The sequence below is a fragment of the Heloderma suspectum genome, chromosome 3 (assembly GCF_057233095.1).
Source record: "Heloderma suspectum isolate Gila_16-S chromosome 3, 16-S_ref, whole genome shotgun sequence".
Lineage (NCBI taxonomy): Eukaryota > Metazoa > Chordata > Lepidosauria > Squamata > Helodermatidae > Heloderma > Heloderma suspectum.
The window spans coordinates 69836901-70125258 of NC_139460.1; the positions used below are offsets into that span (position 1 = coordinate 69836901).

General features: G+C 42.6%; 1 protein-coding gene across 11 annotated transcripts; it reads left to right on the plus strand.

Moving 5' to 3' along the window:
- The first annotated feature begins 6720 nt into the window (after nucleotides 1–6720).
- GBE1 (1,4-alpha-glucan branching enzyme 1) lies at nucleotides 6721–212802 on the plus strand. Of its 11 annotated transcripts, none has more exons than XM_084843494.1 (18): nucleotides 6721–7092; nucleotides 46684–46767; nucleotides 67047–67180; nucleotides 68286–68401; nucleotides 93482–93607; nucleotides 95991–96126; nucleotides 97977–98067; nucleotides 101442–101651; nucleotides 122326–122441; nucleotides 122588–122715; nucleotides 128658–128756; nucleotides 131617–131727; nucleotides 133914–134085; nucleotides 180006–180190; nucleotides 186042–186170; nucleotides 199289–199408; nucleotides 201306–201438; nucleotides 210727–212802. In XM_084843494.1, exons 1-18 carry the CDS (start codon nucleotides 7001–7003, stop codon nucleotides 210942–210944), a joined length of 2400 nt encoding a protein of 799 aa, XP_084699620.1. In that variant the 5' UTR covers nucleotides 6721–7000; the 3' UTR covers nucleotides 210945–212802. The 11 variants fall into 11 exon arrangements, with proteins under 11 accessions (XP_084699620.1, XP_084699621.1, XP_084699629.1 ...); XM_084843495.1 differs by having other exon boundaries at nucleotides 67047–67168; XM_084843497.1 differs by lacking the exon at nucleotides 6721–7092 and adding an exon at nucleotides 41748–41836.
- The last annotated feature ends 75556 nt before the right edge of the window (nucleotides 212803–288358 follow it).

Sequence of the window (288358 nt, forward strand, 5' to 3'; positions counted from 1 at the left end):
TCTCTAGCCAATTTATGAAATACACGATGCCTTCTGGAACTGCACAACTCCTAATAAAAATAACTTGGGTAGAGAGAAGAGATTCTTCAAAAGCTCTTGATTCTATTTCTAGACACATTTCATTCATTTCATAGAATCATAGAATAGTAGGGTTGGAAGGGGCCTATAAGACCATTGACTCCAACCCCCTGAATCTAAGTCAAAGCATCCCTGACAGATGGCTGTCCAGCTTCATCTTGATTGGTTCCATTGTCCAGGTAATTGGTTCCATTTATTTATTATATTTCCATACCACCCCATAGCCGAAGATCTCTCAATGTCCTGTTTTTTCTTAGTCAAATTAACTCCTGAGCATGAAGTTTGATTTTGTTGCTGTATCAACTTCCCTGCACATCTGAGGCAAATCATCACAGGATACTACTTTGGGTTTCTGTTTCTATGTGTCATCTTTGTAAAGTTATGCAGTTACAGCTTGTGTTTAATGTATATGTGTGAAACAGGAAAGGGAATTTGAATTTTTCATACCCCCCAAACATCGATTTGCTGAAAACATAAGCTTTCTTTGTGTTAAAATTGCGTAAGTTAAGAGCTAAAGGTATCACTGCCAAATGGAAGAGAGGTAGCTGTTATCTATTAGCAAAAACAAAAATAGAGTCTTATGGCACCTTAAAGACTAACAGATTTAGTCTTTAAGGTGCCATAAGACTCCTTAAAGTCTACCTTGACTTGGCTATCCTTGACTTGATCCTAACCAACAGAGATGACTTAGTGGATAAAGTAGCAGTTACAGGAACTGTGGGGGAAAGCGACCAAGTTGTACTTGAGTTCTTGGTTCTAAGGGAAGCAAAAGCCGAGGGTAGTCAAATGCATACCCTGGATTTTAGGAAAGCTGATTTTAATAAACTCAGAACAATGATCAGTAAGGTCCCATGGCAAGTGACTCTTACGAGAAAAGGAGTCCAAGATGGGTGGGAGCTTTTAAAAAAGGAAATTCTCAAGGCACAATTACAAACAATTCCAACAAGAAGAAAAGGTGGAAGACAACAGAAGAAGCCAATGTGGCTTCACAAAAAGCTTAGGGATGACCTGAAAACAAAAAAAGGACACATACAGGAAGTGGAAAGAAGGCAAAGTAACAAAGGGAGAGTACAGGCAGGTAGCACAGAATTGCAGGGGTGGTGTCAGGAAGGCTAAAGCTGAGAACGAGCTGAAGTTAGCGAGGGATGCTAAAAACAACAAAGAGGGTTTCTTCAGCTACGTGCATAGAAAAAGGCAGAGGAAAGAAATGGTTGTTCAGCTATTAAATAAGGATGCCAAAACGATAACAGATGACAAAGAAAAGGCAGAGGTGCTCAATTCCTACTTTGGCTCAGTCTTCTCCCAAAAGAGGGTCTATGACCCACGCTGGCAAAGGCGAAGTACAGGCTGAAGGGGCAGGATTGCAGCTTGAGATCGATAGGCAGATGGTCAAGGAACACCTCATTACTTTGAATGAGTTCAAATCTCCAGGGCCAGATGAACTGCACCCTAGAGTAATAAAGGAACTGGCAGAAGAACTCTCAGCACGACTGTCTATTATCTTTGAGAGATCATGGAGGATGAGGGAAGTGCCAGATGACTGGAGAAGGGCTCATGTTGTCCCTATCTTCCAAAAGGGTAAAAAGGAGAAACCTGGGAACTACAGACCAGTCAGTCTGACATCAATCCCTGGGAAAATTCTGGAGCAGATGATAAAGCAATCCATCTGGAAGCACCTTGAAAACAATGCATTGATTACTCGAAGCCAACATGGATTTGTCAAAAACACGTTCTGTCAGACGATTCTGATCTCATTTTTTGATCAAGTAACCTCCCTTGTGGACCGTGGGAATGCTGTACACATCATATACCTTGACTTCAGCAAAGCTTTCGACAAAGTGCCCCATGATATCCTGATGAGCAAGCTAGCTCAAAGTGGGCTAGATAAAACAATGATCCGGTGGATCCACAGTTGGCTACAAAATTGGACTCAAAGGGTGCTTATCAATGGGATCTTCTCAAACTAGGGAGAGGTTACGAGTGGGGTACCGAAGGGCTCAGTCCTGAGCCCAGTGCTCTTCAACATGTTTATTAATGACTTGGAGGAGGAGGTGCAGGGAATGCTGATCAAATTTGCAGATGACACCAAATTGGGCGGGATAGCTAATACTTTGGAAGACAGAAACAAAATTCAAAGTGATCTTCCTAGACTGGAGAAAACAACAGAATGACATTTAATAGGGATAAATGCCAAGTTCTGCACCTAGGAAAAAGAAACCAAATGCACAGTTACAAGATGGGGGATACGTGGCTCAACAACACCACAAGCGAGAAGGATCTTGGAATTGTTGTCGATCACAAGCTGAAGATGAGTCAACAATGTGATGTGGCTGTAAAAAAGGCAAATGCTCTTTTGGGCTGCATTAATAGAAGCATAGCTTCCAAATCCCGGGAAATACTAGTTCCCCTCTACTCAGCACTGGTTAGGCCTCAGCTGGAGTACTGTGTCCAGTTCTGGGCACCACACTTTAAGAAGGATTCAGACAAACTGGAGAGGGTTCAAAGGAGGGCAACAAAGATGATCAGGGGACTGGAAACAAAGCCCTATGAACAGAGACTGAAAGAACTGGGCATGTTTAGCCTTGAGAAGACTGAGGGGAGATATGATAGCGCTCTTCAAGTACTTGAAAGGTTGTCCCAGAGAGGAAGGCCAGGATCTCTTCTCGATCATCCCAGAGTGCAGGACACGGAATAATGGGCTCAAGTGACAGGAAGCCAGATTCCGGCTGAACATCAGGAAAAACTTCCTGACTGTTAGAGCAATATGACCATGGAACCAATTACCTAGGGAGGTGGAGGGCTCTCCCACACTGGAGGCATTCAAGACGAGGCTGGACAGCCATCTGTCAGGGATGCTCTGACTTGGATTCCTGCATTGAGCAGGGGGTTGGACCTGATGGCCTTGTAGGCCCCTTCCAACCCTACTATTCTATGATTCTATGAGATTTATTGTGACATAAATCTAGCTTTTGTGGAGATAAGATAAATGGAGGGCACAAGCCTGGATATGAGATATGAAGTGGATCTGGGAGAGAGGACAGGGTACAGCAGTAAGAAGACAGAAAATACTGAAATTGAGGGGGTGCGTACACTGGAAGGGAAATTCACAGTGCAATGCTATACATGTCAACTTAGAAGAAAGCCCCACTGACCTCAACTGGACTTTCTCCCAGGTAGGTTTGTATAAGATTTGTATAAGATCCCCCTAAAGCAGTGGGGGGAGCGGTGTTTGTGAAGATTTTAAATCATATTTAACTTTATTTAGTTATAGGTAATACTCTGGACATTTTTCATAAGTTATCCTGAGCCTTCAAGATAGGACATAATAAAATCCCATTTTATAAGAGGAAAACCACTCCATCCAAAACTGGAAGCCACTTTGGGAACTTTGGATGGAAACCACTTATTACCGCAACTAGCACTGGATGCGCCTGATCTCGTAAGCTAAGCAAGGTCAGCCCTGGTTAGTACTTGGATGGGAGACCACCTGGGAATCAGGCTTCCTGCACTGAGCAGGGGGTTGGACTTGATGGTCTTGTAGACCCCTTCCAAGCGTACGATTCTATGATAATGTTATGCAAGTCTACTCAAAGTAAGTCTTACTGAGTTCAATGGGACTTACTCCCTGTGTTTATGATTGCAACCTAAGTTGCGTTTTCAAACTGCAGGTGATGTTTCTCTGATGCAAAGGGCAGACGTAAAGGTGCTTAACTCTTTCTCTGCACCCCACTCAAAACTTGCAATGCGAACTACCTGCCTTCCAGACTCATTGCTGCCCAACAGTCACCAGCCTTCCTCACAACTTTGGAGCTGGTGGAAATCACCTTTGCAGCTTCAAAGTTGAGAGGAAGGCTGAGTGCTTGTTACAATTGCCAGAGGGTAGCATGGCATTTACCATGGAGGGTGGAAGCTAACTCTATATTAGTTTATACACAGCAACTGAGGTCCAGCAGGCCTTGCCAGTACATGAATAGATTCTAGAACGCTTCCCACAATTCTCTGCAATACATTAGAATTTTCTGAGATGCATAGCCCAACTGATATATCAATGTAGAATGGGTTTCCTCGGTGATAAAGTTTGAAAATAATTGCTTTAGGGCAGAGGGTCTCAAACTGTGATCCATTCAGGTAATCTGATTGCAGAACAGTTGACAATATCTATTCTTGGCCTTGCACTTCATATATTTTTTTTTATCATGAAGATCAAGGACATTTTGACCAGGCCCAGATTATTGGAGAGGCTAGCAAGTCATTGACCTAAGGCATGCAGTTTTCATAACCCAGTGCTGGTGTTAATGATGTCTGTGCTTTTGATTTGTAGAACAAGAGAATTTACATGGTCACCTGGATTCCTAGCAATTTTCAAGTGGCCAATGGGAAATAAAACTATGGGAAAAGCTGCTCTAGATAATTCACTACATTGCTTTGACACCTGGGTATTTGTCAACCCCTGTATAGCTATTGAATTGAAATTGGATTAGTTTCAAATCATACCTGAGCGATTACCCCTGGTCTCTCCACCTCCTGAAAGGCATTCAAATTTATCGAGACCTCAGCTTGTGCAAGTTCAAACTACCGTACAATTGCACTTATTTCACATGCCAGCAAGGTTATGCTCAAAATCCTACAAGCTAGGCTTCAGCAGTATGTGAACCAAGAACTACCGGAAGTACAAGCTGGGTTTCGAAGAGGCAGAGGAAGTAGAGATCAAATCGCCAACATTCGCTGCATCATGGAGAAAGCAAGAGAATTCCAGAAAAACGTCTATTTCTGCTTCATTGACTACGCTAAAGCCTTTGATTGTGTGGATCACAACAAACTGTGGCAAATTCTTAAAGAGATGGGAGTACCAGACCACCTTACCTGTCTCCTGAGAAACCTGTATGAGGGTCAAGAAGCAACAGTAAGAACCAGACACGGAACAACCAATTGGTTCAAAATTGGGAAAGGAGTACAACAAGGCTGCATATTGTCGCCCTGCTTATTTAATTTATATGCAGAGTATATCATGAGGAACACCGGGTTGGATGAATCACAGGTCGGAATTAAGATTGCCAAGAGAATTATCAACAACCTGAGATACGCAGACAATACCACCCTAATGGCAGAAAGCGAAGAGGATCTAAAGAGCCTCTTGTTGAGGGTGAAAGTAGAGAGTGCAAAAGCTGGTTTGAAACTCAACATTAAAAAAAACTAAGATCATGGCATCTGGTCCCATCACATCCTGGCATATAGAAGGGGAAGAAATGGAAGCAGTGACAGATTTTACTTTCTTGGGCTCCAAGATCACCGCAGATGGTGACTGATGCCATGAAATTAAAAGACGCTTGCTCCTGGGGAGGAAAGCTATGGCAAACATAGACAGCATAGTAAGAAGCAGAGACAGCACCTTGCCGACAAAGGTCCGTCTAATCAAAGCTATGGTTTTCCCAGTAGTAATGTATGGCTGTGAGAGCTGGACTATAAGGAAGGCTGAGCGCCGAAGAATTGATGCTTTCGAACTGTGGTGCTGGAGAAGACTCTTACGAGTCCCCTGGACTGCAAGGAGGTCAAATCAGGCAATCCTAATGGAAATCAACCCTGAGTGCTCATTAGAAGGACAGATACTGAAGCAGAAGCTCAAATATTTTGGCCACCTAATGCGAAGAGAAAACTCACTGGAAAAGACCCTGATGCTGCCTGGGAAAGATTGAAGGCAAAAGGAGAAGGGGCAGCAAAGGATGAGATGGCTAGATAGCATCACCGATGCAATGAATATGAACTTGAGCACACTCCGGGAGAGAGCGGAGGACAGGAAGGCCTGGCGTGCTATAATCCATGGGGTCACGAAGAGTCGGACACGATTTAACGACTGAACAACAACAGCTTGTGCAAAGACGATTCTGTTATAAAGCTAATTATTAAACTGTTGTACAAGTATGCCTGGACAATTTGCTATTTCAGTGAACGAGGTTCCCATTTTGAACTTACTCCCAAGAAACATTAAGATTGCGCTGTAATCCTTATGGAGCGTCATCCACTGTGCTAGGACAGGGAAATTATATTTTGTTTGGGCTTTGTGCCGGGCTGTGCCTGAGTGTTGGGACACGGCTGTTGAGATGGACAAGCCTACCAGAACAGAAAGGGGAAGTCCAGCTCCCCTTCATACCAAATTTCTGACAGCCACACAACCGCTTTACTCTGGCCACGCCAAGTCGTCAATCAAGTGCAGCCCAATCATATCCCTGTTTACTCAGCAGAAAGCGCTCTTATGAAGTTACTCCCAACTAAAGGTAGATAGGGCTGCCCTGTTAGCCCCTGCCTTGGATTGCGGATGGGGGCGATTTTCTGACATCTCCTGCTCATCCGTTTTGTGAATTCCAAATACTTTCTTTAACAATAATTAAAAAAAAACAAAACTAAATCCACGCTTTAGTTTTGCCCACCACTCCCTCTCCTTCCTGCCTGCTCGAGCAAACAAAAAACAACAAACCCCGACCTTTGTGAATTCGCCACGCGGGTTGCAACCTCTTGTAAAGGCAATAGGCAAGGGCGGCTCCGACCAGAGGGAAGGTACGCAGCAGCAGCTTCAGAGAACCTACTGCGCTTGCTCCCGAGCATGCCCAGTTCGGATGAAGCCGCACATCCTGCGCGCTAGCAGGTTTTGAAGTTGGCCGACTGTAAAGGCCCGAATGGCTTCCAATCAGCGCCCGTCCCTTTCTCAGCGGATCACCCCCCGCCCCATCCCGGCCTGGGTGGGCGGCACCCGGCTTGGCCCTATCCAGGCGGGGGAGAGAGAAGAGGGGAGGCTGAAGGCAGAGTTTGGGACGCGCTCCCAGCCCAGCCCACCCCCCTCTTACCGAAGTGTATATAGACCAGGGAGGGCGCCGCCGCTGGTCATATCCTGGCACGGCGGTCGGGTCCCGCTAGCGCAGCTGCAAAGATGGCTGGGTTAAGTCCGACCGTGCCGGAACTGGGGCGACTGCTGGAGAAAGACCCCTACTTGACTCCTTTTGAGCAAGACTTCCAGCGCAGGTAATAACCTAGGCAAGCGCGCACCTGGAGCCGTCCGTCAGCGTTCCGGCGGAGCCCGTAACCGCCGCCCCCCGCCCTCCCACACCGTGAATGCCGCTGCCTCCCCGTCTCCTCACGGTTGCTTTCAGCAGAGGGAAAGAGGAAGCCGCCGCCTGCGACCCTCGGGAGCTCCTCCGCTATACCATTTATTAGTTTATCTGTTACGTTTCTGTACCGCCCAGCAGCCGACGCTCTCTAGACCTCGTCTGCAGCCCGCTCCTAGCTAGGCTGACTCGAGAGTAAGCGCCCCCATACGTGACGTGCATCACCCTGTGCAATGTCGCCGCAGAAATAAGCCCCACTACGTGCAACGGGGCATCCCGTCGGTAAACGTGTCCTTGCCTTTTACTCAGTTGGCTTGGCCGCCCAAGCTGTTTAGGGTGCAGCCTCGCAATTCGGGGCTCTGCTTTGTTTTTATTTCCTTGTTTTTACCCCCCCCCCACGGGGGGGGGGCTGCTGCAAGAGCCATGTCGCCAAGAGCTGGGCTTTTGCCCGACCGGAGCGGCGAGGGAAAGCCGCCCGGGGGTGATAATTGTATCAGAGCGGCTGCGGCCTCTCGGCGTCCAGCGTCGCACCCCTCTGTGTCGCCGCGGCCGCAAAATCAGGCCCGCGCGCCTTTGTGACTCTCCCCCTGCGTGAGGGCCGGGCGCGCGGCGGCTCGCGACGAGCGGACGCTTCTGATTGGCGGAGGAGAGCTTGACCGCCCCTGCCGTCGCGAGCCCGCCCCGACGTAATGTGGCCTCACGTGCGCCCGGGAATTGGAGCAGGCTCCGAAGGGTGCGCTGAAGCCGGGGGGGTGCCCTCGCTCGCGATCTTGCCCTCAGTGGGAGGAGAATTGCGGGTTTTACGCAGTAAAAACTGCTCTGAGGGGCGTTTTATTTTCATGCGGAGGGGCGAGGGAGGCTATCACCTGTGTTCTAAGCATCCAGCTTTTAAAGCATGAATAATTAAAGAGGGGAGGAGTGCACAGGCTAAATGATCTATAAACACAATGCCTAAATATTGTTGTTCAGTCGTTAAGTCGTGTCCGACTCTTCGTGACCCCATGGACCATAGCACGCCAGGCCTTCCTGTCCTCTGCTCTCTCCCAGAGTGTGCTCAGTTTCATATTCATTGCATCGGTGATGCTATCTAGCCATCTCATCCTCTGCCGTCCCTTTCTCCTTTTGCCTTCAGTCTTTCCCAGCATCAGGGTCTTTTCCAGAGAGTTTTCTCTTCGCATTAGGTGGCCAAAATATTTGAGCTTCAGTATCTGTCCTTCCAATGAGCACTCAGGGTTGATTTCCTTTAGGATGGACTGATTTGACCTCCTTGCAGTCCAGGGGACTTGTAAGAGTCTTCTCTAGCACCACAGTTCGAAAGCATCAATTCTTCAGTGCTCAGCCTTCCTTATAGTCCAGCTCTCACAGAGTGGGGAGCTGCTACTACTTATGATGATGATGATGATGATGTTATGATGATGACGCCACTTGTATCAGGGCTACAGTCCTATAGTTGCTTACTTAGGAGTCAGTCACATTGAACTCAGTGGAGCCTACTTTTGCGTAGACATGTATAGGGTGTTCATTTTCCAAAGGCGCCATCCCATGCATCTTTGGGCAGAAAAACGACCTACAACTCCCAGCATTCCCTACAACTCCCAGGCCTACAACTCCCAGCATCCCCCTGTCAGCCATGTTGGTTGGGGAATGCTGGGAATTGTAGGACTTTTTTCTATCTAAATCTGCATAGGATTGAGCCCCAACAGTTCAATCCTATATGTACCTACTCAGAAATAAGCCCCATGGAGTTAAATGGGACTTACTCCCAGGTAAGTGTGTATAGGATTGCAGCATACGTGCTTGACAGTGCAATCCTATACACACTTTCCTGTGAGTAAGTCTTGTTGAACTCAATGGGACTTCTGAGTAGATATGTATAGGATTGAACTGTTATACCCTTTGGCGTGGGATGTTGGATACGAAGATAAGTTAACTTGAGACTATAAAAAGAAAGTTTCCTATCTTCTTTTCCCTGCTGCAGCCACCTGAGCACCTCCCTGCAAAAGCCTTTCTGGAGCTAGGGAGGGATCCCTGAACAACAGGGGATAGACAGCTTGTGGGAGGAGGGATGGGAAATACTCCTTTTGTGATCTTCCTTAAGTTAACTTACCATTCTGCAAGAAGGAGACCATTAAAACTACCATTTTATAAGTAGAGATCTTAGGCTAGGGAACTATGAGTTACCAAAGGCCACCCTATTGCTGCAGCTGGAGTAGAATTTGAACATTGATCTCCCAAATTAATAGCAAATTATCTGTTTACTGGACCACGCTGTTTGCCAGAGCAGATCAGAGCATGGCCCAATGTTGGGGAGCAGGTTTAGAGTCTACCCCAATAGTGTTATCAAGTGCTTCCCTTTTTTCTGGGAGAAATACAGATAAAAGGAAAGACTTCTTCACAGAGTGCATAGTTAAACTATGGAATTCGCTACCACAGGATGTAGTGATGGCCACCAATTTGGATGGCTTTAAAGGGCGTTGGACAAATTCCAGAAGGAAAAGGCGATCAATGGCTACTAGTCTTGATGGCTGTTTGCTACCTCACAGTACCAGAGGCAGTGAGCCTGTGTACATCAGTTGTTGGGGAACAAGGGTGGGAGGGTGCTGTTGCTCTCATGCCCTGCTTGTGGCTTCCTGCTCGACAGCTGGTTGGCCACTGTGTGAACAGAATGCTGGACTAGATGGACCCTTGGCCTGATCCAGCATGGCTCTTCTTGTGTTGTTAAGTGCAGCACCACACTTGGGAACTCTGATGGCAGTGAAACCTCCAGTGTTACAATACTGGCATGGATCCCACAGTGGGTTGCAATTGTCTAATGACGAACATTTTTGCTAGCACATAATAGTCTTTTCATTGATAGGAGATAAAACAAGAAGGAAGCAGAGTGCTGTGCCATAAAGAGGAGTATCCTCCATGTTAGTCTGTATTTTTTGTTTTAAAAAGAACAGAGTCTTGTAGTGCCTTAAATACGAACACATTTTTATGGCATAAGCTTTTGAGGGGCAGTATCCTATGCTGCTGCAGTGCCTTTGCTGTTTGTGTTGTGCCAGTGGAACCCACTGCTAGCACAACAGGAAGTCGCACTTCCTAGAGCAACCCGGAAGGAAGCTGACATACACATTTCTGGAACGGGACAGGTCAGTGAAGCTCCTCCCTTCTGCTAATTCTCCCGACCTGTTCCACTCTGGAAATGAGTGTTTTGGCTCGTTTCCGGTTCTTTTAGGAAGTGCTAGTGGTGGGTTGTGTTAGTGGTGGGTCTTGCTAGTGCATGGACAGTATTGGATACTGCTCATGGGCTAGAGTCAGCTTTATCAGATGACTATATCGTTCCTTTTGAACTGTTGTCATACATGAGAACATCACTGAAGAAGTGCTCTTTTCTTTTCTAGTGTGGCATTATTTTTTAGGCACAATTGGCTAGAATTTTCTAGTGTCACTACCAGAGAAGATTTTAATAGTGTATTATGAAATGTTCAGGGGTTTGTTTTTTTGCCAGAATAAGGTGGTGGCACATTTTAACACAATCAGTGTTAAAAGTGCTATTGGCCATACTTTAACAGAACACTTTTTATTTAGTGTTAAATTTTATATATGTAGCAACAATTAAAATAGAACTCTCCAACTGTTTGTGAAATGAGAAAGGTTTGAAGACCTTTCAAAGTGGAGTTGTATATTATGGGTTTTGGAGGGATGAAAGGCTGATACGAAACTGTCTCCATTCAGTGATAGGATTACAGTATATACTTGAAAAATCCATTATTTTCATATTAATAGTCAAAGATGATGCTAACACCATTAATTAAAGGGATGTGAAGATTTACACTGCATAGGTTTGAAGCCACTGAGACTTACCAGCAGTGGGCAGGGATGGTGAGAGAGAGGCTATAGGACCCTGCAGATCCTGATCTCCCCCTTCCCTTCTTGCCTACCATCCCACTGTCTTTTTGGCCTCGGAGGAACAGCTACTGCAGTGCTTGCTGTGGCAGCTGCAAGGGAATGAGGCCAGGGGAGGTGGAATAGCCCAATGTCAGATTTCCCCTCCAGAGGTTTTAGGAATGCCTGTGGCCTTGGAAGGGGGAATCCCTATGGTTCCTGAGACCCTCTCCCAGGGATCATAGGGTTGCTCTGTTAGTGACATTTTATTCTGAATAAGTATGAGTAGGATTGCCCAAGATGTCTGTTGCAGCAAAAGGAGCGTGGTCTTAAGGCACCTTAAAGACACATATTTATTGTAGGATAAGCCTTTATGGACTAGAGCCCACTTCATCTTATGCCTGAGGTCTATCTTCACTTGACAGATTTTTATTTATATAGTGACAAATTCCAGAGGAGAAACCTGATAGTCTGTTGCATATGATGACATGGACTCTGGCCCAGGAAACCCTATGCCACTATAGCTTTGGTAGTTTAAAATATGCCATCAGACTTAAAAAAAAAATAAAAATCAATATATACAAACACCCAGGTATAAAAATGTTAAAAGAGTAGGATCCAAAGGTCATGAAATGCAAGAGGTTCAGGAGTTGACATTTCTATGCAAAGCTATCTCTTCGTGTTTTTTCTGTCAGACATGATAGTATTTATTACAAAACTCAGAGTTAAAAGTGGTATTTAGGACAACTGCCTAGACATTTTATAAGGTTAAAGTCCTATCTAGAAAAATGACTCACACTAAAGTGCATGTATTTAATTGAATTGTATCATCATGCCTTCCAAAATTGTAGCAAATAATATCAAATCAGAATGTACCCATCCTTTGAATGTAATCCTTGTTTAAATCAGTGATTCTAAGTAAAGATAGCTGCTTACTTTAAAGATGTCTGCACTCAAGTACCTCTGGTGTTGGGCACAGTTGTAAAGCAAGACAAAATGGACTAAAGGCTGTTCCTCTTCACTCTTCATAATGCAGTAATGGGGGTAAGGAGAGAAGCAGTCACCTCTCCATAGCTGTTGAATGTGCTTTGAGTACTGCTAAGAGATACATGTCCTGAATGATGTTTATTTTTTAGCTATAACAACAAAGAGTCTTGTGGCACCTTTGAGGGTAACACATTTATTACAGTATAAGCTTTTGTGGACTAGAATCCACTTCATCAGATCAGATGCGTGAAGAGGTATTTGGAGTTGGTGGTATATGCACGCACGCACGCGCGCACAGACACACACACGTAAAGGGAAGAAATATAAGCAGTGAGAAGATCAGAGGGAAATGAAAAAGTGATGCTGGGCTCTGGTCCTGTTGTCTTCGGGTAGTAATTTGTTTTAAATATACAATAATGGTTTTACATGCATTATTGTGTGACTTTGGTGGTGATGCTGTATCAGTTGCTTGTTAAAAAATAAAATAAAAGCAACAGTTCTTATCCAAGGACCAACTGCGTAACTCCCATGGCTGAAACCACCAAGACACACACACACACATCCCTTGCCAACATAGTTCAAAGTCTTCTGTTCAAGTGATCCCTGCTTCTAATCTCTTTCATCCTCTGCCTTTTGTATGACACAGTATTTGTGGCCTTGTGAATTAGTAACATGTCACCAATCTCTGGTTTGAATTGGAGAATTTGAGTAGAAGGGTAAAAAAAATGGTCTTATTGCTTGTATTGAGAGATTTGGGTACTGTGTTAGTACACATCAATGTAATGCCTAGATTAAAGTTGTATTGCTGTAAACTGCTCAGGAAACTAAATGCCAGAATGAATCCTTGCATTCTGTACTATCTTTGTTGTTGTTCAGTCATTCAGTCGTGTCCGACTCTTCGTCACCCCATGGACCATAGCACGCCAGGCCTTCCTGTCCTGAGCACTCTCCCGGAGTGTGCTCAGGTTCATATTCATTGCATCGGTGATGCTATCTAGCCATCTCATCCTCAGCCGTCCCCTTCGCCTTTTCCCTTCAATCTTTCAGGGTCTTTTCCAGAGGGTTTTCTCTTCGCATTTGGTGGCCAAAATATTTGAGCTTCAGCTTCAGGATCTCTCCTTCCAATGAGCACTCAGGGTTGATTTCCTTTAGGATTGACTGATTTGACCTCCTTGCAGTCCAGGGGACTCGTAAGAGTCTTCTCCAGCACCACAGTTCGAAAGCATCAATTCTTCGGCGCTCAGCCTTCCTTATAGTCCAGCTCTTACAGCCATACGTTACTACTGGGAAAACCATAGCTTTGATTATACGGATCTTTGTCGGCAAGGTGCTGTCTCTGCTTCTTACTATGCTGTCTAGGTTTGCCATAGCTTTCCTCCCCAGGAGCAAGCGTCTTTTAATTTCATGGCTACAGTCACCGTCTGCGGTGATCTTGGAGCCCAAGAAAGTAAAATCTGTCACTGCTTCCATTTCTTCCCCTTCTATATGCCAGGAAGTGATGGGGCCAGATGCCATGATCTTAGTTTTTTTAATGTTGAGTTTCAAAGCAGCTTTTGCACTCTTCACTTTCACCCTCAACAAGGGGCTCTTTAGATCTTCTTCGCTTTCTGCCATTAGGGTGGTATCATCTGCGTATCTGAGGTTGTTGATAATTCTCCTGGCAATCTTAATTCCGAGTTGTGATTCATCCAACCCAGCATTTCTCATGATGTACTCTGCATATAAGTTAAATAAGCAGGGCGACAATATACTGTACTGTCTAGATGCCTTTTATCATTGGCTTAACTGTTTCAGAGACATTGATCTCCATACGCGGAAGTAGGTACAATGGGAAATAATGGAGACTCGCTTCAAAGTAAATGTGCTTAGGATTGGGTGCATATTGCTGAACTGAAGAGCATTTATGTGCATGTCAGAAATGAGGACTGCTGTTGCTGGTTCAGAAGCAGAATTGAGCAGTTATCTTTTGCCAACACCGTTCTGCCAAAAGGAAAACACAGTTGCAAAAGGGAGATGGAAAGGAAATACGTCTCCTTTCCTGTTACTTTCCTTCCCTGTCATTTCTATTCATTTTATTTTGTTTTATTTTATTTTATTTTATTTATTTTATTAAATTTATTAACTGCACATCTGGCTGGGCGATGCACAAAGCATATAATAAAACAGTTTAAAACAATAAAATTCTACAATAAAAACATTTTCTAAAATACCCTAACCCACCCCAAATGCCTTCCTGAACAACCATGTTTTTAATGCATGGCAGAAGCTCATTAAAGAGGGGGCATGGCGGAGTTCCCTAGGGAGGGAGTTCCACAGAGTGGGGGCCACCACAGAAAAGGCCCTCTCCCTCATCCCCACCAGTCTGATGGGACAGAGAGAAGGCCATCCGAGGCTGATCTTGTTAAGCGGCCTGTCTGGTGTTGCTGGAGGCACTCCTTAAGATAGGCTGGGCCGGAACCATATATGGTTTTAAAGGTCAGAACCAACACCTTGAATTTGGCCCGGAAAACAATTGGTAACCAATGCAACTCCTTCAGCACTGGAGTGATGTGATCTCGCCGGTGGCTGCCTTTAATCAGGCGAGCTGCTGCATTCTGTACCAGCTGCAGCTTCCAAACTGTCTTCAAGGGTAACCCCACGTAGAGCACATTACAGGAGTATAAAAGAGAGGAGACCAGGGCATGTACTACTGATGGGAGCAGATGGTCGGGAAGGAATGGGCGCAGCCGCCGTATCAGATGGAGTTGATACAGCGCTGTCTGGCTCACAGCTGACATCTGAGCCTCCATGGACAGCTGGGAGTCCAAAATGACCCCCAGGCTGCAGACCTGGTCTTTCATGGGTAGCCGTACCCCATTCAACACCAGGTCAACATCCCCCAGCCTCCTCTTGTCTCCCACCAAAAGTACCTCGGTCTTGTCAGGGTTCAGCGTATTCCTCCCCATCCAGCCACTCACCATCTCCCACTCACCATCTCCAGACATTTGGACAGGGATTCTATGGCCAACCTTGGTGAAGATTTGAACGAGAGGTAGAGCTGCGTGTCATCCGCATATTGATGACACCACACCCCAAACCTCCTGATGATAGCCCCCAGCGGCTTCACATAGATATTAAATAGCATCAGGGAGAGGATGGAACCCTGTGGCACCCCACAAGTGAGCGGCCATGAGTCCGAGACCTCCTCTCCCAGTGCCACCCTCTAGTACCTGCCGGAGAGGAAGGACCGGAACCACCGCAATATGGTGTCTCCAATGCCCAACCCCTCCAGGTGGTCCAGGAGGATACCGTGGTCAACGGTATCAAAAGCTGCTGAGAGGTCGAGGAGAACAAGGAAGGAGCATTCGCCCCTATCCAAATTTCTAGAGTTTAAATTAGCTGCAGTGGTCGATGGAAATCTTATTGGCACTTCTTATGGCTCTGATTCCAACCTGGTGCTCACCAGGTGTTTTGGATTGCAATATCCATCAGTCCCAGTGAGCATGATCAGTGGTCAGGGATTGCGGGAGCTGTAGCCCAAAATATCTGGTGGGCATCAGTTTAGGGAATGCTGGGCTATTATATCATAGGTTATTTCCCAAAATATGTTTGCTGTAGTCCTTTCAGTGATGCAAAACGTGTTCTGTACTGATTCTCCACCCTCTATTGCTAGATAGAAGTTGTCATCTCTTACACTCAGATAGGTATTGCAGTCCAAAACCGGGGGGAGGGGGGATCTTCACAACAACGGAATGAGAAGTGCATTGGAAAATTACCTGAATTTTCATGGAATCAACTTTGTTCCATCAGGGACACATGAAGCAAGATAAGCCAAATATAGCATACCTTTAAAATCTGGTTTTCAGGGGTTACACAGTGCTTAAATGGAACATACTTCCAGGGGCGGGGGGAGTAGAACTGGCAGGGTCTGCCCAACCAATGAAAGAGGTTTGTTTCCCACCCCTGTCCGGGCTCCCCACTGCTACTACATTACTATGAGTGGAGAGCAACTAATTTTCCCCATGTGTGCAGATTTCCCTGAAGAAGCCAAATTCCCCAGTTCTCCAGTGCAGCCGCTGAAGGCTCCCCCTGAGAGCTTTCCCCACCCCAATTTCACCACATTCCAGCAATCTGCCACAGAGTTATTGCTCCCATTCCATTTTTTCCCCATGTGCACACTTTTGCCTATTGCTTCCAACCCCCTTTCTCCTTCTCCCTGCTCACAATCTGCAATAAAGCGGAAAAGGGACTTTACATAACAGTGGAGGAACGACTTTACATCAGAGAAACTACAGGACAACAAAGAAGCACAACAGCGTAATAGGGATTTAAGAGAGCGATGGAGAAGTACTTTAGGGCAAGTTACTAAAGTTAGCCTTTAATCCTTTCACTGCAGGGGAGTAAGTATTTCTTACTTCTGACTAAACATGCACAGAAAGAAGGTGGGATATGTTAAAGATTAAAAGCAGTCTAGCTAAGGTGAATTAGTGTTCCCACTACTGTGGTAATGTAATGGGTCATTGCTGCACTCACTTCTGAGGATTTTCTCAAAGGGAAAAACTACTTCCATTGGGGAAACAAGAGGGAATGGGGCATCCCACCCCCTTGACCATGTCACTGCCCAGGATTTAATGTGGGGCGAGGACATGGCACACTGTGGTAAAACCGCCAGGGAGCCACTTTCAGTAAAAAGAGAAAAGAAAAGAAAAGTCAAAGTAAAAGGCGTTTCAGAAAATGAGGCTTTTCATGAGGGAAGTGGCTGGTTGGCATTGGATTGGTGATGATGTCATCTGTTGCAAAGGAATTCAGACTGCTCTAACTTCTTACTAAATCGCTTGTGAAGACAGCCCCCTGGAGAGAGGTTCTTGCCTATCAAGAGAAAATTTCTTTTCACTTGCTTCCATTTATTAAAATAAACCAATAGCCATGGACAATTAGGCAGATATCAGCCTGACAAAAGATAGTCCCCTGACATCTGTAACAAGCATCTATGTTGTCATAACTGGAGGAGAATGTTCAAATTTATTTGTAAGCTGTTATTGCGTGTGTGTGTGTGTGTGTGTGTGTGTGGTTGTGTGTGTGTGTGTTTTGGACAAAGGAAAAAAACAACAACCAACAACCCTATTCCTACTATATGCATTCATGTAGTGTCAGTTACATTCATTAGAGAATGAAGTTAGAAGCAGTCTAATAAATGTGTTGATCACCACTAATCATTTCCTCCAAATCTTTTACTTTCACTATATTTAAATCCATATTAATATCTCTGTGGTTGGAATTTTTCTTTAAGGCTAAACATGGTTTGAATCTTCACATTTACATTAGCTTTCTAAAATTTTAATGAGTAATTAGTTTAACTTTCACTGTATTGACTTTTTGCTGGTATCTTTAACCTTCTCTCTAACAAGTAGATGTTTAATATCAATAATGTAAAGCATGGCTATAAATCCTAGTGTGTTACTAGAAGTCAATATTAATAGTGGTTGTGGATTCAGCTAGTTTTTAAAAAAATGGAGTTCAGTTACATTAGTCAAATTTTCTATTTCTATACTCAGCCTGTTTCTAGAAAAAAATACTCTGACACCCTTTAAAACTTGGATTTCATTGGGCTACTAATGCCTTAATATAACAGCATTTTATGATGTTGCAAACTACAGTAAATGCAGTCTAGAGACTTTCCTGTACACCCCCCCCCCCCGTCACACACATAATATTTTGTCATCTCCTGCAGGTGCCAGACTAATCTGTTAACTATGAACTTTATAACTTGAATGTTCCAGTTGTCTGTTTTATATAGGGAAAAGCTACTTATGAAGTTAGTTTAAATATTTTAGAGTGCAATTTTATGCAATTGCTACTCTTTAGATGGAGGGCTTTGAGATCTGCCCATCCAGAGCCCTGCCAGCAAGAGCCAGGCAGGGCGCGTGTATTGATGGAGATGAAAATACCTTGTGTTGCACTGTCTATCTGACTCTTGGGGGGCAGGATGGAGAGGTTCTTGGATCAAGCAGATCCAGGCCTCTCCCCATCAGTACACCCCCTTTTCCATCCTCCCTGTTCTTTTCTGAGGTCGCTGTTGTCTTCCTGTGATTGCAAAGCCCCCTTTGGATATAATTTTGATGTATTTGCCTTATCAAGTCCAGCCTGGTCTTTTAAGCTGCCCTGCACGCAACCTCACCTAATAGCACAGCCTCGTGTAATAATTCATACTGCAGAGGCATCCTAAGGAATATGCTCTCTTTCACACACCATTTCCTAGAACTCTAGTCCTCCAAGTGTCTAAAAAGTTTCAGACTGCCACTAAATGCCCCTCTTTATCCAAAGCAGGTGTCAATTTTTTTTTTCTTGCCTTCAGTAACATCCACTTGAAGAGCTACCTTCAAAGCTAGTAAGTTTCAGCAAGGCCAGCCCGTCTGACATGATTGGTCAAGGGTTCCCAAATGAAAAGTCAACCCACAATCCTGGCATTTGGGGGGAAAAAGCCATCTTGATATTTAGAAGTTTGCCAGAGTTCTTTCTTGTGTTTGATGCCTGTGAGGTGAATTCCTGTGTGTGTTTTGCCTCCTTCTAATGTCTGTCTTTTGAGTGTTTATTAATAAACAAATCCTTTCTTGTTTTGAAATGTTCTGACTGGTGGGTTTGCAAGTTTAAACCAAGTCACAAGCCTCACTGTGCTCTACAAATTATTGATTCTTGTGTGGTTAGTTGGGAAAAGGCGTAAGCTCATATAAGACCCTCCTAAATTAGCTTTTCAGGGGGAATCCTACTTTGGCGTAGCAATAAGTACATCTTGTTAGCTGTAAATGCATGTATCAGAACACCCATGATCCTGGATGAAGAACCACCATTCCATGGCAACCATTTTAAAAGTGTTTCAGTTGGCTAGATGAGCTTTTCTGATTGTAATCACAAACTGGCTGTTATACTGCTGCTGGCTGGTGTGTGTGTGTGTGTGTGTGTGTGTGTGTGTCTCCCCCCCCCCCCCATTGGCTGTTTTTGAAATGGTGTTCTGATATTGCAAACTGCCTTTAACCAGTCCTGGTCAACAATATTCCATGTTAAAGAACTTAACATTCTTCACCAATAATTCTTTGACCAATACAAATCATGGATATTTGCATAACTTTATTTTGCATAACTTCTGCTATTGGCTGTAATTCTAGTTTTACTAGTCATGGGAGGGTTAAGAAAACTGAACTTATTCAGCCATCCCTTCATGTTCTGAGACTTCAGTAGGCCATACACTTTCAATTAAACCTGTACAGCCATAAGGGCTAGAAACCTGTTTGAAAGAAAGCTGCGAGTCTCTTGAAACTGAATTCTGCACCTTCTACCACTTTTGTGTGTTTTTTCTGTGTTCTTGAGAAATCATAGCACATACAGCCTTGCTGATAAATATGTGTAACTGCAGTAAAGCAGAAAGCAACATCCTAGGTCTTAGAATGTTTCTCCGCCTTTACATCAGTTAAATCCTTCCTCCCTTCCACCCCTCTTCCCCCTTTAAGCCCCTTGTTGTTCAGTCCTTAAGTCGTGTCCGACCCTTTGTGACCCCATGGACCATAGCATGCCAGGCCTTCCTGTCCTCCATTCGCTCCCGGAGTATGCTCAAGTTCATATTCATTGCATCAGTGATGCTATCTAGCCATCTCATCCTCTGCCATCCCCTTCTCCTTTTGCCTTCAATCTTCCCCAGCATCAGGGTCTTTTCCAGTGAGTTTCTCTTCGCATTAGGTGGCCAAAATATTTGAGCTTCAGCTTCAGTATCTGTCCTTCCATTGAGCAGTCAGGGTTGATTTCCTTTAGGATGGACTGATTTGACCTCCTTGCAGTCCAGGGGACTCGTAAGAGTCTTCTCCAGCACCACAGTTTGAAAGCATCAATTCTTCGGCGCTCAGCCTTCCTTATAGTCCAGCTCTCACAGCCATACGTTGTTGTTGTTGTTGTTCAGTCGTTCAGTCGTGTCCGACTCTTCGTGACCCCATGGACCATAGTACGCCAGGCCTTCCTGTCCTGAGCACTCTCCCGGAGTGTGCTCAGGTTCATATTCATTGCATCGGTGATGCTATCTAGCCATCTCATCCTCTGCCATCCCCTTCTCCTTTTGCCTTCAGTCTTTCCCAGCATCAGGGTCTTTTCCAGAGAGTTTTCTCTTCGCATTAGGTGGCCAAAATATTTGAGCTTCAGCTTCAGTATCTGTCCTTCCAATGAGCAGTCAGGGTTGATTTCCTTTAGGATTGACTGATTTGACCTCCTTGCAGTCCAGGGGACTCGTAAGAGTCTTCTCCAGCACCACAGTTCGAAAGCATCAATTCTTCGGCGCTCAGCCTTCCTTATAGTCCAGCTCTCACAGCCATACATTACTACTGGGAAAACCATAGCTTTGATTAGACAGACCTTTGTTGGCAAGGTGATGTCTCTGCTTCTTACTATGCTGTCTAGGTTTGCCATAGCTTTCCTCCCAAGGAGCAAGCGTCTTTTAATTTCATGGCTATAGTCACCATCTGTGGTGATCTTGGAGCCCAAGAAAGTAAAATCTGTCACTGCTTCCATTTCTTCCCCTTCTATATGCCAGGAAGTGATGGGGCCAGATGCCATGATCTTAGTTTTTTTAATGATGAGTTTCAAACCAGCTTTTGCACTCTCCACTTTCACCATCAACAAGAGGCTCTTGAGATCCTCTTCGCTTTCTGCCAATATGGTAGTATTGTCTGCGTATCTGAGATTGTTGATAATTCTCCTGGCAATCTTAATTCCGACCTGTGATTCACCCAACCTGGAGTTTTTCATGATGTACTCTGCCTAAGTTAAATAATCGGGGTGACAATATGCAGCCTTGTCGTACTCCTTTCCCAATTTTGAACCACTCGGTTGTTCCATGTCTGATTCTTCCTGTTGCTTCTTGACCCTCGTACAGGTTTCTCAGGAGACAGGTCTGGTACTCCCATCTCTTTAAGAATTTACCACAGTTTGTTGTGATCCACACAATCAAAGGCTTTCGCGTAGTCAATGAAGCAGAAATAGACGTTTTTCTGGAATTTTCTTGCTTTCTCCATGATCCAGTGAATGTTGGCGATTTGATCTCTACTTCCTCTGCCTCTTCGGAACCCAGCTTGTACTTCCGGTAGTTCTCGGTTCACATACTGCTGAAGCCTAGCTTGTAGGATTTTGAGCATAACCTTGCTGGCATGTGAAATGAGCGCAATTGTACGGTAGTTTGAACATGGCATTGCCCTTCTTTGGAATTGGAATGTAAACTGACCTTTTCCAGTCTTGTGGCCACTGTTGAGTGTTCCAAATTTGTTGGCATATTGAGTGCAGCACTTTGACAACAGCATCTTTTAGGATTTTAAATAGCTCAGCTGGAATACTGTCATCTCCGCTAACTTTGTTGTTAGTAATGCTTCCTAAGGTCCACTTGACTTCACTCTCGAGGATGTCCGGCTCAAGTTCAGTGACCGCACTATCATGGCTATCAGGGACATTCAGATCTTTCCTGTATAGTTCTTCTGCGTATTCTTTCCACCTCTTCTTAATCTCATCTGCATCTGTTAGGTCCCTGCCTTCTTTGTCCTTTATCATGACCGTCTTTGCACAAAACGTTCCCTTGAGATCTCCGATTTTCTTGAAGCGGTCTCTAGTCTTTCCCATTCTATTGTTTTCCTCGATTTCTTTGCATTGTTCATTTCAGAAGGCCTTCTTGTCTCTCCTTGCTATTGTCTGGAACTCTACATTCAGTTGGATATATCCTCCCCTTTTTCCTTTGCTTTTCGCTTCCCTTCTTTCCTCAGCTACTTGTAAAGCCTCCTCAGACAGCCACTTTGCTTTCTTGCATTTCTTTTTCTTTGGGATGGATTTCGTTGCTGCCTCCTGAAAAATGTTACGGACCTCCGTCCATAGTTCCTCAGGCACTCTGTCTATCAGGTCTAATCCCTGAAATCTATTTGTCACCTCCACTGTATATTCATAAGGGATATGACTGAGGTCATACCTGAATGGTTTAGTGGTTTTCCCTTCATTCTTCAATTTAAGCCGAAATTTTGCAAGAAGCAGCTCATGATCTAAGCCACAGTCAGCTCCAGGTCTTGTTTTTACTGACTGTATAGAGCTTCTCCATCTTTGGCTGCAAAGTACATAATCAATCTGATTTCAATATTGACCATCTGGTGATGTCCATGTGTAGAGTTGCCTCTTGTGCTGTTAGAATAGAGTGTTTGCTATGATCAGCGTGTTCTCTTGACAAAACTCTATTAGCCTTTGTCCTGCTTCATTTTGTATACCAAGGCTATGCTTGCCTGTTATGCCGGTGATTTCTTGACTTCCTACTCTAGCATTCCAATCCCCTATGATGAAGAGGACATCTTTTTTTGGTGTTTGTTCTAGAAGGTGTTGTAGTTCTTCATAGAACCGATCAACCTCAGCTTCTTTGGCCTCAGTGGTTGGGGCATAGACTTGAATTACTGCGATGTTGAATGGTTTGCCTTGAATTTGTACCGAGATCATTCTGTCGTTTTTGAGATTGTACCCCAGTACTGCTTTTCCCACCCTTTTATTGACTATGAGTGCTACTCCATTTCTTCTAAGAGATTCTTGCCAACAGTAGTAGATATAATGGTCACCTTAATTAAATTCACCCATGCTTGTCCATTTTAGTTCGCTGATTCCCAAGATGTCGATGTTCAGTCTTGCCATCTCATGTTTGACCACCTCCAGCTTACCTTGATTCATTGATCTGACATTCCAGGTTCCTAAACAATATTGTTCTTTACAGTATCGGACATTCTTTTCACCACCAGACACTTCCACAGCTGAGTGTCCTTTCGGCTTTGGCCCAGCCGCTTCACTCTTTCTGGTGCTACTTGGAAATACCCTCTGCTGTTCCCCAGTAGTATATTGGACACCTTCCGACCTGAGGGGCTCATCTTCCGGCGTCATATCTTTTAGCCTTGTGATACTCTCCATGGGGTTTTCTTGGCAAGAATACTGGAGTGGGTTGCCATTTCCTTCTCCAGTGGACCACATTTTGTCAGAACTCTCCACCATGATCTGTCCATCTTGGGTGGCCCTGCACGGCATAGCTTATGGCTTCACTGAGTTACTCAAGCCCCTTCGCCACAACAAGGCAGTGATCCATGAAGGGGCTTTAAGCCCCTACTTGATAGTATTAGCTGTCACATGACCCTAAATGGTAGTGTTCTCCATGACTGCTATTACAGGATAGCACCCTTTGCCTGGTAGCTGCTAGTAGATATTCTAGGAGTTGGAACCTTGATCTAAAGCAGAAGGTCTTCAGGTTTAAAGAGAAATCAGGAGCTGAAATCAGCAATCTTTTTCCCTCCATCTTTTTCCACTTTGAAAAATAAACCTTTTACTAAACCTATATTTGATTAAACGCCTTAAATCCAACAACTGTGGAAACTTAATGAGGAAAAAAATGCAACAGGTGGCACACAAAGCTAATCTAAGTTGGGGAGCTTTGGAAATTGACCAGGGAAGAAGTTAAAAAAAAAAAAAAACTCTGGAAAATCGAGTGTGTTTGGAGCAGATTGAGGACGGGCACATAAACAATATGCAGAGTGATGTGGCCCTTGGTAAATCTGCCACAGACTACTTAGTCATTTCCAGTATCAATTAGGCTGATGCACAGGGTTTCTTAAGAGATCCTTCTTTCTCTGAGGGCTGAAAGAGGCCTCAGGAAATTTAGAGATCAACCAACTTTGACAACTAGATGTTGGGCCAGATTCACCATTAGCTGTTTAAAGGGTTGGGATTCAGACAGCCCTCTCCTTTATTATTTATGTATAATACTTTCATACTGCTTAATAAGTTAAAATCCTTAATATATTAAAATCTCATTAAAACACAACATAACAATATAGATATAGAGAAATAATAGATGAAAACATTAAAACATTTAAAAATATTACAGTACCAAAACAATAAAAAAGGTCGTAACAAAGTCCTTTACAGGTCAAGGAAAGGCTGCGTGAACAAGTTGTTTTCAAGAGTCTTTTCGGCACCCTCACTTTCTTTTTCCATGTGTTTCAAGGCTGCCTAGTCATACTTTTTCCTTCTCACAATTGCTTTGAGATACTTCCTCCTCAGCTTTGAGGCCTTCATCAGGCTTTAGCCTGTTGTTGGGTTCTGCCTGAAAGTTGGTTTTATTCTCCTCTTTCTCTGTCAGCATGTGGAAACTTTGAAGGCTTGCTTTCATTTGTGCATGCTTAGAACTTGCACACAGTTACTTTGAAAAATGTTTTAGGAGCTTTCGGTCTTTTTGTGGATGTATACAAGATGAAAGGGGGAGAGGGAACATGTTTTGCCTAGCTCTTTTATTTTTCTGTGTATCTAGAATACACAGTTTCATTTAGGTCCCGAGCAAAGTTTGTGTAGACTTGGAGCTCTGTCATGTCCACACAAAACCTGGCAGCTCAATGTTAATATATAAAACAGAGTACTGATACTTACTGCATTAAGCAGTTACACATCAAAACTGTAAAAGTAGTGAAAAAATGGTAAACCTTCCCCCCTTCTGTGAAATCTAACAACTTGTCAAATGTTAGTTTGCTTTGAATAATTTTAATACTCGGGTGTATGTTAATGAAGCGTAAACTGCATAACAAGCAGCTACCTTACATGTGCAATGAATGCCATTGTAGCTGAAATTCTATGTGTTGTAGCATGTGTGTATGTTTTGCTTGAGATGTGGGAACAGAAGGGTAACACCTCTCTCACAATTTTACCCATGTTAAAATCAAAGCTCAAGGAGGAAATGCAGTGTTTGTGTTTTGTGACCAGTATACATGACCACAACTGACTAGGAAACTCGTGAATTCCATATTGAGTGGTGAAATGTACAATTATTTTATTGCATTTTTTCTACACTGCCCTTTATCTACAAGGGATGCCTTAAAAAAAATAAGCACATTACAAAAATAATAACAATCAAATCAATACAGTAAACTTGAAATGTATAACTAGCCCAGCAAATGGGTTAATTTGCCTGGGCAAATAAAAACATCTTGACCTGGTGCTAAAAAGAATACAGAGTTGACCTCAGTTATACCTCCTTCAGGTGCACATTCCACACCTGGGATGACACCACACACAGAGCCCTCTTTTTTTTTGGTAAATTCATAATGCACTTCGCTCAATGATAGAACTCAATAGAACTCCTCTAGGTAGGATGGCATGGGAGGAGGCACTTTTTTTTAGATATTTGGGCCCCAAGCCATTTAGGGCTTTAAAGGTAAGCACCAGCACCTTGAATGGGGTTCAGTTGCAAATCAGGAGTCAGTATAATTCCTTCAGAATTGGTGTAATGTGGCTTCACTTAGATAAACCAGCCCTGTCAATGTGGAATCATTGGCTTAATACTATTGAGCATGGCTTCTCAGTTAAGGTAAGTTATAGCTGTGCTTAACACATAATGCCATTTGTTCCTTCTAGTGAAATCCATACGTATGCACAGTGGTATGAAGAAATTGTTACATATGTTGGCCATGCATGTTTGCCATGCTCCTGCTCATTTTTACATGTAATCATACAGAACTGCCAAGATGGCATCAATTATAAGGCAACGTGCATAGGGCTGCAATGAGACGCATACCAACAAACAGTGTAAAAAATGTGAAAAAGAATTCTGATTGCTATGGGCAGTATCCAACAGAGTCATTTCGCAAACTCCAACAGCGCTAGCGGAGCTCCGCCAAATCTTTCTGTTGTGCAAGCAGTTTCCCATTATTGTACCACAACCTGTTGTGCAAGCGGAATGTGCAACAGGTTGCACAGTGGGTGGGCAAATGCAATGCACAACTACTTGTGCAACCACACTTGTGCAAACATAATTTTAGTTGGCTTCTCCTCTTGCACATAGTTTGGAACCAAGTTTTCACTAGCACAACATCATTTCTGCTAACGAAATGACACAGTTGGATACTGCCCTATGTCTTTACAGCTGCTGATCACACTTGTTTGGGAGGGGCAGGGTGGATCAGGGATGTTTAAAAAAAACACCTGTTTTATTAATTATGTTGTACAGGATATGGCAGGGACATTTCCCACCAAGGGTTGGAAAAAAAGTCTTCCTGTGTTTGGTTCCACTGGCTAGTTTAGTAGTGGCAGAACAGGGGACATTTTGTATGGCTAAGATAATGCTGTAAGATGTTGTTGAAACCCTGCTTGGTCTCAACCTCTGGCTATGAGAGCAGTCCTGTTAGTTTTAACTGTGCTTAGTGATGATATATGCTTAACACTACATCATTGTTAAAGTGATTTATGGAAGGAACATGGGAATTCATGTGCAAGAAAAGAGGATCGAGGAGGAGGGAATGTACAGGACCTCAGCACCCATAATTAGAAGTATGGTTCCATTGCCTTATTTTTTAGTAACATAAGCAAAGATACTGAAAAATAGCTGGCAACCTAAAAGCAGAATAATGTCAGGAGTGCTATTTCTGTGTGTATTTAAAAGAAAATGCATTTAGGGCTACTGTAACTTACTATTCCGGCCTTCCTATGTTGTTGTAGCGTGGCTCCAATAAACTGGCTTTCATTTCATTCCATTCTTATTGTACAGAAGTGATAAAATGACTTTTTAAAAATCTGAATCCTTATACTGTAATCCTATAATATAAATCCATAGGGAGTCTACATTTTCCAATCAGTATGCACAAACCCTCCCATTGATGATGCTCTGTTGCTTGAAAGCATGTCAGTGAACTTAGATTTATTAAAGTATATCGATGAATGCACTAATATAAACATTTTGAACTTCTGTCACACTGGCTCTTAGGATTTTAATACAGCTAATCTCCTAAATACAGCAAAGATCATGTTAATGTGACATTGGAAATTATGTGTTAAGAAATGTATGAAAACGCTTGGGATACTGCCTGTATCGAGAATATTAGTTTTGCATCTAGAATGAAGAGTGTCCTGACAGACTAATTTTGACAAATGGGCAAAATATAGAAACTATAACAGTGTAAATTTTATTTTCAAATGATGTATTAATACCATAACTAATCCATAAAAAAGGTACCTTAAAATTGCTTAGGAGCAGTGTAATATGGGTGTCACTTGGACTTAAAGCATTTGTGTGTGATTTATTGAGTACTTTAAAAAAAAAAGTAATTATGATGATTTGGATCCTAAGTTAACTTGCCTTAAAAGAAAGAACTTTTCAAAGTGAACTTATCTGAGGAAGCCAAATGGCCATGTGTATAGAGGAATTTATTTTGGAAAATGGGGAGGCAACAATCCCACACAGGTCTGCAAATCAATAAAGTCAATCTAACTTGGTTAGTAATATATTACCTGTTTGATTAGAATTTTGGGCTTCAGAGCACATGCAAAGTTTCTTGTAGGTAATATGATCTGGGTGAGTGTGAAATTGCAGAAATTGTCTTTTGCTCTGTTTGGAATATAGGAATTTGTCATAAGGTATATCTCTTCCAATGTTGTTTTGGGCCAGAGTTACTGTCTCCTATCTTGGTTTCATGTAAATGTCTCCTCCTTTTACTCTATAGGGTGCACAGGGGGCAGTTCTTAGCATAAAATGTGTACTACAGTTGGTAGACCCATTACAGAAGACACAAATCTCTCAGGAACAGCCAAATCACTCAATCTGATCTATCCTATAAATGCTGAAAAGAAATCTGTTTGTTTTTACAAAATGAAAGGCTGGGTGCCATGCATGAATATTTCATCACTATCATGAACTTACTTTGCACGCTTTGATTTCCCATGATTGGATCCTTGAATGAATTTATTAACACTATACCATTATAGGAAACCTCCTTATACAGGTTCAGATTGTTGGTTCATTTATCCCATCTGGCATTGGTTGGGTCATCCAGGGTTTCAAGCAGGGGTCTTCCTCGGTGTAGTATTGATACCCTTCTAGTTGGTGATGCAAGGAGTTGAACCTGACAGTTTCGGTATGCTAAGTATGCATTCCGCTATTGCATTACATTTCCCTCCCTGATGTCGACCCCTCCCAATGGCCAGTACTTTTATTGGTGTCATGATCACCTCTTTGTCATGGAAAGTTAGCATCAAATTGATACCAGTGTTACTAGGTACCTTAACAAGGCCATTTAAGTGGCAATTACAGAAAGCTTCACAGCTGGACAAGGTGCAACTGCCTCACAAATATATCTAAGTGTTCTTGGAAGGCTGACAACCTGAACCAACCATTTGCAGAAGTGTTCTATTAGATGCTGATGTGTCTGAATCTTTACTGACAAATTATCTTGTGCACTGGGGATGATTAATATATCCAGCGACTTCTTACTGTAAATTTTCTTTCTCATTCCTAATGATGACTTAAGCTTTTGTTCATTTGGCTTCTGGAGTATTAGGAAGGCTTTTTAAAAGACCCTGGCAGGGTCCACTGTGCTACACTTACTCTGATTTATACTTTGGGGGAGCGGGAATGCATAGTAATGAATCTTTGTAGACTTGGATCAATTTGTAAGACAACATTTTGTCTGTTCCATTAACAAAATCAAACTGCATGTAGGATAGTGTGTAGCATTAAAAAAAACCCTCTGTTTTTGATTTGTCATGATAGCTTACCATTTTTAAAAGTTAGTACTTGACAGTGTAATTAAACATGGCATGGGATTTAGACCTTCTACGAATCCTCTGAGGAGAGTTTATTGAGTCCTTGGGATGAGCTTGGGTTCCATACAAATGTAGGGTAGAAATTGGAAACAACATGTGAATGTTTGCCTTCAACTCCCTTAGCTTAATATTCCTATTTTGAGCCCCACCCTATACTTTGCAAATCACAATCATATCTAAAGCTTCTGCATGATAAATGTGTGGACACTGCTTCCTCAGGGGATGATAAGGAATTTTTCAGCCATGTTCTAGAATATTGAAGTTGGACATAATGGATGCACTTAGAAACTAAACCCAATGCCCTCTTCCTGATGTCTCCCCCCCCCCCCCCGACCTATTAGATTCTATATATAATAAAGGCTTCAGTTAGTCTGATGAGACTGGTGAGAAAAGGGATTAAATATACAGGCAACATTGCAGGGATGATTAAGAAAAAGGATTACAATAATGTATTGTACTGTTCAGTTGCAGATGTAGTGAAAACATTTAAAAGGTGAAAATTCTGATTTCATTGGTTGAAAACTAATAAAAACTGGCTTAAATTCAAAATATGTTAAAAAGACGAAGAAAGATTGTGCCTGACATTGATGTGACCTTATTCTAATGCACATGGTGATTTAAGTGATGCTTAATAGATCTCTCCTTGACATACCTGGCAACTTAGGATATAAATCTAAAATCAATGTTTCCGTTAGCTTTTTATAGAACTCCAGAGATAGTAGCTCTGACAAGCCCTTCCTAAGGACAGAACAGTTTGAAACCACAAGCTACCATAATGCAATAGATTAATAGGCTTCTGGGTCTTGCCTTTAGAAATGTTAAGTGGGCATGATGAATTTTGGCAATATAGGACTTGATTCATGGGAACAGCAGAAGACTACCTAGACACAGTGATGTGCCTGTGTGGTGAAAGTGCCTTGTGCATTATTTCAAAGCTACATGAGGATTCCTATAGGTTCCACATACATTATCCCAGTGCTGGATGTCTGTCTGTCTGTCTGCCCTCCCTTCCTTCCTTCCTTCCTTCCTTCCTTCCTTCCTTCCTTCCTTCCCCCCCTTCTCCAATCTAGTAGGTTTTTGTTCACCTTGTGCATGAAATCAGAAACCTGTAGAAAGCTCAGTACTGTAAACTGGCACTTGCGTATATGGTGCAGTAGATCCAACTGCTTAAATATAGATCCAGCCAATGGAGGTGATAAGACTGGTATCTTCCTATGGGTCTGAATCACGAGACCAGGAAATTCTACTACAGCTTCTTCAGGAACAGTGTTAATAATGAGACAAATGATGCCCCTGTGCTTTTTAAACAAAGGGAGGAAAATATCCAAAACTACTTTGCCAAAGAATCCAGCCTGTAAATTTCAGAGTGACTTGGTAGAAGATGGATATAAGAAAAATAACCTCTTGTTGGAGACAGTTTGCCCCATTTCGTCTTGGCAGTGAAGTGGAATTTTTGCAAGAACAATTAAGATGGTAAGAACATGGTTTGAAATATTACAGGTTGCAACTGCCATCCCTCTATTTAATGCTAACACTAGTTATTGTGGTGACATGGTAATAACCGTTCATCACAAACCTAGTCTGCTTAGGCAAGAAATGCCAGATGCTGGCTTATTCCGCAACCATTCTTCACTTTTAGCATAAAAAAGCATGTTGGAGAAGAACATACGACTATAGTATTACTTGTCACCAACGAACAGGGAACAGATAACCGGTTATTCTGTCGAAGGCCATGCAGAATTAAATGTGCTAATGGTGATAGAGATTTATTTGGGAGGTAGTAATAGGATAAGATTTGCTTTTGTCACCTGTTCTACATGAAAATATATACACTGGTCATTTTGCCTTAATAACAAACACTCACTGGAAAGCTGCTTGACATAACTTTATTAACAAAGTGCATAATTCCTGTTTTCGCAGTTTGCCTCCATCCCCACAATTCAATAGAATACAATGTGGATTTGAATAATTACTCTTCTCTCCTAGCCACCAATTCCGCATCTCTTATCCTTGTTTAAAAGAAATTGGACGCAATCATTTCTGTGGGTCAGGGTTGCAGTTCAACCCTGAGCAGATTCATACCTTGAGAGTGGGCTCTGATATACATACATCAGTGTTCATGTGAGTGATCTTGCCCATCTCAGGCTGATACACCAGTTGCACCAATTTCTGGGGAGATTGGACTTAGCCACAGAGACACATGCCTTGGTTACATTGATTACTGTAATGCACTCTATATGGAGCTGCCTTTGGAAGAGTTTTTGGAAGCTTCGGTTCGTCCAGAATGCAATTTCTCATGGGAGCATGGCTGTGTAAATGAATTATGCTCGTTTTAGAACATCTGCTCTGGTTACCAGTATGCTGTTAGGCACAATTCAAAGGGCTACTTATTTCCTATGAAGCCATAAATGGCTTGGGTCCAGGGTATCTGAAGGACTGCCTCCTCCTATATCAGCGTGCGTGTAACCTAAGAGCTGATGGGGAGGCCCTTTTCACTTCTCACCGGGGGGGGGCGGGGGGGCGGTCCAATCAGATAGCTCAGTCTCTGCAGACAGTGACAAGCTTCCCTCAGACTTGTGGCAGACTCCAGTGGCCATTACAATCACAAATGGTGTACCAAGGAGACCTGCCAACCTCCTCGGAAGTTGCACAGTGGAGTTGGAGCTCAGAGCAGGGTCATTTAAAGCTGGAGGACACGCACGCACCCCCCCCCCCCCGTGGAGTGACAGGATTGAGATGCTGAATAGAAGTTTATTTTTAAATTCTGTAATTGGACTGGGCTATTTCATTGAAAGATGAGATGGGGAGTGAGTGTTCTGATGAGTCCTAGCTGCCCCACCCCCCAATCATGTCCCAGCATGGATGAGAGGGCCTTTTCTGTGGTGGCACCCCAGTTGTGGAATTCCTCCTGAGAGAAGTTCATTTGACCTCTTCTCTCTCTTAGCTTCTTGCTTCCAGTGTATACAATTTTGTCCAGGCAGGCAGTTAAAACTTAGGTATTTTAAGCAGTATATATGCACATAATATACTGATTATTAACATACGATTTGGCTCTTTCTCCAACACAGTGTGAAGGAGAGGAACTCTCTAAAGCCTCACCATTCTCTCTCCAAATGATACATCTTTGGCACTTGGATGCAGTGTCTGTCAGATTGATCATAAGTGGAAAAATGTAATGAAATAATCTGAATTAGCAGATTAGAGAAGGCTTTGCATCTTTTAACTTCATATGATCGTTGTCATTTTCATTAGTGGTACGTAAGCATAAAGGGCTTGAAATGTAAGGGTAAAACTTGCAGTGTCTAAAAATTCAACTATTTTAGTCTGATTTTTGATTCAGACTCCATAGCTGCCAGCACAGCTGCTATGGGACTCATTGAGTCTGTATTTTTCCACACTTGACCTTGATATACAAAATAGCTGACAGTGATATCAAATGGGAATTGACATGCTGTTACTAACGCATCCATTTTAAAATAACTTCCAGTAAACAAAACACTTAAGAGGGATGTTTCCAACTTTTATTTCTCTCTCTCTCTCTCTCTCTCTCTCAAAAAAAATCCTCTTTAATGCGATTAATAAAGTCTGAGTGGAAGATGCTAGCAATACGGAGAGATAAGTAAGCAGCTTATTTTAATACAGAAAGGGTCTTATGATGCAGTCCTTAGTTTAAAATGCTATTGAATTACAGAAGGAGACTGCGTGTTTATTTTACCACGCACATTAGTCAAGCAGCCGAATTAATTGTAATGAATGCCTTGTTTTCATCGTTGCAAACAATTTAATAAGCTATACTGATTCTCTTGTAGTTCACCTATGGATGTGATTAATGGTCAGCGTTAAAGATTCTGGTATCTTTTGGCAGTACGAAAACCTGAATGTTTAACAAGAACACAGTTTCAAATTAAAGTAATAAATCAGAATTACTCAAGTAAGTCCTGTAGCATGCCACACTCTTCAGCTGGCATTGGGAATATAGTATTTTGTCCCATGTAGTTTTGGCAGTGAGCCTCTTTATCAGCTACTGTCTTTCCAGTCACGCTTGTGTTCACGTCTTTGCTACATGCTCTGCTGATTACCTTGGAAAAGGGCAATGCTGTAACTGTTCGACTGACCTTTCAGTTTATTTTCTCTTGTGTAATATGAAACATGAGCTAACAAAGTCTTAGTCTACTGATTTCTAGAAAGAAATCTGTCTCTTTGTATTTCAACAGCTTTCTTCTCAAATTAAGGTGTCTCCCCCCCCCCCCCCGCATTAATTTAAAATAAGAAAATAAGACACGCTCCTGCATGGGAATGATTTGACATGCCAAGAAGGAAAGAGAATCCTGGCTCCTATAAACAAGTGTGTCTGTGGTGACAACAGGGAGACAACTCACCTGCTGTACCTACAGCCTCTTTTACATGAACTGAATTACTGAATGATGTACCGAGTCTTTCAGATTTCACAACATGATTGTCTATGAAGCCTTTTACCAAGAAGGTGGCAAAAGCTTTCAATTAACTTACATATTTTTTTAAAAAATGTTACTCTTGTAATATGGAAATACATAGTACAGTGGAGTTGATAGGCTGTTTAGAATGAACGCTTAGAAAAAAATGTGCTTTGCACCTTCCTAGATTTCTTTGTCAGAGGATCAGTCATATGTATTTTGACTTTGGTCCCATGGGCTCTAAGAAAGATTACAAAATCATTAGTTTTATATAATGAAGTACACCCCCCCCACACGATTAAGGATGCAATCCTATGCATATTTAGACAGAAAAATGTCCTAAACTCCACCATGGTCCAGCCATGTTTCTTTCTAAACATGGGTAGGATTGCGTCCTAGAACTGCTTACAGAATCCAACCTAATATTAGTGTACAGAAGAAGAGCCTTGCTGGAACAGACGATACATCTATCTAGAATGGTATTCTATTTCTGACATGAGCAGCCAGATATATCTGAGAATTCTGCAAGCATGGCATCAAATTAAATGCTTTTCCCTGCCTCTAATCCCAGGTAGCAGAGGCACACTGACTTTAAATCTGGAGGGTCTCTTTAGCTTTAACCTTTATTTTCATTGTTCTCCCATTTCTAGTCCCCCCAGCTTTCTCTTTTTCTTTATTCCTTGACTCTTTCCAAGCTCATGGCTAGCCAGCCATTCTCACACTTCATGAGTGCAACTCTTCCTCTAGTCTCTGAAACCCAACATTCCACCAGGAAAAAAATAACTGGCAAAAGTAATCTTAAAACTCTGCCCATGAACTTCTGCCTTTCCTACAGGAGAGCTGCAGTAACCTTCCACTCAGGTTACTGCGTCCCACTCAGGTTACTGCGTCCCACTCCGGTGGTTAAGAAAGGAGGCAGGGAGGGATTGGGCCCAAACACCTGAATGGGATACATTTCCAACTCAAGTATCATATTGCTATATATATATATAAAGTGTCCTGTATATCTGGACTTTTTCACTGATACTGCCTGCATCTGAACTATCATGTATGGGACTGCTTTGGGCACAGTTGTATGGTACAACATGTGTTGGACATGAGTTAATGGCAGGTTGTTTCCAGTTACTTCATGGGATACTTTTAAATGCCAGGTTAAGATTGTCCTCTTTAAGCAGGTTGTTGTTGTTGTTGTTGTTGTTGTTCAGTCATTCAGTTGTGTCCGACTCTTTGTGACCCCATGAACCATAGCACGCCAGGCCTTCCTGTCCTGCGCTCTCTCCCGGAGTGTGCTCAAGTCCATATTCATTTCATCAGTGATACTATCTAGTCATCTCATCCTCTGCCGTCCCCTTCCCCTTTTGCCTTCAGTCTTTCCCAGCATCAGGGTCTTTTCCAGAGAGTTTTCTCTTCGCATTAGGTGGCCAAAATATTTGAGCTTCAGCTTCAGGATCTGTCCTTCCAATGAGCAGTCAGGGTTGATTTCCTTTAGGATTGACTGATTTGACCTCCTTGCAGTCCAGGGGACTTGTAAGAGTCTTCTCCAGCACCACAGTTCGAAAGCATCAGTTCTTTGGCGCTCAGCCTTCCTTATAGTCCAGCTCTCACAGCCATATGTTGCTACTGGGAAAACCATAGCTTTGATTAGACGGACCTTTGTTGGCAAGGTGATGTCTCTGCTTCTTACTATGCTGTCTAGGTTTGCCTTAGCTTTCCTCCCAAGGAGCAAGCGTCTTTTAATTTTGGCTACAGTCTTTAATCTGTTACTTGATTATTAATTTTACTGCTGGCTTCTCGATGTTTTAAATATCTTTTAATGTTTTTAATTTTAATATTGTATTATTTTGATACTTTTATTCTTATATTTTTTGTTGCTTTGTTTGGTTTTATGTTTGTAGAATGCCCTGAGGGCATTTGGCTGTTGGCCAGTATACAGATTCTAATACATACATACTGTCAGGAGCGCCCTAGCGGCCTCTTTCAGTAGACTCCAATAGCCAACTCAAGACACAGATGAAAGGATTCTTTTCAAGGCTTTAATCCTTTTACAACTTAATGAGTCTTTCAGATGCTAATCACCAGCAACTAAGCAAGGAACAGCAGAGTAGCCTATGCTCCGAGTAGGCAGTTGATCCCAGTTTGAAGGAGAATCACTTGAAGACCCTGAACTTATGGACTAGGGAGAGATCCTCCCTCTTTCCCTTGGGTCCACGGGAGGTGGCCGTTGCTTGCGCGCCAAATGAGGGCTACGCCTCCTTTCCGGGCCCTCCATCGCTCGTCGCTCCCTGCGTCTGCGTCAAGCGTCTAGCAAGCCCCCCTCCTGCATTTTCTCACTGCTAGGATCACTGTCTATCTCAGGAATGCTGGCAGGAGGAATCTCTGCTAGCTGCTGTGCCTGTGAGGGATGAGCTGGCTCCTCTCCCATGGATTGCTGATCCTCCTCAGAATCAGAACTGCTCTGGGGTTCTATCGGCTCAGTTTCCACCCTGACACGTACATACATAGGCCTAGTATGGGTTATGAAAATCTCATGGATTTTACCCACATATATCACTGATTCCTTCTCAGCTACATCACATGCTGCAGGAAGTCCACTACTACAGCATCCCTGATAGGTGTCCATCCAGCCTTTCCTTAAAAACCTCTTATGAAAGAGACTCCACCATCCAAAGTGATCTGTTCCACTGTTGAACAGGACATAGCCAGCTTTCCTGGGACCCTGAGAGAGGCAGCTTCAGGACTGGTAGGCCCCGCCACTGCTGGAACCAAGAGAATGAGGCGGTGTCATCTCTGCACTTGACTCAATGGCAGACAATTTCAGAATGTTGTGCTTCATGTAACTGTTTTGTCTGTCCTATTCATGCAGTAGTGAAATGTGGTTGTGCATTAAGTGGTGTATGCTACAGTTGCTCTGGAAATTTTTATTTGTAAATATATTGCTGTGAAGGACACTCAGGAATCTATAGGCAGAGCTTTGACTAATAGGCAAAGCTGTGCCAATATATTCCTGTGTAGCCTTCACAGCAATATGGGAAAGAGTCATGTACTAAATTTCTTACCTGTCATGCATTAATTCAAGGCACAGGTGCCCTGCCAGAGAAAACGGATAGCAAGCCTAGACCTACATGGCACATGGTAGGTGCTGACACATAATTTGAAACAATTATTCAATCTGTAAATCACAGTACTAGTTCTCTGCTGATGACTATAAAGTCCCAATAGCGATTTTATTTCATCTTAAGTGAAATTAACTAAACTTTATCATGTGATCTTTAGAAATACATATGGAAATGCCTTTGGCTCCATATAATTTTAAGAAAATATTTATTGACTTTTTAAGGCTGCTAAATAGGTTTCTTGAGTCGAAAAAAAAATTAATATGCTGCTCACTTACTACATTTTAATTACTTATTAGTATTTACATCTCTACCAGAATTAACAGCTGCTGACTGGAAATGTCAAGGAAATACTTCATTATTGCTGTTTAATCTTTTCAAATATTCTTGTGTCTCACTTTGTTTTTGGCTGTGGATCGGAACATGTTTTGTATGGTGACTTGCTCGTAAACGCTGGGACTCAAACATGCACAGACCGCTGCATGTACAGTAGAGCTTTGGGGGCCTCTTTGCCACTGGACTGCCTTCTGTTTCTGAAAACTAGCTCCTGAGGGTCAAGGGACCTTTTGAAATAGAATGTAGCTGTGATGGAATCAGTCACACGTGCACACATGGAAGTTCCTTCTGCTCATGTACAGGATTCTTTGGTCTCTAGCCACTGGCTTCAACCCAGCATTTCTTCCCACCAGTGGGAGCACTCCCTGGACCAGCTCGCACAATCGAACAGCCTACTGTGGCTTATCAAATTGCCCGTGCTGACAGCCAATTTGAATATCCAGTGTCCAGCCACAGCTTGTCATGTTGTGTGAACTGAGGTGGCGGGATTTGTGTGAGGGTTAAACAATCTATAATTGCATTTTTCCTTCGGCAGTGAAGTCTCTGACACTAGTTGGCTGAGTTAGCCGGAACACAGCAACTCCTAAAGTTTCCAAACTCTCCAGGAAACAAAGCTATCAGTGTTCGCAGACAAGGCAAGAAGCTGAAACATGGAAGGCTCTGACAAAAGCTCCTAGTGCTTAATGAAGTGATGTATCCCATGAGAATAGGAGAAGAGAGCAACAGATTCTGTATGGGTACTACGGCCAAGATACAGGTAGGATCAAGGACAAAGTAGGTAGTGGGATGAAAAACAGAGTTCTGAGGAAACCATTGGTGTTTGAAGAAAGGAGTCATGGAGAAAAGTAAGACTGAGGCAAAGCTATTTGTAGGAGGGAAGCAAGCAGGGAAGGTAGGACTAGAAGGCTGGAACTCTGGGATAGGGAACCATAAATCTACAGTCTAAATTCTTACAGAGCTGCACCTCCTCTAAGAGTTGGTTAGATGATATTCTTTGTCATTTGTAGTTTCTGCTATTACCCTCTTAGGATTACCAGGTCACAATGGAAAGTAACAAAGGCCAAGAAGCTCTTCAGCTTCAGGTGGGACAGAAGTAGGATTTCAAATACTAGGCCAGTTTGTACGTCACAATAAGCCACTGCGGGTTAATTCACTCCATGGTGCTTAGAGATGTATGCTAGCCACCATTCTGAATATGCAGGCCACAGCGGAGACGCATTGCAGTTTGTCATGTCATGTGAACCCGGGTGTTGTGGGTTATTTGAGGGTTAAACAACCCATTGGTTGTTCTAGGGTTATCTGAGGGCTATAACTCTCAAACAACCCACAATGCCCAGGTTTGCAGGACACGACAAGCCATGGCACATGCCTACCGCAGCTTGCATATTCAAAATGGTGGCGGCATGCATCTCGGAGCACTGCGGGTGAATTAACCCATGGTGGCTTACCATGACATATGAACCAGGTCACTGATTAGTTCAGTCAACTGATTCCTTGGCTGCAGGCTTCTATCCTACAGTTGGAGGATTTATTTAAGACTTGCAACTAAAATTCAGTTCACTTTATTTCACGCAATCCTCTGCTGTTTACTTATTACCAAAATGAATTTATGTGGGCAGCTCGCAAAGTGCTATATGCCATACAAGTAATCAAAAATGAAAATTTAAGTGAACAGTCTAGACAACAAAAGTGAACCAGAATCTGAAAGTAAATAGATTTGTGTTGCTATATACTCCCTCTACAATTCAACAGTTATTTAGAACAAATGGTATTATAGTAACTGAACTGAACACATATCACATGGCCCCCTTATTGACTGATGTAGTTCTAATTTTGTCCTGTGCATAAATGGTGAAGGGGAAAGATGAGTTTAATGCTAGAAGTCCTGTAGGCCACAAGGGATCACAATATGTAATACTAGCTGCAAATGGATCTTTCTCATGTCGAGGGAGAAGTTGCTTCCAAGTTCATTTGCTCCTTTAGCAGGAAAACAGAGGTAGCTTCCTGCAATCATTTCACTGGGCAGTTCATGTCAGAAATGTGTGCCTCTTCCCTCCCGCCAACCTTTTCAACAGCAAGATAGGCACTTTCAGTTGATTTGAGTTGCTGCTTCAGCACTTTTTCCAGCATTCTAATTGTGTGTCTCCTACCCTTCTTTCTAAAAGCTCGTATGAGATTCTGCCTTTCTTATCTTCACAAGAAGCCTGTGAAGTCAGGAGGAGAGAGAGTAACTGGCCCATGGCCATTCAGTGGGCTGTGTGGCTGAGCAGGGTTGATTCTAGATCTCCTTGGCCAAGGGACCAGCAGCGTTCACTTCTCCCCTTTAGGGCACAATCCTATGTTGATAGTCCGCAGCCTCCAACTAAGTTGGAGGCTGCTAAATATCCTAATGGAGGGTGGCCGGAGCACAGAAGTGATCCTCGCCTCCATGGTCCAGCTGCCCTGCATTTTTACTAGACAGGCGATTTTGCCCACCTAGCTGTGGCACATTGGAGCAGGAGGGAAGGTGGCTGAGGCGAGCATAGGAGGCTGCATAATGCAGCTTCCTGGGTGTCCTTCCCCCTGCCCCCAGGACGGCTTCCTTTTCCCTGTCTGCACACTCAGGTTTCCAAGCGTGAAGAGGTAGCTGCCGTGATTCCATACTGGCTACAAGAGGGAGGGGGCAGGGAGTGCGGTTTACTGGCTCCGAAGTCAAAGCCCTGTCTCCGACCTCCAAGCCAGTAAACCAAACAACCCTACCCCCCCCCCCCAATACTGTTTAGGGGTCATAGCATTGCTCTGTCTGTTGTATTGGGACCAGTATTTTTGTAGGTACTGTTCCACTCTAGTGTCATATCCGATTAGAGTCTCAGCATCCCTTGTGATGTGATGCTTAAACCCACAGGTAGCTCCTGATGTTTTTGAATGTAATGAGAGCTTTGGCTATTGGGTGGTATAGAAATGAAGGAAGGAAGGAAGGAAGGACAATTTTAATATAGTGGAAGTAGATCTGTTTTGTAAGAAGCCCACAAAGATTGGTATCCCAGGTGGAAATGGAAACATTCTGAACTGTACATTAGTTAATACATCCATAAATTATTATTGCATTGCTTCTTCTCTCTTCCCCTCCCCACCATAGGATAGCATTGCAGTTGCTACTGTGTACAGATGCCCCCCTCCCCCTTGAATGGGTAAGCACTCCTTGTGGCAGGCACCTGGGGTTTTCTGGTCGATAAGAGTTTGACTGAGCCCAGCAGCTGCCGGGCAACAGATAAATATACAAAACGATATACCAAAGAAGTCCTCATGTGTAAGGCATCTGGCCTTGGCCACAGCTCTCATAGTCACTTCCTCTTCCGCATCCCAGCATAAAAATGCATTGTGGTGACTTGCATGAGCTTTGGCAAGGCAAGAATATAGGAAGAGTATACATGTGACTGTAGACTGGAGGACTGTGTCTTAAATGGTTAACATAATATTCGAGGTTTCTGCAAGGAAGTCCTGATAACTTCAGTTCTGTACACTGGTATTTATATTTGTATTCGTATACACATATATTCATACCCAGAAACCACATTCAAATCCATGAGGAAGCTGATCTTAATATCTCTGATATTAGGTTGCTGGTTTGTAGATCTGCTTGGACAATACTTGCTCTTCTTAGGGTCATGCTTGATAGTAGCTGCTGTTGTTTATAGCTGAGGCTTACTCATTAGCTAAATGTGGGACCCAAAGAGACTTGAAGGGTGTTTGTACTGCAGCAGTTTCTGCTTCACTACCTGTTTTTTACTGATACTTCAAATACAATGCAAGCACTGTGTACCTTTTCTAGGAGTGGGGAGGGAAATGCAATGCAGATGAGTAATTAACTAAGGGTGCAATCCTATGCATATTTAGAGGGGAAAAAGTCATCAAATTCCCAGCGTTCTCCAGCTAGAATTGCTGCGCTTTAACTATGTTTTGGGACGTAAGTGCTGGTGAGAGAGCCGGTATTCTTTTTTCCCTACAAAAAACCTGAATTCTTTCCTTCTTGAGAGAGAGACCAGGTGGCTGTGTATTCCAGTGACTTATTCTGTTGCTGTGTTTTGACCTTTCCCCCTCCAAAATGTGTAAGTCGTCTTTTCCCACCTTTTCTGTTTGACTTATATTTTATGCATTCAAATTAAATTGCAACAAGCTTTAAAATTCCATCACCTGTCACACATGTTTGTTGAGAAGGCAACTTTATATTTAGAGGCTCTTGGAAGAGAAAGAGTCTGCTGTGCACTGAATAATAAGCAAACTGTCTATAGAGGTTACAGAAATCATTACACTGTTTTGATGCATGATGCCCATGAGCAAATTTTCCAGATATAATGTTGGGGCTTCTCTGTGTGGAACAAGAGGATTATATGAACATGCCCACTATCCTCAGGCTTTACTTCTTCTGAGATTTTTATTGGCTGTGAGGTAAATATCATTCTCTTCAACAAAAGCTGTTGGGAAGGCTTAACCTTGCGAGTAAAAAGTTAATATAATCAACTGGAATAACCAATAAATGAGACCTAAGGAGCCTCTTAATATGATGTCTCTAAAGTGACTCTCTACCACAGCTTTAAATAAACCTGAGACTGTTTCCCAGCAGTGGCATTTTTCCCCAAGGTGTAATATCTTAGTTGTCACTATGATTGATGTTTCCTTTGAACAAATGACCCTTTTAAACTAGATAAAACTGAGTATCTTACAATAGAGGTGCCATGCTCTAGCTTTTGTTTTATGAAGAAAAACTGTTCCTCAAGGAAAGTGTAGGATGTTTTCACTGCTGTTGGCTTTAGCATAATTCTCGTATTCTGAAAAATTAGTGTTTTAATAGTTGGATTCAGTGGAATGCCACATAGCAGACAAAGTGAAGAACAATTCACTCCATGGATTTTAAGCTTCTAGTTACAGAATAGATAGCACTCTATTGATAGAAAGTGCCCCAAATAACTAACTCCTAACACATTTTTAATTTTATTTTGAAACATGTTGGTAAACCTATCACATATGATGATGATACTTAAGGGAGGGTTAACTAGGATGCCTAGAGTGTAATACACTTGATTGAACAAGAATTAAAATGTGACTATCACTAGAAGTTTTGTATATATCTACTTAGTAACCCTTTCCTAACATTCTTCTATTGAAAGGTACGGTGTCTTTCATCACATCTTGAAGAACATTGAAGAAAATGAAGGTGGCCTTGACAAATTCACAAGAAGTTACCAAACATTTGGAGTCCACAGATTTGTAGATGGAGGGCTGTGCTGTAAGGAATGGGCTCCTGGGGCAGAAGCGGTGTTTCTTACCGGTGACTTCAGTATGTATTTTCAAGCACGTGCATTATCTCTTACTCTTGTGATACATCTAAAAGTTAATTCTGTTTCCATGGCTCTGTTTTATGCACTTGAGTTCTTTTAAACAAAGGATTGTCAGCTTCAGAGCTAAGTGCAAAATTCTGAGTTGCTAGGTTATTGCTAAGATCTTAAAAGTATGTTGGAAAATGCAGGTCTGTGTTGACAGGGAAAACTTGAGTAAATAATGTCTTTAAATGTTGTCATGATATACAAAACATACTTGTATGCTGCCTAGATCATGACTGTAGAAAGATTAAATTTAGTGTGGTAGGGTGGTTAGAGTCCTGGACTGTGGTTCAAATCTCAACCAGCGTGAATTTTACTGTGTAACTCTATGCCTGTCATGATCTCTCAGCCTAACTTACCTCACAGGTAGGCTGAAACCAAGGGCATCTCTACACCAACCTAAAATCCTGCATTTAAAACGGGGCTTTCTGCTTTTGTTTTAAATGCAGGATCACAGCAACTCCCTTTTTCACCTGCTTCCTTTTCCCCCTCCTTCTCCCCGTACCTGAGTCTTCCATGATCTTTCATTGATCTCACTCCTCTTCTTGCCGCTTTTCCTCTTTTCATGGAGGGAACTCAAGCGGAACACAACAGGGTAATTTGATAGCTCATGATATGAGATCTATTTAAAAACAGAGCAAAGGGCATTTAATGCAGGAGATGCCTTGAAGGTTCATGGCGTCATGTAAAGAGCCTGCAAACTTCCGTGAAGGAGCAATCTCAATCACAGGATAAAAGCTCCGTGTGAAGATAGCCCAAGAGTGTTGTGAGGATGAAATCAGGGGTGGGAAGGTGTGGTGAACCATGTATGCCACCTTGAGATTCTCAGAGAAGAGACAGGATATAAATGTAATACATTTAATAAATCTAGGCACATTTAATTTGAAGTTCCTTTTCTAATTTTTTTCTGCATGCATGGGTGTGGCTATTTGAAAAAGGGGATGCAATTGCAGAGTTGCCCTTTTCTTTTGAATTATATCATCCCCCCCTGCCCCCGCCATTGTCCTTCTCCTACAAGATTACTGTGGTGAGACTATTTTAAAAGATTCAAAGGGCTCATGATTGACTTGATAGTCCGTAGCTTCCTTTCTCAAGTCTTTAATGGAAACTCTTATTTCTCTCCCCCCCCGCCCCCCGCCCTCCTTTTTTTTAATGGAATGTCCCTGATAGTTCTTGGTGAGCCTAGTCTCACTTCTTAGCAGGTGGCTGCAAGAAACAGCAAGCCCCACTGAACTCAGTGGGACTTACTTCTGAGTAGGCATGTATGGAATAGGGCTGTTAGTGACTCTGCATGCTGTCTGGCCAAACCTGTTTTTTCTGTTTCTCCATAAACTGGAGAAATGAAAGCAGAGCCCAGCTGACTAGTAGGTCCTTCACACTTTTGGAGCAAAGTGATACACTGGCAGCAGTAAGAACCAATATGGAAGCAAGTACAAGAATCTCCATAGCTTTTTGGAAATGTTCCTGTTTCATCTGGACAGATGAGATGAGATCCCCTAGGTTCCCCAGAGCAAAAGGGGTTTGTTTGAATGAAAGAATGAGAATTTGAACAAACAGGGGGTTGGCTCAAATAATCACTGGAGCCAGTTTTGTATGATGGTTAAAAAATAGGTAAAGCAGCATGTTCTGACATGTACCTTGTACATTTTTAGTAAATCTCAGAATTATTATGGTAACTGTTATTCTTAGTTGTGTAGTACTTAAAACATACTATAGCCTAAAACCAGCTAAAGTTAGTCATAATTCCGTCTCATTGACAACAGTGGGACAAGTTGGTTGTGACATGGTCACGGACTGGGTTGGCACATGTCTATTTCACATTTTGGTAAAATATTTATGTTCCTTCTGACCTTAGAACATTAGAATAGGCAAGAAAAAAAAGTTACTAGAAAATGAAGGAAATAAGGACCAGATAATCATATCAGTAGATTTAAGGTGGCAAAACACATATACAGCTTCAGGTTATGTAATGTATTTTTATTAGTGAAGTTTAAAGGGTGTTTTTAAAAATCAGGAGCAGAAGAGGCTAGATTTATGGGAGAAAAGCAGATGGGTAAAATAAAGTTTGAGAACCTTAAAAAGCAGAGAGAAAAGACACAATGGTGAATATACACTGGAAGAACATTGCAGGCATAGGAAAGGGGAGAGAAAGATAGATTTGATGGAACAGGAGAATTTAGGATTAACAAGAGGAAGATTGAACAAAGTGTCCAGACTGGAACATGATGTGAAACCAAGGAGAAAAGATAAACAAAGCTCAGACCTATTTAGAATACTAAGGCTGTAATCCTACATGCACTTAGTGAGTCTAATTGAACCTAGTGAGTCTAAGTGAACCGAGCTGGGCTTACTTCTGAGTAGACATGTATAGGACTGAACTGTGAAAGTTCATTAAAGCAAGCAATTCATCCCCCTGTAAAAGCCTGTCCCTATAGTCAGGTTACCTCTGTAATAAAACGTGAGGAGGTGTAGTGCGCTAGTCCTATCCCACCCTCTGGTGCCATTTTCATTGCCGTCTGCATGTGGAGGTGACTTTCTGGACACTCCAGTATGATTTTGAATGTTGGAAAATGTACTAGCGGGCTCCCACCCCTCTTGCATTTAATATATACATATTCCTACACCTGGGCAGGGCTATAGTCATGGGTGAAATGTAAGGTACAGAAAACCCTGCCAGCAAGCCACACCTTCCTGTATAATTCCTTTGAAATTGCAGTTTACTTCCTCATTTCCCCAGGGTTGCTCCAGCAGCAAGTGAAAGGGGAAAACTTGACTTATTGATGCTTAAAGAAGAAAGCTCATGCTTATTAAGAACTCTAAAAGTGTGGGAATAAAAGTTCCCAAAGATATTTCACAGTTGATTAAGAAGAATTTGTCTTCCCTGTTAGCTGACTGGTGGGCCTTGCTCATCCTTAGCCTTTGGGGAAAGATCAATACCTTAAAACTAATGCCAGATAATATACGTCTTCTAAGAGATCCCTTTATTTATCCCCAAATCCTATTTTCAAAAATTTGATGCACTATTTAGAAAATTAATTTAGGGAGTATTCCCCCTGAGACTCTCTCAAGAAATTGCAATTGCCCATTGATGAGGGAGGCTTCGATTTTCCAGATCTAAATTTGTACCACAGCACATACCTCCTCCTATGCACTCATAAATGGCAATCCACCCTCTCCTCCTTGGCACCCCCTTGGGTAGGTTTTGTGTCTGCTCATCTGTAACCCCATTGCTGAATGGATGGCGCTGGGCTCCACACATCCAAATAAAAAGGGACCATTCCACCTATACTTTTAAGAGCCAGAAAAGTATGGCAAGTGATGGCCTGCCAATTTCACTTTGACCCCATCTCACATGCCAAATTGATAATATGGCGTAACCCTCACCTGAACATTGCTGGGCACCCTTTTTCTCTGGAGGGAAAGGGCTGAGAAATGCATTTTCACCCTAGATCACCTGTTGGGAGAGAATAGTGAGTTTCTTTCATTCATTGCCCTGAAAAATAACTATCAGTCACCTGATATTGCAAAATGTTAGTATCTCCAAATAAGGTATGTATTGGTTACTCTGTATGGCCCATTTGCACTACGTGCTTCAGAATCGCCAACAGTATTAGCAGACCTAATTGAATCTAAACAGATGGCCAAGCCAACAATTACCATATATAGTCAGGGCCAGAAATATTGGAACAAGGATAACTGTTTTGGCAGTTGGCCTCTGTACACCACCACAGAGCCAGTGGCATACACACGCCCCCATTGTTGGTGGCTCATAAGTAATGGAACAAACCAACATCATTTCAAACTTAAGGATCGCCTTTAATACCTGGATGAAAATCCTTTGCAGTCAATGACTGCATGAAGTCTGGAACCCATGGCCATGACCAAATGCTGAGTGTCCTCCCTCAGGATGCTTTGCCAGGCCTTTACTGCAGCTGCCTTCAGCTGCTGCTTGTTTGTGGGTCTTTCTGCCTTCAGTCTTGTCTTCAGTAAGTGCGAAGCATGCTCTATTGGGTTGAGATCAGGTGACTGACTTGGCCATTGAAGAACATCCCACTTCTTTGCCTTGAGAAACTCTTGGGTAGCTTTTGCTGTATGTTTTGGGTCATTATCCATCTGCAATATGAAGCGGCATCCTATGAGTTTGGCAGCATTCGGCTGAATATGAGCAGAAAGTATAGCCCTATATACTTCAGAATTCATCCTGCTGCTTTTATCAGCAGTCAGGCCAGCAATAAACACTAGTGACCTGGCTTCATTGGCAGCCATACATGCCCATGCCATAACACTGCCTCCACCGTGTTTGACAGATGATGTGGTATGCTCTGGATCATGAGCTGTTCCTTTCCTTCTCCATACTTTTCTCTTCCCATCATTCTGGTACAAGTTAATCTGGGTTTCATCAGTCCAAAGAATCTTATTCCAGAACTGGGCAGGCCTTTTTAGGTGTTTGCTGGCAAAGGCTAATCTGGCCTTTCTGTTCTTGAGCGTTACCAGCGGTTTGCGCCTTGTTGTGAAGCCTCTGTATTTACATTCATAAAGCCGTCTCTTGACTGTAGATGTTGACAATGACATGCCTATCTCCGCAAGAGCGTTTTTGACCTGCCTAGATGTTGTGAAAGAATTCCTCTTCACCATGAGCAGAATTCTGCAGTCATCCACTTTAGTTGTCTTCTGTGGTCTGTGGTCTTTTGCTGTTGCTGAGCTTGCCAGTTAATTCCTTCTTTTTCAGGATGTTCCAAACTGTTGTATTGGCCACTCCCAATGTTTTTGCTATCTCTCTCATGGGTTTATTTTGTTTCCTCAGCCTAATGATGGCCTCCTTCACTCGCATGGACACCTCTTTGGACTTCATGTTGGGAGTTCCAGTGAACAGCTACCAAATGCAAATGTAACACTCAGAACCACCTCCAGGCCTTTTATCTGCTTGATTGGTCATGGGGTACCCAGGAAACAGGCCATACCTGGCCATGCAGCTGCTTGTCAGCCATTCGTTCCATTACTTATGAGCCACCAATGATGGGTGTGTGTGTATGCCACTGGCTGTACTTCCTGAATGGTTAGTGCCCCACTTTTGTCCAACCCCTTGAATTACAGCTGAGAGTCCTGACTTCGCTCCCATCTGGGTCTGTTTCCTTTCAACTTCAATGTGGTGGTGTACAGAGGCCAACTGCCAAAACAGTTATCCTCGTTCCAATATTTCTGGCCCTGACTGTGTAAAAATCTACTGACATATAGCAAGTTGGATATCCAGGAGTTTAGACAGGAATGAAACAGGAAACTGGATTAGGGATGTCCGTTGCTTGAAATCCGGCTCTTTTGGGGCTCCATGGGGTGCCGGACTCCACTTGCATTTGCAAGCTGAGCGATGGGTTTTCCCCAAACTCCAGGGACTCCTTGCATATTTCTTTGGGGGGTACAGCCAAAGAAATTTCGGGCGCAATTCGTGCAAATAGAGATTTGTGCAAATAGCATTCGAAATGTGCACCAATGTGTGTAATTTGTGCAGATTGTGGCCATACTTTGTGCAAATTATGCAAATTTGAGTAAAATTCAGCCGTAATTTCCATAAATAAAAAAACATGGAAAATCCATTAATCAACCCGACTCGCTGCAGACCAAGTCGGGCCACTTAGTGGAAAACGGACTGAAGTCTGGGGGGGCCCAACCGATGAAAACAGGTCGAACTCCACCCCCAAAATGGATTCCTCTGACATCCCTAAACAGGAGTGCCACATCCAACTGTGTCAGTGGAAACTGGCTGTGGCTTCCATCTGCATAATTTCCCCTGATCTTAAACTATGTTTAATCCAGCAGAAATTGGTGTTTGGGTATATTAGACACCACAGTGCTTATTAAGAAAAAAAATGTATCATCCTCGAATAGATGGTGGCATGGTAGCGTTTGGGATGTATCACTGGGTCACATGATGTGGTGGTGTGCTCTGGTGGCTCCTGGGTGGTAGTCATTGTACATATCAATATTGTTTTGGATACCTCATTGACTATCCAAGATGTTCATGCACTCTTCTATTACATCCCCATCATCTGGAAACTCTCCAGTGGCCATTGATTATAGATTTTATGATACAGCATGATTGCCAAAAGATTAATACTTCAGATCTGGAAAGACTGGTCACCTCCTTCCATTGTACAGTGGACTGATGATCGTACAGTCTTACAGCTTTTGAAAAAAAAATGTTGTCAGCTTTGCCCTGACAGATACTGTTGACATCTGGTCAGCATATTTTAGCTTATATGGTTAAGAAGCACCAAGAATGGTGTTATTATTAGTTTAAGGGTGCAATCCTATGGGGATAGTCAGCTGCCTCTGAGCGCAGAGGTTACCAACTATCCAGTTCAGGGCAGGTGGAGTGCGGAGGGGATCTTCTCATCTGTGTTCCATCCGCCCTGCATTTGCGGCTACATGGCCGATTTTGGCTGTCTAGCCAGAGCAGCTCAGGGCGGGGGGGAGGCTGGACAGCACAAAGGAAGCGTCATACCGGCGCTTCCTCTGTCCCCACCTTCAGGAAATCCCCTTTCCCCCCGCTCTGCGCTGCTCTTAGGTGCACCGAGCCAGGGACAAACTGTGCCATCCATGAGGTGGCGGGTGGGGGGGGGCAAGGAGGCAGTTTTCTGGGAACCGACCTTGGAGCACTGTCTCCGAGGTTGGTTCTCAGAAACTGACAAACCCTATAGCCATCTAGCAGCTGTCTAGCGGCCATAGGATTGTGCCCTAAGATGCATAATATAACTATTGTAACTTGTAGTGATTTTAGTATTATTTGTATTGGTATTTTTGGCCATGTCTTTATCTTGTTTTATCTTGTTATTTTACTCTGTGCATTTTTATTGTAATATATTATCTGCATCTGCTCAAATATTTTGGCCACCTAATGCAAAGAGAAAACTCCCTGTAAAAGACCCTGATGATGGGAAAGATTGAAGGCAAAAGGAGAAGGGGACAGCAGAGGATGAGATGGCTAGATAGCATCACCGATGCAATGAATCTGAACTTGAGCACATTCCGGGAGAGAGCGGAGGAAAGGAAGGCCTGGCGTGCTATGGTCCATGGGGTCACAAAGAGTCGGACACGACTTAACGACTGAACAACAACAATTATCTGCATATAATTTTTGTTGACAGTGAAGAAGTTCAGTAAAAATATCAATAACAGGAACAACCCCCCCGCCCAAACCATGGACCAAAATTTTAAATTGAATGAGATAAACTAAGAACCATTGACGACAGTGGTAGAAAGGAATGCCTTGATTACAAAAGTCAGCAAGTGACATAATGTGGGCAACAGAGTTTTTAGACAGACCAATACTCGAAGCATTACAGTAATCAAGATGAGAAATATTAAAGGTCAAACATGAATTTTTGTAGTAGAAATGGAAAAAGAGAAGTATGAACTTGAGCAGCACTGGTAAAGATAAAATGACAAGATCTGACAACAGAATCAATCTGGTGGGAAGAAAAAGTCAGGGATTCTACTAAGACACTACATGCATTCAAGAGAGTGCAACATAATTTTCAACACAGAATAAGAGAAAGAAAAAAATTTTTTGCTCCTAAATAATCAGCTGTCCAATCCATACTGATCTTCAGGTAGCACTGAGATATCAAGACAGAAGTAGCTGAAGGACAGCCAGAAATTCAGTAATGATTAACATGAGAAAATGATAGAGTAGAAAGTAATGGTGAGAAGTGCCATCATAAAAATAAAACTATATTGGAAAATAAAAGAGTGGATAATTTGTAGCATCTGAAATGAGATGGACCGAAAACAATGTATGTGAGGGTCCCCCACAGACTAAATAAAAGAGAGAACCACCAGCAAACACTAAAAGAACAAGCAAATATAAAACAAACCCAATTGAAAACTTCGAAGAGAGACTGAAAAGATAAATGCATAGAAGAGACATAAAAACAGCATCAATATTTACAACTATCAATGAGCACCGAATAAAGCCTTGATTCTTTGTTGAGGGAAGATAATTCATGAAAAAGCTCTTACTGATGTTTGTAGAGTGATGAGGCCAAAAGCCAAATTGAAATAGGGCAAAGAAATGATTCAGGGTGTGTAGAATTAAAAACCTACTAAAATATAGAAGACTCGGAGAAAAAGACAAGTAGGGGGCAGGAGCCAGACTTGCAGAAGGAAGCAAATACGTATGCAACAATTTCTGATCATGAGGGGTCGACATGTAAAGCACTGCCAGAGCAAAGTGAAGTTAAAATGTTGATAGCAAAAATTAGATGCATTTCTTTTACAGATGGCACACTTATCAATTACTATAAGAGCCTGATGTGGTTATTTTCATTCAATATCTGGCTGACATATTCTAATTTAGGTGATTGTATTTAGCATCTTAATTGCTTTGTGTTGCAAAAAGAGCATAGTGTTTTCAAAGATGTCCTAGTGCCAGAAAATACCTCTCAGATGGAACTCACTGCTGTGTCTGTTTGTGATTTAAAATGACAAACCTTATTGGTTGCATGCAGTCATGCTGGTGTTCACTGAACAGATGTTTAGTGAAGTGCTAGCTTCATTTAAACTGTGAGGTATGTACCTGCTGCTGTTGGTAATATATGTGGCAGGATGGGGTGGGGAAGGCAACTAGAAATGGAAGATATTCACCACTTGTCATTTTGTCAGTACAAAGAAGTACTACTTCTTTGGCAATACTGATTTGAAGATAAGATCTGATTTGAGGTGGCTTGGACCCTAATCCCAATTTGTAGCCCTGCATCCATATAAAATTTTATTATGTATGTCAGTCTTCTTCCTTCTCCTCCTAGGGTGACCAGAGGCAAAGAATGCAGCTTCTGTATCTTTGAATAGCAGTGTAGAAAAGGACATTTTGTCATATTCTAGTTGTCATGCAAAAACCTCCTATGTTCTTTGTAAAGATATTGAATGTATCTCTTTATAAAGTGAAAATAGCTATTTTCCGATTCTAATACAACTAATCAGTAAGGTGTCTGGAGTGAATCTTCTTTTAGTCTTTAAATGAAAAAGTGTGTCAGTTGCCCAATACATCTTATTCATCATCAGTCAAAGGAGAAGATTCATTCCCATGGGGGCAGTTGATGGAATCAAAAGGCCTAAGGAATGGCAAGTTGTCATTAAATGCAGATGGGTATTAGTAATATTCCCATGAGGATTTTGGCTACAAAACCCTTAAGATTTAGAATCAGATTGCTGTGGATGTGTTTTAATATTAGATTATTTTCACCTTCCTTTACATTTCAATCAGGTTGAAATACCTCAAATTTAGATAGTCTACTATTTTCATATTTTGTATAGTGCGTAGTAGATATTAGGGGCTTTAGAAATAAATTAAATACAGAATCCATTATTAACTTGAGAGCCACTTTATAATTCATATTAAAGTTTAGTTCCATTTAGGGTCTAGAATTGAGACATATGTGCTAGATTCCTTTAAACCTATTTTACTGCAAGGGGCCATGCCATGATATTTCAGTATGGGCAGGGAAATCAATATGCAGTAATTCTTGCAGTAGTCTATGAAAAATAAGGCTTTGTGAAATCACTTTCTTCAAGACTGAGGTGGAAAGGATATAGTCATATACTATCTGGGGCAAGGTTAGTATGACCAAGTAGGACTCGTTTCTGTGCACAGAGAAGAGCTGTGCTGGATCAGACCAAAGGCCTGTTTAGTCCAGTATGCTGTTTCCACAGCAACCAAACAAAAGCCCACCCAGTCAGGACATGGGTGCAGTGGCACCCTGAAGCACATGTTCCACAGCGACTGGTATTGACGTGCATACTGCCTCTGATGCTGGAGGTAATATATACAGTAGTCTTCATGATTAGTAGCCACTGATAGCCTAATCCTCTATGAATTTATCTAATTCCCTTTTGAAGTCATCCAAGTTTGAGCAAGCTTTCAGTCGCCCAGCCATCTGTCATGCCTCCCTTGGACTCCTCCGAGGATGAAGGGGAATGACAGGCTCCAGACCCAGGGGAAGGGACCAGTACAGAACGCACCCAAGCCCCTTCACCTCCTGTGGATGTCCCATGCCCAGCTGCAGCCCCCCTCCAAGGGTTTGGAGGGCAAAATGCCACCAACCCCCACAGAGCATAAACAGCTGCATGTAAGGGAACAATGTGGGTGAGCCTCTGTCTGTTTAAGACAGAAAGGCTCTCAGAGGACTGATTGGATACAGCTGCTTTGGCAGTTAAAGGCAGGAAGCTGGCTGAAGCAAGGCTGCTGGAGGACAATGTTGGATCTCAAGCCAGAGCGCAGCCTTGACTGTGGATTTGACCCACTGCCTTTCTCGTGTTCCCCTGTGTTTTCGACTGGAAAACGGACTTCTCTTTGCCACAGTGAGTTGGATTTGACTGCCCTGGTAAACTACCCAGCCCCAGCTGCTGTTTCCCTCTTGTAGCCCTGGGCAGGTTTACGGCCCTGTTATCAGCCAGTGATTTATCGCTGGCAGGAGCTGACACCATCTTTTCCCCAGAATGCCTCTGGGCCCCATGTGAGCTCAGGGGCCTTGTTAGAAAAGGAAAATAAGAGGGCTGGGGAGCTGGAACCAGTGCTTTGTTTTCCAGCATGCCTGGCCAAATGGCTTTCTTTATTTTTTTTAAAGAAAGAAAGAGGGTACTAATGCTTCATGGTAAGCTGGAGGAGGGCTAGGGAGAGCAGTGGGGAGCATCCTAGGGCTGGGGATTGGGAAGGTGATGGCAAGAATCCAGGAGAGGGTTTTTTCAACTTTTGGGGTCTGCCTTGCCTGTGTTTTTGGGTGAGGTGAGGGTTGGTTGCTTTTGTAGGGGTTTTGTAGGGATGCATGGGTGCTTTTGTAAGGATTTTGTGGGGATGAGTTGCTGCCTGAGTTTTGTATTTATTTTTTTTTTGTCTGGGGGGTTCTGGGGTTGCCACTTGGACATATGATTTTGCAGAAGAGTTCTGTGGGGTAGTGTTGCCTTGTATTGAGCCTGTTCAGAGGTCACACTAAGCCATGATGGTTAGCATTTTTGAGCTAACCATGGTGGCTTAGTGTGACATCTGAATGGGATCCAACCATGGTGGTTTATTAACCATGCACAAACCATGTTCACTAACCACCTGCTGCAAGATGGTTAGCAGCACTAACCATGGCTTAGTGTGACATCTGAACAGGCCCTGTGATTAACAGAGAGCTTCCATAGAGCTCCATGGCAAGAGTGGCTGAAAATGGCCATTACAGGAGCAGGCTGCTGATGGTGGCCATTTTCTTCCTCCTTTCTGATTCCTTTACAAAAATAAGTAAAAAATAAATAAAAACATTGGAAAACTACACAGAATCGCCATATATCTCTAAAATGTGCATTACCCCTGTATATTGCTAAAATGTGCATGTACGCAAAATCACTATATATAGCAATTTTGCGCACATGTGCAAATCTGCGATATCCGGGGATAATGCATGTCTTAGTGATATATGGTGATTTTGTGCAAATGCACATATGTGCAAATGTGCATTTTAGTGATATGGCGGTTTTGTGCAATTTTTCAGTGTATTTATTTTTTACTTATTTGAAGAAAATGGCTGCCAACAGCCATCAGCAGCCCCACTCCTGTAACAGCCATGTGAGCTGTTGAGGCTGCTGGGATGCATGAGGGAGTGGTGTGAGGACTGTAGGAGGAAGGGTGGTTAGAGAGTGCATAGGCATGATTAGCTGCACATGTGGCAGGGGCTCTCACAGTGGTTAGTGCTAACTGCCCTGTACCATGGTTAGCCAAACCACCCAGCCCCAATGTGTGTCTGAACAGGGTCACTGTGTGTGTTTGTGTTGTGGGGTGGGGGGGTTGCTGCCCATTTGAGTGGTTGTGTGCGTGAGAATTCACCAGTTCTCCTTGTATTTTGGTATTTTGTTGTATAGGGTCAAATATGGGGTTTGGCATTTGGGGCTTGGAACCAACCTCTTATTGGTTTCCTAGGCAAATAATGGGCCTTTTCTTTGCCAGTTATTTTGTTTGCCAGGTCTGTGAAGCGGACATGTTAATTCAACATGGCTGCTGCTATTATTATTATTATTGTTATTCCATCAGTGTGCATGTCACTTTACAGCATACGAAAGAATAGGACCCTCTCCCAAGGAGCTTACAATCTAAATTTTGACACTGAGGAAATGGCAGAGGAATGCATAGTGAAGTGGAAGCAGGGATTAACGGTGAAAGAATATGTGGTTACTTCAGTTACATGTTCTTAGCTTTGAGTATAGACTTAGTAGTACCAGTGATAGGAATAGGGGATTGGGCCAAATGTTTCATGGAAAAGGTGGAGTTTGAAGAGGAATTTGAGGTGGTATCACACAGCTGTTCTGGGAGGCATTCCCAAATGTACAGATCTGACTTGGGATTGCCATGCCTCCTCCTTCCCCAAACCTTAGAGGGAGGGGGGAAAAAGGAAATTTTGTGGTTAACTTCCATCCTGCTAGGACACAGCAAAAGGAAGAAATCAGTGTTTAGTATAAGGCACAGCAGGATTGGAGCTAAAACCTCTCTCTCTCTCTCTCTCTCTCTCTGTCTGTCTCAGAACAGGAGGGAGAGGGAAGTTCCCATTCTGTTGTAGATATTAGGATGGAAGCGCAGTCTTGGATTTTGTTTTCGTTTTGCTCTTTTTTGGATGGAAAGTTGTTTAGCTTCCATCTGCTCATGATACAACAGGATGGGAGGAAAGCACCCACACCCTTCCCTTGATTTTTAGTTTAGGCATCCCCTTGTTTTGTAGTCAAACATCCCTTTGCTCACCCAAAAAGATACTCAGACTGTCAAGTGAATGTTCAAAATGCTACAATTTGTCAATTAGTTGTTTTAAAAGCTTAGTAAATCATCTCAATGAGGCAATTAGTAAGGTGAAACACTGATACAGGAGGCGGTATTGACATTATCATTTCCTGAAAAGCTTCTGGTAAATGACACTGAATATTATATTTACATACATTATTGCTTAGTAACTAAGGGACTGTAAGCAAAATATCAGTGTCTTAGAATTTTCCACTTCACAATAAAAGCTTTGATAAAAGTTGATAGATGTTTTAATATTTCAGTGTGGAAGCTGTCAAATAATGCTTTTGCTTGGCTGTATTGTACAAGGGAAGCCATAATGTTTGTCACTTTCCATATATTTTGGTCCGTATGCATAGAGTTTCTTCTGCTACTGCTAGGAACATGTGGCATTGGCATGGAGAGGCTTTACGGAATTGGCCAAACCACATAGTAAACTACATTATGGCCAGTCAAGTGGCCTGCTGCCATGGAGAAGCAGCAATTTTTTCAGCAAGCTCTTGCTGTGAGCTCATGCCAAACTAAACTATGTGCACAAGCAAGACAAGCATGCGTGCTTCGTCCCCTCTCTTCCTCATGGGAAGCTTTCACAGTTTTAAACAAATTGTAGTTTAACTAGTTATGGTCAGTTTCAAACAAACTGTGTTTTCTGAAACTGGCTTAATGAAACTATCCAGGTTTAAAGACACACACAGAAATCAAAATCTAGAGGGTTATGCAGGTGTTCACCAGCAACATGAGTAGGGGTAAGTGGGGAAAGGATGTGTGTGAGCATACAAGCCCCACCCCTAAGCAACTCATTCACACCAGTTTCATCATAGACCTTGGTGCGTTCAACGCAAAGTCCTGAAAAGGGCCTTGCAAGCGCATTGAGCTTATGAGGATTCCCGATCACAGGAGCTTTGTAAGCCAAATGCATGTACAAGCCCCTTTTCCGAACTTCACACTGAATGTGCAAATATCTGTGATGCATCCTGTGCTGCTTTGGGGGGTTGTGTCTGTGTACGTTCTATCCCTACTTTAGCCCTAGTCATGCTGAAGTCAAACGCCTGCATAGGGCTAATGTAAAACTAGAGATGTAAAATTTCTGGAAATGTTGAAGTCGTAGGGAAAACATTTGTACCACCAAGTAAAGAACTGAAATTTGGGAAAATACATACAATATTTTCTTCTCAAACATAAACTTATTTTTGTGCTTAAATAGTAGTTATGAATACGTTATGTATAACTTACCATACAAAACTGTACGGTTTGGCATATTTATGAATTTTACAGATCCATTTTCATTTAGGGAAAAAACCTTCCCAAGGTTACATAAAATAATACTATGCATGTTTACTCAGAAGAAATATTCACTCTGTTTCATGGAGCTGACTTCCACATAGTTTTGCAGCCTCAGAAGTATGCAAGCCTCAGAAGCAAGCCCCTTTGAGTTAGAAACATAGGAAGCTACCTTATACTGAGTCAGACAGTCCATCTAGCCCAGTATTGTTGACACTGACTGGCAGCAGCATTCCAAGGATCCTGCCCTACCTGGAGATGATAGGGGTTGAACCACGGACCTTCTGCACTCAAAGCATGTGCTCTGCCTCTGAGCTATGGCGTTCTTCCCTCAATGAGACTTACTCCCAAGTATCAAAGCTTTAGTTTTGTACAAACAAAATTGTATATATACCCAGTGCGAGAGAGATAGATAGAGAGAAAGAGGGAGCTGCAAAATTCTGCACTTTGTGGTATCTTAATCTTTGTCATTAAGAAAAAAAAGAACTTTGTAAATAAAAACCGCAAGGTTTGTAGTAAATTTAAAAAAAAATTTAGACAGAAATAGTCTCTCATGATCATAGTATTATATTAAGCACTAGCAGCGTATTTGGATATTGGGCTAAACTTTGTAACAACATTGAAGTCTTCAGTAGTGTATTATCATTATCAGGCTGGAGTGTGGGGTGGGACCTCCTATGAAAGCCAGCTTGCTGAGGCCTCTGCCACTGGCTAATGCTATCAGCTGACGAGCCACTCTTCTACCCCACAGCTATTTAAGAGCGGGGGCTGCCAGAGGCAGTGCCTCTGCACACGCCCCTGCGTTGCACAAAATGCAACGCCAAGTGTGCACTTAGTGTCGCATGTGGAGATGCACTGAGGAGCACACGCAAGACCCGCTCACCACTTTTCCAGAGATACCTGCAACCAGCAAATAGCAGAAGCAGAGGGCAGCAGCTTCATAGAACAAGAAGAAAGAGGCAAATGCAGATCTTCACTTGCTCCTTCTTAGCTGTTGCTATCTCTTTTATACTGTTTTATATTTTAACATTTTTAATATGTGCCTGAGAAATACATTGAGTAACTCAGGGGGTTGGGGGGTGCCACTATAACTGTGGTCACAGGTAGGGGGATGTATGGTGTTGGGGGATTAACAGGCCAACTGAGGAGAAGAGGGGCTAAACACCTTATGGCTATCCCCTCTTCTGGTTCTTCCCCCAACCAGATGGTTTCTGGTGGCCTTACCAGCTTGCCCTTTGGTCTGGTGCTGCTGCACTGAATGCCAGATCGGTCCAAACTGAAATCTCCCTCATCCATGATTTGATTGTGGATGAGGGGGCTGAACTGGTATGTATTACAGGGAACTGGGAGGAGTTACTCTCTCCCAGCTGTGCCCTCCTGGGTACTCGGTACAGCACCAACACCGACTCGAGAGTCTATAGGAATTCTATCTCCCTCTCTAGGCTTCCTGTTCATTCAAGTGCAGATCTTGTGTGTCTGTACCTTGTGTTGGGTACCCGGGACAGATTAAGGATTCTGCTGGTGTACCACCTACCTCGCTGCCCATCAGACTTGCTGATGGAGGTGGTCTTGGACTTGGTGTTGAGGACCCCTAGGATGATGGTCCTGGGGGTTCTCAACTTCTATGCTGAGGCTGCTGTATCCAGTGTGGCTCAGGACTTCATGACTGCCATGACAACCATGAGGCTGTCCCAACATGTCATTGGCCCAACACATGTAAAAGGTCACACACTTGATCTGGTTTTCTCGACTGAGCAGGAGGGTGGTGATCTGAAAGTGGGGGAATCAACATCTGTCCCCTTGTCATGGTCAGATCACTTTCTGCTGAGGTTTATACTCTTGGCAGCCTTCCCCCTCTGCAAGGGTGGGGGACCTATTAAAATGGTCCACCCCCGGGGGCTAATGGATTCTGATGGATTCTAGAGGGCTCTGGGGGATTTTCCTGCTGGTATGGCTGGTGCACCTGTCGAAGCCCAGGTCGCTCTGTGGAATGCAGAGATGACTCGGGCAGTTGACATGATCACGCCCAAGCACCCTCTCCCTCTGAGCAGAGCCCGGCCAGTTCCTTGGTATACACCTGAGCTGAGGGCAATGAAGCAGGAGGGGAGATGGCTAGAAAGCAGGTGGAGGAAAACTCATGCTGAGTCTGACTGAACACAGGTTAGAGCTCATTATAGAAGCTACTCTGTGGCGTTGAGGGTGGCAAAGAGACAGTGCTTTTTCACCAGCATTGCATCTTATCAGTGTCGTCCTGCAGAGCCTTTCTGAGTGGTTTCCAGCCTGTTACATTCTGGGCCAGGGATTGAGACTAGAACCCTCGGTAGCATGCTGTGATGAGTTTGCACGGCACTCTGAAGATAAAGTCGCTCAGATTGGTCATGAATTGGACACCATGATTAATGCAGTTCCATTGGTAGAGGTGTCCAGACCACTGTCTGGTCCAGTTTTATTGGATGAGTTTCAGTTATTGAGGCCTGAGGATGCGGACAAGATGCTTGGCAGAGTCCGGTCGACCACATGTGTGCTTGTCCTGTGCCCTTCATGGCTTATTAAATCAAACAAGGAGGGGATGTCTGGCTGGGTCCAGGAGGTTGTGAATTCCTCTTTGAGAGAGGGAGTGGTGCTGGCCTCTTTAAAAGCCTCTTTAATCAAGCCACTCCTGAAAAATCCTTCCCTGGACTCAGAGGATGTTAACAACTATAGGCCAGTGGCCAATCTCCCCTTCCTGGACAAGGTGCTTGAGCGGGTGGTTGCAGGACAACTCCAGGCAGTCTTGAATGAAACAGATTATCTAGATCCATTTCAGTTGATCTTCAGGCCTGGTTTTGCAACGGCAAGTGCCTTGGTCACCCTGTGGGATGACCTCTGCCAGGAGAAGGATAGGGGGAGTGAGACCCTGTTGATTCTCCTGGACCTCTCAGCGCTTTTGGTACCACAGACCATGGTATCCTTCTGGATAGGTTGTCTGGGAGCTGGAGGCACTGCACTGCAGTGGTTCTGCGACTACTTGGATGGCCAATTCTAGAAGGTGGCGCTGGGGGGTTATTGTTCTGTGACATGGCAGTTATGCCATGGGGTTCCATAGGGCTCTATTTTATCCCCTATGCTGTTCAATATCTACATGAAACTACTGGGGGAGGTTATCCGGAGGTGTGGGGTGAGGTGCCATCAATATGTGGATGACACCCAGCTCTACCTCTCTTTCTCATCAAAACCAGGTGAGGCAGTGGCTGTTCTGAATCAGTGCCTGGGCACAGTAATGGACTGGATGAGGGCCAATAAACTGAAACTCAATCCAGACAAGACGGAGGTACTGTTAGTGGGTGGTTCATCTGCCCGGCTAGGTGATATTGAACATGTTCTGGAGGGGGTTGCACTCCCCCTAAAGGATCAGGTTCATAGTTTGAGGTGCTGTTGGACCCATAACTGTCACGTGAGACACAGGTGAACCGAATGGCATGGAGCACTTTTTATCAGCTTAGGCTGGTATGCCAAATACACCCTTATCTAGAAATAGCCAGCTACAGTTATCCGTGCTCTGATAACCTCTCGTCTGGATTACTGCAATGTGTTTATATGTGGGGCTGCCTTTGAAAATGGTCCAGAAACTTCAGCTGGCCCAAAATAGGGTAGCAAGATGGTTAACAGGGACTGGCCAACGAGATCACATTATGCCATTACTTCTCCAGCTGAACTGGCTGCCAGTCCATTTCTGGGCCCGATTCAAAGTGCTGGTATTAACATTCAGAGCCCTAAACAGCTTGCGGCCAGGTTATTTGAAGGATTGCCTCCTCCCATATGTGCCTGCCCGGACCGTAAGATCATCCTCAGCAGTCCTTGTCCCTGAGCCCCTGCCAAAGGAAGTGAGGTGGGTGGCTGCTAGAAAGAAGGCCTTGTCTGCTGTGGCACCCTGGCTGTGGAATGAGCTCCCTAGAGTGGTTCGCCTGGCACATACGTTGTACTCTTTCCAGTACCAGGTGAAGACCTTTTTATTCTCCCAGTATTTTAGCATTTTAGCTTCCTCGTCTTTTAGCTTTGGAATTTTAAATCTGTATTTTAAGTCTCTGCATTGCTGCTAGATTTTATTTTGGTTGTATTGTTATATTGTGGTTTTAATGCTTTTATATTTTATATTGTTTCATCCTGCATTTTTGTTTTAATTTTTGTGAACTGCCCATAGACCTTTGGCTGTCAGGCAGTATAGAAATTAAATAAATAAATAAATAAATAAATCTCTAATGCTCTAGACTGCGTCACAAAAAAAGATTTGTACTACATACTTTGAGTGACTAAAACTGACTTAAATCTCAGTTCACTCATTCCAAATGAGAAAATACTTCATAGGAGGGTTTTTGCCCTACTTTCCCCCCAAGTTTCCATTTTATTTTTTTCTTACTGGAGAAATTCGGGGATATTTCGGGGCGGGGGGAACTCAAGTGTTTCTCCAAAGTTTGCTCCCCCAGCCCCAGGCTTTCACATCTCTACATAATACTATGTTACATTCTTTTCTCTTTTTAAAACCATATTTCTTCTTTTCCAAATGCTATCATTTCTCCAAGCAATGTAAAACCTAACCTACGTAGTCCCCAATATACTTTATATTGGTGAAAATATATTTTCATCAAGTGAATCGGGTACAGATCTTCCACCCATGTCTGCTGCTAACCCCTCAAAACTGGCAGAAATGTTGGCAGAAGAATAGGGAGAAAGGTCAGGAACAGAAAAGTAAGGCTGCAAATTGTCTGTGTTGTCAGGGCAGCTGGGTTCTAATTAATCAATAGTGGAGTTATATTGGAAGAGCCTAAGAAGCAAAGGAACTATTTAAAGAAATATTAAGAAATAATATAGAGAGAAGTTTGCAATTGGATAGGATGGTGTCCTGGAAACAGAGGGTGCAAGGAAGAAGAATAGCGTGATCAGCTGTATCAATAGCAGAAGAAACCTCTAAGAGAAGTACAGAGAAAAGCTGTGCGCAGAAAGTTGGTTGTCAGAAATATATATGAAGGCAGATAAGAGCATAAGAAGAGCCATGCTGGATCAGACAAAGGTCCATCTAGTCCAGCATTCTGTTCACACAATGACCAACCAGTTGCCTGTGGGAAACCCACAAGTAGGATAAGTAGCCCCCCACCCCATGTTCCCCAGCAACTGGTACACATAGGCATACTGACTGTGATACCTGAGCTAGCATATAGCCATCAGGACTAATAACCTTTGATAGCGTTCTCCTCCAGTGGGAGCAAATATTTAGTCAAATCTAGATTGAAAGGATTCCAGCAGGAACTTGACAAGTAGGAAATCAAAACACAGAAAGTGTGACAAATTCTAGGTTTGGACAGGAAGGGCAGGGAAAAATGGATTAATAGTGCTTTCCATCCAGCCGGGGTCAAGAAAGAGCTTCTTAATGATGTAAGGGGGTAACAGCAGAACCACAGGCTATCCTCAGGAACAGCCAGGAGATAGTGAATGCTAAAACAAAGTTGTTGTTCAGTCGTTCAGTCGTGTCCGACTCTTCGTGACCCCATGGACCATAGCACGCCAGGCCTTCCTGTCCTGCGCTCTCTCCCGGACTGTGCTCAAGTTCATATTCATTGCATCGGTGATGCTATCTAGCCATCTCATCAATAGGCAAATTGCAGGAATGATAGACTTACATTGCAGTCCTACAAATTAACAAAAAACCTTTCAGTTTAACATTCTGTGTTACCAGTTTTCTATATTCACTCCAGCTCCAAAATGCTGGGAAATTACAGCTGTTGAGGGCCATACCCTTAACAGACTTGTTATTTAGGCCAGTTGTATAAGGTATGGTATTCTATGTTGTAGTTTGCTCCAACTTCACCACCGCCTTGGATCCAGATGGCTGTCGGTGACAGAGTGGTGGACCTAAATCCCAGATTTGTCTGTTCACTGGATTAGACTCACAGAGTCCGCAGCCGCCATGCAACTGTAGCTACTATTCCATGTTACAAGTACCCAGTTTGATTTCTTTGTAGCAGGGAGTTCATAATTCGGTGTTCCGCAAGTTGACTACAGACATTGGCTCTGGACGTTTCATGACAATATTTCTTGGGGTGGTGTTGATGTTCTAACCTTACTATAAAATAGGTTCTATCTGAAAAGCAGTGCCCTTCTGGACTTTTCTGAAGAACAGGAATAGAGTTCCTTCTCTGTGGACTCACACATATGGGGGTGTTATGCACCTGCGCAGAACAGTCATTCCGAACATTCTAGAGCTAAACAAAGTTTTAGGCAGGAGTCTCATCCACCTCCTCTGCGCATGCTCCGGGCATGGCTCCCACCTGTACCAGTTACTTTTCGTCTGCTGCAGTGAGTAGAAGCATTTGGAATGTGTTCTTGTTCAGTCGTTAAGTTGTGTTCGACTCTTCATGACCCCATGGACCATAGCACGCCAGGCCTTCCTGTCCTCCGCTCTCTTCTGGAGTGTGCTCAAGTTCATATTCATTGCATCAGTGATGCTATCTAGCCATGTCATCCTCCGCCGTTCCCTTCTCCTTTTGCCTTCAATCGTTGCCAGCATCAGGGTCTTTTCCAGAGAGTTTTCTCTTCGCCTTAGTTGGCCAAAATATTTGAGCTTCAGCTTCAGTATCGGCCCTTCCATTGAGCAGTCAGGGTTGATTTCCTTTAGGATTGACTGATTTGACCTCCTTGCAGTCCAGGGGACTCGTAAGAGTCTTCTCCAGCACCACAGTTCGAAAGCATCAATTCTTCGGCGCTCAGCCTTCCTTATAGTCCAGCTCTCACAGCCATACATTGCTACTGGGAAAACCATAGCTTTCATTATGAGGACTTTGGTTGGCAAGGTGATGTCTCTGCTTCTTACTATGCTGTCTAGGTTTGCCATAGCTTTCCTTCCAAGGAGCAAGCATCTTTTAATTTCATGGCTACAGTCACCGTCTGCGGTGAACTTGGAGCCCAAGAAAATAAAATCTGTCACTGCTTCCATTTCTTCCCCTTCTATATGCCAGGAAGTGATGGAGCCAGATGCCATGATCTTAGTTTTTTTAATGTTGAGTTTCAAACCAGCTTTTGCACTCTCCTCTTTCACCCTCAACAAGAGGCCCTTGAGATTCTCTTCGCTTTCTGCAGTTAGGGTGGTATCATCTGCATATCTGAGGTTGTTGATAATTCACCCGGCAAACTTAATTCCAACCTGTGATTCATCCAACCCGGCATTTCTCATGATGTACTCTGCATGTAAGTTAAATAAGCAGGGCGACAATATGCAGCCTTGTCGTACTTCTTTCCCAATTTTGAACCAATCGGTTGTTCCGTGTCTGGTTCTTACTGTTGCTTCTTGACCCTAGTACAGGTTTCTCAGGAGACAGGTAAGGTGGTCTGGTACTCCTATCTCTTTAAGAATTTGCCAGAGTTTGTTGTGATCCACACAATCAAAGGCTTTAGTGTAGTCAATGAAGCAGAAATAGACGTTTTTCTGGAATTCCCTTGCTTTCTCCATGATCCAGTGAATGTTGGCGATTTGATCTCTAGTTCCTCTGCCTCTTCGAAACCCAGCTTGTACTTCCGGTAGTTCTCGGTTCACATACTGCTGAAGCCTAGCTTGTAGGATTTTGAGCATCACCTTGCTGGCATGTGAAATGAGCGCAATTGTGCGGTAGTTTGAACACTCTTTGGCATTGCCCTTCTTTGGAATTGGAATGTAAACTGACCTTTTCCAGTCTTGTGGCCACTGTTGAGTGTTCCAAATTTGTTGGCATATTGAGTGCAGCACTTTAACAGCATCATCTTTTAGGATTTTAAATAGCTCAGCTGGAAGACTGTCAACTCGCTAACTTTGTTGTTACTAATGCTTCCTAAGGCCCACTTGACTTCACTCTCTAGGATGTCCAGCTCAAGTTCAGTGACCGCACTATCATGGCTATCAGGGACATTCAGATCTTTCCTGTTTAGTTCTTCTGTGTATTCTTTCCACCTCTTCTTAAACTCATCTGCTTCTGTTAGGTCCCTGCCTTCTTTGTCCTTTATCATGCTCGTCCTTGCACAAAATGTTCCCTTGAGATCTCCGACTTTCTTGAAAAGATCTCTAGTCTTTCCCATTCTATTGTTTTCCTCGATTTCTTTGCATTGTTCATTTAAGAAGGCCTTCTTGTCTCTCCTTGCTATTCTCTGGAACTGCATTCAGTTGGATATATCTTCCCCTTTCTCCCTTACTTTTCGCTTCCCTTCTTTCCTCAGCTACTTGTAAAGCCTCATCAGACAGCCACTTTGCTTTCTTGCATTTCTTTTTCTTTGGGATGGATTTCGTTGCTGCCTCCTGAACAATGTTATGGACCTCCGTCCATAGTTCCTCAGGCAGTCTGTCTATCAGGTCTAATCCCTTAACTCTATTCCTCACCTCCACTGTATATTCATAAGGGATATGATTGAGGTCATACCTGAATGGTTTAGTGGTTTTCCCTACGTTCTTCAATTTAAGCCGAAATTTTGCAACAAGAAGCTCATGATCTAAGCCACAGTCAGCTCCAGGTCTTGTTTTTACTGACTGTATGGAGCTTCTCCTCCATCTTTGGCTGCAAAGGACATAATCAATCTGATTTTGATATTGACCATCTGGTGATGTCCACATGTAGGGTCGCCTCTTGTGCTGTTGGAAAAGAGTGTTTGCTATGATGAGCGTGTTCTCTTGGCAAAACTCTATTAGCTTTTGTCCTGCTTCATTTTGTACACCAAGGCCATGCTTGCCTGTTATCCTGGTGATTTCTTGACTTCCTACTTCAACATTCCAGTCCCCTATGACGAAAGGGACATCTTTTTTTTGGTGTTAGTTCTAGAAGGTGTTGTAGGTCTTCATAGAACCAATCAATCTCAGCTTCTTTGGCCTCAGTGGTTGGGGCACGGACTTGAATTACTGTGATGTTGAATGGTTTGCCTTGGATTCGTACTGAGATCATTCTACCGTTTTTGAGATTGTACCCCAGTATTGCTTTACCTACCCTTTAATTGACTATGAGTGCTACTCCATTTCTTCTAAGGGATTCTTGCCCACAGTAGTAGATATGATGGTCACCTGAATTAAATTCGCCCATGCTTGTCCATTTTAGTTCGCTGATTCCCAAGATGTCAATGTTCAATCTTGCCATCTCATGTTTGACCTCCTCCAGCATACCTTGATTCATTGATCTTACATTCCAGGTTGCTGAACAATATTGTTCTTTACAGTATCGGATTTTCTTTTCACCACCAGACATATCCATAGCTGAGTGTCCTTTCGGCTTTGGCCCAGCTGCTTCACTCTTTCTGGTGCTACTTGGAAATACCCTCTGCTGTTCCCCAGTAGTATATCGGACACCTTCCGACCTGAGGGGCTCATCTTCCGGCGTCATCTCTTTTAGCCTTGTGATACGTTCCATGGGGTTTTCTCGGCAAGAATAGCTGCACGGCATAGCTTATGGCTTCACTGAGTTACGCAAGCCCCTTTGCCACAACAAGGCAGTGATCCATGAAGGGGAATGTTTTCTTGCCTCATGGCAAAAATCCCTAAGAATTCTACTGTTCCCTCCTGGGATGCTGAACTGTTCTCCTTTCTTCTTTCTCTTTACTTTCTCTCCCTTCCCTATTTTCTCTGACTCTCTCCTTCTCTATATCTCATTTGGGTATATGGCCTTCAAGGCCTTCTTCAAAAATTGTACTTGCTGTGGCAGGAAGGTACCATTGACTGTAGGACGCTCCAACTGCCATCTTTGGTTTGGAGAGGCACACAGGGTAGAGTCTTCTGCCCACTGCCAGCTATTTACTAAGCAGACCAGGAGAAATAGAACAATACGCCTTCGTGCTCTGCTGTGGGAAGAAGCTCTCAAGGCAGCAGATACAGCCGCGTGAAACCGACTTCTGCATACTACCTTGGCATCCATGTGTAAGAAGCTGCCACCTTGGACCAACAATTTGAAACTGGCCTGTCCATACTGACAGTTGAGACTGCACAGGTCAAATCAACCAAGTCCCAAAATAAAAGCCCCACTAACTCCATGCTCTGGTGCCAAAAAACAAAAACACTATTCATAGGATAGAATCTGACGTCGAACCTGAACCTGCGCTGGCCCCCAAAAGCCACCCTTGGTACAGACAGTGCTTCAAACTCTCATGTGATTTCTGACACCGATCCTAGAGGAACTACAACTCCCATGAGACACCCCGGATGATATCCAGTGTCTGGGATCAGTATCAGAGAGAGAAACCACGGAATGTTTCCTCCCGGAACTGTACTATCACCTCCCTCGAGACCGTTCTCCAAGGATCCCTGAGATACCGATAAAGATACCTGTATAGATCCCCGAGGAAGATAGATCCCTGAGATACCTGTAACTGTGGTTCTTTGAGTGTTCATCTGTGAACTCACACAACTCAACCTCCTCCCTGATTCAATGCCTTCTTTTGTTCCCCCACTCTGGCAGACTAAAAACTGAGAAGCAGGTGGGAACCAAGCCCAGCATGTGTGCAGAGGAGGTGGGTGGGACTTCTGTCTAAAACTTTGTTTTGATCTAGAATGTTCCAAATGACTGTTCTGTACAGGCACATAACCCCCTCCCCCCTCATGTGTGAATTCACAGATGACCACTTTGAGCACAATAGTTACAGGTAAGTAACCTGTCCTTATTTTATATTTGGCCTTTAATTTCAAGGAATTTCTCCTTTGGGGCACAGGGGCCATTTCAGATTTCTTCTGAAATCTTCTGTTTTGGGCAGAGTAGGTAGATTGGGCCTACCTACTCTACATACTCTCTCCCATCGCCCTGTTAGCCAACAACACTCACTACCATTCTATACTGCTCTGACTTGGCTAACAGAAACTGGGCTTTGGGCACAGGTGAAAAAAGACTTTATTTATTTACAAGATTTAGATACCATTCTACATCAAATAAAACATCGGAGAGGTGAACAATAAAAAGGGGAATCATCATCACCAACAACTACAGAATTAAAACCTTTACAGTCAAATTGTGCCAATAAAACTGTGGCGGGTTAGAGAGGAAAGGCTTGTTGAAATACAAATGTTCTCAGCAGGTGCTGGAAATGAAATATTGTTCATGTCTGCCTGATATCAATAGACAGGGAGTCCCACAGAGAGGAATCCAAGGCACGAAAGACACTACTCCAAGTGGTTTCCAAACAGACTGCAGGTTTCCAAACGGACCAACAGGAGTGCCTCATCTGAGGACTGGGCAGGCTGGTAAGAGAGAAGGTATTCTCTTATGAGCTCCCATACAATAAGATGGGCTGAAAATTGCATTTTAAAGAGAAACTAGAAACCTATTGCACTACTACTAGGGCAAAGCACGTATTAGACTTTCCCCCTGACCTGAAACAAATGGTTTCCCAAAAGGCGAATGGAGGAATCAGCCAACAAATGTAAACCCAGCAAATTCTATGGGAAAAAACCTTGATATTACCTGTCAAACTCACATTACCTATCAAACTTTAAACTATAAACCATTTCTTACCCTTTCTACATCAAAATCTGAAGTGCATGAGAAGTCAGTTCAAAGATGGTCTGTGCCAAATTTCAGATTCATCCTCTCAGCTATTTTATGAGTATAGGCTGTAGAATCTATCCTCCCTCCCCAATTTCTGGTTATAATGGAAGAATGCAATTTGTCTGATTCACCCTTATCCTAGGCCTATCATAAATGTATACTCAAAAGTAAGTCCTGTTGAGTTCAGTGGAGCTTATTGCCAGGTACTAACTTACAGGGCTTACTCCCAGGTGTAGGATTGCAACCTTAAAGGCAGAGCTTGCATATGCTTGTCGATAGAGCAAGGAGGGGTATGGTTTTATGTTTATACTCTGTACCACTCTGGCTATGTTTAGTACAAGGGTGGGATATGAATAATAAAATTGTTGTTGTTGTTTTAAAAACCAGATAAGTAGGTTGAAACACAGGAGGAACCACTAGAAGAAAAAAGAAAGAAAGAAGAAGGGGTTAAAAGGAAAGATGAGGAAGAGGCATATTAAGCATTACGTCTAAAATCTTGTCAGCGAAGAAGTGAGCAAAGGGAAGGATGTGAAAGGAGGAAGGAGTTTTAATTTTAAAATACTTTATCTTCCAGATAACAATTAAGGAGGAGTAGGGAGAACATATTTGCACATTTTATTCATAATTTTAAGTTTAGGAGTTAGAACTCATTCTGCCTTAGAATTTCACTAGTAATATTAAAATAAGCCCCCAAATATACTTAAAGATCCCAAATCAATAAGATTTGTTGTATAGAATGAAGCTTGCTGTTCAAACATATGAACTGTGCATTTTAATGCATGCTCTGTATTTAATATTTCTCTTTTATTGCAGATAACTGGGATCCATTTTCCCATCCATATAAGAAAACAGATTTTGGGAAATGGGAGTTGTTCATCCCACCTGGACCGAATGGATTTAAACCAGTGTCTCATGGATCAAAACTGAAGGTGCTAGTTTCAAAATTGTACTTTTGCTCGATTCAGTCATTCTCAAAGCTGATTGAAGTTTTCCTGGTGTTCTGTGATGTGCCAATTTATATTTTAAAGTTCAAAGGAGACTTGCAGATCCTTCTCGTCACCTACATGGCTTCCTATCAAAATAGTATAAAACAAAGGTATCATGACAATGCAGTGAACAAAAGGGATTATGATGAATAAGGAAGGTGTCTTTACAGCAAACCTAAAATGACTGAATATAAATACGGGTTTAAGAAATGTTAAGCGAAACCCAGGGCTAGAGTGTATGGCTTATGAATTAGGGAAATGGAGACTAGTGAGGAGAGGTTGCCTTCGTTCAAGTTATGTGGCTAAAGGAAACTTATGCAAATTCAATAATAAATAAGGATTAGATTGGATCCTGGGAACTGTGGGTGGAAGGAAGCGCAAATAAGGGAAATTTCTCCCCTCTTCTTCCCCTTCATGCCAAATAGGTTGGAGGGGAGGATCTAAAGAACCATGAGTAGAAGGAGAGCAGCTACCAGATCTGTTCTTCAAGAGCTTAGAAGAGAAGTCATGTACTGGTATAGTGTGTTATACTGCAGTGTTCATGCTTCTGTTTTTAAAGAGGATGCATGACTGGAAGAACATAGTTGGATATAGTTTTACTTGTGCAATACTTTTGCCGTTATTTGAGCAGAAGACATCTTCTGGATGAGGAAGGGCACCTTTTGGATCCCATTATTTTTAAGAGTTTTGCCATACTTTCCAAGACAAGCATCAGAGACAGGCAACTAGATAATTATAGCATAGGGAAGACATTTATGCATCCAGAATTATTGAGATAGGAGAATGGTTAAGGATGTATAACCAGAACTCATGGAGGATATACCATGGCAGAATCAGCGACGTTGCTGAATGCTGACCTCCTGAATAACAGGAGATTGTGTAGTAGCTATGCCTACTAGTTTTCACTTTAACAAATTAACAAATATATTGCAGTAAGGATTCCTAGAAGAGTAGTTTGCAATTAAGTAGAAGTGAAAGGAAACATGAAATGTGAATTTGCTGATGAAACATGCAACTTGTCAAGGAACAGATTATGGTCAGAGACTGCAGGTATATTATTTCTCAATATATGTTGCAAATAATATATTTGGAGTTTACTTTCTAAACGCTATTTACAATTGTGTACTATGTAAATCGTGCTGAGTCTGACCGAACACAGGTAAGAGCCCACTATCGAGCCTACTCTGTGGCGGTGAGGGTGGCAAAGAGGCAGTTCTTTTCCACCAGCATTGCATCTTCTCAGTGTCATCCAGCGGAGCTTTTCCGAGTGGTTCGCGGCCTGTTACATTCTGGGCCAGGGAGAGAGACGGTGGAACCCTCGGTAGCATGCTGTGACAAGTTTGCGCGGCACTTTGAGGATAAAGTCGCTCAGATTCGTCATGAATTGGACACCACCATTACTGCAGTTCCATTGGTAGAGGCGTTCAGAGCACCGTCTGGTCCAGTTTTATTGGATGAGTTTCAGTTACTGAGGCCTGAGGATGCGGACAAGGTGCTTGGCCAAGTCCGATCGACCACTTGTGTGCTTGACCCTTGCCCTTCATGGCTTATTAAATCAAACAAGGAGGGGTTGTCCGGCTGGGTCCAGGAGGTTGTAAATTCCTCCTTGAGAGAGGGAGTGGTGCCTGCTGCTTTAAAAGAGGCAGTAATTAGACCATTCCTGAAAAAGCCTAACCTGGACCCAGAGGATGTTAACAATTATAGGCCAGTGGCCAACATCCCCTTCCTGGGCAAGGTGCTTGAGCGGGTGGTTGTAGGACAGCTCCAGGTACTCTTGAATGAAACGGATTATCTAGATCCATTTCAATCGGGCTTCAGGCCTGGTTTTGGAACGGAAACTGCCTTGGTCGCCCTGTGGGATGACCTCTGCCGGGAGAGGGACAGGGGGAGTGCGACCCTGTTGATTCTCCTGGACCTCTCAGCGGCTTTCGATACCATCGACCATGGTATCCTTCTGGATAGGTTGTCTGGGTTGGGAGTTGGAGGCACTGCACTACAGTGGTTCCGCTCCTACTTGGATGGCTGATTCCAGAAGGTGGTGCTGGGGGATTATTGCTCTGTGCCATGGCAATTGTGCCATGGGGTTCCACAGGGCTCTATTTTATCCCCCATGCTGTTTAACATCTACATGAAACCGCTGGGGGAGGTTATCCGGGGGTGTGGGCTGAGGTGCCATCAATATGCGGATGACACCCAGCTCTACCTCTCTTTCTCATCAAAACCAGGTGAGGCAGTGGCTGTTCTGAACCAGTGCCTGGGCACGGTACTGGACTGGATGAGGGCTAATAAACTGAAACTCAATCCAGACAAGCTGGAGGTACTGTTAGTGGGTGGTTCGTCTGCCTGGCTAGGTGATATTCAACCTGTTCTGGAGGGGGTTGCACTCCCCCTAAAGGATCAGGTTCGTAGTTTGGGGGTGCTCTTGGATCCAGAACTGTCACTTGAGGCACAGGTGAACTCAGTGGCACGGAGCACTTTTTTTCAGCTTAGGCTGGTATACCAACTACGCCCTGATCTGGACAGAGATAGCCTAGCTACAGTTATCCATGCTCTGATAACTTCTCGTCTGGATTACTGCAATGCGTTATACGTGGGGCTGCCTTTGAAAACGGTCCGGAAACTTCAGCTAGTCCAAAATAGGGCAGCAAGATTGTTAACAGGGACTGGCCTGTGAGCTCATATTACGCCAGTACTTTTCCAGCTGCACTGGCTGCCAGTCCATTTCCGGGCCCGATTCAAAGTGCTGGTGTTAACATTCAAAGCCCTTAACGGCTTGGGGCCAGGTTACCTGAAGGATCGCCTCCTCCCATATGTGCCTGCCCGGACCTTAAGGTCATCATCAGAGGCCCTTCTCCGTGAGCCCCTGCCAAAGGAAGTGAGGCGGGTGGCTACTAGGAGGAGGGCGTTTTCTGTTGTGGCACCCCGGCTCTGGAATGAGCTCCCTAGTGAGGTTCGCCTGGCGCCTACATTGTACTCCTTTCGGCGCCAGGTGAAGACCTTTTTATTTTCCCAGGCATTTTAGCTTTCTAAATTTTTATCTTTGTTGTTTTAAATCTGTATTTTAAACTCTTGCACTGCTGCTAGGTTTTATTGTGGTTGTATTGTTATGTTGTGGTTTTAATGTTCTATATATTTTAAATTGTTTTATTGTGTGTTGTTTGGTTTTAGTTTTTGTGAACCGCCCAGAGAGCTTCGGCTATTGGGCGGTATAAAAATGAAATAACTAACTAACTAAATAAATAAATAAATGTTGCCGCTCCTGAAACACTGCCAGTACAGTCTTGTATATGTCTATACAGAGGAAAGCCCCATTGAGTTTCATGGGGTTTATTCCCAGTAAGTAAGCCATTTGCTGTTTAGTTCTTTGGTGTAAACATTTTGTCTTATACCTAACAGTATGGCTCATTAACAGAAGGAACTCCTGTTTGTGGAAAGAGAGTTGCGCTCATAGAAAGGCTCCTTCTGTGAGCGTTTTTCCTTCCCTGAATAGAAGCTTCTTCTGGAAACAGAGCAATAACCTTTGGATGTATTCCTGTATCAAAACTATGGTTTACTATCTCTTCATTTGGATGCTAAGTTCAATGGCTTTTATGCCCTTAGATAACATCTTTATCTACAACCTGAATGGGGAACCGCTGGCCCTCAGGCCAGATGCATCCCACAGAACTTTGGTTCTGATCCACAGCCTTCCCTCTTCATGTCCCTCCCCCTGCACAGCAATTAAGCATTTTTTTAAAGCTCCTATTGGAGACAAAGCTTTTTTTCAAGCCTAATGGTTGCACCAGTGGGGAAAATCTTTGTGGAGATTGCAGCTAAAGAGGAAGGGTTAACCGTCCACTCCACTCATAGTGTGATCTCCATGAAGAATGGCTCCTCACCCAGCAGTTAGGCTTGATAACAACTTTCCATTTGGTTCCAGTGGGAGACTTTTTCCTCCTTTTTTCCTTCCATTTGTCTCCAATCGGAGGCTTTCCCCCTTATTTAGCTCCCTCCAGTGGGAGGCCTTTTTCACTCGTAGTGCGATTTCCACGAAGAGTGGCTTCTCAACCAGTAATTAGGCTTGAAAGAAATCTTCCATTTGCTCCAATGGGAGGCTTGTTTTCAAGTCTAGTTGCTACATGTGTATACCTTTCTGTGCAAAATCTTGGTTACTTCTTTGGGTATCGCTCACTGGCTCTTCCCTCATCATGTTCCCTCATCTTTTTTTCCCTCCCAAATATGTGGTTATGAATCAAGTTTAATCTTTGGTGGGGAGGGGTAAACTCTTGTCAGGGCAAGGGGAAACCGCTTTTTGGGATACCTTTCTGCTGGTTTATATAGCCCTAACTGTAACTTCTCTCATTTTTCATCGTCGTCTTATCTCTGCATGAGTTTCTTAATTATGCTTGGACAGGTCTGAATGCCATTTTGTTTTAGAGAGGCTCACCATGAACAATAATAGAACTTATACAATTATGATGGGTTTTGTGCTCCAGAAGTTATTTTTTGTTCAGTGATGTAATAGATTAATTCAAAATCATTGCCATCCCAACCTGAAACACATTAATCTGGACATTTGTTGCATTCACTTCAGGGTAGGATTTTAATTGCTAAGAACTGTGGAAGTAATGTAGAAATAACATTTCACTGTAGCTCAGAGTTGCTGGGACTTGTATTTAGGGATGTTCTCTTGCATCCCAGGAAATATATCAGCTAGGCATGAAGAACTGGAGCTGTGGTTTTGTTTATTCATGTATATATCTAGATCCAGAAACTCTGATCTATCTAACACATCTTGGACTAATTCCAGCCCAGACACTATTAGGGGCAAATGACTGTCCTCAGTTAGCCAGAATGTTTTGTTTATACAGTACTGTGAAATGTACAGCCTTAGATCCTATGGAATTGGGTTTTCCCATCTCACCCTTTCCTGAACAGCCCCCTATGTCCTCCCCGAAGATTTTTGGGGGTGGGTTTGGTAATTCTCCAGAACTGGATGATATATAGCACAGGATACTGTAGCAGGAAGGGGAAACTGGTGAAAATTGTGCCTCAGCATAAGCATAAAGTACCTTCCACTCATGCAAGAGAACCTTAAGATCCAAACCATACCTTTTTTTTTTACCTTACAGATTTTTTTAAAAGGATAAAATTGTTCACAAATGCATATTAATCTAGAAAACTTTGTTGGTGTAGTAGATGTAAACATAAGCCCATAAGAAACAAAGTGAGCTAATTTGGGAAAAGTCAGCACGTTCTTAATGCTCAAGAAATGTATCCAACGTTAATGTGAACTATTTAGAATTTTGATGATTGTTGCAATCCAGTGTCATGATAGTAGCCCAACTAATTCTTGGATTTCATTATAGGCCTGAGGGTAAATGGGAGCAATATGCTGGTCTCCTTCTATTTAGAGTGAGCTGGGAAAATGCAAGTTATCTTAAATGAGCTGTAAACCATTTTTACTGCCTTTCAAATTGTGCACAGTCTAATATTTGATAATTTTGAAATGTAGTCAGTCATAGGGTTAATTATCAAAGGGAACATTACCAAACACTGAAATTAGGAATACTTGAAATATGTTAATTTCTGTTTAAGAACTGAAAAAAAGCAAATAGCCTGTGCTAGAATAGGAAGCTAGAATAGTAGTGAGGACCTTTAATTTAGAATAGGGCACTGGTCACAGCATTTTCCACATGAAAATAAATGAGGAACAGAGGTCACAAACATAGAGTTAGTTTATTAAAAGTAGTGCCTCTGCCTATTTCAAGTTCTCTATACAGCGTTCCCATTTTTAAGCTTAATGGCTAGAGAAAATAGGTTGTTAAAACCCTTGTTGAAGATGAATCTGATATTTCTGTCCAGTGGGATTAACCTTTATAAATCAGCTGAGGTTTATTCCCCATAGACTGTTAGCCGTTTTTCAGAATTAGTTTGTCAGCTGCTGAAGGCAACATATTTCTGTCACAAGATGTGTATCTGGATTAGTGAATAATTGAAAATAGATCTCAGTTTGGTTTAACAAAACCATATCTTAATCATATATATTAACAGCAAACTCAATTCTCTGACATCCCGTATGTAGTCAAAATGGCATCATCCACGTCCAAGAGCAGAGGGATCAGCAGGCTTGGAGAAACCCTAAGGTTTGTAGGAGTACACAATCCTTAGGGGGGAAAAATAACCCTAAGGATGGAGATGACTTCCATATAGTTTAGTCAGGACTTGAGCAACATGTCTCACTTGTTATGAATGGAGTTCATATACTTTCACTATAATTATCTTAAAACTTCAGTCATTAGAATTAGTGTCAACCACGTTTACAACTTAAAAAACTAAGGACACAGTCTTTTAACATTATCTAAAGTGCAACTTTTTCCTATTTAGGCTGCAATCCTATACTCTTACCTGGGAATCAGCCCTACTGAACTCCGTGGGACTTGCTTCTCAGTAGATATGCATTGGCTTGCACTGTTAATCTATTCCCATAAATGTAAATTTTGCAGATATTCTTACTACATACTTTAGGTAGCTATTAAATAATGGATTTAGGGTTCTCTAACTTCCAATTATGTGTGTAAACTACTCCTGAGGGTCGTTCATTTTCCTTGATTCTGATCTTGTTACGCATGAACTAAGTTGTTGTTGGTCAGTCGTTCAGTCGTGTCCGACTCTTCGTGACCCCATGGACCATAGCACGCCAGGCCTTCCTGTCCTGCGCTCTCTCCCGGAGCGTGCTCAAGTTCATATTCATTGCATCGGTGATGCTATCTAGCCATCTCATCCTCTGCCGTCCCCTTCTCCTTTTGCCTTCAGTCTTTCCCAGCATCCGGGTCTTTTCCAGGGAGTTTTCTCTTCGCGTTAGGTGGCCAAAATATTGGAGCTTCAGCTTCAGTATCTGTCCTTCCAATGAGCACTCAGGGTTGATTTCCTTTAGGATTGACTGATTTGACCTCCTTGCAGTATCATGGATTAAAACAAACTCTACTCAACTGTTAAATAAGCCAACAACAAACCTCAGAAGTTGTTCTTCTGGTTTGTTTAAGACGACTGCAGAAAAAGGAGAAAATATGCTAATTAAAGTACTGTTGTGTGTTGATCTAGGTGTGTGTGTGTGCATGTGTGCACACAGTTACACTTGGATGAGACAGAAAAAGAAAATGAAATGATGAGGGACGCTCACACTTTTTTCTTGTTTATACAGTTCCTCTACCTGGTGCCCTCCAGATGTTTTAGACTACCACTGCTAGGTTTTCTAGCCATGGGCCATGCTTGCTGGGGCTGATGGGAGTTAATGCCCAGAATATCTAGAGTGCAACAAGTTGTGGAAGGCTGCAGTACCTAATGTTACTGTAGATTACTTGGTTGTGCCCTGTGTATGTGTAACATATCCCAGCCAAAGTACTGGGCTTTTTGTGTGTATGTGGCTGGGGGTGGGGGGACAAACATTTTACTATGTTTCCTGGGATTATTTAAACTTTACCCATTACCACCATTGTCTTCATAATCCCCTCTTGCTGCTTCTACTTGAAGAAGTCCTGCTTCATATATGAGACTGTCATAAGACATTACAAATCTTATTCCTTACTTTTTATGCATACATCAAATGATCAGTACTGTTTTTAATTATGATAGTTAAGGCCTTGATTAGAAGTAATTTCGCCCCAAACCTGTAGTGACTGAGGTTGCCTGTTAAATATCAACCGTAGCTTCTGAATTGTCTTCCGAAGTTATCATGAATAAACTACTAATGGGAGCTTCCTTTTGATAGCTTGTTTTATAATTGAGTTCTGATGAAAATCAAACAGAAGGGAAAGTGAATTTTACCATTAATTTCAGCTTTGTTTAACTGACACTGCAGAAGCCTTCCTAATTTGTGTGTGATGAGGGATTGGGGAACCAAAGAATATGCAGCTTAGTTCTTTTCTCTGCTATGTTCAACTTCAGTCTACATGAAAACCTGTACCCCTTATCCTTTTTTAAATTTTGGATACCACCCTTTCCTCTTTCACTCTGTGTCTTTTATTTTCCAATTCCCAATACTTCTAGGTTGATCTAGAAAAATAATCCATGATGGTGCTATGGACTCAGGAATAGTCTTGATTCTCATTGACTGGGTCACTAGGAATCACCAGGGGCAGGAAGCAGGATTTAGCCCCACCCCAACAGTATTGTTAAATACCCCCTCCCCCTTGACTTTCACCCATAGCAGTTATTCACTTCTGTAGAGAAAAAGTAAAATGTTTGCCCTGTATTCCTATTCACTGAGATGAAAGGCCTTGTACCCAGTCTCCCAGAATTTAAAATATACCAGGTCTTTCCCTGAATGCATCCCACCTATGATAATGGTGGGCATTCTGCTAGTGTGTGTAGTAATCATACCTTTAAAAGCCAGTGTGCATTCCTATATCATTCCTAAATATTAGCTGTCAACGTGGTAGAAAATCTCATCACACCAGCTTTACTTTTATAGATTGCTATTGCTGTGTCATGTGGAGTGATGTCATGTCATGAAACTTTCCAATGTTCAGGGTTCTCTGTCACAATATGGCTGTGTGAAACAGCTCTTATTAAAGTCACTTTGGCAATGTCCACATTTTCCCTTACTTTGAACAATACATGGACTACCGCTGCACATACTTGGTACATAATAAGTTAGTAGTGTTAAGGCATGATACCTTTATACCAGCTTCTTCTGAACCTGGTGCCCTCCAGATGATCTAGACTACAGCTCCCACTAGCCCAGGCAATATGACCAGTGGTCAGGAATCCTGGGAGTTGTAGTCCAAACCATCTGGAGGGCACCAGGGGAAGGCTGCTCTAGATTATTCTTCAGTATGAGACTCAAGGTAATGCAGCACCATCTTATGCATGTTTATTCAGAAGTACATCTTGCTGTGTTCAATAGGGCTTATTACCAAGTAAATGTACATTATAATACGCCTTAGGTATATATACTTTAAGTCTTGCCAGCTTACATTAGCTTTAGCTTTCCAGAATAGTGCTTGCTTACACCTTTCAATAACTTCAACCTCTCCACACTTAGACAGCAGGTGGGACTTTTGCCAAGAGTCTCAGAAAGGAAGTCTGTCAGTAATAAATAGTTGCCATTGTCACAACTGTGGCATAATTTACTAAATGGATCTAGATAATGCCCTTTGCTTGCTTGGACAGTTATCACAAGAGTAATATCAAAGGTATTTACTGTGAGGCTGATAATAATGTCTGACCTCTTAGGGGGTTGTTATGAAAATGAATGGTATAGTACTGGAACAAGCTTTTTACACCGACAGCCTTACTCGCTGTTCAGTTAAGCCAAGGTACTTGGAGTCTAGCCAATTTAGTCCCATTTGAAGTAAGTGGATTTAAGTGGTAGCATCTAATTAGGTTTCAGATCATGCTGCAGAGGTAGTGGTATATTCATAAAGTGATTGGACTTCAGCATTTTATGTGCTAATTATGATAATAAATTTTGGATTGTAATCTTGAAAATCCAGGAAACAAAGACACTGTAATGTTAGTTATAAAATCTTATTTCTGGCTTATTTTGCATTTATTTACCAGTGAGTTAGTAGTCTTGTTCTTATATATTATATAAGGGTACAATCCTATGGCCACTAGAACAGCGGCTAAACGGCCATTTGGTTTTTCGAGTTTTGGGACCCGACTTCAGAACCCGCTCTCTGAGGTCGGTTGCCAGAAAAAACCCTCCTCCACCACCTCGTAGGTGGTGTGGATTGTCCTGGGCTCTGTGTTTGGAAGAACAGTGTGGAGTGGGAGAAAAAGAGGGCTTTCCAGGGGGCATTCCCGGGGGCGGGGAGGGGTGGGGATGGCTGAAGCATCATTATGACGCTTCTGATGCATCGTCTGATCAGAATATTAACGCCCAAGTGTTGCAGAACAAATTCTCTGACCAGCCTTGTAACTTTCAAGGACATAGATGTTTGGGAATGAATGACTTATATAGTGGTGCTATAATTGCACCAGAAATGCACAGTAGAACTGGCCCAAGTAATCTGCATAGATGTGCATGCTCATTACTTACTGGGAAGAACTCCAAGAAAGTAAGGACTCTTGTAACCCCAGTTTGTTTCCATTCCTGCAGCCAGTCCCCAATGTTGTCTCTGATGCTGATGCTGCCCATTCCATTGGAGTATATGTGGTGCTCACCTTCAACCAGAATCCCCTTTAAAAGGACACACCATTAGACTGGAAAAAGGAAATCGCAACAAATAACCAAATCAGGTTCCATCTATGATAATGCTGCAAGCAAAATTGTAGTCCCCTTTCCTCTGCTTTTTCAGTGCCTTCAAATGTATTCTTTAATCCAGACTTCCCCAACCCGGTGCCCTACCAAAGTCTTGGACTACAATTCCCAGCATTCCTGATCATTAGCTATGCTGACTGGTGCTGATGAAAGTTGAAGTCTAAAATATCTGGAGGGCACCAGGTTGGGAAATGCTGCTTAATCTAATAGCCCCTACTCACAGTTCCCCTAGACTTCCCAATGTTCAGTATAAGCAGCAGCAAATCTGAGCCTGGGAATCCATTTCAGTCTCTAGAAAGGTGTCTGATTAGGGTGTGTATGCATGTGTGTGTGGGGGGTGGTGGTGGTGGTGGTGGTGGTGGTGGTGGAGGAGAATATTTGAGCTTTTCACCTATCTGTCCTCCCAAGCCTTGAAATCTTCTAGCAAGATTTATATGCTGCTCTTATCTGACAGACTTAACCAAAAATTAATTGAAGCAATGGATCACAGTGTCCCTGCCAGTTCCTCTCCTTTCCAAGCAAACTTATCATTGGTGTGTGTGGGGTGGGTAAGGTGGGATTGAATCAGTAGTGGAAGGGATGGCTACCAACAAAAGAGGCATTATAGGCCTCATCCTTAAGGCCTGGATGCTTTTGAGAATGTGGAGGAGAATCATTTTCTGTTTGGGTACATGGAGTTTGCTGGTGCCTTTTCCTCCCAGTCTGATTGGGGAAAACTAGTACGAAGGGGTGAAGGCGAGCTTTTCCAAGTTGATTATGTGGAGTCAGGGGAGAGGGGGCTGGGAAAGACCAGACTGTGTTCTGAAAAAAATTCTGAGGCATCTTGGGAAAACTCAATTACGAGGTGAGCTTGGGGTAGTGATGGAAGATTTGCCCATTACACCCACCCTTAATGAGCAGGAATTCAAGGCAGTGGAAATACCAGTACCAGTGGAATTACTAATACTGCAAGTAATTATTGCCTCAATGATTGATAGAAAGCTCTGTTACTTTAGTCCTATGTATTCATATTGTGTTGCTTTTTGCAATGGTGATTAGAGTTTTCATTTTGGTTAACGTAGCCTAGATGCAAATATAGGGCTGGATTTATGTTTTTAATGAATAGACCAGTAATGACACATAAGGTGACATTTAATACAAAAGTAAAATGAGAGAAGTTACTGGTTTTTAATAATTCACTAGAATATATTTTAGGTGCTTTATTGAAATGGAAAGCATCAGTATATTTTTACGAATGGAGTTACATCTCCCTCTTTTGGAAAATCAAGGCATGGCCTGTTTCAGAGATAAGGCTTAGCTACTTGATTTAATCTCTCTCTTTCCTTTTTTCTTTTTCTTTATACAAGTGGGCAGATAAACTTTTTTGAACAGAGGGAGAGATAAGTATGCCTAATTTGTTTTCCAGCCATTGACATTTGTATTAAATATTTGATACAAGTCCAAATCTAAATGGGTAGATAAACCTAAAATATCAGGGGACATATGGGAAATGTAGGCATCTTTCTATAGAAAATCAAAAGTGCCTGAGTACTATCGTATATGAGCGTTTTTACCCCTCTCCCCAGCTTAAATGTGTTCTCATAATTTTCTTTCACATCCTACTCTTACCATGCGTCTTTTGTGGGGGGTTTTCCATTTTAAATCCACAAATAATTGCTTATTATTACTAGCTAACTTCATTAGTGTTATTCATAACAACATTAAAGCCACAATAAAGTATTCAAGACATACCAACTAAGTATAAAAATGCCAACAGCCTGAAAAATCTGTCAGTCTTAAAAGACAAATATATTTTGACTATGCACTCGAATGCCAGCGGCAAAGGCCATGGCAATCATCCATTGAGATTTCAAAAGAACTGGTGCCTTCTCTCATATAAGAGAAGGCACTTTTTGATGTAACATGGTCCCAGACCAAGAATCTCTGCCTTTAATTGTACCCAAAAGCTTATTTGACAACCAGTGAAGTTCTCTGAATACTGGAGTAATATCACACTAGCAGCTATTCCTAGCCAGCAAACAGTTCCTTTTTGGACCAGTTACAGATTTGGATGTTCTTTGAGGACCTCCCCATGTAAAGTCCAAAGAATTTACCAGTACATGGACAACAGTTGTCAGAGCACCTTTCCGCTGGAGAGAGTTCAGCAGGTAAAACTGTGAGAATTTCAGTAAGTCTTCTATAAGCTATATTAGAATTGTAGAAGGAACATTTTCTGCAATTCCTGCTAAGGAAGAGGTAAACAAGCAAATGTGGTGCCAGAATATCCAGTGGCTTTCAAAGTCAGCTGGATCCCAACTTGGTCTGCTCATAAATGGCGGTGGCTTAGTGGTTAAGATGCTGAATTGCAGACCGGAAGGTCAGCAGGACAGCAGTTCGAGACCCGAGTGCTGCGTGACGGAGTGAGCTCCCGTCTTCAGTCCCATCTTCTGCCAACCTAGCAGTTCGAAAGCAAGAAATTGCAAGTAGATAAATAGGTACCACTTCGGTGGGAAAGGTAACAGCGTTCCGTGCACCTCGGTGTTCAGTCATGCCGGCTACATGACCACGGAAGCGTCTTTGGACAGCGCTGGCTCTTCGGCTTAGAAATGGAGATGAGCACCACACCCTAGAGTCGGACACGACTGGTTGGGGATACCTTTACCTTTACTTTTATGAGCTTGGGTGGTTTTAAAGGGGGATTAGAAAAACTCATGGAGAATAAGTGTGTTGTAGTGGTGGCTATATGAAACTCCAGAACTGGAGGCAGTGTTGTAATGAATACCAGTTGCTAGCAATTGCATTAAAGCCTTGCTTGTGGACTTCTCAAAGGTATCTGGTTGGCTGTGAAAGCTGGATGCTAGACTAGATCGTCCTTTGGTCTGACCCAGCAAAGCTTTTCTTATGATCTTAGTCAATATTAAGATTATGAAGCCACACAGCTAGGAAAGCTGTCAACTGTAAAACCAACCAACAAACCAAAACCTAGAGGCACTACCAGCTTATTATCCAAAGAGGCAAAAATAGGACTGGATACCAGGAATTTTGCCTCTCTTGGAAACCTGTAAATCCATGGTATCAACACTATGTTTGAAATGCCAAATAGTAGCATAAGATCTACAGTCTTTAAAGAGTTATGCAGTTGGAATCCATTATATGTATATGTGTTGTCTTCTATTAATAGTAGTCTTGTCAATGGGGAAACAAAGTGAGGCTTTCTATTCTGTACCAGCTATATTTCCTCTAGCTTAAGCTGCAAAAAAATATTTTTAATGGCATGTCCGTTGTGTCGCTGGTTACGTTGGACAGAGTTGGGTGTATTTTACAGTTCAGAATTCAGCATCCTAAGAATCTCAGCTTTCATTTATTTCTATAAAAAAAACACCTTTGTGAAAATCTCTTTGAAATTTTGTATGAAATGTCTTCTTGAAATCTCAAAACTGAGGAGAGTGACTGACTAAGATTCCGAATGTTCGGGAAGGGTACCTTGCAGAACACCTTGCCACTCCCCATAATTTTCCAAACAAGAACAAATTATGTGTAATGGTAACAATCACAGACTAAATAATGCAAATAAGAGAAATTATGCAACTATGCTCAATTTGTGAGAAGTGTACATATCTCATCATTTAGCTTTTCTTTGTGGACAACTAAGATACGTTCCATTTATTTTCAAAGTGGAGTATACACAATCCTGGTTATAGTAGTGATGTGCAATAGAGTTTTTGCCACAAGGACTCCGTGAAACAGACAAGTAAGCACTGCCATAGATCACTCTCCAGGTGCTCTGGTGGGTCTGAGAACATCCCAAGACTACACAAGCCATAGCTCTTTTTTTTCTTTTTCCTAGAGATGATAGAATTAGGCAACCTCAGTCCGGATTGGTTAATTTCTATCAATTTGGCCAAGCCCAGTCACTTGCTGTGGCTGGGACAACTGTGACTATGGGATTTGAGTATGACTAGAAGCAGTCTGTAGCCCTTTTTACTTATTAGGGACAGTGGCATGGTCTACCCCCTCTGTCTGCATGTTAAAGCGTATATCTGTATGATGTGTGCGCGCAGGAATTTAATCAGCAATCCTGAAAAAGCAAGAGTGATGACCATGTGCAGCCTATCGCCATGTGTATGCTTGGTATGCCTTTCAATGCAGAGGGCAGGGATGGGCAACACACAGCCTCCATGGCCCCAAGCTGCGGCCCCTGCTGAGTCACCACAATTCACAGCGGTGGCAGGAAAAACATTGCCAGCTTGCTGCTAATTTCAGCAGCAAACAGTTAAGCAAGCCAAAGCAGCCAAATCTATGCCTTAGAAGGTGGAGTCTGCCATGATGCATCATCCATTTGTTCACTGCAGAATTAGAAAGGAGCCCTAAGGAGTGAAAAGGGCTTGTATATTATCTAGGGATGTATGAAAGTCACTTACCTTTTTGCAGGGGTGATTTGCAGTGTGTGGGGGGGAGGCGCTCTGCACCTCCCCCCGAAATCCTAACCCGGCCGGCTCCGCTCCGCGGCAACTCCGCAGAGCCACCGGCCGGGTGCATTCGCAGGCGTCTGGAGCCTGCGGATGCAAATGGCGGCGGCTATGGCGGCCGCCATTTGCGTTCGTGTTTTTGGCCGTGATAGGCTACGTAAATATTTACGTAGCCTATCATGGCAAAAGACGGGTGCAAATGGCGGCCACTACGCCATTTGCATTCCCTTTTTTTGCCGTGATAGGCTACGTAAATATTTACGTAGCCTATCATGGCAAAAAAACAGGAACGCAAATGGCGGCGGCTACTGCGGCTGCCATTTGCGTTCCCTTTTTTTGCCGTGATAGGCTACGTAAATACTTACGTAGTCTATCACGGCCTCCACAGGGACGCAAATGGTGTCCCTGCGTTAGCTGTGATAGGCTACATAAGTATTTACGTAGCCTATCACGGCCTAAATGGGGAAGCGAATGGCAGCCGCAGATGTGGCCGCCATTCGCAAAGCAGTGCAAATGGCACCAGGTAAGTGCTCGATTTTGCGCACCTTTCACGGGGTGGTGGGGCAGGGGTCTTCGTTCCGCCATGGATTTCAGGGGGCCGAATGCACTGGCATTCGGCTTCACTGAAATCCATGGCAGAATTCTCTGACATCCCTAATATTATCGCAAGGGTAGCCACCTCATTCTTTTGCTAGGGTCACAGTGTACAGAGATCGAAAGGCATTAACTGTGGTTGTCAATTGACAAGAGGACACAGCTTACCAAGGCTCTAGAATTGGTGAAATGTACTTCTGGCCACAGCATGGAATTTCAGGTCCATTATCTAGCTTCAAAGATGGCATGTGTTTCCTGAATGCTCAGCTCACTTTCTCCGCATTGTGTATTCATAAAATCTTGTGTCTCACACAAATGTTAGACTAATGGAATACTATAAATTGCAGAGGATAGAGATAATAGCTTCTTATATACTGTCCTTGTAAATAACCAGTCTCTGACATTTGCATATTTATATTAAAGCTGTTCCATTCAAACAGTATTTAGCATGACGATAGTCTCTGATGTCTGGTTGTATTTTAATCACTTTCTCAAAAGTTGCAGTTGCCAAAAGTGATTTTCAAGTGGTTTCATGCTAAGAATGTTTAAAAAGTGATTGGTAAGGTAGCTAATTCATTTACTTTATATCCCCCCCGCCCAGTAATAAGTGCTATACTTAAAAAAATAGTGCATTGTTAATTCCCCTCGCCCCCAAGAACAGTTCTATTATGGTGCATTCTATGACTAGCAAAGCTGCAGTTAGGATATGGCCCTACTTGTCCTATTTATGAGGTATGTATGTATGTATGTATTTATTTATTTCCATACTTTCTTTGTGTATATCTTATAGCTTAAGCTGTTACAGCTCAGGCTTGTCAGTTTTTTAAAAACTTCAGTACAGTTTTAATCACTTAATTTTAAGTATATAATAGTGCTAGAGGCTTGATGTGGGTAACTCAGATTCAAATTCTCACTGAGCCATAAAGCTTACTGGGTGGCTTTGGGCATGCCACTATCTCTCCAGCGAACTTATCTTTCAAGGAAGATTGCTGGCTCCCAAGGTTCTTTTGAATGAAAGGAACTCCATTCCTCCATTTATAGGGATTGTGGTATTATGTTATATAGCGATATATAAGAAACTCTGGTTTCTTTGCAGATATCTTGTTTTAGGACATTTATTGGGGTTGTATAGACTATATGAATACAGACAAATACTTCTGTTCCCCAAAATATCATAAACTCCTCAATGGGACAGAAAATAAGGTTTGTTGCTAGATTTGATGGGGTCCAGGACAAAGTACCTTCTGATGCCCCCAACACTTATCTGCTGGTTGCCCTAAAGCTTACTAAGGGGGTGCATGGGGTGGTGGTAGCGATGACACACAAAAGAGGCTATGAGTGGCATCACTGAATGCAGCACAGCTCCAACTACCTGGTACTCCTCACTCAAGTGTTGTAAACTCTAGTCAAGGTAGCTGTAGCCACAAGCACGGCCACGGCCACCACCATCTCCCTTCTTCCAAGTGCCTCTGGGTCCCATCTCTGACATGCATGTTGGTGGTGGGGCCCAGACATATTGGGGATGAGGAAGACAGTGGTGGCTGCAGCTGCCTGGGCCAGTGCTTCTCTTTATAGAAAGACTGGCACCAGCTGCAGTAGGCCCTAGCATTTGCAGGGTACATTTGCTGGATGCTGATGCCAGGTCTGCAGAAGCTGAAGCAATCTCAGTAGCTGACCATTTCACTGGGGCTTCTATCCAAGATCATATGGAATACATGTTCCAGAGCCCTTTGGATGGCCCAAAGAGGACACACCCAGGTAACATCCCAAAAGGACTGCGGAGCTGCTCAGCATCCATCAGGTTCTCTTGCATATTCTTTAGTTTCCCTTACGTATGTCACCCATAAAGACACCAATGCTCCTGTGAAAGGTCAGTGTTTAGCATAAAGGACCCCGTATCACACAATGATTTGTATTTGCACTTCATTTTTTGACTAGTGAAAACAAAACCGGTTCATGAAGTTTCACAGGTTTCCTCCTCCTCATTTATTATAGCTCTGTGTTGGAATGTATAAGACCTAAAATGCAAAACAGTGGCTGAAATTCTGATTGTCCTTTAAACAGACTTTCTGAAAAGAAGAAGGGGCAAAAAGCATATTGGCTTAACACATCGTAGTACTTCATTCTGTGTGAAGCAAGGATGTCTACAAATTTCAAAGAATAGCTCGAAAACAGAGTCTATATCATTAGTTCCCTGGCTGACACAACAGAACAGAGTGGCACATGCTTCACTGGCTGGAAGAACACAAAGTGCAGTGCCTCGCCTGAATTGTCTGGGGTATTGTGACAGCATATGTTTGAGAGTGCAGATACAATACTATCCATATCATAACAGCTATAATAAGGTGGAATGAAGATTCAAAGTTGCCTTGTCATGTTTAGCATTCCCTTTACAGGAATCTGGATGGAATTTGTAGATCTAAGTTCCTACATTTTTTTCCTGCAGTTCATAAACATAGGCTTTCCATAGTCCCCAGTGTTTGCACACTACACGTTGTAACTATATATCAGCCTGTATATGAGGTGTTTTCTATGCAGTATCCAGCAGCAGCCATCAAGAAGTTCCTTTGATCAATTCTGTCTCTCTATCATTGTCTGAAGGCAGTGGCCATGTGAAAGTTATGTGCAAATGTATGGACTCCAGGTATGCTGATGCAAGCTTCTTTGCAGGACCGAGAATTTTCATAGTACACATATGGGTAAACAGCTTCTTGCAAGCTGAAAGTTGACTGAATTCGTAATGCTTTCACTCTCCCCTTTTACTTTGTAGTGGGCATCTTTTTTCAGTTTTAGAACAATGGTCCTCCTGCTCAGAGAGCCAAACACTGACCTGTCAACCACATCAACTGATCCAGCCTAGTAGAGAACCCCACTTCTTTTTTGTTGCAAAGGTTTGAATCCAAAGGATCCTACTTTGTGACCATCTGGAGCCAATTTGGTGGTGGGGCTTCAGATGGGTGTGGCGGTGAGACTTAGGAAAAAAAAATGCCTACAACTCACAGCATACCCTATCCAGTTCAGGCATTTTTTCCATCTAAACATGCATAGGATTGTGCCTTAAATAGCTTTATTTCTACATTGAAAAATAGTTAAAGAAAAGAAGGCTTTTGGTTTACCTGGCATACCCAGATAATCCGAAGTTGATTATTGCCATGGGTAACTATAGTTTGCTTCCATTTGAAAATTAACGTAACTACCTTGAAGCTTGATCCAGATAATATGAAGGCCCTGTGGACTGGGAAATCAGCTGGTCAAAATATTTGTGTGAAACCAATTCTGGACAGGGTTGTACTCCTCTTTAAGGATCAGGTGGATCAGGTGCACAGTCACTATCTGGAGTAGCACAGGTAGCGACAGTGGTCAGACATGCCTTCCACGCAGGCTGGTTCACCAGATGTGACCCTATCTGGAGAGACCAGACTTGACCTCTGTTATTTATGTATTAGTTATCTCCAAACTGGACTACAGTAATGAGATTTACATGGGTTTGCCTTTGAAGGCAGTTCAGAAACTCCAGTTGGTGCAAAATGTGGCTCCCCAGATGCTAGCAGAGGCCTGAAAGTCTGAACATTTAACACTAATTTTGCATCAGTTACATTGGTTACCAGTACATTTTGGGGCTTAATGCAAAGCATTGGAGTTAGCCCTTAAATGCCTTAAACTATTTTGGACCAGGTTATCTAAAGGACCACCTCTACCCATATGATCCTAGCCATACATTTAAGATATGCTTCAGAGGTCTTGCCCACTGGTATGTTTGGCTAGGGTGGTGAACACAAGAGATGGGGCTTTCTCAGTGGTGGTCCGCAGCTGTGGAATTCCCTTGATTACAGGTGTTTAAGTTAGTCTTGAAGACCTCTCTCTTTACAGCTGCCTTTTAACTAAGACTGTAAGTGACTTAGCCAGGACAGGTTTCTTTAGTAGTATAAACCTTTCTGATGTGCCAATGTATCTATTGTTTCTGTATTATTTCTTGGTCCTCCAAAAACACGTGGTTTACAAAAACAAGCATGTAATATAAAGTTGCAGAAATGTTGGAGTTCAGTAGGACACATAGCAAAGGTTCAAATCGGAAAGGCTTCTTTTCACTTAGTGGAAAGCAAATACTTAGGAGGCCAAACTTTACAGAAGTACTTACAAGCTACTGTGGTGCTTCTCAGAAAGGCTTGAGAACTGTACTGTACTGCCAGGAAAGGGAAGAAGTGAAGATTGAACAGGCAAATGCTCTCCATACCTTTAGGAGTAGAGGACAGTGCACAGGTACTAGACTGCAACAAGTGGTGATGGTAGGGGGACGGGGGGAGTAAGCTGCCTGAGGTCTAGAGTCTGAGGAGCAAAATGATGTTTGGGGGTTGTGCATCAATCCTCACCAAAGGATGCTTTTGACAGAAAGGGTCCATTTGACACTTAAGTGATCATACTGACTGAACTTGGGCAACACTGCACACACGCTGAGCTTAACCCATCTCCCCTACACATTTAATTTATTGTCTTTCATACTATTAGTAGAAATTATATTCCAGTGCGAAGAAATCTAATACACAAGTTCCTAGGTACTTCCTGATTTTTGTTCTGGTTGCTAACCATCCATTGACCTAGAATCTAGGTCCTAGGTGGAAGATAAAAAATGCAAGGATAATCTGATTGATTTCATGTGAGATACAGGAAAACATCATAAAAACAGGTTTTGAACAAGGGTTCTCTTAGGAGGCAGGTGTATGATAGAAGCAGAATGAATGGGTTTGTCTTTCTGTCTCTTCTGCAGTATAGGAGACTGGTTGTGAGCTTTCACCGATACCGGAACATCTGCAGCCTGACCTAATTCTATGAGCCCTTGTCTCAATGCAGCAGTGGCTCTTGGGCTGGGAGCATAAAGATTTCCTTATTCTGTGAGCATATGGTCTCAGGAAGGTTGCTGTTTGTACAAGATTATTTACCTAATTAACATTTACAAAAACAACTATAAAATTCAGATTATCTGATCAGTAATTAAGTCTTGTTTTATTTACTCTATCAATTAGTTTTTTATATCACACACTTAAAGCAAATGCCCCTTGTTTAGTAAATACATTATAAATATATGTATATGCATTGATTTAGATCAATAAACTTAATACAAGAAAGTTAATGCATCAATGATTTTCCTCTGCAAAATTATGTGTTGGATGGCTTTTATTGTGAAGTAGTGAAGGGTGAGTGAGTAACTTGCTTTATCTCAACCTAAAACCTTCAGGCAAGGTGAAACATTTAATATTGTCTCTTAAATATAAAAATTCTCAATGGCTTCTGGGACTGCTGGGACAGCCAGTAATGAACCATTGCCATGGAAGTGCAGGCAGAATGTTATACATCAGCACTGGATTTGAATTAGAAGATCAGCCCTGGAAATAACACGCAGTGTTCGTTCTGAGATTTGAACCCAGGGCTTGCAGTTCTAAGTCCAAGATCTTGGCTTTGGAAATGCATCTTCTGAATATTATTTGGGCTCTGTTGGGACTGTTCTTCAGTTATCATCTGTCGTCAACAGACCAGTTTGCATTTTGCCTTAGGCTTTAATGAAAAATCTCCCCTCTTTACAGAGATAACACCTCACAGCATTAGCAAACATTAGTGCCTTTTACATTTGACTCATGTGTTCTTTCAGTTTTTGCTAAGACCTTCGGTATATCTTTGCATAGCCTTGTTGAAAGATAAATTGCTTTCAAATAAAAGTATAGGTGAAAAAAATAATGAGTTATTTCTTGCTTACGTTCAATGCATCATACCTTTAAAGGATGAATAGTGGTGTAAAAAGACCACACAAGTAAACTCTTTTTAATAGGACGTAAAGAGCATAAGGTACTGGATTGTGCCCAGGACCTGTTGGTTTTTTCCAATAAAATAACAGAACTGAGAAGACTTGAAACAGTGCCTTCACAAGCTATTCTTCCTAGGCTTTGCCACATGAAAGTGACTGATGGATGGCATCCAATTTAAGTTGCACTGAAATATATGCTCTAATGATTCTGAATATGTGGAATATAGTTTAGTCGTTCATGTGCCTTTATCTGTCCAGGTGTTTCATTACAGGTGATATTAAGCCTGGGAATAGTAAGTTGCATTGCACATTGCAGAGTTTTAGAATGCCTCTGGCCATCAAATCCTGCTCCTTCTCACTTACATTCAAAGAAAGACATTGCCCTTTTCAAATTACCTCCAAATGACAAAATGTGCTTCCTCGACATAAAAACCTTGTTCCCCGAATAATCATTGCTATGTTATTATTCACTTGCTGCTTCTTTCTTATAGTAGATTCAGGTTTTTAGATTTCTTTTCTCACCGTGCTCTGGCTTATACAGTTACTGTGGTATCCACATGGACTGACTGGTGTTTTTTGTTTTGTTTTAAAGAGATCCAACTTGGATGGATGGAGTCTGAGACCACCATAATTCCAGCAAACAAGATTTCAGTGCTATTATAAATGACATTTTCTCTGAGAATGGGAAGGATAATGGACTCTGTTGATGTAGCCTAGTGGTCTGGAGCTCTATCTTTCAGGAACTAAAGAGTATTTGTGTTATTTTTAGTTCCTGTTCTAGGAAGGGCGGTACTGCAGTTGTTGCATGCGAATATTATACGGCCTGTTCAGACTATCCAAGAAGAATTGGGCCATTAGATTAAAAAAAAAGAATTTATAGCTTCTGTTTCAGGGTTTTCTCAGTTGGTTGTTCCAATGCTTGGCAACACTAGCAAGCCATCTGGGTTCCAAGTGGACTTCCTTACTAATAGGAAGGTTTGTGTAGGGGCAGTTAAAAAAAAGAATAGCAAGTTCTTCATTTCAGCATTTCAGGCTGAAAATGTGACATTTTATTTGTGTTAGGCTGCAGTCCATTGCATACTTAGGAGAAAGTTGGTAAAACTTCTGAATAAATGCGTATGAACAAGCTGTTGAGCCCTTTTAGTCTTAGCTGTGTAGCACTTTATAAGCCAGTTTATATATGTTTTATATTTTAATTAAGGACTGAGTATTACCCCTGTGCATTACTTAAGCTGTAAATCTTAAAAAGAAAGCAAGTAAGAAAAAAAAACCCCAGTGTTATCAGAGGGGCACCCTTTCCCTAAGTCATTTCCATCTCAACATCCTAGCAATTTTAACAAGAGGGTTTTTTTAATTTGGTAGCCTGAGATCTCTTTATTTTGGCACATTAAATTTTATCCCTGTACTGATTTTCAAAAAAGTATCTTCCCAGATTGCCAAAAAAAAAGTTAAACTAGTTCCAAATCTTTATGTCATTAAGTGTTCAATTCTACTATGTCACCTTAGTAGTTTTCTCCCATTCTGAATGAACAGTTTGAGGAGCTGCTCATTACAGCTGTTTCAAACAGAATTACCATCTTAAGGTAAATACCAGTATTTCCTCTGCAGTCAGTTTGGACTGGGATATAATAAAAAAAACTAGTTTTCTGCAGCATGAATAAATTAAATAAATAAAATTGATTAACCAGTTTGTCTCTGTGGCCTGTCATTAGAACATACTAATTCTAGTCTCATTCTTTTTTTTTCAGCTTTTTCAGCTTTCCCATGATATATTCTTGGCTATTATTGAATGTGAAGTGAATAAATGTTCTAATGAAATTTCCATTTTCTGTAGGAAAAAATATATATGTGGCAGAGACAAGCTTTTCCGGATCTCATTTAAATATGTAAATCCTCAGACCTTTCCCTGGAGCTCTATATGCATATAGGAAAGTAGTAGCTATGGTTCTTAAAATCCTAGGGAGAATATTCACCTGATATTTTAGTGCATGCTGGTGCAATTAACTCAAATGACCTATTATGACCCAGTTACTCACTTGCCTGTACAGCAGGCGCAGTTACTGCATAAATGGTTGCTCATAAATTTTCTTAGCATGATACAAACTGTTTTTATTTATTTATATATATATATATATATATATATATATATATTGTGTGCACACACAATGATATGACTGCAGTTTTCATCCCAGTACAAGAACGGGTGAACCAAAGAGCCAATAGGGTCCCATGTGGTCTTGTGTAACTGCTGACTCAGGCCTGGCTCCTCAGGCTGAGCAATTTGTCACTTGGGTCACTGCATGGATCATTACCTGAACCTCTCCTGATCTAACAGCTTCCCTTTCTACCTTCTCCAGGCCACACCAGAGTGTGAAAACTATATTTGGACCGTTCCCCCCCTCCCAACCTATTATAATATGATTTTGAAATTGACCTGTTACAGATCGTTGCACAATACTGATTAAGTGGGTAGCTGATGAAAAGTACTTCATATCTCTGGAGGAAGCCAAGTTCATGGTCTCTGGTGGGAGCCTCCATCTGAGTTGCATGAACAAATATAAATATACCTGGAAAAAAGACTCCACCTTAGGCTTTTAGTACAGCTCTGAAGAAAGAGCTCCAACGATAAAGATGTCAGTTTGTGTGGTGCTGCTGTCTATGGTGGACACACATGGAGACTAGTTTTAGATGACTTAATTATGGCCATTTTTATCAGCAGTTCTAGGCTTTAGAACAGGGATAGACAACCTTTTTGGGCCCGTGGGCACACTTGTCATTTTGGGGGACCCAAGGGGGCATTTGACCCATGGTCATTTAGGCCTGTGTACATTTTTTTCTGGATTCTCTTTCTTGCCCCCCCCACTGCCATTCTACCTCTTCTTGACCCCTTGGGATTCCCCCTTTACTCCCCGCCCCCGGATTCTCTTTCTCCCCCCCCCCGTGGAATTCTCTCCTTGCCCCTGCTTCCTCCTCCTCCTACTCATTTCTTCTTCTTTCTCTTGCCACTACCACCTTTGCCCCTTCCTCCCTTCCTCTGCTGCCTCCTCCTCTTCCTTCTACCTGCCCACTTGCTCAGTCACTGGCTGGCTGCTGCAGCTGCTTCTACCAGCAATTCCTGCCCACCTGCTTCCTTGCTACAGCAGCAGCAGTAGTTGCTTTTGCCACCTGCCCTCTTCCTATCCGCCAGCCTGCCATGCCACGCCAGAGCCTATTCCTGTCCGCCAGTTGCAGCAGCACTCATTTCTGCTGCCCACCGCCTCTTCCCATCCTCCCCACCACTTCTGCTTCCACTAACTCCTCACTGCCCCTGCTTCCACTGCTGACTCCCTGCTTCCTGTCTGAGTGTGGAGGTAGGGTGAAGCAGTGGCTGTGGCAAAAGCGGTGGATTGGGGGTAAGGAAGGTGTCTGGGCAGGTGCTGCCAGGGGTCTTGTTGGGTGCCATGTTGCCAACTCCAGCTTTAGAATGTGATGTTATATTAGGTCACCATTGGATGTATGCTGCCAAAAATTGGCTTCTCCATGCTGTGAATACTGTCTTACTTGTAACTGATAGAACTACTTAGAATCATAGAATAGTAGGGTGGGAAGGGGCCTACAAGGCCATTGAGTCCAACCCCCTCCCATACTTGCCATATGGATCTCCATTATTGCACTTACCGCAGCTGTAACGTCTCCTCTTCCTGTTAGTAATGTGAAATACATGAAGGACATTGTGTTGTGGGTTTCCTCAGCCCACTTAATTGGCTGCCACTTGTGTGGGGGTGGGGAAACTTGCAAGATGATGGTGTCATGTCACTTGTTTTGAATTGTAAAACATCACTGGGAGACGGGGGGAGGGGATGTGGGGTTGATGCTTTCAGTGGCAGCCACGTTAACTAATCCTGACCTTAGTTTAATCTTCTGTTCTCTCTCGTGAATTTTTTATTTTTATTTTCTAGGTGGTGATACGAAGCCAAAGCGGAGAAATCCTCTATCGCATTTCTCCCTGGGCAAGATATGTTGCTCGTGAAGGTACTAATGTAAACTATGACTGGATACATTGGGAGCCACCAACCCCATACAGAGTAAGCTATTTTCCTTTTAGTATACAATAAAGTAATTTAAAAAAACCCATCCACCTGCAGATGTCTTTGATTCAGTTAAGCGACTGAACACTTGCCTAAATATAGAAGCTGGTGGAAGATATGTGCTGAAAAATAGGCTGATGTTTGTTATACTTTGGATGAAATAAAATAGAAACATAGTGCTTTCCCACTATATTTGGAATCTGATTCTATATAAAAAGTCAAGCTGAAGGAATAAGGTATCTCAGTAGAATCCTTTCATGTCCCTGTATTTTGAGTTACCATCACTTTTTTTCTTTTTCAAAGGTCACACGCTATTCCTCAGACAGTTGAAGAACTTATTGGGAACACTGAAGCAAGGAGGTATTTAAGCAAAGGCTGGGTGACCATCTGTCAAAGATGCTGTAGCTGTCTCTACAGTGGAGAGCCTGCATTGAGCAGGGGGTGGGCTAGATGATCTCTAATATCACTTCCAACGCTGCGATTCTATGATTAATGACTATGTTTATTCTGAAGAATCTAGGTTTCCAGGAAAAGTACACTCAAATTGTTTTTAATATACTTTTTGTTCAGTGTGGATATATGGTATCATAGAGTTGGAAGGGATCTTTGATCCAACCCCCTGCTCAATGCAGGCTCTGCACTGCAGGGTGCAGTTACAGCATCCCTGACAGATGGTCATCCAGCCTCTATTTAAATACCTGCAGCAAAGGGGAACCCGCCACTAACCAAGGGAATCTGTTCACTGTTAAGAAGTTTCTCCTAAAGTTTAGTTGAAAACTGCTTCCCTGCAGTTTCTATCCATTGGTTTTAATCCTGCCTTCTGGAGCAACAAAGAACAAGTCTGCTCCATCCTCTGCATGACACCCTTTCAGATATTTGAAGACCACTCTCATGTCTCCCCTTAATCTTCTCTTCTCCAAGCTCGATATGCAACTAACATATGTAGATCAACAAGGAGAAAACTCTGTTTACAAAATGGAAATTGCTTACAGTCTTGCAAAGCATCCATACCCATTTGTATTTATCCTTCCAAGACTACATAAAAAGTTGCTAACTCCTTGTAAAACTTTCTGTGCTCTGTCTGTCATCCTGTAATCTTACCAACTCTGTGAGCTTTGACATCTTGGCAACATTCCACGTTTTAGTAATCCACTCCTATATGGTAGGCATTACTGCATTACACAGGTTCCTTGCAGTTACCTTTTTTTCAGCAGTCAGGAGATCGGTTATTAATTCATGATGTTCTTTCTGTACTCTTCCTTCTAATAAGCTCAGTAAAATAACCTTTGGATTTAATGATAGGAAGCACAGACGAGAGAGTCTGTGGGGTAGAGAGAGTACATTTTCAGTGGGTAATGTTCATTGCACACAACAGTAAAGAAATGGAGACACTTTGATCTGCATGTTTTAAAACATGCACTGGTTTTCAAACAGTCTTCCTAGGAATCTTGGATTTCCCTGGAAGCAAATCAGCAATTCCTTGTTGAAAAGTGTGGTTGTGGCAGACAGTGCAATGTCCATTCTTTCCCTGCAGTGGCCACGGTGGGTTGTGGCACGTGCCAGCAACCATTTTGGATATTCAAGCCGTGACGCTGGCTGGTCATGGTGTCTGAACCCAGGGACCGTGGGTTAAACAATGAAGGTTAAATATCCCTCACATAACCCTAAAACAGGCCATGGGTTCGGATGACACGATAAGCCACAATCACAGCTTGAATATTCAGGATGGCGCCCATGTGCGCCATGGTTCCTCATAGCTTAAATAAACCACAGTGAGCTGCGGTGATCATGTGAACCCGGTCAGTGTGTAGGGGAGTATTGTTGTGTGTATTCCATGGCTGTTCATTTCTTACAGGTCAGTGATGAGTTGCAATAGGATTGCCCAGTTCCTTGTGTCAACTGAGATTTCATGTTTGCTTGCACCCCAGAATACTGTGCAATACACAGGGGTTCCTTGTGAGTTGAATCAACAAAGATATGGATTTCCGAGAGGAGGAATTTTTAAGCCAGCTGGTTTAATTTAACAGCAGGTGAATCACAATGAAACATTCCTTCCAGTTGGTGACCTTTTCTGTAAGAGGCTTTGGACATAATGAACATAAGCAACCAGCTGAATGCCTGGCCATTGCAGCATTTGGCTGGCTGCACAGAGCCACCATGTCCAAACAGAACATTTGTGAAGGGAAATGGTACAGGCTCTCTCAAGCTTGGAGTAGCATTCCCCAAACCCCACAAATTTATGTGATTTGTTCTATAACAGTTGCGTTTATCTTAAACTGAATGTGCTGGTACAGATTTTAACACAGCTTACCAGTTCTTGTCTAATATAACTGACAGCTTCTCATAGTTTTATTCCCAAACCATTTTTTCCATTGCACAGCGGAGATACCCTGTTCCTAAGAAGCCTAAAAGCTTAAGGATCTATGAATGTCACGTGGGAATTGCTTCCCCTGAAGGGAAAATAGCTTCATATAAAAACTTCACACACAATGTACTTCCGAAAGTCAAGGATCTTGGTAAGTAATATCTGAGGCTTCTTCTGAGATAAATTTTTAATGAGCCCTGTGCTTTTATTAGAAAAGCTCATTTCGAGAGTCTGTGGATTGTCTCTGTGTTGATATTTAATGCATCATAGCAATGTATTTTAGTGTACGGAACATGTACTGATGTAACAGTTTTATATTTAAAATATGGACTGAAATTCACATGTGGATGAACGCTTTTCATAGTATTTAGATCATTTATTTGTAGAGTACAGCATCCAGAAATAAAACTATTTCAATTTATTGATCTGGTTGCATGTATTGGCTTGTACCACACTGTCGCAAGCGAAGTGGCTAATCTTTTTCTTAGTACTTCTAGAGGGTATGAATGCACACTTAAAATGTCACTAATTTTTTAAACACTCTTTAAAAAAATAATAGTGACATTTTAAACGTGCATTCATAAAACTATTTTTATAGAGGAATGCATGGATTAGTTGCCAAGAAAAAAATAAAATGAAAATAGCCGTGCACAGACTAATACAGTACAGAGAAGGTTCATGTAACTCTGTATTCAGACCTACTCAACTGCAAAAATAATTCATTTAGAGGCAGTTTTTAAAGAGTTGTTCAGTGCTAATACAAACCCAATTTTGCATGTGAATTTGCAATAGCACGGAATAGCATGTCAGACGAAAAACGTGTTGGAATAGACAAAAATTATATTAAAAATTGATTTATCACTGCTAACCAAAATGTCAAAATATACAAAAGTTATATAGGAAGCATTTATAGTGGATTATAAAATACCTGTAATAAGATTGTGAAGCGCAATTATGAGCATGTTTACCTAGAAGAAAGTCTCATTATGTTCAGTGGGACTTCTCCATAGCAAGAGCGTTTAGGATTGCAACCCAAGTTGATGATATCCATCTTGTAACTCTACTGGATTTGAGGGCAAAAGGAAAATAATGATGTCACAGCTTACATAAGTAAACAGTGATAAAGTTTGCTGAGGAACAAGTTAAATGGCATGCCCAAAAAATTTAGTTAAAACTAAGAATCAAGACCATCTGTGGCCTCCACAGCCTTTTAAAACAGATCTGAAGGTTATGTTTTGCCTATAATCCTTGCTTGGTGGCTGAAGGGGCATTTATTTGCTGACATAAAAGTTAGCTTAGTAAAAGATTTGTTTTAAGTGCTAGTGGTTTCATCATTAAACTGTACTTTTCCCTTCAGATTTTCTTCATTTAATATCACAGGAAAACATTTTGGGGTGGATAAGGGACAAAAAGAAAGGTTTTTCTTTACCTCTGGTCCTCAACTCCTTCAGTAAGCTTCAAAGCAAAATTCCATTGCTTTAAAGTTTGTTCTTTTTATAGAGTCCTTGAGGGAAATGAATTTGGAGAAAAATATGTTAACGATTAGATAGAAACGGAATATGTTTGAAATATTAAGGAAAGCATGAGGTTTAATATGTGTGCAGTCAAGTTACTCTTTTTCCTTTTATGATCAATACTGTAAATATCAAAAGTGCAGCTGAACTTCGGGACATGCAGATTGGCATCATTAATATTCTAAAGTCCAATTATTATTATATTTTCATATTATATATTGCTTTCTAAAATGCCAATATTTCAGCGCACACAGGATCACTTGAGAAACTGACCTTCCCAGTTTGGGATAGGGGAGTCATAGCTCCTTTAGGCTTTATTTTGGTAGATTTGCTAACAATATATTGTCTAAAATTGTCTAAACTATGACTTTTACTAATGCAGTGTGATCTTTAGCTAAAATTAATATCTAGTGGTCCAGGTGGCTATAAACCACCACCACCAAGCATAGAACTGTGTTCCCCTTTTCTTCCTCTTCTTTTAAAACAGGATATAATTGTATTCAGTTGATGGCTGTGATGGAACATGCTTACTATGCCAGTTTTGGTTACCAGATCACAAGCTTTTTTGCAGCATCAAGGTAAGTTAGAGTACTTACCTTGGCTTAGGATTTCTGCTTTTCATCTGTTCAGTAATTTTATTCACCTGTGAAATTCCCCTTGTGTGTTGGTGCAGTCCTGAGAGGGCTGTACTCCATAATCACAGATATTTGGAATCTGCTCTAATTACTTGACTCATCACATACATGTTAAGAGATCTGGTGATTATATTACTTATTTGTACCCTTTAATCAGTGTTGTGGTAAGGACCATTTGGTCTCGAACCTTACAAATGTTACAACATAGCCAGGGGATGAATGCAAGGAAAAGCAGCTTTCATGGTGCTGTGGTAACATTTAAACACAGGAGTGGGCAACTTGTGGCCCTCCAGACATTTTGGCCTAGAACTCCCATGATACCTGACTTTTGGCAATGCCAGCTAGGGCTGATGGGAGCTGTAGGCCAAAATGTCTGGAGGGCCACAAGTTGCTCACCCCTGATTTAAAGGCTAGCATAGGGGCTTAGCTTTTTTGTAATTGGTGATTTCTGTCCTTGTCTTGAAGGTACTGTAGGCCTGAAAAAGTCACAATTCAAAGGTTTTGCCTATTTCACTGTGTTCTGTGTAACCCATGCAGTGTGAATTGTGAAATAAGTTATGTGAAAAGGTTTTATTCTGGTAAATGCAATCACCATTAGGGGCTTGAAATTTCTGTTGTGAAATGCACCCAAGCATTTTTTTTTTCTTTGCAGAGAAGAGATGTAACGAAAAGACTCTACAAATGCTGTGTTACAGAGTATGCTGTAGCCTTCCCCACCCTTGTGGTCTCCAGATATTTTGAACTTAAACTCCAATCATCCCCAGCCAGTATTGCAGTGGGCAGGACTCCTGGGAGTTGTAGTGCAAAGCTTCTGGAGGTCACCAGGGTGGGGAAGGCTGGTCTGTAGGAACAGAATCAATCTGTAATAGCATATTGTATTTCTTCATGCAGTGCATAGAACTATGGAATTTGCTACTACAAGATGTAGTGATGGCTACCAATTTGGATGGCTTTAAAAGAGGATTACACAGATTCATGAGGATAAGGCTATCAGTGGCTACTAAACCTGATGGCTATATGCTTCTTCCAGTATCAGAGGCAGTATGCCTATACACGTCCCCTATTTACACCAGTAGCTGGGGAACATCACCAGAGGGGGGCTACTGTACTTATCTCCTGCTTATGGATTTCCCACAGATGGCTGGTCTGCCACTGTGTGAACAGAATGCTGGAACAGATGGACCTTGGTCTGATCTAACATGGCTCTTTTTATATTCATTTAGCTAGATTGGGAAGTCCAAATTTTGGGAGATAAATAAATAATAAATAATAAGCTTTAGATAAATAATAAGCAAACTAACATTACTATTGTTTCTATTTGCGTGAAAGTAAATGGCAGGGAACTTCATTCCTGTTAGTAAAGTGTGTAATTTTCAGGGCTCAAGTGGATCACTGTAAATGAAAAATCCTTAAGGTGTGTGTGTGTGTGTGTGGGGGGGGGGTTTCTTCTCAAACCCTCCCAAACAAGAAGCACCCAAGGGTTGTCCCTGTGTCCTGTCCTCATACTGCCAGTGCCAGCAAATGTTTGCAACAAAGAACAGGGTTCTGGAATTAGTAGTTGAACTGAATGGGGAAATATCTTGTTTTCAGACCAGCTTCTCCCCCCTTCCCCCACACACCCTGGATCCTATAAACTGTGAGGAGACTAACAGCCGAAAGGATTGCAGGAGGGACAAATGAGCCTTAGAGAAGGCATACTCTCTGGTGTGCTTTCTCTGAGCCCAGTTCTCCACCAACATAGGATCCTTTAAGCTACAAGGGGAAGTTTTACCATTTAATGTGGAAAATCAGATGTGCAATCAGTGTGAGCATTCCATTGGAAGCAATGCCGTACCGGTTATTTATTTATTAAGAACTTTTGACACCGTCCTCCACTGAACTGATTTCAGGATGGTGTGCCGTAAAAACAGTAGACCCCATCACTGCTTGGACACCCACGGGCCATAGGAACCTGCCTTACACTGAGTCAAACCCTTGGTCTGTCTAGCCAGTATTGTCAACACTGGCTGGCAGTGGCTCTTCAGAGTTTCATGCAGGATTCTTTCATAATCCTACTTGGAGATGCCAGGGATTGAACCTTCTGGATGCAAGCAGACACTCTACCACTCAGCCATGACCCCCTCAATTGGCATGCGACAGTCTACTTACCTCCTTAATTAGGTCAAGAAGAAAAGTGTGTGAGAGAGGTGGAGGGAGAGAATTAAAGGGAACAATTATTTTTTCTCTCTCCTGCCTTTCTTTTGTCGTAAGGGGTCGGATGTAACAACAACGTTTTTGTGTTTTTAATTGTGTTTTAATGCATTTGTTTTATTGTTTGAATCGAGTTTTATTTATGATTGTAAGCTACCTTGAGTGCAATTTGTCATGAGTCTACTGTTGTTGGCTTGAACAAATTCTGTAAATTGTATGGGGTAGGAGAAATCTGCATGTAACTAGAATAAGCTCTAGTTAATGCTACAAACTGAATGTGGCTGAAAAGCATAAAGTAGTTTCAGACCTTGTTGAAGGGTTTAAAAAAAACATTTAGAGCACAATCCTATGCGTGTTTAGACTGGAAAAAAGTCTGACAACTCCCAGCATTCCACAGCCAGTCTAAATATGCATAGGATTGTGCCCTTAGCAGCTTAAAACATTATAGCAGCTTTCACATTATGTGAAGGCAATCGGTCACCATGGTTCTGTTTTCAGTGGTACACTGGTGTAGCGTTATGTAATTTTGTGGGTTGCTTGAGTATCATAATATGTTACCAAATATCTCATATCTAACCAGCTGCCAGCTGCCTGTTTTGCATTTATGACCAGGAGTATCTTGTCCCATCACAACAGTATATTTGTGGTTGGGTCAAACTGTCTACCCCTGTAGCTATGGTTTATCTTTCCATCTTTTTGCATTGCGGTTCCATTTCTAGATTTATTCAACATACATTACAGTTAAGACTTGCATTTTTCATAGACCTGCGGCAAAAGGTGGTGATTTGCCAAAGGTCTCCTGATAAATTTGTCTTTCCCATTCTTTCTCAGACTCACACATGTACAGTTTGTCAACATAGGAACAAAGGGTATATAAGGTAGCTTATACTCAGTATTGAGTCAGGCTATTGGTTTGTCTTGTCCAGTCTTGGGGGGCGGGGGGGGGGAGCAGCTTTTTAAGGTTTTATCCCAGCCTTACTACTTGAGATTATTTTAACTAGAAATATTAACAATTGTATACCCACACACTACACGAAACAAATATATACTATTCTAGTGAACCATGAAGGAAAAAATCAAAAGGTGAATTCTGCGAACCAATCATTTTAAATGTTCATACATTTTAGCCGCTATGGACCTCCGGATGACTTGAAGGAACTGATTGATGTTGCCCACTCAATGGGAATTACTGTCCTGCTGGATGTTGTACATAGTCATGCATCCAAGAATTCTGAAGATGGTCTGAACAAATTTGATGGCACAGATTCTGCATTTTTCCACTCTGGTCCTAGAGGAACACACGTGCTTTGGGATAGCAGACTTTTTGACTACGCAAAGTAGGTATAAATAACTTGAGAGTTACCAGTTTTTTTGGACTGAATACGTATGCCCTAACAAACCATTAGAATTAAAAATAATTGCCTGTGTGTTATTGTTTTTCATACCTTCTGTATGCTGCTGATATTATTTCTGTGGCTCTTGAAAAACTATGGATATTTCATTATCTTCAGAATTGTTTTTTTTTCTCCCCCGAATTCCAGCCCTGCTCTTCAAGGTTGCATTTGCAGGTCAGCTTTGATGTCTCCCATTCCGTTACTGCTAGAGGGCCTTCACACAACCACAATTATGAATAGAGAGGACAGGGAGTTCCGCCACTTATATGATTTGATGTGTGACACAGATGCACACACTGCATCATATCCATCCTCATTATACAGTTATATATCCGGGAGGGGGGGGGGGCGTAGGTGCATTCGTGCATGTCTCTCTGCTGTAATATATGTACAATGTTCCCACATCTGAGATTGTGTGAACGAGCTTTTAAAACACACCCTTATAGCTGCTAGCTTTACTGCTTCAGAGGGCTCTCAGTATTTGGCTAAATAACTGTCACAGGGTTAAACTGATTTCACTTAGAGGTGCAGCTAGGGCTGGACGTCGGAGCCAAAGTCTGGCCGGTGGGGGTCAGGGAAATGACCTCCCAGAGAGTGGCAGGTGATAAGGTTATCAAGGCAGCAGAAGCAAACTCCATTTATTCCTGTCATAATGATTGCTAGGTGCTAGGTTTTAAGTGAATTTAAAATGCAAACTGCACAGGCTGACAGTATTTTTTTTTTTTACATTTTTATCAGGGTTGCAACTTTTGGGAAGGTGGGGTTGTTCTAACATATCAGAAATGTAGAAGCATATGTAATGCATAGAATGGTGGTTGGGGGTAGAGCCAAGAAAAATATCAGTTGTGTGGTTCACAACTGAAGGAGTACACGTGGCCATTTGAAGCTGGCAGGAGAGAGGGGCATTAGACAATTGAGTCTAAAATCACCTAGCTGCACCACTGCTTTCATTAGCTTTCTCGGAGTCTCGTGGGAGGGTGGCTGGTGCGATTTGCTATGGTGCAAGTGTAACCCACTGATAAATTTTTCTTTAAAAATTCTGAGGGAATATTCTGCATATGCTCAGTAAAGGAGTGAGATTGGGGGGTGGGTGTTTCTACACTATCAGTTTCACTTGGTTTGCAACTTTGTTGCGATGTTTCCCCAATCGCATCTTCTCCTTTTCCTTTTTCCATAGCCCTTAAAGAACTGGCTGATTGGCGCTGTAGCCTGGGGCTCTGTGCTGTTTCCACTGAGCTCTAATCGAGTAGGTCTGATTACCTCATCAGTGTTCCCTCCTCCTCCTAGGGATGGTGGAGAATTCCGCCACGGATTTCAGTGAGGCCGAATGCACTGGCATTCAGCCCCCCGAAACCCGTGGTGGAACGGCCTCTCGCCCCCCGCCACCCCGCAGAATCCCCCCAGGACAAAGCTTACTTGGGGCAGGGGCTCCGGCAGCAGCTGATCTCTCGGCTGGCTGCTGCAGCCACAAATGGCGGCCGTCATAGCGGCCGCCATTTGTGTCCTTCCAGGCTGCTGTGATAGGCTACGTAAGTAATTGCGTAGCCTATCACGGCAAAGAGCAGGGGCGCAAACGGCGTAGCGTAACTACTTACATAGCCTATCACAGCAGCCTGGAAGGACACAAATGGCGGCTGCTACGACGGCTGCCATTTGCGGCCACAGCAGCCCAACCATGGCTGGAAATCCAGCTGTGGCTGGCCCCGGCCAGTGGCTCTGCAGACTTGCCGCGGAGCAGAGCTGGCCAGGGAGGATTCTGGGGGGAGGGACGGAGCGCCTCCCCCCCACCGTGGATGCCCCAGCGCAAAACCAAGTAGGTGTTTCGTACATCCCCACCTCCTCCTCTCGCCGATTCTCCCCTCCCTTGCCCCCTTCTGCTCCGCTTCAGTTTCCCACTCTGGCCTATCTCCTCCCTGCCTTCCAAGCCCTTTTGTTTTTTTTCCTTTAAGCAAAGACATGTGTGCAGCATCCCCCCCCCTTTAAACCCTCCCCCCCTAAAATGGGGACTTACAGCACAATTTCACTTTTAATGAAGGAGTGAAAAAGCAAAGTGGCTCATTCCTAGCGCCCCCACCCCAGGTGACTACTTCATGGGGACACCTTGATTAGACCAGGCTTGCTCCCTTCCCCCCCAGCACTGTTGTTGCTTTTCCCCCTTATTCTGGCTTCCCAATGAGCCTGCAAGGTAGGCTAGAAGAAGAGTTAGTGGCTGGCTGGCTTCCCAATCCAATGCACTTTTAATACCAATTGAAATCCTAACTGTCAAGCCTTTATCCTGTGTGGCTGAGAAGGGAGTCTTCCCCATCACCTGGGAGGAAAAAGCCCATCAAACTGGCGAGCAAAAGGGAGAAGAAGCAGTCAGTGAAATCAATGGGAGGGGGAGGTTCAAAATAAATGCATTGAATGGGATGGAAGACCTTATGACTGCTACTCTAAGTAGACTTACAGTGCACTCCTGTGCATGCCTACTCAGAAGCAAGCCACACAAATTTCAGTGGCACTTACTCCCAGGAAAGGAAAGCCTGACAGCCAATGAGTTTACTCATAAGTAACACCCCTAGCACACACCCACACAAAGCGGGACAAAGCACTAAAAGGGAAATACACAGAGAGGAAATGGTGAACTGGTATAACATCCCATTTTTGCTGCAGTTTTGCAAAATACATTCTTCCCTTATACATATAACAGAAGGAAAACTTTCAGACTCACCCAGAATTATATCTTCTTGTTCTCCCTTCACCCTCTGCAGATCAGTTATTTGACCATAGGCCCTAATGGTCCTTCTGATTTCTCCTGTAGTTTCTACAGGGAAAACTCCACTAACAGAGTTTTAAGAGGATCATCCATGACTAAAAAAAAATATTTGCCTCTGACAGCCTAACAGCCTCCAAGTCCCTGCTGTTCAGGCACCAGTTCTATAACACTTTTTCTTCAGGGTCTCTAAAGGGACTCACAGCGAAGGCTTTGTATGGGAACAATTAACATATATTTTAATATCTTAATTAAAACAATAATACACATGTAATAACTTTACATGCATAACAATGTACTTATCACTGAAACAAAACAGAGCACAGCCCTCCCAAAGTTATGTCTTTTTTTTCAGCTTGAATCCACAACAAAAATAGAAATAAAACTTCTCTCTGAAGCTTGATTTTTTTTCTGCTGGCTGAAGAAAGAAACAGTCTCTGTTCATTCCAGTTCCGCAGCAATCTACTCAAAATTCTCATGGTATCCTGAGGTTTAGACTCCTGGCGGCCTTTCCCCTCTGCAAGGGTGGGGGACCTATTAAAATGGTCCACCCCTGGAGATTAATGGATTCCGATGGATTCCAGAGGGCTCTGGGGGATTTTCCTGCTGGTATGGCTGGTGCTCCTGTCGAAGCCCAGGTCGCTCTGTGGAATGCAGAGATGACTTGGGCGGTTGACACGATCACGCCCAAGCGCCCTCTCCCTCGGAGCAGAGCCTGGCCAGCTCCTTGGTATACGCCTGAGCTGAGGGCAATGAAGCAAGAGGGGAGACGGCTAGAACGCAGGTGGAGGAAAACTCGTGCTGAGTCTGACTGAACACAGGTAAGAGCCCACTATCAAGCCTACTCTGTGGCGGTGAGGGTGGCAAAGAGACAGTTCTTTTCCACCAGCATTGCATCTTCTCAGTGTCGTCCAGCGGAGCTTTTCCGAGTGGTTCGCAGCCTGTTACATTCTGGGCCAGGGAGAGAGACGGTGGAACCCTCGGTAGCACGCTGTGACAAGTTTGCATGGCACTTTGAGGATAAAGTCGCTCAGATTCGTCATGAATTAGACACCACCATTAATACAGTTCCATTGGTAGAGGTGTTCAGAGCACCGTCTGTTCCAGTTTTATTGGATGAGTTTCAGTTACTGAGGCCTGAGGATGCGGACAAGGTGCTTGGCCAAGTCGAATCGACCACTTGTGTGCTTGACCCTTGCCCTTCATGGCTTATTAAATCAAACAAGGAGGGGTTGTCCGGCTGGGTCCAGGAGGTTGTAAATTCCTCCTTGAGAGAGGGAGTGGTGCCTGCCGCTTTAAAAGAGGCAGTAATTAGACCACTCCTGAAAAAGCCTAACCTGGACCCAGAGGATATTAACAATTATAGGCCAGTGGCCAATATCCCCTTCCTGGGCAAGGTGCTTGAGCGGGTGGTTGTAGGACAGCTCCAGGTACTCTTGAATGAAACGGATTATCTAGATCCATTTCAATCGGGCTTCAGGCCTGGTTTTGGAACGGAAACTGCCTTGGTCGCCCTGTGGGATGACCTCTGCCGGGAGAGGGACAGGGGGAGTGCGACCCTGTTGATTCTCCTGGACCTCTCAGCGGCTTTCGATACCATCGACCATGGTATCCTTCTGGATAGGTTGTCTGGGTTGGGAGTTGGAGGCACTGCACTACAGTGGTTCCGCTCCTACTTGGATGGCCAATTCCAGAAGGTGGTGCTGGGGGATTATTGCTCTGTGCCATGGCAATTGTGCCATGGGGTTCCACAGGGCTCTATTTTATCCCCCATGCTGTTTAACATCTACATGAAACCGCTGGGGGAGGTTATCCGGGGGTGTGGGCTGAGGTGCCATCAATATGCAGATGACACCCAGCTCTACCTCTCTTTCTCATCAAAATCAGGTGAGGTAGTGGCTGTTCTGAATCAGTGCCTGGGCACGGTACTGGACTGGATGAGGACCAATAAACTGAAACTCAATCCAGACAAGCTGGAGGTACTGTTAGTGGGTGGTTCGTCTGCCCGGCTAGGTGATATTCAACCTGTTCTGGAGGGGGTTGCACTCTCCCCCTAAAGGATCAGGTTCGTAGTTTGGAGGTGCTCTTGGATCCAGAACTGTCACTTGAGGCACAGGTGAACTCAGTGGCACGGAGCACTTTTTATCAGCTTAGGCTGGTATACCAACTACGCCCTTATCTGGACAGAGATAGCCTAGCTACAGTTATCCATGCTCTGATAACTTCTCGTCTGGATTACTGCAATGCGTTATACGTGGGGCTGCCTTTGAAAACGGTCCGGAAACTTCAGCTGGTCCAAAATAGGGCAGCAAGATTGTTAACAGGGACTGGCCTGCGAGCTCATATTACGCCAGTACTTTTCCAGCTGCACTGGCTGCCAGTCCATTTCCGGGCCCGATTCAAAGTGCTGGTGTTAACATTCAAAGCCCTTAACGGCTTGGGGCCAGGTTACCTGAAGGATCGCCTCCTCCCATATGTGCCTGCCCGGACCTTAAGATCATCCTCAGCGGCCCTTCTCCGTGAGCCCCTGCCAAAGGAAGTGAGGCAGGTGGCTACTAGGAGGAGGGCTTTTTCTGCTGTGGCACCCTGGCTCTGGAATGAGCTCCCTAGTGAGGTTCGCCTGGCGCCTACATTGTATTCCTTTCGGCGCCAGGTGAAGACCTTTTTATTTTCCCAGGCATTTTAGCTTTCTAAATTTTTATCTTTGTTGTTTTAAATCTGTATTTTAAACTCTTGCACTGCTGCTAGGTTTTATTGTGGTTGTATTGTTATATTGTGGTTTTAATGTTCTATATATTTTAAATTGTTTTATTGTGTGTTGTTTGGTTTTAATTTTTGTGAACCTCCCAGAGAGCTTCGGCTATTGGGCGGTATAGAAATGAAATAAATAAATAAATAAATAAATAAATAAATAAAATTGGATCCGGATCCAGCAACACAGGAGCAACTTAAACAGCCCTGTCTTAAGGTTTCAGGGTCTTACAGGCAAGAGAAAGCAAGCTTCTTCTATACTGCAATTCTGGTAGCTGCCTAAAATGGTGGCCACTCCCTGTCTCACTCCTTTACTGAGCGTGTGCAGAATATTCCCTCAGAATTCTTAAAGAAAAATATACCAATGGGTTACGCAAGGAGCTGTTGTAATGGCATATATATAAGTCTTGCATATCTTAAATGATTGCCTGGGTCTATTGAAGGCATATGTGTTTAGGCATTTTTAGCCCACCTTTATAAGAAAGGTGGAATGAAATACATTCAAAGCAGCTTACAATATTTCTAAACCACATTAAAATCATCATCTAATAAGAGCAAGTTTTTGAAAAGTTTAAATAAGAGCAAGTTTAAATAAGCACCAACATAGGTTGGAGGGCTGGGAGGTGGGTGAAAGGGAGTCGCTGTGGTTCACAGAACTTCCATCTCTATCACCAGGAAACCCCTCCACCTTGGAGCAAGCCTTGAGGGGTTGCACCTGGTTAGGGGCCAACCCGTGCTGCATTGCGGGGAATTATGCAAATGATGGTTGACTACGTGGCATGCATGGGGATGGGGGGGAGAAGACATTATGGCTTCTTTTACCGATGTGATCATCCGAACCCATGTATCATGTCCCAGTCAATCATGTTTCAGAAAGCTGTGGGACTTGTAGCAGGGCTTCCTGTGGGTTGGCAGGATTATATGGGAGAAGGTGGTCCTTCAGATATCCTGGTTCCAAACCATTTAGAGATTTATAGATGAGGTCAGCACTTTGAATTGCACCTGGAAATGAACTGGAAGCTGTGGCAGGTGGAACAAAACTGTAGTAATATGATCAGTAATGTGGGCTCCAGAAGCCAATCTTGCCCCCTCATTTTGCACCTGCTGAAGTTTCCAAACACCTGCTGAGTAGTATTGATGGTTGCAAAGACATTATACTTTCCCACTACAGTTGTATCAGTTTGCAAAGCATTTTATAGATATCTGTTTGAGTTTAGTTCAGTGGGTATAGCATCATCAATGTTTGTGGCTTCCGCTTGTCATGTTTTCCTGAATGTTTTTAAGTCATTGAAGCAAAAGTACAGGGACAGGATACTTGGAAGATCTAGGACCTTTGCTTTCCTGGCTTATTAGATCAGTGAGAGTTAGCTTGACTGATTGGGTTTTGGAGCTTATCTGTGGTTTCAAATTACACAAACTTCTTTGTTGAATTTTTCAACGTATTAGTTATGATTTTCAAAAGCTGCATTCACGCAGTAGGAATGACATCCTGTGGCAGTTAAACCTGATTACTGGTGGGTTTTCTCTGGAAACAGAGTGACCATTTATTACTGTCTTACTAAACTAAGTTACCTTAAGAGTAGAATATGTCAGATAGTCACATCATCATCAAAACGATAAATGCAACAAGCCTATGCACATTTCTAGTATCATGCAAGCTCTGTTGTCGGTGCGTATAGGAGCAGTGAAATATTTGAAATCGGTATGACAGAAGCTTTTTAATGGTTTCTCAGTTTTTGATTATTCTTTAATTGCTACATCCAATGTTACATATGTAACTTTCATGACACCAGGTGCGGGGGAGCAGTTGCGGATATGGGAAGGTCCCATTCCCTGCAGTATTCTTTTGCATGGTATGTGCATTAGTACCCTCACAGGGATGGAGATGGGGGGAGACAAAAAATGGGATGCTAGTGAGTCCTGCAAGACTCTCCCACCTGTGGTAACCTGGATCAGGCTGACAGATTTTGAAAACAAAACAAATGCATGGATTAGACATCTTTTTAACTCACTTGCAGGTTCAGTGGACATTTTGTATTCGTATCTGTTAGCAATATACATAAGAAGTAGCACATCAAGATGGACACATCCATCCATTTATCTCTTTCTCTCAAACTGAGGTTGATGTGTTTGTTTTGTGCTTATATCTCACAAAAAGCAATTGTAATTGTAGAAAAGATGGTGGTTTATGTTGGTTTTATGAAGATGGAAGGATATTTTTAGAAACGTGGTGTACTATCATCTTAAATATTCCCCCCAAAGCTAGCCCTGCACACGTGCTTTGTAATATATGCAAACGAATTACACTACGGAAGAATTACTTTAATTTTTAATAAACATTCTTGCTGGATGAAACTTTTCTCCCTTGCTTTTAGGTTTAAATTGGTATGACAGAATAGGAGACTTTAAGCCACAGATGCTCCTTTAGTTAGAAGATTTTGCAATAACATATAATTTCCCTTGAAGGATCCAGTTTCCTTTATTATCTACAATCAAACACAGCTGTGTGCAAAATCTTTAAAATGTAGCTGAGAAAAAAACCCTAAGATTGTATGGTAATTAAGCTATGTACTGAGATTTATGAGGGACACTGAAAGTAATTGTTAGTTTTCCTACATTTTTATTGGTATAAATATAAAACACATTAAGTGGTCACTCATAAGAACAGAAGAATTACCTTTTGGTCTGATCCAGCAAGGTATATCTAAACCCATTTTCTGTCCCCAGCAAAGGATGGAGAAAGGGGGAAAGAGGAGGGAGAAAATAATCTTTATCTTTTTGCTCCATCCACCCATTTATCATTTTATACACCATTAACACAGATATGGACACTCTTCTGGCTTGTACAAAGAAGGTGTTTGTTTGTGAGACAGCTGTTATTGCTGTTTTTATTGCGTTCTTACTTTTTTTGGTGCTTTTATCATTTTTAATACCACATCAGTTTCTATTATGTATTGTATTGCTGTACACTGCCTTGGGAGGGCTCCTGCCCCAAAAGGCAGTCAAGAAATATTTCAAACAAACAAACAAACAAACAAGAGAGCCCCAGGATCCACCCTCTGAGCCAGACACAAAATGGCAGCTTGGGGCGTGGATTGAGTGAGTAAGGAATGGAGCCCAGCAGCTTCACCTTGGTCATTGGTACATCTATTACATGTGCTTACAAACGCCTTTCCTCCAATCCATTTTTGACCAATCTAATTACAACTATGCCATATGCCCAATGCAAGAATTAAAAGTTCAGAACTAATAACTCAAGCAGATAAAGCCCCAGGCCTGAACCAAGCTATTAGTAGTTTTAGAGTGGCTTAGATCCATAATGCTCTCTGCCTTTGGTCAGGGGGCTGCTGTTTTCCCTTAACTGGCCTCCTGATGTAGCCAGATGAGTAAAAAGGGTGAGAAGCAGCTCCAAGAACATTCCTAGCTAATGAGAATGTCTTATCACTGATGAGCCTAAGAAGCAGAGTTTGTTTATCTTAAAGCTTTAAGTGGCTATGACTGAGAACTAAGTGCTGTTAGTTTATGCTGAGAATGAACACTAGGGGCGCATGCTGCTGAAACGCTGCTTATTGCTAACCTATAGAGTATAAGACCCATTGTACTCTGTGGCTCGTGGTTCAGAGAAGCTGTCTGATCCAACCATTGGGTATGCCTGTGCACTGTAAGTTACTCAATAAAGTCAGACCTTTGAGTCTGATTTATCACTACCTTGGCACTTCTAACCTAACAGTTCAACGCCCACTGCAGGGGCGACACAAGTTTAGCTGCATTATATTAAAGAAACATGCTAGAAAATATTTACCCTTTTTATAGCTGGGTGACACTAAACAGACACTAGGACTGATGACATTGGTGAATCCATGGCAAGTAATCCCATGGAGCACAATTGGTGCCTTTTACGTATGATGAATACTGAGGCTGAATGATGAGCATGAAAGAATCTCTTTGCCTTCTTCTTTCACATTCATGAATACAGAAATATCAATGGCAAAGTGAAAACTAAGGCTTCAGTCCTAACTGGCATGCTATCCATTCTCTGTCTCTCTCTCACACACGGCCCAAATAGAGATGACTTGAAATCTGTGTCTAGAAGTACATCCTTTCCCCGCTACATTTTTAGTCTAGAGTAGGCACGGTAGGCCCAATCCAGATCTTAAAAGCCCTCCCTATCCCTTATTTGAGTTGGGGGCTGTGAATCTATTCCAGACTAAAAATGGGGGCTGCTAGACACAGATTTAAAGTCATATCTGTTTTGGCCCTCCTACACGTATATTAAAGAAACTTACTGCCACCAGTTGGGGCTGAGTCTACATGGCTTGCTCCTGGCTGCGCTCTAATTAAGCTTAAGGTTACCGTCTCTACAGCATAACCAGGACTGCTAATGCAAGGTTGATAGATAAGTGATGGAATTGCATCTTCACTTGCACGTTTCAATGAATAATTTTAATGTAGAAACCAACAGGTTTCTAACCCCTCTTTAGGAGGGCGAGCAGGGAGGTGGATATCTATAAATCAGAAATGCCCAACTCTTCAATGTAGTATTGGTACTTTCCCCCCTAAGCTCTAGTATAGTATGCAAGATATGCTGGGCAAGACAATGTGGCAAAATGTTTGTAAGACTTTATAAATATTGAAGATACCTTTTTTAAAAGTTGACCATATTTATTAACTTTAATTTACCTCCCCTCTGAGAGAAGTGGTAGTTTTCTAAATAAAAAGTAGAAGAAGACATCTGGAATTTTAAGAAGCGATGTTTTCCAGCATCTACAGTATAATTTAATTCTCATAAGTCAAAGCAACATCTGAAATTTCAAAACAGTCTTGAAGTATCCATAACTCTCAAATCTCTGGACTACGGTTTTAGAAGAACGTACTTTTTTGTTTTAATTAAATCCCAGAAGATCTGTATAGGAAGGAAAATCTATATGGGATATTGTTTGGGGAGAAATAATCCTGGGCAGACTTACTGCTGCTTGTTCTGTTGTTCAATAATTTAGAGAAATATGTGCATAGACCTCATTGGAATAACATTTTTTTCTGAGGAGTTTGCATTTCCTTACTGGGTTTGTTATACCAAATTGAATGCTCTTTTAGTTATCACTGATGCATGGCAGCTGCTGAAAGCAATATTTCTCCATCTCTTTCTTGTCTGGCCTACTAATAATATTTAGTAATGCAAAACATAGGGTGTTGCTCCACTCCCTCTTGTGGGGGGTAGCAACACTTGCAATGCCAAAATGTTGCGTCATGCATTTTGCATTGCTAAACGTTATTGGGGAAGAGAGGGCGACTGGCATTGGATTGCCATTTTGACAGCAGCCACTTCCTGGCTGTAACAGTTTAGTTATAGCTTCATTCTGGGCTACCACAATCTCCTTTGCTATATTTCCTGCCTGTCAAGTTTCACTAGACCTAGGCTCTAGCAAGAAATATGGTAAGACATTTGCAAATATTACAGCCCCTGTATGTGAAACGGCTTCCTTCTGTGATGGCTGTACTGTATGATTGCTCGACATAACAGGAAACCCTATTGTTACTGAGGTGATTTGCAAAGAATACATGAAAAATTGCTGTGCATACAAATGCTATTAACATATCTTTGGATCAATTTGAGTATGATAATATCCTAGAGTAGTCACTTGCTTTTTAAGCTCCAGGCGAGAATTTTCAAGACCACACCAGTGACACTCAGTGGCTTACTGGTGCCAACTGCGATCACGTGTTCCCAGATTTTAGGAAACCACTTCAGGAGGTAAGTGTCAGGATTCCCCTTTTGCCTGGCTGAGAACTCCAAGAGTCAAATCAACACTCAGACCAGAGGTTGCATTTCCAAGGCTTTAATTCCATTTACCCTAATGAGGCATACAGATGCAACTTGCTAGAGACTCACAGACTACAAAAGAAACAGCCTTCAGGGAGTTCAAAGGGAAACTACCAAAGTTGATCTCCATTTGGGAAAAAGGCGGCAAGCTCTTTTAACTTAAGGGGTGGGAAAGGAAGATCTCCCCCTCTCCCGTGACACTTATAGGCGCAGCTGTTGACACCGAGCCAATCGGGCAGAGCGCCGAAGTTCAGCCCCTATGACTTCCCGCTTGTGCCTGCATCTACGTCTTGCGTCTAAAAGTTCAGGTTGTTCTTCCCTCCCCCTCTTCACTATCACTCCCAGGGATGTGTGAAGGGGGGGGGGGGGCTCTCCTTGCTGCTGTGCCTCTGAAGCCTGGGAAAGTTTCTCCCCCACATGTTGCAGCTCTTCCTCAGAATCTGAGCTACTCTGACACTCTATATGCTCAGAGGCAACCCTGACAGTAAGAAAAGTCCAGCTACCTGTTGTTTTGGAGCGCACTGGCTGAGCTTCCTCTTTAATCAGCAGTGGCAATGCTTGTTGATCTTCCATTTCGACATCTCAACATTCTGTGTGAATTAATGGGCGCAATCCAGAGCTCACTCTTTGTAAATGCATCTTATTTGGTGCGAATAGTTACCTATAGGCAAAATGTGTTCATCAGAGCAGAACACATAAATCGGAATAGTTGATATTTCCCAGCAGGAGGTTTGTTTAGTTTTATTGAGGCAAACATCACATAAATGACGAACACTTGGTGTTTGTTAACAGCGTTTAAGTGCTTGAGCCAATTTTGACTTGAGCTTCAAATGCTAAAAAAATATTCTGTTTTATGAAAGGGAAATCTTTTGGCAAGGCTACTTTCTTATTCTGTTCACCTTCCTATGTATTGCTGAATCAACCTTAAATCATTATTAAGATATACCATCTCACCAAGCTGTTCAAAAGACTGTCTCTCAAGTCAATAGATCTTTTTAACTTCCACTAAATGTATTTCATTTTTAATATCCACAAAAGAACAAAACCTTACTTGAAAAGCAGAACCCTTCATTTATATTTGAAGAGTGCGTGAGCCACAGTGTCTGAATCGAAATTAGTATCTGGAGATTTCCAATTTTGGGGAAGAGAACATTTAATAAATCAGGAATCTAACTCGGAATTAATGATTTTTTAAAGGCTTTGTTTCTTCTTCTTTTGACTGTCTTGCAATTTGAAATCAGTTATTCCAAATAACCTTTTGGATTCTAATTCCCCAACTGTTCAGAATACTGTTCAGAATATATGTTGCACTAGGTTTATCGTCGCTACATTTCTCCTCCTGAGATGAGATGGAAGAAGTGAACTATAGTCAATTGTAAATCTGGGCAAGGGATCCTGTGTAGCTTTTTTCACATCTCTCTTTTCATTGAATGTTTTCTTCCTTTAATTATTAGATAACAGAATAAATAGAAACTTTACCTTTGTAATAGATCTTGTCACTTAAAAAATTTCTGAGCTCCCAGGGTTTTGAGAAATGATGAAAGCCACTGTAAAATGTAATTTTAAAAAATTAAGCTAATGTGAAAGTGATTGGGGAAGTAAATTCTACTATCCCTACCACCACTCTAGCAGCTTCTTGTGCACATACTTCCTGCCTCTTCCCTATTCAGTTGAGTGTCAGGAAATACTTTGTATCTAATTCTCCCGGCCCAGCTAGGGTGAACACTGATGCAGGCAGGGCTAGGGTTAAGCACATGGAATGTGCTTGAAGCATGATTTCTTATATACTGAGGGCCAAAGTACTACACATTTTTCTAGTCACACATACGATTGGCTTATTTACATCAGTGTATCCACACGTGGCCTAATGTGAATTGGGGCTGTGGCACTTTGGGAGAAGAGGGCTTAAGTTTCCTCCCCCACCTGTTTTTATCCCCAAATTCCACACAAAGACACCCCTGCAAAGGGGGTGGGCATTAAACAATTTTTAAAAGTCTCCTTAGAAATCAGTGGAGACGTTTTTCCTTTTTTTAATCCCCCTCCCCCCATGGCAGATGGAATTTCGGGATAAAAATCGAAGGGAAGCTTAAATCCCACTTCCCAGATCCACATACTCCTGATCCAAATCAGGGCCATGCATGCTTACACTGAGGTAAATAAGCCAGTCATGCATAGCTCTGGTATGCATGATTAGAAGAATGTGTAGCTTGGCCCAAACATTACTGGAATATGAGATTAACCTGTAGGAAGGCAGCATCCCACCATTCCAATAATGCTTGAATGGCCCCTAAGTTAAAGTTAAATGTTTATTGATTGATTGATTACATTTCTGTTCTGCCGAATAGCTGAAGCCTCTCATGTTAGATGAACTGAATGCAATTCATAATCTTCTAGGCCATGGGAGAGTTAAAAGAAGGAAAAAGAGTTGTTTAGTCACTGCACCTTTTTGTGACTTTGCACATTAACATCTATTTGATTACGTATAATCTGATCCTTGCGTGCAATGTGGCCGTAGTTTCAAATTTTTAAAAGGCTTTGGAAAAGTAGTTTGAACTTCTATCCTTTGCTCCCCATATTCAGTCCATTGCCACATCACATCCCTTCTGTCTACAATATTTCACAGATTCAGCCCTTCTGTTCTGTTCCTCTGCTACACCTCTGGTTCATGTTGTGGTCATATCCTGCCTTGAATGTGTTTATTCGCCTTTATTTGCCTTCCTCTGTTTCTTGCCTCTGTCCAGAATGCTGTCACCAAAAGAATTCACCACTTCTTGTCATTCAGATCATGCAACTCCCCTCTTCAAATCCCTAGATGAGCTTCCCTTTTGTACCCAGAACAAAGTCCTTGTAGGTTCAGCCTCCGCCGTCCTTCTCCAACTACCTTCAGCTGCTCTTTATAGATTCTACCCATTATCCATTACTGCCACTTCAGCCTAGAACTTCAAGAAAACCTGAATGGTATTACCCATCTCCCTTCAAAAACCAACTACAAACCTGCCTATCCCATGTACTACTCCTCATCCCCAAATGACACAAAGGCTAAGTACATGTAACCGTTTGTGCTTGGATTCATCAGCCTGCTTTCCTCTCCTCCTTCCTCCCTGATTATAAATTTAGATTGCAAAGCCCTGAGGGCACTTTTGCTTATATTTCTCTGTAAAGCATCTTGTACTCCTCCAGTGCTATATAAATTAACAATAATGGTGCGAGCTTTCTTTTTTTAACTACATACTGCAACTCAGTGTTGCATCATAAGAGCTTTTACATTGCCTTAGTTAGCATTCAGTCCCTTGGGGGTTTTTTTCCTTAGCAGCCTAAAGTGGGGCAGCTGGGAAGATGGGAGTTAATATGTTCACTGACCTCAAATTGGTATTCGCAGAGCTTCACTCTCCTGTCTAACTCAACATTTCTTATGATGCTCTTGTCTGAACTGGCTAAGATTAATTATGGCTCTCTCTAATTTAAGTACTTTAATAATGAAATAATGTTAATGCATTGACTATTCATCTGAAATATAAGCCTTCTGCTTTGTCACTAAACTGCGAGTGTATAGATACAGTTCTGTGTTGAAGACAGTTGGAGCCTTAATCGCTGTATAAAAACCTGTGAATTGTTCATTGCAAAAACATTGTTTGTTTTGGAGGTTAGATCTGAAATAGGTATAAAAGAAGTTGTAAGTGCTGTCACTTTAGTTGTTGTTTTTTAAGTGTCAGCAACCGAGGTACTAAAATCCCTAATGACTGTTCACGTTTTAAAAAATATTATTTTAAGTAACATCAGTCTAGCTAATATGATATAAAAAAAAATTTACACTTGTGCATTGTTATATTCTTGTTGCTGCTTACATTTTAATATACATGTCTGATTTATGTCACAAGGGAATTGTGTTCATTTCAGTTTTAAAAGAAAAAACAACATGCACTAACAACTGTATTATGAATGATAAAAGAACAGTTTTGAGGGCTTGATATTTCTACTGCAGAAAAGAATGTGGACATTTATTTATTTTTATTTAATCAATTAATTTATATCCCACCTTTCAACTAAAAAAAATACTCAAGGCTGCTAACAATAATAAAATAAAGTTAAAATGTAACTTAATTAAAAGATAACAATATCAGTTAAAACACTTCAGTTAAAACACGTCAGTTAAAAAAGTAATAAACAATCCGCACTCGTCAGTTAAAACCAAGTTCAGCAAAACAAACAAACAAAATTCCCAGCCTTACAGCTGTAAGAGCAGAAGAAGAGCCATGCTGGATGAAATCAAAGGCATGGACTAGTCCAGGATTCTGTTCACACAGTGGCCAACCAAATGCCTATGGAAAGCCCACAAGTAGGACATGAATGCAACAACATCTTTCCACTTGTATTTCCAGCAACTTGCAAACAGAGCCATTCTGCTCCTGATACTGTATGACTAATTGCCATTGCTAGCCTTATCCTCCATAAGCCTGCCTGAATAAAATGTTTTCACTTGCTGGCAGAAAGACAATAAAGATGAAGCTAGCCTCCCTTCCATTGGCAGGGAGTTCCAGAGCCTGGAAGTAGACACCAAGAAGGCCCTCTCTCGCATTACTGCCAAATGTGCCTCTGATGGTGGCAGGATAGAGAGAAAGGCCTATCTCCAGGATCTTAAAACCCAGGCAGACTCATAAGGGAGAATTTGGTCCTTCAAATGGCCTGGTCCCAAGCTGTGTAGGGCTTTAAAGGTCATAACCAGCACATTGTACTGTGCCCAGAAACAGGCTAGTGGTCAGTGAAGCCATTGTAAAGAGGGAATCACATGCTCCCTATAATCTTCCCCAGTCAACAATCTGACCATAGCATTCTGAACCAGCTGAAGTTTCCGAACACTTTTCAAAATCCCTTGTTACAGTAATTCAGATGGGATTTAATTAAGACATGTATCACCGTGGCCAGATCAAACATCTCTAGGACTGGGTGCAGTTGGTGCACTAGCTACAGCTGTGAAAGCACAGCACATTCTTGGCCATCACTGAAACCAAGTCCAGGGCTGAATCCAGTACACCCACAGAAGGAACCTGAGTCTTCATGGAGAGTGTAAACCTATCCAGCACAGGTTTAATCCCTATTCTTTCATCTGTCTTTCAACTGACAGGGAACATTTCTTCCTTGTCTGGAAAAAAATTCAGTTTGTTTGCATTCAACCTGTCTGTTACTGATATCAGACACTGATTTAACACTTCAACAGCTTCCTTGGATTTAGAAGGAAAGGAGCAACAGAGAGACATCATCAACATACCCATGACACCAAACCTGAAAACTCTGGACAACCTCTCTCAGCAGATTCACATATATGTTGAATAGCATGGGGATAAGAAAGAACCTTGAGGGACATCATCAGCCAATGGCCACAGCATCATATAGAATTACCCCAGTGCCACCTTCTGAAATTGCCCCTCCAAAAAAAATTATTTATTTTAAACACTTCATGGCTGCCTTTCAGGGCAGAAGCCCTACCAAGGTGACATACAGCAATAAAATACATAAAAACAGTCAAAATATTAAAAGTGATAAAAACATAAACACAATAAAATAGCAATAAAAACAACAATAAAAGCCAACAGCAACAATGGCAGTCATATCAGGAGAAGGCCACAGTAAAATAATATGTTTTCAAGGCCTTAAAAGCCTCCAGTAATGGAACATGGCGGACCTCCGATGGCAAGTTGTTCCAAAGGTGTGGGGCCACTGCAGAGAAGGCCTTCTCGTGTGTGGGTAATGGTTGGGCAAATGAGAAGTGCCTCTTTCTGATCTTAGAGAGTGGGCAGGCTGATATGGATGAAGGCGGTCCTTCAAGAAACTTGGTCCCAAACCATTTAACTCTTTAAAGGTCAAAACCAGCACTTTAAATTGGACTGAAGCCACCATAAAACAGTACCTTAAGTCCCACTCCAGCCAGGCAGTTCCATCAACTCTCTGGCATAGATTGTCCACTAAGGCAACCAAGGCAGCTTGCTCCCTAACCAGACATGAAGCCAGATTGAAATGGATTTAGAAATCTGCCTCATTCAGGAGCACCTGGAGTTGAGATGCCACCTCACACTCCACGCTTTGCCCAAGAATTGAGTACTGGACAATACTGGAATAACTCCTACATCTTCTGCCTCAAATTTTTACCCTGAAACCCCAGACAGCACTTCTCCTCCACAAAGCAACATTGGTGGGAGAACATTTTAAAGAGATAGGTAGTAGGTGGGCAGAGCTCTTGATTCATCTGCCTGCTTTGCCCTGCCCCTCAACAGGGTTTCCATACCCCTGTTGCATCAGGATCCTTTTTCTTTTGATCATAGAGATGGAGGGATCTGTCAATCTTGGTCTGGCCAAGATTGTTGTTTCTTTTTTTAGTTTGAGCTTATTCCATCCTGATTCCGCAGAAGCTTGGTATTGTCTTAAAAAAAATGCTTATGGAATTTGTAAAAACCCATACAAAAATGCATTATTTGTGTGCATTTTTGTATGTATTTTTAAATGTACACATTTTTGGATGTATATACCCATTTATTAAAGCGTGTTTGTGCACATTTTGGATGTATGCAAATCCACATGTTGTGAAATACTTCTTGTTTTGCAGAATACATCACAAGTTTGGAAATGTATGGATTTTTGATCACAGATTGACCCAGTTCACATGATCAAAACAAGCTCCCGTGGCTTGACAGTGGATTTTTCACACATCCCTAGCTGCTGACAATTTTTAGGGTCTTTTCTACTTAGTACTTTAGTTTTTTCTTATTGGGGTCTTCCAGTCGACATTTTCCATTTTGTAACTGCCTGGTTTACAATACACTGGTGAATTGTAGGGCTTAATTTGTGCAGGGAGTTACTAGGGATATGTTCCAGAACCTATTTTCAGTGTCAATTCAGAGTGTTGGATAAGGGGATAAGGCACTGTAGGCTAGCATTCACTTGCCTGTTTTGTTTTAAATGGTGGTTCTTAAAAGGTCTGTTAGATGCAGTCCAGTTCCATTAAAATCAGTGAGCCATTTTCCTTTGAGTTAAATGTGTTATGGATGTGGATACTTGTGTATCAGAACATGTGTTTAATTTGTATTGAAAGGTGTTTAACAAATGACACCATAAGCCCTGGCAATAGGACTAGATTTAAAATGGTCATATTGGATATCACAAAATAATCTTATCCCTACCCTTGCAGAGGTCTCTTGGAGGTAAGACTTGGGTGTGTTATCACGTACCGTTGAAGTAGTTTTCTGTCCTGTATGCATTTGGAAGCAATCATCCAAATAGTAAATATTTCAAATCGAGAAAAATAGTTATCTGGAAAAGCACAGTTTAATCACCACCTTATTTTGTTAATGTCTCATACAAAGAGTCTTAGTGAGGCTTTGGAATCCCTTCTGTCATGACAGCAATCCATTCCAACTAAGAAGCTACTCCTGAAATTCTTAAAAGAGTTTTAAAAAAAACTTTATTCAAATGAGGAAAAAGAAGAAATCCAAAGGCAAGAAGAAATGGAAAAATAAAAACTACATCTGTAGAAATATATCCCCAAGCAATGTTGAATATTGCTTGTTGGACCCTTTCAAACATTTTGAACCTATTCCGAATGGTCTTCAGTTTTCTGCTAATATAGTCTCTTCTTAAACTGAATTAGTGTAACAGTTATTAATGTCTGCCTAATAGGTTGATAGCCTTGTTTCCTCTCCCTACACAACACTTGGGCAGTCAGTGGCGTGGATCCCAGACTTTGCCTCCCACAAAGATAAGGCTTTCTTTGGTCTCGGCAATGGAATTCCACTGGTGGAATTGGGAAGGAGGTGTTTTTTGTTGATTTCTCCGCATTCCCTCTGCACTCTCTGAAAATCTGCTCTGGAGGGTTGGCAGACCTTCTGGACAGGGTGAGAGGTGGCACTGGAGGCTGCAGGGGGAAGGGAAAATGAGTGAAAATTGCCTTCCCCCTTTCCACTGGTAGGAATGTCCTGAGTGGAAATTAGCTCAGGGGATGCTCCAGTTGGCGGGAGCAAAATCTGTTTGCCATCCACGGTGCTTGTGGTGGTCAGCAGGTTGTTTACCAACCTGCAGTAGCTTTTGCATACAGCTTCCCCAGTCCCAGATAAAATGTACAAGTGGCAATAGTTATGGTCCAACAGGCTTTCTGTCCTATAATGCCCTTTATTACAGATTCCCCCCTCCAAATGAACTTATTTGAGCCCTACCCCTTCAGATATGCTTGAAATCAGTATTTAGATAGCCATATCGCTAACATTTCAAATTTCCAAAGCCATTTTGAAGGAGTGTAATACATTGTCATATAGAATGTTTCCTTTTTGTGAATATCAAGTACATTCTTTATTGCACCAGAACCCATACTTGACTGATGCTTGTTTGATGAGTTTAGACCAAATTCCTTTTCCCAGTGGGCTTTGTCAGAGTATGCTCTCAAGATGACAGAATTTTATACATTTGTGATCTTACTCTTTGTTGGTAGTATTTTAGTGGAAATTGTAAATTATATTTTATAGTACTTTTAGGTTATTTTGTGATTAGAGATGTTTTGAGAGCCCTCAACAAGCTATTATTTTAAAATAAACCCATAAAGAGACTTTCTGGATTGCAGCCAAAGTATTGATTTTTTTTTTTAAAGTCAAACATCTATGTTAAGAGAAGTCCTGCATTACGTTTGGTACATTTTGTAAATATCAAATATACAAATGGTTTCAAAGTTGTAATTTTAAAAATAGAGTTGCTCTGAAATCACCAAAGCCTCAAAGGGTACCATCCAATTCAGAAGAGCACTTACGTCCATTGATTTCAGTGGAGATAAAAATGTTTAAGTCTGTGTTTGAATTGTGCCCTTAATGTAGGCGTAAGTGTTGGCTATTGTTTACTAGTTTGGCATGTTTCTTATTTCATGGCTTAACTGAACTAGATATGATTAGAGGACTGGTTACTATATTGGACTTAAGACTGGGGAGACCCATGTTTACGTTCCTGTTCAGCCATGATGCTCACTGGGTGATCTTGGACCAGTCTGTCTGTCTGTCTGTCTGTCTCTCTTTCTCTCTCTCACCCTAACCTACCTCACAGGGTGATGTGAGGATAAAATGAGAGATGGGGAGAGTCATATATGCTGCCTTGAAATCCTTAGAGGAAAAGTAGGATATAAATGTAATGAAACAATAAATAACGATAACTTAGAAATAGTGTTCATATTCCTCCATGAGAATGTAAAATAGTGAGTGTACAAGCTTTAGGAGACTTGAGCGATTATATGCCTTAATATTTAGGAGATGTTATTAATATTTCAGCTGGGAAGTCTTGCGGTTTCTTCTCTCCAATCTAAGGTGGTGGATAGAAGAGTATGCCTTTGATGGCTTTCGATTTGATGGTGTATCATCTATGCTATACCACCATCATGGTATTGGTAAGTTCAGTCTGTATACTAATGACATTCATAATATAATACAATTATATAGCCATCAGAAAATTGTTAATAGTTTCTTTTGGAAAACTTGGACTTACAACTTAGACTTCCTGTGCCTGAGATATGTATGATTTTGTCTTTATTAGGTGAAGCCTTCAGTGGAGATTACAATGAATATTTTGGTATGCATGTTGATGAAGATGCTCTGGCATACCTAATGATGGCAAACTACATGATACATCTCTTGCATCCAGAGTGTATAAGCATAGCAGAGGTAATCATATTATTTCTAGCTATTTTATTATTTGAAAAGATGTTTTAACTGAATCAATAATCAGTTAAATTACATTAACTTCCACTTACTTTTCCTTAGGCATGATCCATCTCCTGTGAAGCATTTAATTTTAAATCCCATTGATTTTGATTGAAAAGTTGATATGTGCTTAAATCTCTCCCATTTAAATCACTTGGACATAAATACACTCAGCTTGGGCTGCGTTGGACCTCTTTTTAGGCAGCAATCCTACATCCACTTACCTGGGAGTAAGCCCCATTGAACTCAGTGGGACTTACTTCTGAGCAGGCAAAACTGTGGAATTGTGCTGTTAGTAGATTTTAACATAAATAATCCCAATTATTATTTTCCTTTTCTTTTAGGATGCTTGCTAATTTCTAGCATTATTTCACAGAGAAACTAGTTCCAGCAGGTAGTATAATTCAGTAGTCAGAGGCAAATGAGATGTTAAATTAAGAAAATAATGAAACCTTAAGTGCAATATGATCGTTAGACATTTTTGAGGATCTTATCCTGTTTAATAAGTGAGCTTGTTTATGATTTGCAAATTTTCTCTAGTAAGTCAAAGTGTTTAAAGCTTACAATTAATATTGCCAAAGCAACTATGTACTAGTATATGCATCACTGAAAATTCCAATCTGTGTTAAATTAAGAGTGTTAAATGTTTGTCCTACTTCAAATTTATCATGAACATTCTTTGGAATATTTAGTTCTGTGTACATGATTTATGAATTAAACAATGAAGTCAATGAGAAGTGTGTGTGTGTGTGTGTGTTTGAGGTCCAAGGAGATATGGGTGCCGTAGAAAATGGTTGAACTCCAAAGCACCAACCTTGAGTGAAAGGCTCAAACATGTCATTTATGGTTATTTTGAGCACAAAATTATGTCTAGACTCCTGCAAGAATTTTCTGTCCCTTATTACCTAGATTGTATAACTGTTTGATGTGCAACTTGTATAAATGAGTTGCATGTAACTCGAGTGGGCAAGTTATAAGTTGGGTGGTGAGTCAGCAGAAAAAAATTGCAAGCATTTGTAAATCCTGGCATGTCGGCCCTTAAGAACTCAAGATGGGGTTTACCAAAAACTACTTTAGTATAACTTTAAAAACCAGAACACTATGCTACCACACAGGTACAGGATGTAAAAAATTCATATCCATAAATAAGAAAACTCAAACTTGCCTTGTTGCATATAGTAAGTCAATGTGAGCTACTCCTTTATTTTTTTTAAAAAAGTATTTACAAGATCTCAGTGGCATCAGGTATTTAAAACAGAAGCCAATGAAATGAAGCAATTATGGGATGTATTAAACTTAAAATTGTCTTATTGATTCTGGGGTTCACTTCAAGTAAAATTAGCCCATCATCCAATGAGCCGCAATATGATTATCAGTATTCATACCAATGAAACAAGGTTGAGCCTGTTTGCATTACCTCATTTAAGATTTTTTTTTAACAAGATGTGCCTTCAATTTATTCTACTTAAATTGAAAACTACTTCAACTTCAATACATCATTTTTCTGTCTAGTGGGAGTCTCTATACAAAATGTGGAATTGATCCACATGCTCATGGTGAAAAGCAATTGGGAGGGAGGAACTATTGATATAATTCTAAATTACAAATGGCTGGCATGAATTTGAGCTTGCATGTAATGATAGTGGAATGAGTAGCACCACATGAGAGGAGCACACTATTGTCTAGAGTAGGATCGATTTGTAGCTCTGCTCCATAAGGCCCTGTCTGATAAAATTAAGTAACACAATGTGCTTTTAAAAATATTCTGAATATTTCCCAACTGAAGATGTGTTCTTCCATTCCTTTCCCTACCCCCACAGGAGAGAAAAACATATTAGAGAACTTATGCCTCTCTCATTTTCGCTGAGAGTTGTAGGACTTTTTTTGTCTAAACATACATAGGATCACATCCTTGATAGGTGTTAATAGTGAGAAAGGTAAATAGACAGCAGAATTCTGTCCCTGCATCTCAAGTACATGCTACGTACAGGCTCATACACATTGCATTTTGCAGATCTGAAACTTGATGTCGGTTTTTTGTTTCAGCCTCCTTGCCCGTTCCTGCCCCCTCCCCTCTCCACACACACAACAGGAATAGTAGGACACTCACATTTGCTTTCTTGGTACCCCTTTCCTAGGGCTCCTTCACGCTGGGCTTTTATTCTGTGATTGAGATTACTCCTTCACATCTTTACATGACGCAATGATCATCCAAGGCATCTCCTGCACTAAATGCCCCTCGTTCCATTTTTAAATAAATCGCAGATCATGAGCTATCAAATTACCCCATTGTGTTCCGCTTCAGTTCGCTCCATTAGAAGAGTTAAAAGTGGCAAGAAGAGGAGCGAGATCAGTGAAAGATAATGGAAGACTCAGCTATGAGGGAGATGGAGGGGGAAGGGGTGGGGGAGAAGGAAGCACGTGAGAAAGGGAGTCGTTGTGATCCTGCATTTAAAACTGAAGCAGAAAGCCCCGTTTTAAATGCAGGATTTTAGGCTGGTGTAGAGATGCCCCTCCCCTTCATGGATCACTGCCGTGTTGTGGCGAAGGGGCTTGCATAACTCAGTGAAGCCATAAGCTATGCCGTGCAGGGCCACCCAAGACGGACAGGTCATGGTGGAGAGTTCTGACAAAATGTGGTGCACTGGAGAAGGAAATGGCAACCCACTCCAATATTCTTGCCAAGAAAACCCCATGGAACGTATCACAAGGCTAAAAGACCTGATGCCGGAAGATGAGCCCCTCAGGTCAGAAGGTGTCCAATATACTACTGGGGAAGAGCAGAGGGAATTTCCAAGTAGCGCCAGAAAGAGTGAAGCGGCTGGGCCAAAGCCGAAAGGACACTCAGCTGTGGATGTGTCTGGTGGTGAAAAGAAAATCCGATGCTGTAAAGAACAATGTTGTTTAGGAACCTGGAATGTCAGATCAATGAATCAAGGTAAGCTGGAGGTGGTCAAACATGAGATGGCAAGACTGAACATCGACATCTTGGGAATCAGCGAACTAAAATGGACAAGCATGGGCGAATTTAATTCAGGTGACCATCATATCTGTGGGCAAGAATCCCTTAGAAGAAATGGAGTAGCACTCATAGTCAACAAAAGAGTGGGAAAAGCAGTACTGGGGTACAATCTCAAAAATGACAGAATGATCTCAGTACGAATCCAAGGCAAACCCTTCAACATCACAGTAATTCAAGTCTATGCCCCAACCACTGATGCCGAAGAAGCTGAGGCTGATCGGTTGTATGAAGACCTACAACACCTTCTAGAACTAACACCAAAAAAGATGTCCTCTTCATCACAGGGGATTGGAATGCTAAAGTAGGAAGTCAAGAAATCACTGGGATAACAGGCAAGCATGGCCTTGGTGTACAAAATGAAGCAGGACAAAGGCTAATAGAGTTTTGCCAAGAGAACACGCTGACCATAGCAAACACTCTTTTCCAACAGCACAAGAGGCGACTCTACACATGGACATCACCAGATGGTCAATATCGAAATCAGATTGATTATGTCCTTTGCAGCCAAAGATGGAGAAGCTCCATACAGTCAGTAAAAACAAGACCTGGAGCTGTGGCTCAGATCATGAGCTTCTTATTGCAAAATTTCGGCTGAAATTGAAGAACGTAGGGAAAACCACTAAACCATTCAGGTATGACCTCAATCATATCCCTGATGAATATACAGTGGAGGCGAGGAATAGATTTCAGGGATTAGACCTGATAGACAGAGTGCCTGAGGAACTATGGACGGAGGTCCGTAACATTGTTCAGGAGGCAGCAACTCAATCCATCCCAAAGAAAAAGAAATGCAAGAAAGCCAAGTGGCTGCCTGAGGAGGCTTTACAAGTAGCTGAGGAAAGAAGGGAAGCGAAAAGCAAGGGAGATAGGGGAAGATATATCCGACTGAATGCAGAGTTCCAGAGAATAGCAAGGAGAGACAAGAAGGCCTTCTTAAATGAACAATGCAAAGAAATCGAGGAAAACAACAGAATGGGAAAGACTAGAGATTTCTTCAAGAAAATCGGAGATCTCAAGGGAACATTTTGTGCAAAGACGGGCATGATCAAGGACAAAGAAGGCAGGGACCTAACAGAAGCAGATGAGGTTAAGAAGAGGTGGAAAGAATACACAGAAGAACTATACAGGAAAGATCTTAAAGTCCCTGATAGCCATGATAGTGCGGTTACTGAACTTGAGCCGGACATCCTCGAGAGTGAAGTCAAGTGGGCCTTAGGAAGCATTAGTAACAACAAAGCTAGCGGAGATGACAGTATTCCAGCTGAGCTATTTAAAATCCTAAAAGATGATGCTGTTAAAGTGCTGCACTCAATATGCCAACAAATTTGGAACACTCAGTAATGGCCACAAGACTGGAAAAGGTCAGTTTACATTCCAATTCCAAAGAAGGGCAATGCCGAAGAGTGTTCAAACTACCGTACAATTGCGCTCATTTCATGTGCCAGCAAGGTTATGCTCAAAATCCTACAAGCTAGGCTTCAGCAGTATGTGAACCGAGAACTACTGGAAGTACAAGCTGGGTTTCGAAGAGGCAGAGGAACTAGAGATCAAATTGCCAACATTCACTGGATCATGGAGAAAGCAAGAGAATTCCAGAAAAGCATCTATTTCTGCTTCATTGACTACACTAAAGCCTTTGATTGTGTGGATCACAACAAACTGTGGCCAATTCTGAAAGAATTGGGAGTACCAGACCAACTGACCTGTCTCCTGAGAAACCTGTACGAAGGTCAAGAAACAACAGTAAGAACCAGACATGGAAGAACCGATTGGTTCAAAATTGGGAAAGGAGTATGACAAGGCTGTATATTGTCACCCTGCTTATTTAATTTATATGCAGAGTACATCATGAGAAACGCCGGGTTGGATGAATCACAGGACGGAATTAAGATTGCCGTGAGAATTATCAACAACCTCAAATACGCAGACGATACCACCCTAATGGCAGAAAGCGAAGAAGATCTAAAGAGCCTCTTGCTGATGGTGAAAGTGGAGAGTGCAAAAGCTGGTTTGAAACGCAACATCAAAAAAATGAAGGTCATGGCATCTGGCCCCATCACTTCCTGGCATATAGAAGGGGAAGAAATGGAAGCAGTGACAGATTTTATTTTCTTGGGCTCCAAGATCACCGCAGACGGTGACTGTAGCCATGAAATTAAAAGACGCTTGCTCCTTGGGAGGAAAGCTATGGCAAACCTAGACAGCATAGTAAGAAGCAGAGACATCACCTTGCTGACAAAGGTTCGTATAATCAAAGCTATGGTTTTCCCGCTAGCAACGTATGGCTGTGAGAGATGGACCGTAAGGAGCACCGAAGAATTGATGCTTTTGAACTGTGGTGCTGGAGAAGACTGTTACGAGTCCCCTGGACTGCAAGGAGGTCAAATCAGTCCATCCTAAAGGAAATCAACCCCGAGTGCTCATTGGAAGGACAGATACTGAAGCTGAAGCTCAAATATTTTGGCCACCTAATGTGAAGAGAAAACTCCCTGGAAAAGACCCTGATGCTGGGAAAGATTGAAGGCAAAAGGAGAAGGGGATGGCAGAGGATGAGATGGCTAGATAGCATCACCAATGCAATGAATATGGACTTGAGCACACTCCGGGAGAGAGCGGAGGACAGGAAGGCCTGGCGTGCTATGATCCATGGGGTCACGAAGAGTCGGACATGACTGAACGACTGAACAACAAAGAGATGCCCCTAGAGAGTCCAGTTTGGTGTTTTCCTGTTCTTAATTCTAGTGGGATTTTAAAGTTTGATTTATGGCTGGTTATCTATTTGTGTAGTTCCTCGTTGTCGTCATCTCCCCTCCCTGAGAAAGCATTCTTCCTCTCTTGGTCAAGTTTTGTTATTTTTCAAAAAAAATTTATATTATTCCAGGATGTGTCTGGAATGCCAGCCCTTTGCTGTCCGGTAACAGAAGGAGGCAGCGGATTTGATTATCGCTTGGCCATGGCAATTCCTGACAAATGGATTCAGGTCAGAATACGATCCATTTCTCTCTTTGTGTGCTTCCATTTATGTACTTAAATATTTAGAATATTTCCAATGTCTCTATAATCAAGGGTTTGCACATTTTGTCTTGGCTTACTAGACAGCCAAACTTTTATGGCCATTATTGACCCTTTGCCTCCCCAAGTTCCCTGTGCATACCAGAGAAAAGAGGAAGAGGCGTCTCCTATTGCACTTTCATGTAATGTTAGGCTTTGTTTCACCAAAGCTCAGTGCAACATATGACTAATTATTTTGCAATAATATTTGATCGCTTGGCTTTTCTTATCATGGTTTTGTGAGCTGAATTTTGATAATCCTTCCGGAAAGCTTAACTCCTAACAAAATGGAGATTAAAAATGTATCTGTTATGCACATGAAGCAGGACAAGGATTTTATGATATGTTAATTGTATATTCATAAATCTTCTGACTTAAGGACAGTGACTGACTGACTTCCATGTAAGCTTGCCAATGTCGCACTCTAGTGATCAAAAATAAAACTAAAGATTTGTATGAGCTTTTTTGGAGAATAATGGCATGCTAAATTACTCTTAAGTTCTTCTATAAGGATTTAAATGCTTTTCTAGATGGAGAAAATAATATGAACATGGGGAAATTATTTGAGTAGGTGTGTCTAAGAATTGATCACAGTTGCACATATATACGGCTGCAAATACATCCTGAACAAGGCCAGTATAAACTGACAATAATAAGTGGAACAGCCAATATGTTCCTTTTCTCAGCTGCAGTCTTAAATATTTGCAAAGTAAAGGGCAGTAGGGTCACCTGTTTTGAACTCTGAGAGATGTCCGTTATTCCAGAGCACAATTCATTCTTCTAGACCCCAAAGAACTGATCCAACACATGTAACATTTTGTAATAAGTTTTACTTGGCTTCCTGAAAGAGTCTTCATTAATGTTATTTTTAGGGCATTTTTCTCTCCCTTAGTTAATTTTTATGAGCATTCTGAGGGTTTTATCCAGTGGTGTCATTCTACTAGTGCAAAGCTTCTACCACTTGCAGAAACCCCGTTTTCATTCTTGCATAAGTGTCAAATCTAGTACTTTGTTTTCTCTTGTACAAGCCATTGTGCAAACATGTTCACAACTTAATACGACTTCGTTATGCCAGGTGTTGCTTAAGCTAGTTGTTCTGCTAGAATCTAAGAGCTAGAGCTTGCTCAAAGGCAAGCAGGACATGCAATCACTAGCGCAGTAATACTGCCACTTGTACTGAGCATTAGACTGAATACAACCCTGAAGTTCCTGGAATTAGAATCAGTCCTAGCCCCTGCATGAGCCTCCCCCTGCCCCCGCCCCCCAGCTATATTCCTTCTGATGTTATTGTGTGTAAATCCAACTTGGAAAGAGTGATAAAAGATCCCTAGAGCAGCATGAAAAGTGAGAGCCCCTGTGATGCAGGAAGATGGTTAGACGTTTCAATAAGGTGCCTTTTTGGTACCTCTTTATGTGGACTGTCATGAATGAAACACTGATATATGAATTTAATTCAATCATCAAAAAACCTGCTGGTTTAAAAGACCAGATGAGGCTATCTCACATTGGTCCAAACTCCACAAAACGAGGAATGTGGAAGCTAAGGCTGATGCCTTATTTGATGTGCCCCGTGGTCAGTCATGATGTTGTACAATGTCGCAAATTGTGCTTACTTACAACTTATCCTCCATTCATCCACACTTTTCCTGGGTCTTTCAGTCCCAAATCCAGATTGGGAGGATGGAGTGCCTGGGACCAGCAAAGATGCTCCACATTGTCCTAGTCCTGTGTTGCCTTATGAAGCATCTGAGCCTTGCTATATCTGAGCCTCCAGCTTTTTGGCAAATGATGGACACAAACGGTTGCCAACACATGTTTTCAGTGCCAAAACTGCTTGACCAAGTATTTATTTTATTTTTTCCTGTTAACTTCCATTTCTCCCTCAGTCTTTAACCAATCTTCCCCAAATTTTCAGGTTATGTAAAATAGACATTTCTATTTGACACGTGCAATTTTCAGGAGGGTTGGTGAAACCCTTTCGATTTATTAAGGTTAGAATAACCTACCCGCCTGATTTTCATTTAACATGACGAAATTGTTTTTTGACTGATCACCTTATCTATTGGAGGCACAACTGTGCCTCCAATAATAAATACTGCTGACAGTCACGTACGTGTGTGTGTTTAAAAGAGAAGTCTGTCCTATATTTTATATGGTGAACAAAGTTTGCTGCACATAGCTTATTTGCCACATAGATTAGCAACGAGAAAGTAAAGAACTTCCGTCTTTTCATTTTCACATGGTCTAACAGCAGATTAGCTTGTTTTGATAGGAATTTTTAACTTGCTCCAAGCATTTCCTTTACTGCATGCCAGACAGTAAAATACTCAACTACAGAAATAACTCCTCTTCTTTTAAGGTTCAATTAGAGCCAATACAATCATCAGAGGCTTATGCAGTATTGCATAACAAGGAACAGGAAGGTTTAGTAGTGAAATTGTTACATTTAGTCAACCATTAAAATGATGGCAAGTAGCCATCACTGTTTTACAGAACTACAGAGAAAAATCAATTTAAATAACTCTGATATGCATAGTTATTAATCAGACATTGGCAGCTGTTTTGGCAGAAAAATAAAATATGGGTTTTAAATTTTTGTGGTTCATTTTGGAGTTGAGACAAGTATCCCATTTGGGACATCAAAAAGTATACTTTTAGCATTTCTGATCTTCTGAAAGCCTCAGAATATGAACGTTGAGTTTTACAATTGTGACGGAAAAGCTTGGGGCAAATATGATAAGGGTAATAAAAACACAAGTAATTTTGCGTAATTCCTTTTCATTTTACAGATTATTAAGGAACGTAAGGATGAAGACTGGGATATGGGAAATATAGTGTTCACACTAACGAACAGGCGATATGGAGAGAAATACATTGCATATGCAGAGAGTCATGACCAGGTACTGTAACAAATATTCACAGGAAAATTGAAATTCTGAAATATTGTTGAAAGAGCTAGCGCAAATTGTGAATATAATTGATGAACAATTCATTGGACTGTATCCAGACTTAGTCATAGTTCAAACAGGCCCATTAAAATCAGTGGGACTTAAGTCAGTCATATAAATTTCAATAGACCTAAGTTTCAAGCCAACCTATTGTATGACGAAGCCTGGATCCAGCTCATTGTGTTATTATCTTGGAAAAGTATCAGCAACAGAAATTCATAGGGTGAGATCCAGTTGTGTCTGTCCACTACTGAAATGGTATCTGCCAGCAGACTGGATACCCCCTCCCCCTTGCAGCCCCCCTCCCATCTGCTCTGGAGGGCCCGCTCATGACACTCTCGCTACTACACCATACTGGCTTTCCCTTGGTATGTGTTGAACTTAGGGATGTACGAAAGGTACTTACCTTTCCGCGGATTATGCTGATGCTGGGGGGGAAGCGTTCCGTCCCTCCCCCCGGAATCCTGGCCAGGGGGGGAGGCGCTCCGTTCCTACACCCTGGAATCCTGGCCAGCCGGCTCCGCTCCGCAGGGATTCTGTGGAGCTGCCAGCCGGCTCTGCCAGCAGCCGGGCATCCAGCCACTGGCTAGCAGGGATGTAAATGGCGGCGGCTGTAGCCGCCGCCGTTTGCGTCCCTGCAGTCAGCCGTGATAGGCTACGTAAATGTTTACGTAGCCTATCATGGCTGATTTAAAACAAAAAACACGCGTACGCAAATGGCGGCGCCCACGTTCCTTATTTTGGCACATCTTAGTCTACGTAAACATTTAAGTAGACTAAGACGACGAAAATAAGGGGAACGCAAATAGCGTAGACGCTACGCTATTTGCATTCCCCTTATTTTCGCCGTCTTGGTCTACGTAAATGTTTACGTAGACTAAGACGTGCCAAAATAAGGAACGTAAATGGCGGCGCCCATGGGCGCCACCATTTGCGTACGCGCGTTGTTGTTGTTGTTAAATCAGCCGTGATAGGCTACGTAAACATTTACGTAGCCTGTCACGGTGTTTTGTTTTTTTGGGTTTTTTACCTGGAAATGGTGGCAGCGGCGGCCGGTCGGAAGACCGGCCGCCGGAGCCGCCACCGGAGCCGCTGCCGCCGCCGCCACCAAGAAGATCCGCCTAAGGTAAGTCCCGTCCCAGGGGGGTGGCAGGCCATTTCACCACTGATTTCGGGGGGCCAAATGCGCTGGCATTCGGCCTCCCCGAGATCCGTGGCAGAACTTTCGTACATCCCTAGTTGAACTATGAAAAAATAAACAGAGTTAATACAATTTTATTCACTCAAGAAACATTTATGAATTTCTGTGTAGAAGACAGGCATCTTTTTAGATGGCTTAGGTACTGATTTCAGTACTGTTGGCCACAGAAAGGGACTGCAAATGAAGTAGTCCTTCTCTGGGAGCCCCCACGGAAGGAAATGAGGTGGGTGGCTACCAAGAAGAGTTTTCTGTTGTGGCACCCCAGATGTGGAATGAGCTTCCCAGGAGTTAGCCTGGCACCTATGCTGTACTCTTTTTGGCACCAGGTGGAGATCTTATTTTCCCCAGGCATTTTAGTCTTTCAGTTTCTGTTGTTTTAAAACTGTTACTGTGTTTTAAATCTTCTCACTGCTGCAAGGTTTTATTTGGTTGTTATTTGTTTATTTTATACTGTAGTTTAAAAATTTTGAGTTTTTATACTGTTTTTTATCATGTTGTACTTTATAGCTTTAATTGTGAAATGTGCTTCGGCTGTTGGGCAATATAGAAATATAATAAATAAAGAAATAATAAACTTGAATTATCATAGACCATCTAAATCAAAAGAGAACCAGCTACTATGTTGAAGGAAATTATTGAATCTGACACAAGATTACAGAACTGATACTTTTATGGCAATTGCTGATTTCTCATAAATTAAAGCTACACTTTTTTGACTCAAGCACTTAAAAAAAAAGATTGCTTTAAGGAGTATTCTTACATTATGTGCTCTGAAATCTTTAAAGTTGGTACCATATTTTATATCCTTGCATATTAACTTTACTGGAGAGGAGAGTATATTCCTTATTTGGATTAGAACGTGTCCTTTATTTGTATCCCAAGGTACAATAATCTACAGAAGATTTCTTTCCCACTCCTCATGTATTTATCAACACAGGCCCTTGTTGGTGATAAGACCTTGGCATTTCGGCTGATGGATGCAGAGATGTATAATTATATGAGTATTCTTTCACCTCTTACTTCAATTATTGATCGAGGCATGCAGCTTCACAAAATGATCCGCCTCATTACTCATGCACTTGGAGGAGAGGGCTATCTCAACTTTATGGGTAAGTCATTCTAGATATCAGCCTCTGATTTTCTTCTGTACAGTAAAATTTGTGATGAAACTGAACATGGTTCTATACTACATTAATTGTGCTCTAGCCCCACTGAAAAAAAAAATGGAACAAGTTTGTCAGAACTAACTTAAGGACCACCAATTTCAAGGGGATTAAAGTATGACTTACTGTGCAATCTGATACTTGAATATTCAGAAGCAAGTTCCATTAATTTCACTGGTGCTCACTCCCAAATAAGAAGTTATAGGATTGAAGCCTAAGTCGGGATCTAACCCTTGGTTTTTGTCACCATGGTGAATAGTTACCCTTGGAAGGGTATTTTTATGCCACTGACACATTCACTGTTGATCAGCAAAGTTGATTTACTATTTCCTGTAACTATGAGACAAAAGTTACTGCAAAAACGATTCAGACTACACACACTTAAACACGCTTGGTCCACCTTATCCATTCTATTACATATCCATCTTACCTATTCCATTGGGTTGGGCAGGTTTGGGCAACTTGGCCATGCTTGCCAGGAATTATGGGAGCTGTAAGCCAAAGCATCTGGAGGACCAGAAGTTGCCCACCTCTGGTGTTGGAGATCATAAATTTTCCATTTTGCAATAATTAAGTGCGCACAATATGGCTATTACTGGAATAAACTAGTGTGCCTAATGTGGGTGCTATTGGGTTAAACTCACCTTCATTAACTTGTGGTGTAATATATCTGCAGTTATAAACTACAGTGTGGGCTAATTCTAAGGCTGAAGCAATCTCATGCCTCTCCTGCATTTGGGTGAACTTCTGCTGGCTTAGAATCTGAACCGTTGTGCTTGGCTACTTCTGCTATTTCCAGCCATGTGTAACGTCTGTGCTGAGGGAGGTTTACCCACACAACCACCTCTAGATTCCCAAAGCTCGGGGTGTGCAGTGCCTACAAGCCTTATACCTTGCAGTTGATGCTGGAGGCTTCTGACCTAGTCAACATTGGCTGTCTTGCTATGCCAAGCTGTGAACTGTAGTTAGAACCCTTTGCACAGTGACCAGCCCAGAACACCATACCATGTCCACTTACTAGCAACCACATCTGTCCTCTTCTCTTATCAGAATTGCCAAAAGACAACCGCAGTAATCACTCACGCACACACACATGCACGCACACAGCCCTTAAGCCAGGGGCTCACTGTTCTGCCCTTTTGGTTCCTGCACCAACCTCCAACCCTGTTGACTGCTTAAACAGTCTAATATACTTCCGGAAGGCTCCAAATGGCCTTCAGCTCACTACTCAAATTTGCTTGTCTCTCCATCCCAGAGCTGCAGCTGTAGATGTTCCCCAATCCTAAATGACTGCCTCCCTGGCTTATTTGGCTATTCCTTGCCACCAGACTGATGCTTGGCCAGGCTGCTGCTTGCTGGCACCGCTTGGCCGCTCTGTACTACTACTACTGTAATGCCTGCATCACCTTCACAGTTCCTCCGTGGCCCATACGGCCTCTTCCTTCAGGCCCTGGCAAGTCCTGGCAGTGATCTCTTGCTGCTGGAGCAAACTAAGAACTGCACCAAAGGAGCAAGGTTTATATAACCTGTGCTCTCATCTCCCTAAATTGGCTGGCATTGGGCAAGGCTTTCCACAAGGCCACATTCAACAGCAACCAATAGCCCCACACACACACACGCATGCACGCACACACGCGCGCGCACTTCAGCTACAGGAGGTGAGAAAGGAGAGGAATTACTTCCACTAATTTTATTGTTGCCACTGTGAATATCTGTAAATATATAACCGTGAATAACAGTGATATTAACAAATATTCAGTTGGTTCCTGAATTATGGACAAATATAGTTCTGTTCATTTCCCTGTTAAAATACAGTTTCTTGAATGTTATAAATTGTTTTGACAATAAAGCAATGCTCATGGTACATTGCTATTAGCACCTGGTTTACCACTGTGGTACAAGTATAATTGTAAACATTTTTACAGTGTTTATCCATATCAATAGATTTTGTGGTGATAAGAATGACAAGAAAGCCTTGGTAAAGATGGGACTGTGTAGCACTGTATTTGAAAAACCTGTAAAAATATTAATATATTACATACTTATGCTAGATGTTATCTTGTATGGATAATTATGTTGATGAATAGCTTGGAGATCCTTTTATTTATAGTCATGCACTACTGCTACCACTAGAACTTTGGCAAATAAATGATGGAATAATATTAAAATAATATTGCTTGACAGTAAAATACAGATGCTTTTCCCCTGTAGAAAAATTAAGATAATAAATTTGTATGCAGTAGGTAGACAGAAATCAAAGTAAAGTAATTCCTGTGGAGCTATTGCTTAGCAAGCCCAACAGGAGATCCTGGGAAAAACTTGCCATATTGAAAATTCCTTAAATTTAAGCATCTCCTTTTCATCTTTTTGACATAGAGAACAAAACAGAATCCTTTACTTCTGAAGCTCTGTTAATTAGGCTTGGAAATAGTATCAATAGTATCAAGATGGTGATCATCTGCCCACGGTTTGGATTTGATATATTGCTGTTCCTCCCTTCCTTCCCACTGTCCCCCTTCCTCTGCCAGATAAGGCTATCTAATTTATCTTAATGGACACATTTACATGAAAAACAAATATAAATCAATGGATCAAATCTAGCTATGGGACAAGCAAAGCATCTGTGTGTACACATGCATCCAGACTAGGCAGAGAGATAACAGGTGTGGGAGCTTTCCCACAACTCTATCGCCATCGTTGCATGCACCGTGCTTTTGCAGTCAAGTCAGTAGATCCACAGGGTGCCACAAGTAGCAAGTTTGATCACACAAGATGTTTGATTGTCCATGTATGTATAGATACGTTACATAGTTAATACAGAGTTATTTTTATATTTTATGTTGTTGTATTATCCCTGTTCAAATTCTCGCAACATACCAAATAGTGTCTCAAAGATACTCGGTAGCCTGAACTAGATGTCTTCATTCCCACGGTGAGGGAAATACACCTGAGGCCTTTGCCATGTTGAAATTTCTCCTTGATAAACAACATATGAACAGGCCCTCAAAATTGGTTACAGTTTGTAGTATGAATGAGTTCAGACAAGCTTTTCACTTAATCCTATTTAAATGAAAAAAACAGGAAACATGGAAAACATAATTAAAATCCATTCTGGTTGAGGAATACTATCACATTCTTCTGCCCCTTTGAATCCAGGCCTCCTCGTCCTACATCCCAATAAAAAAGTTATATCCTTCATTATTTCCTTGAGATCCAGGACCTCCAAGGGAATGTCTACTGTATTTGTCTCTGTGAGTAATGGAGGAGGGAAGGAGGGTTGCTCAAACAGATAACAGCTAGAAAATACAACTTGATTCAACCAAAGGAGCCGCTTGCCCAATACAAAAGAACAGGATACCTCTGTTCTTTCATAGTTAACCCTGCCTAGGTTGCTAGACGTATCCTGTTCTTTTATACTGGGCAAGCAGTTAACTATGAGTTTTAGTGAGGCCTTCTACTTTTTAAGAAGTAAACATATATATAAAGCCCCAAAATAGATACAACCAGCCCTGTTGAGCTTCTACTGCTGGAAGTGAGATAATTTTCTCTATAGTTTCTCTATAGAGAAATCTATTGACTTGTGATAAATTACTATTACATGTGCAATGTTAAAACGGTATGATAAATGGTATATTTTGCAGTGTAACAGATCTGTAGTAAGAAATGTTTAGCAATAGGAGCCCTAATGAATAATTTCATTCTCTCCATACCATGCAATAGCAGAAAATGCGATGGATTCATGCTGGGACTTGTTTCCCTTGAAATCGATAGATTTTTAGTCTTGGCACATTTAAAATAAACAGGCTAAGATTTTGCTGTCTGAACAGATTATTAAGGATCTGTTTAAAAAAAAAAACACACACACCCTGCAGAATAAAGAGCCTTTTCCAACATTTTTTTATGGGTGGAAAAGTAGAGAATAGAAAGTGTGATTATATATTTATACTGCTCACTAGAAAGGGGATGTAAACTCCAGAGTCTTAAAAAAAAATAGTTAAAGCAAGAAGTGCTCTTGGACAGTTAGTGAAATTGTGCTTCTGTGTGTGAGTGTGTGAGAGGGAGAGAGAAAGAGAGAGAGAATTGCATTTATTATGTGAAATGAAGCATTGGGTGCATTGTTCGGAGAATATACAAACAATGCTTTCTCCATCTTTATAAGACTGGGCTTCATAGCGGTAGTTCTAGAAGTTAGAAGGTCATTTTAGAAATAAATCATGAAGACTCCCTGTTGCATAGCAAACTAAATTAAAAGAGCAGGTGATGACCCATAAAGCTCACAACGGCCTAGGCCAAAGTGTGAGGCTAAAGTCACCAGTTGTGAGGCAATATCTAGAAATGGCACACTGCCAAAAAATACTTCGGATTTCAAATCAAAGTAAGAGAATATTAAAGCTAGGGAAAGGTTTCTGATTCATGTCAGGTATTCTGGATAGATTGTCTTCCAGCTGCTTCATTCTTTTCAACTTGCTTTACATTGGGAAACAAGGCACTGCGGAGGAGGAGTATTCTGCCAAGGCAGGGGCAATACTTGGATATAATATTGCTTTCAATATTGTTGTTTACCAGTTGTTTTCCAGGCCAAATTCAAGGTGTTGGTTTTGACCTTTAAAACCCTATGCGGTCCCGGCCCAGCCTATCTCAAGAAGCACCTCCAGCAACACCAGACAGGTTGCTTAACAAGATCATCCTCGGGTGGCCTTCTCTCTGTCCCGTCAGCCAGGACAGCTAGGCTAGTGAGGACGAGGGAGAGGGCCTTCTCTGCGGTGGCCTCCACTCCATGGAACTCCCTCCTTAGGGAACTCCGCCATGCCCCCTCTTTAATGAGCTTCCGCCATGCACTGAAAACTTGGTTATTCAGGCAGGCATTTGGGGTGGGTTAGGGTATTTTTAAATAAGGTTTTAATGTATAATTTTACTGTTTTAAATTGTACCATTTGTACATCACCCAGAGTGGCCAGGTGACCGGCCAGATGGGCGATTAAGATATTAAATAAATAAATAAATTTCACACTTAAATATATTTTTATAGTTTTAGGCCAAATTGCTAGACTGATGTTACCCTAATGAAGAATACATCACTAAACAAACTATATTTTAAAATCAAATATTCTTATTCTCAGAGATAAAGCTCAAAATGGTATATAGTTGCCGTTGAGCATGTTGGTTTTCATGCCAGAAGCAAAACATAATGTGCTGCATGGTTTTAGTTACAAATAGGAATATGTTTTTCTCTTTATATTAACTGTTCTGTAATATGCTTAACCAGTGCTGGCTGGCTGTGCAATCCTATTCATGTTTACTTGGAAATGAGTCCCACTTAGTTCACTGGGGCTTACTCCTAGGTAAATGTGCTTAGCATTGCACAGCCAGAAGAACCAGACTACTATCTAGCTATACTGTGCTATAAGAGAGCTTCAGCTATTGGGTGATATAGAAATGAAATAAATAAATATGTTGTACAAATAAATATTTTGTAAGTATGGCAATGTTTTCCATTATACCTACTAGCCATGTGATGTTCTATATCACAATTGTGAAATGAGTCTGAAGATAGTACATGATTTTCCCATCATTTTCCTTTTTGTCATTTCAAATTGTTACACTAAGTTTCCAGCAATGGAGCTCAAATGTATCACCTGCAAATGTAGGCTTAGATCCTGATTAAGGGGGCAATCCTATACCCACTTACCTGGGAGTAAGCGCCATTGAACTCAGTGGGACTCATTTCTGGGTAAACATGCATAGGATTGCACTATGTTAGTTGCAGTTAGTTTCCACTGAAATAAATCAGAATAGTTCATAACGACACCCTCCAGGTGTGTTGGACTATATTTCCAGCATCCCCTAGTCAATAGGTCTAGCTGAGAGCTGCTGGGAAATGTTGTCCAAAACATCTGCAGGGCACCAGGTTGGGGAAGGCTGGCCTAAATGCAACTAAGCTAACTTGGATTTAACCCAAAGTATACATGAGTCAAGGTAATTATTTCATTCCAGGTTCTGAAGTATGCGGTTTCATAAACTGCCTTTTCTACCAGTAAGTAAGACTGCCAGACTTTCTGAGACTTCTTTGTTCAGGTTTGTAGGGACAGTCATTTAGCAAAAGTTACTAAATACATTACAATTCCACATGAGTGAGTTCTATCATCCTGGCTATCATAACAGAAGAATATCCTTTAGTGGAGGCAAAAGCCTCGGGTGTGTCATCATCACTTTTGACTGTAGATAATAAGGAAAACATACCATTTTAGTTGCCTCTGATTATTGAGCCAAACATTTTGACAATGAATTCTGAATGTTACAGTGACTCAAAAAACGATTTGCATTTGCCATATGGGTGGTAAAGTCAAAGGACTGTTGTTTTTGGAAATTCTACAGTGACTTAAATATCACGTCTGTTAGATCCAAGCTCCTTAGAACATTATGAAGTCAAAAACAGAAGTGTGCCCAGATAACCACAGAAGTCAACGTGATTTCTAAAGGATTAGCAGCATGTCTCTCAGTGAGCTGTCCATGATGGGGGAAGGGAGCAGCAGGGTTTTGTAGCAGCGGTAGCCCCTAAACATCATGAACTGGTTCAAATAGCACATCGCTAGAGAGTGAAGTCAAGTAGGCCTTAGGAAGCATTACTAACAACAAAGCTAGTGGAGATGACAGTATTCCAGCTGAGCTATTTAAGATCCTAAAAGATGATGCTGTCGAAGTGCTGCACTCAATATGCCAACAAATTTGGAACACTCAACAATGGCCACAAGACTGGAAAAGGTCAGTTCACATTCCAATTCCAAAGAAGGGCAATGCCAAAGAGTGTTCAAACTACCGTACAATTGCGCTCATTTCACATGCCAGCAAGGTTATGCTCAAAATCCTACAAGCTAGGCTTCAGCAATATGTGAACCGAGAACTACCAGAAGTACAAGCTGGGTTTAGAAGAGGCAGAGGAACTAGAGATCAAATCGCCAACATTCGCTGGATCATGGAGAAAGCAAAAACGTCTATTTCTGCTTCATTGACTATGCTAAAGCCTTTGATTGCGTGGATCACAACAAACTGTGGCAAATTCTGAAAGAGATGGGAGTACCAGACCACCTTACCTGTCTCCTGAGAAACCTGTACGAGGGTCAAGAAGCAACAGTAAGAACCAGACATGGAAGAACCGATTGGTTCAAAATTGGGAAAGGAGTACGACAAGGCTGCATATTGTCACCCTGCTTATTTAACTTATATGCAGAGTACATCATGAGAAACGCCGAGTTGGATGAATCACAGGTTAGAATTAAGATTGCCGGGAGAATTATCAACAACCTCAAGATACGCAGATGATACTACCCTAATGGCAGAAAGCGAAGAGGCTCTAATGAGCCTCTTGTTGAGGGTGAAAGAGGAGAGTGCAAAAGCTGGTTTGAAACTCAACATTAAAAAAACTAAGATCATGGCATCTGGCCCTGTCACTTCCTGGCATATAGAAGGGGAAGAAATGGAAGCAGTGACAGATTTTATTTTCTTGGGCTCCAAGATCACTGCAGACGGTGACTGTAGCCATGAAATTAAAAGACGCTTGCTCCTTGGGAGGAAAGCTATGGCAAACCTAGACAGCATAGTAAGAAGCAGAGACATCACCTTGCTGACAAAGGTTCGTATAATCAAAGCTATGGTTTTCCCAGTAGTATCGTATGGCTGTGAGAGCTGGACTATAAGAAAGGATGAGTGCCGAAGAATCGATGCTTTCGAACTGTGGTGCTGGAGAAGACTCTTACGAGTCCCCTGGACTGCAAGGAGGTCAAATCAGTCCATCCTAAAGGAAATCAACCCTGAGTGCTCATTGGAAGGACAGATCCTGAAGCTGAAGCTCAAATATTTTGGCCACCTAATGTGAAGAGAAAACTCCCTGGAAAAGACCCTGATGCTGGGAAAGATTGAAGGCAAAAGGAGAAGGGGACGACAGAGGATGAGATGGCTGGATAGCATCACCGATGCAATGAATATGGACTTGAGCACACTCCGGGAGAGAGCGGAGGACAGGAAGGCCTGGCGTGCTATGGTCCATGGGTTCCGAAGAGTTGGGCACGACTGAACGACTGAACAACAAAAGAGTTGAGTTCCTGAAGTAATGAATACCAGTTTTTCTAGTCACCTGCCATCTCATCAGGTGAAACTGGTGAAAAGTGTCCCAGGCCTGCAGATCCAGGTGTAACTGAGGAAGAAGACTAAGGAAGACCAGCACCCTTGCAAGTCAGAAGACCTTCTACCCATAATTCAGATTTGTCTAGCCTGGGCTGTGAGCTGTCCCAAACCTCAGCCAGACATCTAATAAGCATCCTTTACTCACCAACATTGTTTCCATGTTGTATAGTTTGTGCCACAGTTAGTTTACTTGTTTTTAAGAGCTGAATGTGAACACGGGCTAAGAGAAATCACTTGATCTCAGTAATTTGACAGAAACGAGGGGGAAGGGGAAACAAACAAAACAACAGGTGTTACCAGAATATGGAAGATGCAACCAAAAGAAATGTTGTTTATACACACCTATGCTTTATTCGAGACCTTACAGACTGCACATTCTGATTCTTTAGAAGTAATCCTTATCAGTTAATTATTCATTGTGAACAAGTATGCCTTTGTCGTACCCTGAACCAATCACCAATCAGTTCATTGGGTGACCTTTGATTTCTAGGTCTATGAGAATGAGAGAGGAAATTTGTTTCTTCATTTGCTCTACACTATCAATAATTAAATCATGCCCAACTAGACATTATTTTTTTAAACCTGAAGTCCCCCGTCTTCAGCCTTACCTTGTAGGAAAGATGTGCTTTGCCTGTTTCTACCTATTTGATATTTTGAGGTGGTATGATCACAAATGCATGTGCCATTCACAATGTACCACAGATTTATATAATGAATATAACATAAGAAGGGCCCTGCTACATCAGACCGAAGGCATAGTCTAGCATTCTGTTCCTACATGCCAACCGGTTGCCTCTGGGAAGTTCACAAATAACACCCTTCTACGTATGTCCCCCAGCAACTGGTATTCAGAGGCAGTCCTCTGATACTGGAGGAAGTATATAGCCATTATGACTGGTAACCACCGAAAGCTTTATCCTCTATGAATTTAAAGGCATCCAATTTTGTGGCCATAACTACATCTTGCAGTAGCAAATTTTACAGTATGACTATGTGCTGTGTGAAGAATCGCCCACCATTTAGCTTCATTGTTCTAGTATTATAAGAGAGGGAACAAAACGTTTCCGGATCCATTTTCTCCACACGATGCATAATTCTATTCACCTCTAGCATTTCTTCCCTAACCTTTACTTGCCTTTTTTCCTAAGTTAAATAGCCACAAGTATAACCTGTCCTCATAGGGCAGTTGCTGCAGCCTATAGATCATTTTGGTTGTTCTTTTCTGGCTCTACAGTATCCTTTTCGAAATGAGTATTTATGGCAATATTACACTGTTTTACTTTCAGTCTTTTTCCAGTTCTATATGGCAGGATAGCCTATTTCACTAGCACACCGGACTGAGTTGTCTTTTTCATTGAGCTATCCACTGTGACCCCAAGTCCTTTGGGGCTGTGGTAGTTACAGGCAAGTTAAATCTCATCAGTGCATATGTGGTCTGGAATTTTTCACTCAACTTCGTACATTTTTTTTCCATTGAGTTTAATCTGCTGTTTTGCTGCTCATTTATCCAATTTGGAAAAATCCTTAGGATTTCACCATCCTGAATAGTCTTGTGTCATCTGCAACCTTGCTATTCACTCCAGCACCTATTTAGAAATAGAAATAGAATCCTGGGGTTGGAAAGGGCCTACAAGACCATCGAGTCCAACCCCCTGCTCAATGCAGGAAGCCTGATTCCCAGGCGGTCTCCCATCCAGCATGAGAGCCAGCATGGTGTAGGGGTGAGAGTGCTGGACTGGGAGCCGGGAGATCCAGGCTCTAGTCCCCACTCGGCCATGGAAACTCACTGGGTGACTTTGGGCCAGTCATAGATTCTCAACCCAACCTACCTCACAGGGTTGTTGTTAGGATAAAATGAAGAGGAGGAGAATGTAAGCCGCCTTGGGTTCCTTGCAAGAGGAAAAAAGGTGGGATATAAATGCAATGCATAAATAAATAATCCAAGTACTAACCAGGGCTGACCCTGCTTAGCTTCCGAGATCAGAAGAAATTGGGCGTGTCCAGCCCTTTGATAGCTGGGACTTGATTGTCCTATTTCAGACTGCAGGTCAGAGTTGTATAATGGAATGTTCCTTTACAGAAAAAGTTATACTAATTTTGATATAATAACACATAGTAATTTTCCATCTCAGAGAACAAGCAAAGCTAGAACTCTTCTTCCTGACATACTAGCTTTCTCTATGCAATGGGGTTTTTTGGAGCGGGGGGTTGTATGGAGGAGCACTTGGTCATCTGAGTTTCCATCTAAAGTTGAAAGTGCTATGGTCCAAGAAAAGGTTTACCACCTTAGGGAGAACTGTACTGTAATCACACAATAATGTTAAATAACACCAGTTCCGATACAGGTACTTGAGGGAACTCGCCATTTACTTCCTTCTGTAGTATAAACTTAATTAGAATACAGATCTGCCACATCATACTTGCTAACTTTTTACCAAATTAGGGTTCATGGCTGCTTTACTCAGACAATGCTACACTTGGCAGATGGGATTTGCCGAGGAGTGAAGTTATTTGTGGAAGGGAACACAGAGAAACTGCCGAAGTTGTTAACTAAATGCAATCCCTTGTGTGTGTGCTTTCCTCCCACTATTTTCAATACCATTAAGATGCTGAACTGCAGACCAGAAGGTCGGCAGGACAGCAGTTCGAGACCCGAGTGCTGCGTGACGGAGTAAGCTCCCGTCTTCAGTCCCAGCTTCTGCCAACCTAGCAGTTCGAAAGCAAGAAATTACAAGTAGATAAATAGGTACCGCTTCGGCGAGAAAGGTAACAGCGTTCCGTGCAACTTCGTGTTCAGTCATGCTGGCCACATGACCACGGAAGCGTCTTCGGACAGCGCTGGCTCTTCAGCTTAGAAATGGAGATGAGCACCACACCCTAGAGTCGGACACGACTGGTTGGGGACACCTTTACCTTTAAAAAAAAAATTAAATTCAGTGGGGCTTATTCCCACATAAGTGTGTATCGGATTGCAGCCTTAAATGTTTTATTTTTCTCTACTAAGGTTGTGAGAAAGGAAATCTGACCTATGCAAAAGTTACTGCAACAGAAAACAGTATAAATTACTGTTTTATTAAAAAAACAAAAACAAAAGAACTCTCCATGATGAACGTCATTCTCCAGTTCTTAAAGATCTTCACTGGATTCTAGTTTGTTTCCAGGCATAATTCAAGGCACAGCTTTGACATTTAAAGTCCTAAATTGTCTGGAGCCAGGTTACTTGAAGGAAAGTCTGGTCCTTATTTATTTACAACTTTTGTATAGTGCTCCACATCTCGACAGATTCCAGAGCGGTGAACAAGAGATAAAATGAACAAAAGATAAAAAGAATGAAACATGATATTAACATTATTCATTAAAAACTGAGTGCCAATAAAACCAAGGCTGGTCAACCGAGGAAGGCTTCCTGGAAAAGAGCTGTTTTCAGGAGGCGCTGAAACCAATGCAATGTTGGTGCCTGCCTGACCTCCAGAGGCAGGGAGTTCCATAGGAAGGGATCGATGGTATCAAAAGCCAATGAGAAATTGAGCAGAATTAGCAGGGTTGCACTCCTCTTTTGATAAAGGTAATACATCAGGGTGACCAAGGCTGATTCAGTCCTGTAACCAAGTTGAAACCCAGACTGGAATGAGTCTTGATAATCAATATTCTCCAAGAGGTACTGCATAGTAGGCACAATTACGTGCTCTGGAGTGTGCTTGACCATCTTCAATTTGAGCCTTCCACCATTTGTGCTCTAGCTGATGTACAGCCTGTTTCATTGGCTGTAGCTCCCTATTATCCCAGGGAGCAGAGTGGGCTCCACAGCACCCGAAAGGACACTCGGATGCAGTCAACTTGATGGCGCTCAGCATCTCACTGTTCCACAGCGAGACTAAGGCCTCGGCTTTCTCTACTGGAAAATCCCCAAGAGCTTTCAGAAATCCATTGGATTCCATCAATCTCCTAGGGCAGACCATCTGAATGGATCCCCCACCCGCACAGAAGGGAAGTAACACTAAGTTCAAATCTCACCAGGAAATGGCCTGACCATGACAATGGGGTTACTTGTGCCTCCCCCCCTCCAATTTTCAGATTACTTATCTCAGCTTGGAGCAAAAAGCAAATCAGGGGTATGCCCTTCTTTACAGCCCCATGGAAGTCCATGAAGTCCTGAGCCACAGCTCCAGAGACAGCCTCAGCATGGAAGCTAGTCACCCCAAACCACCGTCCTGGGTTCCTCCCAACACCAGACTTGGGGCCACCTCCACCCGTTTGTTTAGGAAGGATGCTGGGCAGCATGGTGGGCGGTACAGCAGCAGCCTCCCCAATCTATTTCTGTGGCCCAACAGCAGGTGCAATCCCTCAAGGCCCACTCCAAGGTAGAGTGCTTTCCTGGTGAGGAAGATGGAAGTTCTGTAAACCACAGCAACTTCTCCCCGGCAGAGTCTTATGAATCTGACCTATAAGTTGAGATCTTTTAAGGTCCCTTCTCAATTTTATTTTCAGTGCCGTACAAAGTCATGCTCTTCCAAGCTTTTACCCGTGCATTAAAGGGACACAGGGGTGCCCTTTTAGTTAAGGCAAGTAGCAAAAAAGAAAAACCCACATACCGTTGTTCTGCCTTTATAAGCCTCAAAATTTTATTGCTTAAAAAAATGATACATTTTGAGCAGATAACCTGAAACTGGGCAGCCATGATCTGCTTGATGAGATCTCTGCATGTGCCAAACTTGAAACTGAGACAGTAAAATTTGCTGTTCATACAGTAAATTAAATAGTGCTTAAACATGACATATTTACTCTTTGAACTTGCAATGATATCTTGCTATAGCAAAAGACTGGATTCATAATTGGTTACTTTATGCCCCCATAGGTAAACTTTGACATGGTACCAAGTATAACCAACAGCTGCTTTGTAGCATCTGTAAGCTTTTTAATGGGTAGGTGTACATCTGGCTTTTTTTTTAAGGCCATACAAATTGGTGCTGTAATGGTAACCAATTATGAAACCAGTGTTTTGCTACAGCAGAATCTCATTCCAAGTTCCAAAGGCTTTTGAATTTTATATGCAATAGCTACCCCAACCCTGGATAGAACCTGAAGAAAGTGAGAAGGGAAGGCAGCAATTGCACTGAAATATTTCCAAGTATCATCAGAACACCCCTCCCCCCCTCTAGCAACAGTGCAGCTATGTAGAATGAAAATCTGTGTTGGGGGGGGCAGAGGTAAAGTGGAGGTAAGAGAACTGAAGTTAGATTGGACAAGGTCTTTCTCCATTTTCCTTGCATAGGATGTCACTTCAGCACTGTCTGTGTCTCACTTCTTAATGCTTCCTATTAACAGTTCTAACAAAAATTAGATTGTTTTAAGCCTGGGGACAATTTAAGAGACATCCGGATCTTAAAGGGGTGCATTTTGTGTGTTACTTAATACTGTACAGATGATAGTTCATTATTTCAGCATTTCTCCCTCTTTTTATTGCTTGAAGTTACTGTTTGTATTAAGAAAATAAAAAAGAAACAATGATTGTTTCTTTGTTCAATGAGCCATTAAATATGTAACAATCTAGAATATGTAATAAAACCACTCTTACTGTAGTTAACTTGATTGCTATAAATTTATTCAAAATATTATCAGTTTATGTAATTATAGTGTACTTTAAAAGCTATGTTTTATAAATCAGCTATTCTAAAGCATCTCATAAGGGGGAAAAGCAGATTGCAATGAAACACATTTTATTATGTATAAGCATTTTCCTTTTGAGGCTCTGAAGTGAGTCTTTATAACAAGTTTATAAAATGGTTTTGTATGCATTACTGACTTTGCTCATAATAGACGCTGAAGGGGGGAAAGCAATTTATTTCCTGTATTTCAAGCACAAAGCACTTTCCAAGGAAAATTTCCAGCCTAGGTTTTGATCCCATCACAGATTTTTTGTTCAGAAGCAGTATTTTCCAGATGCCTAACTTTTCATTTCGATTGTGAGTGCTCTTACTAATCTCTTGAGATTCTAGGATAGAAGATACTGTACATGTGTCCAAATCAAGCAAAGATAGTACTATTCCCAGTGAGAGTCATAAAGGAAGAGTTTGGAACAGGTAGCAGTGATCACAGATTATTTAGTCCAATGGCAATGCCCTTCTTTACTCCATGCCAAAATTCATATAGTTATGTTTGGAAAAGAATGATGCATCAATCACTTGTTTACAACAGAGAGATTATATATCAGTGACTTGCTTATGACCACTGAAACAAGATTAACAGCATAATCCTTAGCATTTTATTTAGGCATAATTAGGAAAGGAACTGAAAATAAAACTACCAGTATCATACTGTCTTTATACCAATCTATTGTGTGACCACACTTGCAATATTTGTACAATTTTGATCATCGCACCTTAAAAGGATATAGTAGAGTTGGAAAAAGTACTGAAAAGGGCAACTAAAATGCTAGACTTGCTAGAGTAAGTCCCCTATGAGGAAAGATTACAGTGTCTAGAACTGTTTAGCTTAGAAAAAAAATGTAAGCAAGGGGATACATGATAGAGGTGTACAAATGTATGCATGGTGTGGAGAAAGTGAATAGGGATATGTTTTTCTCCCTCCCTCATAATACTAGAACCCGGGGTCATCCCATGAAGCTGAATTGTGGGAGATTCAGGACTGATAAAAGGAAGTACTTCTTCATAGAGTGCATACTTAAACTGTGGAATTCTCTACTGCAAGATGTAGTGATGGCAACACATTGGGGGGGGGGGCGGCTTAGAAGGGTATTAGACAAATTCATGGAGGGTAAGGATATCAATGACTACTAGTCATGATGGCTATATGCTTCCTCCAGTATCGGAAGCAGTATGCCTATGTGCACCAGTTGCTGGGGAACACAGCTGGGAGGGTGCCATAGCACTCATGTCCTACTTGTGCCATGGCACTAATTTCCCACAGGCAGCTGATTGGCTGTTGTATGAACAGAATGCTGGTTGAGATGGATCCCTGTTCTAATCCAGCATGGCTTTTCTTATGTTCTTACGATTTTAGAAGTATGCTCCCCTGAGTTAAATGGGACTTACTCCCTACTAAATACGCTTAGTGTTGCAGCCTAAAGATCTCCACTTAACATGGCATTTCTTTCATAGGGGAAAATACGTGTGTGTGCATGTGCACGCTACCCTAATTCTCCCTAAAGAAGCACAAAAGTAAATTGGTTTTTGCTGCCTTTAAGAAAAGTAATCCTGCCCGAAGTCATCACAAATGACTTCAGGCGGGGGGGTGCTATAATTCTCTGTATCTTCTGTGCCCTTTATTCTTAAAGACCTATAAATCCCTAAGGAACTTTTACATAATCAGCTGCTTGGAGCATTGTTTGTTTGAAACTATCCACTAAGGCATAGCAGATGAGGCAGCTATGTTGTGATAGGTAGCCAGGTTGGTAATGGGAGCAACTTATTGTCTGCACATTACACCTATGCTACCGGATCAGATTTAAGATTTTGGTACTTGTTTACAAGGGGCCGCGGTGGCTTAGTGGTTAAGACGCTGAACTGCAGACCGGAAGGTCGGCAGGACAGCAGTTCGAGACCCGAGTGCTGCATGACGGAGTGAGCTCCCATCTTCAGTCCCAGCTTCTGCCAACCTAGCAGTTCAAAAGCAAGAAATTGCAAGTAGATAAATAGGTACTGCTTCAGCGGGAAAAATAAAAGCGTTCCTTGCACCTCGGTGTTCAGTCATGCCGGCCACATGACCACGGAAGCGTCTTCGGACAGTGCTGGCTCTTCGGCTTAGAAATGGAGATGAGCACCACACCCTAGAGTCGGACACGACTGGTTGGGGACACCTTTACCTTTTTACTTGTTTACAAAGCTCTAAATAACTCAGGACTGGGATACTTCGGAGATTGCCTGACCTGCCTGTTGGTTTGCTGAACTCATCAGGATATACCATGTGGTCTGTGGTAGCTCAGAATAGGACCTTTAGTATCGTAGCTCCCACTCTCTGGAACTCCCTACCACTTCAAATCAGGTGCCAGCCCTTCCGGTTTTTTGATGCCTACTGAAAACATACTTTTTCCAACAAGCATTCCCTTTTCCAGGAAGGTAACTTGGTCTTCTGTATAATAATAATAATAATAATAATATACAGTATTTAATTATGATTTTATACTGTATTGTTTTGTGCATCACTTAGACATTTATTTTAATGTAAACAATTCACAACTATCAATCAGTCAATACATAAATAATGATGCCATCATAAAAAAATGCCCTCGTTATTGACTGCTCATAGACCCTGCAGACCAAATTCATATGCTGATGGACCTTAAGCTTTCCTTCTTAACTATGTGAAATTCTCAATAGGCTGCAGTGCAGCGCTAAGTGGCATTCTTCTCTACAGAATAGCTTCCATGTATTGTAATGATAAACAAAAGAATTAGCTGGCTGCTGAATGAAGTCCAAGCTAAAGGTTCTGGTCCTTTTCCTATTTACCCAGCAGGATGCAACAAAACAAACAGCTAAATAGACTTGAAAATGAAACAAATGCTTAGTGAAAAAGTGGTCAGAGTATAAAATTAGGCTTTATTGTAAAGCCTAATTTAGGGTGGCTGAAGCAGGAATGAAAAATGGCTTTTATGCCATTGTCCAGTTACATCAAGCTTTGCTTTATCGTCACAGTAGCCGAACCAGGAGTCAGCAATTTTGTACTTGGTTAGTCTTCTTCCTCAAAACTGCATTCTGTTTGACATTTAGGAATTGCTCCTCACCAGCTGAGTGTACCTTTTTAAAGAAGGCTAGTTTTTACAGCAATGTGATTTCCCAGCATTGGTCACTGTGCTCTGTTTTTAAAGGTAGCACAATAGCTGATGAGATGTGGATCTGTGCATACTTTGCTTTTGATTTTTGAAGACAAACTGGGATTTGGGGGAGGGGAATCACAAAAATTGCTACAACCAGTTCTTTTAAAATAGAATCTGTATTGAATGGAAGGACACTTATTTTATACATGGGCCATCTGCTGCATTGGCAAAACTTTATGATGATTGATTGGGCTTGTTGCCATGCTTACTGCTATAACTTTTTATAGCAGTTTCTTTTCATGAATACAGTAAAGTTCACGGTAATTTTTCTCCCACTTCAAGGGGAAATATTGTCATTTGAACTCACAAAAAAGGCTAATTTTATCTACAGCAGAGATTCTGATCAGAGGAAAACTAAATCATTGTAGTTCCAGTTTCCACCTACCCTCATTTTATTTCTGTATTTATATGGCAATACATTGGTCTTTGTATATTCTGTTTTGTTTTTCTTAATGAAGAAAGGACTTGTAGTAGTGTATTAATATGCAACAATAACTATATTTGCATGGGAAATGAAAAATAGGAAAGTCCATCCCAAAGCCTTTCATGTTTGTAGCAGAATAGTCATAAAATGCTTGATGTATTATCATCAACCACTTTGGCATACAGTGATTTTGAGCGTCTCTACACCAGCCTAAAATCCCCCATTTAAAATGGGGCTTTCTGCTTCTGTTTTAAATGCAGGATCACGATGGACTCCCTTTACTCATGTTTCCTTCCCCCTCCCTTTCCCGCTCCTTTCCCCTCTTATCTGAGTCTTCCATATGTTTTATTATACAGCCACTAGATGGTGATGTGGTCTAGCTCCTCGTTTCCTTTTTCATGAGGGAACTCAAGCAGAACTCAAACACTACTTTGATAGCTCATTATCTCTGATCTTTTAAAAACCGGAATAAAGGTCATTTAGTGCAGGAGACACCCTGGAGATTAACAACATCATTTATTTTATTTTATTTATTATTAAATTTATTAATCGCCCATCTGGCTGGTCATCCAGCCACTCTGGGCGATGTACAACATACAATAAAAACAGTTTAAAACAATAAAATTCTACAATGAAACCATTTTCTAAAATACCCTAACCCACCCCAAATGCCTCCCTGAACAACCACGTTTTTAATGCATGACGGAAGCTCATTAAAGTGGGGGCATGACGGAGATCCCTAGGGAGGGAGTTCCACAGAGTGGGGGCTACCACAGAAAAGGCCCTCTCCCTCGTCCCCACCAGTCTAGCTGTCCTGGCTGATGGGACAGAGAGAAGGCCATCCAAGGCTGATCTTGTTAAGCAGCCTGTCTGGTGCTGCTGGAGGCGCTCCTTAAGATAGGCTGGGCCAGAACCATATAGGGTTTTAAAGGTCAAAACCAACACCTTGAATTTGGCCTGGAAAACAACTGGTAACCAGTGCAACTCCTTCAGCACTGGAGTGATGTGATCTCGCCGGCAGCTGCCTTTAATCAGGCGAGCCGCCGCGTTCTGTACCAGCTGCAGTTTCCGAACCGTCTTCAAGGGTAACCCCACGTAGAGCGCATTACAGTAATCTAAACGAGAGGAGACCAGGGCATGTACTACCGATGGGAGCAGATGGTTGGGAAGGAAGGGGCGCAGCTGCCGTATCAGATGGAGTTGATACAGCGCTGTCCGGCTCACAGCTGACACCTGAGCCTCCATGGACAGCTGGGAGTCCAAAATGACCCCCAGGCTGCAGACCTGGTCTTTCAAGGGTAGCCGTACCCCATTCAACACCAGGTCAACATCCCCCAGCCTCCTCTTGTCTCCCACCAAAAGTACCTCGGTCTTGTCAGGGTTCAGCTTCAGCCTATTCCTCCCCATCCAGCCACTCACCGTCTCCAGACATTTGGACAGGGATTCTACGGCCAACCTTGGTGAAGATTTAAACGAGAGGTAGAGCTGCGTGTCATCCGCATATTGATGACACTGCACCCCAAACCTCCTGATGATAGCCCCCAGCGGCTTCACATAGATGTTAAATAGCATCGGGGAGAGGATGGAACCCTGTAGCACCCCACAAGTAAGTGGCCACGGGTCCGAAACCTGCTCTCCCAGTGCTACCCTCTGGTACCTGCCGGAGAGGAAGGACCGGAACCACTGCAATATGGTGTCCCCAATGCCCAACCCCTCCAGGCGGTCCAGGAGGATACCGTGGTCAACGGTATCGAAAGCCGCTGAGAGGTCGAGGAGAACAAGGAAGGAGCATTCATCCCTATCCAGAGCCCTCCTCATATCATCTACCAAGGCGACCAAGGCCGTTTCTGCCCCATGCCCAGGCCTGAAGCCCGACTGAAATGGGTCTAGATCATCTAAAAGACCCACAAAGTTCCATGAGTAACCAATCTCAATAGCAGGATAAAAGCTCCATGTGAAGAACCCCTTTGACCCACTTGGGAAGTACATAAATATATAAGGAAAAAGGGGGAGGCTGGGGAAGATGGCGACGGAGTAACATCGACTAGATGCAGCTCCCACCTACACTAGAACAAGTGAAGCCACAAACATGAAAAATAATAAGGATTTATTCACAGCCAAAGGGAGGAGGAGATTAAGAAAGAGACGGCAAATTATAAGTCCCGGAGAAGAAAAGTTGAAAAAGGTGAGGAAGAAGAAACAGCTTAAAATCTAAAGCTTCCTTCCCTCAAATGGGGCTACGTATGCCGTGAGTATCAAAAACAGTACTAAGAATAGACTTGTGGCATTGGCCACAGCCCCTATCAGCACCTCAGTCTGCCAAGAGATAGAAAGCAGCTTACTCATTAAAACCCCTTGAAGGAGAATGCAGGAAAGCATAAATCGCTAGGATGGAAAGTAAACAGTCAGAAGGCAGAATATGCTTTCCCTACACAGCCAAATTCCTTCCTCAACAGCTGGATGAAATCTGCTTTATATCTGCAGAAACTCTAATTTGAATTCTATAATGTTTAAATAGAATTGAAGGGCAATTAGGAGCCTTAATTCAAACGTACGCTCACCCAGTATCCAAGTTAGAGCAAAGAGGTGAGAATGAAGAAGATGCCATTGTTACACGCCCCCCCCCTTTTAACCCTGAGTGAACGCAATATGTACAACACAAGACAAAAGGGAGAGTACAAAGAATACTCCAAACAAATCAGGTCCTCATATGCTTCCCAAAGAAAGATACACAGCTTTGGACAAATAAGAAAAGAATCCTTACCTCTCTGACAGAATTACTGAATTGTGTTATACCACTGTTGGATTTAAAACACTTCCACTTTCTGCCATCACAAATGGACTGCAAAAGATTATTCCTAGACTTTAAGTCAACAACTGTGCCTTTGAAACTTTTCCACTTGGCACAGTACCTGAGAGGATATGGTATGACCCGTCAGAGAGTTTTTAAAGAGCTCAGAGTTAGAGCCCTTGCCAGAGTTAGAAGGGTTAACTATGGCACCACTTTATCATCGACAATTCGGACAGCTGTGGAGGAGTCTAGTCATGATAAGAAAGATAAACTGCTAAAGAATAATTACCGTGAGCTGGCTGCTAACCACCCAGTCGAGCAGGATAGACTCTTAAAATTAAGGAACAAACTGGATGAGCTACTAATGCCAACGAGAATCAGATTACATGAAGGAGATCTGGCCTTGGAGAGAGAGAGCGATACTTTAGATCTTGACTCTTCTACCCAGACAAGTCTATCCCTTATGAGCTCCCTGGACCTAAATTTGGGCACCTCTGATAATCATTTAGACTCCAATATGAAACCAGCTGATAATGTGGGACTGGCTAATAGACTGCTCCACTCCTTATTGACCAAGGAAAAGCCTATGGTAACAATGACCCCAGAAATAATAGCAATTTCAAACCTACAATCGTATAGCAGAATGGCTAAAGCTGATATTGGAAATCGATCTGAGCTATGTATGCCGCAGACTGCCATAATGGATGACGGGGAAGTGGAACTAGAGATGGAGGCACTGATGGGGACAAGGGAGTTGACCCCAATAAGGCCACTCCCCGCAATGGAAAGGAAGAACTACAACTCCTATGTTATGTGTGAAATATCTTCAGTAGACCTAGAAAGGATGCTGGATGAGATCCAGACCCAGAGGCCTCAGACTTCTACTGAGAAACTTATAGAAGGATTACAGAATTCAACAAGTATTCAGCTTAGTACAGAGCCAGATGATGCCGCAGAAGCAGACTGCCAGGCCCCTCCAATACGCCAAGTCAGTGCCTCGAGCCCTCAAGGGATGACTGGACACCATTTAAAATCAAGTGTGATATATCCCCAGGTTGATTCCCCATTGGGAAAGAATTGGATGGATTCACCTGTCTCCTCAATTGGACTGGCCTCAAGAATTAACAACTGAGCTGAGTGAAGGAAAAAAAGGGTGCCCAGGAGTTGGAAAGTACCACTCCTGAGTCCCAATGACATGCAAACAACCAGCATATAAAAAAAAAATTGGCCTTACAACATGGAACATAAACGGCTGGGCTGGAATCCTGCAGGACCCTGAATCAAAAGACTATCTTTCTTCCAAGGATATTGTACTGCTACAAGAAACATGGGTCCAGGGGAATTTGCTGTTTAATGGTTTTCAATCATATTCTATTGGAGCAGTCCCTGGGGAAGGACACGGAAGATGTAAAGGAGGTTTAGGAATCTTAATTGCTACGTTTTTGTGCGTAAGCACAAGGATGCTGCCATCCTGTAAACATGCAATGGCTGTCCTTGCTCATTTTGATTGATGGGATCTGTTGCTAATAAATGTTTATCTTCCCCCTCAAAAGAAGAAATTACAGACTGGGGAAATTTGGGCAGAATTTGAAACATACGTAGCAGATCTGCTCCAATCCTATTCCAATACATACGCAGTTTTGGGAGGGGACTTTAACGCCAGGATGGGTCCAAGTGATCATGCTCTATATTCCCAGCAAAAAGCTTATCCCCCTACACCTAGTATAAATGGCCTTCCATTTACTCGACAATCTAAAGATATAGAATCTAACTATTCTGGGCTGTTACTACATCAGTTGACTACAAGGCTCAACCTGCACACTCTTAATGGTGCATTAGGGAAAGACCATCCAGTGGAATTTACGTATTTGGCGGGAACCGGAACGAGTCAAATAGACTATCTTATTGTATCAACAAACTTGATTCCCTTTTTGGAGGACATGGAGGTTGTCCCAAAACTTCACAGTGATCATCTCCTGGTCTTATTGACTTGGAAAGCCCTGCACCCCTATCTACGAAGTGCCAATCGCTATACGCCTATGATACTCCCTGAGGGGGAAGCTTACTGTTGTGTCAAATGGTCCCCAAGGATGGACCTGGAATTACAGGCTGTACTTGCATCAGACAACATGCAGAACATTAGGACATCTCTAATACTTAACACCCAAATAATGAGCCCGGTGGAATTATATCAGGAGTTATCCCGAGAATTGAAACAAGCCTTCATTCGGAGAGCAAGGGTGCCTCAACAACGGCACCATCCATCCTCGAAGCCCTGGTTCGATAGGGAATGTGTTCAAGCAAAAAAAAAAGCCTTACAGAATGCCTATCAAAAGTATAAATTTAGTTCTGACCTGAAGGCGGCTCAAGATCTTCTTGAATAGAAAAAATCCTACAAACAGCTACTGACACAAAAGAAAAAAAAGGCTTGGAAGGAGAACTCTGTGAAACTGATTCAAGCAGCCAAATCTAAGGATCATGTTCTGGTGGTTGATAAAGATCTTGCCAATTTGTGGACCAACATTGCCAGACTGTTATATTAATCCAAAGGCTTGGGAGAAGCATTTCCATCAATTATACAAGGATTCTGACGCTGCCCATGTGGCCTGGAATATTGCGCTTGAAGTTGCTCCGCCTTGGCCCCCGGTCATGGCTTCAGAAATTTATGATCTAGCTGCCCAGATGAAAACAGGCAAAGCACCGGACGAAGATCTGATTCCTCCAGAGGTGGTCAAAAATAACTTAGAATGGTGGGCATCGCTCTAGCATCGCTATTCTCCTACATTGACATGACTGGGCAGATACCAGAAGATTGGGGCTCTGCCATTATTGTTCCTATATTCAAGAAGGGAAAGAGAGATGACCCCGCAAATTACAAGCCCATCAGTTTATTAAGTACTATTGGTAAATTATACACCAGGCACTTATATAGGAAGCTTAAAGACTGGCTGGAACAGGATATGATATTGGCGGAGGAGCAAGCAGGCTTCTGGGAGGGTCGCTGTACCATAGATCAATGCTTGGTGCTACAGTGTCTCATTGAGAAATACATCTCAAAAAAGGTCACCTCGCCCTATGTAGCCTTTATAGACCTTAAGGCAGCTTTCGACTCTATCTCGAGGGTCAAACTATGGAAGAAATTAGAGGCCTCTAACATTGATAGGCTCCTGCTCCTACTCATTCAGACTCTATATAGGGACACCTCCCTTAAGGTCAGATGTAGTGCTCACGGCCACCTTACAAAGGCTGTTCCAACACAAAAAGGGGTCAAGCAAGGCTGCATTCTCGCCCCACTTTTGTTCAACTTCTACATCAATTCAATGGTAGACCAGCTAAACCATACCGATTTTCATCCCCCTGAAATTGTGGGGAGGCATATAACTACTTTACTATATGTAGATGATGCAGCTAGTATCTCAAGGACTCCAATTGGGCTTACAAGAGCATTGCAGAAGTTGACTGAATACTACGAGGAAGAAGATCTGATGATCAATTATCAAAAAACAAAAATCATGACTTTTGCAAAAAGACCAAAAATCAGATCATGGATGATAAACCAGCTTAAGATTGAGCAGGTCTCCCAATTCAAATATTTAGGGGTAGTCCTTCAAGCAAACGGTTCCAGGAAGGCTCACAGCAAATATGTGGAGTTAAACACACACAGAAGCTTGTCAGCAATAGCACAATTTATGAGAACAAATGGCGACTACTATATCCCTTTAGCCCTCCAATTATACCGAGCAAAAGTACCAGCGCAATTATTGTACGGCTCTCAATTGGGGCCTTTCCCGAATACCCAAATATTAGAACGTGTATAATCAAAATTTTTGAGGGCAATATTGGGTGTTCCTAGGGATGTCTCCAATGCAAAAATAAGATTAGAGACTGGCCAGATCAAAATTGAAGCTTAGACTGTCATATTTTCCTACTGGCTTTGCCCCACTAATTTTGCAAGATGATTTTAAATCCAATTGGATTCAGTCAGTTGAACAGAAAATAGCTTTCTTGGGTCATTCCTTGCGGACCTTATTAAATATGGGTTTTGAACAGGCAGTGGAGACTGTCAAGCAGCGCATTGCAGATATTGAGAGACAAAGCGACCTCAATAGTGCCCCAGAATTCTATCTTAGGGAGGACTACAGATACATCGTAATAGCTGCACCCTATCTTGAACAACTGGAACTATATAAACATAGAAGGTCATTTACCTTGGCCCGTCTAAATGGACTCCCCTCGGCAGTTTTGGAGGGACGGTACAAAAAGATCCCCTGGTCAGACCACCTTTGCCCCTGTGGCATGGAACAGATAGGAACTATAGAGCATGTTTTGCTGTTGGGTATATTTTATAGAGATACTCGTGCCGCACTCATCTCCCCACTGATGAATCGCTTTCTGGGACGTACAGGACAACAATATACCTACATATTGTTGTCTGACGCTAATTCGACATTTACCTGTAGTGTCACCAAATTTTTTGCGGCCGCGATAGGTGTTCGAAGAAGGATGCTGAGGGAGCTCAGACTTACCTAGCTGGATGAAAGACAAAGTCTGGAGAGTAATGACATTCACCCAATATGGATGATATGCATTACATTAGTACTACACTGTGTTGAAGTCTCTATTAATTTGATTGGGGATATATGGCAGATAATTTCAATGTAGTGCCTTTTTTGAGCTGGTCTTTGACCGTAATAAAGTTTTATTCTATTCTATAAGGAAAGAGCAGAAATAGGGAACTCAAGGCAAAAGATAACTGAAACATAGAGATGGAGTAGATGGTTGTGATTCAACCATGAAGTCCTAAAATAGGAACCTTTTTTAAAAGTGTGTGTGTGTTTATTCTCAAGGCACTTACCTTCCATCCAGTATTTTTCTTCTAATCATTCCTTTGTTTATGAATTAGAGAATTTTCATGTAACTGAGGGTGAGTTACAGATTGCAAGTTCCATGTAATCATTTCTGTGTTCAGCTGTCAGCACAGGGTTGTTACAGCTGAAATGGAATTTGCAAAGAATGTGTCTGTCCAACTTGATTGTTCATCTGCTCCCTTCAGACATAATCTTGTGCTGCTAGCCAAATGGGCAAGGGACTATGCTTGGGGCTGGCCGTATGAGGTCATTGCATCCAAAGCCACTTTGAAAGCAGCAGTCACACATGTTTTGCTCATTCATAATACGTAAACATTTCTGTTTATAGTAAGCTTACATTGTATGAATAAAAAATACGTTGCTAGTATGCTTCACTTACACAATACATGTTTCATTTGGATATCAGTTTAATGTGTCTAAAAGCCGTGCAAAATACTCTGATATTACACACATTTGACCTTCCTTTTCCACTTTAGGGGCAGGGTAATTTGAACATTTTTTTAAGGGAATATTTCCATACTATATGGCATTTGAAGCTTAAATCTCATAATACAGTAGCCAGGTTATTATGTGAAGCTTACCAGTTTGAACACATCACCCAGTATGTAAAGAGCCTTGCTAGCTTCCTGTTGTTGTCAGGCATGATTCAGGGTATCTAATAGGCAAGCCTGTCATTTGTTATCAGAAGCCTGGTCCAAATGCCCCTGATTTTGGAGGTGAGGTGGGTAGCTACAGGAGAGCACAACCTTCATGGTGGTGCTGACCAGACTGTAGCATACTCATCCTAGAGACATTTATGTAGCACCTAATCTTTATTCAGGCATTTGGTACCATGCGTTCCATACACATGAATGGCCCAGTAGGCACACGAGGAGATAGCTCCTTTCTTTTCATAATGGTGCATGCATCAGCAACGTCAACACATGAACCTTAAGGGGGGCTCTTCCTCCATGGGGACAGGAACCCTGGCAAACTAGTGGTTGGTTACCTTCAACTCAGCTGATCCTATGTCAGCTAGACTATGGTGATAGGCACACATGGTGGTGTCCAGTGGGCAGGGAGAGCCCCATGTGTTATCTCAAGCTCCTTCACACGTTCAAACTGAAAACCTGAGGAGTACCTCCTGGGAAATGTGCATTTTAATTGTAGGCTACTTTAGCTACCTTCGCTGAAAAGTGGGACATGGACTATTTATTTATATTTCTATCTCACTTTTACTCCAAAGAGCTCAAGGTCATATACATGGTTTGTCCTTTCCTCATTTTGTCCTTGAAACAAGTCCCTGTGAGGTATGTCAGACTGAGAGATAAGTGACCTGCCCAAGGGCATCCCGTGACCTTCATAGCTGAGTTGGGAGTTGAACCTGGGTCTCTATAGTCCTAGTCTGACACCCTAACCAATACACACACTGACATAAAATTTTAGGGCCAATCATGGGCCTGAAATTGTTTAGTTAATATTGTGACAACAGCTGTGTTCCAAAATATGTGTTTGGAACTGTGTTCCATAATATGTGGGTAGAGTATAAAATTGGCTCAAGCTTTGGTTAGTGACACTGGAAATAGCTTTTCGGAGCCTTCCATCAAACATGGTGTTCGGAAGACAAATGGCCTCAATCTATCTTTAGTCTTCCTGAAGTGAACCTGATTACATGAAAAAGAGAATGGACTAATGTCACTTAACAGTACTGCATCTTGTGACTTGTCAAAACACTCTAATGCTCTTTCTTCAAAGTATTTCCTTGTCAAAGATATAGAAGAAATAAGATAAAAGTATTATACAAATACTTTTTTTTTTGTATTTTTATCATACAAAAAGTATTCACTATACCAAAATTGCCTTCAGAGACTCAGTGTGATAACATTCTATTAGTCCTTATGTAAAATAGTTGATACAGTATCTCAATATCCTTGGTTGTCAGTGTATGAGTTTACTTTCCAATTCAGCTCTTCTCTGACTCTTTCCCTTGTCCCTACTGCTTTTGCCCTTTTTATTTTCCCACTTCAAACTGGCTTCTTAGTTTTATATTCCCTCTCAGCTCTCCCTAAGTAAACCGTGCTTTGTAAGAAACAGCTGGATACATTTTTTTCCAGCTTAAAACACAGTGTTTCATTGTTGTTGTTTTTAAAACAAATGTGACGAAGTTAATAGTATGAGTTTTTTGGGTTGAAATTTGGTTTTGGAAGCTTTTATAGGCTAGGATCCAAACAGTTCCTTCAGTCATATCCAAAGGCATGTGTATGTATAGTGACATTTTCTTCTCTTTGTTGCCTGAAATATCTACTCCCACATATTCTGTCATAGGCTGCAAACTCCAATGCCCCCTTGGGTTCATGGACCTTGTTGTGTGGTTTTCAGCTGATTAATTCTGGCAATCATTTGATGGATTGCTTGTATTGTCCCTTTAAATTTTAGGTAATATATAAGTGTCTTATCAAAAGATGCTGTCCTGTGGCACAGAGCCTATGGCCTTTTTAGCATGGAAAAAGTATTAAAACGGTCTTAAAACTGCTGAATCAAACAAGGTAGGAATGTGCATTTTTTTTTTAAAGGCCCACACATGTCCCAAAACCGCAATTCTCAAACCATTTTTCTTCAACATAACTTGAAAATTGCTGAGGATGTTGGTGGACCGGTCAATAATCAAATATGGAAAAAACACATGTCTGATAACCGTTTTTTTCAGCGGCATCATTGTTCAAACCAGTGCCTTATTATGAAATTCACCAGGGACACCTTTGGCCTCTGGTGAAAACAATATTGATCTCTGTCATCAGAAAAAAAAATTAATCAACTGCAGGACAAAGTATAGATATTCTCAACTGTTCTGAAACTTCCTTCAGAGCATCTGAACAAAGCTCACAGATCACCAGCGGGAAATGGACCACAGTTTAAGGGCCTCTGTTCTAAAACAAGCATTTGCTCAATGACTTTCAGCTGCACTGGCCTTTAGTTTCTACTTTATCGCTCTTTGCATCAATCATTTTAGAACAGCTCTGTCTCAAAGTCACAAGTGTTGCTTTTTAAAAAATGATAAAGAAAATACACCTCAACTTCTGCTGTGGTTTGTATGAATTGCTGAGCCCTTTAAATTCCTGAAAACAGATATATTATGCATTTTCACAGCATGTTTGAGTTTTCATTCCTGAAATATTTTTTGACAAGATGACACATTAAATGGGATAGAGTAGGATGTCCAGCCAGCTTCATCTGATACTCATACAACATGGGTCATTTGTTGTGGGGGGGGGTGTGTGTGTGTGTGTGTATGTATGTATGTATGTATGTATATATATTTGTTGAATTTATATCTAGAAATCTCATTATAGTCTCCTTTTATTGTCTTTTTAGATGGAGTAATACCTGTGGAGTGTAATTGCATATAAACAATTTTCTGTCTCTGCAGTAGTTTTGAACTTTGTATTTGATAAAATTAAGATGCACTCAAAATATGGATTTATTTCTTTATACATTTCCCATAGTCTCATTTTACAGGTGGTTAATAGCCCTTCCATAGTACAATATTCATTCTAAAGCAATAGGGATGATTTGACCAAACGTCTTCCTTTAGTATCAATAGTAAGCATTTATTTTTGTCTGTGCTACTCTATACTATACACATATGTCATCTAACTTTGAATATCCATGAATAATTATTTAGCGTCTGACTTGTAAATTCTTTTGCTGAGAGGTAAGAATACAATAAAAATTTAAATGTCTTTTTGCTAAGGGCTGAAATTGATGTAGTTCTAGAAAAAGAATGCCTCTCCTGCTGAAAGGTAAGGGAGCTGCATTTGGGCAATTTTCATTTGCTCAGTAAGATAAATGTACTCCTCAAATGAATTCTCTTGGAAGAATTCTATAACAGAAATAGAAAAAGAATTTCCCCCTTTTCATTCTAAAAGGCATAGCATCAGGCCAGGCCAGGGCCTGCTGCATGTTCTAATTTATAGCTAAAGTTCCTGAGTAAATGATTTTCACCATTGGCTTAAATGGAGAAGCCCATCTCTGTGTGGATTGCTTTGCCAGGAGTGCTGCTTATATGCGTCAAAGCTGTGATCTTTGAGGAAAGATCATTGTTCAGTGGTAGAGCGTGTGCTGTCTTTGTAGAAGATCCCACGTTCAGTTCCTGACATGCCCAGCTAAAAGGATACGTTGATGTGAAAGACCTCTGCCTGAAACCTTGCAGAGCCGCTGCCAGTCACATGGATGAGATGGAAATAGTCTCTGTTCTTTGTCAGTCTTCCCAAACCTTGTTCCCTCCAGATGTGCTTGACAGCCAATAGCCATGCTGGCTGGGGATGATGGGGCATATAGTCAAGCACATCTGGAGGACACCAGGTTGTGGAAAGCTGTTCTGTATTCTTCATCTCCAGGATGTTACCAGGTTGGGTGGTACTTTTTTTTCTTGGTGAGACTAATGAAAATATATTTTACTACATTGTTTATACACAAATGCAGTCTCCAGCAGATGTTTAGGTTTTTAATTACAAAAACACAGCGGACCCTGTTAATCATCCTGGACAAACAGTGGCATTTTAAAGTGACATGTTACTATTATTGTGTAGCAGTTTTATTGACTGATGCTTTCTGACAGTGTTTGCAGGTTTTCAGAGTTCCTGTTCACTTTATTTAGGGGTCTCAATCCAGATATACCAGTGTGCAAAAGGACAGTTGTCCTACTAGTCCAACTGGCATTGATTGATGCAGATATATGCTTGCCTCACCCTGTTAAGATTTGGATTAACACTCTGGGCAGAAAGACACTGTGGCTATCATCACATCATTGTCCTTGTTTCTTCCCTTCTTGTACAACACCTGTGTGCACATAAATGTGTCTGCAGATCCATTCTGGCACCATTTATTACAGCCTTCAAATCCATAGAAGGCAGAATAGCGCATCTTCTACCATTTTCCACTCATGGAAGGATCTCGAAGCAGGCTACACACACGGAAGCAAAATGACACATGTGCAACATCCTTACCACACACATGAGAGAGACTCACTGTGAAGAGTCTCATAAAGATGTGCCTGTGGAAAAATAGGTTAATTTTTTAACTAGCTGTGCAGCATAAGCTTATGCATGTTTACTCAGAAATAAGTCCCATTGTGTTCAGTGGTGCTTATTCCCAGGAAAGTATACATAGGATGGCAAGCGTACTCATACGTTGTGCTTTGTATTACAAACATTAACTGTAATGTTTTCCTCCAAAGACCTGTAATATACAGGTAGAACTTGGTTTGAATAGTGATCACATATGAATAGCATGTTTTCACTACGTATTAGGATATTGCAGTGGCTTTATATGTTTGTTGATTTATAAAGATTAGTAGTCACACAGTCTCAGAGATATTTAACCACGAGCGTTAGTTATTAAGGTACTATCCATATAGTTATTAATAAGGTTGGAATCATAAATGAATTATCTTTGGAACTGGCTTAAAATTGGTGTGCTGCTCTATTGTAAGGAAGGGAAGTTAGTCTACTAAATGTCATGTTTTGAGACCATTCAGCCCAGCTCCCTTATGCGAGCTTTGCTGACCTGCCCCATTCCATAAACTAGCATTTTTGTTCATTTCCAGTTGCCCCCTGAAGTGCTAAATCTTCGTTCTGCGAGTGGTGGGTGCTGCTTGCAGACGAGAATTGGTGGGGCATAAGAGAATCGCAGGGGCGTAAATGCCTCATTGGATTCTGCCTTTTGTTTTACATCTGAAAGTCCACATGAGTGCTCCTGGTACAGAGGTTACCCTCTAGCAAACAGGATAAATAAAAGAAATGGCTTTTAAAGGTGTTTAAATTATGCAGGTATGGCCTGGTGGTGGAGAGAAAGGATGTAACTCTGGTTCTTAGTGGTTCCAGGACACTGGCCAAAACATTACCTTGACACCTGCAGAGCCATGATCCAAAAAGCAACACAGATTTCACTAACTAAGGTGGAAATCATGTGTATCCATTATCTTCAAGTTGCAGATTGTGAGCTGGAAAGTTAAGATTTTCCCAACAATTCACATATTACTCCAAAGAGGTTAGAATTCTCCAGGAAGTCTATGTATTCCTAGTAATAGAATTTTCCAGGAAGTCTATGTATTCCTAGTAATAGAATTCTCCAGGAAGTCTATGTATTCCTAGCTCTTTAATGAGCTTCCATCGTGCATTAAAAACGTGGTTGTTCAGGCAGGCATTTGGGGTGGGTTAGGGTATTTTAGAAAATGTTTTTATTGTAGAATTTTATTGTTTTAAACTGTTTTATTGTACGTTGTACATTGCCCAGAGTGGCTGGGTGACCAGCCAGATGGGCGATTAATAAATTTAATAATAAAATAAATAAATAAAATAGTGCAATAAACCAATTTCCTTGAAAGACCGTACAGGAAGTGAATTCTCCCAATTTGGGAAATTACTATACTTCCAATGTATCAAGCATGATATTCTTCTTGGATCGTCTCCTTGACATATTTTCTGCCATCATAGCCATTTGAAGCAGTGGTAAACTCGATTTATCAAAAAGCATGCCTCTGTTCTTGTTGTCAGTTTTGAAATAAGTGTGAAGTATTGTGCTATATAAAATGCTGGAATTCCATAGTCGCTTCATGTCTGAGGGGTTTGTTGGGATTTTTTGTAAGAGCGTAAGAATAAGGATATAAATTATCCTGGTTCATAATTTTAGATGTCTGTTGCTTCATGAATATTAATGTATTCATGAAGCTTGACATCTGTCACTTGGGATGTTCAAAAGTTTTCGGGTTTTTTAATTTAAAAAATGGCAAATTTTAATGACTCTTTTTAGAGCCAGCTAGTCTGAGGAAGTTTGCAAGAATATCTTGACATGGTTGTTTTGCACATTTTTGCACCAAGTTGTGAAGTTCCCAGATAGCTTTGTTGCTTGTCAATTTTGACACCTATTTCAGTCGTCTTTGTAGTATAATTAAGTATCTGGTGGATCCCCAGGCTATGTAGGCATGCTGATGGCATTTCTAGATGAATTGCTCTCTCAGATCGGTGCTAACTTCGTGTGTGTGTGTGTTGTGTGTGTGTGTTGTGTGTGTGTGTGAAGGACTATATGACTATCATAACAAAGAACAATTCAAAACCATGTGATTTTGGAATTGTAATCATTTATATATATATTCAGCATTTTAGCTCCATAAATAAACACTCATTATTTATAAAAACTCAGGAATAAGCACTACTGACTTCCAGAGGATCTAATCAAGTGTAAAGGTGTTGTGAATTGAGTCATGCTTATCCTGCTTTAAATATACAGTCTCTGCCAGACATATTCTACCCTAGAAAAACAGCTAGAGAACCGTTTAGATTTAAAGATCTTCAGCATGTTCCTGAAGAGGCATGTTTCTGTTCCAAATTAAAATGATTGGGACTTATCTTTTTGTTTCCGTCTTCCTAAGTTCACTATAGGTGTCATTGCCTTGACTTCTACTCCAGGTAGATTCAGTTCTAGCTCCTACTATTTGAGCCACTCTCAGTCTGTGCATCATTCACCAAATTGATTGGGATGCTGGTAGTTTAACTGCACTACAGAAATATGTATGTAGCAACTTGTCCACCTTGGGTCAAACTCCTAGGGCAGGAAAGTTGTAGAAATTACCTCTCCTTGTACACATCTGCCCAAGCATTAAGATCAGCGAGGGGCTCACCTCCATATACTACCCTTGGGAGCAGTGCATTATGTGTAGACAAAAGAAAGGGCCTTCCCAGCTGTGGTGGCCTGGTTATGGAATGTCTTCCCCTCCACCTCCAGAGGCCTAGATGGTGCCATTGTTGGTTTCGTTTCAATGCCCAGTTAAGACGTGGCTATTCACCCGAGTGTTTGAGTCTTAGTAACCATAGCCTTGTTCTGCCTTACCATTGCTGATTTTATACTCGCTTGTGCAGGGTTTGTTGTGGTTTTATGCTTTTATATCAGATTGCTTTTATTGATTGTATCCCACCCTGAGATCTTTTGTTGTAGGTTGGATTAGAAATATTTAAATAATAAGTAGTTCTCCTGAAACTCCATGATTTTCAGGTCAACAGGGACAAGTATTCATGGTTACATTCAAGCTATTTGTTCCCTTGGAGTTAGGGATGTACAGATTTTGTTAAATCTGTTCTGTCTGTTTCATGGATTGTCAGCCATCTTTTGTTCTGTCTTCCACTCATTGACGGAACTGGAGAATTTTTATAGGAGAATTTTGTTCTGCTTGGGGTAATTCGCATGTGTTCTAATGTACACTTGCACAAATGTGGTAATCCACATTAACTAATGCAGATTCACACATTAAGTAATGCGAATTAGTGCAAATCTCCCCAAAAGGGAATGGTGTTATGTTTTTTTAATGAGCAAATTCCCCCAAAATGTGCATTTTCACACTTTAACCTATGGAATAAAGGCTTTTAGTTGATGGTCCTTTTCTTTGTATTTGTGTATGACTAAATTTCCGTAAAATTCCTGGAAATAAAAGAATGGTCCACAAGTCTGCAGAATCCACATGACTCCGAAAATGCCAGTCTGCTGCAGAATCTGAGAGTCGGATTAATAGAAATCCAAACTCATTTGAATCTGCTGCTTATTTCTTCGACATCCCTACTGGGAGTGCTCATGGACATGTTCCTGGGTAAGAGGGTTATCCCTAAATGAAAGCCTCATAGAACTAGAAAAATATCAGAAGCATGTGCCTTTATACACATAGATAGACACACAGAGACACACACACATACCTTAGATCATGGGAAAGTAGCCACCAACAGGGAACTGCAGAGCATTAGCTATCCGATCAGCTCCTTCAAGTTTTTTCAGCATGGTCTGCAGTTTCCTACCTATTCATTTAGTACCAGTGTTCTTTTGCTACATACAGTCTCTGTCATCTACATTATGGACTCGGCTAAAACAAAACAAATCTAACTTCTCTTCTCCCCAACAAATGGGAAATGATGATGGTGCCATGGTATTATCCACTTTAACGCAGGAGATGACGTATGCTGTGGCTTACAACTTACTAGCTGAAGACGAATGGATTCAGCCAGGATATGTTAATTGTGTTTAATTATTATTTTGGTGAACTATCTGGCTGGGACATTCATTCTTAAAAAATAAAATCTTTGTTTGACAATTTAATCTTGTTCCAGGCCTGAAATACAGCGTCTACAATTTCTCAGGTAGTTTCTTTTCCTTTAATTCTTTTTTTAATCTATTTTTATTTTATTTTTATAAATGAAATAAACAATACCAACAACATAACCAGAATCTTCAGTTTCCAACAATACAGTATTCGGGGGGGGGGGGATAGCAAAAGAGGAAGGGGGGAGAGAAAAAGAAAAAAAGGGGGGATTATATCTAAAAGCAAACCAAATATAAATCCAACTAGAGATTATATCTATACAGCACTCTTCCAAACATTGCAGGTATTATTAAATCTTCAATCCGCTGCACCACAAACTTTTCCTTTAATTCTTGAATGATGGTGAACAATTTTTTCCCCCTGATGCATAAATAACTTTACATAGCATTGCTTCTGCTGCTATACAACCCTGTTGACCTTTTGTTTCAGTAGTTTAGCCTTGCTATTTAGGAGACCCCTGGTGTAAAGAACTGCTATCAAAACTGTCTAAAAAAAGAGAAAGATCAACACAATTTCAACAGCCCTAAGGACTACCACTGAGCACTAACAAAAGACTGTTGAGTAATTTTATGCAAGAGCTTTAAATGTATTTATATTATACCATCTAAATCCATGACTGGTTAACTGCCAGTATAATAAATGGGGCATTAATACACAGGTTCCTTTACAACTGTGCATCAGGGTTGCTGTTGTTTTTAATATGTCAATTTATTCATTGATGTTTGTATATAAATTTATTCACACATTCACATTTGTAAATGCACACATAGACAGTAGTATATTTCAATGAATTCCTAGGTGGAATCAGTATGCATTACAGTTTTGTGAAATAAAACAATCCACTAACCAAAATCTTTAGCTAATGGAGTTTTTCTGCCCCCCTCCCTATTAGTATTATTGTTTCACATTGAATCACTTGTACCAGCTGTTTCTTTTTAATTTATAACTTGCACCTTTACCTTTAAGTAAGGGGGGAATATGAATTACAGGGAAAGAAATCCCAATAGCACTTTAGTACTCAGAAATCTTCAGGTATCCCACATGTTCAAACTGCTGGTTCTGCAAGAAATGAAAAGGGAAAGGAGAATGTAGGACATATTGTAATGCATGCCACCATTTATAAGTGGCAATCATATGGATAAGACATGGGAAACTACCTTGTATCAGGTCAGCCCATTTGTGTATCCAGCCCAGTATTGTCTACTCTGACTGGCAACAGTTATCCAAGGTCTCAGACAGAGGTTTATCACATCACTTGCCTCCTGATTGTCCATGACATAACAGCTGTTGTAGCCCCAGGGGCTAGGGATTGAACCTAGTCCTTGTAGCTGCAACAGATGTTACAGCATGAGCTCCCTCTGTGTAGGGATTTCGGAGGATTCTGTTTGGGGGGTGAAGGTTGACGGATTTTTTTCCTACCTCCTGGCACTGACTCATTCAGTAGCGGGTTGAGCCAATATGCGAATTCCATTGTTTTCCATTTTGTTTTTTAATGGAAATTGTCGGCAATTTGCGTATTTGTCCCTCCAGGTTCTGTGATTTGTGCAAATTGTGATTTGTACAAATTGTGATTTGAGCAATTTTGGGGGAGGGGTGACAGGTCAGGAAAAGGGGACCAGATCGCCCACTTAGCAAGCTGATCCTCAGAGTTTGAAGTATTGAACAGACATTTGTGGGTCTCCCACTTCCAGTTCACACTTTCCCAAGTCTCAAGCAAGTGCTTTTAACACAGATCTAGCCTCCACCTCCTTTTGAGAACTATGAAGTGGGAGCTTCCTAAGTGGGCAATCTGGTACCCCTTTCCTGACCTGTCACCCTGTATTGCCCCTGCAGTAAGCTTCGAACTCTTAATTTAGAGGTGCCAAGGTAGTGATAAATCAGATCCAGGTTTACTTACAAGGAGTACTTTATTGAGTACAATCAGCACACAGGCGTACACAATGGTTGGATCAGGCAGCTTCTCTGAACCCAGAGCCACAGGGTAAAATGGGTTTTATACCATACATGTTAGCAGTGAGGCAGCATGACAACAGCAAGCGTTAATTAGCATTCATCTACAACTTTCCCAGCACAGACACTTGCAGCTTTAAGGCAAACAAGCTTCACTTCCCAGACACATCTTGATAAGACACTCCATCTTGTTAGTATGGAATGTGTTGAGGCTGTTCTATCGACCTTTGACTCATCCTGGTAAATCAAGAGGCCTGTTAGGGAAAACAGCAGCCAACTGACCAAAGTCAGAGAGCATTATGGATCATCTAAACCACCTTACACACCCCTCCCCCCAAATTGTTCAAGTCACAATTTGCACAAATGGTGGAACCCAGAGGCAGGGGGGAGGGAATGCTAAAAAATTTCCCAGAAACCAGAAGAAACAAATCCGATTCAGTCCGCCCCCACTTACTGGAACAGACATGCTACAGAAATCTGTTGGGCTTGAATGGAATGGATTTCCCAGTGACGGACATCCCTACCACTATGCAGAAGAAGGGTTTGGGGAGGAGGAGGAATTGGTGACAGCAACACTGTATTATGCTTTAAGCCAGCTCTGCTCCTCTAACAGGATGTCTAATTTTTCATTAATATCTACATTCACTTGTGACCAAGTGTGAAAGCCAAGACAATACAAATGCCGTGCTCAGAGAATGCTAAACGATGGTTTAGCATTATATGAATGAGTCTTGGGCTCGTTAGCTCCCCTCTCCACTGGTGCAGCCGTGAGGAGGAGATCCAGAGTGTTCACTAATGCTGTTAACTAACCTCAGTTTATCTTTATCCAAACACAAACAACTGGGGTTAGTCTTGGCTTGTTTCTATTCATCACAGTTAAGTTTAACCACAGTTACGGTTCTGATATAACTGCAGTTAACTGAAAACTGAAGCAAAACCATTTGATCTTTTCATAGAGACACCAGAAGAGGAGAGGGGAGAGGGGGTGCAGGAGCCTGAGGCTCATGCACGTTAGGCTAAACCATAGTTTAGCATTATGTCCAATTCGGTCTAATGAGTAGATAGGCTATACGTTTACTTATCAGAATAGCCAGCAAAACGTCTATTAATCAATTCAGTCTAAACTTGCAATTTTCCACTGCTATTTTTCTATTACTGTTTTGTATTGTTTAATTGTTTAAGAAGAGCATTGCCTGAAGTATAGCTGTAGAAATGTGATTAAGGGGGCAGCCCTAACGATTATGCCCTCAATTATCGGAAGCCTCCAAACTCAGAGGCTTCCTGTCTTACAATGCAGGGCAGGAGGCAAGACAGAGACAATCTTCACCTCCCTGTCCTCCTGCTCTGCATATTTCACTAGACAGGCTTTTTAGCCATCTAGCGACAGCACTTCAAAAAGGAGGGAAGGATGCTGGAGAGGCCTCAGGATAGCTTATATCCTGGGCTCTGCAGACTCCTCCACTCCCCACCCACCAGAACACCCCCTTTTCCCCCTCTTCAAGGTCAATTGTCCAACATCAGAGGGCAGCTGGCACAGCTCTTTCTGTGCTGGCTGCGAGAGGGCAGGAAAGGGGGGGGGGAATCTCCAACTGGCTCTTCCAAGGTCAGAGCACTGTCTCCAACTTTGGGGGAGGGGGGGAAATCCCCAGGATCCTATGGCCCTTCAGACTAGGGGCCATAGGATTGCTCCCTAAAATGCTTAAATAACGATTGTTTTAACATTATAGCAATATCTGAAACCTTATCTTGTCTTGCCTTTCCATTCCTTTGACCAGGACCAATCTTGGTTGGAATTCAGATGACAACATTAAAGGCTGGACCTGCCCAGCCCCAGTGAAATTTGGGGCACTTTTTTCCCTTTCAACAGCAGATCCCCTTCCCAGTGCCTAACCACAAGCTGATGTGGTTCATGTGAAATACCAATTTGTGGGTTCTTTGACCCATGAATTGGTGGGGCTGTGCCAGAGTGAGTGTGTGTGCTGCCTCCAGCTTTTGAAATTCAGGGAAGTGTCAAAGCAGCAGCCCAGTTTGCATGTAAGGACTATCTATGGGTTAAGCAACCCATAGTCTGGGCTGCGCAGCAGTGAGCAAGCATGCCAACAGTAAAACATGGATTGAAGCTCTGCGTTGTTTGTTCCTGAGCAACCCAGATTTCTGTGTTCTCATGTTGCATCACACAACCCAGGAACAGGGCGTTCCTAGGTTGCTTATGAAAGCATATGGAAAGCAGAAGTGGCAAGCAGGCAGGAAGCTGTTGTCCTGCATTAATTTAAATGCACAATACTATCCTGATGGCTGTCAGCCTCCAGGCTCTGGGGCTGACAGGCATCTCACGCAGAGCATCACTTCCATGCTCCTCTCGCCTGCATTTTTGCTAGACTGGCCATTTTGCCCATCTGGCTGGGGCTCTGCAGAGTGGGAGGGAAGGAGGCTGGGGCACTGGAGGATTCTTCGTAAGCCTGCTGTCCCAGTCTACTCCCCTGCCCACCCACAGAACCACCTCCTTTCCCTCCTCTCCAAGTTCACATTTGCGAGCTCATAGAAGCAGCCACCGTGGTTCTCTCTGAGCCAGCGGGGAGGGGAGTTCAGACTCCTGGATCTGATATTGGAGTACTGCCTCTGGCCTTGGATCCAGGAATCTGAAGTATCCTATATCTCCTCCCCCCCCGCCAGACTTTGTCTAGGGGCCATAGGATTGCTCGCTAAATCTTTGTCTAGCAGCTACATCTTTTATTCATTTTTACTCTGAAGTAGGTGCAAGCTGTCTGATCCCTGTGCCTACTGTAGAATAAAAATATTTTTAAAGCATAGCTGCTAGACACAGATTTATAGTAATGTTTGTTTTGGTCCTAAGGTGCTGTGGTTTGAGGAAAGGGCATACGGAAGTAATTCCGCAGTTTGTTGGATCTTGAACTTTGCCTGTACTAGAGAAAAGACATTTTTTGTGTATATGTAGAATGTCTGGTAGCTGTGCTTTCCCTCTTTGCCCCTTGAGTGTACGGGTTTCATGGCATCCCTAATCATTAAGTACCTCTAGACCAATAGAGCAAGTCAGGCTCCTTTGTCTCTCTCCAACCAATGTGGTGAGAAAAGGAGTAAGAATAGTTTTTGAATGCAGCAGGCAGTGCTTGCTTTCTTCTCTGATTGGTTGGATTGTCAAAGAAACATGAGCTGCCTTATACTGAGTCATACTATTGGTACATCTCAGGACTGCCTACTTCTGGGGCAGAGAAAAGGTAGATTATAATCTACTGGTAGATCTCTAGGGGATTTACAGTATCTGAAGAACATGTTGAACATTATAACTAAAGAACATGCTGACCTGTGTTACCGAAACCTGGTTGGATGAACAAGGAGGAGTCAGTCTCTCCCAAATATGTCCGCCAGGGTTCTTGTGCAGCACGAAACTTGACTAGAGGGGTTGGGAGGGGAGGGGTGGCCTTGGTCTATAGGGACTCTATCCCTCTGGTTAGATGCCTTATCCAACAGTCAGCCAGTTTTGAGTGTCTGTACCTGGTGTTGGGCACCTGAGACAGGATAGGGATTCTGTTGGTGTACTGCCCACCCTGCTGCCCAACAGTCTCCCTGCCTGAGCTGACTGAGGTGGTCTCGAGCATGATGTTGAGGACCCCAAAGCTTATGGTTTGGGGGGACTTTAATATTCATGCTGAGGCTACTTTGTCAAGAGTGGCTCAGGACTTCTTGGCCACCATGTCAACCATGGGCCTGTCTCAAATAATATCTTGCCCAACACATGTGTCAGGACACACTTTGGACCTGTTTTTTTGTGCTGGATTGGAAGAAAATAATCTGCGGGTGGGGTAGCCAGTAGTGACTCTTTTGGCGTGGACAGATCATTATCTGATCAGTTTTGACCTTCAGGCCACCTGTAACATCTGCAGGGGTGGGAGACCAAATTTGATGGTCCGCCCCCTGAGACTGATGGATTTCTGAGGCCTCTTGGGGGTATTCCTACAGGCTTAGCCAGCGGTCATGCCGAGATCCTAGTCACCACTTGGAATGAGGAGATAACCTGGGCTATCGATATGATCGCTCCCAAATGTCCTTGGCCTAGTCGTAGAACCATGTCAGCTCCTTAGTATTCTGATGAGCTTAGGGTGATGAAACGACTTGTGTCAACAATTAGAGTGCAAGTTGCGGAAGATTCAGAACGAATATGATCGAACATAGGTAAGAATCCATTTGCGATCTTATTCTGTGGCCATGATGGGGACGAAGAAATCCTATTTCTCTGCCACCATTTCATCTGCTCAGTGTTGTTCAGTGGAGCTCATTCATGTCACTAAAGGACTCTTGGGTGTAGGCCTTGAAACACAACAACTTGTACCCTCAAAGGCCCACTGTGAATAATTTGCCAGACACTTTGCAGATAAAATTGCTTGTATTCATGCTGACTTGGATGCCATTGTTTTGACAGAGTCTGATATGGATGGAGCTGGTGCACCATCTACTCATGTTTTGGATACCTTTTATGCTTGAGCAACCTGAGGACATGGACAAACTGCTTGGAGGACTGAAGCCTACTACTTGCCCTTTAGAACCTTGCTCATCCTGGCTTGTGACACCTGCCAGAGGTGGGATGGATTTCTGGACCTCTGAGGTGATAAATGCCTCCTTAAGGGATGGTGAGGTCCCCGCAGCTTCGAAAGAAGCTGTGGTGAGGCCCTTGTTGAAGAAACCAAATTTAGATCCTGTGTTTTTTGATAACTACTGCCCTGTGTCAACTTTGCCATTCTTGGGCACAGTGCTGGAGCATGTGGTGGTCTCACAACTTCAAGCCATTTTGGATGAAACTAATTACCTAGATCTATTCCATTCAGGTTCCAGGCCTGGTTATGGGATGGAAACAGCCTCGGTTGCCCTGGTTGATGACTTACACCAGGGAATGGATGGGGGAAGTGCAACCCTGTTGGTTCTTCTGGACCTCTCAGCAGCTTTCAATACCATCAACCATGGAATCCTTCTGGATTGCTTCTGGATTGGGCTTGGGAAGCACAGTTTTAAAGTGATTCTGGTCCTTTCTGGAGGAGCGGTCTCAGAAGGTGGTACTGGGGGACTTCTGCTCCACCCCCTGGCCGTTAGTCTGTTGGCTGCAAGGTTCTTTCTTGTCCTCCATGCTTTTTAACATCTACATGAAACCGCTGGGGGAAGTCAGCAGGAGGACTGGGCTGAAATGTTGTCAGTATGCAGATGATACTCAGGTTTACCTCTCGTTTCCCTCTGCATGTCCCAGGAAGGCTGTGGAACTCTTGAATGAGTGTCTGGAGGTTGTTTTGGGATAGATGAGGGTGAACAAGCTGAAACTTAATCCAGACAAGATGGCAGTATTGTGGGTTGGGAAACCAACTACTTTGGATGGAGGTTTACAACTGGTCTTAGTTGTATTCCCCTTAAAAGACCCAAGTGTGCAGTCTGGGAGTCCTCCTGGACTCTGAGCTAACTGGCGAAGCCAGATGGCTGCAGTGTCCAGGAGTGTCCAGAAGCTTAGGCTTGTATGCCAGCTGCAGCCCTATCTGGAGAGGACGGACCTTTCCTCAGGTATCCATGCACTAGTGACGTCCAGGCTGGACTATTGCAATGCTCTGTACATAGGGCTGCCTTTGAAAATGGTTCAGAAACTTCAGCTGGTGCAGAATGCAGCTGCCTGAATATTGGTGAGGACAAGGTGATTTGATCACATAAGGCATACACTGCACCAGCTGCATTGGTTATCGATGTGTTTCTGATCCTAATTTAGAGTGCTGGTTTTGACCTTAAACAGTTCGGGACCAAGTTACTTGAAGGACCGCCTTCACCCATATCAGCCTGCCTGCACTTCTAAGATCAAAAAGAGAGGCCCTTCTCATTTTCCCACCCATGAGAGCAGTCAGGTGGGAGAGGGCCTTGTCTGCAGTGGCCCCACACCTTTGTAACAAGGTGCCATCAGAGGTCTGCCATGGTCCATCGTTGCAGGCTTTTAAGAAGGCCTTAAAAACATTAGTTTACCGTGGCCTTCTCTTGGTATGACTGCTGTTGTTTGCTGTTATTGCCATTTATTGTTGGCTTTTATTGTTGTTTTTATTTATGTGTTTATGTTTTATCGCTTTTAATAGTTTACCTGTTTCATGTATTTCATTGCTGTAAGCTGCCTTGGCAAGGCTTCTGCGCTGAAAGGTGGCTAATAAATATGATAGATAGATGATATAGATAGATGGATGGATGGATGGATGGATGGATGGATGGATGGATGGATCGATCAGCAAGGCTTTCTATCTCCCACCGGTTTGACAGTAGCACCAACAAAAAGCTCTCCCCCCTCCCCCGCCTCCTAAATTAGGCTGCTGAAATCAAGAGCACTTGGAGGAAACAGGAGTAGATTTATGTGTGAAAGTATTTGTGTGTGCGCATTAGTTCTGGTACTAAAATTACATTCCTGGACCAAGTATTGCTCAGAGGCACCTTTGCCGCAATTGTGTCAACCCTCCTGAGCCACTGGTTGGTGGATTTCATGATTCTAGTAGAAAACAATGTAAATCCCACGAGCCTAAACTCTGCCCAGCCCTCTGCTCTGTACTAACTGGCAGCATCTTGCCAGGGTTTCAGACAGGGGTCTCGCCAGCTCTAACACAGAGATGTGTTCTACCACTTAGGAACATAGGAAGCTGCGTTATACTGAGCCAGACCATGTGTCCATCTATCCCAGTATTGTTGACACTGACTGGTAGCTGCTCCCTAGGGTTTCAGACAGGTGTTTTCCCAGCCCTATCTGGAGATGTTAGGGGTCACACCTAGGACCTTCAGCATGCAAAGCACAGCCCCTCTCAAGAGGAATAATATCTGCAGTTGTCTCTTGACCTCCGAATGTAGACTAGAAAGCGACAGCATCTCCCATTATCCTATTCTAGACAATCTGTATGTTTGTTTGTTTTTGTGAAAAAGAATAGCTATTATCTCTTCAGCTTCTTTTCAAAGATTAAACATGGAGAGCTGTATTTCCTCTTTGACGCTGAAATGCTGGGTTAATCTGGAATGCTGTAAGCCATTTAAAAAGAAAAAGAAACAATGCCTATAATCTAGTTTTATCTTGACATGGATAAACTTGTTTTTAACCTATCTCGAAATGCATGTGATGTGTCATTCCCACCACTCAGCCTTTCCAAGCCTTATCTCACACATGATTTAATGTGTGTATATATTGTGAAGGCAAGAACCAAACTGTTGACAACTCTAGCCCTCTGAAACTGGCTCTCAGAATGTAATATCATCATTTTTATATAATGAATATTCTTGTTTGTGATTCAATTCCAATTTCAGTATTGTACTGTTACAGTTTTCTCATCATATTTCCAGTCCAGTATTAGCCAAAGGTCACTTTCAGTATTTTCCTATCATTCTGGTGCACTTACTCCCGAAATACATTAGGGTTTTTTTTATTATTATTATTCTGAATTTTGGAACTTAATGGGTGTATTTGTCAACCTAAAATTTAGCAGCTGCTTGGCGATTCAAAGTAGACTACATTCAAAATTATTCATGCTTTGTACCTTATTTTTATTTACTCTTGTGTACTTATTTTTTTATTTTCCCTTGTAATGGATTAATTTATTCTACCTGGTTAATATTCTTTGGGTTCCAAGTATGAAAAGTATCTAGAAAATTCATTTTGTAAGCATGAATTCTCTCAGCAACTTTGGTGTTTTTCCTATGTGAACCTCAATTACCAAAACCACATGGAAGGCTTCAAATGGTGGCTCCACTTATATACTTAGCAATCATCTCAAGAGTCGACTTTGTCTGTAGGTTTATGAAGTAGATGTGATTGGTCTAACCCATGAGAATTATCCAATGTCTAGTGGTAAGAGTGTCAGTGTCTGAGCAAGAAGACAAACCATTGATTGCATTCAGGAAAACAAAGCACATAGTGCTGGCCAGATGATAATATAATTCATAATATTGGTGCTATATAGCATCCCTTCCAACACACACACACTTAGTTCATTTATAGAAAAATACTTTTAGAAAGGTTGTAAAACATACACAAGTTACAATGCACTTTATTTTAAAAAGTATAAAAATCATAAACATAGGAAGGTGAGGGAAGATTCCCTTCCCAAAATTCTATAGAATAAGGAATGTTTTATGGGTTTTTAAGGATAAGGAGGGAGTAAAAAATATAGATATCTGGAACATAATCCTACAGCCTGTGTAACTTGTGATCAAGCAACTAGCCATGTATTGTGTCTGAAAGGCCAGCTTCAAGATTTGGGGGAAGAGAACATCAATAGGCCCCTTTAATCAGCAAGGGGCAGAGGAGGTGGGACCTTTAATCAGCAAGGAGCAGAGGAGGTGGGACAATTTGGGAGAATGCCCTAGGCCCCTTGCCTAGATTCCATGCACAAAATGGGCTGCAAGCCATTTTTCCACCTTGCAGCTGTTCATCCATTATGCTAAGAGACAGCAAGAGGGCCAGCTTTTTCAATCTCTGTAACTATGCTGAATGGGAAAACATTAACCCCTCTGGTAGATGTTGTCCAGCCTCTGACCTCCTCAGTGGATCTTCTGTTGCTTTCAGGACGCTCTGCTGCTTGGAGTCAGCACTGTCAAGAAGAATAGGTAGCTCACTGAGCCTCTGGTGAGACACTGTACATGGCTAGCTTGGTGGAGCACAAGTTGTGCATGTATGTATGTGTGTATGTATGTGTGTGTGTGTATGTGTGTATATATATATATATTTAATCTGCTGTATATATATATCTTAGAAAATAGAAGCAGGTGAGCAATCTTAACATATAAAATTGATTTGTCTTAATTGCACACGAAATTATATGGAAATGTTTTCAAATTAGAGTCCTCTAAAAGTTAGAAATGTTTGCCTGCTCTTCTCATGGTTCTTGAAATAACTTCCATATTGGATTTATTAGAAGACGGGATCTACTGTCAACTAGGTTGGACCTATAATTAAGGACTTTTAGAGTGCAATCCTATGGAGATAGTCATCAACTTCTGAACTTGGAGGCTGACGACTATCCACTGCAGGGGATCTGGAGCACAGAGGCAATCCTTGCATCCATGCTCTGGCTGCCCTGCATTTTTGGCTAGACAGGTGATCTAGCCAGGGATCGGAGTGAGGGGGGGGGGGCTGTGTGGTGCATAGGAACCTGTGTAACGCAGCTTCCACAGTCTCCTCCCCACCCCTGGGACTGCCCCCTTTTCCCCATCTCTGTACTCTGTTTCTGAGCATGGAGACATAGCTGGTGTGGAGAGAACCGTGCCGGCTACAACAGCAGGAGGGGAGCGCAGTTTCTGGGAACCGAGGTTGGAGCTGACTGTGTCTAGTGGCGATAGGATTGCTTCCTCCGTTATTTGTTTCTGACGTTTCCTTGTTATTAGCAATGTTGTCATATTTTCCAGCCTGCTCATTTTTTATTTTTTTTATTTTGGTGATATTTAAACATAACCACTGAAGGCTAAGTACTTATCCATGTGCTAAGTATTTAGCAATTCAGATTCTTGCAGTCCAATAGAAATGCCATAGATAGTCTAAAGATGTAAAAAGGTATACAATGAAAATACTAAATTAAAATACTTGCAGTACTTTTTTTTTTTTGAACTAAGCATTTAAATACATTTTGGAGGGGTGTTAACTATTGCAGACTCATTATATTGCATGGCTTTTTTCTTTCTTTTTTTCTAAATAGGTAATGAGTTTGGGCATCCAGAATGGTTGGATTTTCCCAGAAAAGGCAATAATGAAAGCTACCATTATGCTAGGAGACAGTTTCATTTAGCTGATGATCAGCTTCTTCGCTATAGATTCCTAAATGCATTTGACAGAGATATGAACAAATTGGAAGAAAGATTTGGCTGGCTTGCATCACCCCCGGTAAAGTATATACAGTAAAAAGTGTTATCCATTAGTCACAAATTTCAATAATAGACAATTTTCAGAATTTCAATAATAGACAAAATAACTCTTGTGTATGGTTTTATCCCCTTAACATATTTTCAGAACAAGTCAGTGGTGGCTTGTGCTGATAAAATTCTGAAGCAGTATCCCATTTACCATAGTAGGATTTTTTTTCCTTCCCCTCCGTTTGACTTTTCTTTAAAAATATGTTTATAAATAAAGCTGTCTAGATCTAATACAGTGATATCTTTAAAAATGTTCTGATTATTTTGGCAACTGTGTTTGATATAAATTACTTAGAATAATGTTTTTACTTTTTGATAATTAGTTATATTTTTGCTTCCTGATCAACAAGATTCTATTTACCGTCAAAACTAGACTACAAATAGATGCAATACCAACTCCAGTTATGTTTGATTGTGTTACAACTCCTGCCATTTTACTCTTGGATCCCATTTCCAAGCTTCACATGGACCAGTAATTTACTTGAATGAGGAACACTTTGGCTATTTGCATATTATGGGTCACTGGTAGAGTGCATAGGCTAGAAGAGAGCTTCGGCGATTGGACGGTATAGAAATGAAATAAATAATAAATAAATAGACGTATATTCAGTAAACAAAACACCTTTTGGTTTAACATGTTGACTGGGTTCACAAGTGCACATTCTGTTGTAGGGTTGCTGGATGGTTTGTTAACTGCCCAAGCCACCCAGCTTTGCCGTGTTCACGCATAACAACAGTGACAGTAATTAGGGAAATGGGCTGGCACACAACCAGCATGCATGGGTGTGGTTAACAAGCCACCGTGGCTTATTAACCACCTTCATGTCATGTGAACCAGGGCAATGTGTGAAGGGCTTTCCATGTTCACTCAAGCTCCAAAATGTTCTATTCCCCCTCCCATCCTGTTAATACGACCTTATTAAATTCCATAGGCAAAAACTGGGTGAAAAATTGAGCTCTTTTCAAAAGATAAAAACACCTTTTACTAAAGGGTATAAGAACTGTATACATGCACTGGTCTGCTAGCAGGCTGCTTCATGCAAGTGTCCCAGAGCGTGTCAGCACTTGCACTGACAATAGACAGCATTGCAGCCTTTAATTAACACAGCTGCTGCCACAGGAGGCTTCTGGGGAAAGCTCTGCAACTATAAACTTGGTAGAGGAGACAACGTTATACCCGAGGATGACCATGGAATTTTATGGAATGAGTTGTCTGTGAAAATTAATTCCATAGGAAAGTAATTAGTCTGAACTGCCATAGAACCATTTGTTGCTTTTCTAATGCGGCTAGATTTGCATTGGAAAATTCCTTTCTTAGACCCTGATACTTTTATTTGTAATTAATATGTAAAGCAGTTGTGCTGTAGCCAATGGCATTCCATTAGAATCGTTGATGTTGAGGTGAAAATAAGATACATTCACAGATATTGTATTTTATATATTTCTTTTGTAAACCACTTAGAGAACTTACATCAAGCAGTATATAATTAGTTTAGAGATATAACAATAAATTCTGTCTACTCTCTAACAAGAAATAGCCCTGCAGCCTCTACGAATTGCTTATTTATAATAAAAATTTCTATTCTGCCATTCTCTTGCAATGAAGACAACCTGTTTCTGTTCTGACTTGGATTCCTGCATTGAGCAGGGGGTTGGACTCGATGGCCTTGTAGGCCCCTTCCAACCCTACTATTGTATGATTCTATGATTCCCATCAAAATATGCACATTGTCAAAACAGGATTATTTTGTAGATTTTGAAAGCCAGTATAGGCACAATATTATTGTGAGTTCAATTACTTTATAGTTTAAGAGATTTTTTCTTGATTGATACATTAGAGGTCAGTGAAGTCTCGATCATCAACTTACCTCACAGAGCTCCCTCCCCCCTTGCTGAATGGTGTGTTCAAGAGCTAGCCAAACCATTCATGTGTCTTAAAGCATATTGGTTCCTAAAGATTTGCTTATCTTACTGAAAAATCTAATGACTATGAGTCAAGGATCATTCTAGGTCTAGGAGTTGGAGACTGGATACCTCATTTCTGAGCCTGAGAAAATAGCATCACCAGTAAAGCTAATCTTTATTTATTTATTTATTTATTTATTATTAAATTTATTAATCGCCCATCTGGCTGGTCACCCAGCCACTCTGGGCGATGTACAACATACAATAAAACAGTTTAAAACAATAAAATTCTACAATAAAAACATTTTCTAAAATACCCTAACCCACCCCAAATGCCTGCCTGAACAACCACGTTTTTAATGCACGACGGAAGCTCATTAAAGAGGGAGCATGACAGAGGTCCCTAGGGAGGGAGTTCCACAGAGTGGGGGCCACCACAGAAAAGGCCCTCTCCCTCGTCCCCACCAGTCTAGCTGTCCTGGCTGATGGGACAGAGAGAAGGCCATCCAAGGCTGATCTTGTTAAGTGGCCTGTCTGGTGCTGCTGGAGGCGCTCCTTAAGATAGGCTGGGCCAGAAGCATATAGGGTTTTAAAGGTCAAAACCAACACCTTGAATTTGGCCCGGAAAACAACTGGTAACCAGTGCAACTCCTTCAGCACTGGAGTGATGTGATCTCGCCGGCGGCTGCCTTTAATCAGGCGAGCTGCCGCGTTCTGTACCAGCTGCAGCTTCCGAACCGTCTTCAAGGGTAACCCCGCGTAGAGTGCATTACAGTAGTCTAAACGAGAGGAGACCAGGGCATGTACTACCAATGGGAGCAGATGGTCGGGAAGGAAGGGGCGCAGCCGCCGTATCAGATGGAGTTGATACAGCGCTGTCCAGCTCACAGCTGACACCTGAGTCTCCATGGACATCTGGGAGTCCAAAATGACCCCCAGGCTGCGGACCTGGTCTTTCAAGGGTAGCTGTACCCCATTCAACACCAGGTCAACATCCCCTAGCCTCCTCTTTTCTCCCACCAAAAGTACCTCAGTCTTGTCAGGGTTCAGCTTCAGCTTATTCCTCCCCATCCAGCCACTCACTGTCCCCAGACATTTGGACAGGGGTTCTACGGCCAACCTTGGTGAAGATTTGAATGAGAGGTAGAGCTGCGTGTCATCCGCATATTGATGACACTGCACCCCAAACCTCCTGATGATAGCCCCCAGCGGCTTCACATAGATGTTAAATAGCATCGGGGAGAGGATGGAACCCTGTGGCACCCCACAAGTAAGCGGCCACAGGTCCGAAACCTCCTCTCCCAGTGTTACCCTCTGGTAACTGCCGGAGAGGAAGGACCGGAACCACCGCAATACGGTGTCTCCAATTCCCAACCCCTCCAGGCGGTCCAGGAGGATACCATGGTCAACGGTATCAAAAGCCACTGAGTGGTCGAGGAGAACAAGGAAGGAGCATTCACCCCTATCCAGAGCCCTCCTCATATCATCTACCAAGGCGACCAAGGCCGTTTCTGTCCCATGCCCAAGTCTGAAGCCCGACTGAAATGGGTCTAGATAATCAGTTTCTTCCAAGTGTGCCTTCAACTGCACCGCCACCACCCGCTCAGTCACCTTGCCCAAAAATGGCAGATTTGAGACTGGGCGAAAGTTGTTCAGAACTTGAGGATCCAAGGAGGGCTTCTTTAAGAGTGGTCTTATCACTGCCTCCTTGAGGGCTGATGGCATCACTCCCTCCTCAAGGGAGGCATTCACCACCGCCCTGATCCCCTCACCCAGTCTGTCTCTGCAGCCCATAATGAGCCAAGATGGGCAAGGATCAAGTAAGCAGGTGGTCGGCCGTACAGATGAAAGCACCTTGTCCACTTCATCAGGAGGAAGAAGCTGGAACCGATCCCACAAAACCGGTTTGCCACAGGCCGCCTCTTGCTCACTAACTGTATCCACAGCGTGCAGAGTAACACACCTAATCTGAACAATTTTATCTGCAAAGTGCCTTGCCAAGGCCTCACAGGAGTCCTTAGAATGCTCCAGTGATTCCGGAGCCACAGGACCGACCAGGCTCCGGACCACTTGGAACAGCCTCCTGGGACAGCACTCTGCAGACGCGATGGAGGCAGCATAATATTCCTTTTTTGCTGCCTTCACTGCCACGTGATAGGCTGAAGATACAGCTCTAGCCCGTGTCTGATCGTCTTTGGAGCGAGACTTCCGCCACCGGCACTCTAGCCGTCTCACCTCCTGTTTCAGAGCTCGTAACCGCGGATTGAACCATGGTGCAGTCTGAGCCCTGTTCAGGGGGAGAGGGCATTTCGGAGCCACTTGATCTAATGCCCCAGTGATTGCGGCATTCCAGCCACCCACCAGGGTCTCGACCGAGTGGCCGTTGGCGTGCCCCAGAGAATCCCCAGGCACGTTCAGGAATCCATTTGGATCCATAAGTCGCCTGGGGCGGACCATTTTAATGGGTCCTCCACCCCTGCGGAGGGGTTGTGGAACCGAGAAGTCCAACGTCACCAGATAGTGATCTGACCATGACAAGGGGGTGGTGGATATACCCCCGACTTCCAGATCACTCCCCGCTTCTCCAGAAACAAACATAAAGTCTAGTGCATAACCGGCTACATGGGTGGGCCCAGTTAGAATATGGTGCAGCTCCCAGGAGGCCATGGTCTCCATGAAGTCCCGAGGTGCTCCTCTGAGGATGGCCTCCGAATGTACGTTGAAGTCCCCCAACACCAATAAGTTAGGGGACTGTACACACACATCAGAGACCACCTCAAGCACCTCGGCCAGGGAGTCAGTCGTGCAGTGGGGTGGACGGTACACGAGCAGAATCCCCAGACTGCCCTTTGGGCCCAACCTCCAGTACATGCACTCAGCAACCATGGTCTCCCAGAGAGGGGGTCTGGTGAAGGCCAAGGACTCTCGGTAGATAACAGCCACTCCGCCTCCCCGATCCCCAGCCCTCGGCTGCTGTGCATACGAAAACCCGGCTGGGCACATGGCTGCAAGGGTTGGAGCACCGGCCTCAGCCAGCCAGGTCTCCGTAATACATGCCAGGTCTGCACCCTCATCCAGGATCATGTCATGGATGAGGGAGGTTTTCTGGGTAACAGACCTGGCATTGCAGAGCAGCAAACGAAGGCCAGAAGATGGGGTCACGCCTCCCCCAACCATCCTTTGGCTCTGGACAGGCCCGGAGCAGGGGACAGATATTACACATCTCTCCCTTGTTCCCCTTACCTGGCATGGCCTGCCCCTAGCACTCCTCCAGCGCCTGCCGCCCAGCCTCCGTATGTTCTGGCCCCCAACACTCCCCCCACTGCCTCCATCAGTGGATCTGAACCCAAGTATAAAGCTACTCTGTTAACCTGCAGCTGAGGGCAGTTGAAAGTTTTTTCATTTGTAAGAGGAAATAGTGCTTGAACCATACCCCCTGCTCTCTTATTCCTCACTACGCCCTGCTCCCGTGTAACCCAGTCCTCTGCATGTTTATCATAAGTCCCACTCAATCAATAGGATTTACCCAAAGGTTAATGTGCAGAGGATTGCAGCCTTGGGGTGCAATCCTATGCATGTTTAGACAGAAGAAAGTCCTACAACTCCCAGCATTCCCCAGAGTTTCTATACACATAGACACACAACCCTTCAATAGCTAAAGTGAAATATGTAGCTGATGTGTTATTCCTTTTTTTTCTTTTATAGCTTATTCAACAGTTTAAAAATTGAAACCATAGTTTTATGATTTGAATTCTTATATGAAGTTACTTACAGACAGGGTGCCATTTTCATTTTAACTTATTTCATCTTCACCCCACTCTCCCCACCCCAGTGTCTTGGTTAAATTCCATGTGGTAGTAAACATGCGAAATCATTTATTAAGTATATAATGTAACTTTTTTGTTTACTCTTTACAGGCCTATGTGTGTGAACAACATGAATCAAACAAAGTTATTGCATTTGAGAGGGCAAATCTCCTATTTATATTTAATTTCCACCCATCTAAAAGCTACACGGATTACCGAGTGGGTATAGAAAAACCAGGAAAATATCCTTTTCTTCACTATTCGTGTCTATCACTATGGCCCGTTTCGGGTGTAACACTGTGTGAATAAGCCTCAAGCTCACAAGCTCGTTCTTCCTTTTCCTCCTTTAGCACAGCCACAAGGATGATATTGGAACATCCGCTTCCTGTTTAACGTTAACTGCGGTTTATGGTTATATCCAGAAAGGACAAACTGTGGTTAGTTTAAACTTATGATCCTGGTTTGTCTCAATAAACCAAACTCTGGTCTGTTATTATGTCCAGAACGGACCTATAATTGAACGTTTATGTGTTCAACGTTTTGTTTTTTAAGTTTGACTTCAAACTTTAATGAAAAAAGGAAGTACAGTGTTGTTTGTTGGTTTATTTTACAGTTTATTAAAGTACAGTTTATTATTGCTGGTTATAAACGTACAGTTTATTGTTGCTGGTTATAGAAATTGTCTCACCTCAGTATGGTTCACATAGCTCCTGTGGTATTATTTATACAGCACCATGAGTGTGGATCTCGCTTTGCTCCATAGGCAAAATAACTATAGATTCCTGTCCAAAGAAGCTTAAACATTTGACGACAGGCAGAGGGTAGAGAGACGGTGGTAATGAGAGAGGCATGGGGAAAAAACAGTGTATATGAGAATATGCAGTTACATAAAAGGCCTCTTCACACAAACATATGAAGGCTAAAACTGGGGACAGGCCTGTATATGCTTGCCTCCCCCCCTCAGTCCCTCTGTACACTGGCCTCACCCCCTCAGATCCCCAACCTTGCTGTGTTGCGGCAAGATCTAAAGGGGAGTTCTATCTGCATTTGGTTGCCGGAGTTCTACTCGCAATCATCGCATGCAGGGACATTGGGGACGGGACCCTCATGTGCGGCCCCATCCCCATTTTAATCGTCTTGCATTTGGGAAAATGCATGAAGAGGGCTATATTTCGGCTGCAATCCTATGCATGCTTTCCTGGGAGAAGCTCAGTGGAACTTTCTTTTGAGTAAACATGCATAGAGTCATTCTGTTAGGTTTTCTTGAAGCTTTAGGCCAGGGCTTCACGAGCAAGGTAAACCATCTAACCTGAGCCCTGTTTAAGTAATGAAAATGTCTTAATCTCAGGCAGCTCATTTTCATAATTTGTTCCTTAAAAGCCCACCTTTTAGTTGGGATATATCATGTTAGGGCAAAGCGGAAGAAGCCAGTTTGCCCCCCACATCCTTCCACAAATCCAGAAACCAAGGAGAGGGTGAGATTCTGGTGGCAGCATAGCTTCAGAGCCTTGAACCCTTTCCTTATGATGGTGACACCAACATCACATTGTTTCTTAGGATTGTTTCATTGTGAAATCATTGTACTCTATCCTCTTTTATCAAGCTTTTGTATAATGTTGTTGTACTTAATAGTATTATGCTGTTCAGTTTGAAAATTAGAACCTTCCAGTATTTACTAGGTTTTGGCTCTTATATTGTATAGCATCCAGTGGCAAAGGTTCATTTGGGGAATAGGCTGACTTCTAACTCTGCCTTTATATGTTAATATCAGTTGTGTTTCCAAAGTGGGCAAAAGGCAACACCAAGTGTTTATAATGCCTGTCCACAACTCCCTTAAAGTGGGTGTGTAACCTATGATTTTAATGAATACAGGTTTGTGTGTGTGTGCATTGCATAAAACCTCTCTGTTACGCTTACATCTCCTTTTGTCAAATCTATACTTTCTCCACTCCTCAGGTCTCTCCCATCCTTTTATAAAGCTTCTTGTTCTTTGCGCACTATTGTTCCTTTATTAAACTAGGCCTTTGTCTGACTGATGCAGCATGGCTGCTCTTATGTTCTATTACAATCCCTGCACAAATGCCAGACTTCAGCTATTCTGTTTCTTCCTATCATGGTTGTTGTTGTTTCTGGTTTTGTCCCAGCCAAACTTTATTTAACTGCTGCACTGTTAGCATTCTTTGGACTGGCCCTTCCCATGTCAGTAGTTAGGATGTTCATGAACATGCCATGACATCCATTTCATGTGCTGGCATTGGTAGAAGGGCTTGCAGGTGAAAGCCAGTTTTTAACCTATTGCATATAGGATATCCAAAATATTCCAGTGTTATCTATACTTTAATATACATCCTATTTTCCCTTTATATGTATGAGATTAATAAATACCAGTAGAATCCAATGTGAATTAGTTTTCACACTGAATTCTAGTAGACTGCTGCAGAGTGTACAATTTCATAGGCAAATTCCACAGCTCCCATTTCCATTTTTTTTTATTTGCAAGTTAAAGTTCCCAATGGTTTACAATAAATTTGGTCCATTGCTAGTTTGACCAGGGCATCCATGCATTCTCGGCCCTGTGAACTGAACATAAGCTTAGTCAAAGCAAAATTGAATTCTTATCCAAGCAAATGTTATTGGGAAATTTGTTTGAGAGATGCACCCAGTGGTCACATTTGCTGCCGCTTCTTGTGTGATCTCCACATTTATTTTGACTCAGTGGAAATCAGATTTGGATTTAATGAAGTGAAAATACATCAGGCATGCTCAACACAAATAATTGCTTACAAAAAAATACAAGATGGCTTTTTTCTACATTGAAAGAGGACAAAAATAGTTCTAATGGAGAAACCAGTGCACAATACATATCCACTAAGTATCCAGAGAAGGGGGATGCACGTGTGGAAAAGAACTAGGTGTAGTCTGAGCTTTGTTGCTGTTTTTGCCACAGTACTTCTCTTATTGCCAGAGATGAGCATCTTTTTAGACTTAAAAGAGTATGTGCCTGTGACCCCCTACCATGAAAACAGCAAGCAGAGTTCTGGTTTTCTCTGTGAGAGCCTCTCCTGCGAATACGTGTTAAGGCAGGGAACACCTGTTCCATATCTCACAGGCTCCATCCTGTGGAGTGGGCGTAGGTGCTCCCATACATGAGCATTTCATATATTGTTGTATTATAGGGGCAATAGTTCTGTGATCCCTACAATGCAACAAAACTGCATAAAACGTGCATTCAGGGGAGCATCTGCATAGACTATGGCGTAGATCAATCCCTCTCTACTGGAGTGGTGTGGGGGACAGACATTGGGAAAATCCCATCTGCTCTGCACTGGTCATGCTTTTAGGAATAACCCATTGGCTGATGACATCATCAGCCTTCAATCGTCAGCAGAACCTGAGCACAAGCAAAAGATTCAGAAGAATAATATGTTGAAATATTTGCAAGGAGTCCCCACACTAGATAATGGAACTGCACTTGTATGTCCTGGACGACACCATACCTTGCTTCAAGGAATATGAAAAGCAAATTCCTTCTTCCTCTAGAGAAGGGAAATAGAGATAGGCAGACCATGATCCTTTTTTTAAAAAAAGATCAGTTAAGAGGACAACTTTAAAAAAGAGAGAGAGAGAGGCAATTTCTGAATCAGTGAAGCTTCTTGGCCCCATTCTCATCAGGAAGTCTAAATCCAATGTAGCCTGTGGTTCTCCTGCTTAGGTGGAACTGGCCTCACTACCTTTCACACTTTGTATTCTTACTGGAAGCTTGCAAACAACATAAGGGATCCAATCCAGGCAGGGAGAAGGGCACAGATTGCAGGAAGTCTCTGACACTCCATGCATACTAGGAGATGCTTTCTGGACTGGAAAGTTCATGCATAAGAAATTTGTATTCCCCTCTCCCTCATATTATTTTATTAAAAAGTATGTTTTTGACCTTCAGTGTGCCTGATGTCAGTACAATTATTCATGCCTGAAATGCATGTTGATAGATTTTGTTTTTAAGTTATGTAAAGGTTCAGGGGGAAATAGTTCACTTAACAAGCCTTCTAGTTTTGCATGCTACACAAAGCATCAAAAGTTTAATACCTATAGTAAAGGTATACTAATGCAGATTCATACCAGGGATGGAGGAGTATGTCAGCTGGATAGCTAAGTAAATAATATTAGATATGGCCTGAGATCTTGAGAAGATTAGCACTAAAATTTAGGTAGCTGCACTTCTTAAAGATGTAAATTAAGGCTCCCTGACATTTGCAACCTGTACCTAGAGCTTCTAATGAGCCAATAAGGTCACTTGATTGAGTCACTGGAGTGTGATTGCCCAAGGCAAAAATGTTTCTTTGTAGCTGCTTGGTTTGTTCGCCGCTTTGAAGTGCAGTTATGTAACTGTCCCTAGTTATTAGAATTCAAGCTTTATATAAAATGAAGACAAAGAATTTAATTTAGGATCAGCCAAATGCGAAGTTCCATCAAGGTACTTCATGTGTTAAGGTTAATATCAGTAGCTGAGAATATTTTTTATCTACTATTGAAATTCACTTCTTAAAAAAAAAAAAAGGTTCTAGAATGAAACAGATTTTCAGCAATACGAGTTCTTCTCATAGTGATGTGGTACGTTATTTACTAGTTTGTCCTGGCTTCTGAACATCCCCAGGTATGGGATTACACATGCATAAGGTGAGCCACTGGAATCTTCTGGAAGATCCAAGGTTTGAGTGCCCCTTCTGTTTACCTCAGGCAATTTTTTTTTTTTTTTTGCACAGTCCCATATATGTAGCTATTTAGAGGACACCTCAAGCAGCAACAGCTCCTGGTAAGTACAACTTTGTATTTTCTTTAACACTAGTGTAAAGGCAGTTCAGTGCCAATACTTCAATATTACCATTGCATTAAGGGCACAATCCTATGCATGTTTAGATGAGGGGGAAAGCCCTACACCTCCTAGCATTCCCCAGCCAGCATGCTGGCTGGGAAAGACTGGGAGTTGTAGGACTTTTTTCCCGATCTAAACATGCATAGTATTGCACCTTAAGTTGTTTTAGGAGCTTTTGTGGATATAGACAGTTTAGACTATTGAAAAATGTTCGGTCTTAATATGGAATAAATTGACCAGTCTTGATTAGCTGTGAGATTTTTTTAAAAAAATACCCTAATGCTCTTTTGATTTAATGGTGGAGAGAGATTTGTTAACCATACTTTATATATTTTAAGGAAAAACCTTATTGACAATTATAAATAAGAAGTTGAGAATAGACAAGTGAAGATAATTATCTCTAACAAATGAGAACTGATGGAAAATGTAACCAGATGATAAGCCATGAATAGCTCTTGTACATACTGTTGCAGCTGATAGTTGGGTTTGTTTTACTTGCCCATTATCCACTGAGTTCCTAATAGGAACCAACCCTCTGTTCTGATTAGTACAAACCTCCAAATGTGAGCCCAGAACTATTATCTATTCCCTGGGCATAATCTGAAGGCACATGCAGCAACACTGCTGAAACCGATTACATTTGGATCTGGTCAGTCTCAGGAAACTGCCTGGGAATCCCATGTAAAGATACCTTGAGTTTCATGGAAGAAAAGTGGGATATAAATGTAATAAAATTAATTGCAATTCCCTGTTCGATTTGTTGCTTTAGTCAGTTCCATGCATATCTACATGAAGGCTGGCTGGAAAAAAATGTCTTCTCCTCATCCTCCCTTCAGCCACCCAAGATGAGGTTCCAGAGAAGGAAACAAAGGGAACAGATCGGGGGAAGAAAAATCACAGCAGCTATGCATTGTCTCTTTCACACACATACATGCACACAGTGCCACAGTTCAATACTTAATTTTTGTTTTACACAATATGCTTTGATATTGTGCAGGCTGAACAATCATTGTACTTCTATGAGAGAAAAGCTAGCTTACAATTTCCTAAAGATGTGTTAGCTGGTTGCTGCATTTTGCATGTGCTGAAGTCTGTGCATCCCCCTTATATAGGTTTTTTATAAAGGTAGCCCGTTTAATACAAAAAATTGTTCTTCATTTTTGCTCTTTTAGCTGATACAACAGTTGCTTCATCCTTTCTAATGACTTCAGCGTAACGTGAGAGTATCAGTTTGGAGATCCCAAAAGAAGAACTGATCCCATTCGATTGTCACTAAAACAATCTTGCATTCCTACCGTTTTCTTGCTTCACAGGGTAACAAATGTTCTCCTGTATCTAAATACCTATATGGCTGAAAGAATCATAATACTTCCATGACTTTATTAAAGGTGTTGGGATACATCCTTGTGCCATATGATTCAGTGTATTTGAAGTAGTTTGGCTTAGAAAAGGATGTATATTGCAATCACTTCAGCATGCCATTAAAATACATTTCCTAGAATATTGTTTTATCTATGATAGACAAGAACAGTTTATTTTTAAAGACTCTGATGAATGTCTACATAAATGAAACCAGAAGGTATGGAAACTAATAGTTCATGTATCCTTGATAAATATGGGCTTGCAGCATATTTCAGGATTTGGGCATAAATTCTCATCAGCCTTTTCCTAAACAAAAGGTCTTAATTATGCCATATCATAATCTTCATAAATAACAATTACAATTTCTGCTGTGAGAGACGTTGATTATAAAATACTAATTTTGTTCTTTCTGTCTGGTCTGAATTTACCTAATGATGCTTCATGTGTCATTAAGCCTGCCTAAGATAAAAAATGAATGCTTCACTTCATGAATTTGTTTAAAAAAAACATCATAAAAGCGTAGTAATTAAGTAAGTAATATGGTAGATAATGTCAGAAGTCCTGTTTTAAGCTCACTCTACAAGGGTTCATTGGGTCCGTTCTTTTGGAGGTAACAAACAGTAAGGATAACACATTTTGCTTTGTTTTCAAGTGGGTCACTGTTAGTATCTCTTGCCACACTTGAGCTAGAGCAAGAGATTAAAATAATTGTGTTATACAAGTAATGGAAGTGCTTGGCTCGCATTTCAAGTTTTAATGAGGAAACATTCATAAAAGGAACTTGCCCAGGTCTGAGGTATAATTGGAATGAAAATGAATAAATTGATTTAGGAAATACATTAAATATTGGGAGCAAAGGTGATTGCAGTTCTTACATATGTTAAAAACGATATAGTGTGGGTTGGATCCAGGATCTGCCTTTTGTGAACAGAAGTGAGGAGAAAGTTTGGAGGTTTACATGTAACCAGAGTGGATCCCATAGGATTGTGCCCTTAATCGTTTAGGAAACCGAATACATATTTGCGCTAGACAGTGTAACATGCTTACTAAGCTGGCGTAACATCATTGCCTATAAAAATACACCAGTGCCGTTCTTGATATGTACTAGAACCAGCAATGGTCAGCCTCTGGCTGAATCTCAACCTATGTACCCAAGTTGCTATCTGTTTCCCCATCTCCCTCTGCTTCATGCTTCTGGAAGGTAATTGGAGGGAGGACGGACTGCAACTTGGGTGTATATTAAGAAAATAATTATTTCCAAGATTATGTGTCTTTCCCATTCTCATAATATACCCCCCCCCATTCTGGAATTTGCTGGAAGTAATTCTGTGTGGCAATAGTTTTATTTGCTATCTACACTGTGCAAGAGCTATGCATTCTATGGCTGCCCATCACTTGAAGCATTTCCATCTCGGTGCCACCTGGTCCTGGTATCAGGTGGCTCTAACATAACACACTGTTAAGCAGAGGCTTTTCCAGGGAGATAGAATATGAGAATTGGCTCAGTTCCACTACCAAATTATTTTAGATGCTTCCAAATGCCAATGAAATTGGCCAGATAGCATATTTTGTAACAATTTTGGTCTCTTCAAATGTTTGAAAAATTATTTTATTCAAAAAAATACCTTATTTTTTTCTTCACAAAACTTCCATTTGTAACGAACTTCCATCTTAGGAAACTCATTTGTGACAGCAAATGAAGCAATGTGTAAAGTGGGGCAGGATGGGAGATACTATGTTTAGTTTATATCTAAGAATTATTTTCATGTCCATGGTTAGGGAGATGCAATGATTTTTTTCCTTCTTAAAATTAACAAAGCTATAAACATTTTCATTTGCTGGTAAATAAATGTAAAACAACCATTAAAGATGTCAGAGCTTTCAGCAACAATGATAAATTATTAAATGTAACATATACTGTAGATCACAGAAGCTAAACAAGAAATGCCAGTGGGAGGCATCACTCCCCATTCATAAACTACAATGACATCATAGATGCTTTTGCTAGTGTTAAGTTTAAAAAGGCACCAGAGAGAGCAACTACAGTTGTTCTTTATAGGTCTCAGTGAGGTTTATGACAATAAAGCAAGAAGCCATTTAGGCATATTTATACAATAAATAGTGCCACATTTGAGGGTTTTGTGGCATTCGGGCTTTTGGGAGCGTAACGTTATATCAAAAGCATTACAACCAGTATTTTTAAACTTTTAGTAGGACTTGCCTTTAGCCTAAAACTGTGTCTATGACCTTATTCATATTAGCCTTTGTAGGAAATACGTATTGTCTTTTGTAGCCTGTAACTGGTCCAGTGTCTCCAGGATTCTCACAGAAGCTCTGATGCACATATAAAGTTCTACGGGAGCTGGAGTTTCCTTGTTTGATTCAGTATCAGGGAATGTTTTTCATGTATAATCAAAGTGAACTTCCTGGGGAGGCCTCGGTTCATATGAATCTCTGTATTGTGTACTCGAGTGCTGTACAGTTTGGATTGACGTACTGTATGTTGTCTCTTTCAGAGAGACAAGGAGCACAAGGGCATTTTGGAGACTAACTGGCTTACTGTGATATGAGCATTCACAGACAAGAGGCTATTTCATTACCTAGTAAAAAGTGGTGTGAGTTTGTGTTTAATATATACATACTATATTGTCTGAGGTACAGTAGAACAACAACAACAAAAAAGAATAGTTAACAAGGTGAGAACTAAAGATAACGAGAGTGCAAAGAGCCCATCTTGATCCCTTGGCTGTGAAAGGCGAATATATTATCTAAACATCTCTATGTTTACTAGAGCATCAAAGCATGAATATAGCAATTGCTGAAAAACAAAGATGGGAGACATAGTTTTTTGTAGTCAGAGACCCAACCAGAATCTTTATTCAGATGGTAAGACATTGTGTCAAGCAGCAAGGAGCATAACTTCTGTGGTATACTTTTGTTAATTCTTGTTGGGAAACTACAGAAGGAATTGAGGGCCCTATAACTATGCATGTGTGGCTGTTTTACTCTGTTTCTCACTAGTTTGGGTTTGTGATGCCACTGAGTGTTGGGGGGCTAAATATGCCCATGTTGGGTGATGGGAACTTTCGACTATGCAGCATGGAAATACAGAATGGGTATATGGTGCAAAACTCACTCCTAGACAGTTGCTCCAGGGGAAGCAACTGCGTGATGCCACCCAGTTCACACCCTGTGTGATCATTGTTCACACAGAGACATAACTTGTGTTTAAAAATGTGTAATGACTAACGCAGGTCTACAGATGCCTTTAACCAGAAGTAAGGTGCACACACAATGGATTTTTGCACTATGCTCTTGAATTGGGGAAAAGGTATTTCTAAAATAGCTTAACTCTTTTTCAAAGTACAAAAGCATAGACTTTGTTTTTCACACATTTTTGCTTTCAAACCAGGCACATGCATATTCATTTCAAAAGCAAAAAATTGCTTAATTAGTGTACCCATCCCCTAGCACATGGGCCAGTTCCAAAAGGCCTAACTAGAAAAAGATGAAGATTGGGAAATTCATGTTTGCCAACTAAGGAGAGAAAGGTGATGCTCTGGAAATGACAGAGCAAGGGATTGGGAGGTTATGTGACCAAGGAAGCTCAGATGCTGGTGGAAATGGTGGACCGCGGAGTTGGAAATGGGCAGGTGTAGGAAGATGGGGGTGGGGGAAAATAGAGCAAGAGTGGCAAAAATACCTGACTTCACAGGAAGATGAACCCAAATGACTTAACTTCCTGGTTGGTTGCAAAAAGTAAGAGAAATACTGTGGGCACAGACTACCCACAGGTTTCTCGGGTTGGGTTCCAATTGAAAAAAGAATCAACAACCTCCAGCTCCCTAAGCACTCTTAAATGCTAAAATATTCTTTAAAACCCAGCCAAAATACTGGCTTTGATATAGTAAAATGTTGGACTCTTGATAATTTAATCTCTGTAGTGATAATTGTGAGACCAAATAGAGGCTACGCTGTTATTAAGGACCCCAGAGCCACCATTATTTGATTAAAAATAGATTTGGATGTGGAGTCTTACCAATAGGGCTTCTCCTTAGGATTCCCAATAGAGTTCAGAATCTGCATGTTCAGCTCAATGTTTTGGTACCTGCTTCCCAATACCGTAAGTGCACTTTTTGATGACTTCCCTAGCACTTAAAGCTGACAACTCACACACAGGTTGAAGATTACTTGCATGGCTTTCCAAGGCAAACTGTGTTCCTATGGTTAGAACCCAGTTTGGGGACTCAATGGGCACCTCCGCAGGGATGGTTAAACTCCCTCTCTCTGTCTCTGGGTGTGCAAGATAGCAGATATCTCTGGGCAATTGCAGCAAATAAAGTGGTTCAGTCAGAAAGCCCAAAAGGAACTGTGGCCCTGGCAATGTGAAATTGGTACTGGAGTAGAACAGAGAATCATGCTAGGAAAGAGTCACAAGGTACATTATTAAAGTCAATTGGACCCCAGGTTATTCTCAGAACTGCGACACACCAGCATAAAGGATGCCTAAGCAGAAAGAATTGCCATTCTGCCCAAACTTCAAGGCTGTTGAAAAAAAAGGAACAAAGAGCTCAGTGGCTCAGGAGCTGGACCCAGGATGGGTCAATACAAAGAGAACAGTAGTTTAGTTCCAGCAACTGAATGGAAAGCACAAGGAGGTTCCTTACCTCTTGATTAACTTATATCTAGCTGACTATGCAGGGTAGCATAGTATAATATTTAAAACAAAATGTGTCATCAAGGGTGTTCAGATAGTGCTTGACCTGGTTGACATGTCTGGGGGATTGGGATGCTTCAGGATTGGACTATTTTCCCTTCCAGGGCTTTTGTTTGGCCAAAAACATTTTGATTACCTTGTGGCTTAGTCAACTGTTGGTGGAATAACAAACAGCAACTCTATTCTATGGCCATTGTCTCTGTAGCCACTTCAGAGCCTTAACAATGTTCCTGTGGCTTTTTAAGTTCTCTCTTCTGGAAGAAAAATGGATTCTTGAGCCAAGGTGTCAGGTTAATGCCAATTAAGTACAGAGTACACAATACATGTCAGAGCCAGCACATCTGAAGCTCCTCTGTAACAGTGACACCAGCAGTGGACACCAAATGGAAGGATGGGAGCTTCCACTTCAACAGAAAATAGAGGAAGGACCAGTTAGACGTGGATAAATTTCAGCAGTATCCCCTAGGGAAGCTTGCATTGTGAAGCAGGCTTTGGTTGTTGAACAGTGGGGAATATGTCTGTGAGTGAATACTGTAGATTTGCTAGTGTGTCTTCTTAGAAAACATATTCTCCAATGCCAGTGGCTCTGGATCAATTTCAGTCTTTCATTCTTATCCATAAATGGCAGTTTCCATGCCCTTCCCTCTTTCACCAACAAAATCTCAGCAGGATTAATATTGGAAATGTAGAAATTTAAATCATCTTATGTATATCATAAATTTATGTTTTGTAATCAGCCAAACTTTTGGTTTTAGGATTTTTATACAATATTTAAGACTTCTTTTCCTGACAGCTGGATGCATAAATAAAAGCAGTTGTAACTCTTCAGTAAAGCCCAGTTCAGCTGAGAAAGTTTTGTCAAAATATATAAAGGATAGCAATTCTGTTAGCATCACAATCCTCAGACTTGATCAAAAGGCTGAACATACACTGAAGCCTTAGAGCACTCTGAGTCATCAAAAGAACAAGCATGGCTTCATTCTGCTCTAATCCTATTAGTGGAGGCTCCATCAGAAAGTTTTGTTTTTTGTTTTTCCCCAAGCTCAAAATTAAGGTTCTGGAACATTGTTCCAAACAAGCTACTGTTCATACTACATTAGAAACTTTTATGTCAGTAAAACTTTCTGAAAGCAAGGTCAATGCCTCTATTAGTTTTAAATTGCATTACTTGGTTGACCTAAGGCTGAGAAAATAGCCCTATTCAGGCATTCAAAATGTTCGTAAAAGTGTGAAGGAGGGGCATGCTAGCCCTGCCCTTTCTGTCACTCTCTGTACGTGGAAGACAAACTTTCTGAAGGAGAGCATCTCCATGGATACAGGAAGCTCTCCCCATGTGTAGAGGGTGATGAAAATGGCAGAAGCGAGAGTGAGGCTAGCGCACTTATCCCCCTCCTTGTTCTTTTACTTTACATAGTTTTAGACTGCCTGAAGAGGGCTAATATCTTCCTTAAATTTTGATAATATTGCGTTGCATTTTATAGAACTTTCTGAAGGAGGTAGTGATTTCCAAAACTACGGTAGAGCTTAATATTCCAGCACTTACTATTTTCACAAAACATTGCAGCTTTTCTGATCAAGTTGGTAATAACTTAACACAGGGAATAGCTAATAATGTTATGAGAGAGAGTAAATAACAAATAATGCAATGAGATGGAGCTGTATCATAGGAGAAGAGGGTATCTTAAAGCAGCCAGATGAAAGCAGCCAGATGAAAGCTTTACATTTCAAAATCTTCTGTGAATCCATCTGTTGGAAAAAAACCACTACAAGTAGCTTTTCCCAATTTATTTGGTACATAATAGCATTTGTCTGGATTGGATCAAGACTAAATCAATCCTGCTTTATTCCCATTGAAGTCAATTGATCAAGTTAGTCATGACCTCAATCCCATTGATTTCAATGGAACTAAAGCATAACTAACTTCACCTGGACCCAAGCCTATGTAAACTTATGCTCACTGTATTCTATAACTTTATTTCATACATAATTCAGATGAAGATACGAGATTTACCAGCAGCACCATCCTATATATGTCTACTCAAAGTAAGCCCCATTGACTTCAAAGGGGCTTACTCCCAGCTAATTTGGTATAGGATTGCAGGCTAAATCTTGTTCTCGAAATAGATTGAAATTGACTAATATGGCGTATCTTCAATCATGAAGTAATATTTATATAGTCAAGCATATACCCTTGCTCTTACCACTGTCTTGCCTGTATTTTGGGAAATAGATAGCATTCTTCTCTTAGAGTAATTTTCAGAAATTTGGCAAATAACAGTTGGGATCTCTAGGTGTTAAATTACAGAGGAAGTTCATTTCTGGAGTTAGCTTGATTCAGTTCCATTCATTATTTAATGTTGTCAAGTTATACTGATTATATTTGATATCAAAGTCCTTAACTGTTGCCTTAAGTATAAAATTGCACTGGATTCTGATGCTCCAGAGTATGGAGGACATAGCAGACTGGACCATAACACAGAATTCTTCTCTCAGCAATATTCACACAACCATCGACCTAATTCTCTTTTGGTAAGTACTGTTATTTTTTCTACTTCACTTCTGCAAAGTATGTCTGCAGTGATAGTTTAACATTTTAAATCCTTGATTAAACGTGCATTTTGCCTCCCCACCCCCCTGAAATATGATGATTAGTGTTTCCATGAAAATCTAAGATTAAACCAGAGGTCATCAGGGGATGTAATATGATTTAGGCACAGTGATAGTTAGGCAGTAATATTTATAAATACCTTTTGAACTTTAAAATTCAAATATTACTAAACTGCATACAGGAATTCTATGAAATAACTAAGCATGAAATCATTTTAGTGTGCATTTTTTGTTGTCATAAGGTTTCATTCTGAATTGTTTTCGTTGTCATGTCTCAATAACTTGCATGCTTACATGGTTTCTTTTGCATGTAAGCATGAACATCCTAACGTTTACATTACTGACTCAGGGACTCTCCTAGACAGAAATAATGGTTTTACTAGTTTGATAATCTTCTGAAGTTCTATAGATAGACATATCTTCCTCTTAGGACTCAGAGATATGGATATTCTCCATAGCAATGTTTAAACCAAACTGTTTTTTCTTTATGGTGACTTATTTTAAAAACACGACGATGGAATGAAGAAAGATTTTTTTTCTTAGATGTGGTGTTTCTGTAACAGTACATTTTATATTTATAATCATATTCCAATACCCTGATATACTTTATTCCAGGCAAGTCTCCTTAGCTCATTTAAATGTTATACTCAATATATTTTAGGACTGCAATCCAAAGAGACGTGTCAATGGTCCATGCACACGAGAAATGTTTTGTAAATTGTTCCTTTCAGGAGATCGTCCACCAGTACACTCAAACTGATCTTTACTTATTTATCATACATTTACTTATATATCAGACCTTCATATGATATTCATGGTTTTATGGTTTGTCTGCTTCTTAGCAACTGACTCAAATGAGTAGTTAAATCATTAACGAAACTGAAGACCGGTTCACGCATATTAATTGATGTGGGCTGACCGTATCCATTCCAGACTGACATGCGCTTTCAGTGAAGTGATTGTTGAGATCATTTTTTAAAAAAAATATTTATGGAATGTATAAACCACTCTTCATCTCCTATGGATCCCAGGCCGGTGTATAATTAAAAAAATAATAATCCAATATAAAAACCATATAATTATGAATTAAAAGGCCAAAAAAGCAACATCAGCTTTTCAACTAGCAAACCAAATAAAAACATAATGATCAAATTAAAAAAGGAAGATATTAAAATGCCCTGGATGAAAAGGAATGTTTTAATTTGGTGTCAAAAAGAAAACAAAGTCAGCCTGTCATATCTCTTTTGGGAGAGCATTCCAAACTCGGGGTGCCACTACAGAGAAGGCCTTCTCCTTTGTAAATGCATAGTGTATTTCTCTCACTGATGGTACTTAGAGAAGGGCCTCCTCTGAAAATTTTAATAAGAGAGGAAGGCACTCGTTCAGATATTTTTGCCCCAAGCTGTTTAGGGCTTTAGAGTTGATAACCAACCATTCAAATTGGGCTTGATAGTGAATAGGGAGCCAGTGTAACTTCTTAAGTACTAGTGAAATATGGCTCCAACTGGCTGCTGAATTTGCAGCATTTAAACATTTCCGGCTCATGGTTCAACCTATGTTTTACTGAACCTATGCAGACTACAATGAAAAGAAGATGGGAAAGGCAGTTAAGTGTGACTTGAGTTGAACACAGGGCAGCAGTCACACACAAACTGCTTCCCTTCATCCCAATCTCAGATCAGCCTGGATGCATTCAATGCCTGACCTTGACATGGCCATGAGAATTGGTCCTCTTGTATTTAGTGCAGCTTGTCCTGCATAAATTGCCATGCAGCAGAAACCAAACCATGGACTTACAGTCACATTCATATCCGCCTAGGTACAATCAGTCAACCCATGGGATTCAAGTGAACAGAGGCTAATGCGTTCATTGCAATGCCAAGGAAAGCTCTGCATACACATCCCTATTGAAGTGAATAGGACAACATGCTTAATTTCATACGTATATTGGGGTGAGTGATGGTAAATTCCCTTCAGTTTGATTCAGAAAAGGGTCACCAATTATTAGTATTTTCAGGAATTCTACAAAACAAACCCATGTCATTTTGGTTGCCAAAGCTTTGCACCACTTACAACCACATAAGTTTTGTGGACAGTATTTTACCATTTCTGGAAGAAATGCTTAATATTAATTCTATTGCTACATTTCTCATTCTGTGGTAAGGTAAGTATCCACTTTTTACGCACAGTTGAAGCCAAGGTGATAAAACAACTCTTGTTTTGGGTCATGCAGCAAGGTGAATACTGGGAAACAATAATTCTGAAATACTGGTTTCCCATTTTTCCCTTCATTACACTAACACTGAATATTAATGCACAACTAAGATAATAATTGTGTGTCTTACTGATAGCATGTTATTAACATGACATGAGTATTGCAGATACAAAGTAGAAAATAAACATGTCCAGAGGCTGAAACAGCTGTGAAGAAGGGTCTTGACAAGTGCATGTGAAAGAGAGCATGAAAAAAGCCAAGTATTTGAGCAACTAATATAGTTTTGAAATAGCTACAAGCTATGGCATGGTGACTGCACTACTATTTTAATTACTAAACCCAAGAGTGTGGGTCACACTTCTCCTTTATATCCCCCAGCAACCCAATTCACTGAGTGAAAGTGATGGCCAGCCCCGAGGACACCAGCACGTGGAGGTAACGTTACAGACAAAAGGGTGCCAACCAAAACAGTAGCACTTGATAAATATAAGCAGGATTCTGTTCCCTCTTAAATTGTCTGGAGTCAATTTAAGTGTAAAAACCCCATCACAGCTGACAATACATTACACAAATGAATTTGCAGAAGCAAATGTGATTAGAGCCAGTGTGGTACAGCCAGTGAGGCTAGAGTGTCAGACTGGGAGTTGGGAGATCTGGGTTCTTGTCCCCACTTGGACATGGAAGCTCACTGGGTGACTTTGGGCCAGTCACAGATTCTCCGACCAACCTGCCGACCTCACAGGGTTGTTGGTATGAGGATAAAATGGAGAGGAGGAGGATTATGTACGCCGCCTCGGGTTCCTTAAGGAGGGAAAAGAGCGGTATATAAATGTAATAAATAAGTAAAAAATGCATACATACATACATGCATAAAAATGCATGTTGAGATTTCTGTACACCATGGGCTGTAGGTCGGGCTGCTAAAATCAGACGATGTTGCTCCATGCCTGTGATCTGAAGGACCTCTGATCAACAGATAAGCTTGCAGAGCAGAATCCCAAGATCCCCTTATGCTAGCAGGAGGCACTTGCGCTTGTGCAAGGGAGAGTCCCCTGGCCTGCAGGAGCAGCTCGGAGGATGGGAGAAAGGGCCACAACACTGAGGGCCTTCATCACATGAGCAGAATTCCATTCCTGGCTCTCTGGAAGCTACACTTGAACCTTTATCTCTAAAACATGGCAGATCGGGCAGCACTGCAGCCGCTAAAAAGGGTCCCACAACTCTTTTGGAAAATGCATGAATAATTTCCGAGATTGCTCAAAACAGGCAAAATCTGGGATCCTGAAATTATTTTACATCACTAGTATATCCTAGAGCTTTTCCTTTTCATAGAACCATAAAAGAGTGTTTCTGTGAATCATAAAAGAGGAGCAGAGGAGATTGCTAGCTTCTAGTTCCTCCCCAAAGGCAGACATCCATCTTCCGGAGCAACCTACATAATCTAGACAATAGCAGGTGGCACCAGCAGAGGAAAAAATGCATGGCAGAAAGTTACCAGGAGAACAAACAGCTCCTGATTCACAGCATGCAGAAGATCCAAGACGCATGTTGCGTTGGAGTCCCCAGCCTCCCATGGTCTCTAGCCGATGTGACCACTGAAGGTGGAGATTCCTTTGCAAATCACAAATATGGCAGTGTCTGCAACAGACCCCATCCTAAGAAAATTATAGTGGATATAATTCATATTGTGAGTGGGCGTATTCTGACTCTGTTTGGAGGTCATTCCTGATGCGCTGGCAGATGAAAGAACAGTACAGAATCCTTCATAAACTTATCTAACACTGTTGGAAATACTTTTATAACTGCTGTGCACCTTCAGCGCTTTAGCTAAGGCCCACCTGTCTGAAGCATTAGGCCTTTCCATGCACCAGAACAAAAGCGAAATCAGCAAGCCCACATTAAAGTAAAGGGAAAAAATTCACAAGTGTATATACGTGTGATCCAGATAGGGTGCTGCTGAACAAAATGGCTTCAATCTGCCTAAGAGAAAAGAAAAAAAATGGGAAGAGAGTGTATTATGAAATATCATGTGAGAAAATGAGAGTGATAAATTGAAGTTGTAAGGTCCATTACACCGAGAAGTTGCTTACTGTAGTTATGATAATGGCATGCAGGACCATATGTATTCTGTTATATAGGAAGAGGTTTTAAAGCTGTTAACAGTTCTAAAATCCAACAAGGCTAGCTGGAACCCAGATACATGTTAATTATTCAAACACCTAATCTCTCCACTCTTCACTAATCTGAATAATATTTCCCTTGCTAGCTTTGCTTCCTTCCTAGCTTTTCCCTTTCAAGGTCACTCATCATTACTTCAGTACTTACTACCAAATGATACTTGTTTGCTAACTGTTTTTAAATTATGCAAACTGACCTTTAGATGGAAGTTATCTAGTTGCTGTTTTCTTAATCCAAGAGAAATTTGATTTTCATCCACTTTTGTTACCTATATAAATGGTTGATGGTGTTGTGGATAGTTTATTGTGTGCTTCCAGTTTCTCTGCACCACTGAGATCTTCTGTGGAGCCTGTACTCATTTTGGGTACCATGTTCATTCCAAGAACTCTGTTAACAAATGAGAGAAGATGTAGAGAAGAGCTACAGGGAAAACATCAAGTTCTGTTAGACTGCAAACTATTGGCAAGGGCTTGTTTTTTGTTTTTCAAATTTAAGCAGAGTCTAGCAGAATGGGCTGGATCGAAAGGAGGCTCCCTTCCTCTGATGGAAGGACTTTCATCTGAAGAAGTGAGCTTTTGGATCCAAAAGAACCCAATATTAGGGGCCTTATAAATAATGGCAAGTCAGCAACTACTGAGGAAAGCTGGTCTTTATGCTAGAAAACAGAAGAGAAGGGGGAAGGAGGTCATGGCTGGAATGCTATTCATTTCTAGCTCAGGCCACCAGATTTTGGCCCAGAGAATGGTATTGAAGTCACATCATACAGTTCTGCTGCTGAAGCTAAATAAATCTACAGTGCAGACCTTTACATGTGTACTCAGCAGTAAGTACCAATGAGGTCAATGGGACTTGATCCCCATGTAAGTGTATATCAGACTGCAGCCCTGGATGTGTAAGCTGCCTGCATGGGCAATCTCTTTTGAGCTAAATAAGCCATTCTGGGGGTTTTGGAGAAAGAACCAGGTATATTCACACACTTTTCAGAGAGGTATGGAAACTCATGCTGACCATTTTATATAGCCATCTTTTCCATGGATTATGGCAAGCATTGATTTTATTTGTTTCTACACTCCATGAATGGAAGTCTGACATATTCTCAATTAGCTGTCTTTTTATCAGCTGTTATGCAGTAATATTTGACATTTGTCTACAAAATATGTGTGTTCCGGTTGGAACACATAAATTAAAGTGGACATTCAGTCATGTTAAAATTCAAATATATAATTTCCAGAACAAATGCTGGGAAATGTAGTTATTTTGACATACAATTAAATACCCAGAGGAACATGCATTCCATTAGGTAGATGCAGCAACTCACACTTTGCATCTGTTGTTTTCAACTGGGCAGGATAATTGTGGCCTGGTGGGGAGGGGAAGGTCACTAATTTGCTTATCTTTGTCAGACCACTTCCTAGTGGATGGTGTAATTAATTGACTGCAATGGTCTGCAGTCAGAGTCTAACAGAACCTAGTAGATTGTTGAATGCTGTCAATGTGTTTTCCCTTACATGGCTGTCTTGACAAATGTCTAGTCCAGCCTTCCCCAACCTGGTGACCTCCAGATGTTTTGGACTACAACTCCCAGCATTCCTGGCCATTGGTCATGCTGACTGAAGCTGAAGGGAAGTCCAAAACATCTGGAGGTCAGCAGGCTGGGGAAGGCTGGTCTTGTCTCACTGTGGAATACTGAGATGATTCAGGCAGTTGACACAGTAGCCCCTCCAGTTGGCTCCCTGAGAGCTGAGGGCAATGAAGCTGGCTGGAAAATAACTAAAATGCAGGCGGCAATATATTTTCAGCTAATAAGACTAAGCTTGGGTAAGAGCTCATTATCAAGCCTACATTGTAGCAGTGATGATAGTGAAGAAAGAATGTTTTTCCACTATCACTACATCCTTTAAGTGTTGTTCAGCCAGTCGCAAATATCCAATTCTTTGTCAAGATGTTCTAGGAGGTGGTAGCCATGCAACTCCCAGGACTTTAGGATAAAACAGATTATCTACACCCATTTTAATCTGCTTTTAGATCTCTTGTTAGCCTAGAAACTGCCTTGGTTGTCCTGATGGAGACCTCTTTGGGGAGAAAGATGCAGGGAGTGTGACCCTATTGATTCTCCTAGACCTCTCAGGGAACCTCAGCCATGGTATCCTTTTGGACCAGCCTTGGGAGTTAGGAATTGGAGGCATAGTGCTGTGGTGGTTCCACTCCTAGCTTCTAGGGCCATTTTTAGAAGATAGTGCTGGGGCACTACTGTATAATCTGTGGCATCTTTGCTATAGGGGCTCGCAGGATTCCATCTAGTGCACCATGGTTTTTGATAGCTACATGAAGCTGCTGGAAAAGGGATTTCACCAATATGCGGATTATACCCAGCTCTATTTCTCCTTATCATCTGAATTGGATGAGGCAGTGGATTTGCTGAACTATTGCCTGGTGGTAATGGCCCGGATGAGGGCAAACAAGCAAAAGGAATTCTGATAAGATGGAGGCAATAATCAGCTTCAGTCCCCTTTTGAGCACCCCTTCACAAATTAGCTGTATGGGAGGGGGGTTCACATGAGTAATGGGGAGCAGAGATGTGCTCTTTGCCCCATCTCCAGTGCCAAGCATACTGCTTGTCCACACCTACAGATGTCTACATCTTAGGATGATCATCTGCAGGGGAAAGCCTTTACTGGGCCAGACAGTGTGCCCCATGCCAGCAGTGAGGCCAAGAACCCATCCCTGCTCCCAGTTGCACACGTGATGCCACTTCACATGAGTAATGAGGCATCACTTACTGCTGTTGGGTAAGCCATAAAGTCTAACCTAGCTAACAGGCTTTTGATTTGACTGAAATCAAATGCCTATAAGAAAAGGCAGCATACACATCTTTAAAGGGGGGGGGGATAAAAGCATGCACGTTTCTTTCAGACATCCATGTCATGTGTGAATGCATTGATTTTTTTTTTTTCTTAATGTGATATCCACTTAGGAAAAGTTTCTTATGTGAAAAAGATTTTAGAATGCCAGCTAATCCATGGTATGCAAGTGAGTCTCCTCTGCAGAATTTCCTGATGTTAAGTAACTGAGCTTGGTAATCCATTAATGGAAACAACAGAGTTTGTCCTTGGAGACTAGTATTTCCAAGGAGTCAATATTTGGGCTTCAAAGACCTGATTTGTAATAGAACATTTGCAAAGGTATCAAATCATTGAGAGGAGTCCTTTGAATCCAAACTATTACTTTTCTGACAATGATTTTTTTTAATATTGATTTTTGGGTTCTAATGTGATTCTTTTAAAGCTTTCATTTTTAAATTTACATTTGCATACAGCAGGGCTTGTAACTAGAAGATAAACTGTTTTAAAATGGGAAATGGACTGAACAAAGATTAACAGCCAAATACATTTTGGCATAGTTGTGTCCTTAGAGCTGCAATCCCTTTCCAGTTTGTTTTTCAGAGTTTTGACCCTAGGGGGCTTCAATGGGGTGGAGAGAAAGGAAACAGAAAGTAGAGAGTGAATAAAGAAACTGATTATTTGCATCCAAGGTTTGTCTGCAGTGGTCTCCTTACAAGATACAAAAACAGTCCTGCCACAATCTGCCAAACTGCATACACTGTATAGCTGCTTTTCCCAACCTGTGCCCTCCAGAAGTGTTGGACTGCAACTCCTATCATCCTCGGCCACCCTACTTATGTTTCTCCTTTTCTCCTCAGCCACCCTTTTATGTTTGAACAAGTGTCTCTGTATCCTCTGTAGAATGTATAGCAAGCCCAAAATGAGTTCAAGTAATTATGATTTCTTCTGGATTACATAAGGATTCATTTTACTGGGCCATCAATCCTCCCTGGGTAATGGTGGAGTGGGGGCTGAATTGGCTCCATGTGGAATCCTGGTTTGTGTAGGGTTTGTGTCCAGTTTTGTGCGATTCTTCCTCCTTCAAGGTATGAGCCATGTATGAATCAGGCCAATGACTAGAAGTAATGCAAGTTCAAAGAGGATTATTATGTAAGCTTTCAGTTCTACTGGTATGGTGCATGTGAATGAAATGCGAACAGATATCAATGTGATTGATAGAGGAGATCATATTAGATAAGTAAATGGAAAGTGACACATGGCAGTTAATCACATTTTGTAACGACAGATGGTACAGACAACAGCAACAGTTAAAAAGGCAGTTAAAGATGTGATACTTGACATCAGTTGCCCCTTTCCATTGACAGCCTTTTATAACAGGCACACTGTAGACAGTACCACTGTCCTTTTTCTATAGAAGTTACTTCTTCAAATGAATATAGCAATTGCACTTATTTAAAACACTTTTCACTAAGCAAGATTTTAAAATGTGGCTTAATTCTTACCCTTTACCATTGATCCGTCCTTAATACTTCTGAGGGCCAAGCTTCATGTGATATTAAATGTGTCTTTGCATTTAATGCAGTGTTGTTTTTAAAATGCAAATAGCATCAGCTTAGGAAGAGATGATTGACAATTATCAGAATCCCAGCAGTGGGAACAGGGAATTTAACCTTTTAATCACTGCTGCAATCCTGATAAAAATTGTTCCTCCAAAGCTGCTATTTGCGATTTAGTGCCAGTTGGGGATTTCTTTCCAATGCAAATTGTAGCGTCAAAGGAACTATTTTCTCAGGACCTCTGCAGGGGACAAAAGAGTGAAATTCTTCCACTCCTGACCTGATGTGATCCTGGTAATGATCAGCTACAAGAGCTGATGCTATTTGCATTTTTTTTTTTAATGCGAAGGTACATTTAATTCATATGTACTTTGCCCTTTGCCCTTTGGAACAGTGTTCTCCATATGATGGAAGTAAATTTCTATGCTGGCATTGTCTTAGGTATTCATAATTTGCCATAATAATAAATATAATACATGAGTCCATTGTATCATATTATAATGCTTGACTTGGGCAGAGGGTTTCGTCTTTTAAAGTCTGAGTCTTTGTTTAGTCTTTTAGGGACAGAAACAGCATTTGCACTGACTTTAACAAGTCTGATAAAATTTATATCAGGTTGTTGTTGTTTTTTAAAAAAGGATTATATGTGCAATGAGAGAGAGAGAGTATAATAGAGAAGTGTATATAGTATAGGCCTGTTTAATACATGTACTCACCCCTATATTAGGTAGTTGTATCACAATTATGCAAATACAGATTGCTTTGGTAACCAAGTTATATGCATGGTGGCACATTTTTTCCTTTAGAGTAGGGTTGGGGAACCTGTGTCCTTCTAGATGTTGGCTAAAACTCATATTATCCCTGCCGATTGGCCATGCTGGCTCAAGCTGATGGGAGTTGCAGTTCAGCAACCAACGGGGGACCAGAGTTTCCCAGCCCTGCTTTAAAGCATCACTTTAGTGGCCACCTAGTTCCCATCAATAGAACTCTTTCATATTTGTCGTGCCTGGAGAGATTGTTTGAATACAGCAGGTTTTCTACATTGTACTAATTTCTTTGTTCCCATCTGCCAACTGCTTAGATCTGTGTGACTTGTTTCACTAAAAAGACTTGGAAATAAATCCTTTTGCGCTTATGTCTGCAGTAATAAATAAGTACAACCCACCACCACCACCACCACACACACATGCACAACTATCTTTTTTTTTCTTTACTCATAAATTTGGAAGCACATGACACTAACCCAAGTCTATGTTGTATTTCCTTCCCTACTGAGCAGATTTGTAGGAGTTATTTATCACAGAAACCTTAGGGGAAAAACACTCTGTTCGCTGGCGAGAGCCGAGATGTATTGGACATGCTACAGTCTGGTTCGATGAAGATCAGCTGTTCTTTTCCTTTTCTCCTAAAGCTGTTTGCTTTACACCTTTCATTCCGGTTGCCGACTATAAAAGCTTTTCATGCCGTCAGTCAGGCTCTCGCTTGCAGATAACATGGCTGAAAATAACATTATATTAGGAATGCCAGGAGGGAGGAGGAGAGTCTTAAAACACTGGTGTTGTCAAAAAGGGAGCCTGCAGTCTTCACTCATCTGCTGACTCTTTTCTAATTGCATTGTTATTGAGTTCAGTTTATGTGATCAATTGCATTCAGCAGTCTGTAAACTATCACATATCAAGGTAATTGGTAAACAGAACATATCTGTCATGTTTTGAATTGTGACCTTAATCTGTGCTTGGAAGGAGCAATGTGTAGAATATGCTGTTGCAGATTTCTTTTCCCCTTGTTAAGAAAAATACTTTTGAAGAACAAAACGAAATGTGGAGTTCAATGAGATTAAAAGTCTGTGCGTGAAAGTGTAAGTGAAAGAACTTAATCACAATTTGCAAAGGCAAATGAATGCATTTTTCTCTTCAAAACCTGATGCGCTAAAACGCATTTCACCACTATGGACCTGTAGATTCTCAACTGCCATGCTGTGTCATACCTTGTATTTACCTGTGTAAAATTACATCACAGACCCAGGCCAGCTTTAATTCAGAACACAATAGAGCTCAAATGCAGCAGTAAGAGTTTGTCATTTATCACTGTACTGTGTATTGACCTAGATGTCCTCAAATGTCTACAATTGGTGATTGTAAATCACTTGGAGCCCTCTAGTGGTAATTGCATTTAAACCTTTCACCAGATTTAGTTTTAGGACATGGCAAAGGTAAAGGAAATGCATCATTTCAATTACCTTGTGGGCCTCGGGAAAGAATGGCCAAGTCCACAATTGCACCCTACATTTAATTCATATTGATGGTACACTTCGTAAATGTTGGTTCCTACATGCATAGTTCATGTTCAAATGGTAAGTTGCTTATTTTACTTATTGAGATTTATAGCTTGCTCCATCCCAAAGACTTATTATGAACAATCTATAAGATAGTGTTATCCTTCTTTTAGGTGTACATTCCAACCAGAGTGGCCATAGTGCTTCAGAATATGGATCTCCAGAACTGAAGACCTCCAAGCCTACAACTACATCCATTACTGCAAGGCCAAACAATATTTTGATGCTAGTGGTATCCAGGACTTATTGTTTGGAAGCATTTCTATATGAACATAACATTAATACTGAAAGAATCAGATATGTGCTTATTGTGCTTATTATTTATTTCTAATTACACAGTTTTCCACTTGTGCAATGCTTATTCAAAGAAAGCATATATAAAAGCAGAAAAAAGAAAAATGCATGAACAACTGAGTGTTACAGAATTAGAGTTCAGGACATCTGGCATTCTCAAAGTAATATTTCCAGTATTTTATCAGGAATACTCTTGTCTGTTTCAAAAAGTGCATGCTCTGTTTTCAACTTTTTGCTCCAGTCCCATTTATAATTTGGTGTTGAATGCATTTTTCTCATTAAACTGTGTTTTGTATTAGAAATAATTATAATGAATGATGTTTATTTGCCATAAAGGGCAGCCTTCTGTGCTTCGACACTGGATTCCAAGTTATAAAGGTTTTTGTGTTTTTGTATGTTAAACCACTAGGGTGGGGCGGGGGAGGTTTGTTAGAGTCTGTGTACATTATTGCAAGAAAGTGTTTTGGGGGATCTTAAGACTGGAGAGATTCCATTTGTGGAAGGGCACCAACAATCTTCTTTGAAACAAACACATTGCGAATAAGACTTGTGTCTCAGCGATTTACCAATATGGAGCTGTATGGCAATGGTGAACTTGTTTGTGCCTAATTATTTTTGTAGATATTGCAACAAATTAGATATTGCAACAAATGGAGCCACCAGCCTCCATTGGACACCATTTTCAAACATATTTTGAAGTCAGTTGATAACTTCTATACTCTCAGTTAAGTTTCCTTATATTAAAGCACTTTATAGTCAGTAGCACAAATCGTACCACACGCATCCAACGAAATATCTGTTTGTTAGTCATTAATGAACAGTGATAGAAAATTATTTCAAGCAAGCTGGGTAATAATTTGGAATGGTAGCGTAAAATCATTGATTCTTCATTACAGAAATTATGTTTTATAAAATGTAGTACTTCTACATAAAAATGGGGGATGAATTCTGAATTATGGAGTTAAAGATAAAATTTCATAAAGCTGCAGAAATATCTTGGACAATTTTGTATAGGATGCAAAGTTATTTCATTTTTCTTCATGTCCATCAAAAATATTAATCAGAAAAATGTTTGCAAAGGGAATTTCCATTTGATAGTTATTTGAATCAACCATCTTTGTCCCACTTTGTAAACATCAAAGTACTTCTGCCAGTATTCACAGCACCTTTCTAAAAGTTCACTATGATGATCACCCTAGAGAAAGGCTAGCTTTGCCCTATGCATCTCCAGTATTGCTTCTGTTGTGGAAACAAATGGGCAGGAGAAATTGTATGGTTCCATCCAATACTCATATTATCCTTGGGGATTAGGTAATGTTCATTGGGAAGAAACTGCTTCATTTCACACTGCCCGCATAGTTCTGACATACAGATATTGCCAAAGAGGTGTATGTGGGACAATGTTATAGGGATGTGTTTCCTAAACCAGGCCTATGGAGAAAAAAAAAAACCCTTCTATGAAAACACAAACAAATCTCATTGCAGTCTCTCTAGCACACTGAGGTATTCACAAATATAGCTTCTGTTGTATTTAGTCCATCATGCTGCCTGAGAAATAATATATGCTATAGTTCTAATTAATACCTTACCTATTTTTCAATTGCCAGTTTGTTAAATAAGAGCTAAATAGGTTACTGTTCCCACATTTAAAACCACAGTGAATCAGTCATTGTTTTACAGCCTTTAAAACTTGAGGTGAGATAAACAGCTCTATAAAAGTGATATGCTTTTGTTAAACAGATTTATTAATATATAATGAAGATTTTACTGGCCCTATGTCTGGGCATCTAAATGCAGTGAAAGGATATTGTCAAATTTTTGTGCAAGAAAAGCAATAAATATGTAACGTGATTAGAAGCTACAAAATTACATGCAAATAAACAGAGATGTAAAAATCTTGCTTGTGATGTTTTGGTATCATAGTTTAACTCTAGGTATTACTGATGCATATCAGAAGATTTAAGCAAAACAAACAGTTGAGATCAGCAGAAAAAACTTAGGATTGTTGAATAATTATAACATTAGCATAGCAGAAGTGAAATAAACCAGAGTGCTTCCATCAGAATATAAGGTTGCTAGATCTCAATTGTAGCTTTACTTAATGTCAAGTTGCTATATTGCTGAGACCAAGATTTTCAAAGTATGTGTCTGCTCATATACAGATGCTTAGAAAACAACTGCTGGGCACCCTCAAAAATGGGGGAAAGATTTTCAAGTAGAGCTTACATTAGTATGCCTGGTGTCCTAAATACATAGTTCATGTTCAAATGTGCATTTTGATGTAGATAGGATTGCAGCCTTAATGTACGCTAAGTGTAGTAAGTCCTATTAAACATCGCTTCCTGTTATGTAAACATGGTGAGTGCCATCCAGAGAGTATAGCTTTTCATTAGTTTCTAGTTGTAGCATCGACTGCAGACTGACAGATACTTCAAGCCATCATCCAGGGTTGGAGAACTGTGTTAATGCCCTCTGCTGTCTACACCTCTCCCCCTTTTAAGGCAGGGTTGCTCGTAACAAAAACATCTTTCATTCAGAAATCCAAGCCTCTTGGACTGCAACTGGGAGCTGCAGCTGGCTTACCTGCTGTCAGAACAGTTCATATGAGTGGTCTACTTGTGTGACCAGTCTAATCAGAGATGAAGAATAGAGACCTTGCTCTTCTTCAACTTCCTTCTGCTCTCACATGAATAGACTGTTTGTGTGAGCAGTTATTTTCATGGATATGTCAGCTGCAATAACATCTGCAGTGTAAAGTCTATTATCATGAGATGTGCCAGGTTTGAGGGTGCCATGGGCAAGATGCCTTCTGCCCTCCCCCCCCCCCCAGCACCAGCCAGGTGCCCTTCCCAGCAAGCTTACCAGGTGGTGGGAGACCCAACGCTTCTCCTTTCAGTATCAGACTCATTTGTAAGCCCTCCAAGGCCCATGGGCCCCAGCATTTAGCTCACCATCTTAGATGCTGCTGCTAGGCCTGTGTATTTCAGTCGTAAAGCACGTGCATTACATGCAGACGACCTCAAGTTCAAGCCCTGGCATTTCCAGTGAAAAGCATCAGAGAGCAAGAGATGGGGAAAAACCTTCCCCTTGGGAGTCTGGAGAGGCACTGCCATTTACAGCACTCAATACTGGGATGAAGAAAAAGTGTGACCTGGCGTAAGGCAGCTTCCTGTGTAACCTACAGATGCTCAGATTACAAATATTCACCCATCACATCAGGTATCAAGGGCTCATGTGTGTTTCAAATCCATCTTTCCACTCCAGAATGTTCAAAAGTGGTGGTCTATTTCTTTCCTACTTGCAAATTTCTGAAAGGCAAGTGAAAAAGAAACCTGCATGCATCTGCTACAGCGACTGTATTTGTGCCAAAGAACTAAGAACAGACTTAGACATTCTAAGAAATTTTAGAATAGGAAGAATAAATGTATCTGTTGTGTTTATGAAGGCTAGATCTACACTACTGCTTTATAGTGGTATTGAAGTGCACTGATAACTGTTGGGGCACATTAGACGTTCTATATACCACTTCTGTAGTGTTATTTCCTGCTTTTTATTCCACTTTATCCAAAATACTGCAATAAATTTCATTGTGTGTCCTATGAGGTAAAAATGCGGAAGAGGGATATAGCATTACCATGATGGGATCATAATGATATGACACAGGGTGCCAATCTGGCTGATGTAGGGATTTGAATCCATGTCCAAGATCAGTGCTGTGTCCTGTGGGCAACCATTTCTTCACAATGTTCTATCATTAACATATGCATAGCAAGGAGAGAAAAGCCTGGATTCAAGTTCTGTATTCTTCCAAACAGTTGCCAGTACATCTTTTGGATAGCTAAGCATGCTCAGATAGAGTCGCATGAGCCTCTCTGTAGGGAGCAGGGCAGGGACCTCATCTCTTTGATGAGGAAATTTGCTGGAAATATTACAGATCGAAAGCTAGAAATTGCTGCGTGGAATGGTACCAAAGGTAGGACTCATCTCCAGCTGTAGAGCCATAGCCAATTTTATGTAATGCAGGTAGTCGGAAAACTCCTTCCTCCAAATGAGAGTGATTATACTTGTTAAGATAAGGCTGAGCTATGACCAAAATCTTCACACTGGATTGCATGACACTATCACATTCAGGATAGATTGCCACTGTGCTCTGTAGTCTCTGCTTCCTTTGAAATTAATTCAGAGTTGTGGCAGCCCATTTGCTGCAGGCCTTGGTCCCAAGAAATACATTAAACTCTCTTGCTTGTAATGTAAAAAAGTGATCAGATTTAAAATTCCTCCCTTTATTTTTCTTCTCAGTTGATGTCTAGAAATTAATGGCAGTGAATCAACATATAGCAAATGAATGTTCGCCCAGGTTTCTCCTTAATAGCCCAGTAATTGTAGTGCCTGAGGTACAGTATTTCCATTTTTAAAACAAAGTATTTATTTATTTAATAGATTTATATACCTCTGAACATATTTAAAATATCTTAAGCAGTTCACAAGATGCACTATAGTATACATTAAAATACACAAAAATTGCTAAAACATTAATATAAAACATTAAAATCAATTAAAACAACACCTTAATTACAAATAAACAGACTGGGCGGCACATTCAGTTAGAGAAGTGATAGCTGATATACCAGCCTGAGTTGGTAATAGGCACTCCTCACCACAGAAGCCACTTGGGCCTCTAATGACAATCTAACGAGTCTAGGAGCACCCCCAAACTACATACTTGTTCTTTCTGAGGGAATGCAACCCCACCTAGATCAGGCAAACTCCCCAATTCCTGTACCTGGCAACCATCCCCCATAGAGTCTCCATCTTGTCAAGATTCAGTCTCAGTTTCTTGGCCCTCATCCAGCCCATTGTTACATCTAGGCACCAGTTCAGAACATGCACGGCCTCTCCTGATTCAGATGTTACAGAGAAATAGATCTGGGTGTAATCAGCATACTGATGACATCTAGCCCCAAAACCAGGGAGCACCACAGAGCCAGGGAGGGTGCTCAGGAGCAATCATGTCAACAGCTCATTGTGCCTCATCATGTGACTAGAGCCCCAACAGGATTGCTGGCTCTGGCTACTAGAAATTCCCCCAGCGCCTTCAGGCACCAGATGTGAATCATTTTAATGGCTTCCCCAGCAGGGGAAGACTGGCGCTGAAAGCCCAAACTTCATCAGACAGTGATCTAACTATGACAATGGAGCAGCTTCAGCCCACCCAATATCCAGACCATCACTCTCACATCCAGAGGCAAAGACTAAATGAAGAGTATGCCCTGCTCCATGCATTGGCCTGATGACAAATTGAGATGGCCCCATGGTTGTCATGAAGTCCAAGCTGGCCCGGTCAAGTCCACCTCGGTGTGAATGTTGAAGCCTCCCAGGACCAACATCCTGGGATTCTCCAGCAGCACACTCAAGACCACCTTGGCCAGCTCAGTCAGGGAGACTGTCGGGTAGCAGAGAGGTGGTATACCAACAACATCCCCAATCTGTCTCACTGGCCCAATGCTAGGTATAGGCCCTCATAGCCTGCCCCAGTCTGGAGGGGTTTCCTGGTGAGCGAGGTAGTACTCTTATGGTCCACAGCGATTCCCGCAGCCCTCTCACCTAGGGTGACGCTGCACCAAATACCCAAGTGGGTAGAGCTGGGACAGATCAACCCCACCAGCGTGCTCACCCAGGTCTCGGTGAAGCATGCCAGATTGGCTCCCTCATCCACAATCAGATCACAGATGAATGAGCAACACCACCAGGCAAAAGGGGCCAGTAGCCATGCTTCCAGGTACCTGTAAATTAAGAGAAGGGTCAAGAGAAGAGATGGCCTGCATCTATATCCTCTAGAGTGCCAATTCCTCCTGCTCCCTGTCCCATGCTATTCTTGACCTGTAATCACCCCTATAAGGGCACTTCTACTCCCTTGACCTTCCTATCCAGAAACATCCCAACCCACCAAACAATCCACACACACCTGCCTTAAAGACACACACATACTTGTTCTAGATGAAGTATGTAAGAAGTTCACATACTTCTTTCTTCCCCCACACCCACACTGCCCAGAAGTAAAAGAACATTGCCCCCCCCAAAAAAAATTCCTCAGTTAAGGCCTCTACAAAGACACAATCTTAAAAATTCTCCCACCTAGCATATAAGGTGTGCCTTCATGGGCAGAAATGAAGCCCTTCCCTCGGCTGCTGTCCCCCAAACCCGGCTCTCACCGGAGCTTGGACTGAAATGCCGATACAGAGGGCCATGCCTTTGCTGATGTTGGCACAGTGACAGCTCCTTAGAAGCTGGAGACCAGATCTAATCAATTCCAAGCTCCTTCAGTGTGCCACTGCGTCTCGTGTCCTGCCTCCTGCTGGCTTCCTGCCTTGGCTGAGAGCTGCAGGACAACAGCCCTTGTGCTCTCATCCTTCGCCTTGCGCCAAAGGCTCACGCCTTTGCCCAGGCCAAGCTTTATATAATACCTGGATGGGAGGGAGATTAAACAGCCCGAATCAGGGGCCCCAGGTGAAACTCAGTGGCCAAACGTACCCTCCAGCCAGCTCCTACCCCATATGTGAAGGGCACACACTGTTCAGAGAGGAGGCAGGTTAGATCCCAAAGCTCACCTCAGAGAGCACTGACCCAGAGTGACCAAAAAGATTCCGGATCCCTAAAGACACTCACAAGGGAAGTGAGCACTCTCTTTGTCACTGGCATGGCCACTGAGTCCAAGAAACCCAAGATCAATTCATTGCTCAGAATAGAAATAACTAGGTGTTGGGAAGGGGGAGTTGATTTGCATAGCACTGATTGGCTAGCCCTTATACTGGTCATGAATCAACATCTCCCTCCTTCTTGGGACAGGGTTGTGCAGAACACTGATTGGCTGGCCCTTGGGTCAGCTACAACACCAATCTTTCATGCCCCCTCCCAAGTAGTTTCAAAGTGTGAAAAGAAAGGCACAAAAACATTTTAATAAAGTGTGAAGCAAACATTTGGCCAAATAAAAATTCAGACCTTTGAAAGAAAAGAAAAACCCAAATGGACAATCCATATGAAGTATGGAGGAAAGGGGACTTCAGCTTTCAATCCAGAACCAGGTATGTATGTCAGTACAAAAAGGCTGAAAGAAGAGCTCACCTTGTCACACACACACACACACACACACACACGATTCAACGTGGTGTAGTTATTGGTGAGGGCAGGGGCAGGCAACGTGGCACCAATGTGCCCCGAGACACCTTCCTTGGTGCCCACTGAGATATTCGACTCCCCCCAATTTTTATTTTAAAAATATGTTTCTATTTTCTTATGGGCAGCTGGGATTGCTTCAGAGTGAAGTGGGAGCATCTAACTGCTGCCATCTTAATTTCCCAGGAATGCCTCTAGGCAGGTTCCTTGTCCTTTGTGACTAGCCATGCCCACCCATGGTTGTCTACTCTGGGGTTAGACCAGGCCCAGGGAGACCCAGATTAAATTCTCCACTTAGCCATGAAGCACATTGGTTGACCTTTGATCCATTCCGAATTCTTAGCCTAAACTAACTCACCGGGTTGTTGGGATAACAATTATTGGAGGTACATTTGTGCCTCCAATAGGTAAGGTGATCAGTTGAAAAAGGATTCCGCCATGTTAAATGAAAATCGGGGTGGGTTATTCTAACATAAATAATACTTAATGTTCAAGTGCTTGAAGTTTTTCATGTGCATCATCTAGCTGTAGAACAATCCTGAAAAGCAGTGTTCCCCAGCCTGGTGCTCTCCAGATGTGTTGGATTACAACCCCATTATCCCCATCAACATGGCCAATAGTCTTGCTACCTGGGAATGGGGGCTGTTGTCCAAACATCTGGAGGGCACCAGGCTGGGGAAGATAGTATATGGTAAGTTAGTATTATTATCCCCCATATTGCGGATGGGGCAACTGAGGCTGAGAGGGAGTGGCTTGCCTTAGGCCACCTAGTAAGTTCATGGCAAAGGCAAGATTTGAACTGGAGACATTGCTCCTCTTTGCACATCTGGATTCAGGTTATTGTGAAAAAACAAAAATGAAATTCATGCATATTCAACGTAGGTGCCCTTTAGGCATAAGTCCTGTTCCGGCGTGATCCATATATAGAACCTACAGATTAGGTCGGGACCAGGTTACCAGGTAGATCGCCTTCCCTGATATATACCTGTGTGATCATTAAGATCACTAGAAGAGGCTTTGCTGGTTGTATGTGGCCTGCAGACTGCCATCTTGTGGCAACCAGGAAGCAGGCCTTCTCTGTGGTGGCACCCACCTTATGGAATGCCCTCCCTGCCTGGCATGTGGGAGGCGCCGACTATGGCATGTTTTAAGTGCTAGTTGAAGACCCATCTCTTTACCCAGGTCTTCCTTGATGGATTGTGCTGCCTGGTCTGTGTGTTAATTATGGTACTGTGAGGACTTGGTTTTAATGTTTTTACAAATGTTTCATTGGAGTCATTTTCTTTGGAAATCTCTTAGAGATATTTTTAAAATATGCTAAGTATATACATTTAGATGGTGATGATGTAGAAGGGGGCAGTGAGATCGCACTGTTGGCCCTGCCACCGACATCATGCATGTTACCGCAGTGCCCCCTGGACATCCGCACAAATATCCAGTGTGGATATTTGTATGTGACTTCTTCATGGGACTTTCAGTCGTGTGGAAGCCCATCTGTGAAGAGTTTCTCAAGCATAGTCCTATCCTATGAGGACGTCTAAGGAGCATGGCCAGTGCTTGCTGTATGGTCGGCAGCGTGGCCCCATTGCTCCTGCCCCACCTCTACTGCACGTAGATAATGCCTGAATAGTGCTATAATCCCAGCCACATGCAGGCTGTGTCTGAGTGATGCAACCACATGGGCGGAACCAATATATGGCAAAGACCTATATGATCGGCTGCACCAATGTGGTTGCATTAGTCAGACCCGGAACTACAGAATCTGCACGTGAAACAAGTGGCTGCCTCACGAATTGGGGCTATGTCTACAGAGGGCCTTAGACTTGTGCATTGCAAATCATGTGTGTCGGGGAGGGGGGTGGTTGCAGGGAGTGCAGTGGTATACGAAAGGAGGTAATTGAGTCAGAACTGACTCTGTCCTTTCTTTGTTTGCTATTGTTGGGGTTTTGCTTCTGCACTACATTATCACCAGCTGTGACAAAGACAACAGGTATTTTAAGACTATTTCCTCCACCTTTTTTCTGAGCTTATGCCAATTAAAGTGTTTGCCTTGTTTGGCTATGACTTACTAACATAATTTTCCGCCGAGCAGATTGCCAAGTTAATTACAGAGCTCATTTCTTTTGGACGTCAGCCTGGCTTTGGGGCAGCCGGGCTTACTTGAAAACATTATATGGAAACCTTGATTTTTGCCAACCACCATTAAAAGAGGGAGAGCAGGCTCCTTCGCAGCACTCCTGAAGTGCCATGTCCCCATGCTTATATTCAGGCATCTATGTGTATTCATTACTTCTGCTTCCTTTGGCTATTTTAGACAACAGCCCCTGGTTTATCCGTATAAAAATATGCCTAGTTGAGAGCTGGCAAAGTATAGCCACTAAGGGTGAAATACATGTTATGTTAGAAACAGGTAGCATGTAACCCAGTATGTGTTCTTTTCTCTCTTCTTTACTTAAAGAGTAAAGAGCCAGTGTGGTGTAGTGGTGAGAGTGTTGGACTGGGAGCCGGGAGATCCAGGTTCTAGTCCCCACTTGGCCATGGAAGCTCACTGGGTGACTTTGGGCCAGTCACAGACTCTCAGCCCAACCTACCTCACAGGGTGGTTGTTGTGAGGATAAAATGGAGAGGAGGGGGATAATGTAAGCCGCCTTGGGTTCCTTGCAAGAGGAAAAAAGGGCGGGATATAAATGCAATAAAAATAAATAAATAAATAAATAAATAAATAATTAAAATAAGTGCCCAATTTGGATCAGAATCACAATGTATGGGGAAAGGATGTTTAATCCTTTCCCACTGTGATAACAACCAAGATACCCCCCTACACACACACACACGCACATGCACCAGTTAGGGGAAAAAAGTTCCCATTTGCACCAGTGGGAGCTTTTTTTCCCTAACCCTAATTGGTGTAGAGTTTCAGGAGAGAGGAAAAATTAAACTTCCCCTCCCTGTGCATGGCAGTACAGATCAGGTTCTCATCCCCCCCCAAAAAAAAAATAACACATATGGAGGTACACAGTAGGGATGGCAAAGGAATCTGTCTGGGACGTGAAGCCAGTCAGCCCCCCAGACTCCAGCTTGTTATGTCCATGAGCTGGCCCGGCTTGACCTGCACAAGTTGGGCCAGCTCACATATTTCCACCAACGCGCATGCTTCTCATGCTGTCCTTGCTGATGCTGTCCTGGCAAGGAGAATGCGCAGGATGGGTGTGCATGGTGCCAGTGGCGGGCAGGGAGTCATCTTTCCCTGCCGCTGCGACCGCCTGCTCTCACTGCGTGCAGCCGCACGCCCCTCACAATCTCCTTGCCGGTGTCATCATCAGCTAGGAGAGTGTGAAGGGTGCATACAGTGGTGGCAGCGGCAGGGGGGGAGGGAGTCATTCCTCCCCACTGCCACTGCCTGCTGGCTCCACCCGCACCTCTCTCACTCGCCTTGCCCATGGTAACACTGGCAAGGAGGACGCGAAGGGTGTGTATGGTGGGAGGGGGACCTTTCCCCCGGTTGGCAGAAGTCTGTACTTGTGCAAATTACAGCAAAAGGGGGGAAAGTTCCCAGATTTGGGGAACAAACCCCCAGCTTGGCTCGCAATGGCAAGCAGAGCTGGGGGTGTAGCGGGAGTCTGTCAAGCCCCCAAAGGGCCAGACCCATAGCGATGGACATCCCTAGTACACACTATAACATACTGACCTGGTTCAGTTGATCATTATAGGCTGAACAAACCACGGTGGCTTGTTTAAGCCGCAGCACGTGCCAGGTGCAATTTGCACAATCACCTGCCCATCAGCTTGTCATGTCATCCGAACCTGGGCAGCATGGCTTGTGTGGTGTAGTGGCAAGAGTGTTGGACTAGGAGCTGGGAGATCTGGGTTCTAGTCCCCACTGGGCCATGGAAGCTCACTGGGTGACTTTGGGCCAGTCACAGACTCTCAGCCCAACCCACCTCACAGGGTTGTTGTTGTGAGGATAAAATGGAGAGGAGGAGGATAATGTAAGCCGCCTTGGGTTCCTTGCAAGGGAAAAAAGGCAGGGTATAAATGCAATAAATAATAAATAAATAATAATAATAATTGTTAGAGGGGGAAACAACCCTCAAATAACCCACGGGCTGTTGGGTAATTTGAGGGTTGTTTTGCCCTCAGACAAGCCATACCGCCTGGGCTCGGATGACACAACAAGCCATGCCCTGGCGGGTCATTATGCAAATTGCACCTGGCATGCACTGCAGCTGAAATAAGCCACCATAGCTTGTTTACCTTGTGATGATCATGCAAACCGGCCCAATGTGTAGTTTGACCATAAAAGAATGAGTTATGATTCAAGAAGTCCCCAGTTTGAATCTTGATTCTACCACAGGTTAATTAGCAGGCTGGTAGCACCACACAGCATCCTCAGGCGGCTGCCAGGATCCCAGCACTTCAGCAGAGCCCACTGCTTATACCTGCATTTAAAACAGCTGCAGAGCCTCAGTCCTGGGGACCAAATCTGGCCCTATAGGGTTCCCTTTTCCCCGAACTGCCAGTGGTTTGGTGGTTTCCTAGCCTTTGCTCAGTCCACCCCCGCTCCCATTCTAAAAGGTTGAAATGCCTCTCCTAAGGCTTAGTTACTGGTAGTTAGAGCTTTAAGATAAACTATGCTGGTATTGTGGAGGGGGTGTTGCCCCCCCCCCATTGCCTTTGGCCCTGCCCACCACAGGAATATGGGCACCAAAAAGCTTCTCAGAAATGGAATTTGGCCCTGAAAGTGGTTCTGTGCCCCTGCTTTAAAATACTTGCTTTTTCCTCGTGAGTGTCAGGTGGTTGAGTCTGTGGTCTGCCACCTCTTTAATTTCTTACAGTGCCCTTAGCGTAGCCTGCCAGAAAGGCCTGCTGATGTAGAAAGGGACCCCGCCACAGGGCTATTTTGACAAGGCCCTCCTCAGATCTGGAGCTGGTCCTAGGCCATAAGCAGGCCAGGCTGTCTCAGGCTTAACCTCCATCTGTAGTATGGGGTAATAGTGACCTACTTTAGGAGACTGTCTGTAAGGATTACAGCAATTACGTATTTACTTCTTTACTTACAATATTTTTATACCTCCCATCAACAGAGAGTTGTCTGAGTGTTTCACAAATGAAAGCAGGATGATGCATGAGGAGCACTTTGTATACTTCCAAGTGTTCGATAAATGCCAAGTATTATTTAATCTCCCAACCTGACATTGCCTCTTCCCTGACCCTATATGTTCTGAAAGGAACATTGGCCACAAATGATCACCAAATTAATTCCACTCACTGTCCTTAGAAGTACAGTTTGCTTATAGATGCCTTTGATCTTGAAACTAGAGGACCTTTTATATTTATAATGCTGCATTAGTGAGAGAAGCTGCCCATTGTGCAATACAATTCATAAAATCTTAATGTGGAAAGGATTTATAAATGTAAACATGTATCTACATGTCAGAAAGGCATAGGAACTCCAAGCAGATGGCAACAGTTCAGCATACCCATTCCTTTACAAACAGAAGACTGTATATAAACATATGGAAATTACTTGCGTGAATACAAAATGACTTAAAATTATCAGCCCTGCTGGTTCCACTTCAAACAAATGGTTTCATGGCAACTGCTTTACAACAGACACAATAAAGCATGGATCCACTTCATTTTTCCTCCTGCTAAATACTCAAGTGGAGTCCAGAGGCCATCCCATACACTCCAGTAGCACCCAGTAGACAAGTTCAGAAAAGAATGTGCCAGTAAATGCATGTTATTCTGTTTCATGCGTTGCAAAAGTCCTACGTGTCTGACAACCTTACACGCTTTGGCATTGCAGGGTGGGGGGGTGAGGAGAGATACCATATTGAGTAGTCCAGAAGCACAAATCATTGACGAGGTCAACACAGTCTAGTCCCTCAAGGAGCAGGAGGGACATTGAGCTGTCTGAGTACAATGTGGATTTGTGAAGCTTGGATTTGAATGATGTAATCTTCTAGATTGCTTCCACTTAAATATGAAGGCAGAGTATGGAGTTTTATCTGTATGGACTCCCATTAATTTTAATTAGACTGGCACAGTTTAACTCCTTTGTAATTCTTTGGTAGTCTTTACAAATAAATACTCTCTACTGAGCGCAATTTTATCATTAAAAATTAATTTTCTGCTAACACTTCTAAAACTGCATGTACACATTAATTTTCCCCAAAATCCTCCAGGACTTCTTAAAATTCTGCCATGAATTGATGAGAGCAGTAATGTACAGCGACCCTTTGAACTAATCAACATGTAAGACTAGGCTTCTGTTTTTAAAAAAAATAACCCCAGAGGAATCATTCGTTAATATAAATTAAGGACTTTAAAACAAGTTAAGCATGCTGTGCCCAATTGGGAAGGGCTGGTGAGTTGTGATAACAAAAGATCAGGTAATGTATGTTGTTTTTTCTATACTTTTGAAGCAGATATGGAAGCTGTGAGTTACCACAACTTTGAACAACTGCTGTAACCTGGACTATCACCTCACACGCGCACACATTCACAAACAAACTGCATAGAAGCAAGCAACAATCAAGGGCAATTTTCACACTGGCAAAGACAACTTAAGAGGACTTTCAGAAATTATGCTTACAACATATCAAGCATTCCTTGTCATAACTACTCTGCAGAAGTTAGTGTAGCCTGGTGGTAGTTTTCTGGTGGCATATAGCATAGCACATTTATATGTGCCTTCAATTTATGAGCCAGGTTGGATATAGGAAGAACATAGGGATCATATCAGTCAGACATGGTCAGCACCAACAGTAGGCATCATTGGGCCCTTGCTGAGGAACCACACCCCTGCAGGGGCCTACTGAGAAGAGACCCCTTGGAATTCCTTCTCCTCTCCATTGTTCACCTGCCTCTTGCTCTGGCGGAGACAACAGTAGTAGTGAAAAGGAGGAGCAGTAAATACCACTGCCTACTTGTTCACTGGCTCTCTACCTGCCATGGAAGCAAGTGATGGCAATGATGAGTAAGAGGATGAGGAGCAACAGCAGTTGGTGACAATGGTGGTGAGAAGGGGGCCCATTGAGGGGGCCTTTCCTCAAAAACCTGGAGCTGGCACCGAGGTCAGACAATTTATTCATTTACCCTAAATTGTTTAACTGGCAGCAGCTCCAGGGTTTCAGGCAGAAATACATTTTCCATCACTTGCTATAGAATTCTTTTAATTGTAGGCAGGGATGTCCACATCCAAAGCATGTTCTCTACCATCGAGCTATGGACTCTTCTTCATTGACAAAGAGAACTGATATAAGTTGAAGTGCCAAATTAGCCCATCATGTCAGGCCAGCACACTCTCCGTGGTCATCCATACAATATGACTTATGTGCAAAGGACACAGTTGTGTGGTTGATTTCCAGATTATTATCTGAGAATGGACTGCACAACTGGAGCCTTGGCTCTGTACATGGGATTTTATGTGTCCAGGTTGTATATGGATGGGCTGTTCCTGAATGGTTTGCAGGGAACTGTACACATGGGACAGTGGATGGCTCCATATGATGGCTCCACATCCAGCTTGGCATGTCAAGGTATTATCCAAACTTTTGTTGTTCAGTCGTTCAGTCGTGTCCGACTCTTCGTGACCCCATGGACCATAGCACGCCAGGCCTTCCTGTCCTGCGCTCTCTCCCGGAGCATGCTCAAGTTCATATTCATTGCATCGGTGATGCTATCTAGCCATCTCATTCTCTGCCGCCCCCTTCTCCTTTTGCCTTCAGTCTTTCCCAGCATCAGGGTCTTTTCCAGAGAGTTTTCTCTTCGCATTAGGTGGCCAAAATATTTGAGCTTCAGCTTCAGGATCTGTCCTTCCAATGAGCACTCAGGGTTGATTTCCTTTAGGATGGACTGATTTGTCCTCCTTGCCAATATTCCATTCTAGTCTAGTGTGACCAAGAAAGAGAACACAGAATGGATCTATGCAAGATAGGAACAGAAGCAGACTCAGTTCTCCTGGAGTCACACAGGATTAGCTCCCGACCCAACAGAATCTGCAAGTCCATTCTTTTACATTCTCCTTTGTAAGTGTATGGCTGCTATTCATTCCTACATCCCTTCTATACCTTCAATGGAGTGGCCCAGCCCTCATGGACAGAGGCATCATGGATGCCACATCTTTGCTTTTCTGAAGGCTACCTACTATCTCTTCTTATCATACAAAGTTGAGCTTTTGGCAAGTTTAAATCTAAAATGTACTGGCCATTATTCTTGATGTACAAGTGTTATTTAAATCACAGAACCTGGTCACTAGTGTTACTAGACCACTGTCACATGTTGTAGGTGGGATTGCCCATGAAGGTTGTTCAGAAGCTAATTCAGAATGTAGTAGCCAAGTTGATTTCTGGTGCTAATTTTAGAAAGCATATAATGCCAAAATTGTATGACAATCATTAGCTGCCAATTTGCTTCTGGATTAACCTTAAGGTACTGATGCTTACCTTTAAAAATCCTTTGTGATCCGAGCATGAGAAGCTGAGGAAATCCTTTCTTCCATACATACCTATCTACTCTTTAAGAACCAGTACATAAAATTGTGGATGATTCCATTCTCTATTAGTCTAGTAGCCACTTTACAACAGGCCTGTTATGTGAATGGCCTGGAATTCTTTGGAATAAGTTAACTGTCGAAGTTCAGAGGCCTCATGATTTTGGTCCAATGAACAAGATATACATTATTGATAGGCAAGCTAGCAGCAGCTAATGTACTTATTCATTTGGTTTGGACTCTGGCTGCCATGTAGTCTTTTTGCTACATAGTCTCCCACTCATCTTTAATTTTAGTGGGTTTTATTGATTTGATAAGTATTTTGTTTTACATTGTTGTTACTCACTTTAGGAAGCTTTATTATTGAAAGCTGGGTTATAAATTTTCTTAGGAATAAATAACACAAATCTATTATCCATTAACTATTTTTAGTTGGGTGGAGATGTTTTTCCCTGTTCTTACATTCAGGGTACTTAAAACAGTGGAATGCATAAGAACATAAGAGCAACCCTGATGGATCAGACCAAAGACCTGTCTAGTCCACAGTGGCCAGCTGGATGCCTATGGGAAGCCTGCAAGCAGGACATGTTCTCCCGCTCATGTTCTGCAGCAACTGGGATTCAGAAGCATGCTACCTCTGATACTGGAGGTAATATACAGCCATAATGGCTAGTAGCCATTGATAGCCTTGTCCTCCATGAATTTCATGGATCTCCATTTAAAGCTGTCCAATTTTGTAGCTGTCACTATATCTTGTGATATTTTCCTATTCTTTTTATGGGCTCAGGACTTTCAGAAGAAGCATGTGGTACTGTCCAGAATAGGAGTGAAGGGGGCTGCATATCAACAACTCTTTTCCCCTGAACTCTAGAAACCTGGCAACCAGGGAGAAGACTACACTTAATCCCTTCCCTATGATGTGATAGCTTTCCAGCCAGGAGTTGTATCCAACTGTCTCCATTGCTGGTGAAAGATTTCCCCTCTCTCCTGCAGCCCCTAAATCTGCTCCAGAGAGTTGGGGAACCCTCTTGAGTACATCTGGGGGACATGGGAGTTCAGGGGAGAGGAAGAGGAAGTCCCGTTCCATGAATGTGAGTCTGCTCACACAATTCTGGATGGAAGCCCATGCCTAGGGAATGTTGACTTGGGGGAACAGCAGAAAAATGCAAGCTCCACGGTGACTGCGTGCTGAATTAATACCGTCCCATGATGACTATACTGCAAGCCTTTTGCACTGGCTTTTTGTGACAGCTAGTAAGGAACAAAAGGACAATGTTGTTATTCAAGATTAATTAGTTCAGAGTTTGAAAGGTCTGTTCTCATCCCCAAAAGAGAGAGCGAGAGCACTGAGCAAAGATAGTCCTTGCCCCAGCCTGGCAGGATCCTTTCTTCTCCATTAAAAGGAGCACTGAAACCCTGACAGGAGAAATCACACCAGCCTCATTGTGCATCAACCTGCATCTGGACTGGCGCCAAAAAGTGAATTCAGCAACACAACTGAATTCACCTTGGCACAGGTGGGGAAATTTTGCAGCATCCCTCGTATGTACTGCTAACATTTGCATCACATAGGCAATACTGATCGCACGGTGGAAACTGATGGATAGGAACATAAAGGGAGAAGGCTTGAGCACTCAAGCCTTGCCTGTCAGAGCAGAAGATCTGGGTGTATTTTGCTTTCATACTCCTCTCTGGAAATCTTGGGTTTCGTAACAAGGCAGCATTTGAAATCCTTAATGTATGCTGTCTGCATACAAAATCAGTGTGCCATTATCATTTACATGTGTTCTATAGACACCCCCATGTGGCTGTTCCATGAACAAGGTTACCAGCATTATTATCTCCTGTAGATTTCTTTTAAAAATAGCCCAGTATCTGAAATTAAAATTTAAAAAGCAGTACAGGAAGCATTTAAAACTTCTTAATTGTTTTTCAGGGTCTTTTGTCTTCAGGTTTCATATATTGTTTTCAAAACTATTGAGGCTGGATGTCTGCAGCGCTTAACCAAGACATGTGGAATAAATGCAGCCAGCGAGTAAGGCTGCAATCCTAGAGTAAGCCCCATTTAACTCAAGGGGATTTACTTCAAAGTAGACATGTATAGGATTGCACTGTTATTTCTAAGAATGCAGGATGCTGGATTCCAGCTCCCTGGAAACCTCACCTTCTAACGGGAACACCCTGCCACTAATCCCAGCTGCGGGCTGGGGCTATGGTCCCAGCTATGGGGCTACCCTTGAGGAGTGCCTGGAAATTGCCTCTGGTGCAGAATACAGCAGCAAGAATTGACTGGGGCCAGTTGGGGAGGCATATTCATTACTATACCAATTCCACCAGCTTCCTGCTTATTCCCAGGCCCAGTTCAAAGCGATGGTTATTACTTTTAAAGCTCTATACAGCTTAGGACCTGGGTACTTAAAGGACTGCCTCCTCCATATGAACTTGCCAGTCTAATCAAATCATCAGGATAGGCTATTCTCCATGTTCCACCACCATGAGAGGTTCAACTGGTGGTAAGGTGAGAGAGTTCCATGGGACACCCAGGTTATGAAATCGCCTGTCCCAGGAGCAGTGCCAGTTCTAGGAGCGGGGGCGGGGGGCACTTTGGAAATATCCTTTCAGTAAGTGCACTCATGTCCTGCTTGTGGGTTTCCCACAGGCAGCTGCTTGGCCACTATTTGAACAGAATGCTAGACTAGATGGACTCTTGGTCTGATCCAGCAGGGCCCTTCTGATGTTCTTACATAAGCCTCGCCTTTTCAGCCTTGCCACTCTTGCTACTGCAGTTCACTTGCCTCTGCCTCTGGACTCAGTCTGCACCACCAGAGGATAAGGTGAGTGGAGGTTACTACTCTTGCTCTTTATTCTTCCCATTGCTTGGTGAGGGCAGGTGAAAAGAAGCAAAGAAGGAAGAGCAGCAGAACCAGAAGCCCCACACCCCAAGCCCCTACTGGACAGTGAGATAAAAATATTTAACATGAATATTAAATGTTAAATAATTAAATATTACTCGCCCATCTGGCTGGTCACCCAGCCACTCTGGGCGATGTACAACATACAATAAAACAATTTAAAACAATAAAATTCTACAATAAAAAACATTTTCTAAAATACCCTAACCCACCCCAAATGCCTGCCTGAACAACCACGTTTTTAATGCACGACGGAAGCTCATTAAAGAAGGGGCATGGCGCAGTTCCCTAGGGAGGGAGTTCCACAGAGTGCGGGCCACCACAGAAAAGGCCCTCTCCCTCGTCCCCACCAGTCTAGCTGTCCTGGCTGATGGGACAGAGAGAAGGCCATCCTAGGCTGATCTTGTTAAGCGGCCTATCTGGTGCTGCTGGAGGCGCTCCTTAAGATAGGCTGGGCCGGAACCATATAGGGTTTTAAAGGTCAAAACCAACACCTTGAATTTGGCCCGGAAAACAACTGGTAACCAGTGCAACTCCTTCAGCACTGGAGTGATGTGATCTCGCCGGCAGCTGCCTTTAATCAGGCGAGCTGCCGCGTTCTGTACCAGCTGCAGTTTCCGAACCGTCTTCAAGGGTAACCCCACGTAGAGCGCATTACAGTAATCTAAATGAGAGGAGACCAGGGCATGTACTACCGATGGGAGCAGATGGTCGGGAAGGAAGGGGCGCAGCCGCCGTATCAGATGGAGTTGATACAGCGCTGTCCGGCTCACAGCTGACACCTGAGCCTCCATGGACAGCTGGGAGTCCAAAATGACCCCCAGGCTGCGGACCTGGTCTTTTAAGGGTAGCTGAACCCCATTCAACACCAGGTCAACATCCCCCAACCTCCTCTTGTCTCCCACCAAAAGTACCTCAGTCTTGTCAAGGTTCAGCTTCAGCTTATTCCTCCCCATCCAGCCACTCACCGTCTCCAGACATTTGGACAGGGATTCTACAGCCAGGCTTGGTGAAGATTTGAATGAGAGGTAGAGCTGCGTGTCATCCGCATATTGATGACACTGCACCCAAAATTTCCTGATGATAGCCCCCAGTGGCTTCACATAGATGTTAAATAGCATCGGGGAGAGGATGGAACCCTGTGGCACCCCACAAGTAAGTGGCCACGGGTCCGAAACCTCCTCTCCCAGTGCTACCCTCTGGTACCTGCCGGAGAGGAAGGACCGGAACCACCGCAATACGGTGTCTCCAATGCCCAACCCCTCCAGGCGGTCCAGGAGGATACCGTGGTCAACAGTATCAAAAGCCGCTGAGTGGTCGAGGAGAACAAGGAAGGAGCATTCACCCCTATCCAGAGCCCTCCTCATATCATCCACCAAGGTGACCAAGGCCGTTTCTGTCCCATGCCCAAGCCTGAAGCCCGACTGAAATGGGTCTAGATAATCAGTTTCTTCCAAGTGTGCCTTCAACTGCACCGCCACCACCCGCTCAATCACTTTGCCCAAAAATGGCAGATTTGAGACTGGGCGAAAGTTGTTCAAAACTTGAGGATCCAAGGAGGGCTTCTTTAAGAGTGGTCTTATCACTGCCTCCTTGAGGGCTGATGGCATCACTCCCTCCTCAAGGGAGGCGTTCACCACCGCCCTGATCCCCTCACCCAGTCTCTCTCTGCAGCCCATAATGAGCCAAGATGGGCAAGGATCAAGTAAGCAGGTCGGAATAGTGGTGAGTGGCACTTTGCATATGTCCAAAGTATTTCATATAGTTCTGGGTATCCCCTAGAATTTTAAAGAGACAATTTATACACACACACACAGTGACATCCAACAAAAGAGCACTGAGATACATAAAATATTTAGCCAAATAAATTATTTTACAGTCATTTCATATCTTTGATTAAAGTGCTATACATCTCCACACTCATTTGAGGCCTTCTCTTATTCTCTCTCCTTCTTTGCTTGTCTGTGTTTTGGTGTTGACCTCCCTAAAATTTTAAGCAGGTTCAACTCCCATAAGCCCTAGCTCAAATTAAGCCCTCCAGTGCAACACATTCTGATAAACAGAAGGTCTTAGATATAGGATCTGTTTCTACTGTGAAACTAAGGCTGCAGTCATATACACCACGGCCCCCCAACCTTTTTGGACCCATGGGCACATTTGGGAGTTTGAAAAACTGCTGTGGGCACCACCACAAAATGGATCCCATGAAGGATGTGGCTAGTCACATAATGGCTGCTTTCGGGGCCTGGCTAGTCAAAAGAGGTGTGTGTGGGTGGGTGGGAGAAACAGCAAGGTTTGAGGATGGGAAGAAGGGGGAAAGAGCAAGGCAAAGTGGTAGGGGGAAGAGAAAGAGAGACACTAGAGGCTAGAAGAGTGAGAAACAGTGAGGTAAACAGCTGGGGGAGCAACAGTGAGGCTAGGGGCTGGGAGTGGAGAAAAACAGCAAGATAAAAGGGCGAGTGGGAGAGAAAGAGCAAGGCTAGGGGTTAGGAAGGGAGAGAAAGAAGAAGGCTAGAGATTTGGAAGGGGGATAAATAGCAAGGAAAGGGAATGGGGAGAGAAATAGCAAGGTTGGAGACTGGGAGTGGGGAGAGAGAGTGAAAGTGCAAAGGGGAAAGGTCTGTGTGGACAGAAGATTCGGTGGGGCAGGTTTTTAATTAAAAATAAATTTTTGAAGGAGGCAGGGAGTGGAGAGCTGCATGGGTGCCATTGGAGGCCTCCACGGGTGCTGCGTTGGAGACCCCCTCTATACACACATACTTGGAAGTAAATCTTATTGAATGCAGTGGGACTTAGTTCTGAGTGGACATGCACAGGATCACAGTGTAACTTTTCTTTCTAATATCACTTGTGTTCCTTGACTAAAACTATGGTTTCAACTTATTTTTCTTTTCTTTGAGATATGACATTGAAATCCATAGCAATGATGCTTAAAATGTTTATGTAAACTTGATGTGAATCGACAATTATTTTTACAGTTTCCTTAATGGCATTCTGTTTTAATAGCTGTGCTTACTCACTGCTCTTCTGCTTGCTAAGGCAAATAATGTGCTTGTCTAATGTGATCGAAATTGCAGACAGAAGCAAAATCTATAATATCTAATTTGCTACGTCTAATTTTGCACTTTTTCATATGAAATGCAGATTTTGTAAGTTAAAGGCATAGACGTAACCATTACCCATATGATCTTGGATGGGAAGTTATTTCTAGTTTCTTGTGGGCTAAGATCTAAGAAACATTTCCAAATGTTTGCACTCTTTAACAATATCAACAGCAGCAACCATGAGCAGACATGAATTCTTGCCACAACTATATATATTAGCACCCGGCAATGCACATAATATACTAGGACTCCATGTGGATGCTTCATCCATACCACGTAATACAAACAAAGGGTATATGAAGTGACTCTCATCTGAATGTGTATCATATTACAGATGCACAGAAACATCTAGTCCGTAACTGCACTTCTCTTGCTGGATCGGTGCACCCATGTTTTGTGAAAATATGGGACCATCTTTCTTCCTAAATACTTAGAATTGGATATTCTTTTTTGTTGTTGTTGAAATTGCTTTGGTCAGCACTTTCCCGCTCTCATTTCAGCAGGAGCTGACCTGTGAGTGCCACAGATTTGCAGATCTGCATTTGGCATTTTGTGTACACATAATTGGGATTCTCCCCCATATTCAAGCACTGCAGGAGTTTGCTTCATTATTAAAGACACATGATGCCTGCTGTACTGGTTTTCCCTTGGGCAATGGCACAAATAAAAGAATAAAAGAAACTGTATCCATAAATTTAATCCTATAATGATCTTCTAAGCATTGGAAAGACTGCAAAAACAAATTGCCATTTTTCTTCTCTTTTTTTGAGGTTAATTTTATAGTGGAAGCTGAATTCAACCCTTGCTGTCTAATACAGGACACAGTCAGTGACGTTAATCTGTCCTGTCCAGGGTTCTATGAAAAAATGGGTACAGTAATTTGAAAACCATGATGTTTTATATTCTTCTACCCTGGAGCCGCAGGAAGTTCAAAAGCACCCTTTCCAGAGTCAGCTTCCTTTGCAGAGTGAGTACTTGGAAACATATGGTGTTTTCATATCTGTTTCTTTATCATCCATCATCTTCATCAGTTTATTTGTATGCCACTTTTCCATGAGAAATTGTACCCAAAGCAGATTACAATGCACAAGAAAAGAGAGCAGAAATTCACAGCCAGTTATAAACATCAACATATCAAAACAGTTAAATAGCAATTTCATATCATGCGGATAGAAACAGCATAATATCAACATTACTTGGAAATGATATGTCATATTATGCTGCTGATGATGATTATTATATTTATTATATTTGTATTATTATTTCCAGAGAGGTAGCCACATTTGTTTGTTGCAGCAAAAGCAACAAAGAGTATTTTGGCATCTTATAGACTAACGAATTTATTACGGCATAAGCTTTCATGACTTCCCTTCATCAAAAAGCCTGTGCCATAATACATGTGCTACTCTTGGAGGTGCTACAAGACTCTTTGTTGTTTGATGCTATTATGAGCAGCTTGAAAGAAAGCAGGACAAGAGCAGGCAGTGTTAGCATAGTGTTAAAGCCCCCAAGGCTGTTTCCTACCAGCCAGCTCTGAAAAACACAAACTCAGCCTGTTCTTCTTTCTTTCTAGCCAAATCCCAGACTGCCTTCCCTTCCCACCCCTCCCCTCAGGATGCTGGTATGAGACACCACCCTGCCAGATAGGTGTTCATGGCTTCAGGATCCTACAAAGAGTCGGTCATCTATTCATTTGGCACAACAAGAACATAAGAGGAGCCCTCCCCACTCAGACCAAAATTCTATCTTATCTAGTGTTCTGTCCCCATCATGGCCAACCACTGAGAGCTTTGGCTATTGGGAGGTCTAGAAATGTAATAAATAAGTAAATGCCTCTGGGAAGCCTGCAAGTGGAACTTGAAAAGTGATATCCTTCTCCCAGACTTGCTCCCACGCAATTGGTAATTAGTGGCACACTTGCTCCAATCTAGAAGACTCCATAGAGCCATCATTGGTGCTACAATCCTATACCTACCTACCTACTTGGGAGCAAGTCCCACTGATCTCAGTGGCACTTACGTCTGAGTAGACATGTACGGGATTGCACTGGGATTAGGCGTATTCATTTAGGAACTACATGAATGAGCTTAATCCGAATTTAAAGCTGCATACGCTATTGGCATTGCCATGCATTGTGATTTGACTGCCAGACGATTTTGTTGGGCAACTCCACATTCTAGTAATATTGGAGAGGGAGAAAGATGTGTCTCCCTGCTCACTTCCTTCACACAGCATTATAAATGTCTGTTGTAGTTCTCCTCCCCTACCTTTGGTCATATTTTTGTCTAAACCAAAAGACCAAATGCTTCAGTCTGTCTCCTGGAGAAGGCGCTCCAGCCTCCTGATAATTCTGAGTGCTCTTTTCTACATGTTTTCAACCTTGGGAGACTAGGATAACTGAAGGATCGCCACCTCCTACATGGACCTATTTGTACTGTGAGATACTCAGGGGAGCCCTCACCCCTTGTCCAGCAGCCATTGGAGTGCATTGGGTGGCTACACAACAATGGCTTTTTTCAGTAGCAAATTCAGGCTCTGGAATTTGTCATCTTGAGAGACTTGCCTAGCTCTTTCCTCACCTGCCTTTAAGTACCAGAACAAAACATTGCTGTTTTGACAAGTGATTTGACCAGGGCAATACCTAAATCAGCCTTCCCCAATCTGGTGCCTTCCAGATGTTTTGGACTTTAAGTCTCATCTTTTGGGAGTTGGTGTCTCAAACATCTGGAGGGTGCCAGGTTGGGGAATGCTGAGCTAAACTGGTGGTTTTATTCCCGACTTACGATGTTTTGTTTTCCTTTTTATCTATGCCTGTCTGCTGATATTTTCATTGTGAATGGGTACTCAAGAAAAAAAAATAGAACTGAGGCTATTTTTGCTGTGTCACAGGAATTCAATTCTCAAATGTATTTTTGATGTTTCTCAACTGTTCCTCAGACAACGAGACATCGAGAGACTTGGATAAGATATCACCACAGGGAAAAAAAATGTATTTAGCATGTTGTACTTTAAGCTGCTGAGAACATGCTGTGCCTACGAGTGTATACTTTGCCCAGCTGTCAGTTCTGTTACTGGGGAAGACTGAGAAAATTTCTCCTAACAGACAGGCAGCATTTCTCTCCTGAGAAGATCTGCCAAGCAGCTGTTCAAAAGGCAATCCTCTGATAGTGTATTTCTTCCATAAAAAGACAAGCAGGATTGTGAGATATCCGGGCTTGGTTTGGATGTTTAAAAGTATTATATTGTTTGTTCATCAAGGCCATGAACATTTTGCTGCCTGAAGCAAAGGAGAAGATGGCAGCCCCCTACAGAAGCCAACTGGACTGGCACTTGACTCTTACTTCATCACTGGTGATAGGACAGCACTCTCCGCCTCACTTGAAGGCAGCATGCTCACTTAGAGGGTGCAGGGCATGTTGCCTGGAACACACAGCTCTGTTCTCCAACAGAATGAGATGGCTAGGGAGTTGCTTGCAAAAATAATTAAGGAAGTGTGAACCCACCCCTGTCTGGGTTCTCCAGGTGCCCTCCCAGCCCCTGCCCCCACTTGCCGGTCCTCGGACCGCTCCCGAGCCCCTCCGCGCTTAGTGAGCAGCCCGCACTCACCCCAGTGGCCTCATCAAGCTCCACAGTCGCCATTTTTTGAAAAATAAAATGGTGATGGCAAAATGTGCATTTTTGCATACACAAATGTGCACATTCGAAAAATATGCACATTCACTCTTGCCAAAGGAGCACCATCTCCTTCTATAGCGGAAGAAGGGAGCCCGAAGAAGGGAGACCACTGATGGGCATTACGTCAAAGGTGTCTGATGTCCTCAGTGTGGTGGAGGGTCAAGAGCAGGAGATTCTCCGGGGTGCGGTGGAGGACAGGCAGCAGTCAGAGGCTCTAGCACTCGACCCCTCTTGCATTGTTCTCCCTGCTCATGTGATGACCCCTGAGACTCAAGGCAGGCAGTCTCTGTCTCCAAAGAAACGTCAGGGCAGCATTGTGTAGGACCACTTTGAGGTGGGAGTGGATCCCAGCACTGCTGTCTGCCACCACTGCAAGGCGTCTCTGAGCAGGGGAAAACAGCCAGGGCACTACAGCACCAGCAGCTGCTCCTGCCCTTAAGGAGGCAGCACCAATTGGTCTTGCTCGGGGAAGGGGCCCCCACATCCCAGCAGGCAGACAGCAGGGGCAAGCAGAAGGCTGGTAGTGCCGGAACACCTGCAAGCTCTCTGTTTCTGACCCCCAAGAGGCTTAGGCAGGACACCATGGAGAAGATGGGGTGGGGGAAGTATGGATCCACAAGGTGGAGGTTTTCAGTGCCCAACCAGATCACCAACTGCATATATAAAGATAAACTGGATAATGATATGCACTTTGCTACACTCTCAATTCCTTCGGTTCACTTGCATCATTTTTTAAAATTAAAAACTATCTGAAATTTGGCAGGTGTGGTGTGGCTAATTTTTTTTAATTAAAATATACAATATTCATTTTGTGTGTGCAAAAAAAAAAAAAAAAAGCACATTAGCACAAAAACTACTCCAGCCTGTTTTCCCAGGTAATGTATATTCAAAATTCAGCCAAAGGGAGCCTGAGGTCATCCACTATGAAGCTGAATGGGAAAGGGAAGAGGGGTATTACACTTCAAAGAAAGCTACAGCAGAGATTAAGGATAGTGACCTCCTTGTAATCACCACTTAAACACTTAACTTCTCTGATTATCCCTTTATGACTTTTCGTTTGAGTTTCTGAGAACAACACATTTTACCTGTGCATAGCACACAAACTGCTGGGCAAAACTGTCTGAAATTTGGCAGGTTGGATCCCCTCCATAGGGGCTGAGAGGTCGCCAAATTTCATGCAGTTCTGTGGAAACAGTGACAAGTTATAGCTCTTCACTTTGGGAGTTCTTTGTTGAAAAAATCATATTTTAACTCCGCCTAGCACAAAAACTACTGGTTCAAACTGTCTGACATTTGGTAGGTGGAATCCCCTCCATGGGGGCTGACAGATCCCCAAATTTCATGTATTTGTCCTGAACAGTGAAACCGTTATGGCCGTTTCCATTTTCCAATGCAAGTCAATGGAGAAATGGCATATCAGAATGATTCGGCTATCTGAATCTCACTTCAGATCCAAATCCGAAGTAAAGTAGATGGGGTCCGAATTGGTCCAAAGTGAAGCAGGGCTGCTTTGGAAGGTCTGAAGTGGCATCTGAAATGAAGCATGGGGTCTGTGCACAACCCTAGCTTTCAGTTCTTTTCGATCATTACACTTCCATTTGCTGCTGGATTTACTTTGGTTTTATGTGATGTTTTAATTCTTTACTGCTGACTTTATCTTGGTTTTATTATGTGCTGTTTTTATTCATTGTTTTATTGCTTGTATTCTATGTTTTAATGTATTGTACACCAGCCAGAGAACTTGGATTATTGGGCAGTTTAAAATACAAACAGTCGATCACTCAAACTTTATTGCCAAGTCCATCATGATCAATAAAGATAGCAGCAATAATAGCAGCCTTCAACCAGTCTACATTTGCCTATTTTAATGCTTTGATTTATGCTGTTAGTTGTGTTCTCAACTTTAATACATGTAAATGCATTTTCTCACATCTGTCCCTTGCTAGCCTTGTCTCTTCTTTCGCACTCTCCTTGGTGTTCTCCAGTATCTTTTAAGACTGTATGTTCCTTGGGAATTGGACTCTGCCTATTTTTTACTTATGAGATATCATAAGGGATATGGGGCTGATGGGGCAGTATAAATAACCATTATAGAAATACATTTTAATATTGTTGTTATGAGAACATCTGTATAATATTGTTCTGTTATAAGAAGGCCATTAGGACCATACTGGAACATAGATAGCTGCCTTTTACCGAATCAGGGTACTGGTTCTTCATTTCCCCACCTCGAGACCCCCAGATGTTATTGTCTACAGTTCTCATTATTCCCAACAAGCATGACCAACGATCAGGGCTGATAGGTGTTGGAGGCAATGGATAAAACATCACAGTAAAATCCTGTGCTGTTTATTGTTTTTGCATTATATTGAATTTTATTATTTTAAATATTCGTATTGAATTTTATATTTTTAACTGTGTTTTAAAATTGCGTTTTCATTTTTTAACTGCTTATAATCTGTGCAGAGCGCACTAATTCTTGGGCAGATTAGAAATGTATTAAATAAATACATAAAGGAAAGTATGTCTTCGCACAGCGCACCACAAGATGTAATGATGGCTACCAACCAGAATGACATTAAAAGGAGATTTGACAGATGCATTGAGGATAAGGCTGTCAATAATAACTGCTACTCATCATGATAGCTAAATATTACCCCTAGTGCCAGAGGCAGTTTGCCATTCAGTACCCATTGTGGGGGAGCACAAACGGGAGGGTGCTTTCGCACTCATGTCCTGCAGGTGAGCTCCCCACAGTCATCTGATTGGCCACAGTGGGAACAGGATGCTGGACTAGATAAGCCCTTGGTCCGACCCAGCATCCCTCTTTTAGTGTTACGGACCAGGTTGGGAAAGGTTGGTCTACACTGACTGTCAGGATTTGAGGCTTCCCAGGATTTGAGACAGGAGTCTTTTCCAGCCTTACTGTGGCAAGACAAAGTTTATGAACCCCTTAGGATTGTCACATATTTCTAACCTAAAATGTCATTGGATCTTAATCTAACCCCATAATCCTAGACAACGAAAAATAGATAAACTGAATAAACAAATGACACACAAACACAATGCTTTTTCAACATTTATTTTTCCACAACTGATTCAACATTCATTATCCATGTGTGAAAAAGTATGTGAACCTTTAGATTCAGTACCTGGTGGCACCCCCTTGAGCAGCAATGGCGTCAAGTAAGCATTTCCTGTAACTGTTGGTCAGTCTCTCACATCAGTTTTGGGGAATTTTGGCCCACTCGTCCTTATAGAACTGCTTCAACTCAGTGTCATTTGAGGGCTTCCTTGCATGAACAGCTTGCTTCAGGTCCTGCCACAGGATTTCAATGGGGTTTACGTCCAGACTTTGGCTAGGCCATTTTAAAACATGGAATTGCTTCTTCTTCAGCCATTTGTTTGTTTGTTTGTTTGTTGTTATTTATATCCTGCCTTTTCTTCAATGCTGGGACTCAAGGTGGCTTTACAACATTAAAAACCTGTACAGTTAAAACATATAAATAGAAATATACAAAAGCTAAAAATATTATTAAATCTTCAATAATATTAAAATTATATAAAATATCAGAATTTAAAAAGACAGCAACAACATAAACAATAGTACCAATCCATCATATTCTCACAGGTCCAGACTATCTATCCCCAAAGGCCTGCCAGAACAAAGAAGTTTTTGCCTGCCTGTGGAAACATACCAAGGAGGGCACCACTCTCGCCTCTCTGGGAAGGGAGTTCCAGAGCCTTGGGGCAGCCTCCGAGAAGGCCCTCTCCCGCGTTCCCCCCAGGCGAGCTTGTGATGGTGGTGGGACCACGATAATGGCCTTCCCTGAAGATCTCAGGGCACGCGCAGGCTCAGGGGAAAATACAGTCTTTCAGATAGCCTGGACCCGAGCTGTATAGGGCTTTACAGGTCATTTATTTATTTATTTATTTATTTATTATTACATTTATCAATCGCCCATCTGGCTGGTCACCCAGCCACTCTGGGCAATGTACAGCATACAATAAAACAGTTTAAAACAATAAAATTACAGTAAAAACATTTTCTAAAATACCCTAACCCACCCCAAATGCCTGCCTGAACAACCACGTTTTTAATGCATGACAGAAGCTCATTAAAGAGGGGGCATGATGAAGTTCCCTAGGGAGGGAGTTCCACAGAGTGGGGGCCACCACAGAAAAGGCCCTTTTCTTTTGCTGGAAGCGCTCCTTAAGATAGGCTGGGCCGGAACCATATAGGGTTTTAAAGGTCAAAACCAACACCTTGAATTTGGTCCAGAAAACAACTGGTAACCAGTGCAACTCCTTCAGCACTGGAGTGATGTGATCTCGTCGGCGGTTGCCTTTAATCAGGCGAGCCGCCACGTTCTGTACCAGCTGCAGCTTCCAAACCGTCTTCAAGGTAACCCCACATAGAGCGCATTACAGTAGTCTAAACGAGAGGAGACCAGGGCATGTACTACCAATGGGAGCAGATGGTTGGGAAGGAAGGGGCGCAGCCGCCGTATCAGATGGAGTTGATACAGCGCTGTCTGGCTCACAGCTGACACCTGAGCCTCCATGGACAGCTGGGAGTCCAAAATGACCCCCAGGCTGCGGACCTGGTCTTTCAAGGGTAGCCGTACCCCATTCAACACCAGGTCAACATCCCCCAGCCTCCTCTTGTCTCCCATCAAAAGTACCTCGGTCTTGTCAGGGTTCAGCTTCAGATTATTCCTCCCCATCCAGCCACTCACCCATGACCAGCACTTTGAATTGTGCCCAGAAACAGACTGGGAGCCACTGAAGCTGTTTTACCAGGGGAGTTGTATGCTCCCTATAGGCAGCCCCAGTCAACAGTCTGGCAGCAGCTCTTTGAACCAGATGAAATTTCCAGACACTCTTTAGAGGCAGCCCCACGTAGACCATGTTATGGTAATCTAAACAGGATGTAACTAAGGCATGTGTCACTGTGGCCAAGTCAGACATTTCAAGGATCTGCTTGTATGTTTACAATCATTGTCATGTGGCATGACCCACTTTCGGTTCAGCTTCAGCTCATGGACAGATGGCCTGACATCCTCTTCTAGAATCTTCTGATACACTGCAAAATTCATGGTTGTGTCAATGATGGCAAGCCATCCTGAGGCAGCAAAGCAGGCCCAAAGCATCGCATTCCCACCACCATGCTTAATGGTTGGGATGAGGTTCTTCTGTTTGTTTTTCACTAAACATATTGTTTCTCACTGAGGCCAAAAACTTCTACATTTGACTTGTCTGTCCAGACAACATTATTCCAGAAATCTTGGGGATCATCTATGTGACCTTTAGCAACTTTCAGACAGGCATCAATGTTCTTTTTAGAGAGTAGTGGTTTCCTCCTGGCTGTCCTCCCATGAACTCCATTCTTGGACAGTCTTTTTTCTTAACATTGAGTTTTTTCTTAACATTTCTTAACACTCACATTCGCCAAGGCAAGAGTGGCCTGCAGATCTTTGGATGTTACTCTGGGGTTCTTTTTGACTTCCTGAATGATGTATCGGTCTGTTCTTGGAGAGACTTTGGTAGGATGACCACTCCTGGGTAGAGTGACTGTGGTCTTGAACCTTCTCTATTTGAAAGCTATCTGTCTAATGGTGGATTTGTGGAGCAATAACTGCTTTTCTGAGGTCCTCAGAGATGTCTTTTGATCGTAGCACAATGTGTTTCCGCACAACCATACGGTGAATACTAAACTCACAAAGTTTCTGATTCTTTTATAGGGTGGGGCCTCCCAAACGCACCCCTAAAGATCTACCTAATTGCTTAAACATCTGATTCTAATTATTTCCTTTAATTGAGCTGATGCAGCCAGGGGTTCACATACTTTTGCACATACCCTGACTCTTAAATACTCATTGTTTGACTAATTTATACATTATTTCACAAGACACAGAATCAGTTAATATAAACCCTATTGGATATTTAGGAAAGGTCTAGTTTTGATTCACAAAGGCTGTCATGGTAAAACTATGGAATTTCCATAAGAATTTATGGAAGAATTTCCATTATCATTAAGGTTCACAGACTTTCCTCACCACTGTGTCTTGTGATCCCAGGGATTGAACCTGGGACCTTTTGAATGCAAAGCTTCTGTTCCACCACTGAATGCTTGTCTTCCCTGTTACAGTTCAAGAAATGATGCAAAGAAAATAACATTAATCGTTTCCCCTCAAAAATCCCTCATGTACTCAATAAAAGGTTTTAATAATTTGCTTACCTTCTGTACTTAATTTATCTCATCTCCCCACATTACTTTGTTATATATAATTAATTTTTGGTTCCTCTTAAGGTTTTCTGGCCTCAATAATACCTGTGACATGGAGAGATCTGATGAACTGCATATTTTAATTCTTCTGACCTGAGAGGGTGAGAGTTTAAATACATGAGCCATCCAGCAATTCATCTTCCCCTTGACAAATTGGAATTTCAACTTTCCAGTAATTTTGATCTTATCCTCCAAGATAGAAATTGATTTATAAGTTCACTTACTCCATGGCTACGGCAGGGCAGTATGGTTCCCAAGAGAATATTTTCCCTTACTTTGCTTTATATATATTTTTAAAGGGATCAAATGCTGAGCTTCCATCACTGACAATCCCTAAGGAAGTATGATGTCAATATTTAGCATCCACCTTTCCTCGCTCTTTAAAATCTGACCGTTTCTGGCAGTTTGGGCACAGTCACCTGCTCCATGTTGCTTAACAGGTGTCAAAGCTTTGATTCTCACATGGAACTGCTCTGGTTACATGGGTGGTTCCTTTTTTTTTATATAATACTTTTTATTCTACTTTTATCTTTATAAATGAAATAAGGAACACCAGCAACATAATCATCTTCAGTTTCCAACATTACAGTATTTCTTAGGAGGACCCATCAATAATAAAAGAGAGAAAAGAAGAGAGAAGGAAAAGAAAAAATATAAAAGGAGAGAGAAGGACAAAGGGGAAAGAAACAGAAAAAACAAAAAGAAAAGAAAACAGAGCAAAAAATAAGCAAAAGATTACATAACAAATTTAAACTACATTACCCATAAACTTCAGATATCACTCTACTTAGAAATTATACCTATAATATTACCAGTCTCACAAATCAATACAGCATAAGTAATCAATTTCAATATAGTATCTTCAGGCTTATAACAAAGAAGCAAGCTTACAATTTATTTCCATTGGCCATATAATGCCTTTTAGCTACTAGATAATAATAACGCTTAAAATCAACCAGCCAGAAATATTACTAATCCTAGTATTATAATATTGAAAATATTAATAACAACAACAATAATAATAATTAAAAAGGGAAGAAAGAGACTATAAAGGATTAAAAAAAGAAAAAATATACAACTATCACTAATGTATTTTGTACTATCTATATTTTAGATAGTAACCTTTCTAAATATATAAATGAGTGTGCACATTTCTATACACACGCAAGAGATTTAAGTACAATATATCATATCCATTTAAAAGAAAAGAAAAAAAATGAAAGTAAAGAGGCGGATATACATAAACAGTTATCTCTGGTCTAGCCTGGATCTTACAGACTAAACATAGCCAATTGACAAAACATGTTTCTAAATTCCAGTTCATGAGGCTGGAACAGAAGTCTTGCATGTTCTTCTGATTAGCCATGCCTCCGCCATTTCGTGATTTAGAAACTTCTTCATCTGACCTTCAGAAAAAATGCAAGGATGGTTCCATTCAGTTCAGTTAGCAGGTTAACATGTCTCTGTTATTTCTGCTGGGATGAAGGAAACAGCCTTACATTATCAAGAAAGAGGAAATACATCCCCCAAAAGAGGAAATGCATCCCGCTGTAATTCATTTGCTAGGCACTTCCAGGATAAAATCTCTTGCATCTCTGGGGACTTAGACTCCAGTGTTATACCAGGTGAATCTGGTGAGGTGTCCAGAGCACAGCCTTGTCCAGTTGTCTTGGATGAGTTTCAGTCGGTACAGCTCAAGGATGTTGACAAGGTGCCTGGAAAGATTAATGCAACCACTTTGGTATTGGATCCTTGCCCCTCTTGTCTTATAAAAACTGGCAGGGAAGGAACAGCTGGCTGGGCCAGGGAGGAGATTAATGCCCCCTTGCGAGAGGGAGTAGTCCCAAGCTGCCTCAAACCACTCCTGGAAAAAAAAAATACCTCCCCGGTCCCAGAAAATCTTAATAATTTTAGGCTTGTAGCAAATTTCCTTTCCTGGCCAAGGTTATTGAATAGGTGGTTGCCAACCAGCTCCAGACACTCTTGGATTAGACTGATTATCTAGTTCCATTTCAGTCGGGGTTGAGGCTGGGTTTTGGCATGGAAACAGCCTTGGCCGCCCTGTATGATGACCTATGTCAGGAGAGAGACAAGGGGAGTGTGGCCTTGTTGATACTCCTCAGTCTCTCGGCAGCTTTCAGTACCATCAACCCTGGTATCCTTCTGGGATGATTGTCTGAGCTGGGAATGAGAGGCACTGCATTGTGGTGGTTATGCTTCTACTTGGATGGTTGGCTCCAGAAGGTGATACTTGGGGGATATTGCTCGGTCCTGTGGATTTTCCAGTGTGGGGTTCTGCAGGGGTCGGTTTTGTGCCCCCATGTTATTCAACATCTACATGAAACCCTTGAGTGCAGTCATCCAGAGTTTTAGAGTGCACTGTCTCTATTTCTCCTTTTCATCTTCTTCAGGTGAGGTTGTGGATGTGCTAAATCAGAGCCTGGCTGCAACAATGGACTGGATGAGGGCTAATAAACTGAAGCTCAATCCAGACAAGACTGAGATGCTGTTGGTGGGTGGTTCTGCTGACCAGATGGAGGGTGCTCAACCTGTTCTGCAGGAACAGGTTCATAGCTTGGGTGTCTTCCTGGAGCCATCTTTGTCACTTGAGGCTCAAGTAGCCTCAGTGGCACGGAGTGCCTTCTACCAACTTCGGTTGGTGGTCCAGCTATGCCCTTATCTGGACAGGGATAACCTGGCTTCAGTTGTCTATGCTCTGGTAACCCCCAAGAACCAGTGTGGCTAGAGTGTTGGACTGGGAGTCGGGAGACCTGGGTTCAAGCTCCCACTTGGCCATGGCAGCACACTGGGTGATTTTGAGCCAGTCACAGACTCCCAGCCCAACCCAACGCACAGCGTTGTTGTTGTGAGGATAAAATGGAGGAGGAGGAGGAGGAAGAGGAGGATTATGTACACCTCCTTGGGTTCCTTAAGGGGGGGAAAGGCGGGATATAAATGTAATAAATTAATACATAAATACATAAATAAATGTTAGATTACTGCAATGCACTCTATGTGGGGCTGCCTTTGAAGATGGCTCAGAAGCTGCAGCTTGTGAAAAATGCAATGGCCAGACTGATAATAGGGACAAGCTAGTCTGACCATATAACACCACTTCTGGCCTGCTTGCACTGGCTGCTTGTATGTTTCTGAGCCCAATTCAAGGTGCTGGATTTGACTAGGGGTGTACGAAACCCCGCTTACCTGGCTCCGCCGGGTTCCACAGGTGGAGGGAGGCGATCCGTTCCTCCCCCCGGAATCCTCGACGGGGGGAAAGGCGATCTGTTCCTCCCCCCTGGAATCCTGCCCAGCTGGCTCCGCTCCGCAGTGGGGCCTCCAGCCGTTGCTGGGCTGGTGCGGATGCAAATGGTGTCCTGTGTAGGGGACACCATTTGCGTCCCTATGCCGACTCATGATAGGCTATGGCTGCATATTTACGTAGCCTATCACGGCCATTCGAAAGACGCGAATGGCGGCTGCAGACACGGCTGCCATTCGAGGAGCACCGGAACGGCCGACCAAGGTAGGCTCCGTTCTGGGCCCATTTTGCGGGGTGGGGGGTAGGGGGCTTCGTTCCACCACAGATTTCGGGGTGCCGAATGCGCTGGCATTCAGCCTCACCGAGATCCATGGCGGAATTCTCTGCCATGCCTAGATTTGACCTATAAAGTCTTATACGGCTCAGGACCACAGGACAGGACCTGATGGAATGCCTCTCCCCACAGAAACCAACCCGTACGCTTCGCTCTGCATCCAAGGCCCTCATCCAGGTGCCTCCTCTGAGGGAGGCTCAGAGGGTGACAACAAGGGAGAGGGCCTTCTCTGTGGTGGACCCTCATTTATGAAATGATCTCCCCAGTGAGGCCCACCTGGACACCTTCCAGGTGGAAAGAGGACACCTTCAAACAGAGGACTGAGAGCCCTTCAAATAGAGGACACATGGCCACCCTAAGCCTGTGTGAGAAAGAGATAAATGTGTACATATACAGGAATCAGGACATACATGTAGTAGTGGAACATACCAGAAACCAACAACCCCCCAAAAACACAATCAGCTGCACTATCTGGCTAATGGAATCCTCCTACATTTATACAGGTAGTCCACAGGTGCCTCATATTTCAGGCATCCAGATTAAAGCATTTTTAAAACTGGCTTATATGGTGACTGCAAGTGAGTTCAGGATTTATTTATTTTGTGGGGTGGGGTTGCTAGGGATATTGGAGAATTCCGCCACAGACTCCAGTGTGTATAAGACCCCTGGAGTCCGTGGCGGAACAGGGCAATCCCCCCTGCAACCCTGCAGAATCCCCTGGGACGGAGCCTACCTGAAAGCCGATGCGGCGGCGGCGGATGCGACGGCAGATGTGGTGGCGGCGGCTCCTCTTCCGGCCACTGCTGGGCTGCTGCGGCCGCAAATGGCTGCCATCATAGCGGCCGCAATTTGCGTGGCTGCCTTTTGTTGTGATAGGCTATGTAAATACTTATGTAGCCTATCATGGCTTGTCAGGGACGCAAATGGCGGCTGGAGTAGCGGCCGCCATTTGCGGCCGCAGCAGCCCGGCAGCGGCCAGAATCTGGCTGCGGCCGGCCCCAGCCGGTGGCTCCGCAGAGTCGTCATTGATTGGAGCCGGCCGGGGAGGATTCCGGGGGGCGGGACGGAGTCCTTCCCCCCCACCGTGGATGCCCCTGAACAGAGTCAGGTAAGGGATTCGTACATCCCTAGGGGTTGCCACAGTATGCAAGCAAATTAATATAACCAGATCCTATGCAGAGTTTGGCATGGAATCAGTGAGTTTGAATGCCCCAAACTCTGCATAATATCAGCTTATATATATGTTTAGCATACACTGACTAATGGCAATGGTGATTCTTTAATAATATGAATGGATATTTCTACAGCTGATCTTGGATAAGCCATTAAAAAAAGAAAAATCTCTGTTTCTTTTCAGTGTCATTCCCTTACTCTGCTTTCTTAAGCAACAGTTCAGTTGTTTTGTATTTCACCCTCTGCATGATAGAGTCACAATGGCCTGCATTATGCATGTTCGAATGTTAATATTTCTGTCTCAGAAATGCCATTATCTGCTTTCTTTTATTGCAGAAGAGCCTATCCTGCATGGAGGATAATCCAGATGCTAAGTGGTTGTTGTTTTTCCAGTCACAAAAATTCTCAACTTACAGTGCTCATCTATAAGAGAAGTTATTATGTTCACTGAAAAAGACATGTCTGGGAATATTATTATGTGTCTGTATATTGGGTGCAATCCCACATCACACCTTATCTTGTTTATGTAGTAGGGGCTCACACACTGCTGATACACCTTTGCACATACAGGATTTACAGAATAGTGACTGTATATGAACCAGGGCTATGCAGGGACCCCCTGATCCGACTTGGAAGCCGCTTTGCGGCTTCCAAGGTGGGCCCAATTCAGCTCAGGCAGATTCGGGGGGCCCCAACCTAACTCGGCTCCAAACTCGAAGCAGGATTTGGATGTCGAACCCCACTTCCGGTCAGCACCCCAACACCCCCGTGCAGACCCCCTTACCTTGCTGCTGCCACCACCGCCTCCACCGTTGTCATCCTCGCCGCCTCCACCACCTTCTCTGCTGCTGCCATCCTCACCGCTGCCGCCATCTCCGTCCTCACCACCACCGCCAACTTCTGCGGCCTGGATGCACGCAGCGACTCTTACTGCAGGGAGTCTCCTTTTTTAAAATGGCAACCTCCTGGAACTTCCTGGACGTTGCCATTTTAAAAATGGTGACTCCCTGCAGTAAGAGTCGCTGCGTGCATCCAGGCCTCAGCAGTTGGCAGCAGTGGAGAAGGCGGCGGTGAGGATGGCGGCTGCAGTGGAGAAGGCGGTAGCGAGGAGAAGGCAGCTCAGGTAAGGACCTTGAGGCACCAGGGGAGCCGGGCCGGGGGGGCCAAGCTCCGAAGCGCACCACATGCTTCGGAGAGCCCCCGACCCACTCCGCTTCGCCTTGGAAGGGGCACAAAGTGACCCGAAGCAGCCCACTCAACTCAGGATTTGGGCCTCGGGCCAAAGCGGTGCACAGCCCTAATATGAAGTGACCTGAAAACCCACTGGAAGACATGGAACAAAAATGTTCAGTTAACTAATTATACGGAGATAGCAAAACCGAGGAGTCTTGTGTGACCTTAAAGGCTAACAGATTTCTTGTGGCTTATACCTTTAGGAATTAGAGGCCTCTTAATCAGATGCACGAAGTGTATCTTCGGTTAGGACCGATGGACACATATGCAGCGGAAATGAACATGGTAAACACTGGAGCCAAAAGGCCATGAAATGCAAGTGACAGAGACTGTATGACTGATCATATCTTATGTAGATGTGAGTGAGCCTTTTGCCTGTGCATGCAGCCCCTTTGCTCATTTCTTCACTCAAGCTAACAAACCAGGAAGTAGTTTCTTGATTCATCTGAACTGGGGAACCCTGCATAACAGCTTTGGAACAAACTAGGATATTAAAACATAGTTTGAAGTTTGTCTACTATCCCAGCTTGTGTCAGCACAATTAACCATAGTTTCCCCTATTCAGATGAAACAGGAAACTATGGTTAATTGAAGACTTCCTGGTTTGTTTGCCAGCTTCTGTGAAGGGGGCAAAAGGCTTGCTCAGTCTTGGTTTATTAAGCCAAGATGTGATTTCTGAACTCTCCCAAGGTCTGTGATGTCCTAGGCACATATCAAACCTATACAGTATTGGTAATCACTCAACATAGCAGTGATAATTCAAAATAGCATAGTAGCCTTTTGCATTTCATACCCCGTTGGCCCCACTGTTTCCACCTATGAAACTGTGCCTGTGTCTCTGTGTGTATACATACGTACACATAGATAACTGCAACTGAGGATTCACTTTATACTTGATTAAGTGAGATCTAGAGATCATGAAACCGTATGCCACAATAAATGCAGTAGACCTTAAGGTCCCTCAAGACTCCTTGTTTACACTTTCTCTTTGTAATTACTTTAAAAACCTAACACTCACTTCCAGTGTTCCCTTGTCTTCAGTATCAGTGCTGGCCCAAGCCCAGATGGAACCCCCACCCCTGCTAGGGCCAACACTTTAAGGGCACAATCCTATGCATGTTTAGACTGAAAAAAGTCCTACAACTTGCAGCATTTCCGAGCCAGCCATGCTGGCTCGGGAATGCTGGGAGCTGTAGGACTTTTTTTTCCCATCTAAAGCATGCATAGGGTCACACCCTTAAGTCTTGCTACAGCATTCAGACACTTAATTCCTGCCTTCGCCTTTTTGCTTGAAGCAAGCAGGTCGTTTTATCCTGCTGCACATGCTAAGTCTGGCCCTGCTCAGAATCATGTCTTTCAAGAAACTACCTTAATTTTTTCTCATTCTCTTTCCCATACTTTAAACTCTATGGACTACCTTAAATAAATTATCCTTTCTTTTCCTCTTCACACCACAAAACATTGTGAAGATGTTAATATCAGTTCATCCACATCATCACCCTCCACCACACCTCTTCAGTCACTGTTATCCCAGCAATACAGATTCCTTTTTATCTCTCTTCATTTAACGATTTTTAAATCATTTCTCCACTTTTTGCAAACTAGTTTTATTGCTATTCTCCTATTTTCACTTCAAATAGCCCCCTTTCTAGATGTATGCAAAATTTTGAAATCCAGGTAGGATCTAAAGCACTTTTACCAAATGTGAAAAGAAGTATAATTTAAACAACCAAATGGGGGGGGGCACCATTCTATTCTTTGATTCCAGCCTTCAGAGCCCAAGACCTGGACAAAGAGTTGCATTTTAAACTGTGCCTTGGTGGCTTTCACATTTCACCAGTCTCAGACACAAAGAAGGGACAGTAAAACCCAAAGGTTCAGGGCCATTCATGGAGAACACTCTGCCAGCAATTCGTTCTCTGACAAAGTGAGTTGTTTTTGCTTGAGTGGCTCCACTGATTGCACAAGGGATGAAGGTGGTCTCTCAGATATGCAGGTCAGACCACTAAGGGCTTTGTTCTAAGGTCAACCCCACACCTTTACTTTTCAGTTGGAAACCTATCGAGTTCTGCTGTCTTGTTTGAAGCAGTAAAGCTCCATTTATCAAGCGAGCTGCTGTTTGCCTTGGCTGAATCTTTTCAAGGATGTTAATCTGGAGATGGCACAGGCCCATGACTAAAAAGATACACAGCCTGATCCCCCACTTGATTAAACCCAACTATTGAAGGCATGAAGCCAACGATTCTTCTGGGCACTTTCACTCAGTAATGTGAACATTCAAATGTATGCATGACACCATTGGCTGTCTGGCCAGCAAGTCTTCTGCATGCCCTGCTCCCTAGTTTATCCACCCTGCTTCCTGCCACAGGCATGTAGCCCCTTCTGTCGCTATATTTTATGTGACACTCTTTTTCTCCTTTTATCCACCCTACCATTACTTAAAATTTGAACTCTGAAAAGACTTGAGAATTACTCTAAACTGATGCCAGATCTTTTTAATACAGGCAAACCTTTTGAGGCCAGAGATGAGCAGAGCCTCTTTTAGTTGCTTAAAGAAAATATTTAAGTGATAGCATGAGCTAAACATCTTCATGGATGACTGAATAAATTAAATTCAAAAAGGACCAGTGAGAAGGACAAGGCAATCATGTGTTCATTATTTGGCTATAGATTATGCCTGTTGGGAGAGAGGAAATACTGTGTTATGTCTGTGCAGGTGTGGAAAATCTTGCCATTTTAAAAAAAGTTAAAGCTATTTTGTTGCAGTGTTTCTAATGATATCCCTGATCAAATTATTTAAAACTGGCCAATTGTATTACTGTGTTTACTAGCCACCATTGTGCAATTAACCAACCCTTTCCATATGGCATAATTGTGCCTCAGATTGCGTTATTTTCCAAAGCTTCAGATATAATGATTTAGATTTCTGGGGTGGGGGAGGGGAGGAGAAAGAGATCAATGGTGTTCTTAAAACCAGGCAATGAAATAAAGCAGCAACAGCTAGTCAATGTGTATTGAATGTATTGGAACACTCACACATGAAAGATTTAGGTAAGCACCAGGTGAAAAAGCAATCAAGAAAAGGTCTGTATTGGCTCAATTAGTTTTCACACTTCATAAAGGCAGAGTTTATGCAGAGTTACATAAATTTATGCAGTTACATAAATCCTCCTCTCATCCTCAGGATTCTGTTGTACATTTCTCTGTTAGCCTCATCACCGGGATGCCCTTTAAAATGCCATTCCAAAGTCCTTTGCAGTGGACACCAGTGCCTACGCTTTCACTAGATACAGTGAAAAGAAGATGGGACTTTGTTTTTGACTGTTCTGGCTTTAATTCTGGCCAGCCTCATGGTCATTTAGAGGAAGTAACATACTGTTGGGACAACAACTTGAAATGATGAGACGGGATAATTGTTAATCAAAAACTTTAACTAAAATGTAACATGTAGTTCTGTCCAAAGATATGCAAGGTGCTGTACAGTCATTTGAAAGTCAGGTCCCTGCCATAGGCAAACAATCTGTCAAAGCACAAAGACAACGCCATCCACTCGGAATAGGAAAGGTTAACAGAATAGGAATTCTAGGGCTTTTAGGCATGCTCTGATACCTTTCTGCCTACTTCTGTTTATCCGCTTCTCATATTCATTATGAACTTTGGCTGATGATACTTGAAGTGCTATATGAGAAAGTTAACTGGCAAAAGGGCCATTTATCTGAGAATTATGCAGCAATCTTAGTGAGGCTAATAAATTGTTTCCCAATGTGCATACTTAAGACTCAATTAAGCCAAGCAATTAGAAACTGTTGTACAGAACTCTGACATAAAGTTACCGGTGGTGCCGTTTCTTCCATTTCTAATGACAAACGCCTGAAATTGCAGAAGGGGGCTCAGCACCCAAAAATAGCAAATTGCTAAGAATCTCATGAAATGCTCTCACAAGGGAAATGTTGTGCATTCTAAGACAAGTGGTGCTGTCTCACAGCATGAGAGCAGTGCACTTATTAAAAATAAGCAGGGGAGAAAAGGCCTCATGGCACTGTGGATAACGCTAAGGAACTGAGACCTCCTTAGACAGAAAAAATAATAATGCAAGGGATTGTTTGCTGGTATGGATATCTTTAAAACCTGACACTTCAGCCTTGTTTGCACTGCAGTGGTAAGGGTGCAATCCTATGCATGTTTAGACAAAAATAAATCCTATAACTCCTGGTATCCCCCAGACAGCCGTGCTGGGAATTGTAGAACTTATTTCTGTCTAAACATGCATAGGATTGCACCCTAAATCTGTATCTGGGTGGTGCCACGTCATACGGCTATTGAGAGCTCACATGCATGAATGCCCTTGCATACAAAAATAAAATAAATCCTGCACATAAAAAATTAGCTGAAAACTCTCAGGAGAAAGCTAGACTAGAGTCCTATTCTCTGATATGCTAGTTTACCATGTGCAAGGAAGGTTTGGTATGAGGTGAAGCATAAGAGGTACATCCAGTCCCCAAAGAAAACCCCATGCAAATGCTCCTGTGGTTAGTTGGCTGTCTCACAACCCTAAGAATATATCAGGCTGCCCATAGTGCAGTCTTCCCCAACCTGATGCCTTCCAGTTGTTTTGTACTTCAACCCCCATCAGCCCTAGCCAGCATGGCTCATCGTCATGGATGATTGGAGTTATAGTTCAAAACATCTGGAGGGCACCAGGATAGGGAAGGCTACCTTAATGTATCTGTCACCCCAAAAGCTGTAACTCCAAAGGAGATCATTCCAGTTTCCTATAGCTGCGTTAAATCAGTTTCTTTCTCATCCAATAACACACCATCACCACCACCACACACAACCATTCAGTGAATTTTCAGAGGCCAGGCAATGCCCCAACCTGACTGGCTTTACTTTGCTGAGAATTGAAAGGTGTTCTGGTGCAAAAGTAAGTGGGACAACTGGGCTACACTGATGCATAATCAAGTGGAAATTTATTCAGATGAACAAAGACTTCAGACCGAGCGTTGTAGTGGGCATTTTGGGGTGGTATCTTGGATCGACATAGGGCTTAGGTTGAGCCAAATCAGAGTGAGACCTCAGATTTCCAAAACCTGGTAAGTGATAAGATGAATGTTAGACTAGAATCTGCATTGCTGGTTTGTTATTTCTTGCAGCTTTGTTTCTGAGATTTATCATCCAAGTGAGATACTTGACAAAGTCCCTCACCAAAGGCTCTTGAGCAAACTCAGCAGTCATGGAATAAGAGGAGAGGTCCTCCTATGGATCAGTAACTGGCTAAAGAACAGAAAGCAGAGAGTCTGAATAAATGGTACATTCTCCCAAAGCAGGGAACTAAATCATGGGGTCCCACAGGGATCAGTATTAGGACCAAGGCTTTTCAACTTGTACATAAATGATCAGGAATTACGAGTGAGCAGTGAAGTGGCCAAGTTTGCGGATGACACCAAATTATTTAGGGTGGTTAAAACAAAAGGGATTGTGCAGAGCTCCAAAAGATCTCTCCAAACTGGGAGAATGGGCATCCAGAGGGCAAATGCAGTTCAATATAAGTAAGTGTAAAGTGATGCGCGTTGGGGCAAAAAATCCCAACTTCAAGTATAATGCGATGGGATCTGAGCTAGCAGTGACCAACCAAGAAAGAGATCTTAGGGTTGTGATGGACAGCTCAATGAAAATGTCAACCCAGTGTGCAGTCACTGTAAAAAAGGCAAACTCCATGTTAGGCATAATTAGAAAAGGAAATAAGAGTAAAACTGCCAATAGCATACAAATCTATGGTGCACCCACACTTGGAATATTGTGTACAGTTCTGGTCTTCACACCTAAAAAAGGACATTGTAGAGCTGGAAAAAGTGCAGAAAAGGGCAACTAAAATGATCAAGGGGCTAGAGCATTTCCTCTATGATGGAAGGTTACAACAACTGGGATTGTTTAACTTGGGAAAAAGGAGGGTACGGGGAGACATGATAGAAGTGTACAAAATTATGCATGGTGTGGAGAAAGTGGATAGGGAGACATTTTTCTCACTCTCACAATCAGGGCCAGAAATATTGGAACAAGAATAACTGTTTTGGCAGTTGGCCTCTGTACACTACCACATTGAAGTTGAAAGGAAACACACCCAAATCGGAGCGAAGCCAGGACTTTCAGCTGTAATTCAAGGGGTGTGACAAAAGTGGGGCACTAACCATTCAGGAAGTACAGCCAGTGGCATACACACACACCCATCATTGGTGGCTCATAAGTAATGGAACAAACCAACATCATTTCAAACTTAAGGATCGCCTTTAATACCTGGATGAAAATCCTTTGCAGTCAGTGACTGCCTGAAGTCTGGAACCCATTGTTGTTGTTCAGTCGTTAAGTCATGTCCGACTCTTCATGACCCCATGGACCATAGCACGCCAGGCCTTCCTGTCCTGCGCTCTCTCCTGGAGTGTGCTCAAGTTCATATTCATTGCATCGGTGATGCTATCTAGCCATCTCATCCTCTGCCATCCCCTTCCCCTTTTGCCTTCAATCTTTCCCAGCATCAGGGTCTTTTCCAGGGAGTTTTCGCATTAGGTGGCCAAAATATTTGAGCTTCAGCTTCAGTATCTGTCCTTCCAATGAGCACTCAGGGTTGATTTCCTTTAGGATGGACTGATTTGACCTCTTTGCAGTCCAGGGGACTCGTAAGAGTCTTCTCCAGCACCACAGTTCGAAAGCATCAATTCTTCGGCGCTCAGCCTTCCTTATAGTCCAGCTCTCATAGCCATACATTAACCCATGTATGGAACCCATGCACATGTCCAAATGCTGAGTTTCCTCCCTCAAGATGCTTTGCCAGGCTTTTACTGCAGCTGCCTTCAGCTGCTTCTTCTTTGTGGGTCTTGTCTTGTCTTCAGTAAGTGAAAAGCATGCTCTATTGGGTTGAGATCAGGTGACTGACTTGGCAATTGAAGAACATTCCACTTCATTGCCTTGAGAAACTCTTGGGTAGCTTTTGCTATATATTTTGGGTCATTATCCATCTGCAATATGAAGTGGTATCCTATCAGTTTGGCAGCATTCGGCTGAATCTGAGCAGAAAGTATAGCCCTATACACTTCAGAATTCATCCTGCTGCTTTTATCAGCAGTCAGGCCAGCAATAAACACTAGTGACCTGGCTTCATTGGCAGCCATACATGCCCATGCCATAACACTGCCTCCACCGTGTTTGACAGATGATGTGGTATGCTCTGGATCATGAGCTGTTCCTTTCCTTCTCCATACTTTTCTCTTCCCATCATTCTGGTACAAGTTAATCTTGGTTTCATCAGTCTAAAGAACCTACCTGGCTCCACGCCGGGCAATCCACGGTGGGGGGAGGCGCTCCGTCCCTCCCCCCGGAATCCTCAATGGGGGGGGAGGTGCTCCAGTCCTCCCCCCCAGAATCCTGCCCGGCTGGCTCCGCTCCGCAGCCAAGCCGCAGAGCCGCCAGCCGGCTCCGGCCACCCGCAGTCAGAAATCCAGCCACTGGGCAGCCCTGCAGGGACGCAAATGGTGGCTGTCGTAGCCGCCTCCATTTGCGTCCCTGTATTGAGCCGTGATAGGCTACGTACATATTTACATAGCCTATCACGGCAGGGGGAAAAACCCCAGCGTATGCAAATGGCGGTAGCTGCTGCCATTTGCGTATGCTAGGTTTTTTTCCCCCTGCTGTGATAGGCTACGTAAGTATTTACGTAGCCTATCACAGCAGGGGGAAAAAAACCCAGCGAACGCAAATGGTGGAAGCCGCCACCATTTGCGTATGCTGGGTTTTTTTCCCCCCTGCCGTGATAGGCTATGTAAATACTTACGTAGCCTATCACGGCTATGAAGAGGAAGAAGCAAATGGCGGCCACAGGACGACCGCCATTCGCAAAGCAGCGCGGACAGGAGCAGGTAAGTGCTCCGTTTCACGTGCCTTTCGTGGGTTGGGGGGGCGGGGGCTTCATTCCGCAATGGTTTTCGGGTGGCCGAATGCACTGGCATTCGGCCTCACCGAGATCCATCACGGAATTCTCTGACATCCCTATTCCAGAACGGGGCAGGCTTTTTTAGGTGTTTGCTGGCAAAGGCTAATTTGGCCTGTCCTTGAGCGTTTCCAGTGCTTTGCAGCTTGTTGTGAAGCCTCTGTATTTACATTCATAAAGCCGTCTCTTGACTGTAGATATTGACAGTGATATGCCTACTTCCTCAAGAGCATTCTTGACTTGCCTAGATGTTGTGAAAGGGTTCCTCTTCACCATGAGTAGAATTCTGCGGTCATCCACTTCAGTTGTCTTCCGTGATCTTGTTGCTGACCTTGCCAGTTAATTCCTTCTTTTTCAGGATGTTCCAAACTGTTGTGTTGGCCACTCCCACTGTTTTTGCTATCTCTCTGATGGGTTTATTTTGTTTCCTCAGCCTAATGATGGCCTCCTTCACTCGCATGGACACCTCTTTGGGCCTTATCTTGGGAGTTCCAGTGAACAGCCACCAAATGCAAATGTAACACTCAGAACCACCTCCAGGCCTTTTATCTGCTTGATTGGTCATGGGGTACCCAGGAAACAGGTCACACCTGGCCATGCAGCTGCTTGTCAGCCATTCGTTCCATTACTTATGAGCCACCAATGATGGGTGTGTGTGTATGCCACTGGCTGTACTTCCTGAATGGTTAGTGCCCCACTTTTGTCAAACCCCTTGAATTACAGCTGAAAGTCCTGACTTCACTCCCATCTGGGTGTGTTTCCTTTCAACTTCAGTGTGGTGGTGTACAGAGTCCAACTGCCAAAACAGTTATCCTTGTTCCAATATTTCTGCCCCTGACTGTAATACTAGAACCTGAGGTCATCCCATGAAGCTGATTGGTAGGAGATTCAGGACAGATAAAATGAAGTACTTCTTCACACAGCACACAGTCAAACTATGGAATTTTGTTACCACAAGATGTAGTGATGACCACCAACTTGGATGTCTTTAAAAGGGGGTTAGACAGATTCCTGGAGGAACAGTCTATCAATGGCTACTAGTCTTGAGGGCTATGTGCTACCTCCAGTACCTGAGGCAGTGAGCCGATGTACACCACTTGCTGGGGAACATGGGTGGGAGGGTGCTGTTGCACTCCTGTCCTGCTTGTGGTTTCCTGGTCAACATCTGGTTGGCTGCTGTGTGAACAGAATACTTCACTAGATGGACCCTTGGTCTGATCCAGCATGGCTGTTACGTTCTTATGTTCTTAACTAGTTTATGTTTTCACTGGCTTGTTAGAGTTATACAAAGCCATACATAAAACTAAGCATATGGTTATAGTATAGCAGTAATACAGTTTAAAAGTGTAGTCGTATACATGTGGAATCCTAAACACTCAGAAGTAAGCTTCTGTGATTTCAATGGGACTTACTCCAAGGTACGTGTTTATAGCAGACAGTGCAGAATCTCTTTCAGTCCAAGGCTGAATTCTATTTCAGAGAATGTCTAGAGGGCTGCATTCCAGTGGTAGGCAAGGCCAAAGGCAAAAGAGCATGGGGTTGAAGGCAAATGGGGCAGAGCAAAAATACTAAAAGTACCAGTATATTTTTAGAGCTGTGTGCAAATGACCTCTTGAAATTCTCCACCCTATTTGTGGGCAGAGAAATTGAGGGGACAATTTCACCAAATTTCTCCAGTGTGAGGAGAAATTCTCTGACCACTTCTCATAGGCAGTGCTAGGGATGGTGGAGAATTTCTCCCCGAATCTTCGGGGGGCCGAGCGCCAACGCATTCGGCCCCCCGAAATCGGCGGTGAAATTCTCCGCCACCCCCCTGCCACCCCCCCGGGATGGGACTTACTTTACCAGGATGGGACTTGCGAATGTCCCTCCCGGCGGCAGGTCCTGGTGGCAGTTCATCGGCCTTTCGTCGGGGGCGGGGGCGGGGGTGGCAGCCGGTCTTCCGACCGGCTGCCGCCGCCATTACAAAGTGTAAAAAAACCCCACAAACCCCGTGATAGGCTACGTAACGATTTACGTAGCCTATCACGGCTAGATTTCCAAAGTCAGCCGTGATAGGCTACGTAAATCGTTACGTAGCCTATCTCGGGGTTTTGGGGTTTTTTTTTAGACTTTGTTTCGCGGCCGGGGAGATGGGGTGCTTCTCCCCGGCCTGAATTTCGGCCAGGCGAGGCGGGACGGCTCCCCCCCCTCGCCTGAACTTTGGGGGGAGAAGCGAAGCGCCTCCCCCCCACCGCGAAGCACCCCTGCAAAAAGGTAAGTGACTTTCGTACATCCCTAGGCAGCGCTCACCACTGGCAAGGCTTGTAGCACAGCTTGTTTCTTGTTCCCTCATGGGTTTTGTGGGAGGTTTTTTGCACTGCCAGTGGAAGTGGCAATAGCAGCAACTGCCAGGGCAGCCTTGCCCCCACTTTGCATTGTCTACAGTACTCCATATTGAACATCGCTTGGATGCATTATGGGGGTGGGGGGAAAGGGAAGGCAAAATTCACCAAAAATGGGGAAGAAATTTGGTGAAATTCCACAAAGTGGCCTTTTATTTCTAGGAGGTAAGAAAAGAAAAACCTTAGGACTTTTCTGAGAAAAACGTCTTCTGAGAAATTTTGGCTCAGCTCTCATTGTCGTTTCTTGGGGTTCAGCACCTTCCCCAGCCTCTTCCAGATGCTAAATTTCTGAGGGTGAATTGTGGATACATTTTGTCTCTAATGCAGGCACAGAGAGATGATTGTACAATGAAAGACAGGAGATGCATGCACACTCCTTGGCCACCTCATATCTAAGGTAAGCACAAGAACCCTGAACCCTAGAGAGCTTCAGCTATGAAGCGGTATAGAAATATAATGAAATGAAATGAAATGAAATAAACCCAACCCATGAGAATTTCTCCCAAATTTCTTCTCTTTTCCATTTCTTTTGTAAAGTAATTTCTTTCCTATCAAATTGAATTATTTATTTTTATTTACTTATTTAAAGCATTTCTTGGCCACCTTTCAGGGCAGATGCCCTGCCAAGGTGGCTTACAGCAATAAAATACATTAAAACAGTTAAAATGAGAATGAGAATGGTTGAAAATAATGGGGGAGAAATTTTTGGTGCAGCACTATAGGTTTTAGCTTAAAGCTTTTACAGCCAGTAACTAAGCCTTAGGAGAAGCATTTCAGTGTTTTAGAATGGGGAAAAACTGCACAAAAGGGAGGAAAACACCTGATGATTGGTGGCCAAGGGAAAGGGGTGTGCCTTCTGGGGAACCCCAGAGAGAAGGATTGGGACCCCCAGGAGGGCTGGGTATGGGACTGAGATTCTGTACCTCTGGTGAATTGGATTGCAGCCTAAGGGAGGCTGCATCCTTGGGGGCTGACAGTTATCCTATGCAGTTATCCTATATTGTTGCCTCTGTGCTTCTCCCACTCTGCATTTTTGCTAGACAGGCATTTTTGCCTGTCTAGCTTAGGCATGGCGGAGAATTCCGCCACGAATCTTGGTGAGGCCGAATGCCAGTGCATTTGGCCCCCTGAAATCCATGGTGGAACGAAGCCCCCCACCCCCCACCCCGTGAAATGGGCCCAGAATGGAGCCTACCTTGGTCGGTCATTTCAGTGCTCCTCGAATGGCGGCCGCATCTGCAGCCGCCATTCGCGTCTTTCGAATTGCCGTGATAGGCTACGTAAATAATTACGTAGCCTATCACGGCTAAAAAAGGGAATGCAAATGGCGGCGACCGTAGCCACCGCCATTTGCGTTCCCTTTTTTTTTTGCCGTGATAGGCTACGTAAATATTTACGTAGCCTATCACGGCTAAAGCGGGAACGCAAATGGCATAGGGGATGCCATTTGTGTCCCTGCTTTAGCCGTGATAGGCTATGTAAATATTTACGTAGCCTATCATGGGCCGGTGTAGGAACACAAATGGCATCCCCTACACAGGATGCCATTTGCATCCGCACCAGCCCAGCAGCAGAACCCGGCGGATCCAGGTAAGCGGGGTTTCGTACACCCCTAGTCTAGCTAGGGCTCTGTGGAGTGGAAGAGGAGGAGGCTGGGGAGAGCTTGTAAATATGCTTCCCAGTCCCCTCCCCTGCCCACCCACAGAACCGCCCCCTTTCTGCCCTCTCCAGTGTCGCTTTTGCAGCCAGCATGGCTGTGAGAGGGGGAGGAGGAGCGGGCAAGGAGGTCTCCAACTTCGGACTCCTGTGTCCAAGGTTAGAGAGCTGTCTCTGACCTCAGGTCCAGGAATCTGAACTATCCTATGCCCTCCCCCCAGGTGCTTTCAAGGGGCCATAGGATTGCTCTCTAACTGAACTAGCAACTTCCAAGAGTTTATGTTCAAATCTCTTCCATCCCACCTACTTAGACTCCCTCCCTTCCTCTCTCCTCCGACCTCTGAGAGAAGTTTCCAAGCAAAGGGTTCTGGAGAGCACTTCTAATTTAATTTGTGTAATCCGTAAAACCAGCTTGTCTCAGCTTTGAAGTCAGCCAGTATTTATGCCCCCACAATAACTTTTTCTAAGGATGTTAAAGTTTCTGATTAATAATTATTCTGTCTCATCATTTTAAATAGTTATCCCATCAGTATGTTTCTTCCTCTTAATGACCGTGAGGCTGGCAATAATTAAAGCTAGAATGGTAGAAAACAAATTACATTCTACATCATAGAAATATTTGTGTTGTAAAACAAATACTTCTTTTCTATTGTGATTAACAGTAAAGTCAAGCAGGGTTGTTGTGTGTTAATTAGAAAGAACTACTATTCCCAATAAAGAATATAAAAAGAATGGTTAAATCGAAGCTGCATTGTCTTTCTTCTAACTTTGCTAACAAGAGATTTTACTTAGAATATGTTCTAATATTAACTCTTTGATTCTGAATACCAAGAGCTGCAGCAGACCCAAATAGTGTCACCTAGAGCAGCTTGCTTTACCTTCTGTGTGGCAGGGCTGGTCATGTCAATATCCTGGTAAATGTGCTATGGCTAAAGCGCATCTTTGAGCACTTGTGTTGTTGTGAAGGTCTTGCTTTGAGATATCAATGTGTTGATCTTTGGGCAGCCGCAGCAGAACAGTAATTAACAGCAAAATCCTACGCATATCTACTCAAAGTACATCACACTGAGTTCAATAGGACTTACTCCCAGATAACTTTGTGAAGGATTGTGATCTAATTGTGCTCCTGTCCCAAATGCTCAACATAACAGATGACATCATTTGCAGCTTCAAATGATGTCAGCAGACAGAATGCCGGCTACAGATTTCTCTGGAGCTTTTCTTCTTCTATCCAGTTTTTACAAGTTGGCCTGTGCCAGTAGTCTTTTTTTTACCATTTCTGACAATTTAATGCATAAACCTTTTAACCCCTTAAAATTTGATCCTTATAAGATTCCCTAGCATTGGCCTCTGGAAACAAGAAAAAAAATACTCTGGTGTTTAGTGCTTTGATATAAATATACCCAGTGTTGTCCCCCTAGACTCCCATAATCCTTTTAAATGGTTCATGTTCTGCACTAATTAGTTTTCCTGAGCCATTCTATATCCCAAGAGTTTTGAATCCTCATTGCTTTAAGACTTGATCTCTCTCTCTCTCTCTCTCTCTCTCTCTCTGTGTGTGTGTGTGTCTGACTGTGGTATCCAATCAGACTATAGTAGGTAATAAGTGTAAGTGTTCTAGTCTAATTTACATAGGATAAAGAAGTGAGCAGTTTTAACTGTACAACGTTAGTGAAATCATCTGTAAAGTCATGTCAAAACACTTAGCATTGAATTTAAATGGTGAGCCATATTCTGGAACTCCTTTCAGGGCTTTGTTTGAGCCAGAGTTTAGTACCAGACACAGTCTTCAACTATATGGAGACTGTAAGGGGAGTGCCTTTGAACATAATTAGCTGGCCACTCAGAATATGGGCTCTACATGAGGCAATGCAGTCATGGTATGGAAGAAACCATTACTTCACACAACCCGATTGACTTCTGGCAGGGATGGAGTTGCATCAGTGCTGGAAAGAGGCAGGATTCATTCAATGTTAGCATGCAGACACATGCCGTGTTGACACAGGAGGGGCCTGGGAGGCTATTTACATCTTCCCTGTCCCAACTTCAGCCTCTTTTTATTATCAGCAGTGAACCTGCCAGAGAGAGGAACTATGCGCCTGTCTAGGCCTTATAATTTGATCTGCATGGGCAGGGTATGTGTGGGGTCTAGGAAAGCTCACCATTTACATGGTGCTCGTGTCCATGCTGCTTGTGCATCAGGCCGGGATTGCCGGTCATGTGGGCAAGGAGCGCTAGGCCTAGCAAAGCCTAAGGAGCATCAGCATTCATAGAGCTGAATCACTGGTCTTGACAGCTGCCCTTCTGGATTGGGTGTTCGCTAGGGATGTGGGAGAATTTCATTTGGTCCTTATTTTTAAGCAAACCAACCTAATTCACACTTCCTGGACTTAATGCAGAATCTTTTGGATTATGCCCTTCTCCAAATGTTGTGCTGCAGTTCTTGGCTCAAACATTACATACAAAAATGTATATTTGGAAAAACTGCATATAAAATGTGTATCTTGGGGAAAATTATGTGCAAAAAATGCATTTATCAGGGAAAGTTGTGTATAAAACAAGTATGTATTCACTGAAATTATACACAAAATACCCATCTTAGGGAAAACTGCATACGAAAATAAATATGCATTTTTGTTTGGATTTTTTTAAATTGCTAATTAATCCATAAATGAACTTGAAATGAAATGAATGAAAGAATGAACTTACAACTTAATACATGGGAAATCGGCAGGGACCAGAAATGGATTGTTTTGTACATCAGTAGAATCCACAGAGGCAGGAGTGCAGAGCAGCCCTGTAGTCAGGGTGGGACAAATGGGTGCACGCTCCCCTACCCCGAGAGCTGTGCTTTGACCCCCTAGGATATTTTGGGGGGAGATTGTGTGTGTTTTTAAATTTGTGACATGAAAGACAATGACAGCCTCCATTTAAAGAATGACAGCTTGTTTTAAGACAGCTTGTTTTAAGAATGACTATGGGTGCATTGTGATAGGATCTTACTCGGTTTCTATACCTGTTTTTTCTATTAGTGTAGTCATAATACAAGATTAAAACTGAATTTTTACGAAAACAAGTTCCACACTAGTTTACAACTAAACATACACTATTTTGTTTGCTTTACACCTTTTGGTACCCCTTGTTCGCTATATCCTTAACATCCTTTTTTCTTATGAAACAAAAAAAATATGCCAGTCATTTAATTCCTGGTGTTCATACTAAATTTTCCATTAACATGACCTTTACATAGCTTATTTTGTAAGTTAACACACCCTCTGCATGGAGGAGGAGTGAGGGAGAAGGTCACTGCCTTGCCCTTTCCCTGGCCGGGCCCTCACATCCTCTCCACCAGGAAGGGGGGGTGGGATTGGCAAGTGCTATGTGCCTCCTCAAAAATGCCCCACCTAGAAATGTGCCTGTTCCACCTAACAAGGGAGGCTGGCTACAGGGCTGGTGCAGAGGCCTTCAAAGAGGGATGTCTTTACACACACACAGCGCTGTGGGGCCCCTGTGTTCCCCCTAGGATCAAGACACATTGGGAGGAGAGCTGACAGTGGGGGCTCAGTATAATTCAGTCTGTGCTTCCTCAGCAGGGCCATGTGTCAGGAATACCCTGGGTGGGCCCACAGCTATATCCCAGCCAGATTCTGGGTTGGGTCTTCAAGCAGCCAGTTCATTCATTCAGGGGTGAGTGGGTGACTTTTTAAACTTACATTTTTATGAGGTGGTGTTACATAAATTGCTCTTTTTTTCCCTTCAGCATCACATCTATCTTGCCCTGCAGCCTATTAAAGTGACTGATGCATTGCTAGTAGAGATAAATAAATGTGAAGCATGAAGAACTTTGTCTAATGACAGTACTAAATAATACATTAATAAATATCGTAAAATCGATTTGGGAGGTTCATTAAGCCTCTCCTTTCTTCCAGCCACCCAACCAGCCTTGTGAATCCACAAAGCGATAAACTGAACAGGTGATCCAATCCCTGTGAACAGGTAGCAGATGTAAAACCGTGCCAGTGCTCAAGGCACATGCATCATGGAAGTCACAAATGCATCAAGATAAGAGTGCTAGACATAGCAGCAGCAGTTGCTTCTGTGCGTTAGGGATGCACAGAGCTGAAACTTGGCAAATCCGTTGGGAGAAACATATGCCTATTATCGAGTGGCTGCTTTCCATATGAAACAGGGGGTGCTCTTTGTTGGAAGCGTCTCTATCCCTTTTCCTTTGCCCTAGTGATTCAATGTGTTAGAACTGGCACACTGCTCCACTGACATTCAACCTGCTTTTCTATTATAAAATGTTTTAATAAAGCTAGAGAATAATAAGGAGTAATTATAGTTATACAGCAGCAGCAGCTCCATAATTAAGGCTACATAGAGGTTTCGTCTTAAATGGAATGCATAAAGATCCCCTGCTGTCCACCATCAATGGCCCCCTCCCTGATTTGGAATACTCTAGCTATTAAAGCTGCATAAAATCTGGTATAAAATCAGATCAAGTGAATAAAAGGAACACAAATTGATTTGTTGTTGCAGTAAAAAATGTACTTCTCATATGACAATTCCTGCATCCATATTGCTAGTAGGGTTCAAAAGTGCTTTTCTGAAACCACTTAATTAGCATTACAGTCTGCATCACCACAGACCCCTTTTGTCAAATTGTAATATAACTGTGTACAATGAAGTGCCAAGGAAACATATATAATTTCGACATTGCGTTCCTAGCACAACAAAACAGTTCTGCTGGCTTGCAGATGCTGGTATGTAATAATATCCCAAGCCCTGAAAACCTTCTTCTGATTCCCTGTTAAAAAAGATCCTTTTGTTTTGTTAGCCTGAATCTTCATATCACAATAATTTTACAGGGGACAGAGGTCATATAAAAGCATCTTAAATCAAGATGCTTAGATCTGGGCATGTTTCTTGCCTTGGGAAGGTGGTGGTGGGAAACCCAGCCACACCCCAGTCTAGATCAGAAGAAACACAGCTTGGGCTCCATCTTCAAGTAAATGGAATGAGAAGTACTTTCTGGATATATCTGGATTTTCATGAAATCACTTTGGTCTATTAGGGGCACATGAAACAAGAAAAGCAGAGTATACACTACCTAAAATCTCGCTTTCACGGATCACACAGCACTTGAAACCCCCATACTTTGGGGTTGGGTGGGCAAAGGAGAGCTGAATGTCATCAACCCCATAGGTGCTGCTCAGCAAATGAGAGAGGTTTGTTCCCTGCCCCTGCCCACACGCCCCTGCTCAGGGAAGTTTACTGGAAGCACTGAATTAAGCCCCTGTAGTTTACCCGGCACCTCTCCCCTCTCATCCACCACTGGGATACTGTGAAAGATTAAAAGAAACTGTGTTATTGTGAATGGGAAAAACAGGCTACATAATCTGAATGCCTAAAGCAGCTCCTCCACTATTGTGAATTATTGAAACTGCACTACTGCACTATTCTGAATAGGAAATACTGGCTGCATACTGTGAATGGGGAAAGCAGCTGCTCTGCTATTGTGAATGCCTGAAACGGAGCAACTGCGATACTGTGAATGGAAAGCGAGGGTAGATATTGTGAATGGAAAAGCAGCCCTACCGCAAATAGGGAAAAAGGGGGGATGACCCCACCCTTAGCCAGGTCAGAGCCAGGTCACAGAAATAGGCATGCACAGGTTTTAATGAGGGGGGGCACACTGCAGTGGAACCATGCAGGAGCTGTGTTTAAGGAAAAAAGATGCACTCAAAGGACTTTCTGAAAATGCACCTTTTCCAGAGGGAAGCTGCAAGGTTGCTCCAGATTGGCGACAGAATCATCTGTCGTGAACGACCCTGATGTGCTATCATTCCACACTAAATTGGCCATGTAGATTGGGCCTTGGAGAGAAGAAGGGTTTCGCCCTTTCCCCTGCACCAGTTCTCTACCCAAAATCACCATTTGAAGTTATATGCCCCTGAAGGTGCAATTTGCAAATAGCACATTCAGGGGCAACTAGCATCTTCAGTTGTGATTTTCTGTAAGACAATGCAAAAGAGAGCAGAGTTTCCGTGCCTTTAATAGCTGTGTACAAGAGAGAATTTCAGCAGGAGTAGCTTGTGGAGATCGTGCCAGTTAGAGGACAGCATCTTGGATGTGAGGATGATGTGGCTGTGACATCTGTCAGCCCATGGATCACCAGGATCAATGTGGCTGATCTGGTGGGCTACATGGGTGTTCCCTCCCTATTTCATCACTCCATGTACATCTCTCCCAGAGCCGTGTGCTCAGTGGAAGAGGACAACCGTCCCAGAAAGAAGGAGTGTGCGGGTCTTTGGGAAGGGATATTGGGCTAAATGGAACAGCAGTCCGACTTGCTAAAGGGTACTTGCATATGGATTAGAACCATGGTGCCAGGAGAAGAGAAACCCTTTCTCCCTCCATCATTTCCCCTAATTAAATCAGTCCTGAAACTGCTGTTATTTATGGAGGGGGAGAAAGACCAGTACCTGTACTGCACTTCTCTCCCCCCTTCTCCACAGCCAACTATCCTTATCATTAGCATCTTCAGAAGGGGATTTATACTGGGGAAGTGGCACAGGGGAAAGGGTGAACCCCCCTCCTCCATTGCCATGGCCCTCCCTCAGCCGCTTTTAAACAAAAAGAAAAGGTTGGGAGTTCTTAACACAGACCTCTCACAGATTTTGTCCACCTTCATAGTTTCCCATTATGTGACTTTTCCCAGAAAGTCATATAGACTGAAAATATTGTCATCTGTATTCTCTCCCAGAAATCTGCAATGCAGTTAACAGAGATAAAATATATTTCATTCTAGAAAGAATTGTTATCTGCAGTGTATTTCTACTTTATTCTCTTTACACTCTGTTCAGGAAAGGCGTGAATGTCATTTAATAACTCATTAAACAGGCAGTCATTATTGTAGGTGAATTAAACAACATCGGCAATATTGGAGCTAAATGGGGATGGATTCCAAAATATCATAAAATGTCATAAACATTTACTAAAGTATGCCACCTACAGGTCTTCCACACTTCAGAAATAACTTTTCTCTTCAGCCAAAGACTCTAGAGCCTTACAGACGGTGTGAATTACACCTAGTTATGGTTTTCCTTTTACAGATGGAACAGGGAGTGTTCAGGAGAGAGAGTGCAAGAGAGAGAGAGAGAGAGGAGGAGGAGGAGGTTATGCTCATTTCTTAAGCTGAGAAAGCTGCTTCATATTGAACTGTTGTCTTTTATCTTAGACTTTAATCTTCAATTTAAGACCTGGCTTTCAGTTTCTCTTTGCCTAATCTTTTTGGCACAACATATAAGGAGACACTTCATATAATACATTTTTCTGCTATCTTCATAGTGGTGAAATTAAATGACTCCAAAGTAATAGGTAAACATTTTCAGCTGAATACAGGTGATTAAAATTGGCCGAAGAGTTCAGAATCAACCTGAGGGTGATTTATATTCCCAGTAGCTCTTATGTTTCACTAGCGGGGAAGTGAAGTTGAGCATTTTAAATAAACTAAAACTCCTCTTTGAAAATGGAGGGTTCCAGTAAAAACAGAGTTACTAGAAGAATGCTCTGCCAACAGAGATTTGTCAGGCCCTGACACTGTACTGTTTTAGGTGGTATCTGATAATATGCACACACGCGCGCGCGCACACACAGATAGATATAGGTATATAGAGATATATAATAGAATCATAGAATAGTAGGGTTGGAAGGGGTCTATACAACCATCGAGTCCACCCCCCTGCTCAATGCAGGAATCCAAGTCAGAGCATCCCTGACAGATGGCTGTCCAGCCTCGTCTTGAACGCCTCCAGTGTGGGAGAGCCCACCACATCCCTAGGTAATTGGTTCCATTGTCGCATTGCTCTAACAGTCAGGACGTTTTTCCTGATGTTCAGCCAGAATCTGGCTTCCTGTAACTTGAACCCATTATTCCGTGTCCTGCATTCTGGGATGATCGAGAAGAGATCCTGGCCTTCCTCTCTGTGACAATCTTTCAAGTACTTGAAGAGCGCAATCCTATCTCCCCTCAGTCTTCTCTTCTCAAGGCTAAACATGCCCAGTTCTTGCAGTCTCTCCTCATAGGGCTTTGTTTCCACTCCCCTGATCATCTTCATTGCCCCCCTGTGAACCCTCTGCAGTTTGTCTTCATCCTTCTTAAAGTGTGGTGCCCAGAACTGGACACAATACTCCAGATGAGGCCTACCCAGTGCTGAGTAGAGGGGAACTAGTACTTCATGGGATTTGGAAGCGATGCTTCTATTAATGCAGCCCAAAATAGCATTTGCTTTTTTTGCAGCCACATCACATTGTTTATTTATTTATTTATTTATTCATTTCATTTCATTTCAATGTTGGCTCATATTCAGCTTGTGATCTACAACTAGGGTATATGAATTACTTACCTCGGTCCGGTCCAGGGCATCCATGGGGGGGGGGAGGTCCTTCCCCCCGGAATCCTCCCTGGCTGGCTCTGCTCTGCAGCAAGTCCACAGAGCCGCCGGCCAGGCCCGCCCTCAGCCGGACTTCCATCCACTGCAGGGCTGCAGCTGCAAATGGCGTCAGCCATAGCAGCCACCATTTGTGTCCCTGCATTAGCCATGATTGTTGTTGTTGTTCAGTCGTTAAGTCATGTCTGACTCTTCGTGACCCCATGGACCATAGCACGCCAGGCCTTCCTGTCCTTCGCTCTCTCCCGGAGTGTGCTCAAATTCATATTCATTCATTGCACCAGTGATGCTATCTAGCCATCTCATCCTCTGCAGTCCCCTTCTCCTTTTGCCTTCAATCTTTCCCAGCATCAGGGTCTTCCCCAGTGACTCTTCACATTAGGTGGCCAAAATATTTGAGCTTCAGCTTCAGTATCTGTCCTTCCAATGAGCACTCAGGGTTGATTTCCTTTAGGATGGACTGATTTGACCTCCTTGCAGTCCAGGGGACTCGTAAGAGTCTTCTCCAGCACCACAGTTCGAAGGCATCAATTCTTCGGCGCTCAGCCTTCCTTACAGTCCAGCTCTCACAGCCATACATTACTACTGGGGAAATCATAGCTTTGATTATGCGGACCTTTGTCAGCAAGGTGATGTCTCTGCTTCTTACTATGCTGTCTAGGTTTGCCATAGCTTTCCTCCCAAGGAGCAAGCGTCTTTTAATTTCATGGCTTCAGTCACCGTCTGCGGTGATCTTGGAGCCCAAGAAAATAAAATCTGTCCCCGCTTCCATTTCTTCCCCTTCTATATGCCAGGAAGTGATGGGGCCAGATGCCATGATCTTCATTTTTTTAATGTTGAGTTTCAAACCAGCTTTTGCACTCTCCTCTTTCACCCTCAACAAGAGGCTCTTTAGATCCTCTTCGCTTTCTGCCATTAGGGTGGTATCGTCTGCGTATCTGAGGTTGTTGATAATTCTCCTGGCAATCTTAATTCCGACCTGTGATTCATCCAACCCGGCGTTTCTCATGATGTACTCTGCATATAAATTAAATAAGCAGGGTGACATTATACAGCCTTGTTGTACTCCTTTCCCAATTTGGAACCAATCAGTTGTTCCATGTCTAGTTCTTACTGTTGCTTCTTGACCCTCGTACAGGTTTCTCAGGAGACAGGTAAGGTGGTCTGGTACTCCCATCACTTTAAGAATTTGCCACAGTTTGTTGTGATCCACACAATCAAAGGCTTTAGTGTAGTCAATGAAGCAGAAATAGACATTTTTCTGGAATTCTCTTGCTTTCTCCATGATGCAGCGAATGTTGGCGATTTGATCTCTAGTTCCTCTGCCTCTTCAAAACCCCGCTTGTACTTCCGGTAGTTCTCCGTTCACATGCTGCTGGCCTAGCTTGTAGGATTTTGAGCATAACCTTGCTGGCATGTGAAATGAGCGCAATTGTATGGTAGTTTGAACACTCTTTGGCATTGCCCTTCTTTGGAATTGGAATGTAAACTGACTTTTTCCAGTCTTGCGGCCACTGTTGAGTGTTCCAAATTTGTTGGCATATTGAGTGCAGCACTTTAACAGCATCATCTTTTAGGGTTTTAAATAGCTCAGCTGGAATACTGTCATCTCCGCTAGCTTTGTTGTTAGTAATGCTTCCTAAGGACACTTTCTAGGATGTCCGGCTCAAGTTCAGTGACTGCATTATCATGGCTATCAGGGACATTCAGATCTTTCCTGTATAGTTCTTCTGTGTATTCTTTCCATCTCTTCTTAATCTCATCTGCTTCTGTTAGGTCCCTGCCTTCTTTGTCCTTGATCATGCCCGTCTTTGCACAAAACGTTCCCTTGAGATCTCCGGTTTTCTTGAAAAGATCTCTAGTCTTTCCCATTATATTGTTTTCCTTGATTTCTTTGCATTGTTCATTTAAGATGGCCTTCTTGTCTCTCCTTGCTATTCTCTGGAACTCTGCATTCAGTTGGATATATCTTCCCCTTTCTCCCTTGCTTTTCACTTCCCTTCTTTCCTCAGCTACTTGTAAAGCCTCAGACAGCCACTTGGCTTTCTTGCATTTCTTTTTCTTTGGGATGGATTGAGTTGCTGCCTCCTGAACAATGTTACGGACCTCTATCCATAGTTCCTCAGGCACTCTATCTATCAGGTCTAATCCCTTAAATCTATTCGTCACCTCCACTGTATATTCATAAGGGCTATGATTTAGGTCATACCTGAATGGTTTAGTGGTTTTCCCTACGTTCTTCAATTTAAGCCGAAATTTTGCAAGAAGCAGCTCATGATCTGAGCAACAGTCAGCTCCAGGTCTTGTTTTTACTGACTGTATGGAGCTTCTCCATCTTTGGCTGCAAAGGACATAATCAATCTGATTTCGATATTGACCATCTGGTGATGTCCATGTGTAGAGTCGCCTCTTGTGCTGTTGGAAAAGAGTGTTTGCTATGATCAGCCTGTTCTCTTGGCAAAACTCTATTAGCCTTTGTCCTGCTTCATTTTGTACACCAAGGCCATGCTTGCCTGTTATCCCGGTGATTTCTTGACTTCCTACTCTAGCATTCCAATCCCCTGTGATGAAGAGGACATCTTTTTTGTTGTTAGTTCCAGAAGGTGTTGTAGGTCTTCATAGAACCGATCAACCTCAGCTTCTTCTGCCTCAGTGGTTGGGGCATAGACTTGAATTACTGTGATGTTGAATGGTTTGCCTTGGATTTGTACTGAGATCATTCTGTCATTTTTGAAATTGTACCCCAGTACTGCTTTACCCACCCTTTTTTTTGACTATGAGTGCTACTCCATTTCTTCTAAATAGGTATATAGAGTTATATAATAGAATCATAGAATAGTAGGGTTGGAAGGGGCCTATACGACCATTCTTGCCCACAGTAGTAGATATGATGGTCACCTGAATTAAATTCACCCATGCTTGTCCATTTTAGTTCGCTGATTCCCAAGATGTTGATGTTCAGTCTTGCCATCTCATGTTTGACCACCTTGCAGCTAGGGGTGGACGAAAGTCACTTACCTTTTCTCGAAGCTTGTTCGTGGTGGGGGGGAGGCGCTTCGCTGCTCCCCCCGCGAAGTTCAGGCGGGGGGGGGAGGCTTCCCGCCTCGCCCGGCCGAAATTCAGGCCGGGGAGGAGGCTTCCCGCCTCGCCAGGCCGCGAACGCGAAAGTTAAAAAAAAAAACCAAAAACCGCCCCCTGATAGGCTACGTGACGATTCACGTAGCCTATCATGGCTAGATCTGCAAACTCAGCCGTGATAGGCTACGTCAATCGTCACGTAGCCTATCACGGGTGACTTAAAAAAAAAAAAAAAGCGCGTACGGCTAATGGCAGCCCCCATAGGGAGCCGCCATTCGTGTTCCTTATTTGGTCCCTGTAGTCTACATAAATCTTTACGTAGACTACAGGGACCAAATAAGGAACGCGAATGGCGGCTCCCTATGGGGGCCGCCATTTGTGTACGCGCTTTTTTTTTTCCCCAAAGTCACCCGTGATAGGCTACGTGACGATTGACGTAGCCTATCACGGCTGACTTTGCAAATCTAGCCGTGATAGGCTACGTGAATCGTCACGTAGCCTATCAGGGGACGTTTGTTTGTTTTTTTCTTTTATTGCAATGGTGGCGGCGGCAGCCGGTCGAAAGACCGGCTGCTGCTCCCGCCCCGCTCGAACACCCGCCGAACCGCCGGCCGGACCCGCCGCTGGGAGGGACATTCGGCGAAGGTAAGTCCCATCCCAGAGGGGGTGCGGGGGGGGTGCGGAGGATTTCTCCCCGAAACTTGTTCGGGGGGCCGAACACGTTGGTGCTCGGCCCCCCGAAGTTTCGGGGAGAAATTCTCCGCCAACCCTACTTCCAGCTGAACTTGATTCATTGATCTTACATTCCAGGTTCCTAAACAATATTGTTCTTTACAGCATCGGACTTTCTTTTCACCACCAGACACATCCACAGCTAAGTGTCCTTTTGGCTTTGGCCCAGCCGCTTCACTCTTTCTGGCGCTACTTGGAAATTCCCTCTGCTCTTCCCCAGTAGTATATTGGACACCTTCCAACCTGAGGGGCTCATCTTCCAGCATCATATCTTTTAGCCTTGTGATACATTCCATGGGGTTTTCTTGGCAAGAATACTGGAGGGGGTTGCCATTTCCTTCTCCAGTGGACCACATTTTGTCAGAACTCTCCACCATGACCTGTCTGTCTTGGGTGGCCCTGTATGGCATAGCTTACGGCTTCACTGAGTTACGCAGGCCCCTTCGCCACAACAAGGCAGTGATCCATGAAGATTAGCCATGATAGCCCCTACACCATTTGCATCCCTGCTCTTTTCGTGAGAGGCTATGTAAATATATATGTCAGCTATCACGGCTAATGCAGGGACGCAAATGGCATAGCGGCCGCCATTTACATCCCTGAGTTAGCTGTTATAGGCTACATATATATTTACGTAGCCTATCACGGCAAAAGGCAGGGACGCAAATGGCGTAGCGGCTGCCATTTGCATCCTTACTCTTTGCCATGATAGGCTAGGCAAATACTTACGTAGCCTATCACGGCTAGCGCAGCGATGCAAACGGCGGCTGCAGACCGGGGCAGCCATTCGTGGCTGCAGACTGGGGCAGTGGACAGACCGAATGGCCGACAACAAGTAGGGTCCGTCCCGGGACAATTTTGCAGGGTGGCGGGGGGGATTGCTCCATTCCACCACAGACTCTGGGTGCTGGATTCTAAAGAATCCGGCCTCACTGGAGTCCGTGGCAGAATTCTCTAACATCCCTATCTACAATGATTGATAGATTGATAGATAGATAGATAGATAGATAGATAGATAGATAGGACATGACTATTTAAGAAGGCGTTGGCTAAATGTTTTAATACCCCCTAGATGTTTGTTTAAGCTTTTATGGTTAGCTGCTGGTCATCCAAACTGCTGCTGCTGTTGTTTATTAATACATATTTTAAAAGATGTTTTACATGCTGTGAATCCAGGTAATTATAACTGTTCCTGCTGTTTCTTTTCCTTTCCTCCTCAAAATCTATTCATTTCACTCCTATGAGCCACCATATCCTTGAGCACTCAAGCTCTCTCTGGACCCATAGTCTCCCAGTTAGTGCTGCGCTAAAATTTTCTCCCACATTTTTCGACTCATTCAATTTGATAGAAAATACATTGCTTTTAAAAAGAAATTCGAAGGAGGAGAAATGTGGGGAAAATCCAAAGGAGAAGTATTTTGGAGAAAACACACACAGCACCCCCGGCCATCTCACAGTGATTTGATAAGCTCAAAAACCAAAAGAAATTCAGAATTCTGCCTCAGAAAACTGGAACCTCAACATAGTTGATGCTGTTGCCACTTGCAGGAGCAGTGCAATAAACCAATAACCCTTAGGAAAAAAGAAAGCACCTGTGCTACAACCCCTGCCATTAGTGAGCCCTGTCTGTGAGGAAACTGTTGGAGAAGTTCTCCTCCCCTAGGAGAAATTTGGTGAAATTGCCCCCCCCCCCATTTCTCTGCCTACAAATAGGCTGGAGAATTTTGAGAGGCCCTTTGTGCACAGCTGTACTCTCAGTCCCCTGCCTTGTCATTTCCACAGCACCCCCTTCCACACCTTATTTGGCAAACACTGACTTCACCAGTCTCCACATCTTTTCTATGTCTGGTAGTAGGCCCGTTAGAACTAATGCACTGGTGTGTGGAGAGTGGTAGCTCCGATTTCATTGGGGCTGTGAATCCACTCTGGGTTTCGGTCAGAACCAGGCAGAATGCTAAAGGAGCCCTCCAAAGTGCTGAACCCTATGCTCAAAATAGGTTCCGACCCTTGGATAGCTCCTATAGAGTTCTGGCTGGTTCTGACTGAAACCCAGAATGGATTCACAGCCCCACCAAAATTGGAGCCACTGGTACATGTATAAGGGGCTGCTATACTAAAGCAGTCAATTTTCTTTTTTGTAATGTGGATGTATATGTTAAAAAGAAAGGGTTGGTTCCACGATATGCCTTCCATTGATAGAAATGCTCTGCTCACAGAAGGTGCCTCTGCCTGATCCCACCTCCTCCCCACCACAGCTCACCCTATTCAGCTGGGTCCCCTGACTCTCTATGTAGCATTTTCAGGGGACCGGAGGGGTTGCTGCTGTGGGGAGGAGGGCGGGAAGGAATCTACTTCCACCAGCCCAGTTGCACACAGCTAAATCTGAATCCAACCCAAAGTCTATCATTTTGGACATGAATGAGTTATTTTTTTCCACTTTAGAAGTAGATACTTCCTCACTCCGTTGAAGCAGAGTGCATAAATCTAAACTGTGCATGCCACGCCTTGGGGCAAGGTTCCCTTCATTTCCACATCCGTTGTTACACGTGTACACATCTGTGTGCGAATGAGGAAGAACAGCAACACCGTTGCTTCTTCTCTCCATACATTTGTGAAAGGCACCCCTATCTTCCTTCTTGGTTTTGCTATCTCAATACAAACTCTCTCTGTTCTCTTTTGATCTATCACTGTTCGAACTTAGGAAGTAACTAAGGAATCTGCAAAAATATGGTTGTGAACTTGCCCTTTACTTCCATTACCACACAGAGTAATATAACTCACTAACAATCCACACATAGCCCTTTCCCCTGGAGTGATTTGGAGCTAATGGAGAATATATTGCCCCTGTAGCGCACCCAAGCAAAGCCATGTCCACAGGCGTTCCTAGTGAAGTCACTCATTAGCACATCATTAACACACACTATGACCGAGCAGCAGATCCTGGGGATGCTGCTATTGCACAGCACCTTCGCAGTGACTTTGCAGTTACTGCTGAGTAGCATATGCATTAATAAGGTACTAATGAGGCATTTTGCCAGGAGCTTAGCAAACTGCCCATATGCCCCTCTTTGCAGGACAAGATCTTCGTCTAAGAGCCATTCTTGGAGCAGGAGGGCGTCATTGCAGGTCTTCATTTTGTCGAATTAAAAAAGGGAGAATAAGCCTAATCTAATATACAGTATTATTATTTTTTAAGCTGTAATTATAATCTTTCCTTAAAAGATGGCCATGTGTGCTATTATGCACAGAATAAGCAAACTATTTCCAAATAGTTTGGGAAATAACCTTTGAAGAAGGGTGGGATGTGTGTGTAGTTTTCTGCAAATTTGTGCAGGAAGGGGAAAAAATTGCATTACCTTATTCACTTGCTATGCACACAAGCATACTGGGAATTAAATTCTGTACCTCAAGAATCCTTCTGAATGAAGGAGAGATTAGTCCTACGGAGGGAAGAGGATCAAAGTTGATTCAAGGTTGACCACCTCAAAAGTTCAAAAATACCATCAGCTGTGTCTTCCTCCCCCCCCCTTTTTTTTTTTAGGAAAAAAAACTTTTCTAAATTGGTTTCTTAATCATTTCTTTTTAAAGTGATAATTTGGTTTCTTATTTTGCTTTGGATTTTGAGCCCTTGAAATGTGTCTTTCTGACAACTAGACATGCTTCTGAGTCATTTAAATGGCAAACTGAGTCATTTAGATGGCAAATTAAAGCATGTTAATTCCCATCAAAGTGAGACTGATGTGCAAGGAGGCAAAGGAAACTATCATCTAGATGTCATTGCTAACAAGTCGGATACTAATACTGAAGATTGTCAGAACTCAGCCTGGGCAATGGGTAGTTGTTCTTGAATCAACTTCTGCAATAGGGTTCCTGAGTGCAGTTACTGAAGCTAGAGTGGGGACCAGAGCAGGACTAGGATGTCTGAGGCACAGCTGTAGGAGTTCCTGTGTTCCTGTCCTATTATACCAGACTGCTAATCATTATCAGTATGAAAAACCTCATACTGCCCGCCAATCACAGGGTCTAATATTGTACATTATTATTCTCGTCTGTTTCATAAGAAGGCTTTCAGCACACACAGATGTAGGTAGCTCAGGAGGCTCCGTCGCAGCCTCCTACCATGTGAGGCACCTGATTAAAGCTCTAGAACCCCAGGGCTACATGACAGCCCCACCAGTCTTGGATGAAACAGATCCTGTGACAGTATTAGAAGATCAGAAAAGTGGAAAAGGCAGAGATAATACTGTATCAAACAAGGAGGTGAGGCATTCTTTGAGGATGTAATGGAAATACCTGAAGTCTGTGGATTGTTGATGATATTCAAGCAGTGAATTAGAATCACCGAATAACACAGCAAACTGTTAACTTTTGGAGGGGGGGGATTCTTGGCATGTGCATAAAACAGCATTCTGTTTCACATGGTTGAATGAGCAACTAGGCTATTTTGAACTGGTTGTTATGTATACAGAACTGTTGTAGAATGCAAAAATGAACAAAACACATTGGAGAAAACAGCCACAAAATGCCAGATTTTGTAATCCTAACAAAAGGGAGGAAACAGCATACTAAGAGCTCAGGTTTGGACCTCTGAATCACTTTGGGGGTGCTGCCTGTTCTCCTAGAAGACCTGATGTAGAAGCAGTAGATTATGAGTGTCTGCTGAAGTGTCTAATGCTGTACCTCCAACTATGCTCAACCCATATATTTGTGAATAAGTGCAAATATTACCAGTGTGGTATAGTGGCTAGACTGCTGGACTGGGAGCCGGGAGATCCGGGTTCTAGTCCCCACTCAGCCATGGCAGCTCACTGGGTGACTTTGGGCCAGTCACAGACTCTCAGCCCAGCCTACCTCACAGGGTTGTTGTTGTGAGGATAAAATGGAGAGGAGGAGGATTATGTATGCTGCCTTGAGTTCCTTAAGGAGGAAAAAGGTGGGATATAAATGTAATAAACAAATAAATAAAATAAAAATAAATATTACACAATTCCAAGAAGCCTCCAATGACCTTATTCCAAGGAAACCAAACCCGGGTAAGCACTGAAACTTCCCACTACTCAGACAGCATGCATAATAATATTTAAGGCTCCTCTGTGGACATTATCAGACACTCTTTTCTTTCCCTACTGACTTACTTCAGGCACATAGCATGCACTCTTACATCCACTTTACACACTCTCTCTCTCTCTCTCTCTCTCTCTCACACACACACACACACACACACACACTTTCTCAGTCTCTTTTCAATTGGCATAAGACATGCACATCTCTATACTGCCCTATCGACCTCTCACAATTCTGACAAATTATTGAGAAGTGTTATTGGCAGAGCTCAGCCTTCAGGGGTTATGCAAAGAAAGACAGTGGAGAACAACCCACCTATCCTAATCCTTCAGTAATTCCTCTGCAACCTGCATTCTGCCTTTTAAATGCCTCTGGTTAGATTATTTGTTTAACATTCTTTTCCTGCAGCCTTCATTTGGTTCTCACCCTGCTGGTCTCTTGGATCCAGGTTTATATACAGCGATTTCCCCCTCCTGATGTATCCAGCACTAAGTATGTTTCCTCCCGGAGCCCTTCCATTTCCTCCTCCATTGCTCCCCCCACTTGCCTGAGATTTTCAATCATCATTTCCTAGCAGTGGTCTCTGAACTTTGCTATTCTTACAATGCTGTACCTGCCACAGTAAGAGAAATACATTACCTGACTCATTTTAGAAATGATTTTACAGTACGTCAAGATAAAAAGGCCTGGGGATATAAACAAACTCTGAAATACTCTAAGATCAGGTAGACATAATTAGAACACAATGTTGATTAGATTGTTTCATTTTGCAACAATGTGAGTTTAATCATGTCGGAAATTGGTTATGGGACTTCTTGTGGAGTTAGTTATTGCTATTAAATTTTAGACTTTTTTTAAAAACAAAACTTTCCACAAATAAATGCTGACTTTTGTCTTCCTTTCAGACAAAAAAGTTACACTCACCTACTCATATCCAATAGCGTTATTCTATTGTAATTTTTGTTGTAAGTATTATAATTTTAGATAGTAGTTTTTGTTCCTCCTGTATATCAGGCAGCTGACACAGACCAGATCTACACCTTGTGTCATATCATTACAATCCCATCATGGTAACGTTATATCCTTCTTGCGCATTTATACCTCGTAGGACACACAATGACATTTGTTGCAGTATATTGGATAATGTGGAATAAAAAGCAGGAAATAACACCACAAAAGCGGTATACTGAATGTGTAATGTGCCCCAGCAGTTATCACTACACTTCAATACCACTATAAAGCAGTAGTGTAGATCTAGCCACAGTTCCATATTATATGCCGATGGCCTTGGTATTATAAAGAAAAGTTCTACCCATTTAAGTAAGTTTTAGAGAATCACTGCCGTATTGGTTCTAAGTGATGATAAAAGATACAGAATAGACAGATGATATAACTTATTGCAGCTTTCCTCTACTGGGTGCCCTGCAGATATGTTGGGACTGCAACTCCTAACAACAGCCTTGAGCAAGGCTGACTTATTGGACTAGCTAAGGTGACAGTGTGGAAAGCTTTTGAGTCACATTACACTGCTGGAGGAAGAGGGCTGGGCAAGGCCCAAACTAAACAGGATGTTGGCAGGCAGTTCCATGTTTAAATATGAAACTGCCCTGGTCGTGTACAAAGAGAAAAGTAGGTGTCTCATTTTAAAAGCAAAAGGAAAAAATAGATGCAAACCTTCTGCCATCTCAGAACTTACCATCTTCTGCCCCGGCACTTTTCTTTCAGCTGGCATCAGTGATCCAACTAAGAGAATAGGCCTGGGAATAGGGCCTGCAGGAGGTAAACTGTTGCAGGAGGGAAGGATCTGTTTCCCTGCTCTTATATCTAGTCTGGCGTTTAATTGAACAGGGCACTAGGACAGACACTTAACACATTACCAAAACAGAGGACAAAAGAGGATGCCGATTTGCATAAACTTTGCATATGCTAATTTATATGTATAGATACAAATTCAGAACTAATTATGATAATTTAAATAGAAATACAATACCTCTGAGCACAGTGGGGGAGACTGAACACGTGACCTGTGTGCCTGCTACTCAGCCTGCTGTCCAGGTGCTAGCAGGAGGTGGGCAACGTCTGAGTCCCTGCTCTCCCTTATGGTCCTTCGTCTTGAAACAGGACTTGGACAGGACAGCCCTTCATAGAGAGGGCACCTTTGAGTAGAGGACTGTCCTCTGACAGCCTTTTGATTAGAGGAGCACAGCCTTTCTAATGGAGGACACATGGCCAGCCCACAGGGCACTCATCTGAAATGTTTTTATTAGAAATTAACAAAAACATTTTATTATTTTCTTTCACATTCAAGGTTTTGGCAAAAACTGTTCAGCTCTGCCTTCAAATGTGATATAGGGATGTACAAAAGTCACTTACCTGTGACGAAATTTGATTCGTGGGGGGGGAGGCGCTCCGTCCCTCCCCCCGAAATCCTGGTGGGGGGGAGGCGCCCCATCCCTCCCCCCTGAAATTCTGGCCGGGGGGGAGGAAGCCCGTCCCTCCCGTCAGGAATCGTGGCCGGCCGGGAACGCAAATGGCGGCGGCCGTAGCCGCCGCCGTTTGCGTCCCTGCAGTCAGCCGTGATAGGCTATGTAAATGTTTATGTAGCCTATCACGGCTGAGTTAAAAAACACACAACAACCGCACGTACGCAAATAGCGGCGCCCATGGGCGCCGCCATTTGCATTCCTTATTTTGGCACGTCTAGTCTACGTAAACATTTACGTAGACTACAGCGAAAATAAGGGGAACGCAAATAGCATAGCATCTACGCTACGTAAATGTTTACGTAGACTAGACGTGCCAAAATAAGGAACGCAAATGGCGGCAACCATGGGCGCCGCCATTTGCGTACATGCGGGGTTTTTTTTTTAACTCAGCTGTGATAGGCTATGTAAACATTTACGTAGCCTATCACGGTATTTTTTAAAAATCTAGCCGTGATAGGCTACGTAAATCTTTACGTAGCCTATCACGTTTTTTTTTTTTTTTTTACTTGGAAATGGCGGCGGTGGCAGCCGGTCGGAAGACTGGCCGCCGCCGCACCGCCGCTGAACCACCACCAGAGCCACTGCCGCCAGGGAGATTCGCCCAAGGTAAGTCCCATCCCAGGGGGGGCGGGGGGGACAGACCGTTTCGCCACCGATTTCGGGGGGCTGAATGCACTGGCATTCGGCCTCCCCAAGATTCGTGGCAAAATTCTCTGACATCCCTAAATGTGAACCCATTTTTGAGCAAGTGTTTATTCCTGAGATTTGTATCTGCGTGAGTGTGTGTGTGTGTGTGTGTGTGTAGAAAAGGACTGTAGCTCAGTGGGAGAACACACACTTTGCAGGCAAAAGGTCCTAGGTTTAATCTCCTGCCAGAATCCCACGCTATCAGGGCTCCGGTTACTGCTGCACACACATAGGCGGGTCTTCTGCAGACATTCACGCCATACACATAGATGCCTGGAGGGGCCCTACATCACATACATAATGTGGGGGGGGGACGCACCACAGCCCTAAGCCCCACTTGTGTGGTAAGGTAAGCCCAGGACACAAATTTTCTCCCAGCCGGGCCAGTATAGACCATATCAAATCTACATCAGTAATTTGCACACCATTACATGCACATATGTACTATATGTTTAATTACATGTATGTAGTATTTACATACATTTTGCACTCTGAATTTCACTCTTCCGTAACCCCCTCCCCTCCCCAAAGCTAATAGGGGGAAATTCTGCTCTTGGATGGACAGCATGGCTAAATTTCCATACTACACTTGCCAGGCCAGGATTGATTTATGACTTACTAGATAGCCTACCTGTGATTTCATGAAGCCTCCCCCAGCATTTCAAAACCTCTCCCCCCTGGGCACATACCCTTTGCGCAGAAACTTTCCTTGTTGTAAGTTGAAAGTTAGGTAAGTGTCCCCCTTTTATTGGACTCTGTAGCCCTATTCAGGTGTTCAAATGAATATGTGAGAAGGAGCACCCCTCTCCTCCATTGACTTCATTGCTTTCTACTCATGGCGCATGAGTCCTGAATTTCCAGTGTTCTCAGTCACACGGAGAGCCTCCACCAGTAGAGGAGGTTCTCCTTTTCAGGCAGTTGCCCTCTACGATGAAGGAGAAGAGCAGGGTTAGTGTGCTCCTTCACCTCACATATTCATTTTAACCCTTTTTTCAATGCCTGAGTAGGGCTTATGACTATCAAGGTATCTGAAAATAAAAGATTGCTGGTTGCCAGAAGTGAAGTCTTTTCCATTTCTTCTACTCCAACACTAGGGTTCAGTCATGAGGCAGGGCTTGGAGCTGTTATCCGGTCACTTGGACAGTTCTTCACTCTTGGGGGTGAATTAGAGATAAAGTGTAGTTTGGGCAAGTATCTGAAGTGGATTGCCATGAACCTGCAGGTAATGGGGATCAGCAACTTTAAAGGGATAGCTCCTATTTAGGAGGTGAGAGTTCCTGGTGCTTGAGCTGATTCTTCCCCAGCCACACACTAAGCTGGAGGAGTGTTGGACTGGATGCAGGAGAACTGGAAGCCTTGATTATCCTCTGCAGCTACCAAAGAGCAGGATGAACAGCAAGTTGAAAGGCCATTCTTGTGCAACTGACACACTAGTTGGTAGAAGGGCATCGGCTCCTCCAAACAGGCAAGTCCAACTTCATTATGACCCATGCAATTAAACAGTTTGGAAAGATCCTTTATCAGAAACCTTGAAACCTCTCTTATCACAGCTCTTAGAGATGAAATAATCCAATTTGTACAAGTCTACTATTGTGCTTGCTTGTACAGATTAACTCTACCAGACTGCACTGGTATTTTGTGACAATGTGAAGCACAGATTTGTGCACAGCAGGTACCACATCATGATTTCTTTTTTACTTCTGAGGTATATATGCCAAAGAGTAAATCCCCATATAATATATTACCTCGATCACTGTCTAACAAGCTCTCAATTTATCTCTTGATCTTAGAATCATCACTGCTTAAAGCTTTTCCATTTCCTCGCCTGTTCCATAAGCCTTTTTAAGCCCATTATGACTAAACAGAATTTGATCTCTAGCCACCCATCAGACAACCAAGGGAAAATGAATTTGTTTAACCCTAAGTATTGTTTTAAACATCAATAACTTTCCTCATTGTTCAACAGCAAATTGCCTTAAGAAAATGCCATGACTTCATGAAAATAAAATCTAATTCTTATGTAAAAAGAATTTTAAAAAGTCATATGATGAAAGTACTTTCACACCTTCGGCAATGGCTCAGTCAAAGTAACTCAGGTTGCTTTCTAAGAACTGGTTGAATGTTACATCGGGGAAAAGAAGTGACAAAGAGACCCTGTTCTTTCCATTTTCCCATACATCCTGAAGTGAATGCATACCCCTATTTCAAAAGAAACTGGAAACACAGAAGCATAACTTATCCTTGAAGTGACTCTGATGTGATCTAAATTGAGAGAACTCAGGGCCGGCCCTACCATTAGGTAGAGTGATGTATCCACCTCAGGTGGTAGATGCTGGTGTGGGCAGTGGTGGCCACCCTGGCTGTCACCCACCCCCCAGTCCCTGGCTGTTACCATTCTCCTGATTTGGTGCCCCAGCAGCAGTGATGCTTCCTGGTAGCTGGCCTGTTCTGGTTGTTTATCTCACCTAGTCATCATCTCCCAATATGCTGTAGAGAGCAACATTGGGAAAGGCTTCTGACCAAGCAAACAGCCACCGAGGCAGACAGCCAAGACCATGCACTCCAGCAGACATGAAGTAGTGTCACACCTCCCTCAGACTCCTCCAAGGATGAAGGGTAATGGCAGGCTCCAGACCCAGGGGAAGGGACCAGCGCAGAAGGAGCTCGAGCCCTCTTACATCCTGTGGATGTTCCTTGCCTGGCTGCAGCCTCCCCAGAGGATTCAGAGGGTGAAATGCCCCCAACCCTAGTAGATCTAAGGCAGCTGCATGTAAGAGAACAATGTAGGCAGGCCTCCCTCCGTTTAAGACAGAGAAGCTTGCAGAAGCAAGAAGTTAGACTACATGCAGCTGTTTCAGGATGCTGCAATTAAAAGATGGGAACAGACAGGGGTAAGGCTGCTGGAGAACAATGCTGTTGTCACACTCCAAGTCTCGGCAGCTTTGCCTTGTCTCCGAACCTGAGCCCCACCTTGCTCATTTTCCTTTGTGTGTTGGACTTTGGACTGGGAAATGGACTTCTATTTGCCACATCTCCTTGGATTTGAATGAATCAGTAACCTTTCCACTTCAGTCTCCTTTTCCTTCACTCAGCCTTGGACAGGTTTACAACCCTGTTACCAGCTAGGGAGTTATTGCTGCCCGCTGCGGTCAGCTGGCAAGAACTGACAAGTGTGTGCATGTGTTGCTGTACTCTTGATACATACTAGTGCTGCATTGTAGCATTTATTTGAGCAGGGCCAAGGTCAATGCTCATTAGTTTGAACATTGAATGGGCCAAGACATTTTGGGGCCTGAGGTGAAGGACAAAGTGGCACCTCTGCACCTCCTCCCCCATTCCACATATGAAATCTGACCAGACGGTCAGACTATCATCTTACTTCAACCCTGGTGACAAGATCACAGGTCCTGCACTGCACCTGAGGGCAGCAGGCTAGATTAGGAGATGCAGGTGGCCACTTGGCACACTCAGCTCTGTCCTCTCCCTGCCCCTTGGCAGGGGTGTTGGAGAAATCCTCCACAGACCCCAATGAGGCCGGATTCTATTGAATCCAGCCCCCCGAAGTCCATGGAGGATCAGATCTCCTACCTCCTCCTCTATCGCGAAGTCCTCGCCAGCGGATCCTGCATGCTGCTGGCTCTGAAACCCCAGCGATATGGCTGCCATTGCCATATCAATGGCTGGACTGACTAACTGCGGACGCAAATGGCGTCCAGCATAGCAGATGCCATTTGCGTCCCTGCTCTTTGCTGTGATAGGCTATGTATGTGGCCTATCGCACGAAGGAACAGGGATGCAAATGGTGTATTTGCATCCCTGTTGCTTCATGCGATAGGCTACGTAAAGATTTATGTAGACTATCACAGCAAAGAGCAGGGACGCAAATGGCGTCTGCTACGCTGGATGCCATTTGCGTTTGCAGTTAGTCCAGCCAGCGATATGCCAATGGCGGCCGTATCGCTGGTAGCGATGTACGAAAGTGACTTACCTTTCATGGATTATGTTGATGGGGGGGAGGCGTTCCATCCCTCCCCCCAGAATCCTGGCCGGGGGGGGAGGTGCTCCGTTCCTCCCCCCGGAATCCTCGAACGGCCGGCTGTGCTCTGCGGCAGCTCTGCAGAGCAGCTGGCCCGGCCCGGCCCGGCCAGAGCCGTCCACAGCCGGATTTCCGGCTGCGGAGGGCTCTGGGTAAAAAAACCAAAACTGCGTACGCAAATGGCGGCGGCTACGGCCACCGCCATTTGCGTTCCTTCTTTTTGGCCGTCTTAATCTACGTAAATATTTAAGTGACTGGCCCAAAGTAAAGTGATTGGCCCAAAGTCTTTCTTGGTCTGTTGGAAAAGCTCAGATAGGGTGAAAGAAACCAGTTTTGGTAACATCTTTTGTATTTTCAATGGACGGGTTTTTGAAAGAGAGGAGGGGATTGAATCCAACATGTGTCATTCAAATGCATGTCACTTAAATATAGGTGGATTTCCTCTTCCCCTTCCTTTATTGTTTCATAGGCTTCTTCCATTCTGCATTCTCTTCTGCCTGGATTCCAATTTAGACAGAAGAATTTCTAAAATTAATTCTAGAATTGGAGTATGCACAGTTTGCCACAGCTTTCAGTTCATTTGCATCTCTCTCCCTATTTTTGATGCATACTTGTACATTGACAAAACTCTGCAAAAAAGTGCACTTCAATATTATTTTGTCATGAGTGTGTGTGTGTGTGGTGATTTTCTGATACACTGATGCACATCTGAACATTTGTAAAACACCATACAAATCCCGTGAAGTACTAGTTCCCCTCTACTCGGCACTGGTTAGGCCTCATCTGGAGTACTGTGTCCAATTCTGGGCGCCGCACTTTAAGAAGGATGCAGACAAGCTGGAGAGGGTTCAGAGGAGGACAACAAAGATGATCAGGGGACTGGAAACAAAGCCCTATGAGGAGAGACTGAAAGGAACTGGGCATGTTTAGCCTTGAGAAGAGAAGACTGAGGGGAGATATGAGAGTGCTCTTCAAGTACTTGAAAGGTTGTCATAGAGAAGAAGGCCAGGATCTCTTCTCAATCATCCCATAGGCAGGACACGGAATAATGGGCTCAAGTTACAGGAAGCCAGATTCTGGATGAACATCAGGAAAAACTTCCTGCCTGTTAGAGCAATACGACAATGGAACCAATTACCTAGGGAGGTGGTGGGCTCTCCCACACTGGAAGCATTCAAGACGAGGCTGGACAGCCATTTGTTGGGGATGCTTTGAGTTGGATTCCTGCATTGAGTGAGGGGTTGGACTCAATGGTCTTATAGGCCCCTTCCAAGCCTACTATTCTATGATTCTGTGATTCAAACAGCTTCTGCTGAAACCATACATAGACTCATGTCAACATGGCCTTTTCCCAATGTTTTATCAATGTACAGTGCACCGTTGCATTGGTAATGTGCAGGGGAAAACAAAACAGATGAACTGAAAGAAAATAACAGCTGTGTCAAGCTGCATATATAGCACTGTGTACAAAATGTGTGTGTGTGTGTGTGTGTTGGGGTGGGGGAATGAAACAAAAATGGAGGATCCCTAATGCATCTGCTCCACTTTGGAAACCAAAACAAGTAATTCAGATCTCCAATACCTAAAAAGAAATTTGGATAAGGATAATAACAGAATGTATCCTTAATCTCAGTTCTGATTGAATTGTGAATTGCAGCTGAGATTATTCAAGTTAAGGCTTATTTGAAAGTAGGACCATCTAATCTAACCATTACTAATGCTGCATTCCCAGATGATGTTGGCGGTTGGTCTGTAACTTGCATAATCCCCAGCCAGCATGGCCAATGGTCAGGGGTGATTGGAGTTGTAGTCCACAACATCTGTGTAGCCAAGTTTTGGAAAGGCTGATCTAAATGGTGACTCTTGCACAAACTGAGTTCTGCAAAGGCCTGGGTTACTTCAGCTACTTCCAGACGTTTGAAATATACAGGTATTCATTTATTTTCTTAATACGTAGAATTGTTGAGGGCAGAAAAATGTAATTTTATCAAACATACAGTAGTTGGGGTTTTTAAAAAAATCTTAAAGATAATAACCTTTCTGGATGCTGGAAGCCTCCACTGCCGTTTCAGCTCTAGGCAGGATTACCTGGGCTGTATTATATATCCTCCATCTCATTTTCAGCTCTAATGCACCAGTTATGCAGTCTGGAGGCTTATACAGGCTTATGTGAAGTTCCAGCGAGATGGAAGGAAGTAGTCTATATTGTCATTGATAAGCATAGTCACTAATTATGGAGTCTTGTAAACTGCTAAGCATCTTCCTTAATGTGGTGTTATGATCACATTAACTTATGCTATAATCAATCATCAAGTGTAAGAGGAGAACTGTTTGGCCAGATAATATTCTTTAATTGTTTGACTAAAGGTTTGGAGAGATCTATAGGGAGAGGCTTAAGTGCTCCAGCATGAACTTTCTTTTCAAAGTCTTTGTTGCTTTCTTTCTGCAGAACTGATTAAAAAGTTGATGCTTAAGACCTGAGTCTTACAATGGGTTCACCAATGTAATCAAATGTCTAGCTTAATCTGCACAATGATGTGATTCCAGATAAACAACGAAACACTTCTCAAGCTGCTGCAAGTGTTTACAGGCAACATCAAAATTAAAGAGTACATGATAAGCAATTAAAGAAACCTAAAGAACTTTGAAAAAAGACCAAGGTAATAAAAGATATGTAATTTATTCCAAAAATTACCTGAACACTTGTTTTTATTAAAATCATCAGAATGTAAACTTAATTCAGACCGAGATCAATTTATACATAACATCCCTTCTGAAACTTGCATTTTTAGGGAAAAATCAGTATCCCCTAAACAAGTTTATTAATTAAATAATCAAATGGCTATTCTAAATTTGCTTCAGATAGGCACAACTTTGAAAGAACTTGCTGCTGTCTTTCTCGAACAAGTGTAGTGATTCATTCTTTATATACGCATTGCTTCTGCATATGAAAGCACTCCTGTGCTGAATATTTATTATGTAAGCATGGCTCTCTGATGAGTACACCACCCTACCCCAGAGATCTCTTTTCAAACTGCAGGTGCAAAAATATGGAATTGTTCACAGAATAAAATTAAATATTCTCAATTGTATATTGAAAACAGCATTGAATCGCTCCAGCACCACTGGAACGAGCAAATATTGATTTATTGATTTCTTCCAAGAATGACTGAAGCTAAGTGGTCACTACTCACTTTAGTATCTTGCCCATGAAAAAAATGAGAGACTGGCCAAAATTACTTAAG

Excerpts from the sequence above, each read along its gene's own strand:
- GBE1 (XM_084843494.1), top strand. The coding sequence starts at position 7,001 with ATGGCTGGGTTAAGTCCGACCGTGCCGGAACTGGGGCGACTGCTGGAG. Across the intron at positions 68,402-93,481 it reads CTCATGGATCAAAACTGAAG|GTGGTGATACGAAGCCAAAG; the intron begins GTGCTAGTTTCA and ends TTTATTTTCTAG. Across the intron at positions 199,409-201,305 it reads ATCGACCTAATTCTCTTTTG|GTACAATCAGTCAACCCATG; the intron begins GTAAGTACTGTT and ends ATATCCGCCTAG.